The following is a 288,358-nucleotide window of genomic DNA, read 5'->3' on the forward strand; positions in this document are numbered from 1 at the left end:
AAAAAAATCTATTCAGGTTCTCTGCCCATTGTTCAATCATATTGTTTGGGTTTTTTTCTTTATGTATTTTGGATACTAACTCTTTATCATATATATCATTTGAAAATATCGTCTTCCATTTGTGGTTGCCTTTATGCTTTGTTGGTGGTTTCCTTTGCTGTGCAAAAGCTTTTTATTTTGATGTAGTCCCAATCATTTACTTTAGCTTTTGTTTCCCTTGCCTTAGGAGACATACCTAGAAAAATGTTGCTATAGCCAGTGTCAGAGGAATTACTTGGTGTACTCTTTTCTAGAATTTTTATGATGTCAGGTCTCACATTCAGGTCTTTAATCCATTTTGAGTTTATTGTTGTGTATGATGTAAGAAAGTGGTCCAATATCATTCTTTTACATGCACTGTCCAATTTTCCCAGCTTTATATATTTATTAAGGAGACTGTCTTTTCCCCCATTGCATACTCTTGTCTCCTTTGTCATAGTTTAATGGACCATAGAAAAGTGGGTTTATTTCTGGGTTTTCTATTCTGTTCCATTGATCCATGCATCTATTTTTGTGCCAGTACCATATTGTTTTATTACAGCTTTGTAGTGTATCTTGAAATCTGGTATTGTGATGCCTTCAGATTTGTTCGGATTGCTTTGGCTACTTGGGGTCTTCTGTAGTTCCACACAAATTTTAGAATTATTTGTTCCAGTTTTGTGAAAAAATGCTATTGGTATTTTGACAAGGATCGCATTGAATTTGTAGATAGTTTTGGGTAATATGGACATTTTAACAATCTTAGTTCTTCAAATCTGTTACTGGGAACCAATTTTATGTTAGTACCTGGCTTGAGAGTTCCTAGCCCTGAAGGTAGTGTAAGTACAAATTCCAAATCTATGAGAAATATGACCTATTATTGCAAATTTTCAGGAAAGACTTCTTCCTCACTCAGATGCCAGACAATGATAGGCTTCCTTGTTATTTCTCTGTATTATTGCATGTAATTTTTTTCTAGTCCATCATTTCATTGATGTTGTAGCCCTTTGGCTTCCTGGTTTTATATAAAAGGCACTTTGCAATGACCCACGGTTTTATTTTTTATCCTCATACAGATGTTAAAACATGAACCTTCAGATTACTAAGCCTGATACCTCTTGCACCTTCCTCTAGGGCATATTGTAAAATATATGTTCACTTCTCTGCTTCCACCTCTCTGTTTCTGAATCCTAACAATATGCTTTACTTTCCTGAGAGCTAAGTTACATATTTAATAGAACACATTATAATTTATCTAGTATTTCTAGGAATCCTCTAGGAGCGTTCTCATGGTATCTAATTCCAGTAAATCTCTCAATATTACTTTTAAAACAAAAATTTTAAATTTATTTTAAAAGAGGGATAAGTAAAGCATGAAAGGAATTTTAAAGTAATACTGGAATGGGAAATACTTTTCAAATGAAAATATAAAACCTGGAAAAAAAAAGATATAAAACTTGGGATCTGTGAAGAAAATATTCAATAAATTTGGCTACATAAAACTTAAAACAGTCTGTATGCAAAAAAAGTAACCATTAAAAAAGCAGAAGATAAATGACAAACTATGAACAAATATTTGCTATGTATGTGACAGAAGAAAGGCCAATTTCTTTCATATTCAAGGAGTTATTAAAACTTAATGAGAAAAAATAGAAAATGAGCAGCTCACAAAATAAAATTCCAAATCACCAACAAACATACAAATACATATTCAACTTCACTTGTAATTAGAGAAATGTAGAATAAAACAATATGATACCATTTTTTCTACCTATCAGATTGACAAAGACTATGATAACATCAACACTTGTAAAAATTATATATGATTTTGTGTATGTGCATAAATACCTGTATGCATACAAAGTTTCTAGAAGGATGTATGAGGAACTTAAGTGACTACAGGCTACTACAGAGTAGAGGCAGAGAAAAAAGAGGATTTTACTTTTCTTTTGCTTTTTCTTTACAGTTTGAATTTTTACAAGAACAGAGATTATTTTTAAATGAAAATAAATAATAAGAATAATAGCAACAATAAGAAATACCAAGAGGAATAGGGCTCTACAATATAAGTACAGAGAAGTAAAGGGGAGAGGAAGAGAGAAGGCTGGGATCCAAGCAAGCACTGAGCTATGTTTTCTCTGGCTACTTTTAGAGATACTTCCCATATAGAGAGAGATAAGGGACAAAGTAGCTGTGTGGCTTTGGACTCATCAGTGGGGAGCAGTGATGCCTAATTAGTCCATGTTTATTTCTACGCTGAAAATGTTGCCACATTACATTCTGCACTGTAATACTCCGTGTTAATTTGACAATTTTCATTTTCATGCACATTAATTGTAATTGCATTCTAACTTTCGATCCATTTTTGAGGAATACAGGTGGCAGCCATTATCATTAGCTATTTACTAAGAGCACAGACATATAGAAAAGATTTATTAATGTAAAAAAGAGAAAGCAGACATGTTAGCAAAAAAATTATGTTTTGAGAAAATCAAACATGATTGAATCCCTTTCTTTTCCAGCTTAACTTGTAAACCCTTAATCTCATATCCAAATATTCAAGCTCCTCGAATATATTGCCCTTTTATTTTTATAAAGCATAGAATACACAGGTTGAAAATAGAGGGGAAAGCTTTGCCATTAGACTGGATCTAAATTCTAGCTCTATCACTTCCTAGCTATGTACACTTGAGTAAGTTACTTAAGCTCTCTAAATTCCAGCTAGTTTCCTCATTTGTAAAATGAAGACCATAAAAGTACAGACAAGAAGTGTCAGGAGAATTGAACAAAGTGATTAGCATGTGAAACATTTATTATAGTGGCTGACACATGGTCAATAACCCATAAATGTTAGCTATTATTATTGTGACTAATCAATCAACTGCAGATTGAGGGCCCAGAACCATGCTAACACAATGTGAGAGAGACTCTAACCTCTTATACTGTTGTTGAATGGAAAAGCATGTGAATTCCAAGATTCAGGTATTGAAACCCTATATTGCCCATTGCCAGTACCCAATCAATCTTACTCTCAAAACAAAAGGTTCAGCACTTAAGCCCCAAAGCATAAAACTTCTCCTATCAACAGTGGGTCCACTAAAGGCAGTATTTTCAAAAGGTGCTGGGAGATAGCATCATGATCATGAAAAGTAAATTCAGTGAGTGGAAAAAACCAGACCTTCAGTAGGGCTGAATAGTCCAAATCCATAACACTGACTATCCTCAAGGTATATGATCTAAAAACAAGTCACTAATTGTACTTTAATAGCTTTATAAAGCCCACCCTCAAACTGTTTGGTTTTGTTGATTTTGTATGGGCTAGCCAGCCAGCCAGCCAGGAAGTCCCAGCAGAGGAGAAAAGGCTACCCCTTGCATAGGTATTCCCCAGGAAGAACAAAATATCCATAAGGTGGCTTACATATGGGTGACAACTTTATCTGATGGTGCTGAAGGTGGTCCTGGAGTTGATAATACAACTACACTGACTGCTAATGAATCTCACAACTGCTCTTACATATTATAAATAACAATATTGGAATTAGTCAAAATCTCATAGAAACAAAGTGTTAGTTGGGACGCCTGGGTGGCTCAGTCGTTATGTGTCTGCCTTTGGCTCAGGGTGTGATCCCTGAGTTCCGGGATCGAGTCCCACATGGGGCTCCCTGCATGGAGCCTGCTTCTCCCTCTGCCTATGTCTCTGCCTCTTTCTGTGTGTCTCTCATGAATAAATAAATAAAATCTTTAAAAAAGAAAAAAAAAACAAAGTGTTAAAGCTGTAAAGGACCTTAGGTCCTTAAAAGTATGCTCTATGGCCTATGAATATCAAAGCTATTTGCAGGCAGATACTTATTAAAGTGAAGATTACCAGGTTCATTTGAATTCTCATATCTTTGTTTTTATCAAGCTTCCGATGTGATTCTTATTCAGCCTAAAGTATGAGGGTCATGCCTTTAGAGACCATAATTTAATATTACAAAAGATGGGATCCCTGGGTGGCGCAGCGGTTTGGCGCCTGCCTTTGGCCCAGGGCGCGATCCTGGAGACCCGGGATCGAGTCCCACGTCGGGCTCCGGGTGCATGGAGCCTGCTTCTCCCTCTTCCTGTGTCTCTGCCTCTCTCTCTCTCTCTCTGTGTGTGACTATCATAAATAAATAAAAATTTAAAAAAAAATAAAAATAAATAATAATATTACAAAAGATGATCTTCTGCTATGTAGGAAGTTACCACCCACAGGATAGCCAAGAAACATTATGCTCCTTGGAAGCAGCCTAATGCACAAGCATGAGTCTGAAATCAGACAGACCCATGTTCAACTTATACTTACACTACTTATAATTTAGATAAAATACTTAATCTTGTGATCTTCCATTATTCTGACATAAGAATGTAGATGAGAAGATCTACTTTTGGGGGTTGTTTCAACCATGTGTAAGCACACAGTACACAGGTGATGTCCAATAAGCAGAGGAGATGTGAGAAGAAAGGAAGTTAGCATATATTGAATGCCTCCTATGTGCTGGTATTTGATATACATGTAAGCTCCATAAGGGCAGGAATATTTTTCTGTTTTCTTCACTAATGTATTTTATTCCCTGAGACTTACAAGGTAAGTGCAAAATACATAATGTATAAAATCAATATCCTCATCCCTTCTCTGGATCTCACCCCATCCTGGATTGCCAAACTGATGGGGTAGGGAGTAAGCTTAGGGTAAAATTTAGAAATAGGTTAAAAGTTAGAGAAGGCTGTTGTATATATCATCTGTAAGAAAGGCAGGGGGTTTTGTGTTCTCTATATCTGGGACAGCTGTTTTTGACACCTTGGACTAACAACATAAGGCCATAAATGATTGGTGTCAAGTACGGAAAATGGACAAGTGCTGTAGAAGACCTTCTGCAGAAAATGAGATTAGGGCTTGATCTTAAAACGTGTAGAATTTGATATACAGGCAGTAAGATTCACCACAGAGGTTAGAAAGAGATCTTTGAGGTTATCCTACCTCCCACCACCCAGTGCAGGAATTTTCTCTACCACATCATTTCAATACTTTCAGGGATACAAAAGTCATTAACTGACTAGGCAGCTCATCCTTTCTGAGCAGCTGATTGTGACAAAACTCCTATGCTAAACCAACGTCTGCCTCTTTAGAACTTCTGTCAATTAGTCCTAGATCTGTTCTCTGAAGCTTCAAAGAATGTCTACTCACTTTCCTATATGAGGACTCTTCCCACTTTAGAAGGTAGTTCTTCAGTTCTTTTAAGTCAGACTGAAGTGAGGAAAACATTCCTTCCTTGCACTTATATACATGCCAATGCTCAGTAGTCTGAGGAACACACCCTGTCCCAGTGGAGCCCACCCCAAAGAGAAAGCATTTCTACAAAAATAGAGATGTAAATGAGTCTGGTGAAATAATCACTGCTAAAAACAGCAACTTGCTGGGTGGCCTCCAATTCACAAATGCAGGCAGCCAGCACAAATGTATTCAAGTGTGGAACTGGGGAAATGGATCCATTTTCTCTTCAACAATTGTTTTTCCTGAAATTGAACAATTTCTCACACTGTTCTACATTACACACTAATTATTCCCTGATGCTGAGGCCAATGGAGGCTCCTTAACTGAAAAATACTCCCTCCCAACACTGTATTTCTACTGTCTTAGGCCAGAGCTTGCCCTTAGAATCCAGGGGAGAATTGGAGTATCCACAGAATGGATGAACCTGAAACATTTGTTTTCAAGAGATGACAAGGAGAATAATTGTACTTGCAGAATTTCACAGCAAATCCAAGAGAATGTTCAGGATGTGAAGAATTTTGCAAGAAATATTAACATTGTCAAAAGTAGCATATTTCTGTGAAATTCCCCAAAACTCAACCAACATTTATCTCACAGGAAAATTGGTCATTACCTAATGGGACAGACTTTAATTTCATACTCTGTCTATGTAGCTTTCATTTAAAGTTTGACAGTTTTATTGAAGAGTTTATCTTGCAAAGTTTTACCAAGTAGATTTGTTTCCTAGATCTCTCCACAAACTACCTGTGGCTTACCTTTCTAATTGTAGCTTCCAATATACCTCTTCACAGATCAATTTATTGGTTATATTCCCAAAATCGTGTTTCTCTACCTTTCTCCACATTTTCCCCTTAGTGAATTCTTCACTAGTAATGTCTCATTCCGTTGCCTCCATCTTTCCACATATCAAAATCCTGCTTCTTTCAAGGTCTACTTCAAATTATTCTTCCTCCATGAACTTTCCATAATTCACCCATCCTAGTCCCCTCCTCTGAATTTTCAAAGTAATTTATCTGCACTGCACTAGGACAAAAGCACATTTTAGTCTTGATTAAAGAGGGGCAAGATGATGCTAGAATTCAAGGGCAGGGGAAGGTCCAAAGACAAAGAAACTGCCACAACAAGTTGAAAAGGCTATAATCAGGTGTAATTAATAAAAGAGATGTATTCAACAGATATCGATTGAGTGCCCACCCTGTGCCTGATACCCTGAGAACCACAGTAGTTATAATACACACAAAAAAGGAGAAATATGATACCCAAGAGGCAAGCATGATCAAACCACCACACCGATATAGACCACACAAAGATATTTTGTTTGAGCACCTGGATGGATGATGGTGCCATTTACTGAGATGACGAAAACTGGGAGAGACACAGGTTGGGGTATTCTACTCCAAGAATTCTACCCCAAGAGTTCAATTTTTGTCGTTTAAATTGGAGTAAAGCTATGTAACATCCAAATGGAGATGTCAAGTAGGCAACTGAATATACAAGTCAGATACTCAGGAGAGAGACCAGGACTAGAAATGAGAGGAAGAGTTGGAAATCAACAATCAGAAAGTCAAGAGACAGTTGGAAGCAAGTGAAAAGTGGCCAGTCAGCAACATTCTGTAAATGTTGAGAGTTTCAAAAGAGACCGTATATTGGTGACAGCCTCTGCAGAGTCAAGAGAAAAATATTAAAGGGTCCAAGCCACATTTATGCTGCATATCACATTCACCTATTCTTTTTTTTTAATCTTTTTAAAAAGATTTTGTTTATTTATTCATGACAGACTTACAGAGAGAGAGAGAGAGGCAGAGACACAAGCAGAGGGAGAAGCAGGCTGCATGCAGGGAGCCCGACGTGGGACTCAATCCCCGGTCTCCAGGATCACACCCCGGGCTGAAGGTGACACTAAACTGCTGGGCCACCAGGGCTGCCCACATTTACATTTTCTTATAATTACATATGGATTTGTTTCATACCTCCTATTATACTTTGGTGGGGGTAGAATAGGTACCCCAAATAAATAGTGTTCCTTTGACTTCTGAGTCAACTGACTTCTAGATAAACAATTCAGATGATAGAAAATAAAATATCACCTTCTTTTTTACTGCTGAGGTCTAGAGTTAAGGACATAGCTTAGGTGAGCTTCCTGAATCTGAAAAAAACAGAACTAGATAGACTTAACTCCCTGTCATAAGTGGCAGTGTAAGTCAGCAGGCCTCCCATGTGGGGTCCTCCACATATATGACTTAAGGCATTCAGGAGCAGACTAAAATGTATCTCAAAAGACATAAGCTACAAGACTCTCAAGCAAAGCATAGAGCACTACTGAGCTATACCTGCCGAGCATCCTCTCTCAAACTCACTAATCAGAACAGTTATACCTTCTCCTCAAAAGAGGATGGAATGAGGAGCAGAGAGAGACCAGAGTGTTATGTTAATGGGATATCATTTTATATAGAAGGAAACATCAGGAGTGAGGAAGAAGTGAACCTCATTAACAGATTGGAAACTCCTGAGGGAAGGCAGAGGTGGAGTTTTGAACCTCCATGTATCCCCCAAAGTATCCTCCCTCCATCGTGCCATGTTACAACAGATACCAAATACTTGCTGCATGAAATAATGGTGCCAGGAGCACTACATGTATGTGTCATGGACTTCCTTCATTCAATTCTGTTTAAAATTCTCCTCCTCTGGGAAGCCTTTCCTTATTAGCCCTTCTCCACTATGATCACCTCTTAATTCTGGGCTTATTCTAGTTGTGTCATATTAATTAGCACTCACTTGTTTACTGTTTTGCAGATGTTACTATAAGTCATTGGCTACCCCCAAAAAATATTTCTTTCCCCAAGTTCATGGCAAACTCCTTGTAATCATGCATCCTATTCTTCCTCAGCTGTGCCTAGAAGAAGTATGCATACAGTAGGAGCTCAGTGCCATGAGTGGCACTGCTAATTGTTGAGTTTGTTAGTCTTTCATGAGAACCAGAGTGCAGTAAGCACCAAGACATAAGAATCTCCTCTGCATCTGACTTCTGTACTAGATGAATTTCTCACAGGCCTTCTATTCTAGGCTCTCAGAACAAGATTCCTTGCCTACTGCCTTTTTCTATCCATCACAAAGGAGTGCATAAAGAATGACAGACCAAACAGGCTGAGCTCTTTCCTGCCCTTTTGCACTAAAGGGCCACTCCATAGTGACAGGTTTTTGAAGGATATGACAAAGGAAGCTCGAAAATGAAAGCTGAAAACTGATGACTTGGAGATTTCTCTCCATGAGGTTGGTCTCATTCTAATTCCTCTGTGAGCTGAGTTATGGAGCCATCATGGGTCACACAAATTGATAATGTATTTGATAGGGCATTAAAAATAGCAGATAGAAAAAATTCTAGAAATAAGCTTTCACTCTAATGGAATTCATTGAACAAGAAACTAATCTAACATGTATTAACTTAAATGCCAGTTCTAAAACTAAGGGTTAAGGAGATGGGCAAAGTGATCGAAAGGGAGTAGGTGATATAGGTTTCCAGTTATGTAATAAATAAATCATGGGAATAAAAGGTACAGCATAGAGAATACAGTCAATGGTATTATAATAGTATTGTCTGGTGACAGAAATCTACACTTGTGGTGAGCATAGCATAATGTATAATTTGAATCACTACGTTGTACACCTGAAACTAGTGCAACATTTCATGTCAACTATACACAATAAACAAAGAAATAAATAAATAAACATAAATCAAAACTAAGAGTCTTTCAGTTCCTAGTCCCATCCTGACCTAACCTACTACAGAATGATTTAAGGGAGCTAGAGTTTCAACATCAGTTTGACACAAAAATATTTAGTAGGATCAAAGTTTGCGTCTTAGTATGTGTATGCATCATACTGCCAGCATGTGATATCTATGTGTGCTAAGTAGGAGAAAGTGGGGGATATCAAGAACAAACTCTTTGTATATGACTGGGAGTAATTATCCTGATCTAGAAATATATAAAATATAAGACTGAAAACCCTAATTCATAGCCTTTTTTCTATAAATGAGAAAAATAAATCAAGAGGGAGTAAATTAGGTCTCAAAGCCAAACTTCTGGATCCTCATATATATCTTGATGCTGTCTACAGGATGTGAACTTCAAGAGGATAAGCTATTTAATGATAGTTCTCAACTGATTTGCCCTTAAATTGCATAAACTATAGTAATGACATCTTTTTGGCCATTTTGCCTCCATGTGACTTCAGAGCCACTATCCATATTGTTATTTACCATGACTCTGCAAAGTAAATACCAGTCTCATCTTATATGTGACACTACTGAGAGACAATGACTAAATGATTTTTCAAAATTCACAGAGTTCGTTATAAACCACAGTATTCCATCTTTACTCTGGGGAATACTTTAGAAAAATGGACTTTAGGGGCACCTGGATGGCTTAGTGGTTGAGCGTATGCCTTTGGCTTGGGTCATGATACCAGGGTCCTAGGGATCAAGTCCTGCATCAGGCTCCCCAGAGGGAGCCTCCTTCTCCCTCTGCCTAAGTCTCTGCCTCTCTCTGTGTGCCTCTCACAGATAAATAAATAAAATCTTTTTTTAAAAAAAAGAAAAGAAAAATGGACTTTAGGGTACAAATTAACTCATCTCTACTCCCTGAATAGGCCATGTGGTTTTTTTCACACTATACCTTGACTGATGCCATTCCTTTGCCTGGAACATCTTCTTACCAGTCTGGCCATTCTCATCATAGTCTATAAAGATTCTATCTTTAAATAATAAAGATCTTTAAATATAATTTAAAATATAAATTATTTCCTCATTTATGAAGCCTTCTCTAATTCCAAGCCCTCAAACAAACTTTTTTTTTTCCTTTGAAGCTACACTCTTCAGTTTCATTGTCTTAAACTACAGGTCACATTATCCCTTTATGACAGTCATTTTTATGGTAAACATTGTTGGTTGCCTCCTCAACAACCATTTTCCCTACTTTCTTTCAAAAGAAACCTTGGCTGGAGGAGCAATGTTCCAAGCCTCAGGAATGAATTCTAATTTATCTAGGCCAGATATGATTATTCCATTTTCCTTGCTATACAATCTCTATCTTTGTTTTCCTCACAGCTGGAAGTGACCAAATGAAATATATTATAACCAATAAAACTTTCAGGAACTGTGAAGTGTCTGAGATTTTACCCTACTTACTAGATAACAGATTAACCTGCCATAGTGTTACGGATGCTGGTAGAAGATGCACAAATCTTGAGCCAGAGACAAAAAGACTTTTCCACCCACAGCAGCATTAGTAACCAGAGGATCAACATTTTCTTGAGCCTCTTTTCTCATCCCTAGTTCCCATCGGTTAATACAAAGAGAGCCACATGACAACTGTGCACTTAGTACAATAGATTATAGGAAAGGAATCCTGAGTTTAGCAAGCACAAATCTTTTATAATAGGCAGTAAACAGGGGATCCCTGGGTGGCGCAGCGGTTTAGCACCTGCCTTTGGCCCAGGGCGCGATCCTGGAGACCCGGGATCGAATCCCACGTCGGGCTCCCGGTGCATGGAGCCTGCTTCTCCCTCTGCCTGTGTCTCTGCCTCTCTCTCTCTCTCTCTCGCTCTGTGACTATCATAAAAAAATAAAAATTAAAAAAAAAAAAATAGGCAGTAAACAGGCCTGCTTCTTTCCCTGGAAGAAAACATTATCTCTATCTTCTAAGGCTATTCACTACACAAATATCCTTGGAAAAATAGTCCAGAACAAAGACAGTCATGGCCTCTGCTCATAAGACATACTGAAATGTAATTAGCCATTGGAGAATTGCCTCCCAAAAGAGAATTGTCTCCCAAAGAAATTTGATGTAGAGGTTTTTGTGAAACATTTTTCTCCATAATAAAAAGAAAAATCTGCAAAAATAGATCCTCTCCCATTTTTTTCCTTCCTAGAACACTTTCATGTGAGGACATGATGCTCACATGATGCATTAATACTTCTGTGGCCATCTTAAAACTCTGAAGAGAGACCAAAAAATATCTCAGGGATGGCTATCCAGGCCCCAGGAATCACACAGTTTCTGGAACACCCCAGGAATAACCTACTTTTCTAGGCTTGCATGTAAATAAAAATATAGCAGCCTTGTAGCTTAAACTGTTAATAGAATTTCCTGATACTTTCAGGCTAAAGTGTCCAATCTGAAACATTTTTTAAAAATATTTTATTTATTTCTTTTCAGAGAGCAAGGGGTTGGAGGGGCAGAGGGAAGAGAGAGAGAAACTCAAGCGGACTCTGCACTGGACATGGAGTCCCACACTGGGCTCAATCCTACAACCCCAAGATCACAATCTGATCCAAAATCAAGAGTGATGCTTAACCAACTGAGCCACTCATGCACCTATGAAACATTTATTTGAAGATTTGTTTATTTATTTATTTTATAAAGAGAGAGAGAGCACGCTAGGGAGAGGGGAACAGGGAGAGGGAGAGAGTCTCAAGCAGACTCCACATTGAGCATGGAGCCCAATATGGGGCTTGTTCTCATGACCCTGAGAGCATGACCTAAGCAAAACCAATAGTCAGATGCTTAACTGACTGTGCCACCAGGCACCCCAATCTGAAACATTTTTTGTAGTTATTATCTACCCACTTACTGAAAGCAAGTTTGTCAAATATAGTAATTGAGCCATGGGTTTGAATTTTTAGTCTATTATTGACTATTTGTGTGTTTTACATTGCTATTTAATTTCTCTAAGCCTTAGTTTTCATGTCTATAAAATGGGTATTATAATAATAACATTAACTTACCTTTGTGAAGATTAAGTGAAATAATCAATGCTAAGAGCTTAGCCTAATGCCCATCACATAGTAAGCATTCAATGAAAGATAGCTAACAGTATTTTTCTTTTCTCCCATATAGGGCCTAGGACAAAGTCATTTAAAGAGTCAGAATAATGTGCAGAATAAAATGATCTGTGCAGGGCCACATAGCCTGAGACTTAAATATAACTACTTTTCAACTCTCTTGGGTAAACAAAAATAGAAAGAACATAGCTAAATAGAACTCTTGGATAACCTCCCAAATTTGTCTTTGTCAATATTTTCGATTCCCATCCAGACCTCCACTGAACATTTTTTGAATAAAATTCTTTCCCAATTATAATAATAGTGCATGTTCAGTGTAGAGAATTTGAGAAAATGAAAAAATAGAAATCAGGAGAAATCAATCATAACTCCACCACCCAAATTCAACCATTGTTAGCATTCAGTTGTATTTCCTTCCATCCTTTCTACTGTGCATTTATACACATATTTTTACATATGGCTGTTTACTCTCTATATAAAAATTTGTGCTTTTTTATCCAGTTAATATTATAACATAAGTATTTTCCCATGCTATTAAAAGCTCCTTGTAAACACATTTTTTTGGAGAGAATGAGAGAGAGAGAGAGAGAGAGAAAGCGGGGGGGGGGGGGCAGAGGGAGAGAGAAGCTTGAGCAGGCTCCATGCACAGCATGGAACCTGATGTGGGCCTCGATCTCATGACTCTGAGATCATGCATGACCTGAACCAAAATCAAGAATTGAGCACTTAACTGACTGAGCCACCCAGGTGTCCTATAAGCACATTTTTAAATGACTAAATGACTGTCTAGTGCATCGTGTGGATATGCCACAATGTACTTAATTATATTCCCACACTCTCATACACTTTGGTTATATCCTCCACTTGACTAAAATAAATAAATAACAATAAGCACATATGTGATTAAAACTTTATCTCTTAATATCACTCACTTAAATTGTATAGATTCCCAGAAATTAAATTATTACATCAAAAGGTATAAACTGTCCAATTATCTTCAAAAGAGTTGTACCAAATTCTATAACCACCAGCACCATTTGAGTGTTTCTATTTCATCACACCTTTTGTCGGCTCTAATATTTCCCTTTCCCCTCCTTTACTATTTTTTAAAGATTTTATTTATTTATTTATTTATTTATTTATTTATTTATTTATTTATTTGAGACAGAGAGAGGCAGAGACACGGGCAGAGGGAGAAGTAGGCTCCATGCTGGAAGCCCGATGCCGGACTGAATCCCAGGACTCCAGAATCACACCCTGAGCCAAAGGCAGGCACACAACCGCTGAGCCACCTAGGCATCCCGCCTTCTTTACTATTTTAATGGGGGGAAATTCTTAAGATTCTAATTATAATTTCTTTGATTATCAGAAAGCTAAACATTTTTTGCATGTTCCCAGTGAACCTTTTGACCAGTGATGCTGACATGTTACAGATTTTACTGATTCACACTTCCCTTATTCCTACCCTGGAAGCAATCCCCAGAAGTGAGAAGGAGGCAAAAACGATGACCTGGAAAAGCCTCAAAAGTTCAAGATGGCTTCTAAATAATTTGATTTGATTTTACAAATAATTGGCCAGAAGTTTTCCTTCCCACAGTGTTTCCTGTCTCCAAGTCTGTCCCCCACAAAGATTCCAGTTACTGACTGAGCGACACCTGAGGCAGGCAAAGAGTGAAGTACTTTCCCACTGCCTCTTCAATTCATTAATATTACCTATAAGCAGCTCATTAAAGAACAAACAAGAAGAACCTGCTTTGGAAGCCTCAACTTAGAAGATCTTGCTTAATAGGCAGTTAAATCAGTCATCACGCCTGCTTTTAACTTTCCTTACCACTAAAAGGCCTCTCAATTTACAAGAAGTGAAGGGCATGCTATAAGTCTTTGTACATCAAGATCTGACATATTTCTCATGCCTGCCTCTCACCTCACCTCCCTCACATTCATGCAGTTGTCAGTGGCATGTCCCAAAGTGTGATAGGCTGACCTTACTGGCTCACCACTGTATATCAGAAGAGTTGGGGGTAGGAGGAAGATGTGAAGCTTCCCCATGAGTGATTCTCTCAGGTGATTGTGCTTTGAGGGCCAAGAAAGAGACCTGGACACCCTACACACACTACACCAGTTCTGCCTGTATAGCATGAGAAACACCTTGCAGTTACCTAAGAAGTTTTAGACACCTTCTAGCCAGGATTGTCACAGTGGCTATTCATCCAGGCTCAGCTAGCTACATGACTTTCCTGCATGAAGAAGATGACTTTGCCTGAAAAGTCTCTACCTGGGGGTATTCACTTCTGAGAATCAGCCTGAGAAGCAACTTGAAGCTGTTTGGTGTATGATGTAGAAATTCACTTCTGTTTGATCTGGATTCCCTTCTCAGCTTCCAAAGTTTAATTGGATCCAAGAACTAGCTAAGCATCATTTTCTGAAGCAAGGCTACTGTTGTGTTAGCCAGGCAACACAATAGGTCAACATAACAGGAGGAGCAACTGAAAGTGTTTTAAGTTTCAAACCCATTTGCACTTACCCAGCTTGACATAAAGTCAGCACAAGCTTGTATCTCTTTTCAAACATAATGTGAATCCTGGTATGCAGCTCACTGAAATCAAGAGTGTGAGGCTTGTAATGGAGGCATCAACCCACAACCATTTTTAGGAATAAATCCCAATAATAGATGCTAGCTCTGTGGCTGAATGTATCAGTATCACACTATGTTGGTCTATTATGTCCCAGCCCACTCTTCCTCTCAGCAGCCCTCTGATCCACTGCTGACATGTCAGACCAGGTAAAGCCAGGAAGTTATGGACTCATACTCCAGGGAGCATGTCTCAGTTTGACTCAGAGATGTGAATTCCATTCAGAAATCCATTTTTCATCTTCAGTTCATAACCTAGCTGCCTTTTGTCTTTATTTTTTAAAATGTCACTTTGTGTCCTGGTGAAAGTGAGTGACTAGTTTCGGTATCAATATCATGTCACAGAAATGATTCTGTATTGGCTTAACACACACATTCATCACCAGAGTTTGGTGCCTGGCATTTGCTTAACATGCAATAAATGTTGAATTGAACTGAACCACATATAATTAAATTGAATTAAAATAGAATTCAAATGATTTGGATGTATTAAATGGGGTCTCTCCTTTCACATATATGGCAGTATTCTAAGTGTCTTAATTTCAAACTTCCTCAAACAATCTGAGAATAACCAAATGGTCAATAGAACATAGAGAATAGGGAGAACAAAGATAGATCTGGGTTTTGTTTTTGTTTTGTTTTTATAATGATAACCATCTAAGTAAAAGAGAAGGATGATTTGCACAGTTGGCTCAGAAATCTGAGAGTCTAAGGCAAAATTTGCTTCAGCAAATACAATGATCGGCACAAAATTTGTCCTCAGAGCCATCAACCCCTCTATTCTGGGCCCTTCTCTGGCTTTCTCAAGCTTCCAGTACTAGCATTGTCATAGGCTTTACCCCATAAAAATCTGTCTCAAGAAAAGATAAAATACACAGGCTCATACTAAGATGCAAATTATCAAAAACTATTGAAAGCATCAGCCCTCCCATGAACACCTGCATGTTATAGGGATTTAAAAGCTTATGCTAAAGGGATGAAGTACTATATCAGTAGTCAGCAGATGGGGAGAAACACTGAAAATTAAGGACACTTTGGTGTACACCCCAAATTATACCACATCACCAGGATATAATTTTTCCTCAAATTTTCACTTGACTATATTGGAAAATTAAAGGTGTTTTGTTCTGCTCTGATTTATTTTTTCAGTTAGGCCAATGGGTTGACCCCTGTGTTTTACAGTTTCCCCATAATGGAAAATAAACACAGAGGCAATAATCAGACACCTCTTTTAGGTGATACACCTGGGCTAAGATGTTGGGAGTGCATTTCTTAAGAGTTAGTAGTAAAACAAACCAAACATATCTTCCAATTTCCTCATTCTCTTCCCCAAGGAAAATCTAAGCTGTGTAATCCTTGGAAATCCTCCCAAGGAAATTGGTTCCTCTGTCCATTCCCAGAATGCACTAGCTCCATTCAGACTAGATAGCGTGAACTCTTAGCCATAGCCAATTTAGGGGTAGGAAAAGTTGCTGATGAGTCACTCTTGAATGGAATTAGGGAAAGGAGGCAATAATAAAGGGAAGGTTTTTTTTTTTTTTTCTTAAAAAAGTGAGGAAGAAGGCCACCTGGGTGGCTCAGTAGTTGAGCATCTGCCTTTGGCTCAGGGCATGATCCCAGGGTCCTGAGATCAAGTCTTGCATCAGTCTCCCCACAGGGAACCTGTTTCTCCCTCTACCTATGTCTCTGCCTCTCTCTCTCTCTCTGTCTCTCATGAATAAATAAATCTTTATTTTAAAAAGTGAGGAAGAAATTACTCTTCCTGCTGTTAAGGCATACTACATAGCTACAACAATCAAGACAGATAAACGTGATAAGATTACATAAAACTATATGTACGTACACAGCAGCACACACAAATAGGTGTGACTCTGACTTGTGTGAAATCTGAATAAGCTCTGTGGATCATACCAACACTGACATCATGGTTTTGATACTGTAGCTATAGTCATGCAAGATAATAACATTGGGGAAGGAGGGGTGAATAGTGTATGAACCTCCCTGCACATCTTTTGCAACTTCTTATGTGTCTAAATGTATTTCAAAAAATGTCTTCAATGGACGATGAAAGTTCATTTCCAACATGGGGTGCTACTGCCTCCCACTGTAGCGCTCTGCATACTAGGATCCAGCAAGAGAAAGGCTGGTTGTGGCGAGCATTAAGCAGGTAGGGCCATTCGAAGAGACCCAAGGACTGGACACAAGCTACAATATAATACAAGCAGCAGCAGCAGCAGCTGGTTCTGGCCTTGGACTTCTTTCTTGCTTCTTGCTTTTAGGCCAAGGCCAGGGTCAACTGAATATAAAGACTGGTTTCCTTGGAGTCCTTAAAACAAGGAGCTTGGCAGAGGGAGGAGGAAAAACAACAGATCTCCCAGAGTACTGTAAGCGCTAAGACAATAGAATGGAAATGGGTCTTGAGGGCAGGTATCAGGGTACCTTGCTGAAGAAAATCATAGCATTTGGCCATTGCCCTTTCCAGAGACCAAGCAGAGAAAGAAAAGAGGCAGAAGTAGCCTATCCTACCAAGTTGCTTTTAAACTGCAACATTTTATGCCTGGCTGTTCTAGTTTCCTCTCCTGTGATGTGAAGAAGGAATCAGTTTTTGCTTCACTGAAGATTCTACTTCTAAGTTGTGTCCTTAAGGTATTACACGTTAACAAAATGTTGACAGATCAGACAGCATTTTTAAATGTCGCTTTTTTTACTATACTTTTTTTTCTTTAAGCAGAAAGTACAGCTAGCAGCACCTTCAGTGTTCATTTCATCCAAGGACTCTCTAAGCATATCGTATATTTATTGCATCTTTGGGAGTAATCATTTTCTTTCCAGCCTTCAAATTACTACATATTTGTTACTGCACCACTGAGGAAGGAGATCATTTGTTATTAATTCCTTGTCTGATATGAAACACTTAATTCCAACTGAAACCACTGCACAAGAAAATAAACAGTACATTTCATATGCAGTGTCTGCTTCCCTCAATGGGAGGCAGTGGGAGTCATTTTGACCATATGGTGGGTATTTATCATCCTATGGCTCATGAGTATCTCTACTGTCTGCCTCCCTTTTCTTCTCAGACCTGGGCACTGGCTCTTTTTCAAAGTAAGGTCAGCATACTTTCAAACAGAACTTCTAAACCTTGGAAGCTCATCAGAATCCCCAGAGAATTTTTCTTTTAATGCCAATTACCAGGGGACACCACTCTCAGGTCTGTCCCAGGGTGGGACACTAGTGGTTCTTCTTCTTGCATTCCAAAGCCAGGTTGCTTGAGTATGACACCCAGCTTTGCTGATTAAGACTGGGAGTTGGTGGGCACGTTATTTAATCTCTGGGCCTCAGTTGCCTCAACTGCAAAAATATTACCTAAACCACAGAGTTATAGTGAGAGAATTCATGTAAAGTAATTAAAGCAAAGCCTGGCTCACAGGAAGTACCTGTTCATGTTAGCTACGACTTTTGCTGATGAGTACTGCCATTCTTAACCTCTAATAAGAACGCTAAGATTTATTCTCCTACTCTTGCCCACCGAGTTTTTCCCTGGACATTGTTGATTGACTTCCAGATGCTTCACCAAAAAAATTCTACAGAAGAAAGGGAAAAATCCCAGGGCCAGTTTTAAAGTAGGTCCAGTACAAGGCAGGATGGATCTTTTGTTTTGCTTAGAATCAGAAATGCCGAAAAATGAGTGAAAAGAACCCTCTGAAGAAATCTGATACTTTCTATTTTGAAAAATGTTAATGCATGCACATGCAAAATGCCAAAGGCTTCAGTGCTCCAAACTTTACATCTAAATAGTTTTGAGCAGCCACACATCACTAAAAGGTCATACAGCAAATGGAAGAAAAAAAGAGCCCAACATCCAAATGGTCAGAGTATTCGGACACGTGACTATATATACCCAACAAATAACACTCTAGAAGTCTGTCTCATCCTCAAACCCAGATCTAATAACTGGTTATTAGGCATCTGCAAACTCACACACATGTGGCACTTCTGATGTCTTCTAGTCCTTAGTCCTATAGGATGGGCTAGATTCATGGAAGTGCTACTGCCTGAAACATGCCCTTTAAGCTTCACAAATTATGCACCAATACTTGTCTCTTTAGATTGCAATCCTCTCACTGATAAGCAGCCTCTTTAGTCAGCCTGGGTACTACAGACTGCCACATGTGGATGGATTGTTAAAAATACAAAATATAATAAAGGGGATGTGGAGAAGAAAGCATATTGGACAGGGCTCTGAAAGCTGTCATTTTATGTGTCAAAGAGTTAATGATATACCCTTCTGTTCTTCCTATAGCACCTAGCACAGGGCTTTCCATGGAGTAGGTAGTCAATTCGGATTTTGTTGAATGACATAGTGCCGTTGAATAGTATTAAGTGCTCTGTAGGTCTAGGAGGGTTTACACATATTTAAGGTGCAATGTGTATGTAGTATTATTGCCAATGCCTTTGTTTTCATTTTTATTGCTCAGAAATTAAAGAGTTAAAAAAACTCTTCTTCCCAGAGACACAAAAGGGTAAGTGATGAAAAGTCTTTTACTTACAGTGATTTTTTAACTCTTCTACCTATCGCTTTTTTTTCACTACTCTTATTCATCTTCTTTTATCGATGCTCAACTACAAATCATAGCACTGTGTTTATTATGGTTTATTCATAACTCTGAATGAAATGTTATTTGATAAGTGACTGTAAATTACTAGCTTCTCTTATCTAAACCTATCCATCTACATATTTCTAGTGTCCATTAGCCCATCAACCATAGGTACTAAGCCAAATATATCAAATATATTGTCGTTTCCTGTTACAGATAGGAATGACAATTTGGCACAAAGTTTTAGAGTTTCCTGATCACATTTTGACTGTCATTTTCAAAATGTAAATATATTGTGTTAAATGTAACCCTCAGACTGCAGCTACCCTATGTTGTAGTGAGGCTCTTAAAAAGCCAGTTGTTCTGTTAAAGGTTCTGTGTTTTTCACTTCTCGGCACAATAGGAAGCTAACATAACAGAAATTTACTAACACACGATATTCTTTTAGCACTGTCCTGCCATATTATAATAAGGTTTTACTTTTAGATCGTTGAGTAATTTAACACGGTATAGATTTCGTTGTCTTAAGAGAACTATTGACTAAAAAAAGGTGGGGAGAGGGAAGAAAGCATTATACTCAGGAGGGTAAAGGTCTTATGTGAAAGAGAATGTTGCAAATGCTTTTTCTTTAAAGAGAAACTGGACAAAGGCCAGACTGATTGTTGAGGGAACAGTGCTGCCACGATTAGGGGGAAGTTAACTGACTTGATAGGTTCTTTCCATATGTGACAGCCATGACTTTATCATTCAATTCTCACAAATGCATCCACAAACAAATGGACAGTGATCTCCCCATGTATACAGTACAAGGAAACATGTAAATCTGAGCCATGAGGTTCTCAACAAAGAGTAACGCTGAAATTGACACACAGGAAGATCTTTTTACTCAGAAGACAATGTGTACTCATTTGGCATTTTCAGGTTCAAGGCTACTAGACAAGGAACTATCTAGGAAGAAATCTGGTGAGGTGACAAACTTCATGCTCTATGAGTTTCCAGTTCACGCACTTCCATCTGCTGAAAGTATATAGCTCCAGAGATGGCCCTGCACTCCACATTAAGAGCAGATGTTCTCCTTGGAAATAGGTTTCCCGTTTAAAAATGAACCATCAGACCCCATTATAATCTGCTCTTCTGTCATTTGCTTTGTTATACTTTCTGTGCCAACAGATTGTGAGGCACCAAACATTTGAAGCAAAGCTCTATAAAATTGCTAACATCTAGTAATAAATATTAATGTTCAACTGTTACATGATAACTAGAGGTAGATAGAAAGTTGGCTAACATTTGACAATAAGTGGAAAATCATTTAATATTCATTTTAACAAATGTGGTCAAGAGTGAACTCTTATTATTAGGATAGATATGAAATACAGTTTTATATGTGATTCTATTATATAGCACTTTCTAAAGAGAAAATCGTAGAGGATGGCTGAATGAATGGGAAGAATACTTCTTTGTATCGTAGTTAGTTGGGCTGGGAATACTGGGGACAGTGAAATTGCGTCTTTACTTTCATACTCATGGCGTGCACACACACACACAACACACACAACACTGAAAAAATAAATAATTCTAATACTTTTTTAAATATACACTTTGTCTTCCTCTTAAAGCTTCTAGAATTTGCCTTAAGTAATAGGAAACTAAGGTACAGAAAGGTTAGGTAACTTGCCAAGTTAGAAAGAGGTAGTAGACTGGATTTGAATTCTAGGCTATAAGAGTCTAAAGATAAGAAGTTCAGCCACTACACCATGCTGCTTCTTCATGGAGCTGCTTCTTCACCAAGGGACACAGTCCCATTTTTTTAAATTCCCTAAAAATGCTGTTACAACAGAAGTCTGCAGAACTAGTAAAATCTGGCCGAACTTCCAGAGACATCAGGCCAGCAACATCTCAGAAACTGAGAACCAAACTTAAGTGGCCTTTCAGAGAAGACTGTCACAGCAAAGCATGTATAGCTCCTACAGTATGGACAAGCTACCAAAGATCAAACTATGATATTAGTGGTTTGACAGTAAGTAAAAACAAAGGCTGTGGGTGGGGAGGTTACCATTTTGTTATTCTATTAGGTAGACTGTGCTCATGAACTTGGGTAATGTATTTTAAAAACTTATTTGGAGAGCCCTCCATTACAGTAGTTACAGGTATGGGAATATGGAGCCCAACAATTGTTTCATCTGTAAAATGGAGGCCATAATGTTACCTGTCCTTCAGGCTGTTAGGAGGATGAAATGGAAGAAAATACATCAAACTCTTAACACAAAGACAGGAACAGAGTAAGCACTCAGTAAGTGTTAGCTACTGCTGTTTTTGTTATACAGTTGTTCATTTTCTTGCCTACTCTCACCCAAATAGTTCCTCAGGCACTCGAGTGCAAAGGCTCTTATTCCTCTTGGAAAGGCAATAGAATGCAATAGTTAAAAGTAGTCTTGAGAACCATACTACCTTAGTGTAAACCTGGCTGTGCCACTTCCTGCCAGTGAGATCTTGAACAGGTTAGTTATCTGTCTCAGCTTCTTCATCTATAAAATGGGACTAAAAATAGAATCAACCTCATAAATGTGCCATGAAGATTACAGTTTAAGTTCCATGAGGACATGAATTTTTGTCTGTTTTGTTCAATTATGCATCCCAGAACATACCTGGCATACAATAAGTGTTCAATACAAATGTGCTGACTGCTTATACACAAAGCACTTAGAACAGACCCTATACAGATATATGAAAATTAGCTATCATTTACAGCTGTACTACCGGGCCTAGTGCAGTGCTTAGCACAGGTTAGGACCTCAAAAACTGTTGGTAGAATGAATAAATGAATGTTGTTCCTTGAGTCTGTACCAGCCCTCCATCATGCGAAACTGTAAAGCTACTGAAGTTTGACCTTTCATGCCCATTGCCTCCCTCATCGGCATCAAATATTGTGTACATACCTTTAGTAATTAAGAAAAATTTCTGGGGTGCCTGGGTAGCTCAGTCGTTTAAGCATCTGCCTTTGGCTCAGGCCATGATCTCAGGGTCCTGGGATCAAGCCCCACGTCAGGCTCCCTGCTCAGAGGAGAGTCTGCTTCTCTCTCTCTCTCTCTCTCTCTCTCTCTCTCGCTCTCCCCCCCACCCCCACTTGCATTCTATCTCAAATAAATAAGTAAAATATTTTTTTAAAAAAGAAAAATTTCTGAGGCTCAAATGAAATAGAATGTCAGACATGTAAGATCTCATGTATCCATGATTCACACCTTCCATTTTGCTAATTTATTCTATATCCATGATATATTATAGGCTTGATCCTGAAATTAGTAGTGGGACCCACATGGTAAGCAAAATAGTTATGATCTCTGCCTTCACGGATCTGTGGATCTTACAGCCTAGTCATTTCCCTCCCCTGTGGTTTATTTTCCTCATCTGTAAATTTAGGGAGTTGAATGGACCACAAAGGTCTCTTCCAGATCCTAAATTATATATAACGGGACACCTGGGTGGCTCAGGGGTTGTCTGCTTTCTGCTCAGGGCGTGATCCCGTTGGAGATAGAGTCCCGCATGGGGCTCCCTGTGAGGAGCCTACTTCTCCCTCTGTCTATGTTTCTGCCTCTTTCTCTATGTTTCTCATGAATAAATAAATGATCTTTTTTAAAAAAAGAAAATGACTTCAAGATATCTAAACAGAATAAATTTAAAAAATCAAAAATAACATGCTGGCTAAAACTATGGGTTTTCAGATAAGGCTACTTGTATAGGAACCCCATTTCTGGTAGTTTTTAGATGTTTGAACCTGAATCACATAAAGGCTTTCCAAGCCTCAGTTTTCTCACCTACAAAATGGGAATACCGGTAAGAGAATTATCTTGTCATTTTGGGTAGACTAAATAACAATATATATGTTTTATTTTGGTAGTGCCTGGCACCTACTAAATGCTGAACAGTGGTTAATATTATTTAAGCTCTATTTCTCTATGATGTGCCATTCATAGGGCCCTATGTGGGAAGTTGCTCCCCATTGGGCCAGCTGTATCTATAAATGTTAAATAGGGCCAATCTGGATAGCATTTCTATTTTTCTGAAATGTCTTTGAATCTCACCTCCTTTTGGTTGGGCCTGAGTTGTCAGATGGAAAAATGAAAGCCCTCGGTCTCAGCAAAGCTTTCTTACCTGTGTCACATTGCTAGGCAGTCAGTGTCTGTATATCATGTCAGATTGTGATAAATGCTAAGGAGAAACAGAGCACCCAGGCAGGGAAAGAGGATAGTAAATATCTAGAGGGTTACAAAAACTTCGGTTAGGATAGTCAGGGAATACTTGTTTCAGAAGTATTACCACCACTAAGTGACAACTTTCAGTTTCCCAATGTGCACTTCTCTTTCTTATGTGGTCCTGGGAAGGAAAGCCCTCTTGTGTTCACTGCCTTCTGACTGAGGTTGCTGTTTTGGCACATTACTCCATGGTTTATCAAAGCCAGGTGCAGCTCCCTGACAGTGTTGGGAGGGATTTAAAACATCTTCAGCTGCCTTTGGAGACTTCAGAAGGGATTGGTCTAGGCCAAATATTTGACCTGCCATCTGAAACTAAGCAAGTGAAAAACAAACCTACCATATGGTCAACTCAAGCTCCACCTGGGTGGAGGTTCTGGCATCCAGCCTAGTCCTCTATACCACTACCCCGGTCTATGGCAAATGAGAATGACTTTCCTTGATATAACCTCACCAGATAGTTCTTTGTGTCATAATAGCTATTTTCTAAGCAGAATTATACCCATGTTTAAGTTTGATCCTTTATTGGCAAGAATCGCTGACCAAAAGAGTGGAAACATTTGTGAATACTCCCTCTTCTCTCTCACCTGAACCCAGAACCTCCTAAGCACCCTTCCCCGTACACACACACACACACAAGTACACACACACACACACACACAACTTTTTTGGCCCCAACACAATAAAAATTCAGAGACGAGAGTAGTGAATATGGTGCAAAGTTAATCTTGAGATTTATTATATGAGAAAATATTACAGGAAAACTGTAAAGATGTTCCGTCTTTCAAGAAACCTAGACCTAGAACTTTAAAAAGCCAATGTACTGCATAAAAAATAGTGACCAAAAATAGCTATTGGAAACCATATTATTTTTTCCCTGGATTTCAATGCTAAAATGTAACAGTGAATTAGTGTTTCATCGAAAGGAAAAGAGGAAAAGCCCAAGTAGAATTAATCAACAAAGCTGACAACTTCGGGGATAAAGAAGTTAATCATACCAACTCCGTAACCTCTGGAGAGTTGTGTTCCATCAAAAGCTCAGAGTTTTGTACTTTTCCTTTGTAGAGTTTTTCCAATTTTAAAAGTTAGCATTCCCCCTCTCTCTGCCCTCAGTTGTTCTTCAGTCTGCAAAACCTGGAGATGCTTCCTATTTCTGGACCAGACTAATCATATGCTGAGTCTTCTGATCACAGGGAGATCAAAATGTCAAAACTCCAAAAGACAAGGTTTAACCCAGGATTCACATTTCCCTTCATTCTCTATGAAATACAAAGCCCAAGTATACTGATAATTACCAAAGCTGGATGATGGGGATATCACATTTATTATACTATTCTCTCGGCTACTATATATATATATATATATATATTTGCATATTTTCATAATAAAAAACCCTCAAGGCCATAACAATTGGCAGATACTCCTTACTCTGCTTCCAGCCTTCTACCATCTAAGTTGTTTAGATGGTCCCAAACCCCAGAAGTAGCATCCCACACTTAATCAGGGAGCAGAAAAGATAGAGGATTTGCCTAGAGCCCACTCTTACAGGGAGTACTCCTCAAAAAAAAAAAAAAAATGGTAGGGCTGTTCTGACCCATTAATTACTTTTCCCAGGGCCAATTAGAATTTCCTTTTGCCTCATTTAGCTTGTAGAAGAACAAGTATCTCCCTAATTTATACACATAAGAAAGAGCCAGTTTATTATTTCAAAATGCTGCAAATCATGTTACCTTATGGAGAGATAAACACTGTGAAAGGCATAGAACATGCCTATATCATCTGCTCTGTGGAGTCAGAAACACCTGATCCTAAAAATTGATTTCAAACATTCTAACTGCCTGCTTTTTCTCTCCCATGTGGCCCTATTCTGACTTACCCCCTAGGTCCTCATTTCTCCCTTAGCATTTTACAATTGTTCTCTCCACTCTCTAGTGTTGATTCTCTATTGATAATGATATTCCCACTTTTGGCTACAAGGAAGCAATAAGGAATGTATCCAGCTTGGATCACTTCTTAGCCTCTTCATGACCATCACCCCGGCTCAAACTACCACTTTCTCTAGCCTGCATTACTGCAGGAGCTTCCCAATCGGTCTTCCTGCTTCTGCCTTTGAGCCTCTGTAATCCATTGGTCAGAGTGATACTGTTAAATTTTGTGTCAGATTACTGCTCTGCTCAAAACCCAGAAAGGCCTCCCTCTTCTCTCTGGACTAGATACCCATGTGGCTACTAAATCAGTTTCTTTAGGTTTTACTCAAAAATTACTTTCTTGGTGACACCTTCCATGACTGTCCTAACAAAAGCTTCAGTAGCCCCCTAGACATTTACTATCCCCCTTTTCTGCCTCACTGTTTTCCTTTCCTTAGCATGTATCACAATCTGACATAATATATATTGTACTCATTTATCTTGTCTATGTTCCCCATAGAATATAAACTCTATGATAGCAAGGGTTTTTGCCTATTCTGTTCACTATTCCATCCCCAACACCTAACAGACTGCCTATCATGTAGTAAGTGCTCAGTTAATGCTTGTTGGAAGAACAAATGAATTAGAAACCACATAGGTATATAAGTCTGTGTGTGTGTGTGTGTGTGTGTGTGTGTGTGTGTGTGTGTGTCGGTAGGACTGTTTAGATTGAGGGATCAGGTAGAAAATTGTACTATATGATCATCTTTCTCAAATCAGACTATTATAAATTCTCCCATTTGCCAACTCTTTTCTCTCATTCTTGCCCTTTCACCTCTAATCACATAATAAGACCTATCCAGTTTTCTTTCTAGTGCTACTATCACTATCCTAATTAAGGTCCTCATACCTCATGCATAGATTATAGTAAGAGTTTTCTACTTAGTCTCCCCAGTGTCCAATCCACTGTCAATCCATTCTTCAAAAAGTTTGGTATTCAGCAAGCATTCAGAAGTAAGGCTTTTCCCAGGCCCCTCAAAGCTCAGGCCATGTGCAATGGGCTCAAGGTTGTAGGGGTAGAATTATAATACATGAAGCTCAGTGTAGAAGGCAGTTGGACACAGCTAGATTTCCTGGGAAGTTCAGATGTGGATTAATGCTTGAAAATAGGAGAAAGAGGCAGGCTAAAGAGGAAAATAATTGGCCCAACTTCTCAAACACCATGGTAAACACTAGAATAAGAAGTCAGGAAAGAAACTGTATGAAGAAACAACTCTAGAGCTGACTATAAGATTTGAGCTTCAGCTTTCTCCCTCAAAATGCATACGGTCTGTAGACAACATGATCTAAAACCTCAAACTAATATGCTATGAAAAAAGGGTACCTCTTTTTCCCTCTAAATTGCATTCTTTGAAAAGATTCATTTTATGAAATTGGGATAGAGATTAAATTTATGTTAACTGTGCTTTACTTCTCATATCTATGTATGTAAATAAGTACATACATATAAGCATTTTATATGTTGAGAAAGAAGAAGAGAAAGGGGATAGACCTTGTTTTGTGACTCACTGAATTTTTTCCCCACTCTGGTGATCACGAAAATTATTTTTTCTCGTTGCCTGCTAATCAAAATCAGATAAATACTTCATTCATAAATACTTCAAGGAGAAGAAATAGTAAAAAAAAAATGAAATATTACATATAAAGGGGACATTGGTGTGGAGGTGCTCAAGATCTGGCCCTGTGAATAAAGCACTGTGTGATACTGAAATGTCTCTAGTTAGAATGCTTTCTACCTGGGACAGAGAGTGGGGTGCTTTGCATCTGAAAACTGGGGAATCTTCAGGAGATCCCCAAAGTCCTGGGGATTGTAAATGAAAGTATTTGTGTACACCACTGCAATGGTAAAGATTAGCAGTTGCAACAGAGACTATGGCCCACAAAACCTAAAATATTTACCATCTGGCCCTTTGCACGAAAAGTTTGCTACCCTTGGCATACAGTTTTGAATAGAAAATCTCAGAGTGCACTCAGAGTAACAAGGATGAGTATTGTGAAATGTTTGTTTCAGTTATATGTGTGTGTTATCAAGTCATGATGCAAAATGCATTCCTTACTATGGGGAACAATTCAAAAAATGGAAAAGCACTTTAGTCCATGTTAATGAGTTTGACTTTATCTTGAGAGAAGCCATTGACAGGTTTTAAGCAGAATTGTGATTTAACCAGCACTGTATTTTAGTAAGATCCTTCCTGCTGCAGTGTGAAGGATGTGATAAAGAGAGGCAAGGGTAGATGAGAGGAGGCAAATTAGGAGATGACTTCAGTCATTCAGGTAAGTGGTGGCAGTGGGAATGAGGGAAGTTTATCAGAAACTTTCTGAGAAGCTCCTATATGTTAATTTTGGGACATAAAATACTTTTGTCTTGGTCTCTGATACTCCCCATACTTTTTGTCAAGATTTTATTTATTCATGAGAGGCACACAGAGAGAGGCAGAGACACAAGCAGAGGGAGAAGCAGATTCCCTGCAGGGTGCCCAATGCAGGACTCAATCCCAGGATCCCAGGATCATGCCCTGAGCCGAAGGCAGATGCCCAACCACTGAGACATGCAGGCATCCCCGAAACTCCATAATTTTCTGCTAAAGAAAAAAAAATGAATGCTAGAATAGTGTTGGCAAAGCATCTCAGTGCTTAGCTCTGCATGTTACTCAGGTCTGGCCTCCCAAAACCCTGAGAACTACATCCCAGACTGAGAAAGTGCTGGACCACCAAGGCAAACTGGACAAGAACCATTCAACAACAGGAATTTTTAAATAGATTAGTCTTTAAATTCTTTATATCAAGGCCTCCTTTGGGGAAGTTGATGAATTCATCACCAAAGACTTTAAGCATCGAAATCATTCCTCCCTTCCCATTTTTTCCTTGTCTGACCTCACTTCTAGGCTTAGCTCTGTGTCAGGGCCCTTCCTGACTGAGAAGGACCAGATAACGGTCCCTTGGGGGCCTATCAACATCTCTTCAATCACACCTGAGCTATGAGGCAGGCATGCCAACCGATTCCTAGGCCTCTGGTGGCCAAGTGCTCACAAATGATTCAGTCAGTTTTCCCAGCTATTTTTTTTTAACTCCTTGATATTCTTCTCCAATAGTCTGGGGCTTCTATTTAGTTTTCAAATATGCCTCCCCTCCCCACCACCACTCTCACCCTGCTTTATAGCCCTCAACCTCCCTCATTTTCAACCAACTTTCTGGATCTAAAAAGTCACCAGGGCCTATTGTGAACATATATTGGGATTGACTCCAGCTGTGCTGACCTGTAACACACATGAATACAGCCTTGACAGATTGCTTGAAACCCAGAGGGACAGATGAATATGGGGTTACCAGACCTTCATTTCAAGGGCTGTTGACTAGCTAGAGTGCACAGACTCTAAAAGAAGCCATAGTCCTGTCATGCATGACTAATGCAACTTGAAAGGCAGGCACTGGGTATAGAGAGAGTAGTGAGATGCCTATGAGGCTGATCAAAAGCCCTCTGGCTAGAAAATCACACTGCTATAATCACTTCTTTGGGGCACGATATTGGGTTCTCAAAGACCTCAGTTAAAATGTCAATATGTTTTCAAGGTGGATAAATGCCTTGGGACATTAGCATCCATTGGTTAATATTTAAGTAAGGAAGAACATATCAGGTTGATTACCTGTCTCTTAAGAGTAGTTGAAAAGAGTAATAATTTCTAAGTAGACAGACATGGTTTTGAATCCTATCTCTGCTGCTTGGTAGCTATGTGACCTTGGGTAAGTCCCCTAAGCTCTCTAAGCCTCAATTTATGTGTATATAAAATGGAGATATCATCATCCATCCATAAGGTTACTATGAGGAGGAAATGAGATGATATTTGTAAAATGGCACATAGTAGATGGTCAATTTAAAAAGTTTGGCTCCCTTAAACCCTAGCAGAGTAGAGAACTCTAGAAAGGATGGGATACAGCTAAATTTTAGAGATAATCTGGAATAGAAAAGGAAGTGGGGAAGACAATCATAAGAGAGAAGACTCCGGTTGGGGAGAGGGGAGCATACTGGAAACCTGGACATCTAAGGAAAATTAAGGCTTTGGGCACCTGGCGGGAAGTCGAGACACTGACACACAGGGAGAAGGAAAGCGGGGAAGTGTTGGGGCCACTGGCACAATTTCCCCCTCACCTTTGGGCAGCAACAGCAGAGGTTCCCACCAGGGCTCTGTGGACTCCCTCCAGAGCATTGATCATTGAAAGAATGAGGTAGGGTTATAGCCAGTGAGCCAGTAATTGCATATAACCAAGAAAATCTTGTGTCGCTTGTCACTCATTCTCCTCCACATCCAAAGCAGCACATGATGGAAGTGTGAGACATACAAGTAGGTCATTTGCCAACAAAAGGAAAGTTAGGACCTAGAACTCTAAGAGAAAACCTCTCTGATCCCATCCTGGAGAATTTTGTTTTGCAGGTTAAGGGTCCCATCCCCTTACAAGTGGTGGCATATCTATACCCCAAAACCAAAATAATGAAAATGGGTAGTCTTATGTGTCCCTCAAGCAGCTGTCACTTCTTATCAGAATCTGCCTTCTTGGGCAGTTTCCCACCATGGTTTCTTGACCCCACACACAGCAAAAATCAATGACAGATGAGGTGAGTCACAAGTTACCAAAATGAAGAAGTGTGCAATTTAAATAATTTGCTCTGTTTTGTTTTACAACTTTTAATAGCTTTGACATGATGTCTCTGATTTAGTAACTCTCCCACTTTTGGCAGAGGTTCAGTAGTTGTCCATGACCTTGGATGTACTGGTGTTGCATGTATGAATGCCCTTCATCTTGTGACTACTTATTTTTCTCTTGCTCATTCTTTGAAGAATCTTATTTTAATTAAGATTTTATTTATTCATTCATGAGAGACACAAAGAGAGGCAGAGACACAGGCAGAGGGAGATGCAGGCTCCCCGCAGGGAGCCCGCTGTGGGACTCGGGATCCCGCCCTGATCTGAAGGCAGCTGCTCAACCACTGAGCCACCCAGGTATCCCTGAAGGATATTTTATTTTTTAAAGATTTTATTTATTTATTCATTAGAGAGAGAGAGAGAGGCAGAGACACAGGCAGAGGGAGAAGCAGGCTCCATGCAGGGAGCCCGACGTGGGACTCGATCCTGGGTCTCCAGGATCACACCCTGGGCTGAAGGCGGCGCTAAACCGCTGAGCCACGCGGGCTGCCCTGAAGGATCTTATTTTAAAGAGGAGTTGCCATTCCTTTTTGAGGACCCCCCCCAAAAAAGGTAAATGGAAGAGGGTCAGAGAAACTACTTTGCACTTTTGGTGTGGACTAATTACATAAGCACTCAAAATGGGTTCCTGTGACTTAATGGCCTCCAAGACAGTGACAGATCAGCCTCCTTCCAATACACCTTTAGGAACATCTGTGAGTCTGTGTAAACATCTGTATATACATCTGCATATGTGATTTCATTTGTCCCAGCATGTCTGCATTCGCATTCTGATGTAACATCTGTTAAACTGCAGCATCAAATATCTGGCTCTTGCTACAGCTTTAAGCTAATTCTGGGGGGATGAGATGCAATCTCAATTTAATACAGGTGGGCAGGGATAGCAGAAAGCTGGAGATCAAGGGAAACAGTGGATTTCCTTGAGATTTTTTTTTTAATGGTCCAGAGATACCAGGTCATGCTGAAGCAATTTAGCCTTTAACCACTAAAGGCATTATTTGGGAATGTTCTGCCATGCCCCTTTTTTTACTCTACCAGGATTTTTTTTTTCTGCCCATTTCTGCCAGAATGAATACCTACAGCCGAAGTGCTAAGCCCCAGAGAATAACAGTTTAGATAAAGCAAGATTATTGGGACTTATACCATAGCCCTGTTACGTACAAAGTCAGAGCCTCTCCTGTTGCTTCACTTTCAAATCGGAAGGCATCAAGGAGGCAGCCACGTCATCTTTGTTTCAAACTCTCTTCTGCTATCAGCGTCTACTATTTCTCACCTTTCTAAAAAATTGATTCCTCAGAGAAGTCCCACTGTGAAGTTGGCCTGAAATGGTGATTCTTAAAGAATGGTTTTAGTGTTCTTGTTTAAAGTACCACCCAGAAAGTGGGCGCCTGAGTGGCTCAGTGGCTGAGCGTCTGCCTTTGGCTCAGGTCGTGATCCCAGGGTCCCGGGATCGAGTCCCACATCGGGCTCCCCCCTGGGAGCCTGCTTCTCTCTCTGCGTGTCTCTCATGAGTAAATAAATCAATCTTTTTTTTTTAAAGTACCACCCAGAAAAGTCTTTGCCACTCTAGATATGAATGGGTCTCTCTCCTCAGAAAATGGTATTAACTAGGATAGGAAGGGGGAGAGGCACACGGGAAATGACTAGAGCCTGGTCGAAGGAAGAAGCCCCCCCTTAGTTGGAGACTTGGCAACCCAGTGAAGTGGAAAAGGCAAGAGGAACCCTTTGGGCCTGAACACCAGTGTCCCCACCAAGGGCTGGTTACTTCCTTGGCCTAAAAATTACCACATCCTACAGCCAACCAATGCTAAGACGCATCTCACCAAACACTCAACAATTTTTCCATAATAGCCTTTAATACTAAAATGCATTGAATTTTTGAAGCAGAGAAAACACATTTAAGGGGGAAACAGAGAACCACCAGATAAAAGGAAACAATGTGGCAGATAACACCATTTAAAACATAACTGTAATAATTTAATAAAGCTGCTTTATCATCTTCATAAAACAGAGTGGTGATTCTGTGTTTTTACAATGATTCAATCACTGTGAAAATGTACATAACATACAAATCAGCATATACAACAATTCCATCTTCATATAATCAGCAACAGAGACTGCTTAATGAGACGTACTGTACTTGCATCCCTCTAAATTTCCACCCTGGTTTGACAGGTAAACAGTAATAGTGTCATCAGGCTCATTCCCCTCACTAGAGGAGCGAAGGCGTAAGCCTTTTGCAACTAATACCTTAGCATTCAAATAGCACAAGGAGGTATTTGTTGCTTAATTTCTAGCTTGAGCTAGTCTGGCTCTTGGTCATTAAAGTCTGTATCCTAGCCTTCCTCATTTGAACGCCAGCCAGTGCCAGTAAAAATCTAGTTAACCAGTGCTGTAACGGTGTTAGCCCGTTTGTTTGCTAAGGTCAACAGCAACTTACAGTTAGTAACAAGGTCAATTAATTGCCAACACAGCTGGAGCAACAATCAGCATCATCAGTTTTCCCTAATGACCTACAGTGCTTTCCAATCAAGATCAGGTTTTCGTGGGTTATTCTTTACCAAGAGCGCCTTACAATATACATTTCAGACAAGGTGGTTGATTTTCTTTGTTTTACAAAAGCAATATGAGTTCTATTAGAAATTAATTCACTTTTGCACAATAAGTGACCCACAGGCCAATTCCAGCCTCACAAGAAAACAAAGAGAGCTGCAACAACTTCTTTAGGACAATGTGTTTTGCTCTGGAATATTTCATTATCAATATAAAGCCACCCGGTCCCAGCCCCACCCCCACACATCCCCTTTGAATATTACTTTGTTACATACTTAAACTAAAGAACAACATCTCAATACACTTCAGTGTCAGCAGATACAATTTGACTCATGAAATGACATCCTTAAATGTAATTTTACTGAGAAGGCAAACACTAGGACTGTATACAATGGACTTCTTAAGGTCATGTATGCCAGGTTTTCAAAGTTAGTTAGGGTCTTATTACCCTGGGTAAAGAGCCAAGTGGACCAGACTTGTTAGGATGCTTTGGGGAACATTCAAACATCAAAATGACCCCACAGAGGGCATTGGAATTCTAGCCAGAATTGCTATTATGTACAATAATAATCCTTTTCCCACCCTGGATGCCTGATTGAGCTTCTCCTACACCCCTGCCTCTCCCCAAACTGTCTTCTGTCCTTGGTGCCTCAATTTGACCACTTTTCCTTTGCTTGTTAATGACATGATAGAGTAACATAAAAAGTTCAACTGAATTCCCATCCTACGATCAGTTGTATGCTGTTCTTGAAGGAACACTATCGAGACGATACCCTGGGTGTTGCTAATTTTCAGAGTTCTACACTATATTCCAACATCTCTTATTCATGATCAATAGGTCACCATGTCAACACATTAGTTTAGATGGGCACCTTAGGTGCAATTAGCTCTATTAAGCAGGTTTACTCTGGAGCAGTGATACTCAAAAGTGTGGTCCCCAGACCAGCAGCATCAGCATCACCTTGGAATTTTTAAATAGGCAAAGACTCAGGACCTATCCCAGACCTACCGAAACTCTAAGCGTGAGGCCCAATCAACCCATGCTTTAACAAGCCCTCAGCCTTTAGTGGGCATCTGATACATAGGAATTACCAGGCCTCTCTGCCAAGAGCTTTGCTTCAATTGGTTTGGATGAGAACAGAGAATTAACCATTTCTGAGAAGTTCCCACAGTGATGTAGTTGCCGCCGGTTCGAAGACTACAGTTTGAGAAAAACTGCCCTTCAGGAACTGCAGGATACTTTGGCTCATTACCTATCTGGGCAATAAGGTGGACCACAATTTACTCTCCTGGCTTTAAGAGGATCAAAGATATGGTAAGTTTCATTCTGGACAGGTTCAAAGATTAGTCAGTATAGAGAAAAGAGATTCCACATAGCATGGCTCTCTTCTTCTTCCAATTCCTTGTATATAGCATATTCCCTATTTGGGGAAAAGCAATCAATGTAAATTAAATCCTATATATTGCATGAAAAAGTTTACCTGCCCAGGGATGTGCCCAATGTAGCTGTTAGAAAAGCAAGTCATGCCTCAACACCAACTCCTTCCCAAAAGGGACATCAGAATAGATGGAATAGAACTCCCTAGGATTTAGGAACTGAAACTTCTCCCTCAGATTTAAATGTGTAACATGTTTGGAGAGGGAAAAGGAAGAATATTTGGCCTTCTGGCCTTATGTGGCTTTTCATCAGACATACTGAAAAGGAGGAGGGTGGAACATGAGCCAAAGGGAAATCTAGGATCCATGCACAAAATTCCTGCTTGCAGGCATAGCCTGTCTATAAAACTAGCCCTCCTAGGATGCCCTTGTGCTTCCAGGAGTATGTATACATCAGACAGTTATAGAGGGGGAAAAAAAGATACTTTCTTAATGAAAAAGCTTCTTTTTCATTAATGTTTCTCTAAACATGCTCAGTAAAGGGTTTGGGAGCCAAAAAAACTCTGACTTCCCACTGAGGAAAAAAAAAGTATTTTGATAAGGAAAAAGAATTGGTCTATAGTTTGAAACTGAATTCTGGAAAAAAAAAAGGTGGGGGGGGGAGCAAAATCTATGCCACTGCTACTCTAACCATTTTAAACTTGGCTGGTAAGAGACATGGCAGCCAGTGCCCTCTCTGGCACAGTGGCCATATAACATTTAATATTCCCACTTGCCACAATCTTCTCAAGTTCTCCCTCATTCCCACTGAGCATAGCAGGAAATACACCTGAACAAAAATTGTCAAATCTGACTTGAAAGTGACCTTGATGTGGTAGCTAACAATATAACATCAGGATGGATCAGGTGAAGAACAGTCTAAATTCTACAGGCAGCCATCATAACTTAAAGGAAAAAAATAATTTTAATGCGTTCATCAAATAGTCACTTGAAAACACAAATACCTAATTCAAAACTACTAAGATGAAATGAATCAAAGAGGGAGAAAAAAAGTGTATGAGAGACAATGAAATGAGCTGAAATGAAGATGTTATTGTAATTGATCTCTAATGGTATTGGTTTCAGAGGGAAATCTGCAGCCACACCAATATTTTGCATGAGGTAGTAGTATTCAGCACTGAATAAGAAATAAGGATGAATTTATAGCTTCATTATAGGTTCTTTTTCAGAAATATTCTCTCCTACTTAACCCCATCCCTACTGCCTTACCCTCCCTCAAAACCCTCCCCCCCATAAAAGAAAATATTCCTATAAATACAGCCAAGAACTCAGACAAAAATAATTAAAACATTTAAAAGAGCTCACTTATCCAACTAAACTTAAGAAAATAAATCCTTGTTTGCATTTTAGTGCTCTAACCTCTAAGCTTTTTTCCTGGGTACTCTTGAATTCCAAAAAAATAAAACAAATGAGAACAGAACTACAAAACTTGTTTCTCTAGAAACAACTTTCTAAAGACCAAGGCAGAGCCAAGGTGACCTATTTTGTTTAATTTTAAATAATGAACTCTTAGGCTGCAAGAATACTATGTTGACTACTAAATATTAATAGACAATAAATGGAGGACTTGGAGAAATGTTAAACAAAAAAAAGAATGTGCATAACAAACTTGTTACTAATAAAAGGTGTATTCCTAGCCTACAGCAAAGAGTTAGCTAAATCTAAAGGATTTTCATGTTAATAGTTTCCTGTTCACATTCTTAATTTTAAAAAAGTATTAGTCATAAAAAGACGAGTTCAAGTGTCCAAGTGTCTCCATTTAGAAGGCACAGTAATTGGATTAGTGATGCTGTTACTGGTTACCTGTCTTTTCCTAAATGTACACTTTGTACTGCTTACTCTATTCCTATTTATAATCCTACAATATAGAACAACACGGAGTTCTCAATTCCAGCCCCCGACATGCTTTGCAGTCTAATTCTAATTGTGATTGGGAAACACCGAATCAGGAAGAGTGCATCTGAAAAGATGCTAATTTAGATCTCAAGATAGATTCAGTCTTTTTGAGTTTTAGACGATTGGATACAGGGAATTTCTAAGCCTGGAAATGGATAACTTCCCATTTAGGGCCTGAAAATTTAAAAAACTGATGTCATAAAACTTTCAGCATAGTAGTTCTGACAACTGTAAAGTAGATAGCAGAATATCCAAAAACCACTTTTTGTGATGATCTATCACTGATCTCGGCAGAAGACTGAAAGGCAGGAGAAATACTCTGCAAGGTGGTGAGTAACCACTATGTGGGTAGCCTCCGTGAGTGAGTGTCCTCCAAGTGTTGAATCTATATGTGTGGTGTTGCTCATTCACTTGCCATCTCAGTTTGTTGCACTTTGTTTTTGTCTGTAGTTTTAATTTTTTCTAAGAAAAAAAACACCAACTTCTAAAAGCCTTTTGCCATCACCACATACATAGCAATTTGCAATATCAAATACAACAATAGCACAGCTAGCAAAAGGGTTCTTAAAGCAGGGGTGTCCACAGCAAAGTAGCGGCATTGGAAAGTACTCAAGGTTCAGAAACAACCTTTTGGGGGCTCAATTTCACATCACTGAATCAATGAATAGTACACTATAAATGACCATTAACTTGTCTACACTACAAAACAGTGGCAAGCTTATTAAAGGTGTCCAGAGCTTTCTTTTTGTTATTGTTTTTTTTTAAATGTAATCCTCCACAATGGTAATTTATAATAATTTGACATAGAAAAATATATAAATTCAAACACTTAATACATAATACTTTTCCCAACTGAATTTGTCTCTGTTTCCCCAACATCAAGGCCCCATGAACAACTCAAGCCAAAGCTAATTTGCTCCAAATGAACACCCCTGCTGCCTGTTGAAACGAGAGGGATTGTCACAGAATGATAGTCACTTATAAACAATACATTTAGGGAAAGCTCTGAAATAACAGCCACTCAAGAACCAACCATTGGTGAGCAATTAAAACAACCAGCCACTGCTTCTTCGATAACCAGCATGGTTTCTCTCTGTTCTTCCCCGAGACTGCTTTAGAGAATGATATCCTTCAGACGCTTCACACCAGGAGACTCTTTGTCACGACCCTCCTTCAGAGTGGGGTTGACCTCATGCATGACTTTCTCACTGTCAGCTCCACGAGGCTCAGCTTCAGAGGGACGAGATGGGCCATTGTTGATATATTGCTCCAGATCATGAGCCGGGGGCGCCAGAGCAATGGTGTAAGACACGGAGGGTTTGGTGGGCAGAGGGCTCTTGAGGTGCAGGGGGGAGGTGACAGGGCTAATAGCCTCACAGCCATTGCCAGCCTCTCGGATAGCGCCGTTGACCTTGGGGCTGCAGATGGTCACATCGACAGTTCTCCTGCCTTTCAAGGTGGGCCTCTCCTCAGCCAGGTGTTCACTGACATCTTTTCCAAAGGTTGCAAAAGTCCGCTTGGTGGGGCCGCAGTCATCATAAGCCTCAACATCAGCAGCAGTAGCTTCAATGGACAGCGCGATGACATTCCTCACATGCTCAGGGGACTTGGAGCGGGTGGGCATGGGGTTCCGGGGCATCCAGCACCTGTCAGAGTGGCCAAGAATCCGACATTCTTCCCGGCAATGAAAGCCTTCATTCTGATCTGTTGGGAGAAAATAAAATGTCAATTACATCAGCTTTTCCCAGGAATCTTTGTTACTCCCCAGTGTTCTGGTTTCTTAGGTACCCACAGGCCCTTTTGGGAAATGACACTTTTAGATAGTCCTTTATTGCCTTTTGGGACAAGTGTGAAGAATTGGATTTTTTAAAGGCTGTAGATCTCCCCCTGTATACTCTTCTCTTTTATTATTATTTTTGTTGTTGTTCCTACTGCTGACAAAACTAACCTAAAGGGAAACCTAAAGGGAAACACGTTATGATGAAAAAAAAATGTATATTAAAGAAAGGTTATCCTGAAGTATCAAGATGCTGAGAGTCAGCATTTTTATCAACAACTCCTGCTAAAACTCAATTGCATTTGAAATTGGTTCCAACAGAATAGGGAATGGGGGCAGAGCAGAGAATCCAACAGTCAGTATATCTGAGAAGCCTTGGCCATATTTTTGAGCAACAGCACTGAAAACTATGCTTCCACCTACTTAATTTTAGATTGGTATCACGCAGGATGGATGCCTGAGTGGCTCAGTGGTTGAGCATCTGCCTTTGGCTCAGGGCGTGATCCCAGGGTCCTGGGATTGAGTCCCTCATCGAGTCCTGCATCAGGCTCCCAACAGGGAGCCTTCTTCTCCCTCTGCCTATGTCTCTGCCTCTCTCTCTCTCTCTCTCTCTGTGTGTGTCTCTCATGAATAAATAAATAAAATCTTAAAAAAAAGATTGGTATGTTCTTCAAAAACCCAATCACTTTACTTTTTTTTGACCATCAGTTCTACCAGCCAATATCTTCACGAAGTTATTTACATGACTTGATTTCCCATTAGAAGGAATATACTGAGATCTTTTCCTTTCAACCGACCCATAAGTTTCAAATGACCCTATGCACATATCACTCACAGGCTGAGCATCATTTAATTATACTCCACTAGCCATCCCTCCTTATTCTCATCTGCAGTTTTATTACGGTCATATTTCTTAAAGATAGCTTTCCTGGATTACTTTAACCCTAACATAGAAGAACTCAGCAGTTAGAATTCATAATTATTGGTGAGACATTTTTTTCTCTTCTCAAATCAGGTTCATTTAATGATAAGGCTTTAATTTGACTCTCAGAGAGGCTTTCTACATGGGTTTCATCAAAGCATGGACCCAGGGTTAATTTCTGCTTATCCATTGGAAAATTGTTCATCTCAATGTCTGGTTTGTAGCCCTAGTTTTCCACATCTATTTTTACGTATATTACACAGAGGAAGAGAGTTAATTAAGATTCGAGCAGAACTCAACGAAACCGAGACCAGAGGAACTGTGGAACAGATCAACAGAACCAGGAGTTGGTTCTTTGAAAGAATTAATAAGATAGATAAACCATTAGCCAGCCTTATTAAAAAGAAGAGAGAGAAGACTCAAATTAATAAAATCATGAATGAGAAAGGAGAGATCACTACCAACACCAAGGAAATACAAACGATTTTAAAAACATATTATGAACAGCTATACGCCAATAAATTAGGCAATCTAGAAGAAATGGACGCATTCCTGGAAAGCCACAAACTACCAAAACTGGAACAGGAAGAAATAGAAAACCTGAACAGGCCAATAACCAGGGTGGATATTGAAGCAGTCATCAAAAACCTCCCAAGACACAAGAGTCAAGGGCCAGATGGCTTCCCTGGGGAATTCTATCAAACGTTTAAAGAAGAAATCATACCTATTCTACTAAAGCTGTTTGGAAAGATAGAAAGAGATGGAGTACTTCCAAATTCGTTCTATGAGGCCAGCATCACCTTAATTCCAAAACCAGACAAAGACCCCACCAAAAAGGAGAATTACAGACCAATATCCCTGATGAACATGGATGCAAAAATTCTCAACAAGATACTAGCCAATAGGATCCAACAGTACATTAAGAAAATGTATATTACATTCTTGTATGAGGATTACCTAATCAAAATTTTTATTACATTGTATAGTGCATCAAGATACGAGCAGTTTAACATTTACAGAAAACCTTGGGGCAGAATTGGAGGAGGTAGGGAGATAAGGAGAGACTGTAAAGATGAAAACAAAAAAGCATGACAAAATAAAGTTGATATTGCTGTGATTGCTTTTTTGCTAGGGGAAGAAGTCTGAAATTCAGGGTCTTGCCTGATACAGTCTATATATAACACATCTTTCTTTATACACTTGTATTTCTTTGTTTGTTTCTTATTTTTAAATAGAAAATGGGATAGTAAAGAGGCAATGTTCTGTTTCATCTACCAAAGGTTATTTTGGTAAATGGGCACATACAATGGGAGGCTCAAGAAATAATGGTTGAATTGGATGTATACCTTATCATTTGGAAAAAAGGCATTGGAAGCAGCTAAATATCATGGCCTACTCCAGGCTGAGTCCAGATTTCAACACAACACAAAATGGCCTTTGACCTACTTTAAACTACTGAAAAGCCAATCAAAGTTCAGACCCTTTCAGTGTACTGGGACACAATTTGCCAATTTATCTTTAAGATGGCCATTTTATGCTCCTTTTCAGTGGTGGAGAATAAAACACTCAGAATTTTGCAGATACGAAGCCAAATAACAAATGAGCATTATCACCAATAAGATAAGTGCCTTCCACCATAGGTAGGGCAATGCTTCTGCAAACTCCAGCATAGTTCCACATGTGGGTTGCATGACCACCTCTACAAAATAGTTTTCAAAGCCTTTTCTCTGCCTCTTCCCTGCAAATTCTCAGTGTTGCCATCTGATAGCCTATCATCATTCAAAATGCGTATGTTTCTAGGAGACAGAAAGTACGAAAGTAAGGAAAACATGTTGGAACAAACTTAAGAAACGTTTACTTTGTATAGACTCAAACATTTGTGGAAGAGTGTACAGATGATCCACCCATAATCAGTTTCATCTAAATGCAGTGTTTTCCTAGGAAGCCCCAAGATCCCTCCAGTAGGACAGAATACCATGTTCAGAGTCCCCCAAAAAGATGTTTTATCCTCCCCATCTCCTCTGAAATCCATATAACTTCCAAGGTAAAAACTCTAAAGAATTAGTGTATTTGTTTTGAGGTGAAGATTAAGGGGGTGCAAGCGGGGGAACATTTTAATAATTAGCTTTTATTTCTATAAATCTGAGTAAGAGTTTCCTGGAAGTCAGCAAAAAGGAAAAAAAAAATGTCCAGAAGGCTATGAGATCCCTGTTCTTTTTTCCCCTAATTTACAGCACAAAAGCATGAAGAACTTGGTCTTTGAACCCTAGAACCATGGACATACGACAAGCCATTAAGAGAAAAACCTCAGGCGACCTTCAGGTTGATATTACAGGCCACTTTCACACACCTCAAGTAGAACAGTGGTGAATTATAATCTAGCAAGATCATCTCAATGAACTGAACATACAGCTCTCATTTCCTTTTAAGTTTTTAGTATCAAGTAGTTGCCTTCCAATTTGGAGATGCAGTTTTTTTTTTTTTCAACACAATTAAGTAGGAGAACGCCATCCATGTGTTACACTGAAGGCAAGCACAGTGCTCGTCCCCATATTAGACTGCTTCAAATAAATAGCATGGGAAGACCTGGATCCCCACCACACACAAAAGAAGAGCAGAGGTCCTAGAAACAGATACCTGTAAGATCTTATGAATTTAGGAAGACCAGAGCAGGGAACTCAGTCTTAGAAGCTTCTCTGCAAAGATAGTACTTGATTTCAACTTACCCACTGCCTACATGGATAAATAACCCTCCGGGAAGAGGAAAAGATAAACTCCGCTCCTCCGGGAATGTGATAATAAGCCTACCCACCAATCTCACTAAGCCTATATCAGCCCTATATGAGGTTTAAAAAATAGGAATTTTTTTGGATTAATTATGTGAACTTATATGTTCATTGCTCTTGCCTCAATGTGAGCAAAGACTTGAATCTTAGAGACTCATTTACTCACAATGTTTCACCCCTGGCTTAGATTTGATATCTTTATTTCCTGAAATTCTTACTAAGGGCAGTGACTTGCTGCTTCTCATTTTTAGTATTGAACAACACTTGATGACATTTGTGTCAATTCAATTAAAACAAAATCTAACCTAACTTTAGTATTTATAGCCATATAAAATAGGAAAGAAAGCATGCTGAATATAGACAGACAGGAAGAATGTGTTCCCAGCCAAAGGTAATCTACATTCATAAATGTATTGCAGATAAATTACTTTTTCAAAAGCCAAAACTTCAGTTTAGTAAGGAAACTGCATATTAAAGGTGAGAAAGTCACAATACAAAGCCCCCTAAGAACAGCAATGAAGACAGACCAGATGTAAAAATGTGAAGAAACTACTTCTGGAATTGCACAGAACCGGTAGAGGTTATTTGCCTGCCATCATGTAGTATAGTGGCTAGGGATGGAGGCATAAGAGTAGAGAGGAACCATTTTGTATCCATTTTGAACCATTTTGTAAAAATTAGCTGTCAAAAAAAATTGTCAAGATCCTGGCTCCAGCTGAAACAGAGGTCAGTTAACAATTCACTAGTTCCCTGCTAAGATTCCTCTTATATGCTTATTTATGCCTCTATACCTTGTTACATCTTGACCTGAGCCTACGCAAGGCAAAATGTAAACCTCTAAAATCCACACACAGTTGTGGAAATTCAAAGACATTACCAGGTACAGATAAATGGCGGCAGGTGTCTATAATTTAAATGTACGTATAATTAGGGGTCAGTGAGGAATTTGCAAATTGGTCTTCTCTAATTCTGAACTTGTCCCTAAGATTTGCAAAAATAAATGAATGAACGAACGAATGAATGAATGAATAAAATGTATACGTTTGGAAGTGGGACACACATCTCAAAGCCAGTCCTTAAATCAAATTTAGACAAAAAGTTGAAAATACAGAGAGAATAAAGAAGATGTGGTTTATGTATACAATGGAATATTACTCAGCCATTAGAAACAACAAACACCCACCATTTGCTTTGACGTGGATGGAACTGGAGGGTATTATGCTGAGTGAAATAAGTCAATCGGAGAAGGACAAACATTATATGGTCTCATTCATTTGGGGAATATAAAAAATAGTGAAAGGGAATAAAGGGGAAAGTAGAAAAAATGAGTGGGAAATATAAGAAAGGGAGACAGAACATGAGAGACTCCTAACTCTGGGAAACGAACTAGGGGTGGTGGAAGGGGAGGTGAGTGGGGGGTAGGGGTGACTGGGTGATGGGCACTGAGGGGGGCACTTGATGGGATGAGCACTGGGTGTTACTCTATATGTTGTCAAATTGAACACCAATAAAAAATAAATTCATAAAAAAAAGAAAATACAGAGAGAAAATAAAGCTTCCTCAATGTAGGTGGTCATATGTATTTGTCATCTGTCATTAGGGACCTTGGTGAGAGTAACCTTAAACGTCTGGCAAAAAAAAAATTACATCTTAAATAAAAGGCATAAGAGCAATGATTAAGATATGATGGATAAGGAAGTAGTTCAAATAGCAAAAGAAGAGAATATGTTATTTTGTGCAAATATTAGGAAAACTTTTTGGGGCAATTGTTACCCTCCTCATAAAACCACTGTCTCTTCAGATGGAGGCAAACAATGTGCTTCCTCACTAGAAAAAGCCTACACATGGCCCCAAAGTAAAAAAAAGAAAATGATGAAAACATCATCTCAGACTCTGCTAAAACTTTCAAAGACCTGATGGAATAGAAGAGCTGAGAGGCTCTGTTGGGTTTGTATAGATGTCCAGACACAATGGATGTGTTCAATAATGCTGCAGCTCTTTCTTGTGATTCAGAGTTTGGATGTATTTAACTCAAAGATCCCAATGATCAGAGACAAAACTCTAACACTAAAATAGTTCAAGGTATCAGTTACAAGAGCAATGTATCACCTCCTCAGAAGTGATCTGCAGTCAATGAGGCAGAAAAGGAAAGTAAAAGTGAGTTCCAGTTCCTAAGAGCCAAGTAGTTAGTTCCTTCTAAGTAGCAGTGGTAACATAACCTACAAGCCAAGTGATGTGTAAATCAGAAAAGCTTCCTAGGTTGTACTCATATGTATCCACTTAGCTCAATCTGCATCATTCTCTGAACAAAATAATCTACAACAAAAGCAGGGCCAAGTTTTGGAAGATATAGTTGAAGGAATGGGAGCGCCAATTATGAACAGGTAAGTGTTGTCAAAATTTGTCATGTATGCCTATAATCAAGAAAACATAACTGCTAGGAAATATCCCCTCTTGACCTACCTAACTCTTACTCATCTGAAGCACACATAATGAACTGCCCACCAAATATCCATACCTCCATTTAACATCTAGGAATAGAACCACTCTTTTCTTAGGATTGGCAATATGCCAGCTAAAAAACTGGATTTCCTGGCCTCTCTTATAGATAGGTGTGGCCATGTGATTGATGTTATGAAGGCAGGATGTAAAAAAAAAACTCCTTAAAAGGAGGAGGGGGTGATGTAGCTGGGGGACCCTTTTGTCCTTATTCCATCCTGCTTTGTCCTGTCTGGAATGGAGACACAATGGCTAGATCTACAGTATCCATCTTACTACTGGGAACTCTGAGGATTGAAGCTATGGAAAGCAGAACAGACAGACAGAAGAGCTCTGAGATATCAAAGATATTGTAGATTCACCTCACTAGACCTGAAGTTCTTTCATATAAGCAGAAAAATAAGCCTCCCTCTTAGCCATTGATTCATTTTCTTTCGTGGGAGAGGAGGATCTTTATTACCAGCAGTTGAACACTATTTATAATTGATATATTATCCCTGAAACCTCAAATTAAATTTAACTTTCTCAGGGAATCCTTCCCTGATCTCTTAGATAGACTAGGGTATGTTGTATACCACCTCTTTTTATAGCACTCCTTATGGTTGTCTAGTATCTATATCCAGTGCTAGCATATAAATTCAAAACGAGCAAAGATTATATCTATTTTGATCCCTCCCATACCCACAGAAGCTGGCATAGTGTCCAGCATAGAGCAGGTACTCTGTAACAGTTTAATTTAATTGGATAAAAAAAAAGGTATATGATGGGATCCCTGGGTAGCTCCATGGTGTGGCGCCTGCCTTCCGCCCGGGGCGTGATCCTGGAGTCCCGGGATCGGGTCCCACATCGGGCTCCCTGCATGGAGCCTACTTCTCCCTCTGCCTGTGTCTCTGCCTCTCTCTCTCTCTCTTTCTCTCTCTCTCATTCTCTCTGTCTCTCATGAATAAAACAATCTTTTTTACAAAAGATATATGAGTGATAGCAATAAAACAAAGAACCTTGGTCAACACACCAGATACTATGCTACTGATACAACTCCTAAAAGTGGAAATTACTATTCTATTTGGTAGAAACTACAAAAACTTAAGAACACTAGGTAGCTGTGTCAGAAACAATAAAATAAATATAGCACTTGAGAAACGTTAAAGTCAAGTGTCATCTTAGCCTCTCAGTGGTTTCCTAAACACTATGTGCAGGTTTTAAAGAGATGTGTCATGATTTGATGTCCGCCTTGGAGTTTTCAATTCTAACAATAGTTAATAGGACCTGTACTCTGATAAGGTAACAATAAATGAGCAGAAGCATCTATTGAGGAAATGAATGTGCTGTTCAAAGATCAAGCATTATTTCTTGGCATCAAACAAAACTGTTGCTAATTCCTATAAAATATAAATCCAAACTGGGCCCTATAGTGAGCCTTTTAGTAGACCAATTGCAGATGCTGACTCTTTCTGGCAAAACTAATTAAAATATGTATGGCAAAATTAAGGCCAGGAAGGGAGAGAGGGAGGGAGGAAGGGGAGCTGGAAGCACTATCTGGGCTTTACACTCACTTTCTAACAGACCCAAAGTTTTGGCAAGAAAAGTTGGGAGTTCCATCTATAAAATATTCAAGGGCACATCAGTGAAGGCTGAGATATTCCCAGAGATTCATGAACCAATGACACCAAGCTACTCTGCAGCCACTCTAGTGTAATAAGTAAATCACAAATCATGCTATGAACAATTGCTTGTCTCTTTCTCACGCCCTTCTTCCTTTTCTTTCAGAATTTTCTGCCATTTTGGTTCCTCCCTAATGCTTTCTTTTTATTGTCCTGTTCTCTAGCATTCTACTCGTTGTTAGCAGCCCTTCCTACAGCACTATGGTCTGACAGGCAACAGGCAGGAGGGGTAAGACGCCAGAACTGTGATTGGTATTCAAAACACCTACATGGCATTATTTGATGGATGCCAAAGAAGAGCTATCCAAAGACCAGCCATTCTGACACAGAAAGAAATTCTCACATCTCTCATTCAGTTGGGTACAAGCATTAAGGTCCCTGTGAAAATAAAGGAATCCACTGCCAAACTGAGATCATTGGGTTTTCTTTGGTCATCTAGCAAAATCATGGGTGAAGGGAACCCAGGATAGGAGAGATTTTGTGGGGTTAAAAAAAAGGCTGCAAATGTCTAGAGGGAGAGATACCTAGGAAAGGCATGGTGGGGATAGGGTATAGGAACAAAGTTCCTGAGCCCGCCAAAAGGATGTTGCCAAAAGACAGCAGATAGGCAAAGAAAAAAGGCAGCCCTGATTGGCAGAGCGTGGTATTTTCAGGAGGGCTAACTAGTCATATAGCAGGAATCTGTAAAGTAATGTTTTAGCTTTGGATGGAATGGATGGCTGCAAAAAAAAAAAAAAAACCCAGCAAACCCAAAAACTGATGGACCCCAATCTTGTCCTAGACCATTTAACAGATCAGCATCAATCAGCAAGTGCCACCCATCACTTGGCCTCTGTGATGCCAAATGGCATATAAGCCTCTCTTCTCATTCACCATCTATGCATCTGAAATCACTTACTCCCAGTGCAACTGGAAAATACATTAAAAGATGCCCCTTCCAGAATTCAAAGCAATTGAATCATCTTCAATGTTGAGCTGGTCAAAGAGAGAAAGTTAAAGCATAATGAAGTAGAAGTGCTTGAGAATTGAATATTTATGGCAGATGAGAGTGTAGCATGTAAAGTCATACAATTCTAAGTTGCAATTGGTACAATCACAATAGTTTGTGGAGTTTTCATTTTTCTACTAGGACTCAATTCCATTCAACCCACAAAAAAGAGATTTCAAGATGCATGTAAGTATACATCATTTGTGCTGATGCATGGGGAACAAGGAAATGAAGCAGAAGGCTGCCTGGAAAATTGAGACTAAGAAATAAGAGGTATTCATGGTGACCAAGATAAGCAGAAATGGACTAAACTGGAATCTTTGTATTTTGGCTTCTGTGGTAAAGAAAATCATGTGACAAAGTGCTGGCCTTCACCTGGGTGTTTAGAAACTATTTGAAAATGTATCTTAAAAAAAACATTTTATTTATTTATTCATGGGAGAAACAGAAAGAAAGACAGAGACCTAGGCAGAGGGAGAAGCAGGCTCCCTGAGGGAGCCCAATGCAGGACTTGATTCCCCATGACAGGGGATCATGACCTGAGCCGAAGGCAGATGCTCAACCACTCAGCCACCCTGGTGCCTTGAAAAAGTATTTTTACAAGTCAAATATGAGGTGTTAAAGAAGGCCATTGAACAATTCCCCCAAAAGGAGGAACACTGAAATACTGAAACTCTGAGCAAAGTGGAACCTTTTTTTTAATGTTTCATTCTAAAACATCCACAGAATTAAGCCTCTTAGCCTATATCCGTTGGACACCTACAACACCTAGTCACTTCTGTGAAGAGTTCAAACCAGTTGTTTGATTTTGTGTAGATTAAAAACAGCCAGACTGTTTCACACATCCTACAGGTAGTTCTGCTGCTGCTGGCAAGACAGAGCCTTCATATGATGTGTATAAGTAGCCCTGAACTAAAGTCGCTGCCAACTTGGTTTTACTCTTTCCTGGAAAATAAGGAAATTGCTAACAGATCATTAGCTTGAGAAAAAAAGCCACTCTTATGTTGGTCATGAGCTTCAGGGGATTAGACAGAACACACAGTGAGGATGGCATGAATAAGACTGGTAAAAAAGCAGGAGGGAGGGCATCCCGGGTGGCTCAACCATTTAGCGCCGCCTGCAGCCGGGGATGTGATCCTGAAGACCCTGGATAGAGTCCCACGTCAGGCTCCCTGCATGGAGCCTGCTTCTCCCTCTGCCTGTGTCTCTGCCTCTCTCTCTCTCTCATGGATAAATAAATAAAATCTTTAAAAAAAAAAAGCAGGAGTGACAGGGTAGGTTAGCCAGGAGGAAAAAAAAACTTCCCTTTTTTAATGAAAATTTAATGTTGAAAAAAAATAAATTAAAATAAATTTTTTAAAAAAAGAAAATTTAATTTTGGAGGGAGAAAAAGTCTGGTGTTCTTCACAGAAACTGACACTTCCTTCAGTCAAGTCCCAGGACATTCAGGCAATACTATACATGAGTCAAAATGGTGCAACCGTGATTTCTAAATTCTTTGAAGATTCCTGACTGCCAAAATGTTCCTGTTACTGAGTGACAAAACTAAGAAACAACATTTGCAATTCTCCAATCACTTCTTTCACATTTGGAAAATAAAGTGTTCAGTAAACCAATAACTGTCCCTTGCAATGATTCAAAAAGATAGTGTATGTCATGACATCAGCTAGGTAGGAGTCACTAGAAACAGACTCTGGAGGCACACGGGAATGTCAGAAAGACTAATATCTATTAACTATCTAGGTTGACTATTCATTACCAACAAAAGCCTCAGCGAAAAGTCTGGCATTATCTTCATGTTGCAGTGTAACTTCAGCAACCATCTGGAATACTGTAATTGCTATGACACCGCTTCTGGGTACAGCAAACAGCACAATCATTAAAAAAATTCATTTCAAATATCTTCCTGGAAGCTAATAAATTTTACAGCAGTTTCAATCCTTCCTCATTGCAACAAAGAAAAGCTTAGTTCCAGACAAATTAAAAGTAAATTGATTGCCTTAGGGGAATCTATTCAAATATCACTTTTACGTGTTAGAAATCATTTCTCCTAGAACATTAGGGGGAGGGAGGGAGGGAGGATGGGGGGTGTGGGGAATGAATGAATCTAGGATAAGGGAATGAAACAGATGATGGCGATAAAGAGTGTGAAAGGGATAGAAGTCAGTCGATGAAAAAGACGAGCTATAGCTACAGCAGGAGAGGGAGAGAGACAGGCAAAACCATTAAATCCTTGTTTGCAAAACCAGGTAGAAATCAACTTAAAATAAAATGCAAATGTGTCACTGGGGTGCAGGCTAACATTTGTGCTGGGATTTCTGAATAATAACTATGAATAATGAATACTAAAATTGAAGGGATCAAACACCACATTCTATGTTTACTTGTCATTCTCTATCTTTCATGGACAATGCTCAGTTTGACTCTTTTGCTCTTTTCCTTAGAAATACTCATAATTATTCTTTTTTCAGGTGTCCACTTAATCATACTAGTAGGAGGGACACCTGGGTGGCTCAGCGGTTGGGCAACTGCCTTAGGCTCAGGGTGTGATCCTGGAGTTCCAGGATCCCCACATCGGGCTCCCTGCATGGAGCCTGCTCCTCCCTCTGCCTGTGTCTCTGCCTCTCTCCTTCTGTGTCTTTCATGAATAAATAAATAAAATCTTTAAAAAAAATCATACTAGTAGGAAAGAGCAAGTTCCATTTTTCAGGGTGTTGCCTCAAAAGCAATTAGACAAATTCAGAAGTGAGACCAATTAATCTATTCTTTGGGGAAGCTTGATCATTTGAAGGCATCCTATGCTTGTCCTGCTGCTCTTATTAGGGAGAAAAAAAATCCTTTACACCTTTAACACATGGCAGTTCTTGTATGACCCCCTGGCCCATAGCTTGTCCAACTCTTCTTTGAAAGAAAGTATGGAAAAAAAAAAAAAAAGAAAGAAAGAAAGAAAGAAAGAAAGAAAGTATGGCTGCTCTGGCTGAAGCATCAAAGAAGTTTTGGAATGTCTTTGGGCCACAGCTGTGAGGGCTTTTTCTGAGTTGGCCCATCTCTGAATATAAGAGTAGCAAAAGGCTTTTTGGTGGAGATGACCTGAGTTAAGACACTCTGACACAATTCTAGTAGAATCCATGTAAGTATTGATGCATAGTAAGCCTAGATTGTAGCCACAGAAATATATCACAGACATACACACACGTGCACACACCACCATCAGTCCTCATCATTCTGAATACTCATTTCCATTCACAAGTTAAAACAAGGGAGCATTATATGTCTATTATATCTCAATAAAGCTGCAAAATATATCAATGGAACAAATAAAAAGGTTATTAAAACGAGTTTGGTGAAATTTAAATGCACTGTCCATTTAGTACAGATCATGTATCTTTACACCCTTGGAATAATATTCTGTTTTTCCAAGACATTACATCTCCTGAACTCCATTTTATTGTGTTTTGCCCCTTGTCGGTTAAAATGCCAATCTCTCATGACTAGGTCTGCAAAACATGTACCTAATGAAGAAACACCATGCTGTGTCTAGAGAAGCCCTGAGGAGTCTAGTTCTATGTTCAGAAAACAAGACAGCACCGAGAGTAGAGAATTTGAAGCTTCATTCAAGCCTGCATGATTTCTATTCTGAGATTCCAATCTGGCAGTTACAGAGAGGGAGGGTGCAGACTTGTTTAGTATAAATGTTGGATTCTAGCATAGAAATATTCTAAGAGTAAACTGAAATTATTAATTAAAGAAAAAGCCTTCTTTGGCCCTAGAGCTTTCTTATCTTGATTCTACTTTGCAATATTTTTTTTAATTTGCTTCTATCAGTTAGTGAACAGAAAATAATCTGGCTTCTTATTAAAACTGCAGATAAAATAATCAGCTTTGGCAAAATGCAAACAGCGCCTAGCTGAAGAGCTAAGGATCATCATCTGCTCATATATTAAGACATGGCCCAACTCCTTTATCAATATCCTAATGGTCTTGGATTGGAGGCAGGGGGTAGAAAAATACTGGAAAGGAGAGGAGTGGGGCAGATGCAGAATTATATTTCTAAACCTCCTGCTGGCATTCAAAGAGCTCTTTCCTGTTATTAATCACACACACACACACACACACACACACAGACCACAACACAACACAGAATTGCAATGCTGACATAGATTCCTGGATAAGATGCTTATATAGGACATTGACAAATGGTTTTATTCTCCTGGGGAATCTTTGCTTCCCCCACCTTTTCCAGAGTTCATGCAAATTGAAAGGTTTATACATTTAACACCCTGTTATCCATTCCAATATGGGAGGTCAGCAGTATTTCAACAAAGAAACCACTCATGAGTAATGATTTTACAGAGACAAGAGTGGGAAAATGAACTGTTTAAAATTAGTCTAATTTCTTGTGTGACGACTAATAAAAAGAAACATCTGAACACAGTGCTTGAGAAGCATTTTTGTATTGTTCAACAGACTGAAAATAATAGCCTTTTTTTCTGGTCTGCATTACCATTAATAACAGCCTTTGCTTTTGGTCATCTGTGTTTACAGAGGGAATAAAGATTGATACAAGAGTTCGCCTTTCTTGTGCACCACCCAAATAGGCACAGATTGTCCAGATGATTCTTTTTTTAGCACACACAAACCAACTTTCTTTTATTTTTAAAAGCAAAACTAATCAGAGTACCTAAAATGTTTCAGAAATTACTGAGGAACTGGGAAGAAGCCAGACAATTTCAAAGGTAGTTTTCAGAAAGGTTGCTGGAGGTGTAAAAGGGGAGGCTCACATCTTGCCTTTGTTTAAGGAAGCTCTTAAACTCTGAGAGGACATCTTCCATCTGTTCTATTTCCTTTCTCCTGACCACACCCTGCAGATTTTCCAGGGCATGGGAATAGTACATTGATTATGCACTAGATAGTGTAATCCACGAACTGCAGCTTATCAGCTCCCCCAGTGCATTTAAGATGGAATTGCCTTTACAGAACTTCAACATATTCACAGGCATTGCATAAAGGAAAGTTCCCCTGGAGTTCAGTGGACCTTTTATTCCCACCTAGAAATAAGTGCTCCCATGAATTAATTCTCTTCCCTCTTTTTTCATCTCATCTCCCTTTTCTCCATTTCATAGTATTTAACTTGTTTCTGCCATGCCCAAAATAGCCTTTTGTTTCACCATTCTGTTCAGACTTTTCTGTCAGCTTTGTAGCCCTTTCCTCATCACATCAAATCTTTCTGCCTAGAAACTCACATCTCCAGGGAAGCTACAGGGAGGCAATCAGAAGCAATAGCAATGGTCAAGTCTGACAGAAAATCCACCAATATGGAAAAAAAATGTTCTCTGGGACATTTCCTCCTTCCCACCAAGGAACCTTCACAATAAGCCTAATGCCTCTGTGGGGGCCCCACCAAATATTAGAAACAGCTGTGTCTGGAATGTCCTTATCAAGCTATGTTCCCAGCACCCCTTACAAGAAAAACTTGGAGATGAATATTAACTGCACAACTACAAACATACTCTGCACACCCTGTAAGAAAAGAGACCACATTTCCCTATTAGGAGAGTAAATGGTTAACATTTATAATAAGATAAAAATGTAAAACTTACAGTTCCTTTGAATTCTAAAAAAGCTGCCATGAATTTATGTCCGCCCCCAAAATCAACAGGGTATTCAGTAAACTACTCAACTATTTGCTCATTGGAAATTCATAGTCTAATGTGACACTGGTCCTCTCCTGTTCTTCACGTTAATATCATTGGGCCATCAGCCAAAGCCTAGAGAAATAAGCTTCATTTTGGTGAGCTGGAATCTCTAGTGTCAGATACAGTCATCCTGACTAATGGGAACTACAGCTTGCCAAAATCTATAGCCTCCCTGTCTGTTCCATCCATCAAATATGCTTAGAAGTCCCGTAGCACAAGCCCAGCAGTCTACAGATCCCAATCAAGTATCAATAGCTTAAGTGTAAGTGATTGTAGATGAAGTACAAGCCAAATGTGTTTCCTCTTCAGCTGCAGAATTCTAGTGCTATTATGGCACCCATAGTGCTCATACCTAATGATTCAAAAAAGCATCCAGGATCTAAGTGTTACAGGATGCTCTGCACATGCTACAATTACAGCATTGCATTCAGCATAACACTAATAGGCATCCTAGTCTTAAGTTCCAGGCATACCACATGGACGGTATTGACAGGCCCCCTCTCTGGTTAGATATGACAGAAGATGTAAGGATTCCCATATGCCCTGCTGGTAATATAGAGGCCTGTTTATGCCTCTTCAGATTCCCACAACTTGTGAACAAAAGAATGTATGTGTATACATCATAGCCTAGAACTTTCCAGGAAGTCTCTTGTTTCCCTGACATCCCAAAATTGCATTGAAAGGTAATTTATTGAATTTTCTTCCCCATCCTATTCTTGAACACTTCCCATATGATAAAAACTCAGCACTCTACCAAACTGGCTTTTCTTCTCAAACCAGAGGCTTTCCATTCTGCAAAAGAATATTGTGTCCCATAGGACGCCTGAGTGGCTTGGCGGTTGAGCGCCTCCCTTTGGCCCAGGGTGTGAACCTGAAGTTCCGGGATTGAGTCCCACATCAGGCTCCCGGCATGGAGCCTGCTTCTCTCTCTGCCTATGTATCTGCCTCTCTCTCTCTCTCTCTCTCTCTCTCTCTCTGCCTGTCTCTCATGAATAAATAAATAAAATCATTAAAAAAAAGAATATTGTGTCTCAGAGACACTGCTTTAAAATAAGTTGCTTATTAAACTCAATAGCAAAGAAACAAACAATCCAATCATGAAATGGGCAGAAGACATGAACAGAAACTTCACCAAAGAAGACATAGACATGGAAAACAAGCACATGAGAAAATGCTCTGAATCACTTGCCATCAGGGAACTACAAATCAAAACCACAAGGAGATACCACCTCACACCAGTGAGAATGATGAAAATTAGCAAGACAGGAAACAAACAACCAATGTTGGAGAGGATATGGAGAAAGGGGAACCTTCTTGCACCGTTGGTGGGAATGCAAACTGGCACAGCCACTCTGGAAAACTGTGGAGGTTCCTCAAAGAGTTAAAAATAGAGCTACCCTACAACCCAGCAATTGCACTGCTGGGGATTTACCCCAAAGATACAGATGCAGTGAAAAGCCGAGACACCTGCACCCCAATGTTTATAGCAGCAGTGTCCACAATAGCCAAACTGTGGAAGGAACCTCGGTATCCATCGAAAAATGAATGGATAAAGAAGATGTGGTCTATGTATACGATGGAATATTACTCAGCCATTAGAAACGATGAACACCCATCATTTGCTTCGACGTGGAGAGAACTGGAGGGTATTATGCTGAGTGAAGTAAGTCAATCGGAGAAGGACAAACATATGGTTTCATTCATACAGGGAATATAAAAAATAGTGAAAGGGATTTTAGGGGAAAGGAGAGAAAATGAATGGGAAATATTAGAGAGGGAGACAGAACATGAGAGACTCCTAACTCTGAAATGAACAAGGGGGTAGTGGAAGGGGAGGTGGGTGGCAGGCTGGACTGGGTGACGGGCACTGAGGGGGGCACTTGACGGGATGAGCACTGGGTGTTATACTATATGTTGGCAAATCGAACTTCAATAAAAATATACAAAAGCAAAAAATAACTTAAAAATAATAAAAAGGCTAAAAAATAAAATAAGTTGCTCAGAAGATAGTTTTTCAATAGTCAGTTGTATTGCGTGTGAATATAACCAATTAGGTTATCCCTAAATGCAATAGCATCCCACTACATTTAAAAGGTAATGTTCTATTTTCTTCCTGGCATCCACACCCAGTGGAAAGCCATCTGCCTTAGTTTTACTTAACACTGACCTTCCCCAATCGGAAAGTCCATACCTTGGAGCTCAGGAATATGCATGCCCATATGCCTCTTTAGAGGAACAGAATAATTACTAGACAGATCTCAGGCTCTATGAGATGGATGATCTCTAATATTTGTATTTGTTATGGAGAAATCACAACTCCTTCCACGATAATAGTGCTAATATATTAAAAGTCTTTAGCATTACTGAGCTAGTCATTATGTAAACAAATCTCAGTAACAAAGCTGAGTTCAGATATCAGAACAAATTGGTCCTCTCTGGACATGGTATTTTTCTGCTCTTGCTTCCAGTGATCATAGAAAGAATCAAATGAAATATAGATGCAGCTATAACTTTGATATTTTATTTTTATTGTCATATTTAATATTTGGGGCTTTCTTATTTTTTTAAAAGATTTTATTTATTTATTCTTGAGAGAGAGAGAGAGAGGCAGAGACACAGGCAGAGGGAGAAGCAGGCTCCATGCTGGGAGCCTGACCTGGGACTTGAACCCGGTCTCCAGGATCACGCCCTGGACCAAAGGTGGCGCTAAACTGCTGAGCCACTCGGGCTGCCTAGGGCTTTCTTATTTTTGTCCAATGCCTTCCCTTGGTTTGTTTCCTAGCACCACAACTGGAGCATCTTTGAGGATATGGCTTTAGTTTTTCCTAGCCCTTACCTAGTTCTCATCCCCTACTGATAAGAAGCAGTGAGACAGTATAATTAACGGCAGATGCCCCATTTTCACTTCTGACTCTAGAAGCTGAGCAAGCCAACCTCACAGGGTGTGGATTGGAGTGGGTGGAAGAATTTCTGGCTCCAGCCCAGCCATGATGGGCCTCTCCCAAACTGCAATCCCCTGTTAGGCAATTCCTAAGTTCTTCAATCATGTTTACACAGCTGGAATCGTGCAGACCTTGAAAACATGCGAAGCACAGATTGGGTAAGACTGCTCCCTGCTTCATTCTGGATTTAATCCTGTTGATAAATGAATAAGCGAATATATTACATTCTCAGTGTTGGGGTAACAGCTACTGGGAAAGAAAGAGAAAGCTCCCTTCCTGAGCAGAGTGTTCATTACCATGATTACAGCAGCCCACGGGGTGAAGCTTTCTGTCTGCTGGTAAGCAAGCAACAGCCAATAAAAGCTCAGCCCAGAAGGAAAAGCAGTAGTAACAGGGAGCCCAACCATCCACCTCAGAAAACAATTCATTATACAACTAGATGGAAAAGCTACTTATAATGAAAATATTGGCACTACCTCAGTGAGGCAGGGTTTCTGGCCATTCTGGCCCTTGATAGCATGGGTGAGTCTTCTCTCCCCTTCATAGAACCCCCACCCCATGAGTCTGCCATGTTCCTGTTCACCAACACCATGGAGAGACCTCCCAACAGCTCCATCAGCTCCAAAAGTAGGGGGAAATAGAGTGTAAGCTTGACCCTAGGCATCTGGCAACCATTCCCACTGAGGACCCAAAGTTATAGGGACTGGTGAAGAAAATTTTTAACACTGCTAATTTGGGGGGTACAGAAAAGCAAAAGCAAAACTTTCTGCTGCAGCAATGGATCCAAAGGCAAGCTTCTCTCAAGAAAAAATGACATATACATAAGTCACCTCTACTGGAGCAATTCAAGACCTAATCTGCTCCTTGTCAAAGGGAAACTTACTACCCTACAGCACATCTGAATCCAGCTCTTCTCAGTGAAGTGCACATTTGGAAAGGGCACCATCTCTCTTCCAGAGGCAGGGTAGCATAGGGTCTGAGACTATGGGATCTGGAGCAGCACTGCCTAGTTCAAGTCCCAGTTCTACCACTTAAGACCCCTATTGTATTGAAGTTACTTAGTTATTCTCTGCAGCTTGGGGTTTTTTTTCCATCTATAAGATAGGAATAATATCACTGGCCTTCTGGGTTTGATGGGATGGTTTAAAGTGGAAATGTATGTAGGCCAAGCTAAAGAATGCCCAGCACAAAGAAAGAACTCACCACATGTTAAGTATTGTTATTCATCAGGAAACTCTGACTCTTTGGGAGAGATGGCATCCAAGCTGGCCTTATCCTTAGACCATGTAGCCAATGATGGTGAGATATCAAGGATGAGATGCTGGGAGAGACTCCATGTTAAAGACATCACCCTCATCAGTGCTGCCTTGGTGACCCAAATGCCACCCTCATCAGGGCTGCTTTGGTGGCCCACTTGCCACCATTAATTTTTCTTTGTATTATCATCCATTAAATCAGTGAAGAGGATTAAGAGGCACAGACTTTCACTTATAAAATAAATGATGGAGATGAAAATACAGCATAGTAATATGGTCAAAATATTATAATAAAATCATGTGGTGACAGATGGTAACTACACTCACTATTGTGAGCATAGCATCATGTATAGAATTGTCAATTCACTATGTGGTACACCCGAAACTAATGTAATATTGTATGTCAACTAAACTTCAATTAAAAAAAAGATATTAAATGCTATTTGCAAAGGGAAAGTTCAACAGGTCCCTTCAAATAATTAGGACCTTGGGGAAATGGAACATGGAACAGATAAGTTTATATGTGGGAAGCAGAAAACAAGCAAAGAAAGTCTGAGAAAGCAGGGCCCTTAGCAGAAAGGTTAATGGTGACAGAAACTAAGAAAACCCAAGGGGAGCATTGGATGCCTATAATGGATCTCAAATGGAGAAGATGCAGGCAAATAGATATGGTCACACCATTGACACAATTTCACCAAGGGTTCACCCTTGAATACTCCTTCTGAGAATGTGAGCAGTGCTCTTTCTCTCTGTGCTTTTTTCTCTCCCAGGTACAGAGCTAATTCTGACTCTCTGCTGCAACAGATCTCATCACTTGAGAAAAATAACCACACACAGAGAATGTATTCAAATTTAAAATCTAGACCTAAGAAGGAAATATTGACAAGATACCTAATATGCTGAGTATGAAGAATTCAATTGAATGAGGCACTTGAGGTGAGGAAGCAAAACCAGCCTTCACCAAACACATCTGGAACCACATGGCTAAACCAACAATCCAGAAGGCTTTTGGTTGATTAACAGGAAGCATAATGTGAGAAGAGAGTTGGAGTAGAGTATGGAAACTAACTTGATATTTAGATGTAAGGGCAACATCCCAACAATTAACCATCAAAGTGAGTAATCACAAAATTAAAGGCCAGAGGGGCAAATAAAGCCAAAGCATCTAGAGAAAAACATCAATCACTTTTTGAAACACAGGTACATAAAAGCAAAATGAAAAGACCAATGGGCAACAGGGCTTCTTAGGAATTGTAGTGAAAAATCTGTGAAGTGGACAAATAGGGGCCATTTAATTCAGAGACAAAGTACATTTAGGATCTTCTTATCCTCTATTTCTCTATCAAAACCACATCATGGACATTAGGTTACATTCTCCTCATAGATGATGTAGCACCTCAAAAGGCTGAAGAATGGAATCACAGGAGATAATGAGGCAAATGAAACTTTGAAAGACTGCTAAATATCTTTTCTTTAGAATTAAACCCCCAAAAGATTGAAGGGCACCAAAGGCTATCAGAGCAACTCTAGCCATGATATTTGGGAGTTCTAGTACCAGGAGATGGGCTAGTAGTCCTGAACTAATGACCAACTAAGAAATCAAAGGAAAGAGCTAATGATTCCATCTTGGGAAAGGCAGGAGGCAGCTGCCAAAGCAACAGGGAAGAAACAGCTGTGTTCTTCACTTAGGGGAAAGACCTAATTAAGTTGAAAATTGCAAACTATTCAGAAATTAATGATTCAGTAAGGGAGAAGGAAGATGAGAACATGAAGCAGGCGTAAAAGGAAAGGAGGACCATTTCCATAAAAAATACACACATTTAAAAGCAGAGTTAAGCCAAACACATGCAAACAAAAGTCAAAGAGGAAAAAGAAAATCAGAATGTTTAACACAAGCTAGCTTCACCAGTGTTTCATACTGACTTCCCTCACTACAATGGAATGATTTTTACAACCCCATGACTAAGACTTCCCATCCTCCTTTGGTCTTTAGAAATACAGAGGAAAATCCAGCCAAAATCCCTTCCAGTTCCCCAATAATCTTTTCAGACTAAATGAAAAATAAAGAGTCCTAAACTATCAACAGTAATTAGCCCCTATATATAAAAATCATCCCAGTCCAAACTCTCTTCATTTGCAGATGAGAAATCTGGGGCCCAAAGAGAGAAAGTAAGTTGCTCGAGATCACAAATGGAGTTAGTAACAGATCCAGGACTTGAATCCAGATGCCGGAATCAGGGCTTTCCCCCCTATACCACAAGAATCCCAATAAAAAGGGGAAAATAAGAATTTTTCAATAGCCATTGGCAAGTAAAGAGTGATCACAGGGGGTTTTAACAATATGGAAGATATCTTTTAGATCATCTTTGAGAAATGGCCATCACCAAAATGCTCATATCACACCACAGTCTAGAATGACTGGTCCATCTGACAAAACATATAGCATTTATCTTAGTGAAAACATTCGATACAAAACAGCCCAGATTAGAGGAAATGATGAGTGGAACAGAAGCTAAAGACTTGAATTTCATCAAGTATTTTTTGAAATAAAAAGTTTTAAACCCTAACACAAACAAGAAACCAGCAAGGTTAGAGGAAATGAAACCAAGAACACTCAAGCTGTGATTCAATTGAAGTGTTGTGGTCAACAGAATTGCCAGTGACACAGATAACACAGCAGGCCCACTCAAAGAGTAAAATGTAAGAAACAAAGTGAAAGGCCAGTATCCATACAGATGCCACCACTGTGGATACACCTGGGTATTATCAAAAATGCTTCCTGGGATAGTTAGGCACACCAGTTATTTCCTTCTATCTCATAATATATGCTTCTGACTTTCCAATCTTTCTGGCTTCACTGTTATATTCTGCTGCAGTTTCCCCAAGTAACATCCTTTCTAAACTGGAGGAGGTAGTCCTTTCAGAACTTCCTGCTAGTCCAGTAGGCTTTGAGACTTCAAATGGAAAAATAGAACACACTTAGGGGGGCACTTGACGGGATGAGCACTGGGTGTTATGCTATATGTTGGCAAATTGAACTCCAATAAAAAATATACCAAAAAAAAAAAAAAAGGAAAAAATAGAACAATGCCCTGGAGTAACATTAACAAAGCTGGTAAACACAAACTCTCTTTCATCTTGCCCTATCTTAAGAATAAGTCATTTCATCTCTGGCATTTGTAAAATGGGGTAGATGAGAACTGCCCCGAGGATCAAACATTGGTGGATGGCATTTGTTGTTCAGTAGTGTTCACAGCAATGAACTGATCAAGATTTGTTCACTGAAAGTCTTCTCTACTCATACTAGTGTGCTATGAGCTATGTGGGAAGAGGGCAAAAAGTGATAAAGAAAACTGTACCAAATGAAAAGAAGCCATAAAAACCTTCTATAAGGGAATGATGAACTACTACACCAAAAAAAAAATTCTCACTTAATGTCATTGAAAATATCTCCAAGATATATCAAGGGAAAAAGTGTGTGGAGAGAGGGGGAGGGAGAAGAAAAGATGGAAGAAAAGTCTGTAGTAAAGTTAGCAGTTTACAATTGACCCCATAGAAGAAAGAACTCAAGATTTGGCTTAGAGTGTTAGACTTTAAGAAGAACAGGCAAAACTGTAACATGCTAGCCAAGGAGGAGGAGAAGTCTTAAATTTTATTTATGGAAAATAGAGATAATTAACAACTAGAAATAGCCACTTTGCTTAGGATAAAAGGAATGAACAGATAATCTAAGTCCATTGTACCCTTTGACTTATTTGGCTCCTAATACTAGGGTGAAACGCCCCTCCCATGGAAGAACTTCACTGGTCCTTAGTTTTTTTTTTTAACTGTATTTTTTTTCTAAAATAGACTTCACTTTGATTTTTACCCCATGTTTCATGACATTGCCATTGAGCAGCTTTCAAGAAAGGAATGCCAATGGACAGACAGCCCAGGTGGCTCAGCGGTTTAGCACTGCCTTCAGCCCAGGACGTGATCCTGGAGACCCGGGATCGAGTCCCACCTTGGGCTCCCTGCATGAAGCCTGCTTCTCCCTCTGCCTGTGTCTCTGCCTCTCTCTCTATCTCTGTGTCTCTCATGAATAGATAAATAAAATCTTTTTTTTAAAAGAGAAAGGAATGCCAAAGGGATGAAATTAAGATGAAAGAGCAATTACCCCTCAAAGCAAGCACACCATACCATCTGTTAACTTGAGTATGGCACTCATTACAGATCCACTGGCAAATGGCTGTGTGCTCAGGAATCTAAAAAAATTGTGCCCAGAACCAAAAATGTAGAATAAAAGAGCTTAGAAGTTGAAGGCTCCTAACAATTATCAATCCCCTCCTTTTACATTAAAAATAGGTAAAAAGTAAATTAATGTGATATAAACTGTGTATATAGGTGTGGAAGATGTGCCAAGTAGAAGAGAAATCAGGGCAAAGTGTTAGTCAAGAAAGATTTCTTTCTTCTAGGACTTCAATTTTGCCCAAGATTTTAACATACAAAAAAGATATGGACAAGTGAAGAAGGAAAATAAGCCAAATGAAGAATGACTTCATCAGCCTCACCTTATCACTATCATTCTTTGACTGTCTACTATAGAATCAACACTTTTCTAAGTGCCTTGTATGTATGATCTCATTTAATCCTTACAGCCACTCTATAACGTAAGTACTACCAGACTCCTCCATTCTACAGATGAGAAACCCAAAACTAGACAGGACAAGTAACTTGTATACAGTCACACAGCTATTAATTTGCAGAATATGATGAGAAATGAAAGCCCCAGATTCTCAGGTCAGTGCTCTCTTTCTGCTAAACTAGATTGTGCTGAAAGTAAAGTGCTCAGGTCAACAGGCCAGGGAGGAGAATGACACAGAAGAAAAAAAAAAAACTAGCTATCCGATTCACATATATACTGTACTAACAAAAGGTATTATACAAATAGAAATATCATTTTGGTTATTAGTCTTAGCAACATTATTGCGACACTGCTCATCAGCCCATCTATAAATATATGAATTGAGATTTTGAGAGGTTAGTGACTTATCTGGGGCTCTGTGATGAATAAATAATAGAGTGAAAACTATAATTCTCAGTTTCCCCTGGGAAACATGGCATTATTTTAAGGCTGTAATTATCTTTTTAGCATTTTGCATATAGCACATAGATTTGGATTTTTAGGAATACAAAAATTATGCAGTCTTAGTTACATTGATCATGGAATGTTTCAAGCTATGAAAGTTTTTCAAAATTTTGTTCAAAAACACAGTGCTTGTCCCTATAAATTCTTTTTTAATATCCCTAATTCCCACACAGTTCTCTGTGTATTTGTGCCCCCTTTCTTCTTCTTCTCCCTCACTTTCTCCGTCCCTCTCTCTTTTTCTCTATCTGTCCCTACTTCCTTTCCCTCACCCTCTTTCTTCTCCCCCTCTCCACCTCCATTTGTTGCCAAACAAACATGTCATAAGGTCTTTTACAAGCCAAAACATTTTATGCTACAAAACCACACCCTGCCAGCTAAATTCAACACACTATAACCAGAGAAGATGAGCCATGTAACTTACCTTAAGACAATCAGCTCTAAACAAGTCAGTAGTGAAAAAAATCATTTATCAACTGTATATTTGAGTGCCTCTCTCCTGAGATTTATATAGAAAGGATCTTATAAGAGACTTTGGTTGAGACTTTTCTATCATTAACAAATTCATTCTTTCCACTACAAAAAAAAGGGCAGAAATCCAAAGACACATAAGTTCCCATCATTACTTAGATGACACTGTCACTATGGACCTGCTGTGAGCTCATTCATATGACAAGGAGATATGACCTTTCAGGTAAAAGCTGTGCATTTTTCAGTCCACCTGCAGAAAAGAAAAAAAAAAGAATAGAAAGGATCCTTTGCAAGGTAACTTTTATAAAGGAACACTAGAAATGAAAAATATATCTCCTTATTTATTTCTTAATGAAAGTCTTGGCATGAGGTAGGAACCAAAAAAATGAATCAAAATGTTATCTGCCATCCATTAGCCATTTAAGAGCAGTGAAGCAAGAAAGGGAGAGGAGGAAAGAAGGACTGAAACTCTGGGGGTTGGAGCATGCACATTTTTACACAGAGAGAGCAAAGCAGAGTCAATGCCACCAGAAAAGAATTATAGCTTTGCTTGCCTCACCACAGGTGCTCAAGAGTATGTGCATTGTATAATGTACATTAACACAAACCTCTCTTCCAAGTTTCATAAAAACCTTTGGTGGACATCCTATAATTCCTCAAACCAGAATCTGGGCTAATTCAGAAAAGTGAAGGCAGCTTTTCAGCATCCAGACATTTGACAGTGACTAAATCAAGTAACAGTTACCCAATGTTCCTTTAGACATTGATGGCTCTGGGAAAACTCAGAAGGTTGTCACCTTTAGCACCTCTTTTCTGTGCTTCCCCCCTCTGAGACTCTTAATGTTCAATATTCTAGAAACCATCTCCCCATATAGGCTAAATTCTAAATTTAGAAACAATCTAATAGTCATTTAACAACTTAGTGTAAATTTGAATAAATGCATTCCCTCTTCCCAAGGGTTGCTTGAGGTTTGAACCGTTAATGTAAAATGAAATGCCTGGCCCTCTGTTAAACAGATCATAGACAGCAGCAAATAGGTAAGAGGTTTTGGATGGTGGTGTCCCTGAAATCACGCAAAGAGGGTATTTTACTAACTGAATCTCTATAGTACAGCACTTTCTATGTTTTGAGCACTTACTATGCACCAGGAAGTATACTAAGTACCCTACCTGGATCATCTCACAACCACCCTGATAAGTAACTTATTTTATCCCCATTTTGCAGATGAGAATATTGAGGATTCAAGAAAAAAATAAGTAATTTGACTAAGGTCAATAGCTATTAAGTGCCAAAGATATGAGTGGACCTTAGATTTGTCTTATTCCAAAATCTCTACTCCTAGTCACCATGATTCTATGCTTGCCTTTGGATTTACAGGCAGACAAGTGATGTCAATCTTGAGAATAGAATAAAGTAGAAGCAGTTGCACTGACTCAATATGACTTGCTCATATTATTTAGAGCCTGAATTCATGGTAGATCATCTATCCAGAAGATTCTAATGACAATTAGAATTCTCAGTACATATAAAGATTAGCTAGTACCTATTAAGGGAAGTCTGGATTATGCCCCTCCTGTCCCTGTCAACCTGAGTTTCAACTGTAGATATTTGGATCTTTCTTCTCTCATAACTCCTCATTTTAATTTCCTCTTCTTAATCAATTAAGATTCTGACTTTGAGTCTAAGCTTAAATAGCTGTCATTCCTCTGTTAACTTTTTGGAATTCTATGTTTGTCTCCCTCTCAGGGTTGCTGTAAGGGATAAATAATATATTACAACATGAACTCCCTGACACAATTATTTTGGAGATGTTTCAACACTTTAAACATTCTATGTTGATGACAGTGAAAACTTAAGATATCAAAGGGGCTCTAAGTAATGCTGCAAGTAGAGTATTAGTTCTGTGCCTACATTTCTGGTATTGATATTTTAATCTCTAAAAGATCCAAGATGATTAATATTAAGCTTCTGGAAGAAATACCCTTTTCTAAATCAAATAAAATAATGTCTAACATCACAAATCTCACTTATTTAATAAACAGCCAATTCCTCATCCAGAGACTCTGTCCTCAAGGGTCATATAAGTCATTTATTTTAGATAATTTTTATTTAAGAGAAATGAGGCACTTAAAGGTGCTGGAGATGGATAAACAAAAGCACAGGATGAAGACATGGGTCCAACATACTTTGAACACTTATGTCACAACGCCCTTTGCTCAGTGATGCACTTTACATCTGGGTGTGAAAACTACCAACGATGGAATAAGATAGGACACTACAGCAGCAAGAAATGTTTGCCCCTTCATCTTTGCCATGCAAATGTAATAGCTTCAATGTTAAGTAGGCCCATTTGATAAGCTATCATTTTGAACTACACAGCTCTTATACAGCACAGAAGACTTCCCTTCATCCAACAGTACAATGCTCATTCCTTGGATCATCATCTTGCAAAAAGGAAGCAAAAAACATTCCTAAGCCCTAAAGGCATTATGTCCAAAGCAAAAGGCAGACAGGCAGTCTGACAAGCAAGGCTACAAGCTGGGAATGGGTACCTTCAGACTGTCAACACACAATGCTGATAGAAACATCTGCCACCCACTTCAGTACCACTGGAACCTGGAGAGCATCATAAATTATACCAACTACAGAAGCAACTTTTTCTGGCATTTAAATTATTGGACATTATAAATTAAACACAAACTTTTCTTGAATGACAAGTCAGTCATTTTCCTTCATGAGGAGAGACACCATACTAATGGAAGCCTTTTATTATTTTTTATTTTTTTTTAATTTATGATAGTCACACAGAGAGAGAGAGAGAGAGAGAGAGAGGCAGAGGGAGAAGCAGGCTCCAAGCACCGGGAGCCCGACGTGGGATTCGATCCCGAGTCCCCAGGATCGCGCCCTGGGCCAAAGGCAGGCGCTAAACCACTGCGCCACCCAGGGATCCCCTAATGGAAGCCTTAAAGTGGACTGTGTCTCTTAGAAAACTGTATTTTAAATCAAAGATCCAAAGCAGATACTTTTAGGGGTCTCTAATTAGAGTCACAAAGGAAACACCAAAAGGTTAATAAGAGATGGTTAGTTTGGAATGGTGATTTCCTGGTGCCAGCTCCAGCACCTCAATGTGTTTGCAGACTCATTAGTTGCATAGATTATCAGCTGAATTCAGGAAGTGCTCACTTGCTATGTCAGCAGAAGGCTAGTATGACTCAATATACCTACCCTACAGCTAACTAGGGCCCTCTTATAGTCAAAGGAGGAAGGTTATCTTTGCCTTCAACTTCAGTTGATATCAATTATAAATCTTAAAGTGTTCGGTGAGCTCTGAGAGCCTAATAACACCTTCTAAGTTGACAGTTGGTACAAAGGTCTTGTGCCAGGTCTTAACAATCCACGTTGTGCATAGACAATGGTATTTCTGAATGCTCATTTTGCCATTCAGCAAAACCATCCAGTATAGGGAAACTCAGACTTAATAGGTTACTCACAGATAATCATTCAACTTCTAAAACGTGCAGTTTGATGGTCAGTGAGTCAAGCAAAAGAATTCTCACTTAGGTCTTTACTCTGGACTTTGCCATTGATTTGCATTTTGACATTAATGAAGTCTTTAAACCCTCAGTGCATCCGTTTTTCTTCCAGAAAGAAATGGAACAGATATTTATATGAAGCATGTATCTAGAATAAAATGGCTCCTTGAATTAAAAGGACAAAATTCTCAGATTTTGGGAAGATGGTGGGGTAAGAAGACCCTGAGATCGCTCCATTTTCAAAGAGATATCATCCACATCCAAGTTGATAAACTGGACAGCAATCTGAAGACTGGAAGAAGAACAAACTCTATGACTAAATATTGAGAAGAAGCTACATCTAGAAGGTTAGTAAGGACAGAAAGGCAGAGGGAGACCACCCACTGGAGGTAAAAGCTGTGTGCTCAGAGAGAGCCTAAAAACCAGCCCTTCCACCACAGAGTTCACAAAGAGAAGACTAATCCCCATAGAGTTTGGCTCTAAAACCAGAAGAGCTGAAAATATGAACTTGTAAAACCAGTGGGGCTTCTAACCTGGAGCTTTAGAGGTCAGCAAACTCAACATTGGGGTGGAGCCCAGAGAACCAGTGATAGCCAGTCACTGCCCTTAAAGATACAGCAGCCTGTGCAGAGGGGCAACACAAAAACCAGTTTATAAGACACCAGGGCAAATGAGAGACAGATCTGTTCGTGCTGATTTCTGAATACCTTGGGGGACTTTGAAAACAAAGGAGCTAGAAGGAGTCTTTTTCCTCCCCATCCCGTAACATAAGCACAGGGACACATGCCGGAGGTAGGGCTGCACAGACACTTGCTACCTAACCACCTAGCAGTGCACCACATGCACAAGTTCTCCTGAAGACTTGTACACCCCAACCCTGCTGGCCTCAGCCCTGGGCTCAGGGCAAATTTTGTTAAAGCTGAACATGCCCCCTACCAGCTGCCTGGTGCACAGCTGCCACCAAGTGCCATGCACATCCGCAGTGCCACACTTGGCTGTGCACCCAAGACACCTTTGTGTGTATCACCCAGCCACATATCCCCAGAAGCTGCCTCATGCCATTCCCAGCCGGGTATCTATAGATACTGTCTTGCACTATGCCAAGCCACACATCCTAGGCCATTTTTGCACATTGGGCATAGCCACCACACCCACCCCAGCCATCACACCAAGCCAAACCACACTGTGCTCAGCAGCATGCCCCCAGCCAGCATTGCACACTGCACCTACCCTCATGTCCCTGGCTTTCCTGACACCTAGCTCTCAGGCACTAGAGCACTTCAGAGGACCTGGAATTGGACTACAAGCCCAGCACACATTTTGCTGAAACCACTACCCCGCTCCCAACTTCTCCAGCTGGCAGGTCCCACCAGAGCTGGACTGCTTGGGTCCTACTAAAACCACAGAGAGCAAGCTCGCACCACAAAAGGCAGAGAGTCAGTGAAGATGACTACATGGAAATGAAAAGTGACTCAGGCACAATAGCATAGCATAATCAACACACATAAGATACTCTCCTGAAGTATAAGGCTCTGGGGAACAAGGGACACTGCACTACAGGCACTCCAGGACCTCTTCTTCATAAAGTCGCTACTTTCAAGAGCAGAAGACCCAGCTGACTTTCTTAATACAGAGAAATAGAGAGAGGCAGAGAAAATGAGAAGACAGAGAAATTTATCCCAAATGAAAGAAGAGGACAAGCCCAGAGCCAGAGATCTAATGAAACAAATGTAAGTAACATGCATGATAGAGAATTTAAAGCAATGACAATAAGGATACTCACTGGACTTCAGAAAAGAGTGGAAGACATGAATAAGACCCTTAACACAACGATAAGGAATAACATAGTAGAGATAAAGGGTACAATAAATGAAAGGAGAAACACACTTGATGGAATGACCAGCAGGATGGAAAAAGCAGAGGAATGAATTAGTGATCTAGAAGACAGAGCCATGGAAAGTAATCAAGCTGAACAAAAGAGAGAAAAAAGAATTATGCAAAACAAGAATACTATTAGGGAACTCAATGACTCCATCAAACATAATAATGTTCATATTATAGAAGTCCCAGAAGAAGGAGAGAGAGAAAGGGGGACAGAAAATTTATATGAAAAAATAATAGCTGAAAACATCCTTAATCTAGGGAAGGAAACAGATATCCAGATCCAGGAGGCACACAGTACCACCATCAAATTCAATAAAAGAAGACTGACACCAAGTCATAATGTAATTAAATTTGCAAAATACAGTGATAAAGAAAAAATTCTAACAGCATCAAAATAAAAAAAAAAAGTCATTAACTTACAAGGGAAACCCATAAAGCCAGTAGGAGATTTTTCAATAGAAACTTTGTAAGGAAAAAAAAAAAAAAAGAAACTTTGTAAGACAGAAGAAAGTGGCATAATATATTCCAAGTGCTGAATGGGAAAAAATCTGCAGCCAAGAATACTTCATCCAACAAGGCTATCATTCAGAATAGAAGGAGATAAACAGTTTAGAGATAGATAGAGATAAACAGTTTCCCAGACAAACAAAAACTAAAGGAATTCATGACCACTAAACCAGATCTGCAGGAAACATTAAAAAGGAACATGTGAAGTGGAAAGGAAAGACCAAAAGTGACAGTATACAGATAGGAAGCACTAGTGAAAATGAATAATCCTGTAAAAAATTTGTCAATAAGTCACAAATAAAGGATATAAAATATAGTAACATGCACCTAAAATTTAAGGAGGAAAGGGGAAAAGAATGGGTTCAAACTTAAATGACCATCAGCTTAATAAAGACTGCTATATGAGAAGAGGTTATGAACAAACCTTATGGTAACCATGTATCAAAAGCCAATAATAAGTATTCAAAAAATAAAGAGAAAGAAATCCAATATATAATTAAAAAGTCAGCAAAACATGAAAGAAGAAAGAGAGGAAAGAATCAGAGAAAATCTTTAGAAACAACCACAAAACAAGTAATAAAACAGCAATAAAATAGCAATAAATACATATCTATCAATGATTATTTTGAATGTAAATGGACTAACTGCTTCAATCAAAAGACAATGGAATCTTATTCACCCATAAAAAAAGAATGAAATCTCGCCATTTGCAGCAACATAGATGGAGCTAGAGAGTATTATGCTAAGCAAAAGAAGTCAGAGAAAGATACCATGCCACTTCATTCATATGTGGAATTTAAGATACAAAAAAACAAATGAACATGAGGGGGAAAAGAAAGGCAAACCAAGAAACAGACTCTTAACTATGGAGAATGAACTAATGGTTACTGGAGGGGAGGTGAGCAAGGGGATGGGTTAAATTGGTGATGAGTATTAAACAGGGCATTTGTTGTGATGTGTACTGGGTATTGTATGTAAGTGATGAACCAGTAAATTCTACATGTGAAATTAATATTACACTCTATGTTAACTAACTGGAATTTAAATAAAAATTTGGAGAAAGAAAAAAGACACAGAGTGTCAGAATGAATAAAAAAAATCAAGACCCTCTATATGTTGCTTATAAGGAACCCATTTTAGATCTAAAGACACTTGCAGATTAAAAGTAATGGGATGGAGGAATATTTAACATGCAAATGCAAGTGAAAAGAAAGCTGGAATAGCAATACGTATAACTGACAAAATAGACTTGAAACAAAGACTGTAATAAGAGAAAAGAAGAACACTACATAATAACAAAGGGAACGATCCAACAAGTAGATCTAACAATTGTAAATAGTTATGCACCCAACATAGGAGCACCCAAATAATAAAACAGTTAATAACAAACATAAAAGAACTAATTAATAATAACACAATAATACTAGGGCACTTTAACACCCCACTAAATTCAGTGGACAAATTATCTAAACAGAACATCAACAAGAAAACAACGGCTTTGAATGACACACTGGAACACATGGATTTAACATATATATTCAAAACATGCCATCCTAAAACAGCAGAATACACATTCTTTTCAGTGCACATGGAACATTATCTTGAATAGATCACATATTAGCCCACAAAAAAACCCTCAATAAATTCAAAAAGTCAAAATCATACCATGCATACTTCCTGACCACAATGCTATGACACATGTCAACACAAGAAAAAAAATCTGTAAATACCACAAATACATGGAGGTTAAACAACATGCTATTAAACAATTACTGGGTCAAGCAGGAAATAAAAAAAGAAGTTTAAAAACTCATGGAACAAATGAAAATACAACAGTCCAAAACCTCTGGGATGCAGCAAAAGCAGCTCTAAGGGGGGAAATTTATGTCAATACAGGCCTACCTCAAGAAGCAAGAAAAATTTCAAATAAACAACCTAACCTTGCACCCAAAGAAGCTAGAAAAAGAACAATAAATAAAACCTAAAACAAGCAGAAGGAAAGAAACAATAAGGATTAGAGCAGAAATAAGTGATATAGAATCTAAAAAAACATGGGGCACTTGGGTGGCTCAGTTGGGTAAGCATCCAACTCTTGTTTACAGCTCAGATCAGAATCTTATGGTCATGATATCGAGCCCTGCATTGGGCTCTGTGCTCAGTGGGGAGTCTGCTTGAGATTGTCTCTGTCTCCCTTTCTCTCTGTTCCTCCCTCCCCAACCCTCTCAAAAATAAATGAATATTTTTTAAAAATTAAAAAAAAAACAATAAAACAGATCAGCAAAACCAGGAGATGGATCTTTGAAAAGATAAATAAAATTTATAAACCTCTATGCAGAAAAAAACAAAGACTCAAATAAATAAAATCACAAATGAGAAGGATGAAATAACAATGAACACCACAGAACTACAATCATAAGAGAATATTATGAGAAACCAAATGCCAAGAAGTTGGACAACCTAGAAGAAATGGATAAATTCCTAGAAACATAAAAACTACCAAAACTGAAATAGGACGAAATAAAAAAATCATAAAAGACTAATAACCAGCAAAGACACTGAGTCAGTAATCAAAAATCTCCCCAAAAACAAAAACCTGATGCCTTCACAGGTGAAATCTACCCAACATTTAAAGAAGAGTTAACACCTATTCTTCTCAAACTATTCCCAAAAAAAGAAAAGGAAGGAAAACTTCCAAATTCATTCTAAAAGGCCAGCATTACCCTGATAACAAAACCAGGTAAAGACACCACTAAAAAAAGAAAACTGCAGGCCAATATCTCTGAAGAACATAGATGCAAAAATCCTCAACAAAATATGAGCAAAATATGAGCAAAATATGAGCAAATTGTTGAATATATTCAACAATATATTAACAAAATCCTACACCGTGATCAAATGGTATTTATTCCTGGGTTGCAAGGTGGTTCAATATTTGCAAATCAATCCATGTGATACATCACACCAATAAGAGAAAGGATAAGAACCGTAAGATCATTTCAATAGAAGCAGAAGAAACATCTGACAAAGCACATCGATTCATGATAAAAAACCCTCAACAAAATAGATTTAGAGGGAACACACCTCAACATATTAAAGGCCTTATATTAAAAACCCACAGCTAACATCATCCTTAATGGGAAAAAACCGAGAGCTTTTCCCCTAAGATCAGGAACAGGATAAGGATGTCCATTCATCACTTTTATTCAACATAGTACTGGAAGTCCTAGCCACAGCACTCAGACAACAAACACAACAACAAAAAATAAAAGGCATCCAAATCAGCAACGAAGAAATAAAATTTTCACTATTTACAGATGACACAGATGTGTCTCTCATGAATAAATAAATAAAATCTAAAAAAAAAGAAAACCCAAAAAACCACCAAAAACTGCTAGAACTGATAGACAAAGTCATAGGATACAAAATCAATGTACAGAAATCTATAGCATTTCTACATACAAATAATGAAGCAGCAGAAAGAGAAATTAAGAAAACAATTGCACCAAAATAATAAGACACCTAAGAATAAACCTAACCAAAGAGGTTAGTTTTTATACTGACTATAAAAAACTAATGAAACTAATGAAAAAAAAACCCTAATGAAAGAAGTTGAAGACAACACAAAGAAATGAAAAAGATATTCCATGCTAATGGATTGGAAAAACAAATATTTTTAAAATATATATACCGCCCAAAGCAATCTACACATTTAATGCAATCCTACCAAAAATATCAACAGCATTTTTCACAGAACTAGAACAATCCAAAAATTTGTTTGGAACCACAAAAGATCCTGCATAGCCAAAACAATCTTGAGAATGAAGAACAAGGCTGGAGGTGTCACAATCCCATACCTAAAGTTTTATTACTAAGCTGAGAGAATCAAAACAGTATGGTACTTGTGCAAAAACAGACACATAGATCAATAAACCAGGATAGAAAATCTAGAAGATGCTAAACAATAGGAAACAAACTAGGGGTAGCTAGAGGGGAATGGGGAGGGGGGATGGGATAACTGGGTGATGGGCATTAAGGAGAGCACATGATGTGATGAGCACTGGATGTTATATGCAACTGAATTACTGAACTCTACATCTGAAACTAATGATATGTTGGCTAATTGAATTTAAATTAAAAAAAAAGAATAGAAAATCCAGAAATAATTCCACAATTATATGGTCAATAAATCTTCAACAAAGCAGGAAAGAATGAATACCCAATGGGAAAAAGCCAGTCTCTTCAACAAATGGTGTTGAGAAAACTGGACCACCTTCTTACACCATACACAAAAATAAATTCAAAATGGATTAAAGACATAAATGTGAGGGGAACCTGCATGGTGCAGTTGGTTCAGCCTCAGACTCTTGGTTTCCACTCAGGTCTTAAGGTCATGAGATTGAGCCCAAAGTTGGGCTCCATGCTCAGGCAAAGTCTGCTTAAGATCCTCTCTCCCGGGATCCCTGGGTGGCGCAGCGGTTTGGCGCCTGCCCTTGGCCCAGGGCGCAATCCTGGAGACCCGGGATCGAATCCTACGTCGGCTCCCGGTGCATGGAGCCTGCTTCTCCCTCTGCCTGTGTCTCTGCCTCTCTCTCTCCCTGTGTGACTATCATAAATTAAAAAAAAAAAAAAGATCCTCTCTCCCTCTTTGACTGCCCCTCCCCCACTCTCTCTCTAAAATAAACAAATAAATCTCTTTTTTTTTAAAAGACTTAAATGTGAGACCTGAAACCAGATAAATATTCTTTTCTCAAAAATTTTATTTATTTATTCATGAGAGACACACACAGAGAGAGAGGCAGAGACACAGGCAGAAGGAGAAGCAGGCTCCCTGCAGGGAGTCCCATGTGGTACTCGATCCCAGGACCCCAGGATCATGCCCTGAGCCAAAGGAAGATGCTCAACCACTGAGCCACCCAGGCACCCCAGAAACCATAAAAATCTGAAAAGAGAACACAGGCAGTATTTTTTTTTTTTTGACATCAACAATAGGGCAACTTTTTTCTAAATACGTCTCCTGATGCAAAGGAAACAAAAGCAAAAATAAACTATTGGGACTCATCAAAATAAAAAGATTCTGTATGGCAAAGGAAATAATCAACAAAATTAGAAGGCAACCTACATAATGGGAGAAGATATTTGCAAATGATATAACTAATAAAGGGTTAGTATCTCAAAATATATAAAGAACTTATAAATCTCAACACCCGAAAAACAACTCAGTTAAAAATGGGCAGAAGATATGAACAGACATTTCTCCAAAGAAGACATCCAGATGGACAACAGATACATGAAGAGATGTATCACTTATCATCAGAGAAATGCAAATCAAAACTAAAATGTAATATCATCTCATACCTGTCAGGATGGCTAAAATAAAAAACACAAGAAACAACAGGTGTTGGCAAGGATGTGGAGCAAAAGGAACCTTCTTGCACTGTTGGTGGGAATGCAAACTGGTGCAGCCACTCTGGAAAAGAATATGGAGGTTCCTCAAAAAGTTAAAAACAAAACTATCATATGATCCAGGAATTGTATTACTAACTGATGCCTTGGTACAGTTTGACCAGTCTAAATATCTTGGAATCTGTAGTATTCCTCTTATCCAGGAGAAACTATATGAGTTTAAAGGTGAAGAAAGTGGCCTCATACAAATTGGAAAACATATCTTTCCCAGTGGCTTCAAATTTTCAAACTCATAACTGGAAAGCTGCCTTGCTGCAATCAACTAAGGCTACCAAATTTCTCCAGGTGATTACAGCAGTGTTTACAGAGGTATGTATTTAAAATGTCAATGTAATGAGTTATGCTTTTATTTAAGGCAGATAACAGTTACCCTCCTGCATCACTTGGAGTCTAGATACTAGACCATGAATTAGCAAGAACTTAGGGCTTAGCTAACTGGGATAGAAGAGGATGAATGTGTTCTTAAGTTTCTAACTTATACCAAACTGAAAATCTTTCTGTTAAACTAAATTGTGAACCTAAAGTGCCCCATTTGCCACTAACATGGATATTACTAAGGTTTCAAAGAACTAACTGATGGGGCACCTTGTTGGCTTAGTAAGTTAAATGACCAATTCTTGATTTTGGCTCTGGTCATAATCTCAAGATCATGGGATCAAGCCTTGCATCAAACCCCACACTGAGTTCTGCATCTGGCTCCACACTCAGTAGGAAGCCTGCTTGAGATTCTCTCCTCTCTCACCCTGTGTCCCTCCCCCCACTCACATGTGTGCTCTCTCTTTCTCAAATAAACAAAAATAATAAAAAACTAAGTTATGATAAAATGATATCATCTATTATTTCAGATTTAACAGTTTGCAAGTTTGTTGTCTGTACTATTACAAAGAATAATGGAGTAGAACTATTATTTCTGATTACCAGGATCCCTCAAAATACAAAATGCCTCTCATGAACGAATTCAGCCACAAAGAGCTTGTTTTCTGATAAACTACTTTTGCCATTTCTGTATTCAGTGCCTTTCATATTACCTCTGTCACACACCATCTCGCAAAATTCTCCAATGATGGAGTAGAATTTAGACTGAGTGAATTTCAAGGTTCACCATAAAACCTAAAATCCCACAACACCTTTCTGACTTTGTCACCTGCACACAAATGTCCACCCCCAATGATTTGCTCCAAAACAACTCTAGAGACTGGTATCTCACTGATAATCTCTTTAGACCAAGCTATGGATAACTGCTTTGTATTCTCTCTATGTGGCAGAATAATTGGTTTATAGGACTCCATTCTGCCCAGTTGCAAAAGAATCAGCTTTGTCTGCCCACCTTGAGCTGTAAGTCTCAAAAAAGCAATTTTAATGATGGCTCTAAGCGCCACTCAAACATTTTCCAGTCTGGAGCTTATTGATTTTTCCACGTTTGGGGATTTATTGGGGATAAGTCATGGAGGAAAAGAAATGGAAAAGACTTTCTTTCAAAAAGCCACAATTCCAAAGTAGATGTGTGAGATTACCTTTCCTTGGCCCAAAGTAAACAGGCAATCATCCATTTGGTAAAGACGGAGATCAAAAATACCTAGGGCTAAGACATAATTCTGGATGACAAAAAGTATCTATAAAAGAGGAAAACCATCTCACGCGTATATTGCCATACAATAAAGAAATAACACATGGTTTTGGTATTCTTAAAATTGCCTTTTAAATTATGGTTGGACTTGGTTCCCCATATTTATTTCATAATCAACTGGTTAAGGGAAAACAAACAGAATAACAAGTTCATAAATATTTAAATGACAAGTTTAGATTTATGTTTTCCCATCCTGATGGAGTTTTTGGTTCTTAACCATCTTATGAGAGGACAAAAATGTCGTTAAATAGAAAGACCCAAAGTAGATGATGATCTTGACATTTCAATGGACTTTTTTGAGTATGCAAAGCAACCCATATGATCCAGCCCTATAAAACAACTTACTTTGCTTCTCATCTGTTATCCCATTGGCAGTGTCCCTATTTATCATGGCCTACAGAACTTGCTTTATCATAAAGCAATTGGAAAACATTCACCTAGCAAATTACCCAAATAGAGCATAATTTTATCTAGCCTACTATATTGGGCCTCACTTCCACTATTCCTCCAAAGGGATCCCATTACACCAATGTGTCCTTTGAAATGTATATTGCTTTCCAGCTCAAATAATTAATTTCTTCACTGATCCTATGCAGTCTATTCCATTCTGGTCTATTTGTGCTACTGGGCCAAAAATTCCTAGAGAATATAAGTCTTAATTGTCCAGTATGCTTCCTTTGTATAATTTCCATCCTCCAATGCTTTATAAGTACTTAAAAATATAGAAAATTTTAGTGTCAACCAGTCAAGAAAGACCCTGACGTTTATGCTCTTGATGAATTATGAATCCCTTTCCACAGGTAATTATAAATAATAAATTTTAAAATAGAAATTGAATATGAGACAACTAAAAGTTCCAAGTGGATCAGGAAAACATTTTTATTAAAAAAAAGAAACAGGGGAGCACATTGTTTCTACTTCAAAGCAGATGAAGAGAACTGCCCTAGAAAAATTCTCTGACCAAAAGGTCCATGCCAAAATAATGCTAGCAAACAACTGCTAACAGCATGCATGTTTCCATTAGTTAAAGACAACTTTTTATTCCAGCAACTGTCTTGCCAATAAAATGTAAATAATGCTTTGAAAGGAGCCAATTATCTGGTGCAGCAATGTAGTTGAAATAAACAAAAGTATCCATCTGTCCCTCTATTCCCACCTGCCCAGCCACTGCTGAGACTGAGAATGAATAAAAGTTCCTGAACATCAGAAAAAAAGGCAGACTGGGCATTGAGTACCACTGAGTGCCTCTAAACCAGCAAGGTAACTGGGCATGTTAGAGATTAAACCTATCGTTTTATAATGAAGTTAACTAAAAGTAAGCAAGTAGTTCAGCCTCATAGCAGATGGATTTAAAAAGAAAATGTTTATCATTGTGACATTGTTCAAATTAGGACATCAAGGAAGAGTCTTTCATGATATTCTTATTAAAAATATGGTCTTGATTGTAAGTCTCCTTTCATTATTTCTCTTGCTTTGTTGACACAATATTAATAAAGTTTTTAATAGTACCAGGATCTATTCTTATAACAATTTCTAAAATCATTGATGAAATTAGTTTCATCATTGAGCTGACCTTGGTCAATTCAGCAAATGCCAGATATAAGCAAAGTTAAAATGATGAGAACTTTCACAGTCCATAATAGCAGCAATTGACACATTCAATTTCCAGAGCCAGACACACAGTGGACACTCAAAAATATTGCTAAATGAATGGGTGAAATATATGTAACTATTCGTGGATTGTTCCCACCTGGCATTAGAATACTGTATATCCAAGATAGATGAAAACAGCTGAAAGTCACATATATGGATTCATTATATACACATACATTCCATTGTTCAAGTAATTTAACATTTCACCTGGCATATATATTCATGAGGCTGAAGACATTTTTAAAAGATTCTATATGAACAAAACCAGGGGAGAACTAACCACATGAATTGCAGCACAGTATATCTAGCCTCAAAGATGCTAATTCAGGTCCAGGGGGATCTAATCAACCTCTTTGTTGAAGTAAAGATAAAACTTTTTGACAGCAAATGCTATTCTGATAAGATGGAATTTTCAATTACTCTTATAAACATCTGGCCCATGCTACCATTTCTGGAGCCCAGTAGCACACTGCTTTGCAATGTCACAAAATATTCTCCACTGAGAACTCTCTTTTGCCAAGAGACTAATTGAAATGAATGCTTAGAAATTTAGTAAGGTGAGAGGTGAGTCAGGGGGATAGGTAAAAGGATAAGCAAAGGATGTTCAGTCACTAAATCATAATTTCAATAAAAGGCTAGAGGAAATAAAATTACACAATGCTAGTAGAGTGTTGGAAGTGTAAACGCCTTAATACACCTCTGATTGAAACTAGACTATGCATAGTATGAAACCTACAGAATATTTTCATGGCTAATTTGTAATAGCAGTTGCATCAGGCACAGATCAAGTTCTTCCAAACCATATTTTACACAAAAAAAAATTTGTTAAATGATATTCAGGTGATGAACTACCAAATAAACAAGTTTAAAATGCAGAAGGATTTACAATTCCAGAAATAAAGCAATCATTATATTGCATTTGGATACGAAAGCAGATAGATGTTATTGTGAGTTTCTGTATGTTGCTTCCATTTGGTATCAATTAGCAGGGGAGGAAAACCAACTCAGTGTTGTAGTTAACTCTAAACTAGGTCCACATTAGATCAATTAGAGTCATCTTTTCAGCTGATGAATTTATAATCAATAATTAAAATCATAAAGAGAGACTGAGTATGATTTGAAACAAATAAGTTGAGCTTGGGATGAGTATGTATAGTTCTGGGACATGATTCCCAAAAGGACTACATAGTTTAAGTAAGCATAATTGTATATCCAAGTCATCACAAATGGTCATGCAAAGAAGCATAGAAGAGACAGAAGCCTATTAACCCCAGCACTACTCAGCCCAGAAATAACTCTGAAAGGAGGAGATTCAAGCCCAGTGATACCCCTAATTTTGCAACAAAACCATGAACCTCTGGCACCTCTGACCTCTCTAATAACGGTCAGTTACTCTTCTTGGAGACTGCTGCATGCATAAGGCAAATTTCTTGGCCCTGCCTGAATTTGGTAATTTGGTAATTTTACCAAATTCGTCAAATTGAGGAAGGGAAGGAATTGGTTAAAGGATTTGAATGTGACTCCCAAGCTCAGCACCAAATCACCTCAAGAACCAAATCAGGTGGTAAAATATTCTGAGTGACAACACTTACTTATTCTCAAGGCACTCTGAGAGCTCCAAAGAGATAGCATTCCCAAAAATGCTATATGTGAGTAGGAAGTACAGGATAAACAATTCTCCATCACCTTCTTTTCTGGGAAGCCATAACAATAAGAGCTGAATTACTGGGACACGCTGAGACATATTAATTTAAGGGCACCAAAATGATAAATGAATTTGTAATTCAATCACCTGGAAACAAGGAAATTCAGCTCAGCCAGTTCATCAACCAAGTGACCTGGTCTTAGGCATGTTGAGAGGGATACCAGGATTGATAATAATCCAGAAAGCAGAGATTCCTGTCCTTCCTTCTTATCTCCAGCCTGACCCAGCTCACAAATGTATTAGGGTGGGTAGTCAAAACACAAGTCAAACTCAAGTGGCTAAACCCCTCCCTGGCTTTGCCCTTTGGGTGCAAAAGCCTTCCAGATATTCTCCTTCTTTGGTTGAATATACTGGTTCTGGGTTCCATCCCTAGGAATGTTCTCAAGATGGTTTGCTGAAAATTAAGGGATTTAGGCCTTTACTCTGAAAGTCATGAAGCACCTTTGACATTCAGACCAAGCGTCCTTCTACTATAACAGTTAATAAAACCCAAAGAAACGTTCGCAGTGTGAAGAAGCATGGGGCCCAGGTGTCTGGGAAAGTGGGGAGCAAATATAATTTGTACATTTTCCTCAAATGTTGGCAAAAGAATAATAGCTCACTGAACAACCCATTCCTGCTCAAGGAAAAAATTACCAGATGCATAAAATTATCTTTATTTTGAAAATCCTGACACTCCCTATCAATCATGTGTCCATATATGTGCAAAGAAAAATGCTGTGCTAATATTCAATTCAGAAAACACAGAAGACTACAGACATGAAATCCAAGGTAAGCCAAAACAAAGGTGTAAGATACACTCTATTGGATATATTTGGCCCAACTTTGAATGGTTCTGACAGGACCAGAAGAAATATTGTCAGGATCAGAGTTAGTCTGACAAGGTCTTTATAACCTTTATCTCGAGAGTCATTTACTAAAACCTCAAGAACTGTCCATCTCTGGAACCACCAGGATTTTAGGGCAGTTGGGTTTGAAATGTCTATTACAGTATCAATGAATCAAAGAGACTTGGGTCTGTATTTTTGTTTTGTTTTATTTTGTTGGTATTTTTTTTCCCTCAAGGAATCCTTGAGACTTTCAGTGCAGGTCTGAGTCCAGAGGAAATTCCATTTTCCCTCATGATCTTTCTAAATTGGTAGTCCCCAGAAGCAACAATACCGTATTGCCCTGGAATGAATATATCTAGAACTGTTCTAGTTAGAATGGTTACAAGATCAGGCATACGTGGTAAATTTGCTCCATGATTGTCTTTCAACTATTCTGCTTCAGGATAAAATGAGAAATATTATGTGCATCCATTTTACTATTAGAGATAGTAAAATGCTATAAACTGTTAATTGCTGGGGTGCCTGGGTGGCTCAGTCAGTTAAGCATCTGCCTTTGGCTCAGGCCATGATCCTTGAGTCCTGGGATCCATCCCTGCATTGGGCTCCCTGCTCAGTGGGGAGTCTACTTCTCCCTCTCCTGCTCCCCCTGCTTATGCGCTCTCTCTTGTGCTCTATCTTTAAAAAAATGTTAATTGTTGAGATTGTTGCTGTTGTTTGAGGTAGCAATAACTGAAGTGACACAATTTATGTGTTTAGCTTAGAGTTGATTTGGGATATAACAATTAAGTACTATTATGGAAAGCTCAGAAGTATGGGGATATCATAAGGTAGAGCCTGAGAGGTAAGCAAGACCAGAATTCTGTCTGTACCTAAAGCTTAATGACTCAACCAAATTGAAAAAAGCAAATTCAAGGGTTGGCTTAAGATTTAGCCACTGCTTGAATGATGGGGAAAAAAATAAGATATATACAAGCAACCTGAATACTGAGAAAAAATATGAAAGTGTTGCCAAAATTAAACAGCAAAAGGTGTCTGGGTACACGTGTGTGTGTATGTGTGTGTGTGTATGTAATCATCTTTTATGTAGGAGAGTCTTGGAATAATGCCACACATTTGCTTTAGAATACTCTCATTAGTATATAACATATATAATACATTGTATATATAATACATTGTGTGTATATATATATATAATGTATAATGTATTATATATATACACATATAATACATCCCATTTGGAAGAAAGAGTCCCTCAGAAAAATTAAGCATACTCCACCAATACTGTTTTCCTAGAAAAATGTGACAAAAATTTAAACAGAGTTATTCTATCCAGGTATAAAGTGAGAATCAATTATGACCTTTTCCTTTTCTGGATTCACTTCATTTTTAAAAGCGTCTAACTAAAACCCTTTCTGATATAGTGAAAAATCACTTTTTTGAGATACAAGACTAGTAAATGATAATACTCGTCTGTATCCTATGACACACTACTAATCTTCTGAGAATTAAACAGTCTCTGTTTCAGTTATATAAATGTCTAGTTTTTCATCTTTAGTCTTAGAAAGGTTGCCCAGAAAGTATATTATCTCTGTGGATGTCACCACTTGCCAATTAGGGAAAACAGCAGTGCACAATCAGTAGTGACCTCTATATATTACAGACATTGGCACTTGGGTCTGCTGGGGAGGGGATGGATTAGACAATTTAACAGAATCTACAGTGACAAACCTTTTTCTATGAAAAACATTTCCCTTTTTGAATTGTGTAATATTCTCCTTTGGATTCATTTATAAGACCAAAACAAAAAGCATTTAATGATGTTTACAGTGAAATGAAACAGCTGAAGACCAGCACATAATCACCATATTTTGTTTTCTCATCTTTAAGTCTTTTAGCAGTAGGGCTTCCAGCTGAGCTTGCGTCTAGCTTCTCTCAAGACATAGCCAAGCATTCTGAAGCTTCACTGAGCCTAAACACCAAGCTGAATTCATAGTTCTTAATTGAAAAAGACAGGCTGTTTTCCTAGCATGTTTGCATCCGTAAAACATTGAAAATGACATTTGTGCCCAAGTCCATTTGAATATTCTGCCTTTGCTGAACTCTGCTAATGTTTTTATACCCTGGTTTATGCCTACCACAGCTTTAAATAGCTCCTCTTGCTAAAGCATGTGTGGCTGCATTCACAAAAATAGACTCTTTTTCATACATGAGAATGCTACTCCTGAGATTTGCTTTGAGATGTTTTTCATATGCACAGAATATTACTTTGATAAGCCATGTTTTCTTACACTAGTCTCTCCTACAATGAATGGCATCCATGTGTGTGGTAGCTAGAGGGAGTTGGCATACCCACCCCATAAACAAAATGGGAAGTTTGGTACTTTCTCTCTTCAGTAAAGGGTATACAATCTGTGGTCAGAGAACAGAGCCTCTCTCTGGGTAATGTTAACCAGCCTGATATAGAAATAAAATCCACCCCTTTGGTGTCATTAGTGCTATGTTCTGTGCAACTCAACTGATCAGTTAAATTTCATGTAAAATGAGGCATTTATTCCTGGTGAGAAAGTATCTGCTCATTTTCTATGTGCTCAGTGCAGTTATTATTAAAAAGAATGTACACAATATGAATAAGTAGTTAGCTTTTAAACTGCCTGCAACCTTATACAAACCTAGGAGATCCACTCAGGGAGGATGAAGAAGAACCTGGTCAAGTGTCAGAACATCTCAAAACTCTGTAGATGCTATTCAGGCATAAGCACAGTACACACCTTGATGACACTTACTACAGTAAAGTAGTACAATGTACCTACAAATATTTGGATTCTTTGGGATCATAGCTGCAACTTACATCCAATCAGCCCTTACCATGGTCAGGCATCTGAGATCCCATGGAGGTCACACTGGTGTTCAGCACATCATTGACAGCAGTATCACAATACAGGCTCCGCTGGACATCATGCTCACTGTCAGTCTGGTCACTCTCTTCATGACCACTATCCTTCAGGCTGTTGCCCTCTAAGTCCTTGAAGGTAGAGCTGCTGGGTTGAAGAAAGAATGATAATTTACAACTGTGATAATCTGATCTTTAAAATCTTTCAGAGCCAGGATGATATCATCTCTGTGGTGAGGCCAACAGTGACTGGACTGTCAAAAAGAGTAGATAAAAGAGAAATTTCTGTTTAAAGATAATGGAAGTTGGGACACCAGGGTGGCTCAGTTGGTTGAGTATCCAAATTGTGATTTTGGCTCAGGTCCTGATCTCATGGGTTGTGATATCGAGCACTGTGTTGGGCTCTGTGCTCAGAGGGGAGTCTGCTTGGGATTCTCTCCCTCCCTCTCCTTCTGCCCCTCTCACAGGATTCTGTGCTCTCTCTCTCTCTCTCTCTTAAATAAATAAACAAACAAACAAATAAATAATTTTGTTAAAAAACAAAGATAATGGAACTTAACACTGCAGAGAGGTTCCGAGTATTGAATGCTGATGTAGCTAATACTTTCATTCACTTATCTTCAATGCATTACTACAGGCAAGGTGGAAGAAGATAGAAATTTGAAACAACCACCTGCAAAGAATATTACCATTTCAGAAGGTTTTCTCTCTTCTTATGTAATCAAAGTAAAATAATAGCTAATGTTTCCTGAGCAATTACTACACATAAGGCACTGTTCTAAGTGCTTGACATGAATTAACTTTTTTAATCATCACAACTATATAAGAGAAAGGTACCATTAATATTGCCATTTATAGATGAAAGAACAGAAGCACAAGGAAGTTAAATAACCTGCCCAAGGTCATATAGCTGAGGAAATGTAACAGATCTAAGGCCAAATCCAGTCAGTCTAGCTCCAGAGCCTGGGCCCTTAAATACTATGTAAATTGCTTCTCCAAAGAGGTCTACTAATCAACTGCAAAAATTGAAGTGGCAGAAATTAAAGTAATGCAATTAAAATAGAAAGGATTATCAGGACCAGAGAACTCAGGTCAGTTTTAGCTGAGAAATTCAGAGAGATAGATTCAAAGGAAAAGAGAGGCAGGCGCTGAGAAGAGGAGAGCCTTGGTGCATGCACAGTAAGATATAAGAGAAGCAGAGAGTTGAGCTCTAATAAAACTGTGAGTGTAGTTAAGCTAAAAATATGAAAACTTTCAGCTGAGGAGTTTATGGGCCAATTTTTCTTGCATTTGTTAAATCAGTCCACCATACAGTGCACTAAACATGCCATCCAAGAACCTCACACAAAAATAGAGAATAATACATAAGGTACATCCATAGAGGCCCCACCTGTTTTTTCTAACACTTTGTATGTCCTGACAGAATCTGTGGATATGCAACACTAAGGACCATAAATTATGCATCTGAAATACCTAGTGGAATGGTGAATCCATTCCCCAATCAGTGAGGAAGTATCAAGATAATGTGTTGTCGTCTTAATAACAGAGTGTCATGCTTGTGAATTAGGGTAAGTCTCAACAGACCTACTGTACCTCTGAAAAGAGAGCCTGTAGAGATGATAGTGTAAACTCATTTGATGTGCCTCAACCTTGAATATCCACAGGCCTGGATCTCTGAGGCTTTGATAAGAACATTCGGTATATATGATGAAGAGCTATGCCATGGACACAATAGATACATTGTCATTCTCTACATTGGTCAAAAGGAATCACAGCAGATTTTTAACATATAACCAATCTAGATGTAGAATGCTTGCTGCCATGAATATGAAAAGGAAAAGATCAAAAGGGCAGTAACTGGAAAGCCATAATTATAAGAAAATGAAGAGCAGGAGAGAGTAAAACATTGACCTGTTTGCTAATTACTTTCAGGAAGGATCACTGAGCATCACCTGTATTAAAACTAAAATCATTCAATAAGCCAATTCACTCAGCTCCTCCAAAATTATGTCATGCAGCTACTCAGCCCTGTGGACCCACCAGTATGCAGTTCTATTAAAAAACCAATCATCCGGGATCCCTGGGTGGCACAGCGGTTTGGCGCCTGCCTTTGGCCCAGGGCGCGATCCTGGAGACCCGGGATCGAATCCCACGTCGGGCTCCTGATGCATGGAGCCTGCTTCTCCCTCTGCCTCTCTCTCTCTCTCTCTCTCTCTCTGTGTGTGTGTGTGTGTGACTATCATTAAAAAAAAACAATCATCCTAAAATTATTTTATGGTCAAGAAGACCAATTGGAAGTACAGGCTTTAGAGCGTGTAACAATTTCTAGCTTTACTGCACAGATGTTGGGGCGTCCTGTAAATACTAATCCCATAGCTTGAACAGATTCAAAGTTTGTCTTTTAGAAAAAAAAATTGGTCCTGTCCATATGGACTCCTGTATTTCAGAAGAAGGGAAATGACCTGCCTTGTTCATATATTTTTATACCAAATATTAATTTTTGACCTGCATTTCTGGTATCTGCAGCACATGAAAATTTCTTTAATCTAGAACACAAAATTGTTGCTTTAAGCCAGAGACTTCAACCCTGAATTGGGTGCATTTCAGCAGTTGACAAAATATGCTGGAGACATAGGTTAAGGAGTATAAGGACAATGTAATTAACCATCCCTTAGACCACGGTTTCTCAACCTTGGCATTACTGACATTTTAAGCTGCATAATTTTTATGCACATTGTAGAATGTTTAGCATAATATTTTATGCACATTGTAGAATGTTCATCAGCATCCCTGGCCTCTACCCATTAGATGCTAGTAGGGCCTCTTCCAGAAGTTACACCAAAAAGGTCTCCATACATTGCCAAATCACACTCAGCTGAAAATCACTGCTTTAGGTTCTTTCAAACTCTTTTCTACCAGATTTTCAGACTATAGAGGAAAGAGCACTGTCATTAGAATAAGTGACAATCGTACTATCCCACTTCATCTATGGGAGACTGGGCCTGTTATCTAATGTCTTTGAGCCTCAATTTCCTTGTCTATAAAATGCATTTTCTAAAACCTTCTTCACAAGGTCATTTGGATGACTCAATGAAATACTGTACATGAAGTACTGGGTACACACAAATGCTCAATAAATGGTAATTGTTTAATATGATCATTATTCCATATGGTAATGTCTTCATTGATTTATAGTTAAATATTACACCTGTGGTCTTTCTTTCTAACTGATATAGGAAATGGGTATTTAAATAATGTCTCTATATCTTCCATAAACTATAGTCAAACACTGTATGCTATATTAATTTCTCCTAGAATTCAGGAACAGGAAAAGAAAGTCTCCTGTCAAATGTGTGTCCTTTGTTTATTGAAAAATGAGAACTATATGCCCTGGTGTACTTACCATTTTGTATTGGCTTCTCAAAAGCTTCATGATAAATATAATGTTTAATTGCAGTGATTTGGATGCCAAGGATCACTATTTAGCTTCACCCAATTGGAAGTATACCTTTTTAATGTTTGATCATCTTTTTTATATGTATCTGAATATTACAAACCACCTCACAGATTTTGTTTTTTGTTTTTGATAGAAATGAGAGAAATAATAAAATAGTTAAGGATTGGCTATCTTTTTAAAGCTTGATCACCTTTTTAAAGTTTGATCACCTTTTTTTATATGTATCTAAATATTACAAACCATCTCAGAGATTTTGGTTTTTTTTTATAGAAATGAGAGAAATAATAAAATAGTTAAGGATTGGCTATTTGGGACTGGTAGTGTGAGTATAAAAAGTCAGGTATTCTTTGCTAAAATAACAAACATGAGAAACAGCAAGTATTGGTGAGGATGTGGAGAAAAAGGAACCTTCATGCACTGTTGGTAGGAATGCAAACTAGTGCAACCACTGTGGAAAATAGTATGGAGGTTTCTCAAAAAAATAAAAATATAACTATCCTACAATACAGTAATCCCATCCCTGAGCATTTATCCCCATAATACAAAAACACTATTTCAAAAGGCTATATACACCCCTATGTTTATTGCAGCATTATTTACGTACAGTAGCCAAATTATGGAAGCAGCCCAAGTGTCTGCTGCTACATAAATGGATAAAGAAGAGGTTTTATATATATATATATATATATATATATATATATATATATATGACATTTATACATACATTTGGTGATAACATATGTATAATATAATATATAATATATATGATATATAAGATAATATATGTAAATATACATATTTATATATAAAATGGAATATTATTCAACCACAAAAAAAATGAAATCCTGCCATCTTCAACAACATGGATGGAGCTAGAGAGTATAATGCTAAGTGAAATAGGTCAGAGAAAGATGAATACCATATGATTTCACTCACATGTGGAATTTAAGAAACAAAACAAAATGAGAGAGAGAGAGAGAGAGGGGCAAACCAAGGAAAAGTCTTCTAACTATAGAGAACAACCTGATAGTTACCAGAGGGGAGGTAGGTGGGGGAATGGGTGAAAGAGGTGATGGGGATTTGGAGTACACGTATCCTGATGAACACTGAGTAAGGTATAAAATTGTTGAATCACTGGGATCCCTGGGTGGCTCAGCAGTTTGGCACCTGCCTTCGGCCCAGGGCATAATCCTGCAGACCCAGGGTCGAGTCCCACATTGGGCTCCCTGCATGGAGCCTGCTTCTCCCTCTGCCTGTGTTTCTGCCTCTCTCTCTATACCTCTCATAAATAAATAAATAAAAATCTTTAAAAAAAAAAAGAATTGTTGAATCACTATATCGTACATCTGAAACTAGTATAACATTGTATGGTAATTCTACTGGAATTAAGATTTTAAACTCAATAAAAATTGTTTAAAAGACTCCAAAAAAGGTAGTCATGTATTCTCTGAAAAAAAAAAAAAAATGCAAGGGATGGGATGCCTGGGTGGCCAGCAGTTGAGCATCAGCCTTGGGCTCAGGGCATGATCCCAGATCCTCGATGGAGTCCTGCATCGGGCTCCCCGCAGGGAGCCTGCTTCTTTCTCTGCCTATGTCTCTGCCTCTCTCTGTGTGTCTCTCATGAATTAATAAATAAATCTTTAAAAAAATAAATAATAGGATGTTTTAAAAAAAAATGCAAGGGGTGTAACTCCCCTCCCCCAAACCCTGGAACCCACTAAAAGATCAGTTTTCCCATCTGCCGAACTAAGTACCACTTATTCTAATCTTGTCAGGACATTTAGTGGCTTAATGAATGGATCTGGGTAAGGCAGTTTAAGGCCCTGGGAGCAAGATGCTGCAAATTGTAAAACAGCCTGGTAAATGGCTACTCACCCAAAACAAATAGCAATTTATGCCAGGCATAAAAAATGCTGATTTCACTTGTTTTATTACCTGTGTACCTCTTGGGAAATGAAAGACTTGTAAACCAACTTTTGTAGGACAATAAATTAGGGGTACCCATTTGCAATGGTATTGTAAATGCAAATGTTTCTATTACTGCGCTGGTGGCCAACAAAGGAACAGATTTGTGTGAAAACACCTACAGCAAGACTCTGAACATGAGAGTTACATAGAAAATGCTTAATGAATAAACATTATTCCAATTCTGACCCATATTTACCCTTTAAAATATTGGAAATCAAAAAAAAATAAATAAAATAAAATAAAATAAAATAAAATAAAATAAAATAAAATAAAATATTGGAAATCTTCCCCAGAGACAGAATAATCTGAACGGAAACAGGTCATATCTTCCTAGCAGGTGAGACCACATGCCCAAGGAATGCCACGTAAGAGTAAGAATGAGAAGAAAGTAAAAGTCAAGAGTATTGTAACTATATTTAGAGGATATAAGGATGATTCTACAGTGGTTCCTGGACCTCCTACCTGCATCATAATCACGTCTGGAACCTATGAAAACTGGAGATTCTCTAGGGATGGAGCTAAAAGACTCTGCATTTAACAAACCTCCCAGGCAATTCTTTAAAAAAAAAGATTTTATTTATTTATTCATGAGAGACACAGCAAGAGAGGCAGAGACATAGACAGAGGGAGAAGCAGGCTCCTCACAGGGAACCCAATGTGGGACTCGAACCCCCAACCGGGGATCATGCCCTGAGCCAAAGGCAGATGCTCAATCCCTGAGCCACCCAGGCATCCCCTCCGAGGTGATTCTAATGCATATTAAAGGTCAGAAATTACTGGTTTAGAGGGATATTTCGTGCCAATTTCCATTGATAAAATGCTGAGATTTTCTTCAACTTCTTTCATCCATTCATTCAATAAACATGTACCAGCACTTGTTATAGACAAGATATTATACCAGGTGCAGCAAAACTCCAGAACACATCGGGTGGAAAAGGAAAGCACTATGTATGCTTTAGAAGCCAATGGTCATTTTCCCTTCCACCCTGCTTCACTATCTTGTTCATTTCCTGCTTCATTTTCTTTGAGCTACAGCCTCATGCCCCGCTTGATATTGCTCCAAAAGCACTGTGGGAGTAGACATTAGATAGCAGCAGAGAAACCAAGCATGAAGAAAGAGAGTGTTGCAGCAGGGGCAAAGTGCAACTGCTGGCTTGCCTTGTTCTGAGAAGATACCAGGGAAACAAACACAGCAGGAAGGAAGCACATCCAAAAAAGTTTCTAAACCATCTTGGCTCATTAATCTGGAATTCTGACATAAGCCGTGGGTACACCTGCAGGTTGCAGGTGATGCTCTGAAAACAACAACAAAACTACATAAATATGACACCAGATTCTGGGGTGCAAAGATGATGTGACATTTATCTTCCCTTTCTGTTCCAGATCCACTCTCTACCCTTTTCAACCTTGATTTGTGCTTAAGGGAACCCCCTTGCTCCCTGTCTTTCCATTGGTTTACCCAAGGTAAACAGATGTGAGAGTGGAAAAGCAGCCTGTGTGTAAACTGTCTGGACGAGACAGTTAACAACTGCTAGAGAATGCCGAAGAGAAGGGTCCAAGAAGCATCCTTGGGTAAGTAGAAAATAAATAGAGGGAAAGAAAATGGATAGGAAAAGAAGTTCTCAAAATTCTCCTGAAATTGGATTCAAAGAAACAGGACTTGGTGGTAAAATTAAAACTGATAACAAGATTCAGAATTTCCTGGCTGGGAGATTTTTCCATGCATATAAATGGATCCTCAAGAAACCACATACAGTGAAACCCCTTTCAAACATCACTGTGAGCTATTTGAACATAGTTTGCATGGTTTTTATCACCTGGTGTTATAACTCTCTCTTAACATTTTCCACACATTTTACATTTAAAATGGTTAGTCCCCAGAAAAGCATAGCACACGAGATTTCCTGTATCTTTCCAGGTATTGTGCTTTGTCTAAACTCAATGGATCCGGTAAATTCCAAGGCCTTTGTGGTTTTCCAAAGCCGTCAATGTTCCAAAAACAGAATCTGGCAAAAATGCATGTGTCCCTGAGTTTTCAGATGTTTCCTCTTAATCAAAGTGGTCCCTGGTAAAAAGTCACTATTTTAGGTTTCAGGCAACATCAGGAGACTTTTCCACTGAAAGCCTGTGTTAAGTCCAGGTTGTGCATTTTGTGTGTAAACCAAAACATATAAAGTAATTAACCAAAATCAGAGGTTTCTAGGGAGTCCCAAAGCTGCTGTGGAAATACATGTATCCCAAAAACTAAATGTTTAAATGTTAAGTTTTCATCTCATCATTCAGCCTGGGCACTGTATATTCGGGGCTGACCTAAGACAGCGAGGGTCCCTAGGAGAAGGCTTTCTGCCTTGCTCTGAAAATCAGACTTACGGCAAAAGTTTAACCTGGTCATAGAATTCCCAGGGACCCAGAGCTAGCCCAAGGGACAGGTGAAGATAAAAAAAAAAAAAAATCTGCTTTTACCAGAATTTTTATCAGAAGCTTTGAAATAACAGTCCTAAAGCAGAAAATAAAGTATAAATAAAAATAAAGTAGATTTCTGCTGCAAAGTTACTCTAAACAGCACACATAAAGAGGGGCCTTTTTTCTCCTAAAACAAATGAGTCAGGTAATTTTGAATTCCTTACATTTTGAGTTTATTCTGTGAGCTAAGAAAATATTCAAAGTAGATTTCTCCCAACCTCTCAAGAAAATTACAAACTGCTATGACCAGTAATGCTGGGCTATTCATTTTAATTAACAATAATTAATGGTCATCACTTAAGTTCACAAGCAATTCCAGACCAATACAGATAAACCTAGCATGATTTCAGGGGTTACTGCAGCATCATGAATTAAATTAAATATGAATTAAAGTGACTTGTTCAACAAGCCAGTTTATTCTTCAAATCATACTCATCTGGTGAGATAAATTTATGGGATTGGAGCCAGCAAAATAATAGAATTTTCACATCTTCTCTACTGTAGCTCCAATAGACCCTGCTTCTCTCTTTATTTTATTTATATTATTTTAACAAACACACTCTGATTCCATTTTAGCTGCAGAATAACCACTGGACCATTCAAGAGGATATTTGCATGAAGAGTAATAAAGGCATCATGTGAATAGTCAGTACTGGTTTTTCAGCCCAGTAAGTTCTCCACTTTGTTTAGTGCTCCCTCCTTAGAGGGCTCCCTGAACCTTGGTACCCACTGCATCAGATGGAATCTTCCTTGGCAGTATTCAGCTCGGTATTCTGTGGCTATATGGATAACAGTTATGACTAACCAATCACACAAATCCTCTTTGTTTTTTTTGTATTTTTGTTTTTTGAAAATATTATTTATTTGACAGAGAGACAAAGAGAACCAGAGAGCACAAGTGGGGGGAATGGGAGAGGGAGAGGAAAAAGCAGGCATCCTGCCAAGCAGAAAGTCCACTGTGGGACTCGACATCGGGTTCCATACCAGGCTTGATCCCAGGACCCTCAGATCATGACCTGAGCTGAAGGCAGATGCTTAACTGAGCCACCCAGGTACCCCACAAATCCTAACTTTGAATGCTACATTTGAAACACTTCCAAATATCTTAAGAAGTGTTGAATCACGCAAAGATTTTTTTTTTTCCTGAGACACCAGGGTAGCTCAGCGGTTGAGCATCTGCCTTAGGCTCAGGGCATGATTCCGGGTAGGGGGATCGAATTCCACATCAGGCTCCCTGTGAGGAGCCTGCTTCTCCGTCTTTCTATGTCTCTGCCTCTCTGTGTCTCTCATAAATCAATCAATCAATCAATCAATCTTTAAAAAAAGATTTTTTTCTTTTCCAGTCTTACCTATAACGTTTTTAAAAGATTAGAAATTAGTTTACTGCCATTAACATATCTTTAAAATGATTCCAAAGTAAACAAAAGCACAGCAATCTTGAAATTCACTGAAAGTTCCACATGAGAAATTGTTTAAGGCCTCTCTCCATTGAAAGCGAAGAGCAACAAGAATTTTGATATCAACATGATTTTGAAAATATCTGTTTTCTAATATCAGATATCAAAATCATCATATAAAACTATTTTAATATGATCCCAGTTTTTTTAAAATTTGTGTCTATGCATACATTTTGATGTAAAGGAGAATGGTAAAATGCCAACAGTGATTATTTTCGGGTAGTGGAATTACTGCGATTTTTATTTTTCTATGTTTTTCTGAATTTTTCAAATCTCTTACAATAAGCAGACAGGCGTTCATTTTAAAATCCAAAAACAGGCATTCATTTTAAAATCCAAAAACAAAGGCATCATGGGGCACCTGGGTGGTTCAGTTGGTTAAGCACTCACCTCTTGATTTTGGATCCAGTCATGATCTCAGGGTCATGAGATCCAGCCCCAAGTCAGACACCCCGCTCAGCAGGAAATCTGCTTGAGAGTCTCTCTCTCTGCTCCTCACCCTACCCCCCCAACTCGTGCACATTCTCTAAAATAAATAAATAAATCTTGACATAAAAACAAAGGCATCATTTAATTTTTTTTTTTTTATTTATGATAGTCACAGAGAGAGAGAGAGAGAGAGAGGCAGAGACACAGGCAGAGGGAGAAGCAGGCTCCATGCACCGGGAGCCTGATGTGGGATTCGATCCCGGGTCTCCAGGATCGTGCCCTGGGCCAAAGGCAGGCGCCAAACCGCTGCGCCACCCAGGGATCCCCCAAAGGCATCATTTAAAAAGCTTAATCTGTTTTGCTTTTTCTATTAAGTGAAGCTTTGTCATAGAAATAGACAAGCAAATCAACATACCTTTTGATTAAATGGGCTCGGCTGTTCACATAGTTGGAATCAAAGGAATAGTTTTCAGTCTGCAAAGGGGAAAAAAAAGATTAAAAAGGTTACATAGATGATTCATGAAGAGAGCCAAACTGTTCTACTTAGGGGGGAGTTTTTCCGCTGTGTGAGAAGCAATGAATGAATCAGAAACCAAGGCCATAGTGGGAAAACAGCCTCAAGAATTTCTGCCGCTTTCTTAGGGCCCTGGGGGTTCTGTGGAGGCAGCCCTCAACTGCAGGCCAAGATGAAATTGATACAAACATCCCCTAGAATACCATGACTACTGACCATACAACCACTTGGAGGAAGATACAGCATGACGCACAATATTTACAGAAACTAATTGCTTCCCGTTCCCAGCGGATATAATTCTGTGCCCATCAAATTGACTGGAAGTTCAAAGGTATTTTTTATTAGTAGTAGATAATTAACAAGTTAAAATATTTATTCCATGGATAGGGAAATGCAGGCAAGGTAATCCCCTACTGTGGATTTAAACTCTGCACTTCTCTTTAAGGCATTTTGCTCAGCATTGGTTATGCAGGAAGCCCCCCCCCTTTTTTTTAACAGATATAAAGGCAAACAAGTATTATGCCTGAAACTGGGTGAAGGGCAGTCCACAGGGGGTGCCAAAACCTTTTGTGTGAAACATGAAGTTTGCAAGCAAACCCTGTTTCAGCTCCTATCATTAAAACGCTACTGCCTAATCTGGTTACAGTAGACTGCCTGAGCAACAGCTTTACAAAAGCAAATGCAGAACACCTGCCATATGGGATGGGAAACCGTTAATGAGCACCCAAAGGGGGCAGCCTTAGAAGGTGGGAATGAAGAGAAAAATTGACACGGAAGTAACTGAAAGTCCTAGGAAGGTGAACCTTACCCCAACACTAAAGTACTACTTTCACTGAACCATTGTATCTACTGGAAAATGCCTAATAACATCTCCACCCTCCTGCTATTCCACCAGAAATCCTCACCATTCTCACCATGCCTTAGGGCCTTCTGAAATCACTGACTAAAAGTACCTGAAAAAGGAAACAAAACAGCTATCTAGCTAACAAAATAGCAGATAGCTTTCAGATGACTAGCCGTCAGACATTAACAGTGCTAGGCTCTTAGATGCTTTTGGTTTCAAGGAACTCAGAGATTGGTAGAAGAAAAAATAGGATAGGTGCTAGCAAATCCAACTACCACGTGAGTACCAAACAGCTAACAGTTGGGGAAGAGGGGACCCTAAGTATCTAGAGTAGCTGGGGATGACAGCAGTGAGCAAGTAGGAGAGAGTGCTGAGAAGGTAACTACATACCACCATTGTCTTGTACTCAGGCATGCTCATGCCCTCTACATGTTCCTCATTTGATGATGGCCTCTGTAATATCCCCTCACACTGCTTTTATCTAGGGGATAAAATCCCCTTTAATGTAAACCACAAATGATTTTTGGTTCTGTTATAAGGAATGGATTGGGAGAGTAAAAAATCAAAAAGGTCAGTTCATTTCGAATCTGTTCATAAGAAAATGGATGCTGAAAAAATAAAAATAATGAAAATAAAAGAAAATGGATGCTGAAATTGCTGCAAATATAATTACAGGAAGATGAGGTAGACTTGAAGCGGCATTGGGAATACAATGCTGGAAGTATTGCTGGAAGAAGTCATCCATCTGTAAGTCGATCAACAAGCATTTCTTGAATAAATTATTATCCCAACATAATAGGCAAAAATTGTCCTGGGTAAATGTGCTCTTTTATAATATTCAATACAATATATAATATAACAAGTGGAAGTCTCCACCTGTTAGAAAGCATGCTATCTAATTAAAACAGGAAATGGATTAAGTACTCAATGACTAGTTTCAAAGTGCAACCCTGGGTAAATTACCTAATTTCTGCATGCCTCACTTTCCTCATATATAGAATAGGGACATGAATCCAAAGGGAAAGTTCCACTGAATTTTTCATGGTTCACGGTGGAAATGCTGGAAATCGTTAACTTAATCCCCGCTTTCCACGGAACCTGAAACCCCAAATAGGATCAAGAATTTGACCTCATTCAAGGAATAAAAGAATAGCATGAACACATTTCATCTCAGCCTCCAAACGTACTAAAACATTTTTTTCAAGAGGGGCACCTGGGTGGCTGAGTGGTTGAGTCTCTGCCTTCGTTGTATCCTGGGGTCCTGGGATCAAGTCCTGTATTGGGCTCCCTGTGGAGAGCTTGCTTCTCCCTCTGCTGATGTCTGCGCCTCTCTCTGTGTGTCTCTCATGAATAATTAAATAAAATCTTTTAAAAAATCATTTTTTCAAGAAAGTTAATAGACACAAAAAGCAAAAAAGGAAATTGTGAGCACAGTGGCTTTGCAGGAAAAGCATTGAGGAACATCTCAAGATACTGTCATGTTGAAGAAGCCAGTTTTCTTTTCTTTTTTTTATAATAAATTTATTTTTTATTGGTGTTCAATTTACCAACATACAAAATAACACCCAGTGCTCATCCCGTCAAGTGCCCCCCTCAGTGCCCGTCACCCATTCACACGCACCCCCACCCTCCTCCCCTTCCACCACCCCTAGTTCGTTTCCCAGAGTTAGGAGTCTTCATGTTCTGTCTCCCTTTCTGATACTTCCCACACATTTCTTCTCCCTTCCCTTATATTCCCTTTCACTATTATTTATATTCCCCAAATGAATGAGAACATACAATGTTTGTCCTTCTCTGATTGACTTATTTCACTCAGCATAATACCCTCCAATTCCATCCACGTTGAAGCAAATGGTGGGTATTTGTCGTTTCTAATGGTTGAGTAATATTCCATTGTATACATAAACCACATCTTCTTTATCCATTCATCTTTCGTTGGACACCGAGGCTCCTTCCACAGTTTGGCTATTGTGGACATTGCTGCTATAAACATCGGGGTGCAGGTGTCCCGGCGTTTCATTGCATCTGAATCTTTGGGGTAAATCCCCAAGAGTGCAATTGCTGGGTCGTAGGGCAGGTCTATTTTTAACTCTTTGAGGAACTCCAAACAGGAGTAAATCCCATTTACAATTGCACCCAAAAGCATAAGATACCTAGTAATAAACCTAACCAAAGAGGTAAAGGATCTATACCCTAAAAACTATAGAACACTTCTGAAAGAAATTGAGGAAGACACAAAGAGATGGAAAATATTCCATGCTCATGGATTGGCAGAATTAATATTGTGAAAATGTCAATGTTACCCAGGGCAATTTACACATTTAATGCAATCCCTATTAAAATACCATGGACTTTCTTCAGAGAGTTAGAACTAATTATTTTAAGATTTGTGTGGAATCAGAAAAGACCCCGAATAGCCAGGGGAATTTTAAAAAAGAAAACCATATCTGGGGGCATCACAATGCGAGATTTCAGGTTGTACTACAAAGCTGTGGTCATCAAGACAGTGTGGTACTGGCACCAAAACAGACACATAGATCAATGGAACAGAACAGAGAACCCAGAAGTGGACCCTGAACTTTATGGTCAACTAATATTCGATAAAGGAGGAAAGTCTATCCATTGGAAGAAAGACAGTCTCTTCAATAAATGGTGCTCGGGAAAATTGGACATCCACATGCAGAAGAATGAAACTAGACCACCCTCTTGCACCATACACAAAGATAAACTCAAAATGGATGAAAGATCTAAATGTGAGACAAGATTCCATCAAAATCCTAGAGGAGAACACAGGCAACACCCTTTTTGAACTCGGCCACTAGTAACTTCTTGCAAGATACATCCACGAAGGCAAAAGAAACAAAAGCAAAAATCAACTATTGAGACTTCATCAAGATAAGAAGCTTTTGCACAGCAAAGGATACAGTCAACAAAACTAAAAGACAACCTACAGAATGGGAGAAGATATTTGCAAATGACCTATCAGATAAAGGGCTAGTTTCCAAGATCTATAAAGAACTTATGAAACTCAAAAGGAAAGAAACAAACAATCCAATCATGAAATGGACAAAAGACATGAACAGAAATCTCACAGAGGAAGACATACACATGGCCAACACGCACATGAAAAAATGCTCTGCATCACTTGCCATCAGGGAAATACAAATGAAAACCACAATGAGATACCACCTCACACCAGTGAGAATGGGGAAAATTAACAAGGCAGGAAACAACAAATGTTGGAGAGGATGCGGAGAAAAGGGAACCCTCCTGCACTGTTGGTGGGAATGTGAAATGGTGCAGCCACTCTGGATAGAAGCCAGTTTTCAAATAGAGTATTTTGCATAGCTTTGCATAAAAGGCATCCAACCTGTGTGTACTATCCATACTGTGTGCAGTATGGACCTCTGCAAAGACCTCACCTCCAGTCATAGCGCCAGAACTCTGGGTATGGGCAAATAAACAAAGCCATTCAAATTCTATCCCCAGTGACTATACTATGTCTTGATCCTAATGAAATAATATATCTACCATGTGGATTCCCTCTTGCAGGCACTGAGTAAAAGAAGAAACAAGTCTATAAGGCTTGCTTGTGAAGATCTTAATAATTCCCTTTCCCGGGCAGCCCTGGTAGCTCAGCGGTTTAGCGCCGCCTTCAGCCTGGGGGTGTGATCCTGGAGACCCGAGATTGAGTCCTGCATCTACCTCTGCCTGTGTCTCTGCCTCTCTCTCTCTCTCTCTCTCTCTCTCTCTGTGTGTGTGTGTGTCTGTCATGAATAAATAAATAAAATCTTTTTTAAAAAATTCCCTTTCCCTTACTCTGAGATCCAGATTGGGTAACCTGGGCAAACACGCCAGGTATGATCTGCCACTATAGGTAGAAAAGAGTATTACTGAAGTTTGTCAGCTTCCTATCTTTCTTCCCTCTTTTTTTTGCTCTAAAAGAGTAAACCACCCCTTCTTGTGGGTCCATATGTAAATAAATATTCCATTCCTAAAACCAGCACAGACCATAATAGGCAGATACCCTATGCTGCATCCTCATGAAATTAGAAGCACTAGGCATGCAGCAGATTTCTAGAACCAATTTTCCCATAGTGGATGTTGCTATGTTGAGTCATCCCACTGTCTTTTTGTCTTTGTAATCTGTCTCAGGTCTCTTTGTGAGGCCACTTGATTGGAGTTACGGGAGCAAACTATGAAACAGAATTATTCTAATTGATAGCATACACTATTCTGGCCCCATTAATACTACATTCCAAACAACTGAGCTAATTGGCCACAAATAGCCTATTATGGGTCTGTGTATATTCACATCAAGTGTTCTTGTTCATATTGATTCAAGGTATGTGCTCAAACCCAACTTCTGTGCATTGAAAGACATTCTACACTTTTCCTGCACTTCAGATGGAGCAAAGAATGAGACTCAGACCAGCCTGAGGAAAAATAATAATCTTTTCTTTTTTTAAAAAAATATTTTATTTATCCATTCATCTCTCCATTCAGAGAGAGAGGCAGAGACACAGGCAGAGGGAGAAGCAGGCTCCTCACAGGGAGCCGGATGTGGGACTCAATCCCAGATCCCAGGATCACACCCTGAGCCAAAGGCAGGTGTCACCCATGTGTCCCCGAAATAACCTGTTCTTAATGAATAGTTTGCACATCTTAATCCAGTGGTTCTCATCCCTAATGCACATTGGAATCTTCGGGGGTTTTAAAAATACTGTTGCCAAGGTCCCACTCCAAGAGATTCTGAAGTAATTGGTCTATAATAGGGCCCAGCCTTTGGTATTTTTTAAAGCTTCCCAGATACTTCAAATGTACATTCAGAGGAGAGAACTGTCCTGAGCAAAGGACTGACTACAGGCTTTGACATGATGTGCTGTGTTTTCTAATGCAATCCCAGTTGTTTAGAAGATGGCATCTCTCCTGCCAGATTATCTGTCAAGGTTATCTCAACATAGGTTAAAGAACTAGAGCAAAAATACACTTTTTAAAGAAATAATAAAAGAGCTTTTCTTTTTTGCATGAATTTATTGGCTCCTGGTTAGCCCTATTTTATCAAAATTTGCTTGACATTATTCCAATCCCCTCTCTAAGTATTCTAAATGGCAAATAACATGAAACATTTGAGAGGGGAAATTTTCTCTAAATGTCACATTAATTTCACTAGGAAATGTCCCCATCTCTAATGAGACAGCCAAGTTAACACAGGAACACAGTAAAGAAAACAAGAACAACATTTGTTTCTGAAAAACCTAATTTTGACATTAAAAAATGAGTCTAGAGCAAACTTCTATTTCCAATCTCAGTTGGAATGGAAAAATAAGACTCATATATGTCTCCCATATATGTCTCCCAAATCCTTTCTTTATCTAGAAGTGTTTATCCTAGGAACTCATTGAGAACAGACTTCTTTTGGCTTAGGTTTAATAAAACCTTGATTTTCTGAAAACCTGATGAATAAGTACCTCTGGATAGCTGAGTTTTTTAGATACCTTAGGGCTTTCCTCTGCGAGAACCAAAACTTTGATTTAAAATCCTAATCATTCTGCGTTGTTTCTGAAGGGTATTGTACAGTTGTTTATTGGTTACTTAGAAGCACCCTTCTAAACATAAATCACTGTACCATGCAAGTTTTGATGGTACATTCACTGACCTCAAAGTGTTCTGTTTTTTGAGTTCTTGCCTTTAATTTTTAACATATGTCCTTCATCACCTTGCTATCAAACACACAGTATTATTACCTCTCAGTGCTATCAAAAATCAAAAACAACTCCTCTTCCATTACAGTAGAGTTTGATACTTCTACTCTACCATGTTCTTAAGAAACTCCATTTGTCTAGAAAATAAGAGTTCAGATCTGGGCAGACAGCTGAAATACTGTTGTTCTAAGAGGGAAATTACATGATCTTTAATATAGAGACTTTTTAGGGACGCCTGGCTGGCTCAGCAGTTAAGCGTCTGCCTCTGGCTCAAGGCTTGATCCCGGGATCCAGGATCAAGTCCCACATTGGGTTCCCTGCATGAAGCCTGCTTCTCCCTCTGCCTATGTCTCTGCTTCTCTCTCTGTGTCTCATGAATAAATAAATAAAATCTTAAAAATAAATATAGAGACTTCTGTGTAATATTTTGTTTCTTGTTTATTTTTTACCTGCTTCAGACGCTTCTTTTTGATTACTGCTTTCTATTCTGAGCTCCCTTCTGGATATGTGAGGTTTCCAAGCAAGACTTTTGGGTAGGTGGTATGCTATTATGTCTCTATGTTAATAAGTCTGGCACATCAGAAGTCAAATTCTTCCATTTTGTCAGGCCCCCAAGGTACCAAAATGCCCTACTTTAATTGTCATTTTGCATTACTCTTACAGCTCACTGAATTTTACCCTAGTCTCTCAAAGAGTGACTGTGACTGCCTCAGCACCACATTTATCACCAGGAGAGACTTCAACCCGACTGAGAAAGAAACTAATAAATGCAAATATCCAGAACTAGAATCTTTTGCCCAGTGGCACAACTCCCCAGGTCACTACACAAAGCTTAAAAAAGGTTTCTGAGATTAAAACAGATATTCCTCAAACCTTAAAGTTTTCAACTTAAAATAAATAGCCATTTTTAAAAATGCTTTAAAAGTCCCATCAAACTGAAAAGCATCCTAATTGCAATCTGCTATCTAATTATTTTAATTTTTAACTCTTAATCATTTTAGCAATACAAACAGGAAAACTGGAATCCCAAATCAGATGCACAGCAAACTGATTTTAAAATGCTAGTCCTTTTTAAACTGCTGATGTCTAATAATGGTAATTGTATTTATTGATCAACGATGAAAAGACCCATAACCTTTTCTAAAACCAATTGCTGTTTTAGATGTTCAAATGACAGCTCTTCACAAAAGCATTTTTAGGAAATGAATTGACAAATGACTTTTTCCTACTTCCTATCCGCAACACATAAAAATAAAAATGTAAATTCTATATAAAAACAAAGCCAACATGCCTCCAGCTAGAATGTATATTCAAAGGCTCATTCATCCAGACAGCAGCAGCTGAAGCAGGAATTAGTGAAGATGGAATAAAAGGCACCATCCCTAAAGCTGCCATCACTAGAAAGCTCATATTTACCTTGAACTGGAAAACAAGCCAAGTAAGTAAGCTCCCAGTATCTATGCCTACATATATCTCAAGCCTAATTCTCATATTCTCATGCCTAATTCTCGTTTTTTCTTTCTTTCTTTCTTTCTTTCTTTCTTTCTTTCTTTCTTTCTTTCTTCTTCTTTCTTTCTCTCTTTCTTCTTTCTTTTCTTTCTTTCTTTCTCTCTCTCTCTCTCTCTCTCTCTCTCTCTCTCTCTCTCTCTCTCTTCCTCTCTCTCTCTCTCCCAAATGCATAGTCACAAACATCCACTTATACTAGAGTGAGCAATATAGTATAGTGAGACAACCTGGATCTCCTTCCCATGTTTGTCACTGCCACTGATGGCCTTGAATAAATCTCCTTAATCCTCTTCAGGCCTTAATTCACCTATCTATAAAATGAAGAGAATAACCTGAATGATGTCACTGTTCTCTTTAAGCTCCAAAAATTCTAGGATTCTAAAACAAAAGGCTTGTATTCATTCATTCATTCATCCATCCATTCAATAAACATGCACCAAAACCTGCTGATGAAAAAAAATGACATAGGTTGCAGCTCCAAGGAGGCCACAAACTAATGGACTTCTTATCAGGGATGGTTAAAATGTCAACCATTCAGAAAAACATGAAAAATACACACACACACACACACACACACACACACACACAACTCTCACACACAAAGAGTGGCACATATTCTCCTGCAGATTTATGTATATATTTATACATAGGCTGCTAGAGCACAACTTTGAGAATTATACTGCTACTTCATAGAGCCAAATAGCACCATAATGGCTTGATGAGGGTAGGTGACTCACATAGGAGGATCTGGCCTTTATATTTCTTATATGTACAAACTCACATCATAAATAAAGGCAAACTCTCTCTCCTATCAAATGGGTTATAAGATTCTTAAAGTTTTTAGAAATAGTGTGTCTATACGTTCCTTTAGCTCCATTTCCACAGCCTTCTTCACCTTGTGCCTCCATTTCCTCATCTGTATTTGCCTTTTACTCTAGCCCAATGTACAAAAAACGCTGTGTGGATAATCTTCCTCCCCTACTATTTTCATCATAGCACTTCTCTTTCTAGGGGTGTAAGGGACACTTTACATACAGGGGTTTCTCGATGGGTTTGGCATTAAATCTAAATCAAATCTTTAGTTGAGTGGTCATCCAGGATCAGTCCTCTACTTCTCCCATATTTCATTTCCCTCATTTTTAATATATCCACATCACTGGTCATGCCACACTACTTGGCATTTTCTCAGCACTATGTACAGACTATGCAGCATAGTTATGCATCTCCTTAGGTTCTATGATTATTTCATGTGTACTATGTCAGTTCATCTTCCAACTGGACTGGAAGCTCCCTTTTGAGCTCTCAATGTCACAAGGCTGGACACCTAGCAAGTACTCATAAAATGTATCAATGAATTAACAGAGAAGACATGGAAGAAATTAATAATGAGGCTACTTATCACATTAAAGCAGATGACCAATTCTATCAGGCCAAGTGGTCCTATTTCCTCAGAAAGCATCCATTCTACACACTGCCTTCTGTAGTTACAATTTGTTCTCTGTCCTCACTCCCAACTACTACATTATAAATATACAGTAGTCTGGATATAACTGCCAAGGATAAGCTGACACAATTTGGTGCTTTCTACCCATCTAAATCCATCAGTCCTACCCCATCACTGGAAATGGCAGCAGTGACACAAGATAGTGTTTCCAAACCAAAGTAGATAAAATTTCTGGAGGAAGATAAGGCTTTGCCAGATTGCAATTCTCTGAGTCACAGATTGACAGCATGGCAGCTACTTTTCTACATGTGAAACAGAACTCTGGGATTCCAGTGGCTTTCAAGAAAGGGCTATCTATGGAAAATACAGGCCATGTGGTTAACTAACATCCAACAACTCAAGTTGAAAGAGTTCCCCTTTTGGAAGCCTTTCATCATCATTCCTAAAATTTCAGTAGCACCATCAATGTGGTCAGACTACCTCTATCAGCCCAGGGAAAGTGCTTTTCTCTGTCTTCATCATTGACTGGGTCAAAGTTTTGCCTTTAGAAGAGCAACCAAGTTGCAAATTTTACTACAAAGACCTTGAGAAACACATCAGCTTTCTGCAGGAATCCATGTAATTCAGAAGCAAAAGCCTGCTGAAAGACTAGGCTAAGCACCATACCACTAAATAGATGAGCAAAGGCTTCTGAATAAGGCTCTGGGATATTTTTCTAAGTGTTCTGTGGGGGTATTGTGAGCTATTAAGTAGTATCTGCTTATAAAAAACTTTCAAGAGCCAGTTAAGGGGATCCCTGGGTGGCTCAGCGGTTTGGCGCCTGCCTTTGGCCCAGGGTGCGATCCTGGAGACCTGGGATCGAATCCCACATAGGGTTCCCGGTGCATGGAGCCTGCTTCTCCCTCTGCCTATGTCTCTGCCTCTCTCTCTCTCTCTCTCTCTCTCTCTCTCTCTCTGTGGCTATCATAAAAAAATAAAAAATAAATAAATAAAAGAGCCAGTTAATGCCTATTCTATGTACAAATGCAAAATCAACAAGACCTCATTGTGAGTAAAAGTAGCTGAAGATTGGATAAACTCAACACCAAAGAAACAAACAATCCAATCATGAAATGGGCAAAAGACATGAAGAGAAATCTCACAGAGGAAGACATAGACATGGCCAACAAGCACATGAGAAAATGCTCTGCATCACTTGCCATCAGGGAAATACAAATCAAAACCACCATGAGATACCACCTCACACCAGTGAGAATGGGGAAAATTAACAAGGCCGGAAACCACAAATGTTGGAGAGGATGCGGAGAAAAGGGAACCAACCCTCTTGCACTGTTGGTGGGAATGTGAACTGGTGCAGCCACTCTGGAAAACTGTGTGGAGGTTCCTCAAAGAGTTAAAAATAGACCTGTCCTACGACCCAGAAATTGCACTGCTGGGGATTTACCCCAAAGATACAGATGCAATGAAACGCTGGGACACCTGCACCCCGATGTTTATAGTAGCAATGTCCACAATAGCCAAACTGTGGAAGGAGCCTCGGTGTCCATCGAAAGAGGAATGGATAAAGAAGATATGGTTTATGTATACAATGGAATATTACTCAGCCATTAGAAAAGACAAATACCCACCATTTGCTTCAACCTGGATGGAACTGGAGGGTATTATGCTGAGTGAAATAAGTCAATCGGAGAAGGACAAACATTATATGGTCTCATTCATTTGGGGAATATAAATAATAGTGAAAGGGAATAGAAGGGAAGGGAGAAGAAATGGATAGGAAATATCAGAAAGGGAGACAGAACATGAAGATTCCTAACTCTGGGAAATGAACTAGGGGTGGTGGAAGGGGAGGAGGGTGGGGGGTGGGGGTGAATGGGTGGGGGTGAATGGGTGATGGGCACTTGACAGGATGAGCACTGGGTGTTATTCTGTATGTTGGCAAATTGAACACCAATAAAAAATAAATTTATTATTTAAAAAAGTAGCTAAAGAGTAAATAAAATGAATCCAATCACGTGAGCCATGCTAGCTCATCCCACATAAACAAAATTCACCCTGAGAAGTAAAAAGCTATCAATCACATTTGCCAGTGGAACAAACACTGAAGTCCAATCACCATCCCCAAATATGTAACTACAACATATTAAAGTTATTTTTCAGGCACAGAGTGCCTTTCATCCCCAAATATCAAAGTTCTTTACAAGCAGGTGCCAACTATTATTCCCTCCTTAAACAGCCAAGAAAACAAACACACAGGTTAAGTACTACAGCCATGTTAAATACTGACTCAGCTAGAACAGGTCACAAAAACAGGAGAAACCAGAAAAATTCTCAGGAGCTCTGTTCTTGGCATTACCAACTACTGAGATAGAAAGCAAACACAAGATGATGACATCGAGGAAGTGATTAGTCTGCTTCATACCGATTTTCCTCAGAATGACTTTCTTTTTTTAAGATTTTATTTATTTATTCATGAGAGACCCAAAGAGAGGCAGAGACATAGGCAGAAGGAGAAGCAGGTTCCTCACAGGGAGCCCGATGCAGGACTCGATCCCTGGACCCGGGATCATGCCCTGAGCCAAAGGAAGACGCTCAACCACTGACCAGGCATCCCAAGACTTAAAATATTTGGAGGGAAAACTGTGCAGCCCTGTGCCTGTGCCTGTGGGCCAAAACACCACCCCCAAATCCAATTCCAACCCTAATCTCACTGTTTATACTATATATCACTTAAAACACAGTTGCCTCCACAGGCTCATTTAAGATTGAAGGAATAACAGCTTTAGCACATCATTCTAAATTCATTTCCCTGGTACCAGCTTGTTGCTTGAATTTGTAATATGTGATCATGCTGACCAAAACCAGTCAAGTAATATACAATCTTAGAAATTGTGACTGTGTTCCCTTCTAATATTGATGTTTTCTAATTAGATACAATACATTAGCTTGTTTTCTTGTTCGTGGTCAATGAAATTCTCCATAGCCCTCTTTTTGGTGCAGCTATTCTGATTACTACCATGGCAAACAGAGGCATGTCTCAGTTCGGCAGAATGTGTAGAGTCAAAGATATGTGTACACAGCATCCACTTATATTTGCTGTCACAAAAAAAATAAAAACAGATCTTTCTGATCTTTTAAGCGCTTGTTTCAAATTTAATGAGGCACAATAAATATTTCTCAAAATCAGATTCCATGGTTGCTTAACAGTGGCAACGCTCTAATTATGTCTGCAGTTTAAATGAAGGGCATTGGACACTAGCCTCAAGTTTCTAGCAACTTAAACAAGCACCGCAGCAAATCACTGTTGGAGGCAAGAAAGCACTCAAAACTTAGCTTCACTTCATGAACAATAACTGAGAAGCAATAGGAAGAGAATTCAAGAAAGTAATGGAAATGTTTACTCATTCTCCTAAAGCCCCTACCTTTCCTCCCAAATCCTAATACACTTTCTCATTTTATCCAAGGTGTGAGGTAAGGGCAGGTTAGAATTTGACCTAATTTGAAAACAGAGACTAATCAAAGGGCTACCATCTGACATAAGAGTGCTGGCGACTATGCACAGTAAAGCCGTAATTACACCTCACAAAGTGGCTAATACCATTAGCAGCTTGAAATTGTCAGAGTATTAGAAATCTGTAATGTGGTTATGCAAAGCACCAACAGAACAACAATCACTAAAGCATCTCGCATGTATATGGAACTTTATATTACAAAGTGTTCCAGAATGTTTAGCAAGCCTTTATAAAAAGGATCATTTTCTCCCACTGCTGAAACAAAATAGTCATTTTGCACTGGTAACAGTAAATAAAAAGGCTTTCAGGAGAAAGAAAAATTACTAAACCTTAGAGAAGCCATAAGGGAAATGAATATTTTTAGGTGGGCAGAAAATAGACACCCAAGTTGGAAACTGGGGCTGAAGGCAGGTGCATTTTGTACAGAGCTCAAGGCACAGAACTGAAGAATTTTGCTTCTCATCCAGCCAGCAAGACTTCCATGAAGTCCTTAATGACTGCAGCAGAGCAGATGCCACCTGTTAATATCATCCTGAAAAAAAGAATTAGCATTTGGAAATGGACACAATACACAAAAACTTGCCACTTCTTTCTTCCCTTTTTTTCCTTTTTTTGCCTTTTAACCAACATTAACTAGTTAATTCTCCTGCTACTATTAGGAGCTAAATAAATATTATTAACCCCATTAATGGCCAGATAGAAGAGGTTAAGAGATTTGCCCTCTACTAGCGAGAAGCAGTGACACATTGGCAACTAGAATTCAAGACATTTCACTCCGTATCCTTCATTCATACCACTAGGCCACATCTCATTAAGATTCTAGAAAATGCAATGAAATAGAAGTATAAAAAGGCCTGGCTAACTGGGTATACTATTTGAGAGGGGAAAAAAAATAACCTAGCCTGCTTAAACACGACAAGTTCAAAGGTGGTGAACACAGCTAGAGCAATTTCCTCCTGCAGGAAGATTAAAAAATAGTGCGGGGAGATTCAATACAATCCCTGCCAAGATTCCAATGGCATTTTTTTTTACAGAAGCAGGGGGAAGAAGACTCCTAAAATTTACGTGGAATCACAAAAGGCCCAAATAGCTAAAGAAGTCCTAAAAAAGGAGAACAAAGCAGGAGGCATCACACTTCCTGATTTCAAGGTATACTATGAAACTATAGTCATCAAAATATTATGGACTGGCATAAAAATAGAAATAGACCAATGAAACTAACCTGAGAGCTCAGAAACAAAGACTAGTATATAAAGTCAACTAATATTTTACAAAGGAGCAAAGAATACTCAATGGGAAAAAGAAACCATTGTTTTCAATAAATGGTGCTGGGATAATTAAATATTCACATGTAAGAAAATGAAACTGGACCCCTATCATACACCACTAACAAAAATTAACTCAAAATGAATAAATAAAATACTTAAATATGAGACTTGAAACTATGAAACTCCTAGAAGAAAACAAAGAAACAAAGCTCCTTGATATGGGTCTTGGTAATGATTTTTTGGATATGACATCTAAAACATAAGCAACAAAATAAAAAACAAGTGAGACTCAGGGCACTTGGATGGGTCAGTCAACTGGGCCTCCAAATATTCATTTCGGCTCAGGATATGATCTCGGGGTCATGAGATCAAGCCCTGTGTCAGGCTCCATGCTCAGCAGGGAGTCTGTTTGAGATTCTTTCTCTCCCTCTACCCCCTCCCTCAAATAAATAAGTAATTTTTTTAAAAAGTGGGACTAGAGCAAGCTAAAAAGCTTCTGCACAGCAAAGGGGAAAAGAAAAACCATCGACAAAATGAGAAAAAAGTACCCATGGAGTGGGAAAAATATTTGCAAGCCATATATCTGATAAAAGGTTAATATCCAAAATATATACAGTACTCACACAACTCAATAGCAAAAATACAAATGACACAATTAAAAAATGGGCAAAGGATTTGAATAGACATTTCTCCAAAGCAAATATATGGAAGACCAACAGGTGCATGAAAAGATACTCAACATCACTAGTCACTAGGAAAATGCAAGTTAAGACCCGAATAAGATATAATAACCTCATGCCTGTTAGAATGTCCATCATCAAACAGGCGAGAGACGGCAAAGGCCGGCATGGATGAGGAGAAAAGGAAACCCTTGTGCACTATGGGTGGAACTGTACATTAATACATAGCCACTATGGAAAGCAGTATTGAGGATCTTCAAAAAATTAAAAATAGAACTACCATATGATCCAACAATTCCACTTTTGGGAACATATCCAAAGGTAATGAAAACTAAGTTGAAAATATTCCCACACCCTCATGTTCAAAGCAGCATTATTTACAATAGCCGAGACATGGAAACAATCTAAGTATCCATCGGTAAATAAACACTTGTTGTTTTATTTTTTAAAAAATTTTATTTATTTATTCATGACAGACACACAGAGAGAAGCAGAGACATAGGCAGAGAGAAAAGCAGCCTCCTCACAGGGAGCCTGATGTGGATGGGAATCGATCCCCAGGCCCCAGATCACAACCCGAGCCAAAGGAGACACTCAGCCACTGAGCCACCCAGGTGCCCAAGAAGATGTTTTATACACACACACACACACACACACACACACACACACGTAGACACACACAGAAATGGATTTTCTTTACTTTTTTTAATAAAATAATTGTTTATTGGTGTTCAATTCACCAACATACAGAATAAAACCCAGTGCTCATCCCGTCAAGTGTCCCCCTCAGTGCCCGTCACCCACTCACCCCCACACCCCGCCCTCCTCCCCTTCCACCACCCCTAGTTCGTTTCCCAGAGTTAGGAGTCTTTATATTCTGACTCCCTTTCCGATACTTCCGACATTTCTTCTCCCTTCCCTTATCCCTTTAACTATTATTTATATTCCCCAAATGAATGAGAACATACACTGTTTGTCCTTCTCCGATTGACTTACTTCACTCAGCATAATACCCTCCAGTTCCATCCACGTTGAAGCAAATGGTGGGTATTTGTCATTTCTAATAGCTGAGTAATATTCCATTGTATACATAAACCACATCTTCTTTATCCATTCATCTTTCGATGGACACTGAGGCTCCTTCCACAGTTTGGCTATTGTGGACATTGCTGCTATAAACATCGGGGTGCAGGTGTCCCGGCGTTTCATTGCATCTGAATCTTTGGGGTAAATCCCCAACAGTGCAATTGCTGGGTCGTAGGGCAGGTCTATTTTTAACTCTTTGAGGAACCTCCACACAGTTTTCCAGAGTGGCTGCACCAGTTCACATTCCCACAAAAAGTGGAAGAGGGTTCCCTTTTCTCCGCATCCTCTCCAACATTTGTGGTTTCCTGCCTTGTTAATTTTCTCCATTCTCACTGGTGTGAGGTGGTATCTCATTGTGGTTTGGATTTGTATTTCCCTGATGGCAAGTGATGCGGAGCATTTTCTCATGTGCTTGTTCCCCACATCTATGTCTTCCTCTGTGAGATTTCTCTTCATGTTTTTTGCCCATTTCATGATTGGATTGTTTGTTTCTTTGGTGTTGAGTTTAATAAGTTCTTTATAGATCTTGGAAACTAACCCTTTATCTGATACCTCATTTGCAAATATCTTCTCCCATTCTGTAGGTTGTCTTTTAGTTTTGTTGACTGTATCCTTTCCTGTGCAAAAGCTTCTTATCTTGATGAAGTCCCAATAGTTCATTTTTGCTTTTGTTTCTTTTGCCTTCGTGGATGTATCTTGCAAGAAGTTACTGTGGCCGAGTTCAAAAAGGGTGTTGCCTGTGTTCTCCTCTAGGATTTTGATGGAATCTTGTCTCACATTTAGATCTTTCATCCATTTTGAGTTTATCTTTGTGTATGGTGCAAGAGGGTGGTCTAGTTTCATTCTTCTGCATGTGGATGTCCAATTTTCCGAGCACCATTTATTGAAGAGACTGTCTTTCTTCCAATGGATAGACTTTCCTCCTTTATCGAATATTAGTTGACCATAAAGTTCAGGGTCCACTTCTGGGTTCTCTGTTCTGTTCCATTGATCTATGTGTCTGTTTTGGTGCCAGTACCACACTGTCTTGATGACCACAGCTTTGTAGTACAACCTGAAATCTCGCATTGTGATGCCCCCAGATATGGTTTTCTTTTTTAAAATTCCCCTGGCTATTCGGGGTCTTTTCTGATTCCACACAAATCTTAAAATAATTTGTTCTAACTCTCTGAAGAAAGTCCATGGTATTTTCTTAGGGATTGCATTAAACATGTAAATTGCCCTGGGTAACATTGACATTTTCACAATATTAATTCTGCCAATCCATGAGCATGGAATATTTTTCCATCTCTTGTGTCTTCCTCAATTTCTTTCAGAAGTGTTCTATAGTTTTTAGGGTATAGGTCCTTTACCTCTTTGGTCAGGTTTATTCCTAGGTACCTTCTGCTTTTGGGTGCAATTTAAATGGGATTGACTCCTTAATTTCTCTTTCTTCAGTCTCATTGTTAGTGTATAGAAATGCCATTGATTTCTGGGCATTGATTTTGTATCCTGCATGCTACCAAATTGCTGTATGAGTTCTAGCAATCTTGGGGTGGAGGCTTTTGGGTTTTCTATGTAGAGTATCATGTCACTGGCGAAGAGGGAGAGTTTGACTTCTTCTTTGCCAATTTGAATGCCTTTAATGTCTTTTTGTTGTCTGACTGCTGATGCTAGGACTTCTAGTACTATGTTGAATAGCAGTGGTGAGAGTGGACATCCCTGTCATGTTCCTGATCTTAGGGGAAAGGCTCCCAGTGTTTCCCCATTGAGAATGATATTTGCTGTGGGCTTTTCGTAGATGGCTTTTAAGATGTCGAGGAAAGTTCCCTCTATCCCTACACTCTGAAGAGTTTTGATCAGGAATGGATGCTGTATTTTGTCAAATGCTTTTTCTGCATCTAATGAGAGGATCATATGGTTCTTGGTTTTTCTCTTGCTAATATGATGAATCACATTGATTGTTTTACGAGTGTTGAACCAGCCTTGTGTCCCGGGGATAAATCCTACTTGGTCATGGTGAATAATTTTCTTAATGTGCTGTTCGATCCTATTGGCTAGTATCTTGTTGAGAATTTTTGCATCCATGTTCATCAGGGATATTGGTCTGGAATTCTCCTTTTTGGTGGGGTCTTTGTCTGGTTTTGGAATTAAGGTGATGCTGGCCTCATAGAACGAATTTGGAAGTACTCCATCTCTTTCTATCTTTCCAAACAGTTTTAGTAGAATAGGTATGATTTCTTCTTTAAACGTTTAATAGAATTCCCCTGGGAAGCCATCTGGCCCTGGACTTGTCTTGGGAGGTTTTTGATGACTGCTTCAATTTCCTCCCTGGTTATTGGCCTGTTCAGGTTTTCTATTTCTTCCTGTTCCAGTTTTGGTAGTTTGTGGCTTTCCAGAAATGCGTCCATTTCTTCTAGATTGCCTAATTTATTGGCGTATAGCTGTTCATAATATGTTTTTAAAATCGTTTGTATTTCCTTGGTGTTGGTAGTGATCTCTCCTTTCTCATTCATGATTTTATTAATTTGAGTCTTCTCTCTCTTCTTTTTAATAAGGCTGGCTAATGGTTTATCTATCATTAATTCTTTCAAAGAACCAACTCCTGGTTCTCTTGATCTGTTCCACAGTTCTTCTGGTCTCGATTTTGTTGAGTTCTGCTCGAATTTTAATTAACTCTCTTCTGCTGGGCGTGGGGTCCATCTGCTGTTTTTTCTCTAGCTCCTTTAGGTGTAAGGTTACCTTTTGTATTTGAGTTCTTTCCAGTTTTTGAATGGATGCTTGTATTGCGATGTATTTCCCCCTTAGGACTGCTTTTGCTGCATCCCAAAGATTTTGAACAGTTGTATCTTCATTCTCATTAGTTTCCATGAATCTTTTTAATTCTTCCTTAATTTCCTGGTTGACCCTTTCATCTTTTAGCAGGATGGTCCTTAACCTCCACGTGTTTGAGGTCCTTCCAAACTTCTTGTTGTGATTTAGTTCTAATTTCAAGGCATTATGGTCTGAGAATATGCAGGGGACGATCCCAATCTTTTGGTATCGGTTCAGACCCGATTTGTGACCCAGTATGTGGTCTATTCTAGAGAAAGTTCCATGTGCACTTGAGAAGAATGCGTATTCAGTTGAGTTTGGATGTAAAGTTCTGTAGATATCTGTGAAATCCATCTGGTCCAGTGTATCATTTAAAGCTCTCGTTTCTTTGGAGATGTTGTGCTTAGAAGACCTATCGAGTGTAGAAAGAGCTAGATTGAAGTCACCAAGTATAAGTGTATTATTATCTAAGTATTTCTTCACTTTGGTTATTAATTGGTTTAAATATTTGGCACCTCCCACATTCAGGGCAGATATATTGAGGATTGTTAAGTCCTCTTGTTGGATAGATCCTTTAAGTATGAGATAATGTCCCTCTTCATCTCTCACTACAGTCTTCGGGGTAAATTTTAGTTTATCTGATATAAGGATGGCTACCCCTGCTTTCTTTTGAGGACCATTCGAATGGTAAATGGTTCTCCAACCTTTTATTTTCAGGTTGTAGGTGTCCTTCTGTCTAAAATGAGTCTCTTGTAGACAGCAAATAGATGGGTCCTGCTTTTTTATCCAGTCTGAAACCCTGCGCCTTTTGATGGGGTCATTAAGCCTGTTCACATTCAGAGTTACTATTGACAGATATGAGTTTAGTGTCATCATGATATCTATTCAGTCCTTGTTTTTGTGGATTGTTCCACTGAACTTCTTCTTAAAGGGGAATTTTAAGAGTCCCTCTTAAAATTTCTTGCAGAGCTGGTTTGTAGGTCAGATATTGTTTCAGTTCCTGCCTGTCTTGGAAGCTCTTATCTCTCCTTCCAGTTTGAATGAGAGCTTTGCTGGATAAAGTATTCTTGGTGGCATGTTCTTCTCATTTAGGACCCTGAATATATCCTGCCAGCCCTTTCTGGCCTGCCAGGTCTCTGTGGAGAGGTCTACTGTTACCCTAATACTCCTCCCCATAAAAGTCAGGGATTTCTTGTGTCTTGCTGCTTTAAGGATCTTCTCTTTATCTTTGGAATTTGCAAGCTTCACTATTAAATGTCGAGGTTTTGAACGGTTTTTATTGATTTTAGGGGGGGATCTCTCTATTTCCTGGATCTGAATGCCTGTTTCCCTTCCCAGATTAGGAAAGTTTTCAGCTAGGATTCGTTCAAATACATATTCTGGCCCTCTGGCCCTTTCGGCGCCCTCGGGAACCCCATTTAAACGGAGGTTTTTCTTCCTCAGGCTGTCGTTTATTTCCCTTATTCTATCTTCATGGTGTTTTAATTGTTTGTCTCTTTTTTCCTCAGTTTCCCTCTTTGCTATCAACTTGTCTTCTATGTCACTCACTCGTTCTTCCACCTCGTTCACACTCGTCGTTAGGACTTCTAGTTTGGATTGCATCTCATTCAATTGATTTTTAATTTCTGCCTGATTGGATCTAAATTTTGCAGTCATGAAGTCTCTTGAGTCCTTTATGCTGTTTTCTAGAGCCACCAGTAGCTGTATAATAGTGCTTCTGAATTGGCTTTCTGACATTGAATTGTAATCCAGATTTTGTAACTCTGTGGGAGAGAGGACTGTTTCTGACTCTTTCTTTTGAGGTGAGGTTTTCCTTCTAGTCATTTTGTTCAGTGCAGAGTGGCCAAAAAGAAGTTGTATTGGGAAAAGGAGAAAAAGAGAGAGAGAGAAGGAAAGAAAAGAGAAAAAGAAAAAAGGAAGAAAAAAAGGAAAAAAGAGAAGAAAAAGAGAAAGAAAAAGAAAGAAAGGTGAAAAAAAGGGTGGGGGAAGCAATGAGAAATCAAAAAGAAAAAAAAAACCACGGGGAGTATCTTCTGATTCTGTATACTTTAAGTCCCTTGACTCCCCTGGGACATGTCCGTCTAGCTGGTCTTCTGGGGGAGGGGCCTGTTGTGCTGATTTTCAGGTGTTAGCAGTTGGGGGAGCTGCTCTGCCCCCTGCCTGTTGCAGGGCTCAGTGGGGGTTGTTTACCCCGTGAGGCCCCTGAAGGAACAACCCCAGTGGCTGGGGCAGCTCTGGAAACCTGGATTCAGGCAGGAACTCCGTCTGCAGGGCCTGGAGGCTCCGGGGCGGGGCCGCTGATGTGCTCAGCTGGGGCAGGAGCGTCCTTGCTGTCCTGGGCCCTCCCGGCCTCTGCCTGTCCCAGGGGAGGCTGGATCCTGGGCTGTGTCCCTGCGCCCTGTGCTCCCGGTCTGCCCTGTTGGGATCGCGCTCCCGGCCACGCAGCCGCCTCCACATGGAGCCTCTTCCTCTGCCGGAGCCGTCGCCGCGGAGCTGCTCCCAAGGTCGTGCAGCCCCCTCCGCGGAGCCGCCGCCCGAGCCCCTCCGAGCTGCTCCGGGTCCCGCCGTGCCTGCTGCAGCCCTTTAGGGAGCTCGGCCGCCGGGGTGTGGCGCTCTCCCCGGGGAACAGGTGTCTGTTAGTGTCCCAGGGAGTCTGAGGGCCTCCCCGCCCTACTGGGGTCCTGCTCTAACTCCCTACGAGCCCCTTTTCGCCCGGGAAGGTTGGTGCAGCTCCTTCTTCTCCAAAACGGGGCTCTCAAAAAAAAACAAAAAAACAAAAAAAAAACGGGGCTCTCCTGTCCTGGGGACACTCGCCGCGTCCTTAGCCCGGCTCCTCGCGGGGCCCCTCCTCCTTGGATGCCTTTTGTTTCTTTATTTCTTTTTCCCCGTCTTCCTACCTTGATAGAAGCGCCAACTCTTCTCACTGTAGCATTCCAGGTGTTCTCTCTTTAAGTCTCAGGCCGAATTCGTAGATTCTCAGGATGATTTGAAGGTTATCTAGGAAATTTGGTGGGGACAGGTGATTTGGGGACCCTACTCTTCTGCCATCTTGCCCCTCCTCTCAGAAATGGAATATTTTTCAGCCATTAAGAAACCAAGGAAATCCTACCATTTTGACAACCTTCTTGGATCTTTTTTTTTAAGATTTTATTTATTTATTCATAGAGGCACACAGAGAGAGAAAGGCAGAGACACTGGCAGAGGAAGAAGCAGGCTACATGCAGGGAGCCTGATGCAGGGACTTGATCCCAGGACTCCAGGACGCTTAACTGCTGAGTCACCCAGGTGTCCCAACATGGTTGGATCTTGAAAGCATTATGCTTAGTCAAATAAGTCAGAAAAGAACAAATACTGTATGATCTCACTGATATATGGAATTTAAAAAAAAACAATACCAAATTCATAGAAATAAAGGTCAGATGTGAGGTTACCAGAGGCAATGAGTGGGGGAGGGGAAATTGGTGGAAGATGTTCAAAAGGTATAAACTTCCAGGTATAAGATAAATAAGTACTAGGGATGTGATGTACAATATGATAACTATAGGTAACACTGCCATAGGATATTTAGGAAAGTTGTTAAGTAAATCCTATGAGTTCTCATCATGAGGAGAAAATATTTTTTCTTATTTTCTTTCTTTTCTTTTTATAGTATCTATGAGAAGATGGATGTTACCTGAACCTACTGTGGTAATCATTTCAAAATATATGTAAATCAAACCATCACACTCTGTGCCTTAAACTTATACAGTGACCTATGTCAATTATTTCTCATTAAAACTGGGAAATTTAAAAAAGAAAAAAATGAAAAGGAATACTTCCCTCTCCCTCTACCACCAGACTCCAAGCAGCAAAGATCAGGAATAATCCCAAACTTAACCTAAAAAAAAAATTAACCCTGCCAGAAACATAACACCATTCAATAAATGGTGCTGGGAAAATTGGACATCCACATGCAGAAGAATGAAACTAGACCACTCTCTTGCACCATACACAAAGATCAACTCAAAATGGATGAAAGATCTTAATGTGAGACAAGATTCCATCAAAATCCTAGAGGAGAACACAGGCAACACCCTTTTTGAACTCGGCCACAGCAACTTCTTGCAAGATACATCCACGAAGGCAAGAGAAACAAAAGCAAAAATGAACTTTTGGGACTTCATCAAGATAAGAAACTTTTGCACAGCAAAAGAAACAGTCAACAAAATTAAAAGACAACCTACAGAATGGGAGAAGATATTTGCAAATGACCTATCATTTAAAGGGCTAGTATCCAAGATCTATAAAGAACTTATTAAACTCAAAAGCAAAGAAACAAACAATCCAATCATGAAATGGGCAAAAGACACGAAGAGAAATCTCACAGAGGAAGACATAGACATGGCCAACAAGCACATGAGAAAATGCCCCACATCACTGGCCATCAGGGAAATACAAATCAAAACCACAATGAGATACCACCTCACACCAGTGAGAATGGGGAAAATTAACAAGGCAGGAAACCACAAATGTTGGAGAGGATGCGGAGAAAAGGGAGCCCTCTTGCACTGTTGGTGGGAATGTGAACTGGTGCAGCCACTCTGGAAAACTGTGTGGAGGTTCCTCAAAGAGTTAAAAATAGATCTGCCCTACGACCCAGCAATTGCCCTGCTGGGGATTTACCCCAAAGATACAGATACAATCTGTATCTGTACGCCGGGACACCTGCACCCCAATGTTTATAGCATCCATGTCCACAATAGCCAAACTGTGGAAGGAGCCTCGGTGTCCATCGAAAGAGGAATGGATAAAGAAGATTGTGGTTTATGTATACAATGGAATATTACTCAGCTATTAGAAATGACAAATACCCACCATTTGCTTCGACGTGGATGGAACTGGAGGGTATTATGCTGAGTGAAGTAAGTCAATCGGAGAAGGACAAACATTATATGGTCTCATTCATTTGGGGAATATAAAAAATAGTGAAAGTGAATAAAGGGGAAAGGGGAAAAAATGAGTGGGAAATATCAGAAAGGAAGACAGAACATGAAAGACTCCTAACTCTGGGAAACGAACTAGCGGTGGTAGAAAGGGAGGTGGGCGAGGGGTGGGGGTGACTGGGTGACGGACACTGAGGAGGGCACTTGACAGGATGAGCACTGGGTGTTATTCTATATGTTGGCAAATTGAACATCAATAAAAAATAAATTTATAAAAAAATAAAAATAAAAATAAAATATGTACTGTCTTCTGGAAAAAAAAAAAGAAACATAACATCGTACTCTCTGTCAGGCAGTCAATACCACTTTAGCCTGTGCAATTGATTTCTACCTTCTTTTCCCTGCCCTGTTCTCAGTCCCTTCCTCTCCAGCTTCCTGCGGGGCTTTCAAATACCCTTAGACACCTTTCTTCATTAACTCCTATATATACATATGCCCTTTTGTCAAAGGAAACTGGCACACTCACTCTTCATCCAGGTGTGCTCAATAATGTGTCTACTTGATAACAAACATTTTGTTTGAGGTGTGGGCAGCCATGTATTAATTCACACACATATATGTGGGCACGCACACACATTATATACAATTTTGGTGAGGGAAGAACATTATACCTATGTGTTTTGATATATAAAATGCTTGTTCCTGGTGGACACTATTTCCCTTAGGGCCATAAGTCACCCTGGCAGCCACTCTGGAAAACTGTGTGGAGGTTCCTCAAAGAGTTAAAAATAGACCTGCCCTACGACCCAGCAGTTGCACCCTGGCAACTGTTTTTGCAGATGGTTATAAGCTTAGAAAAGAACACAGAATATTCAAAGAAATCTCTAGAAAGCCTCCAAATTCAGAGCCCTCAAAGTAAAAATAGAGAAAGTTCTTACCAGCTGTGTGACCTTTAAGAAATCACTGAACCTCATCTCAATTTCCTAATCTATAAAATAGAAATAACATCTGTTCTAACTATCTTACAGAATTGGTTTTAGGATCGAATAAAATATGTAAGGTACTTTCTAGGACTGTATTACTAGACATATGACAGGTATTCTGATCATCAAATCATAAACTTGATATACCTTGCATATTTATTTCTATTTCCAACTAAATTCCCATTGAACATTATGAAGAGTTTTCTTTCTGGAGTTCCCTACTAGGGCATTTTAGCTCATTTTCCCCCTATCTGTTCTACTAGAAAAAGAAATAATGCAGTAATCATTCTTGGCTTTGGCATGAGAGATAAAAAGTATATATGGGGGGGGGGCTGGGTGGCTCAGTGGTTAAGTGTCTGCCTTTGGCGTGATCCCAGGGTCCTGGAATCGAGTCCCACATCAGGCTCCCCATGGGGAGCCTGCTTCTCCCTCTGCCTAGGTCTCTGCCTCTCTCACTGTGTCTTTCATGAATAAATAAATAAAATCTTTTTTGTAATTGCTGATTCAGTAGGAAAAGAAAGAGCCCAATCTTGTAACAAGACACCTTAGCTGGAATGTGTGTGTGTGTGTGTGTGTGTGTGTGTGTGTCTGCATCTGTGTGACTGTGTGTGAGAGAGACAGAGAAAACTCAGCTTAAAGAGAGCTGAAATGACCTCATACCATCTGAAATTATGTGAAAATCAAGATGTGAGACATTTTAAAAGCCTTTATAAACTAGTTTTCCTTCACCCCATTTTCTTCCTTTGTTATGACTTAACTGTCACAGAATCTCTTTTCTTGAAAGAGAAAGAAAGAAAGAAAGAAAGAAAGAAAGAAAGAAAGAGAAGAGGAAGGAAGAAAAAAAAAACCTCATCCCAGGGTTAAGTAAAGCACATTAGCATGCATAATTCAGAGCTGTCAGCTGGAAATGAGACCTACAAAGACTAGTGTAGTATGTGGATAGAAAAACAGCATTAAAGGATGGGGACAGCTTGACCAGGGCTTTCTAAGATCCAGAACAACAAGATAGATTTCAACTCAGGACTGCCTTGGAGCCTGACTGTGGGCCCACTATACCATTCCTTACAGCCGTGCTGTCCAATAGGATAGAGACATATAGCTATTTAAATTGCAGTTAACAAAAGTAAGAGTAAAAATTTAGTTCCTCGATCACAGTAGCCACATTTCAAGAGCTCAATAGGTAAATGTGGCTAGTGGCTACCCTATCAGACAGCACAGATATATCAATTTCCATCATCATATAAAGTTCTATTGAGCAATGCTGCCTTAGAGCAAGACTGGTGGCCTGTGACTTAGGACTCTCCAGTTCTGAAATGGGAGGCACTTGGTGAACTAGGAAAATAGAATGAGTACACTATCTCTATCACATCATGTAACACATTGTATTGCCAATTTCTCACCACCACTAGGCTGGAAACTCCTTCAGGGTAAGGACCACATCTTTACTGTCTATATCTTTAGTTCCTGTCACTGTTCCTGGCACACAGCAGGTGCTCACCCACTGTTTGTTAATTGAATAATAGCAGATGTTAGACATGTCTATGAAATAGGAAGAGCTCACTTGTCTTTTTCATAGACTGAATCAGAAATGTAAGATTTGCAAAGCTCTTTTAAAAAAAGGTTCCTGTGCTTCCTAGACTTGTATTTGTTTAAATATTTTTCAAAAATTTGGACAGGAGGGAGAACTGGCTCAAGTAAAAAACTGTCTTCCTATCTTTCTATTCTGATCTCTTTTATTTATCCAAAGCATGACTTATAATATACCTAAAGATTTAGAATCCATGTTTATTAATATTAAGAAACCGGTATGTAATATACATGATATCAAACATGATGCAATCCACACCTTTAAAGGAGATGTTTACAATCTAACAGAATTAGAAACACCTGTAGAGCTTCCTATCTCAATGGTCCAATTTAAAATGTTATTTTCTTAAACAGTACTTTGTATTGAGGTGGCAATTGTTTTTCACCTATGCCCTTTTCCAATAACCACAGCAGACTTCAGAAATATATAGACAGGGTATCATTTCCCCTTTTTAACAGACGGAAAAACTGAGGCCCAGAGTTTTTGAATTAAAGATCAAATAGCCTAGTATTGGTAGAGTCAGGGCAAGAAATGAAGACTCCTGCTTCTTGGACCAGGAGACCTGCCACTCAGTCTAACTTTATAGGCAGCAGGAAATAGAAGCCCAACTGGCTGACTTACTGCTTTTTCTTTCAATCTATAGTCCCTTCTGAGATTTAGCCTTCATGAATTAAAAAAAAATCATTTTATGCAATATTAATTTCTTCTTCAGATCATGATAGAGCTGTCAGTTGCTTTACTGCAAAAATGGTCATTTGCAAAGGTTTTTCACATCATTAGTGCAATCTAACAATGCTATGCTGTTCACTGCAGGCTTTGAAAAATTTCTTTTTGAACTCATGACCATCACAAAACCATATACCCAGAGAACATTAAAAAAAAAAAAAGACCTTTGGGAGTCTCTCTCCCCCATCTCTCTCTATCTATCTATCAATCTCTCTCTCTCTCTCTCTCTCTCTCTCTCTCTCTCTCTCACACACACACACACACACACACACACACACACACACACTTTTTTTTGAAGACCAGGAAGTGAGCCCAGGGAACCTCAAAACTACCCCCAAGCAACACTGCTGGTTAATAGAAACACAGGCATGGGTTTAGAAATCATCTTCTGATACCCAAGCCAGGTCTCATCTTTTTCCACTTGCCCAGCTATTTCTCCTTTAAGAAGTCCCCAAAGAGTGGGGCTAAATGTTTTATGTTCTGTCAGCTAGATTTATCATGGGAAGAAAAAGTGAAACTTAGTGCAAATGATGTGTAAATCATTTCTTACAAATATCCTATCATTAAGAAGAGCAACTTCTCCTCAGGATATTGTAGAAAGAGAATGCATGATACACCCAAGGAAACAGACTGTCTCTAGCTGAGTGATCCAGATAAAGTAGAATGATAAAGCTTTGTGAAATACAGCCTCATTCTAGCAAATTACTTGCTTTGTTGCCACTTAAATTGCTCATCTATAATTGCTAGAAATAAACTGCAATCAAAATACAGTATCTTCTATAATTTTGCCCACTGAGGATTGTTTGATCATAAAGAAATTATCTAAAAGGTAAATTTGCTCATTTCACTGCCTCAGTGGAAATTGGCATTAGACCACTGAGGGGGGCTAGAATGATAGCAAGTATTGCTTCTTTCTGAGGGAGGGAGCTTTCTCTTCTCTAAATAAGAATGAAGAACTAAATCCAAGCTCTTATCTCTATCACCAACAACATCTAAATAAGGGAGGAATCTGCTCTGCCCACTTTCTCAAAGCATCATTCTTAAGTTTACTTGCTTTTTCATGCTTGTAGTTCAGAGATCACTGATTCCTATCTGGTGATCATTCACATAGAGCTAGGCTGCATAACTATTTTTTTAAAAGTTTGTTGGGCAAATTATGGTGTAAACAAGATTACAAGGGAAGTGTTTACTTAAGAGAATACATCGTTTTAAGCACTTTAGAAGCAATTTACAATCAATAAATATGTTAATTGCACACCATTCTTATTTATTCATTAAAGCAGGTCCAAGGACTTCTATTTGGTAAAACTTCCTGGCAAGGGCTTTGTTAGTCTACTTCTTATTACTCTATGAACTTCCAAGTGATAAAACTGCATTTCTTTTCTACCTATAACTCCAAATGGCCTGCGCCCAAGTTAGTCTCAATTAATTAGATTTGACCATACTATATAAAGGCTGAGTGCAATGACAAAGCCATCAGTTCCTGGTGAAAAGGCATAAAAGTCACAGAAAACCCTACGCTGTGTTTAAGACCTTTCTTTGCACAACCTGTAGACGTCTAAAGAGTAGTGAAAATTGCTGGATGGGAGCAATGAGAAAGGACAGGAATAAAAAGTGAAAAGAGATCATTCAGAGCCCTCCTTACAACTGAAGATTTGCCTCATGCTCCCTGGTTGTCCATGACCACCTGTTGCAGAACAAATGGCAGCTAGCACAGCTAAGGGCAGAAATACTTTAATTCATTGTCAACAAATACTGTTAAGACTATGTGCCAGGCCCCATGGTAGATACTAGGGATATGGGGATGAATTAGATTTCTAGTACTGCCCTCAAGGAGATCACATTTCTAAATTTATTTTTTTAAGATTTATTTATTTATTTATTCATGAGAGACACACAGAGAGAGGCAGAGACATAGGTAGAGGGAGCAACAGGCTCCCTGCGGGGAGCCCAATGCAGGACTTGATCCCAGGACCCCCAGGATCACACCCTGAGCCAAAGGCAGATGCTCAATCACTGAGATACCAGGAGTTCTGGAGCCCATATTTTAGCACTGGGGACAAGTAAAGACACAAATATAATGTAGCACTGTAATGCTATAATGGTATATACATGTGGAGCATGGAGGAGAGAGCAACCAAGAAGGCACCTCTAGGTAACACCATCAGAATTGTCTTTAATCAGGATACCCGGATGGCTCAGCGGTTGAGCGTCTGCCTTTGGCCCACGGTGTGATCCTGGAGTCTGGGGATTGAGTACCACATTGGGCTCCCTGCAGGGAGCCTGCTTCTCTCTTTGCCTGTTTCTGCCGCTTTCTCTGTGTCTCTCATGAATAAATAAATAAAATCTTTTAAAAAGAAGAATTGTCTTCAGACACATGATATCTAAGGGGGGAAGAATTTGCTTCTCTCTAGTTCTAATTCTTGATTTTACAAGTTATATATGAGTGTCAGGGGAAAGAGTATAAGCCATGCTTAAGAAAATCAAGCAACTTCCCTGCAGCCACAAATCCAGCTGGATTTGGGTTGGCTCTTCTGTAAAGTTTGGAAGACAAGTTACATTAGTACAAGTGCTAGAAAAATCAATGTCCAAGTGAGTAGCTAATTAAACCACAGAGACTGAGTTTTGAGCCAGTAAAGGTTTTCTCCAGTGGTCAGATGTTCATGACTTCCAAATTCTTTTTGCAGCCTTTGCATAAAGATGAACCCTGAGCAACTTGACCCTAGCTTGGCTAGCCTCTTAAAACTTCCCCTAGTCTACTTGTTAGAGGGGAAAAAAAAGAAAGTAAGAAAGAAAGAAGAAAAAGAAGAAAGAAAGAGAAGAAGAAAGAAAGAAAGAAGAAGAAAGAAGAAAGAAAGAAAGAAAGAAAGAAAGAAAGAAAGAAAGAAAGAAAGAACGAACGAACGAACTCTTTTGGATAGCAGCCTGTAGGTGGAGACCTTCATTTCCTAAGCTCGTCAGACACACTCACTCTCAAGCAGTACAAAAAGATTACCATAAAATTTACACACTTGGTAGGGAGCAAAGGAAGTACTTTTTCACCTTTCATGGGGTCTGAAGACATGTATTTGATGCTTGTTCCATTCTTCTTCTGATCACCTGACACTGTGCCTTTTTTCCAGAAGCTGGAAGTTCTGGGGCAACCCTCTTGCCTTTCAGGTGCTGCCTGGGCTCTAGTCCCTCCACATCACTTATCAGCTAAATGTGTGCCATCCCTGGAAGCCTGACCCTATACAGAGCCCAAGGTGAGGGAAGGTCGCAAGAAGAAACAAGGATATCTTGACTCTTTCAGAAACATCGTCTCTACTCTGAAAGCAATGTTTCTGATGTCTTCTTTTCCTGCATAACAGGGTATGGATCACTCTGAAGCCAGACTCTTAACTGTCTACTACAGGCCTTGAGCCAACAATGTACATACCGTGTTTCTTTGTAAACAAAGACAATTTTTATCTCTTGCCTCACAAAGTTTTCTCTGCTCTGCTTTAAAAAATAAATAAGGCATGAGAAGACAGAGAATAAAGGTATGAATGACCTCTCTCTGTGTTCTAATAATAATGAGGATACAATGGCAGTCGACCATTTCATAAAATTTGCTTATTGAAATTTTATTTTTATAAGTTAATATTTATTCTATCATTTGGACTTATTATTACTAGAAGTGCGTTTTGGGAAAAGAGTCTGTAATGCCAGAAAAATCTCAAAATCTCCTACCACATGTTCATCTTTTCAATATTCCTAGTAGGAAAACAAGGCACATCGAAGGATTCTGGAAGATATTAACTCCTTCCTAACTCCACTGAAAGTGCACCACCACAAAGCCGCAAGGCGGGTCAAGAAGAATGGAAGACAGCCAGCCTACTAGCCAGCAGGTCCTTCCTTTCTACAACCCTGCCTCTGGCAGTAGTGATTATCTGTTCATTACTAATGAGAAGATTAAATACAGAGCATTCTACAAGGGGAAGTGAAATGTCCACAATCACCCAATGATCCATCAGGTTTCAGTCTTAGAACTGCGAACTGATTTTCCACACTGTGTATGTGAAAGCTCTTGTGCTAGTCAAATAATTAGCTGGCCCTGGGTTCAAAATGTACACAGGCATTACCCCTTTTAATTGTGCTTCATTGGGGCACCTGGATGGCTCAGTGGTTGAGCAGCTGCCTTTGGCTCAGGTCATGATCCTGGGGTCCTGGGATTGAGTCCCGCATCGGGCTTCCCTCAGGGAGCCTGCTTCTCCTTCTGCCTGTGTCTCTGCCTCTTTCTCTGTGTCTCTCTTGAAAAAATAAAATAAAATCTTTAAAAAAAAGAATTGTGCTTCACTGTATTGCCCTTCAGAGACATTGCAGTTTTTGCAAATTGAAGGCTCCTGGCAAACCTGTATCAAGCTAGTTCTCAGTGCCACCTTCCCCACAGCATTTGGTCATTGAATGTCTGTGTCACATTTTGATAAGTTCTCACAGTATTTCAAACCTTTTCATTATTGTTGTCTTTGTTCTGGCTGTACACTAATCTCTGATACTACTATTGTAATGGTTTTGGGACACCACGGACTGCACCTATATAAGATAGCAAACTTAATTGATAAATGTGTGTGTTCTGACTGCTCCACCAACTTGCCATTCCCCCATCTCTCTCCCTCTTCTCAGGCCTCCTGAGACACAGCAATCCTGAAATTAGACCAATTAATAACTCTACGATGGCCTTTAAGTGTTCAAGCAAAAGGAAGAGTCACACATCTCTCACTTAAAATCAAAACCCTAGAAATGATTAAGCTTAGTGAGGAAGACATATAGAAATGTGAGATAGGCTGAAAGCTAGGCCTCTTGTGCCAGTTAGCCAAGGAAATTGAAAGTGCTACTCCAGTGAACACACTCCACTGAACAAACACATAATAAGAAAGTAAAAGAGCCTTATTGCTGATACGGAGAAAGTTTTAGTGGTCTAGAGAGCTCAACCCAGCCACAGCATTTCCTTAAGCCAAAGCCTAATCCAATGCAAGACCCTAAGTCTCTTCAATTCTATGAAAACTGAGAGGTGAAGAAGCTGCAGAAGAAAGTTTGAAGCTAGCAGAGGTTGCCTCATGAGGTTTAAGGAAAGAAGCTGTCTCCTTGACATAAAAGTGCATGGTGAAGCAGCAAGTTGTGATGCAGAAGCTGCAGCAAGTTATCCAGAAGATCTAGGTAAGATCGTTAATGACAATGGCTACACTAAACAAAAGATTTTCAATGTAGATGAAACAGCCTTCTATTGGAAGAAGATGCCATCTAGGACCTTCATAGCTAAAGAGGAGAAGCCAAGGCCTGGCTTCAAAACTTCAAGCTTAGGCTGACTCTCTTGTAAGCAATCAATATAGCTGGTGACTTTAAATTTAAGCCAATGCTCATTTACCATTCTGAAAATCCTAAGGCCCTTATGAAATATGCTAAATCTGCTCTGTTTGTGCTCTTATCAATGCAACAACAAAGCCTGGACAACAGCATACTTGTTTACAGTATGGTTTACTGAATATGTGAAGCCTATTTTTAGACCTACCTCTCAGAAAAAGAGATTCCTTCCAAAATATTACTGCTCATTGACAATGCACCTCGTCACCCAAGAGCTCTGATAGAGATGTATAATGAGGTTCATGATGTATTCATACCTGCTAACATAACATATGCTCTGCAGCCCATGGATCAAAGATCCATTTCAGTGAAGGAAGTAACTGCAGATGTGGTAGCAATAGCAAAAGAACTAGAATTAGAGTCTGAAGATGGGACTGAATTGCTGCAATATCATGATAAAACTTGGTTTTAATGGATTAGAGTTGCCTCTGATGGATAAGCAAAGAAATTGTTTTCTTGAGATGGACTCTTCTCCTGGTAAAGGCACTATGAAGATTGTTGAAAGGACAACAAAAGATTTAGAATATGACATAAACTTAGTTGATAAAGCAGCAGCAGAGTCCGAGAGATGTGATCTGATTTTGAAAGGGGTTCTACACTGGGTAAAATGCTATCAAACAGCATTGCATGCTACAGAGAAACCATTTGTGAAAGGATAAGTCCATTGATGTGGCAAACTTCATTGTTGTCTTATTTTAAGAAATTGCCATAGCCACCTCACCGTTAGCAGTCACCACCCTGATCAGTCAACAACCATCATTATGGAGACAAGACCCAACACCAGCAGAAAAAAAAAAGGTCAGACGATGGTTAGCATTTTTTAGGAATAAAGTATTTCTAATTGGGATGCCTGGGTGGCTCAGCAGTTAAGCGTCTGCCTTCGGCTCAGGGTGTGATCCTGGAGGCCCGGGATTGAGTCCCACATCAGGCTTCCTGAATGGAGCCTGCTTTTCCCTCTGCCTGTGTCTCTGACTCTCTCTCTCTCTCACTCTTTCTCTCTCTGTCTCTCATGAATAAACAAATAAAATCTTTAAAAAATAATAAAATAATAAACTATTTCTAATTGACATATGTATGTTTTTATACATAACACTCTTATATACTTAATAGATTACAGTATAATGGAAAACATAACTTTCATATGCACTAGGAAAACAAAAAAAAAATTTTGAAACAAAAAATTGATTTGACTCCCTTTCTTGCGATATTTGCTTTATTTGGATGGTCTGCAACCTAACCTGCAATATCTCTGAGGCATGTCTGCATATTTTTACTCAAACTAATCACAGTCCAAACATGAAAAAAGAAGGTTTTATGCTTTGATGATGTTTTAGTTTTAGCCTCTTCAGTTCAACACATTTGCCCAGTGCAGCCCAATGATAGATAATGCTGGCTTCATGCTACTGACTTTTTGCCTCCCTCATAATTAACCAACACAAATGTTGTCCCACAAGTGATATGTTCTCCAGGCCCTTTACCAGTTTCTTAACCTTCTTTGAAGCTTACTGTCAGTGTGCTACTTGAAATAAGGCATTCAGAATTGAATATAATACTCCAATGTATCCAAGCAGCATAAAGTTCAGAGGGATTAATTCATCTCATAATCAGGAAACTCTACTTCATTAATGAGGCCTAAGATTATATTTGTTTTAGCAGTTCATTTAACTTTAACTTCTTCCCTCACTACATTTCTATACTTCCCAAAGATTCCTTCCATTTGGCATTATCAGCTCCACTTCAGATTGACATTGGTTTGCAACTTCCAAAAAGACCACCAGATAGGCAAGGAGAGCCACTGCAGGAAGAGTAGATAAAAAAAAACAACAGGTCTCCAAAACAAAAGGAAGTCCACTTCAAAGGAAAGGGAACAGGGGCATCTGGGTGGCTCAATGGTTGAGCATCTGCCTTCAGCTCAGGTCATGATCCCAGAGTCTTGGGATCGAGTCTGGCATTGGGCTCCCCACAGGGAGCCTGCTTCTCCCTCTGCCTATGTCTCTGCCTCTGTGTGTGTGTGTCTCATGAATAAACAAATAAAATCTTAAAAAAAAAAAAGGAAAGGGAACAAGCCAGCTAACAGTGTTACCAATGCACCCAGATAGAGAGGACAGTTGGGGACTGCTAGAGATGGTGCTATGGAGAAGAATATCACAGCTGTGCCTATTGCACTCTTTGTAAACAACTAATTATTCCTGCTCACCAAAGTAACACCATATTATACATAAAGGCAGAAATCAGCATAAATAACCAAACTATTGTATACTTGAAGAATAAACTGAAAGGAAAAAAAAAAGGCGAAGCTAAACCGTATTCCACAGATGTCAATTTGAAAGTCATGCCTTCTTGGATCACTTTTCCCCTACCTAATCTTTTGCTCTTCTATCCCTCCCTGCATGAACCTCTCTGCATTATTAAGAGTTTGGTAAATATAGTCAATTATTCTAAAGATGCCAAAACTCTCATTTGAACTTGTTTCCCAGTTAATGTACCATAGCAAAGAATGAATAGCTATTATGAGAAACTAAAAATAAAAATGTTCCAGAGTCTGTAATTGGCTTGTCTTGTTGGACTTTTTAGGGAGCCAAAGTACCAGTTCCAGGCTATTAGCCCTTGGTTTATAGGAGAATAATATAATATATTTCCTCATTAAAATACTTTGCTCTCCATGGTTTAAAAATTAAATGGATGCATTTTATCCTACAATCTTTCATTTTAGGGGGTTTTGAAGCTTTGGAGGCACAATGAAAGGAGAAGAACAAATAGACACTCTGCTCTAAAAATCAGCTATTATCTTCATTAATGCTTTCCCTCCTTTTAAGTCAGTTTTCTAGCAGGCCCACAATTCACCACTTCAGTCATTTATTTGTTTTCCAGAAAAATATATCCATGTATGTCTGTGCATTTAAAATCAACTGCCAGTAATCTGCTGGGTTGGAAGCTAAAGGTACCTATATGCAATTATGGCAGACAGCTGAAATCACAAATTCATGGATCCCTAAGACACAACCTCAGCCAAGTAAGATTTATTTTGTAATCATGTTGCTATGGCCCTTCCCCTTATAATCCAATGAGACTAAATGCTGTCTGTGGTCTCTCTGTGGCTTTTATCCTAACAGAATGAGTATGTGTACCCTGTCCTCCATGCACGGTACATGTTAGTACCTTGTACTGCTTTTCATCACATTGATCATGATTGCAAGTCATTATCTGTGTAATATTTTTTTACTGCCTGTCCCCTGCACTATATTCTGAGCTCCATAAACATAGAAGTAATGTCTGTTTTGTTCTTAAATGTGTGTATCCTGTGCCTGGTAGGATACAAAGGTAGGGAGGGTAGGCACTAATGAATGAATGAACTATCAGCCTGGCTGAAGAAGAGTCTGTGTGTGATGTGATAAGGAACATAATTAGATCCCACTGAAGCCTTACCTAACCATCCTACTTAAATTTGCACAATGTCTCCAATAATCACAATCCCCCTTTTCTGCTTTATTTTTCTCTATAGCACTTATCTTCCAAAATACCATGTTTCACTAATTCTTTTCTTAAAAAAAATACTTTATTTATTCATTAGAGACATAGAGAGAGAGACAGGGACACAGGCAGAGGGCGAAGCAGGTTCCCCGCTGGGAGCCCACTGCGGGACTCAATCCTGGGACCCCAGGATCACGCTGGAGCCAAAGGCAGACACTCAACCACTAAACCACCCAGATGTCCCTCACTAATTCTTTTCATTATTTCTCTCCCCCTACTAGGGTGTTAACTCCATGATGGTAAAAATTTCCGTCTGTCTTGTTCACTGCTCTTCCTGGAACCATGGAAACAATACCTGACATGAGGTAGTTATTCAATCACTATTTGTTGAATGAATGTTTTTTTATGGACCAGACAAAGCTACATAAAATATTAAATACTACAAATACAGTACTAATTCTAAATTGTATAAGGGCACACCAGAAAAAAAATGGGCCTGGCATAGCCCTAAGGTATTCGGACTTGGTCCTGTTTCACTAGGGCAGGGTTACTCAGTGGACCGCAACCACCTTCATCTCCCATGTGTCCTGTGTAGCCTCCAATTGTCACCAAGCCACTTCACACAACACAAAGCCTTTCTTCCCTAACAGGGCAACTTCATGTAAAACAGAGAAGGAATCTACTTTTTCCTTTTTTTAAGATTTTATTTATTTATTCATGAAAGACACAGAGAGAGAGAGAGGCAGAGACATACGCAGAGGGAGAAGCAGGTTCCATGCAGTGAGCCCAACTCGGGACTTGATCCCGGGACCCAGCATCACACACTGAGCCAAAGGCAGACGCTCAACCACTGAGCCACCCAGGTGTTCCAGGAAGCTGCCTTTTCCTGATCATGACACCTCCCTGTGACATGGGAGGAAAGTTCTATGTACACTTCTAAGGTATTAGCCTACTCCCCTCTACTAAATGCTTTTTACCAGAATTGTCCCCAAACTGAAATTTTATGGGTAAGTCATATTACTAGTCCCTGACAGTTTTCAGTTGCCAAAGAGGCAGAGAAAGCAAGAAAGAATGGGCATTCCTAGTCAATGGACCTTTTGAGTGTAGACAAGGTATCTGAAATTAGTAAAGTACTAGAAGCCTAGTAGCCTATCACTGTCCTGGGGAACTCTGTGCTAGGAGGTATGGAAGAAAGACTCTGGGTCAGAGAGACTTAGGTACATATCCTGATTATGTGTGACCTCAGAAAAATTACTTAGCCTTTACATACTTTAGTTTCTTCATCTGTAGAACTAGGATAATACCGTTTCCATTATCACTGGGCTGTTGTGAGGATTAAGTTAGCTAATATATGAAAAGCACTGACTGAGCCCAGGAACTGGCATACAGTTGGCGTCCAACTAATGTCCTCAGTCCCCTTCCCTCCTTGTATTCACTTCCCCTATTTTATGGAAGACACAGGGAAAAATCAATTTGCTATTCAAAATCATTATGAAAAGGCTTGAATTCTTTTTGCAAACGACAGTATCCTCTGAAAGGATAATCTCATTGAAAAAAGAAACAGTTTCATTTTTAACCTCTCCCTTTCTTTGCACTATAGTAAAGAAAACATATTAATACACATAAATGCACAGAAAAGAAACTTGGTGGGGCACCTGGGTGGCTCAATTGGTTAAGCATCTGCCTTCAGCTCAGGTCATGATCCCAGGGTCCTAGGATGGAGCCACATATCAGGCTCTCTGCTCAGAGGGCAGTCTGCTTCCTACCCCTACCCTACTTGTGCTTCTGCTCTCTCTCTCTCTCTGAAATAAATAAAAAATCTAAAAAAGAAAAAAAGAAGAAACTTGGACTTTTAACCTTTGCCTTCTTTTTTTTTAAAGGGAAGATAAAGACAAAAAGCTCTTCAAAGCCAGCCCCTTTTTTCTTTCTTTGAAAAAAGAGCAAAAACGCCACCAAGCAATGTTACTTGGTCCCCAAGGCATTTTTTAAAAAGGTCCTCCAACAGAATTAAAACTTGGAAAACCTCAGAAGAGCAGAAACCTGGGTGAGGAAAACTCACAACTTCCTTGTGAGGGAAAAATAAGAAAAGAAAATTGATACAATGAGCAGGCTAGAGAGCAGGGCAAGAAAGTTGTAGCTGAGCAAAAACAAAGCAGGGCTCTGCGGAAAGTAGAAGCTGGGGGGATGGTCCCTTGGGAGCTCTCATAGGTGACTAAAAAGAAAGCAGCAGCCTTCAGAAACTATTTAGCTCCTCTTTTTAACTACATTTTTGTCAGTATGGCTTGTGCTTGCTGACTGTGAAACCCTCAAAAGTAGGAGTTTCTCTAGGGGAGAAGAACCCTGCAAAAGTCAGGGTTTCTCTAGGGGAGCCACCTTTGGAGGCTAGGTAGCGCTCACTGACTTCAAAAGTAGCTTTCTTAGAAGAGGGAGGCAAACTTTGTTTTAAACTTTACCTCTCCCCTTTTGAGAATGCTGAGGCAATACCCTGGGGAAAGGGGGCCAAACTAACAGTTATTAATTACTCTAATTAACCCAATTCATAAGACATATTTGTATGGCTGTCATGACAACTGCTTTGACTAACTTGCCAAGAATAGCTTAGCTGTCCATTCAAATAAATCCCTGATAATTACCAGTCTGGTTTACTGGGCTTCCGTGATAATAATAATTAGTGCTACTGTACAAAAGGTCACACTAAACAATTTATGAATGATGCATTTTGCATGGTGATTATGTGAGTCACAGGCATTGTACAGAATGTTCACCATTATGCTATTCATGTGAAAAAGAGTAGCTAGATTTGAGGCAGTGACTGACTCTATAGTCTTTATAGACTATAGTCAGCAACAGGGGAAAGTGGAAACCGTAGACGTGTAAGGAATAATAGAGTACATTGTAACTGACTATGTCTCTGAAACTGTAAGTTAGGATCACAAGTCTTGGATTCAAAAGAAGATGAAATATGGACTAGTTGAATTATGAAGGTAATATACTCTGGTAAGAGTGTTTGTTTTTTTTTTTTTTTTTTTTGTTTTGTTTTTTTTTAATTTTTATTTATTTATGATAGTCACAGAGAGAGAGAGAGAGGCAGAGACACAGGCAGAGGGAGAAGCAGGCTCCATGCACCGCGAGCCTGATGTGGGATTCGATCCCGGGTCTCCAGGATCACGCCCTGGGCCAAAGGCAGGCGCCAAACCGCTGCGCCACCCAGGGATCCCTGGTAAGAGTGTTTGTGAGGGTAGGAGGATGCTGCATTACATATAGCAGGGGACAATGTTAGAGAATAATAACGTCTATATCCAGATGTGCATGTTAAGCCCTATGCAATAAGGACAAGCCTCAGAAAAGAAAAGAAAGAGCCCCCTGACAACTGGTGATGACCTTGGTCAAGTAAATAGGCAGGGCATTTCAATTGAAAGATCAACGTTTCATTATTCTAATGCAACAGTGTTACAGTCCATATGTTGGAATAGTAACACACTTTTGAAAAATGAATTCTGAATATTGCTGCCACAGTTGCAGGCCAGTAAAATCTCTCTACATTACACAATTAGAATAGGAAATACAGGGACCCCTGGGTGGCTCAGTGGTTGAGCATCTGCCTTCAGCTCAGGGCGTGATCCCGAGGTCCCGGGATCGAGTCCCATATCAGGTTCCCCGCAGGGAGCCTGCTTCTCCCTCTGCCTATGTCTGCCTCTCTCTGTGTGTCTCACATGAATAAATAAATAAAATCTTTTAAAAAAAGAATAGGAAATGCAGTTATCATTACTCTGGGTTTTAGAAACACTATGTATTTGACTAGTTTGAAAAGGCTGAGTACATTCCAAAAGTACTGGTCCTCTCACCTCTTTCTATTTTGCCTTAACTTTGGTTCTCTTCCATGGTACCTGGTGTGGCTCAGTGGTTGTGCATCTGCCTTCAGCTCAGGGCATGATCCCTGGGTCCTGGGAGGAGTCCCACATCAGGCTTCCTGCATGGAGCTTGCTTCTCCCTCTGCCTGTGTGTCTCTGCCTCTCTCTGTGTCTCTCATGAATGAAAAAATAAAATCTTTAAAAAAATGTTTGATTCTCTCCCTTCCAGATAGATATATATATCTAGATATAGGTAGGTAGGTAGGTAGGTAGGTAGGTAGATAGATAGATAGATAGATAGATAGATAGATAGATAGATATAGGCAGGCACAATGTTTTGGTATTGAAGAAAAAAAGAACCAAATTCTTGGTTTTTATTCCATTCCTATATCAAATAATTTTATTTATTATCAAGGTCTTTTTTTCTAAACTACATGTCTTTTCAGATGACTATTTGTCATTCTAAGCTTCAGACTATGCTATAAGTACTGTTCACAGCCAATTAGAAATTTGGCATTAGTGAAGCGTTCTGGTTGAGCTGGCAGAAAGAGATACAAAACACATCCCTTTGTTGCCAGTAAACTTGGATCGTTTTTTTTTATGACAGCAAATATATAGAAGGTTCATTTATGGTGAGCAATCACTGAGATGCTACAATAAAGCCCTTGGAATGCTGCCTGGCACATGGTAAGTGTTCAAGGGATGAGAAGCTATGTGAAGAAGAAATTAGGCAATATTTACATTAATGTGAGACACAAGATTTGCCACCAAGTTGAGATTCTGGAGCATTAAGATCACAATTAGTAATGCCCCTTCTGTTGCTTATGGGAAGCCATGACTCACACTCCTTTGCATGACTTTTGGTTCCCTCCTTTCCAGGGATGAATAAAATTGCAAAATATTTTGATGTCAAAAGAAAAAAAAATTGAGGTAGATCCTTGTCTGCATGTAATGTCCATTCATGTAATAGAATAATCTACATATGAATTTTAATGACTTTATCCATGTCTAATGGGTATCTCTTAGAATCGCATATTAGAAATCATATGAAAGCAGGACTGTGTTAAAAGACACCAGAGATGGGGATCCCTGGGTGGCTCAGCGGTTTAGCGCCTGCCTTCGGCCCAGGGCATGATCCTGGAGTCCTGGGATCAAGTCCCACATCGGGCTCCCTGCATGGAGCCTGCTTCTCCCTCTGCCTGGGTCTCTGCCTCTCTCTCTCTCTCTCTCTCTCTCATTGATAAATAAATAAAATCTTTAAAAAAAAGACACCAGAGTTTTATCATAATTCTTCCAATAACCTGCAGTGGAACCTGGTAAAATGTCCATTTTCCACACAATTGTCTTTCCTTATTTTTTTTTTTCATTTTGGAACAGAGAGATGATAATAATGGCATTATAAGTAACAAGTTGCCTTCTAAGGTGTTTTAAGTATGCCAAACAATAAACTGTTACTAGGAAAGTAGTATAACCAACACTTAGCCTTCATGCACATAGTTCATCTTATACACTGCCCTTCCCTACCCCGACCCCAGCAGACTGTAAACTCCTTGAAGACGAGGAGTATCCCACACTCACATCTATAAACCCTGCAGGATCTAGCACCGACTCTGGCGTACAGGGAGGTGGAGGTGCCCCATATCACACAGCTGAATGGAACTGAACCTGTGAGCAGACATGGCTGGCTGGGGGACTGAAGTGTTCAGTCAGAGCTTGTGGAGAGCTACACATGTTAAGAAGAAGCAAATCTGCAAGTATGTAATTAACAACCCAATGACTGCAGATGAGAAAGAGAATTCAATACTACACAGCACGGAACACAACTTAACAAGCATCAACCCATGTAAGGGAACCTAATACGCTACATATGGTGAAGAAAATCCTGCTAGGCAGTGAGGTATAAGGGAATCTAATCTTCTATGAATGGAAAGCAGCCTAATAGGGTTTGATGTGATTAGAAATCCAATATACTGGAGTAAAAGGAAACCTGATACAAAATAGTAGGGAAGAGGGAATAAGCACTGGTGATTAACCAGACTGGTCACTGGAAATTTCGTTTGTTCCAAAGACACAAAACTAACCCAGATAAGTATTCAGTCCAGGATTGCAAGTCTGTTGAGAAAGGGCAGAAATGACCTTGGCTATACAAACACTTATTTTTTAAGTTGTTCGTTTGTGCCACACAAAACCAAGGAGGAGCCTGGGCCTGACTCCCAATCTTGTTCCCATTGTACAGAAGCCATCCATGAGACAGCAAGCTGACAGTGCCACTTGCTCCATCAGAAACAATTACTGTGTTAAATGTCCTTTGTGTTTATAGTATTAGCACTTTGCTGGCATGGGAAGTACGAACACTGCTACTAGGTTCACCAATTAACATGCAATCTACTCATGTGGATCTCTGAAATGGAGGGGGGAGGGCTTCCTTGAGCCCCAAAGGGAAAAGCTGGAAAGCATTTTATTGGGAAATCACTCTGCTTTCTAAATAACCTGTTCTTTGGTACAGCTTTTTTCCATACTTGCTAGCAGTAAGGAAATTTTCATGAAAAATGGCCTTCTGGAGCCATCACTATTATTTATGAGGAATGTTAACTGTGGCTGATGCTTTACAACAGGCAGAATATGCTAAACCTTGCCTGTTCCTCATGTGTAGTTATCATTATGACTAGTTGGTTATAAAGTGCCCTGTATTTATATTAACGTGCTAGCAGTATAACTACCACCAGCTGAGCAATTCTCTGTGGCACCAGAATTGTTTGAGCAAACCAGAACAAAAGTCAGGTTAAGATATCAGGAGATTGGCACTAAGGGCAGACAAATGTGAAGTTGGTGGGGTTTGTCAGAAGACCATACTAAACTGCACACCTCCTCACTCCCTGCAGCTGGGTCCTGGTCATCTTTTCTGATTATGTCATTAACACAAACAAGTCTCCACTTGCATCAGCACTGCCATGCCAAGAGCTTACACTAGCTTTCCTCTGCCTCTCACACATCAGGCACAGAACTGTCACAGACATATGCAGATTGCTCTGTAAGACCAGTGATGTTGTAGGCAGACAGGCCACAGCTGGATTCTCTGACCTTGGGCAGAGTGAACAGAGCACACAGTTAAGAGGAGACAATCCTCTTTGGACTTCAGCAAGGAGCAAATTCAATAAAGAAGTCAAATTGGGGAAGATAAATCTCCCCCTGGCCACATCATCCTCATTATCAGGACATGTCAAGAAGCAGGGCAGCTGCTATGAGGACAACGGCCCAGAGAAAGCAAAAAAGAAGAGCCCAGACAGTCTATCTTGCTATTGGCAAAATGAGTCCTTCCCAAACGAGTTACGCACGGTACTAGCAACTCTGTGATCACAGCCTCTCTCTCTCTCTCTCTCTCTCTCTCTCTCACACACACACACACACACACACACACACACACACACACACACTTTCCTCCCAGATCTCAAGAACACAATCCATTTCTATTTTTCATCTAGACGGTAGCTTTTGCCCACCTTTTAAAAATAGGTGGGGAATGGTTTCCCTTGATACAAATATTACAGAGAGTAAAGGCCAAGATGCACCTCTGTCTCTGGGAAATATAAAGATGAAGAGAGAAAGACAATGAAATTTCTGTGGCCAGAGGAATAAAGGCTGGATTTTGGTGCATTCGTGCGCCCTCTGCTGACTATCAACCAGAACTTCACAGGGAAAAAAATGGAGCAGAAAGGGAAGAGGGAAAAAGAAGCTGAGACTGCAAACAGGAAATAGGGAAGGAATGAGTCCTTTCTTCTCTGAGGCCTGCTGTCTGTTTATCTAGAGGAACTAGGAAGAGGAAAAAAATCTTGTCTTCTTCTCTATCAAAAGCAGCCAAGAAAGAAGATAAAAATCATAAATATTGCCTTGAAACTACTGATTTGCCCACATCGTGAATGTGACTAGTTATGCCTTGCATGTGCCATAAACACCATCTTACAGAGCTCATCTGCATACCACCCACTATCATGTGTGGGTGCTGCGTGGCCACAAAAGGCCCTCGAGCAGACACTGTAAGAATGCACTTAAGTCATAAACCATCCATCTGAAGCCGGCTGCAGGCTGCTTCTTTCTTTACTTTGAAATCAGTTCTTTTCATGGCTGCTTTTCTTTTTAAAAAATTTTTTTTATTTATTCATGAGAGACACAGAGAGAGCGTCAGAGACACAGGCAGAGGGAGAAGCAGTCTCCATGCAGGAAGCCCGATGTTTGGACTCAATCCTGGGACTCCAGGATCATGCCCTGAGCTGAAGGCAGACGGGCTTAACCGCTGAGCCACCCAGGTGTCCCTCATGGCTGCTTTTCTGAAATGAATTTGCTCTCTGCTGAATTCACAGTAGACTCTGAACTACCACCACTACCCTCTTACCTCAGCCCCTTCCACTTTTCTAACCAATGCCTGGGTTCAGAACTTCAGTGCTCAGATTCTAACCACCTGGGGGGAGGGAGGAAGGTCTCCCTGAGATTAGGCCAATAGTTTAACTTCAGATCCATACCTTACCAGCCACACAGCATGTGAGGTTTTTCCACTTGCCCACCTGCTCTGATGCCACTGGTACTCTCACTATGGCTCCACCAAGTTCCTTCCTACTTAGGGTCTTCACACATGCTACTCCTCAGCTCTCAACCATGACCCCATCCCACAGCTTTTTGCATCACTGACTCTGGCTCACCCTTCAAGTGTCAACCCAAGTAAGACTTCCACAATTCCCTAGACTAGATCACGTTGCCCCTTTTGTGTCTTGTATAACGGTCTTATTTCACAAGACTGTAATTTTATTTTATTTTTTTAATTTATTTTTTATTGGTGTTCAATTTACTAACATACAGAATAACACCCAGTGCCCGTCACCCATTCACTCCCACCCCCCGCCCTCCTCCCCTTCTACCACCCCTAGTTCGTTTCCCAGAGTTAGCAAAGACTGTAATTTTATATTAGGGTTTTGTCTCCCCACTCCATGGAGGTAGGGACTATGTCCCTTTTGTTCACCATTATTTAACCAGCATCTAGAATACCAAGACACCGCGAAGAAAAAGTATATAATGAAATAAGTTAATATCCATACCAAAACAAGTTAAAATATTCAACAAAAGAGTTTGCTAATATTGGCAGAAGCCTGAAGAAAGCATTATGGAACACATCCCCAAGTCTCTGTTCTTTAGATTTTATTCCTCTCAAACACCCAGATATACTTAGTTATTTCAAGAAACGCTGGCAAAAATCTTATGCCACAGCCTTTCTGCTTCAATCACCTTTAATTCCGTTTTCAAATTCCAAATCAAAACCCTATTCCCTGCCACAACTTACACAGCAAGTGCTTATGCTATGTTTATTATTATGTTAATTTTGTAAACCCAGGAGTCGATAAAACATTATATTGATAACATAATTTCATTGTATTCTGCAAACAGGCCATCACCTGATACTGAACCAATTAGTATTGCACTCTATGCATTCTCATTTGATCTAATAGTGACATACAGTATTTACAAAGTCCATTATTCAGCAATAAAAAGGCCCAGAATTATTTGATCCATGTCTGACTTTTCAGATTCTAAGCAATCTTTTTTTCTCACTTTGAAATATTATCTATAAGGCCTTTTACCAAACTGCATTCTGTGTGCAATATATAAGGTCCATGGCCAAAGATAGATGTTATTTTAAAATTCCTCTTCCTACTAATAGGTGAGTAGACATGACCTACTACCTAGTCTGCAAATTTTTAACATTGGTAGGAAAATGCCAAAAGGTCTTAGCTTAGCGAAATTTCACATATGTGAATTAAAGATGAGTTAATGCAATCCACCAACAGAGACATTTTAAAATCTTCGGTATGGCATACATCTGCCATGACAAAGGACAGCAAAACCTGACAAAATGAAACCAGCTAAGATCAGTGAGTGATATGTATCCAAGCTTCTTGTGGTCATTGAAAATAGATTTTTTTAATCCTGCTGCTCAGTGATAGAGAAATTAAATTTCACTAGGGGTTAGTGCTCATTTGATTTCACATGAAGGGAAATTTTCTCCCCTTGGTTCTTTACTTGCACCAAGGGAAACTACATCCCATAGAAGGTTTTAGGTAGACTGTCAAGGTTACGAGGCTCAATGTATTATGATACACTTCTCTCTGCTACATTGTTATCAATCACTGAATTACCTTCCACCTGAACAAGAAAGCGAGAACAAAGGGGAGAATCTGTTTCATGCACGGAACCCTTATAAAATTGCTTTCAGAGGAACTGTCCACCTGAAACGAATCATTAAATAAGCTTTGTATTTTGCACATTTCACCATGGTTAAGATGATGTAATATGGGCAATTACACACAAGCAACTCGAAACTTGTCGTCCAAAATAGCTACAGCACAGCTGAGGTTTACTCTGGGTCTGGGGTTTATAGCAAAGCAACAACCTTCCCTGCTCACAAAAGCACAAAAGCTGCTACAAATTCAAAGAAAACCCTGAGCTGCAGTTGGGTATCATTTTAATTGTACGTGCATGGATTATAAGTGTATAAGCTAAAAGCAGGGGTCGGGGGGATCAGCTTGTACTTAAATGAACACAGAGTGATTGGTACTCAACTGCTAACTCTATAGGGAACAATATCTAGTCATTAAAAAAAAACCTGATTAGGAAATAGTGGCACCCAGATACCTATTATTTTGTTGGCAGCAATGACTCACAGTGAGACCACACTTGCCACGATTCATGCATTTCATTCAGGTTAAATATCATAATAGAGAATCAAGTTTTTGTTCTCCCTTCCTACCTCTCACCAGCCTCGTGGCACTTCCCTAAAACCCCCCAAAGTATAAATTGGTCCCCAAGTGGCAAAAGTGGAATTGGAGCCTTTGCCCTAGGCCATTACATTCCATCCCAAAATTGGAAAAAAAAAAAAAAAAAGAAAACAGAAAAGAGTGTAGGGGCACCTGGGTGGCTCAGTGGTTGAGCCTCTGCCTTTGGCTCAGGTCGGGATCCTGGGGTCCTGGGATCAAATCCTGCATCAAGCCTGCTTCTCCCTCTGCCTCTCTATCTGTGTCTCTCATGAATAAATAAATAAAATCCAGAAAAGAAAGAAAAAAAGAAAGAAAGAAAGAAAGAAAGAAAGAAAGAAAGAAAGAAAGAAAGAAAGAAAGAAAGAAAGAAAGAAAGAAAGAAAGAAAGAAAGAAAGAAAGAAAGAAAGAAAGAAAGAAAGAAAGAAAGGAATCCCTAAATAAAAGACACCAACAACAGGTTTCCTGGGTAGAAGGAAGGCATGTATGGGACAGAGCACTGTCCTAGGAAACTGAGCTCAAAAGTTCCTCACCATGAACTGGCTATTTAAAATTCATTTGTAAGTCACTTGCATGAAAGAAAGGAGAAAAAGCAGTGGCCCTGAAACAGAGCCCAGGTCTGCGGAAGCAGCAGGTCATAGGAGAAGAAAGGCTTGGGGCAGTATTTATTAAAGTGTAGGTCACAACCCTAAGCCAGTGGTCCATGAAATTGCCATCTCCAGAGCTTCCTAGCTAATGGAGATGCCCAGCACAGAGTCATGAAGGAGAAAGGTTGAAAATGTCAGTTAAGGCCTAAATTGATATCCACTGACTCTAGAAAGAAAACACAAAGGATAACATCAGAGAAGGACTTTCTGCTCTCTTGCTGGCTTGCTCTCTCTAGCCAACTCTGATTTATGTAGGACCTCATCCCATTTCACAACTGAACTATGGATGAGTATCATAATAAAGGACAATGAGCAACCTAGGAGGAACCACTAATAAAAAGAATAAATGTTGTCCTGTAAAAAGGCCTTCATGCAATGTGGCAGTATACAAAATCAATGCCCAGGAATCAGTGGCATTTCTATATACTAACAATGAGACTGAAGAAAGAGAAATTAAGGAGTCAATCTCATTTACAATTGCACCCAAAAGCAGAAGATACCTAGGAATAAACCTAACCAAAGATGTAAAGGATCTATACCCTCAAAACTATAGAACACTTCTGAAAGAAATGGAGGAAGACACAAAGAGATGGAAAAATATTCCATGTTCATAGATTGGAAAAATTAATATTGTGACAATGTCTATGCTACCCAGGGCAATTTACACGTTCAGTGCAATCCCTATCAAAATACCATAGACTTTCTTCAGAGAGTTGGAACAAATTATCTTAAGATTTGTGTGGAATCAGAAAAGACCTTGATTAGCCAGGGGAATATTGAAAAAGAAAACCAGAGCCGGGGGCATCACAAGGCCAGATTTCAAGTTGTACTACAAAGCTGTGATCAAGACAGTGCGGTACTGGCACAAAAACAGACACATAGATAAATGGAACAGAATAGAGAACCCAGAAATGGCCCCTCAACTCTGTGGTCAACTGATATTCAACAAAGCAGGAAAGACTATCCACTGGAAAAAGGACAGTCTCTTCAATAAATGGTGCTGGGAAAATTGGGCAGTGACGTGTAGAAGAATGCAACTAGACCATTCTCTTACACCATACACAAAGATAAACTCAAAATGGATAAAAGATCTAAATGTGAGACAAGAATCAATCAAAATCCTAGAGGAGAACACAGGCAACACCCCTTTTGGAACCTGGCCACAGCAACTTCTTGCAAGATACATCTATGAAGGCAAGAGAAACAAAAACAAAAATGAAGTATTGGGATTTAATCAAGATTAAAAGCTTCTGCACAGCGAAGGAAACAGTCAACAAAACTAAAAGACAACCTACAGAATGGGAGAAGATATGTGCAAATGACATATCAGATAAAGGGCTAGTATCCAAGATCTATAATGAACTTATTAAACTCAACAGCAAAGAAACAAACAATCCAATCATGAAATGGGCAAAAGACATGAACAGACAGAAATGTCACCAAAGAAGACATACACATGACCCACAAGCACATGAGAAAATGCTCCACATCACTGGCCATCAGGGAAATACAAATCAAAACCACAATGAGACCCACCTCACACCAGTGAGAATGAGGAAAATTAACAAGACCGGAAACAACAAATGTTGGAGAGGATGTGGAGAAGGGGCAACGCTCTTGCACTGTTGGTGGGAATGTGAACTGGCACAGCCACTCTGGAAAACTGTGTGGAGGTTCCTCAAAGAGTTAAAAATAGATCGTAGGGCTGGGCCCTACGACCCAGCAATTGCACTGCTGGGGATTTACCCCAAAGATACAGATGCAGTGAAAAGCCAAGACACCGGCACCCCAATGTTTATAGCAGCAATGTCCATAATAGCCAAACTGTGGAAGGAGCCTCGGTGTCCACCAGAAGATGAATAGATAAAGATGATGTGGTCTATATATACAATGGAATATTACTCAGCCATTAGAAATGATGAATACCCACCATTTGCTTTGACGTGGATGGAACTGGAGGGTATTATGCTGAGTGAAATAAGTCAATCGGAGAAAGACAATCATTATATGCTTTCACTCATATATGGAATATGAAAAATAGTGAAAGGGATTTTAAGGGAAAGGAGAGAAAATGAGTGGGAAAAATTAGAGAGGGTGACAAAACAAGAGACACTCCTAACTCTGGAAAATGGACAAGAGGTAGTGGAAGGGGCGGTGGGTGGGGAGATGGGGTGACTGGGTGATGGGCACTGAGGGGGGCATTTGACAGGATGAACACTGGGTGTTATATGTTGGGAAATCGAACTCCAATAAAAAAAAGATATGTTAAAAAAATGAGACCCAATGAATCCTTTGATAGAATCCTATGTGTTTGAATGAAAAAGGCTATGTATTCTGGAGCCATTCTGGAGCACGATGGGATAGCCTGCCTGTATATGAAGCCTGTGAATGGAGGAAAATCAGATACTGATGATCTCATTTGAGGCCCTGCTTCAAGCCTTACAGCTTGACTTCTCAGATATGTGAGCCAGTAAATTACCTGTTTATTTAAACTTGTTTGGGTTGTGGGATGCCTGGGTGGCTCAGCAGTTGAGCATCTGCTGGGCATGATCCTGGGGTCCTAGAATCGAGTCCCACATCGAGCTCGTTTCTGGGAGCCTGCTTCTCCCTCTGTCTGTATCTCTGCCTCTCTCTCTCTCTCTCTCTCTGTCTATCATAAATAAATATACAAAATCTTTAAAAAATAATAAATTACATAAATAAAAAGGAATTCGTGAACTAAAAGCAAAAAATTATGCTGGGGTAGAATTTACTTGTAACAATTAAATAGAGGCAAATGGAAGTTTTCCTTCATTTCAAAATTGCTTGTGATGCCTGGATGGCTCAGCCATTGAGCCTCTGCCTTTGGCTCAGAGCAGGATCTGGGGGTCCCCGGATTGAGTCCCGCATTGGGATCCCTATGGGGAGCCTGCTTCTCCCTCTGCTTATGTCTCTCTCTTTCTATGTCTCTCATGAATAAATGAAATATTTTTTAAAAACTTGGATTGTGTTGCCCCCCACCCCGTACTCTGTTAAGGGAGAAGAGAATCTGTTTTCTTCCAAATTAGGAGTACAGTTTCTATGTCTTCCTTGGCATAAAGAGATGATAATAATTAACAGCTACTTAATATTTGGTTTTTTAAAAGATTTTATTTACTTATTTACTCATGAGAGACACTGAGAGAGAGGCAGAGACATAGGCAGAGGGAGAAGCAGGATCTCTGCGGGGAGCTCAATTCAGCACTTGAGCCCAGGACCTGGGGATCACGCCCTGAGCTGAAGGGAGAGTTCAACCACTAAGCCACCCAGGTATCCCTACTTAATATTTGTTGAAGGCTTATTTTGTGTCAGGTGCTTTAATACATTGAATCTTCACAAAACTCTATGAGGTGGGTACTATTACTTTCATTTTTAAATGACGAAGCTGAAGCACAGAGAAAAACTTCCCTAAATCACTCTGCTAAAGACTAGGGTACTCAGAATTCTAAGACAGTCTGCATCCAGAATCCAAGGTCTTACCAGTGTGTCCTTTCTATTCCCAGCTGGATAACTCCAAGTCCTTCCTTTTCCCAGAGCACCCAAGTGAAAAGCATTGTCTAAGGAAACAAGAAGGGATGACATTCAAAATATAGCTGCAGATGTTAAGAGCTCTCCTACATACTCGATCAGCATCATCCATTTAGAAAATGTAATGGAAAAAGAGCCCAGTTAAAATAACGGCAACTTCTTGAAAGATACATCTATGAAGGCAAAAAACAACAACAACAAAAAAAAACCAAAAGCAAAAATGAACTATTGGGACTTAATCAAGATAAAAAGCTTCTGCACAGCAAAAGAAACAGTCAACATAACTAAAAGACAACCTACAGAATGGGAGAAGATATGTGCAAATGGCATATCAGATAAAGCGTTAGTATCCAAGATCTATAAAGAGTTTATTAAACTCAACACCCAAGAAACAAAAAAATCCAATCATGAAATGGGCAAAGGACATGAACAGAAATTTTACCAAAGAAGACCTACACATGGCCAACAAGCACATGAGAAAATGCTCCGCATCACTTGCCATTGGGGAAATATAAATCAAAACCACAATGAGATACCACCTCACACCAGTGAGAATGGTGAAAATTAACAAGACAGGAAACAACAAATGCCGGAGAGGATGTGGAGAAGGGGGAACCCCCTTGCTCTGTTGGTGGAAATGCAAACTGGCACAGCCACTCTGAAAAACTGTGTGGAGGTTCCTCAAAAAGTTAAAAATAAAACTATGACCCAGCAATTGCACTGATGGGTATTTACCCCAAAGATACAGATACAGTGAAACACCGGGACACCTGTACCTGAATGTTCATAGGAGCAATGTCCACAACAACCAAACTGTGGAAGGGACAACGATGTCCTTCAACAGATGAATGGACAAAGAAGATGTGGCCTATATATACAATGGAATATTACTCAGCCATCAGAAGAGACGAATAACCACTATTTGCTTCGACGTAGATGGAACTGGAGGGCATTATGCTAAGTGAAGTAAGTCAATCAGAGAAGGACAATCATCATATGGTTTCACTCATATGGGGAATATAAGAAATAGTGAAAAGGATTATAAGGGAAAGGAGGGGAATTGAGTGGGAAAAATTAGAGAAGGAGACAAACCATGAGAGACTCCTAACTCTGGGAAATGAACAAAGGAAGGGGAGGTGGGAGGGGGTTGGGGTAACCGGGTGATGGGCACTGAGGAGGGCACTTGATGGAATGAGCACTGGGTGTTATACTGTATGTTGGCAAATCAAACTTCAATGAAAAAAATAAAAATAAATAAAATAATAGCAAAACTATGAAATAGCTGGGAATAAGGTTAACAAAAAATGTAAGGAGAACTATATGAATTTACTAATGATATTAGAATGAAAGTGACTAAAATGGAAAGATGCCACATTCCTAGATAAAAAGGCGAAATATTATATACATGTTAATCCTTCCTAAATTTGTTTATCGGTTTGGCAGATTTCCAGTTAAAATCCCAACATTTCGGGGGTGGGGGGTGCTTGGGTGGCATTTGACTGTTGATCTCAGCTCAGGTCTTGATCTCAGGGTCGTGAGTTCAAGCTCTGCATTAGGCTCCATGCTGGGTGTGGAGCCTACTTTTAAAAAATAAATAAATAAATCCCAACATTTTTAAACCTTAACATGATCCCAAAGCTTATCTAAAAGAATACAGAAAAACTTTTTGTGAAAAGACAAAGGATAAAGAGAAACTAACCCTACCATCTATTAAAATCTATTATAAACCAGTAATGATTAAATCAGTGTGGTATTGGTAAAGAAGTAGACAAACAGATCAGTGGGAAAAAATAGTTTGGTCATGAAAAAAGAATGAAATCTTGCCATTTGCAACGATGTGGGTGGAGCTAGAGGGTATTCTGCTATTTGAAATGTCAGTCAGAGAAAGACAAATACCATGTGATATCACTCATATGTGGAATTTAAGAAACAAAACAGATCAGCACAGGGGAAGGGAAGGAAAAATAAAATAAGATAAAACAGAGAAGGCAAACCATTGAGACTCTTAACTCTAAGGAACAAACTGAGGGTTGCTGGAGGGGAGGTGGGTGGGGGTATGTGGTAACTGGATGATGGGCATTAAGGATGGCATTTGATGTAATGAACACTGGGTGTTATATGCAACTGATGAATCACTGAACTCTACATCTGAAATTAATGATGTTAACTAAATTGAATTTAAATAAAAAATGAAAATTAAAAAGAATAGCTTGGGAAAGAGTATATCCTAGTGTATATAAAAACTTCATGTATATAAAAACTTCATGATGTTTTTAAGAAGCACCAGAAGGGTGCCTGGGTGGCTCGGTCAGTTAAGCATCTGACTCTTGAGCTCAGCTCAAGGTCTTGATCCTCAGGGCCATGAGTTCAAGCCCCACATTGGGCTCCACGCTGGGCACGGAGCCTACTTTAAAAAAAGTAAGGAGCACCTGGGTGGCTCAGTTGTTTGAGCAACTGACTCTTCATTTTGGCCCAGGTCAGGCTCCAGGCTCAGCATGGTGTCTCTCTATGCCCCTCCCCCAACTCATGTGCACATGCATGTGCTGTCTCTCTAAATAAATAAAGATCTTTAAAAAAAGGCACTAGAAAGCAGTGAGGAAAGAAGAGAAATAAACAATAAATGATACTAAATCAGCCAACTAACCATCTAGAAAAATATTTTTTACATTGTCACTTCTAATAATATGCCAAAATAAATTCCTAAGGAATTAAAAACACAATAAAAAATTCATAGGGAGAAAGCATTCACGGATTATAAAGTACTAAACTCACAAAAGCAATTTTTTCAGTACTTTGAATAATAAAGATATTTTTACAACCCTAAAAAAAGATTCATAAGGATACTGGAAAAATGTGAAATACATAAATATGTATATATACATATAAATAATTTTTAAATTTTTGTATATGATTCCTTCCACAACACTCTGTAAAAAATAAGCATAAACTGAATTAAAAGTCATACAACACACTGAAAAAATTCTTTTCAACAAAAGGAGATTTTTTTTTCAAAACAGGTTTAAACTAAAGTTAGATAACCCATTTTCATCTATGGAACTAATAATTCTCCCTCCCACTCTTGTTCCCTATCCTCTCATTGGCCACTTTCCCAACAGGTATACATTCCAATTATTTTGTGTATTCTTTCATACAATTTCATGCATATATAAACCAATAAAATATGTATTCTCTCTTCTCCCCTTTTTCATCTGAATGATACTATGCCTACATATTTCTCTGAATCTTCTCCTTGTTTAGTTACCAATATATTTAGAGATTATTCCATATCAAGATATGAAACATTCATTTTTTAAATATTATATTCATTTTTAAAAATGACATACACGTTGTTTTCACTTTTGTCATATCAAATAATACATCAGTGAATAACCTTGTATTTACATCATTCTGTACATGGTCAAACATATCTATAGGATGAATACCCTAAAAATGGAATTGCTGTGTCAAATCGCATATGCATCCACAGTTTTGAAGGACATTATTCAATTTCCCTCCATGGGGCCGGTACCAATTTATATACCCACAAACAATATATGAGACTGCTCGTTTCCCTATGGCTTCACCAGACTATACTTAAAATTATAATAATGCTTTGTGAATACAGCGAAATGGGCTGTTATACACTGTTGGTAGAACTGCACATCGGTACTTTTTTAAGGAAAATATATATCAGAAGTCTTAAAACATGTAAACCTTCAGATAAAACAATTAAACTTCTAGAGAATTTTTTCTAACGTAACAATCAGAGATCACAATGAGATTTATGTATAAGGATATCACAGGATATTATAATAGGACAAAATTTAAAGAACTTAAAAGGTGAACATTAGATATTGAGTAAAATAAATTTTATCCATAGAACAAAATACAATTCAATCACCAAAAAACAGATGGCTTAGGGAGATTTTCTAATGATACAAAAAAACTCTTATGATGCAAAATAAAGATGGGAAAAGAAACAATTATCCCAAATAAAGTGATCCTTAAAACAGCAAAAATATGAATGCTTTTTCATTAATTCAATAACTTTTATTGGCATTTTTGTTGTGTCAGGCACATAAAAAAAGTTAATGATGGTTGTCCTTGAGTGGGAGAATTATGGATGACTTTCCAACTTCTTGAAATATTTCTGCCCTTTTCCATTTTTTCACAGTGGAAACAAACTGATTTTATAATAAGTAATCAATGAAAACAATAATAAAAGATAATAGGACCCAGCCTACTTTTCCTCCGTAGAGCAACAGGTTTCTTAATAATTCTAAAGTAAAAGTCAGATAGTATACTGCATTCAAACAATCAGGACATTTACAGACATGTCTTCAAAGATGATCATCACTTGTTGCAAGGGGCTTTTGGGTATCTGTATCTCCCTAGGTGGCTCAGTCTCCCTCATAATGGCACTAGTAAACAAGAACATCTCAGCCACAACATCAATTCTGTTCTTGGATCCTAAGCAACAGCAGTCATGGAAAGTGGAGGTAGGGAGAACACCAAGGTCTTTAGGCCGATTCAGGGCCCATAAACAAGTTCAGAATCAGACCTTTGCATACATCCTACACAGCACGATGTGTTTAATAGGGCCTTCCTCGGAGCCTTGACTGTCAACTGCCAATAGGATCAGAATTCAATAAACAAAATTCCTTGTTTTTAATCTTCTTATCACCTTCTGCAGTTTTATCCTCATTTAAGTGGTGATACGAATTTGCATAGCATTACAATTTATTTTCTTCAGCCTAAACACTCTGTCACACTAACTTCTTTCAAATTCTGGCTTAAAATCAATTAAATATTTTATTTTCCTGAAAATTCTTTTTCTATTCCAAACAATGTCCTCTTTAAGCTACATACAAAGGGACAATGTGAATCTTAAGTTGCTTCATAACCAAGTTGTAAGCATTCTCAGTATATCTTTAAATGAGGAATTTTACATTAAAGAACTAAGAAAATAGAGAATTTGGGAAGAAGGTAGTGGTGTTTTCCTTAATTTCCCTTAATTGTGAGTCCCTTCTTCTTGTGCTCCCACACACAAAAGCAGCAGGTATTTATTTTTATCAAATACTCCACATTATAACATGAAAAACATATCCTTTGAACTGAAACTCAATTTAGTTAAATGATTACACATATAAGAAATACAATCCAACCAAAGGCCATGATCTCCATTTATTTATCCAAGGGATGGACTACAGAATCAGGCCACAGATGTTTTCCTATAGCAGACAAACACTTCTACAATCAAGATGACATTGTACAGATGACATTCTCTTCGATTAGCTATGGAGTGGGGGTGAAGCATCTGTTTGTTTTTTAATACATATCTTCTTTGCAATATCTAAATAGTTCTGGTATCTACACAGGGCCACTGAATAAACAATTTTGTATTTAAGTGCAATATTTACTATATGAGAAGTTTATACAGCCATCAATTAAAGAGGTGTTCCAAAGGATGCTGGTTTTTTTATTTATGCTGTACAAAGTTAAGCTACTAAATGGGGGCTCCAACAAATAAATGTGCCTTTCTTAAAAAGGTTGACTTCAATAAAATATTAAAAAGCAAAAAAAAAAAGGAACAAATGAAAGAAAGAAAGAAAGAAAGAAAGAAAGAAAGAAAGAAAGAAAGAAAGAAAAGAAAGACTGAATTCATTTCATTTTATTGGAAAAAATTGTGCATTTAGCCAAGGCTTGATTTGAAATTTTGAGCATCTCAGTAACAATCAATTCATTAACTCTCTCCTTCCTTTGTTCCAAATTCTTGGGGACTATTGTATGCCTCAGATTCGAGAAGCCCAAATATGAAATCAAATACTGAAGAATATTTAAAAGGTCCTCCCTCAAACTGGTTATTTGGTCCTGAAAAGGACACTGAAAATTATATTTTGCCAAAAGTGACCCTTAGACCAAAGCTTATTTCATTTTCATAGTATTAAAAGTCTGTACAGTTAATTGTTACTATTTTAAAATCTCTCATTCTAAAACTAAAATTTGTGAACCAGATGTCTAACACTGGTGAGATATATCTACTTTTACAAGAGTATACATATGGGCAAGAAAAGTGAAGAAGGAAAAACTATTTTTCATAATTTTATTTCTCATATTTAAAAGGTAAACTGTAAAGAAAAGGGATATTTTTAAATGTGAACCTATATCTGACAGAGACCTCCATTGAAAAGGAAAATAAACACATACATGATATGTCCTGCCTCAGAATAATTTATAATTTTATGCCACCTCTTTGGTCCTTAATATATACTGTATAGTAGTTACCTCTTTTAAGTAATTGCTTTTCTTTTTTTTAAAGATTTTATTTATTTATTCATGAGAGACACCGAGAAATAAAGGCAGAGGGAGAAGCAGGCTCCCTGTTGGGAGCCCGATGGGGCACTCGATGCAGGACTCGATCCCAGGACTCCATCCCGGGACTCCAGGATCATGCCCTGGGCCAAAGGCAGATGCTCAGCAGCTGAGCCACTCAGGTGCCCAGTAATTGCTTTTCTGATCTCAAAAATAATGCATGTTCAATATAGAAAATTTGGGAAATTAGAAAAGTATATTTCAAAAGTAAAAATTGCCTGATTTCCTGAAACTTGTAGTAACTATTAATGCTTTGCTAATTTTCCTTCCAGTATTTTTTTTCAGTATTTTTTCTATGCATATATATTTTTAAACAATTAGAATCAATCTATACATGTTGTTTCATTTTTTTATTTTTTTCAATTAATGTATGTAACAGAGTGTTTTCTTGCATCATTAAATATTCCTCAAAATATTATTTTAATATCTTCACAGTACTCTAGCAATGTACATATCATAATATATACTCATTCATATACTGATGATATTGAGAATATTTTCAATATTTTATTCTATAAATTGTAAAAAATTTAACAGCCCTTAACATGAATTTCTAGGCAAATTTAAAATCATTTCCTTACGGTAACTTCCAGAAGAAGCAGCTAGATATTTTAGGGCTTTCAATGTGTATTGATAAATTGCCCCCAGGAAAGATTATATCAATTTAAATTCTATCAATTATTTTCCATGTAGCAGTATATGATAACCATACCCTTGCCAATGCTGAATATAATTTTTTTAATTTTTCCTAATTCTATAAGTAAAAATAAGACACCTCGCACATCAAATTGTTATCTGTGGTTCCCCTGAGGTAATGGATGAATAAGGAAAGAGCTGTGGAGACTTTAGCTCCTATTTTATATGCTCCTATATTTGTTAGACTTTTTCATAAGTACGTATAGTGTTTGTAGTTAAAAATTAATGATGGCATTCCATTGCTATTATTAAGTTATTAAGCTTGAAATATTTTTGTATCTACTGGCCATTTGTACAGCCTCTTTATGAATTATCTATTTATGCCTTTTGCATAAGTTTTATATGGTGGTATTTGTCTTATTTATTGATTTGAAAGAGCTCTTTATATATAAAGGCATTGCTTAAATGTCTCCTTATCCAAGATGTATGTCTTCCCTGATCTTTCTAGAGAACCCTCATTCCTTACACAACAAGTTACCTTTACCTTTCCTTATTTTTCTCCATATCATCACCTAACATATTATATATTTATCTGTTTATTGTTTGTCTGTATGCATAAAATTATAAACTCATTGAAGACAGGAACTTTGTTTTATTCACCCTTATATCTCCAGCACCGGGAATACTGACTAGCATATAGTAAGCACTATATAAATGTTTATAGAATTAATAAATACAGATTCTTTGCTATACAAATTTAAAACATTTCCCCAGCTTATAGTTTATTTTTAATTTAGCTTATTTTCTTTTAGACATATAGACCTTTCGAAATTTCAATAGAGCTGCTGGTCTATTTCTTTGTGTTCATTTCCATTGCTTTTATCCTCTGAAGTCCTTTTCAATTGATTTTAATTATTTGCATTTTCATCTTAAAATTTTAACTCTTTAATCTATGTAGAGTTTACTTTGTTATATAGTAGGGAATAAAAACATTTTTTCCAATAATATAATCACATAGCACCATTTAGTAAATCATCCTTACTTTCCCCATTGTTTTTTTTTTAATGTATTTAACCTCTCCTCTTGTCTCCTCAGTAATACATAAACTATGAGGGTAAGTACCTTATACTTTCTCTATCCCTCAGAGCTGAGTACAGAGCTGGTCAGTAAAGGATGATCTACAAATATTTGGTAGATGGGTGAATGAGTGAATGTTTTCAAGCCAAAATATTTTTTTTGAACAGAAAGTCCATTCACTAAAGTCTGGAGGCAAATCATCACGGAGGGGCAGGATTCACCTAGAGTAAGATCAGGGCATAACAACCACTGTAGAAACTTTTAAGTAACAAAACTTAATAACACCTAACACCATACAAACGGAATATTAGGATTGGCCCTGCCTTCAAGGAGCCCCTGAAAAATATTCTTTAGGGGGCTTAAAAGTAAAAGAGAGCTTCCCAAGGGCTCCCCAACTGACCTTCCCTTCCCCTGAAATAGTAGTTCACTTTTTGCAAGAAATAGATTGCCTTGTTACAGACAGTGGCCCAAATTCTGGAACACCAGTCTCCAACATGCAGTGAGTTTAATGGTTTAATAATCCTAGAATCAAATCTACTCTAAAAGAAAATCTACCTCATTTTTGGCTCTCAAGCAAAACCCCCAAGTGCTCCATATATATTGATGCTGTAGGGCTCAGTGAGCCTCCTATGGCCTGAAATTAAAAATAACAACAAAACTACATGTTTTACTGAATTTTGGCTCTTTGCTGATTATCTATAACAAACAACAAAATGAGCAAAGCCACAGTGAACTAACTGCCCCTCATGCCAACAAATGTCACAAAGAGAATGATAATCAGTGAAAAATATTGTTAAGCATGAATAGTAGCTAAAATATTTATCTCTTGTGAGTTATTAAAATGAGAAAACTTTCAAAGTGGAAGCTTCAAGCAATTGCATTAGAAGTTGCATAATTTGGTTAGACTGACCTCAGAATGGAATAAAAAGCTGCTTATTTCCATAATGTTGGCCTTCCACCATATGAAAGGTTAGATAATTTATCATGATATAAAAAATAGTTCTCAAGAATACCTATCTTAAAAAGGAGACCTTGGTGACTTCCAGATCTGTGAAATTTTAGGTAGCATGATAATCAACATAATTTATATTTAAGTGAATTTGTGTTCTTATTACCAGGCAAGAGGAGTGTCTCTGCTACACATCCCTAGAACAAGTACAGACCAACTGAAGCAAGGTTAGTATGCTCACTGCTACCTTTATGCCAGAACTTACATTGGACAGGAAAACCTATTTGAATGGAGAAGCTACTTATTTGACACACAACCCACATTAGACACAGAATATGCTGCCCTCATTTAAAAGCTAAAGGCTTATACCTATTGTGTCACCTGTCATAGCTAGGTCCTTTACCCTCAATATCACCTACAGAGCAGCTGTTGTGATCACATGGACTCAAATCTTAATGCAGTCAGCTATATGAAGCCCTTCAAACCAATGCTATAAAATTCATGGAATTACAGTCAGAGCTGCAAAAGAATTTGGAGATATCCTGATCGAATCTCCTCACATAATTGTTCCAGGGTTGATGCAGTTTGGCATCTGTCCAGATTTTTCAGAATTCTCCATGTCCTGTAGTGGTTTCCTTAGTAATAATGGATTTCCATGAACTAAAGCTCTTCTTTTACAGATTTTTAACTCCGTTTCATTGGTTTTGCTAGTGACCTCCTCATCTATCCCAGAATTACAGTTATAGATTGTTACCTTTGGGAATACAGTGACTTGGGGTGACTCACACATTAGAGATAACTGTCCTGATGGAGTGTGCTAGGCTCAGAGGGTGAGGAGAGCAAGGTAATGCAAATGTCACACATTCTTTGATGCCCATACCTCCAAATATCGCACCGTGAATAGCCACAAACCTTTGCAGTTGCTGAGTTTTTTCTACCTTCCATGATCTCTTCTTGAGGACACCAGGTGATCAGATGGGCAAAGACTGAGTCCCCTGAGGCCATTCCAACAGTGCCCAGTGCCGTGGTATTATGGCTTACTAGTTTTATAAAGTTTTGCTCTATCAGGTCACTCTACAAAGTATAGTTTGTGTAAAGACAGTTTCACTTTCTTTACATTTCAAACATTTTCTTATTCTATTTCTTACTGCAACAAGGCATATGCCTTTTTCCACCTCTAAAAAATTACCCAGTAGAGGCAAAATTATAAGAATGACCTAGAGGTGTAAGGATATACACCCCATTAGCAAGCTCACAGGCCACATAAAAAATTGGTGTTTCTTATGCAGCAGTTGAGATGTGTTTCTAAAGAGCCATAGCTATCACAAATTGTCTTATAATTTAAAAAATCAAACAAAGTTCCATAAAAAGCCTTTATTTAATGCTAATGCCATATATTCTTTCCCCTATGCTCTTAGGAACAAATGTTATCATTAGCATGCTCCACTGCTCAAGAGTCTATACTTGAGAAAATGGAAATGCACCAGTTAAAGAAATGACCAATATGGCAAGATCATAGTCAATGCCAGTCTTCTGAATGCAGTGTACCTGTGTCCTTACCATGGGCCTCTGCACCTGGCAGCACAGAGGAGGAAATCAGTCTTCCAGCAAGCCATTCACCATTACCTATAGCCAGATGTCTCTGCTCAGACCTATATTTTCAATGTCCTGCATGCCTCGAACATGTCAAGTTTCAAATATGTATGCTAGATTACAGATATCTTTAGTTGAAAAAAAAATTGTTCAAAGATCAAGCCAATCCTTCTGAATGCAGACTGATCCCTGCTCATACATTTTGCTTAGAAAAGATGTGGCTGGGGCACCTGGGTGGCTCAGTGGTTGAGCGTCTGCCTTTGGCTCAGGTCGTGATCCCAGGGTCCCGGGATCAAGTCCACATCAGGTTCCCTGAGGGGAGCCTGCTTCTCCCTCTGCCTATGTCTCTGCCTCTCTCTGTGTCTCTAGTGAATAAATAAATAAAATCTATAAATAAATAAATAAAATATTTAAAAGAAGAAAAGGTATGGTTTTATGGCTAAGTACCTATACACATAGGCAGCCCAAATAAGGTTTCCTCAAGCCAAGTGAATGAAAAGGTTAGAGGAGGGTTTGAAATGGCATTATGTCCAAAAGGCACAAAAAGAGAAACAGAGCCTTAGAAAATAATTTCCACGGAATTGAAATTCCCTATGAAGCTTTCCTAAGCTGGATTGTACACATAGCAATGATTATTTGGCTGCTCCCTAAGTAGAGCTCTCAATTAAAAATAGTCCCCAGGAGATCTATTCCTGGGCTATATCAAATTGGGGTGCCCTGCCTTCACATGTGGGGGAAAAACACCCTGCTGTTACTGAGCTACTGAGGTTTTCCTCAGGAAGGCAATCAGCAGACTGTCATAGGGTGGGGAGGGGGACTCTGAGGGCCTAAACTCATAGACATGTATATAATCAGGCCAGCCCAGCCCACAAAGGCTCAATTACCACAGAGGCAGAATAAGTGGGTGAGAGTAGATCATTCTCTCTCTCTCTCTCTCTCTCTCACACACACACACACACACACACACACACGCACATGCACACACACTCACACACACTCCCCTAAAAGGAGAGTCTGGTCTTTGGATTGAATTTATCTTCCCGCCAGTTTACACAGAGAATTCATTTTGTTGAGAAGACTAAACTACACAATCTGAGAAGAGGTGCCCTTCATGCTCTGGAAATCAGATTTAGAAACAAAAATAATCCAGAAAGCAGAGACCACCAAGGCCAGAGCTGGTAGCAGTGAGGGAGAGCAGCTTGCCACAGAACAGCAGCCAGATGGGGCCCAGTGGGAGAAGCTGAAAACTGGCCACCCTGGCACTCAGAGATTTAATGGAGCATCCAAAGACTATGCACATCAAGGCAGTGCTTAAGCATCTGACATGAAGAAGTCCTGGTGCTAATCCATGAACACTGAGCTCAAGGAGAATGAAGACTTCACATCAAGCTTCTTGCCTGCTTCAATCACAAATGGTCTACACAAAACTCAAGATAGCTAACCCTAACACCTGTCTGTCAATCTAACTCTCTCATTTTTTTTTCTTTCCGAAAAGTAGAATATTACTTCCCCAAAAGCTGAAATTTAAAAGCACTATAAGAGAGCCTTTTCATTTTCCAAAGTAATTCCCAGGCTCTACTCAACCCGAGAAACACTTATTGACTTGGGAGAGCTTTCAGAACCTGGAGCAACAAAGCGAGAGCCGTATCTTTCAGGAGTGAGCTCAGGAGACTAAAACAAGAAGCACCAAGAACATTCCTGAGGGGCTTCAGTTCTTCCAGCCACAGACTTACAAAGAATGGAGGGAGATGAATAGAACAGGAAGGGGGTAGCTGTGACCTTTAATTTTTTTTAAAATCTGAAACAAGGGATGCCTGGGTGGCTCAGCAGTTGAGCGTCTGCCTTCAGCTCAGGGTGTGATCCCAGAGTCCCGGGATTGAGTCTCACATCTGGCTTCCTGCATGGAGCCTGCTTCTCTCTCTGCCTGTGTCTCTGCCTCTCTCTCTGTATGTCTCTTATGAATAAATAAATAAAATCTTTAAAAAAATAAAATCTGGAACAAATATGAAACATAATATTTGGTAAATCTAGGTGATATATACCTGTCTTCTCTGGACTCTATGTATTTTAAATATCATGTACTTACATATTTTAATTAAGTTGAAATTCAACCAGGAAAGCCAAACCGTGAGAATTTAAGAGACGAAGGAATTGGCCCATTTTTCAAAGGTTTTGTAAATCTCGCCAATGTGAGGAATCTCACTTTCAGCAAACAAGATATGCAAAAAATCCAGACTTGACAAAGGAAACCAGGCAGGAGTTGTTTATTCACATTACATGGGGCTCTTTCTTTTATGAAAGAATCCACCACCGGGTTTTATTAATATGGAATGCAATCACTGTGATTAACACAGGGTCTAATTTACAAAATGCTTACCTGCTGCACAGCTTTTCAGGAACACAACTACCCTTCAAAGGTATATCCACAGGCTCTCTTGTGACATCCAGTCAGGTTTTCTATTCTGTGACAGACAGCACTTCGAAGTTGTACCAGAGGAACAACGGTCAAGCAGAATGGAGTCCAGTTTGGCCCCAAATGCTGTGTACGGGGTTGAGCCATGTGTCCTCTCTGCAAATCCATTTTCATGATTATAGAGTAGAAACCCTGGATCCTTCTCACTTCTCTTCCAGGGATGCTGTGGAGCCATGTGGTCCTAGCCAATATTTCTAAGCAAAATGCTGAATGATATAGCAAATGAGATTTCAGGCATGGGAGCCCAAGTTCCTCAAGCTGGCAGAGAGAGCGGTTCTCCAGGCAGCTGTGGTCCTTTCCACACCATTCCCTGGGGTGACACAGGGAGGCGCTCGCAGCATGGGCACACCAACTGGAAGCAGAGCGACCCTCACCATACAGCCCACACAAAAACCACTAGTCACTCCACAACAGCCAAAAAGGAAATGTAACTTGAAGAGCATTTCCCTCTACAAACAACTGATCCTCTGGGACTTTCACTTCAAGCATCTCAATTGTTAGAAGTAAATGAGGCTCACATTAAAGGCCAGCCAGTCACACATCAAGAAATTAAGCCTCCTCTCAGGAGGAGAAAATGGCCGCTCCAGAGCCAGCCTCCTGCCTCTCACACGCAGCCTCTTGTACAAATGGCTTCATTTACCCACATCTGAGACACTCGATCCAGCCAAGCTTGGTCTCCCCAAAGCCCTGAAAACTGAGATACACAAGCAGAGGGATTAATATCTCAAACTCCAAGCAGCCGCCTCAGATCCACTGCAGCGCCACAATTCAAAGACTCCAGCTTTGTCAGGAGGTGACTACATCCTTTTGGGGCCCTCTAATTCCTAACAAGCAATCCCCCACGCCCCTACCTTCAGCCTCTGGGCACAGCATACCAAAACCACAGCAAAGACTGGGGCCAGAATAAGCAAGGAGAGGCAGCAACTCCCACCTTATAAGTCTGATTGACAACCAGGTAGGGCCACCAGGACCCAAAACAAGGGGTCCTCTGATAAGAGGAATTCCAAAGCCTCAGAGCCCTCTATGGAAAATGTCCTGCCTCCTGTCCCCCAAGGAGAGAAATCTCAGGATCATTAGCAAGCACTCTGTCTGAGCTCAACTTTAGTGAAGGTGTATGGGGAGAGAAGTGATCTCTAAGGTAACCAGCTAATTGCCAATAAGGAATGATAATAATAAATTAGCAAATACTAATGTAAACTAACTCAGTTCTGCGGCAGTTGCATGGAGACGACAGAGGAACGGTTTATTCTGGAACACATCTTGCAAGCAGATCACCACTGGGAAACACAGCCTCTGGTAGAGGTGAATGGCCCAATAAGATACAATGTAGGCAATGGGTGGCCCTAGAATGTCTCCTAGTAGTAGTGGAGCCTTTGATTTTTAAAGAAAACTGGAGTGACTACACTTGAAAAGATGTGGGCTGCACTGTTTTCCATTGCTTCCTTCTGCAGCCTGAGGGTTATTTTGACCCTTAGGGATAAGACTTAGATGGTTCCAAGATGCTGCTGAAACAAGAAAAGTAAAATTAAAAAAAAAAAACAACCCTCACTGTTTGTTGGTTTAATTGGAGGCAGTGTCATTTCCTCGCTCTCTAAACCAGCCTCATCAAACCTATTAATTTCCCAGTGATTTCTGACTCTGAATGTCAGATTTCTGAATCTGACATCTAATAGGTTTGTGGCTGCTTTTCTAGTTCCTTAACCCAGTTTCACTCAAATCCTTGCATATCCCTAACTTTAAAACTGTTTTAGGGACCAAAGTATGCTGAGCTATTTCTTTCTGTTTATTTTTCTTCAAAGCCTAACTGATGTTTTAGTTTCATTATCTACACTGAGATAACACACATTGAGACTTCCTATTAGATAATTTGAAGTGTTCAATTTGGTCTGCCACATACCTCCTTAGTCTGCAAACTCTTCCACGGCTACTTATGAAATTGCTCAGTGTCAATAGCAGAACACACATACACCCTCAGAATGTCTCATATTGAAGATGCTACCATTTGCTAGTAAAAGATAGAGCAACAGAGAGAACTCAAGATAGAGTTTGAAACCAAAATCTAAATCCCCATACAAATGTGAACTGGTGCAGCCACTCTGGAAAACTGTGTGGAGGTTCCTCAAAGAGTTAAAAATAGATCTGCCCTACGACCCAGAAATTGCACTGCTGGGGATTTACCCCAAAGATACAGATGCAATGAAATGCCGGGACACCTGCACCCCGATGTTTCTAGCAGCAATGTCCACAATAGCCAAACTGTGGAAAGAGCCTCGGTGAACATTGAAAGAGGAATGGATAAAGAAGATGTGGTTTATGTATACAATGGAATATTCCTCAGCCATTAGAAACGACAAATACCCATCATTTGCTTCGACATGGATGGAACTGGAGGGTATTATGCTGAGTGAAATAAGTCAATCGGAGGACAAACATTATATGGTCTCATTCACTTGGGGAATATAAAAAATAGTGAAAGGGAATAAAGGGGAAAGGAGAAAAAATGAGTGGGAAATATCAGAAAGGGAGACAGAACATGAAAGACTCCTAACTCTGGGAGATGAACTAGGGGTGGTGGAAGGGGAGGTGAGCGGGGAGTTGGGGTGACTGGGTGACGGGCACTGAGGGGGGCACTTGACAGGATGAGCACTGGGTGTTATTCTATATGTTGGCAAATTGAACACCAATAAAAAATGAATTTATAAATCCCCATACACATATGGCTAGAATTCAGCATGGTTCTGCCCACTATGACACTCTCAGAGTGTCAGCTCAGAAGCATTCAACATTAGAGAACTAAAATTTTAAAATGCCTCACCAAAGAGACTGTCTGGGCCATTTGACCCCTCCTAACAGCAGGAAGAGGTTTCACCCAAGTCTCCATTAGCAGTAGAAGAAATGAATTGCATTTTCTTCTTCCAGCTATGATCTCAGCTTGGGTGACAAAAAGGGTAATGTAGGGATGCTGATGAACAAAGGAGTAACACTTTCCAGCAACCAGGGGTGCCCAGTAGGCATGTCTCCATTTCATAACATTGGAAGAAAAAGTATTTGCCATAATAAGGAGACTCTAAAAACGGTGGAATATTTTCAGAAAAATCATAGCAAACTGGCAAACCTATTATTGTTCCCTCTTATCCATTCTTTCTTTTTCAATCTCTTTTCCCCTCTTCTCACTCTCCTCCCACCACACATACACTCACTTATGCATATACTAAATCCATGGACTAAGTATACCAGTTGCCAAGAAATGCAAATCTCACCCTTTGATTTAAAATATTTAAGGGATACCTGACATCACTAATTCTACAAAATTCTTCTGTAAACAGCAAAGAGATCCTCCACTTTCCCACTTCAAATCTGTATACAAAACCACAAAATCCACATAGCTGATTTCCTGGCCAACATCAGAAGACCGGTGAATAATGATACTTTATTCAAGGCAAGACAGTCTCTGTGATACTAAAAGGCTGAGTTCCTAGCCTAGTGCTCCATTCCCTTTACCTTATCCACTTAACTGCATTTAACATTACATTCCCTCTGGTTTCTAGAGCCAACAATGTTCAGATGTGGCTAAATTTGCACACTGATGCAAAAGTTACCCACAAGGCAGCACCGAATCTGAATGGTAAGTCTACATATAAATGATAGCAGGGTTGCCAAGGAAGAAAGAGAAGGGGAGTACTAAGAAGTCTACAAAGTAACATATAGTTAGAGACTTTCTTATATTGCTTGCAGGGAAATCACTGGATGATCTTAGCTCCCCAACCAGACTGAACTCTCCGTGGGCAGATGCTGCATCTCATATTTATTTGGGATCCCCATGGTACCTGCCACACAGCTGAGCACACTGGATCCTCTAATAATGCTTACTGATATCTAATGCCATGGTGACAAAGTGTGATGGAGTGCTACAGGGAAGAAAATCTGACTCCTTTACAATGTCATTGTAAGCCTTGTAACTGACTGCAGCAAACAAAAAGGGTGGGTTTGTCACAAGGTAGCCCAGCAGAAAAACCTAATGTGTAAGTATTTTGGTCCCAATCTGGAGAGCAATAATGTAACATATGCTCAGAAAAGAAATGTTATCCTGAATTGAATTGACCTGTTTACTTGTCTGTCTCCTTGTAAACTCCCTAGGGTCAAGGATCAAGTGTTTTATTTTTGGATACTGGGCACGCAGTACAGTGTCTAGTACATTCTAAGTGTGCGACAAAGGCTATTGGATTTAATTCATGAACAAATAAAAGAATGGTATAATGAAATGATATAAAGAAAAATGTAAGCAGCATAAGATTGAATACAGAAATGACCAAAGAATCTCATATTTACCACATCATAGCTCTTACCACTCTAACTTCTTAATTAATGGCGGTTTCTTGGATAGATTAATTAATTAACAGGAAAATATAAAGAGAAGGTAGAAAATATATCAGGATATCACTATCCTATGAATGGAGAACATCTTATTGAACGCAAAGTAGCATAAATCATTCCATACTGAAAACCACTTGTTTGCTTGTCTCCCCTGTTAAAATGTGCATTCCTTGAGACTAGAGAACATCTTTTTTTTTTTTAATTTATTTTTTATTGGTGTTCAATTTACTAACATACAGAATAACACCCAGTGCCCGTCACCCATTCACTCCCACCCCCCGCCCTCCTCCCCTTCTACCACCCCTAGTTCGTTTCCCAGAGTTAGCAGTCTTTACGGAGAACATCTTTTTCATTTCTAGAACACCAGAGCCTAGAGCAGAAAAAAGTAGACCTTCAACAAATTTTAAATGTTGAATGTATAGATGTATGAATCAACCATTCTTGCTCTTCTGTAGATTTCACTGTACCTAAGTATTCTATCTAGTCCACATTCAAGCACTTCTGGTATGGAAAGAAAAGGAGAAGTGTCATTCTCCCCATGCATAACTTTGTGACAGATTCAGGTTAAATGGCCTGATTTATGCTCAGTTGTGAGAGGGTCTCTCCTCTTTCTGAGTGGGTTTGTCCATTGAACTCTACAGGACTGCACACTGGAAATACACACTTAACCTCACTATGTCTAGTACACACTGCCTTGGCCTTTGACTAGCCCTAGACACTATATCTCCATGATTTTGTTACATAAGGAGAGCATGTGGCTTTGTAAGTTGGGGATAGGATCAGAATTCAGACTTTCAATGGCTTTTCTAAATGATTCAAGCAATATTTCATTTCATTCTGCCTATAGGAAAATCAAAAAGAACACCAAGATCTTAGGTAAACCATGCAGACAGTCATATGTCTCCCGTCTCCTCCAAATATCTCATAAGCACCAGGGTTCACATTTCTCTAGTGCCTTGAATTGATTACATAAATAATCACCAAGCACTCAGATGATTATTCTGGTCTATCTCCACAAGCAATAGAGGACAGCACCTGAACCAATAACCTTGCTATCTTTCACCTCCATTGTTTAATGTCCAAAATGAATATACCAACCACACCACTTCGTAGGTGTTATCTATATAAAACCAACTTAAAATCCTCTTAAGTTACAGTGTCTACAGGGACACACTCTGATGTGCAGGCCATTATAAAGGATTCTCCAATTATTGTCTAATGAAGAGATCTACGATTCAGAGAACACATACGTGTCATACCTTTTACATTACACAAAGTCATATTATTCCTTGGACCAACCTTGCACAACAATAGGGGTACCAACTTTGTAGATAAGGAAAGAGAGACTCGGAGGGATTCCATACCAAAAGGTTTTCCCAGATTCAAAATCATGGTCTACCTGATTCCACTACATAGAATTATCTCTTCCTCTCCATTGCAGAACTCTTAGTAGTCCATAAGTAGTCCTCCAAAAAGTCTATGATCTAGTTCCTAGTAGTATATATTGATATCCATGATTATAACTGTGTCTATGTAGCATGATATTGGATTTTCAATAAATCCTTATTTATAGAGCTATAGACTGAAAATATTGGTGCTTTTGTTGCTAGCAGAATATCATCAGTTTCTCGTTAGAAGCACTGCTGTTTGGTCCAATTATTTCTGATGAGAATTATTTTCCAGGAAACTAAGAAAAGCGATTGGTTCGGGTAGTCCTAAAACCCTTTGCCCTGTGAAATTGATACAAATACTATGAGACCATTTTATATGCATCATAGCCTAGGTATGTCAGGCTGAATTATTTCTGAGACAGGAAGGTGTCACCAAAGCAACACTTGCCAGAGAGTTACAGAGCCCTGAGATCTAGTCTGTCTGTCATCTCTCTCTCTCTTTGCCTCTCCCTTTGCTTCTCCCTCCCTACTCCCCTCCTCTCTCTCTGTCTCTCTATGCCTTAATTTGTGAGTCTGAACAACTCCTTTACCATCTCTGGACCTCTGTTTCATCATCTACTGAAGGGCAATCTATCAAGATAAGTATTGCAAATATCAAAAGAGACAAGGGTTGTGCAGGTGCTTCAAAAAATGTGGAAGTGCCTTTCAAATATACAGTATTCCTTTCATTAGTGGCCTGGAAGAGGGCATCTGCCTTCTAGTGCATCAAATTTCCAACCAAAGAGGGGCTGAAGCAATTCATGGAAAAACGAAATCAACTTAAGAACTGTTACTTTATAGCCTTCCACTCACCCACCCATCCACCATCATTTGTGTTATCACCCTACTACCCTGAAGTATTTTAAGAGCCAGCAAACATCGGACCACACAATGTTAAAAAAAATGCTTCATTTTAAACAAAGCTAACTCAAATCATAGTTAATTTCTGAAATGTTCATTAATAAGTGACACTTTCCACCTCCTCGTTTGTCAGATGTCACCATAAGAACTACCAAGAAATGGCCAAGTGGCTTTTTAATTTTTTCATTTGCCTCCCTTTAACCAACCCATCCATATTCTTGGCAAAGCATATACATGGCCAGAGAAAAAGCAAAAAGGGGCTTCCTGGAGCGGAATCACTCTCACACTGGGAAACTGGTCCCTGAGCATTCTAGGGTTCACCCATCTTTAACACTACATGTTGATCTCTCTGCCACTTATACTGGAGTATAGGTACCAATGGCTGGCGAACGCATCACATTTGCAACAGGTGGAGCAAATTCACATTATGCCAGAAGACTATACAGAGATTTCAAAGGCACAGACCCCTTGAGCTCCCACTCCCAACATCCACTCCTGCAAAGGCCCAATATGTTGGGTTACCCTCTGCCCCCAAGAGACTCCAGTAGCAAACCCAGACTACAGAAATGGGCTTAGGCAGAGAAGTTCTCCCTATCCCTGCCAGAGAATTCTCCAGCAAAGAGACCAAAGTGGTCCAGGGAGTAGCAGAAGAAGGGGTCTGGGAGGACCTCATGGAGTCCCACACTGGCACTCACCTCAGGCAGAGGCACACCGTTGATAATCAAGTCTGGCTGCTGGGGGCCCTGGCTGTTGAAAGAGTGATGGTAGATGTGGTTGGCGCTAGTATTGCGGGTATTCTGGTTCTCCACATTCAGGAAAGTGCTCTCAGAGCGGCGGCAGCCCAGGGGCAGTGTCTGCTGGTGGTAGTCAAAATAGTTGAGGGAGGAGGTCAGGGAGGAACAACTGACAACGTTCATCTTGTCTGTCTCCTCCACATCCCGGGGTACCAGACGGATGTCATTCTTACTGATTTTTTTCTTCTTGCTTGATTTCTTTTGATGCCCATAGGAGTACTCAGCGATTCTATGTGACAAAAAAGGCAACATGTATTGCTAAGGCCCTCCCAAACCATGCATTGATTAATAAATCTTAAGCACCCTAGAGGGTTGCACCCCACCTCTGCTCCAGCTTCTTTCTTATTCTGGTGCATTACATCATTGGATTTCTCCCTGCGCTGTTTACATGTGAAAACAAGCTAAGGGCCATACAGTTTTCACATTAAACATACAAACCTCCTATTCCTCCATCCCCCAAAAATGTCTCTATACTTTGGATGTGGAATTTCTCATCGTGAGTGTCTATTTCGAAAGGGTGGGGAGGACATGGAAAGTTGAGCCTATGGGAGAGAGAGCATGAGAATGCTCAAATGTGGAGCTCCCCTGGAACCCAAAAGAACCCTTGAGTGAAATCCAAAGCAAGTATTAATTTACCAGAAGAGGAAATGATGGAAGGAAATAAACAAAACAAAACAAAAACCTCCTCTCCAGTTCCTCCAGGTATTTGCCATGTGGCGAATGAACACTTTCAGTCAGATTCCCCTTTGATTAACCTGATCAGTTTTGGACTAGGGCAGGAGATCAGACGCCATCATCTGAGGGATCCTCAGCTTCTCTCCTCCACTCCCTCCTTCCCTTTGCCGTAGCCCTGCTCCCTTCTATTCTCCACCCTGCCCCCTCCTCTCCTGGAGATATCTGATAGCCAGACCCATTCGAATGAGGGGAAATGCTTTTTACCTCTTTCCCCTTAGGCTAACTTTCTCCTCTGCCTTTTGTCTTGCTTCTTGCTAATGGGAGAAACCCAGATGCAATGCAGACACTTGCTGTTCTGTCCTTTTATAAAACAGCAGAGGAGACAAGTGATGGTTAAACAATTACTGCAAAGGAATTTAAAGGTTAGTGCATTCAGCATCCTTCCTCCATTCAGGTGTACCTACAAGCAGCTGTGCTGCAACTGGAACATAAAGAGCTCAATTTAATTAACACTGACACAGACCCAGCAATGTGCACCAAAGACATCAAGCCTTAAGAGACGTGTCAAAAGAAATACATTAAAATGTAGACAGAGTCTCAAAGTCATTTATTACTTTGCACATAATGATTCACCTTATTGTTTGAAAATTCAATTTCTGGGCAATAATCAGCAAAACAATCGGGTTAATAAATTATATGGGTTGATCTTTACAAGGGAAAGACTGTGACTGTGTTCTCGCTCAACAAAGCTAATTGTCTGAATACAAAAACGGAGCCCAATTCAGCAGCAATTGCAGATCACCTCGCAAGTCTCATAAATGAATGCATTTGAGGAAGAGGTTCCGGAGAGGCTGAGAAAAGGAAACCTCTTGCCTAATACAGGGAAAGACAGGCTCTTGAATTTTACGTTTCTAAAACATCTGAGCATACAGGGAGATTGCCTATTTCTAGAGGCAAATTCTTACTCTGTCCCTGGGATGTTCCTAGAGCTGAGCAGTTATGTTCCCCTCGTCCTTTCACTCTATGTTCCAGCAGACTTGCAGTGATGGCAAGCTGATGCTACTGGAGTTTGGGAGCAGAAAAAATCCCAAAGACCTCAGGACTAGGGTTTATTTGCTTTTCTAATCTATTTACAGAAGCAATGGGAAGTTTTAATGATTTTGTTTACCCATGATGGTTAAGTTTGGCAACGCCCCGTCCAATTACTTAGCTGAGGCATTCACTGAGCAGCCCTTTCTGTATTGACCAATTATTTAATTAAACTGTACTCCATTAATCCCAAACCATCATAGGGAACAGAGCTCTTTACAGAATACACATGTAAGTGAAGTTGGAGAGTACTGAGATTTTCTTTTTCTTTCTCTCTCTCTCTCTTTCCTTCTCTAATTTCAAATGCTTTCTTCCCTGTTTAATGATCTCCCTGACAAGCTCTCTGAAAGAGCTCTCACTTCTAGTCATACATCACCAAGAAGTGGCAAAGCCTTCACTATCTTTATTTCAGGATGATTTGTTTTTCATCAAGAAAAGGGTCTTATACAGTTACTTTACAGTAATAAAATGGCTTAAAAAGAGTCTACTCTATCATTATTATCTCCATATAAATAAAATTTTACAGACCCTGCATCTTTTCTCCTGTAAAAATTGCCACTGGCAGTCACAGGTTTCAAAGGTAAGAGAAATATTAATTTCCATTTCTCCCATCTGAAATGACTCAGATCTGAAGGAAAGAAAAGTCACGGCCATTTCACTAGTAACAGGATTAAAGCATTTATGAGGCATTGCAGCTGCTCTTTTATGGCACCTGATTGATATTCATGTGTGGTTAGCATTTGTCTACTAACTTGTGTAATGCAGAGAATAGTAAAAGGGAAACAATAATTGCATGGCTGTTACATATTCAGGGGGCTCTAATTCACAGCAGTGTGCATTTCAGATGGTGTCAAATACAAATTGGACCTACAGGAACATATTTTGACTGATTAACGTGCAAGCACAGATGGCACAAAAGACACATTGGATGTGTAGGTGTGTTGGAAGCACATGCACACCTTGGTTGGAAACAGCACCATCATTCGATTTCAGCAAACTAAAGAAACAACTTCTTTTTTTTACCATTTCGATGAGATATTGCTGGAAAAAATTACATGTATTATCCTAAATTGGACTCCAGAAATACTTAGGTTAATTTGTTCTATCCAACTGTAAGGAAGGGCTTCAACAAGACCTTCTAATGTGTTTATCAGGAAATCTTGTTTTTAAAATACTACTTGTCATTCTAATTTCTGCATTTCTATTCTCATTCTCTCTCTCTCTCTCTCTCTCTCTCTCTCTCTCTCTCTCTCTCACACACACACACACACACACACACACACACACCCTGCATACACTTCAAGAAAAAGTGTAACACAATAACGCATAGTGACATCCACTGGTAGGGACCAGATCTTAATGCCACAGCATAAACCCACAATACAGAAAAGCACCATCAGCTCCAGAAGATTGCTATTTTTACTGCAACATCTGGAAGCAAAGTCCTATCCCTCATTGAGATGTTTGGTCTCTACCCCCACCAACCAACCAGATATTTGAAAAGATATGCGACTGGTAGAATTTCACCTTACATAGCCAGATGTCTGGGGAATGGATACAAAACAAGCCAAGAACACACTTTGTAAAAACACTAGTCACCTGCTTCACCACACATTCCTGTTTTCTCTTCCCTCAACTCTCTGTTTCCTACCTTAGAGACCCAATTACAGGTCTCTTCAGCTTATCCCTACAACAGGACCAGGCAACCAGCAGCACTCCCTCTCCTTTCAGTATCTGTCCTCAAAACACTGTGCCCCTCAAATCAAGTTGTGGGACTTGGTGGTTTTGCTGAAAATAGTCTCTCTCTCTCTCTCTCTCTCTCTCTCCTTCTCTCCCTCTCTCATTTTTTTTCCTGACATAACTTCATGGAGACAGCTGCGCAAATTTTAAAATGATCATTGCTTTACTGCTCATCATCATTATGTGACAGAATCCACCACTGGAACAGTAAATGATTGTCTTCCAGCACATTGTCAGATCAAAAGAATTGATCAACTTGGACTGCCACAAACTTTCCCCCTCCAAGAAGCACAGTATGTACAGAGCATGCACTTAAGTAGTAAACAAAAGCACTGGGATTTTCACACAGACACAGATACACCTTTTTCATCTAAGACAAAGGAAAGAAAAAAAGTTGGCTCTACCTGCAGTTGTAGGTCCGGATCTCTTTGTTATCTCGCTTGCACTTGATTGCCACGAAGATCATAGTGACAAAGAGGATGCCGGCAATGGAGCCCAGCGCGATAATGAAAATCAGGGATAAGTTCACCGAGCCCATGGACTCTTGGGCATCGAGAGCAGGGGACAGGTAGATTAGGACTAGTGCAGAAGCGGAGAGAGACGTCTTGCCATGGTCATGGGCCACCACAATAAGCTCGTAAGAAGCCTTTGAACTCTCGTCAAAGGTGCGAGTGGTTCTGACTTCCCCATTGACCGGATCTATTTCAAAGAAGCCGCGGTCGCCCTCGGTCATGTCGTAGGTGACCCGGCCATTCTCACCCTCATCATAGTCGTCTGCTTTGACAACGGTCACGAGGTAGCCTATGCCGGAGTTGCGGGGAATGTAGACCTCGGCTGTGCCATTGATCAAGGGTGGGGCCGTGATGACCGGGGTATTATCGTTGACATCGAGGATGATGACCCGAACTGTGGCGTTGCTCTGCAGCGAAGGCAGGCCTCCATCCTTGGCCAGAACCTTAAATTCGAACGCCTTGGTCTGTTCGTGGTTGAAGGATCGAAGCGCATATATGTCGCCGGAATTGGGGTTGATGGAGACATAGGTGAAGACAGGCATGTCCCGCACCTGGGACGGCACAATCTGGTAGGAGACACTGCCATTGAGACCCAGGTCGGGGTCTCGCGCTGACACCGAAAGCAGGTAGGCGCCAGGCGTGTTGTTCTCCTGCACAATAACCTGGTAGTAAGGTTTGGAAAAATGCGGGTGATTGTCATTCTCATCGGTTATGCGAACCGTAAAGGATTTGGCGCTCTGCAGCATGGGCACACCGCCGTCGCGTGCCTGGATTGTGAGGTTATACTGGTCATGCTGCTCGCGGTCCAGCCGACCGTCCACCAGGATAGTGGAGAAGCTCTCATACTCCTGCAGCCGAAAGGGCACGTTACCCAGCAAACGGCACTGCACGCGCGCATTGAGGCCGGAGTCTCGATCAGACACCCGCACCAGCGCAATCACATAGCCCGGGGGGGCGCTCTCGCTTACCTCCACCATCTCACTGTTAACTGACAGCAGGTTGATGACTGGTGGGTTGTCATTGGTGTCCAGAACGCTGACGGTCACCTTGCAGTGTGCCGGGATGGAGTTGGGCCCCAGGTCCTTGGCCTGCACGTCCAGTTCGTACACGTGGCCCTCTTCGTAGTCTAAGGCACCGGTGACTGTGACCAGGCCACTGTGTGGGTCGATCTGGAAGAGCTCGCGCGTGCGGTCATTGACATAGCCATAGAAGGAGTAGACCACCTGGCCATTGGTGCCCTCGTCTGGGTCACTGGCATTGAGGCGGATGACTGGTGTGTTGGGAGGTGAGTTCTCTGGCACGCTCACTGCATAGGTGGACTCGCCAAACACCGGGTTGTTGTCATTAGAATCTGTCACCTTGATGCTGAGGCCAACAGTGCCCAGGTGCGGTGGGTCGCCGCCGTCGAGTGCAGTGATGTGAAAGCTGTAGTGCGACTGTGTCTCGCGATCCAGACTCTTCTCCACCACAAGTTCTGCAAAGCGTGAGCCATCGCCACGCGTCTTGATTTCCAGGCCAAACAGCTCATTAGGCGTGAGTTCGTATGTCTGCACGCCGAAGCTGCCCGAGTCCGGGTCATAGGCGCTGTCCAGCGGGATGCGCGTGCCAGGACTAGCCGCCTCTGAGATCTCCAGCTCAATCTGTGCTGCTGGGAAGCTGGGCGCATTGTCGTTCAGGTCCTTGATCTCCACCTTAATCACGCATATCTCCATTGAGCTGGACATGACCTCAAGCGAGATGATGCACTTGGGGCTCTGGCGGCACAGCAGGTCGCGGTCAATCTTCTGCTTGGTGACAAGCAGGCCTGAACTGGGGTTAATGTCCACCAGGTGCGGAGCTGAGTTGGACACCACACGGAAGGCAGAGGCCTGCCGTGGATCCAGAGCGAAGCCTGCCTCGCGCGCGTCCTTGGCCACATTGGCGATCACCGTCCCGGCGCGCTGCTCCTCTTCTACTGAGTACTTGAGGTTAATGAGGGCGGCTGCCTGCGTCCACAGTACAGCCAACAGCAGCAGCACCGGCAGCAGGAGCGACTCCATGGCTGCGCGGGGCTCTGCCTGGCCTCGCCTCTCCACTCCCCTCCGAGGCCGACGCCGCCGGCGCTCCAGCTTCCCGCCGACTCGGGCCGCCTGTTGCGCGCGCCCCGGGGCCCCGGAGGCCGCGGGAGGAGTCCCGCCCAGGGCGGCCCGGCGGCGCGGGGGAGACACCCGCGCCGGCTCCAACGCTGAAGTTGCAGCAGACTCGGAGGGGACTGTCGGGGGCCCTGGGGGCTCCGGGGGACCAAGGAAGCGCCGCGCGGCCCCGAGCCCCCTCCCTCCAGCCCGGCTCCTCAGTTTTCCCCCTTCAAAGTTAGCCAGGCTCGACTGGCCGCAGCGGCTCAGGGCTGCGGGTCCGACGCCGTCTGAGCTGCCTGGTAGACGGGAGGATGAGTCTGGATCGCACTTGGGGCGAAGACTTGAAGGACCGTGGGGGTGCAGCCTCTCAGGCACTGCCTGGCCCGCCGCGGCGCACCCGCACAGGCGCTGGCGAACGCGCTCTCTGTTCACCTGGCATGCGCAAAGACCTCCCTCCAGCTCTCCCGGCTCGCTGCAGAGGGAGACCCCGCCTGGAACGCGCCCTCCGAGGTCGGAGGGGGGGGCACGCTGACCTTTTCAAGGTCTGTTAGGGAGAAAGGATTATCAAAGGTGGGACTTTGAGTTGCTGTCAAGCGCCGCAGGCGCCTGGGTATCCAGCTGAGCCGGAGGGCGGTCCTGGGGCCCGCAAAAGAAGGGGGAAGGGAGAGGGGGAGGCTGCAGAGACAAGAGAGCGCTCCCTCGCGCTGAGGTTGGCTTCAGATGGCTGCGGGGTGGGGGGGGGCGCCTGTCCAAGATTGGAGGTGGGCTCGGAGTCCCCTCCACAGAGCAGTTAGACTGCAGGCATCTGCGTCTCGGAAATCAAAGTTACCAACGCAGCCCGAGCCTCCACGTCAAGTTTGTGAAAACGAGGCGATGGTGATTTATCCAAGAAAATCAAAGTCCAGTTCTTTCTAAAGGTCCGGGGGTCGGGGGTGGGGGGTGGGGGGGCGGGGAATGGGGAAGAGAGGAAGGAAAGCGACGACAGTACCGGCCAGGAGAGGCGGGGCTGCTGCCGCGAATACCCGGGGCTTCACCTTCTTCCTTGGTCTAGGCTGGGGTGTCGTTCTGAGGGCCGCCGCCGCCGCCGCCGCCGCCGCCGCCGCCGCCGCGGCTATGGGAGGAAATCCTCCTAGCTCAGTCGAATGTCGCTAAGGTCCGCCTCAGCAGCTGCCACGGTCGACGGTTATGTCGCCGCCAAAGTTTACTTGCGGGAGCGTCTTGATTCCATCCTCCCAGAGAGGAGCTGGCCGCGCTGCGTTTGGGCTCCCTCCCTCCTGGACGCTGTCGCACTCGGGAGGTTTATCTTGCTGTCTGGCTGTGTGTGAATGTGTGAGAGAGGAAGAGTGAGTGTGTGGTGCAGGGACTGTGAGTGTTGAGTGTGAGCAAGCAGAGGTGGGAGGTTTTGGATCTCCGATGAATGCGCTCGGCCGCAACGTCGCTGAGCTCAACGCACCAAGGGCCTGCGCCAGGCTAGAGACGCGAGTGCCACTGCCCTCTGGGCAAGTCCGGCATGGTGTGCTGGAGCTGTGCTGTCGTCCGCGCCCGCTGGTCGGTCTCCCCCTGCGCCCGTCACCGCCGCTACTGCTGCTACTGCTGCCACTGCTGCTGCTGCTCCCGATGCCGCAAACTACTGGCGGTGGAGTCTGGAGAGAGCCAGAGAGAGCCCGAGCTGCCGAGCCGGGCTACGCCAGGCGCTGGCCAATCAGCTCGGCGCCCAGCGGGCTCTGGGCTTGGGGCGGGGCCAAGGCGCGGGGGGCGGGGCGGGACGGGGCGGGGTCAGCCGGAAACTTACACACCGGGCGGGACCCAGTGGTACCCCGGCCCGCCGAGCCGGGGCGGGAGTCTGAGGAGGCCAGGCGGGCAGGGCAGGCGGGGGCTAGAGGACTGAGTGCAGTGGAGAGGCGGACGTGCTGGCGTTGCGGCCGAGCATCCCTGGGAGCTGTGCACCTCTCATGTTTGCAGATTGCAGGAAAGATGAGGATTTGTGTCTCTCGGCGTGTTCATCTCCTTCATATATGCTCATAGCTTGACTATAATATTCATATTCTTTCTCTCTTCACTCCCCTCCCCCTCCCTCTTTGTCTCTTCACCCTGGGTTTTGTCTGCTTCTCTGTTTTCCTCTCCTCTCCTCGGATGTTGGAAAGAAAAAGGAAAGGAGAAGGCGCCCCCGAGGTGGTCATTCTTCCGGCTCTTGGCCGGTGAGTCTTCACCTCAGCTGAGAACCGCGGCGGCCATCCTCCCGGACCGTCACCTCCATCCCTCCTTCCCCGGCAAACGCAGCACATATTCTCCCAGAGCAGGGCCCTCGGCCCGGTTCGGTTCGCTCTTGTCTGATGCTTGTTTATCAAATGGGGTCTGTGTCGCAGGGAATGAACCGGGGAGAGGGCTGGACGAATTTGGTCACCCCTCACTCCATGCTGTTGGAGAATTTAGCTCCCTGTAAATAAACTATGCTGGAGAAGAGAGGGTGGAACGGCCGCCGTGGAGCAGCGCCATGCCAGGAGAGCCCCAGCCCTGCGGGAGCTGTGAGCGGGGCGCGCAGCCCCCGTAGGGGTGGCCGGCAGCTGGAGCCTGCGCCGGTGTGCGGGGCACCCTGGCCTTCCCGCGGGGTCTCAGGCCCGGGGACTGCCCGCTACTCTCGGGCAGTGCTGGCGACGGCCTGTGCCAGTGCCGGGAAGCGGGAGGCCGGCCTGGCGGGGGCTGACATTAAATTCAGCTTCCAGACTAAGATGCCGGGAGGACAGAGGGGGACTCCTCCGCGCTCCGTTCTGTGGCTCTTACTTAAGGTCACCAGCAGGAAGAAGCAAAATCACCCCGCTGAACAAGTTGGGTTTTTTGTTTGTTTTTGTTTTGTTTTGTTTTGTTTTATCACAGATTGGGAGTGGCGGGGACTGGCTCCTGAATTTACAATATTTGGAAGAGTACACCTGCCTTCTGAGTGAGTCGTCTCGGATATTTGGGAGTCTTGGGTGAGCAAACCCATAATTAGCCCCAGCGACATTGGCCCAAGCTTGTGGGCCTAAAATGAGATTCACTGTTGCCCTTTAAAAACATTAAACAAGAAAAGGGGAAATGGCATTTGGAAACATAATAGGTTTTCTCAAAAATGCCATCTTCTTGCAGAAAGCAACCCAGCTTCTTTTAAAATAATATTTCTCCTTCCAAGAAGAACTAGTTTAGCACCCTTTACGGTGGGGGGCGGGGCGGGGAGGGGGCGGGGCGGAGAAGACAGCTTCCTCCTACAAAAAGGAATTATTTCAGGAGTGAGGTTACAACCCCCTGAACATGCATCAGAAACCAAGAGGAGGGTGCGGGGTGGGGGGGGGGGACCTGATTTGCTTTCTGTGTGGGGATCCTTTCACTCTTTCACATTAGGATGCAATTGAGCCCAAAACAAAAGGACGAAAAGTCGAAGCATCTCCAATGAGTATCATTTAATTTTGGTCTTTTAGATGCATGGACAGCAGAGGTGTGGCTCAAGGGAACCCAGTGGTCCTCCCAGTTTTCTGCAGACCCGGTTGTAGAAATGGGAGAGTAGTAGGGGAGAGTACAACATGGCAGACAGCGTGGGCGCACCTCAAAGCTCCGCAAAGAAAGGGCTTCATTTGATTTATCACAGTTATTTACCTTTGAGGTCAGCGAGTGGAGTGGGAATGAAGTGCATCTTAGTCTAATTAAAAAGGCCTAAAAAGGCATTTGAAATGGGTTTGCTATCTGATCACGAGATGTGAGTTCGGAGTTTGGCAGCTTTCTGAAATATTGCTTGGACTATTTAAACAGAACAATTAGCAGCATGCTAAAATTTTTGCATGCTATGCTTAGAAGCTTTTAGCTGTAAACTTTAAGGCGATCTGTTCCCCTTTAAGTTAAAAAAGGATGATGCTGCTTCCTTGGGGGGAAGGCTGTCAGGAACCCACTGATCAATAAAAGTAAACTGGCGCCTCCACGGCTTGATTGAGCGGGAGCAAAGAGTCTGAGAAGTAGTCTCAGCCATTAACAATCCCCCAGGTAATGAGAAATGGAAGAATTACTCAGGTAAAATGATTAACGTTGCCGTGGCATCCGTGAAGATGCACACAAGATAAGAGGGCTGCGGACCTCTTACTTTGGGGAGTGCTAATAGAATGTCTATATTCTGCAGTCTTTTAAAGATAAATAGGAGAATTCAATTCACGTACAATGTCATTACCTTTGTAATTGCAAATCACATTGTAAAGACATGTTCTGCATTTGCAGAGACAAACGTGCTCTTCACTAAGGAGATGGCATCGAGTTCCCTGCTTCCAGCTCACTGTTCACACTCCAGGTGCCCCTCCTTTCCAAGCAGAGCACCCCAAGTACTTCCAGCTATACCAAACCACTTTTATGGAAGCCAGGCTCTGAGGGAAGCAGAAGACTGTGCCTTTACTTTCTTTCTTTCACATCACTCTCAAGCTCGAAGTAATAGTTACACCTCCCCTCCAAAATAAAGCTCTTCCATCCTCCCAATCTATTGCTACAGATAATCCTAACACCACTTGCTCCCAGTATATGTGTGGTTTTTTTTTTTTTAATAGGCACACTTGATCATTATGCTCCAATAATGCTATTGGCTAAATAAGTGGCAAAAAGTATCTACCTGATCAGGAATTTATTAATTAACTTAATAAAAACATTCTGGATGAGGACAATAAAAAAGAAAGTTCTCTCAGTTTTAGCTTCCTTTCAATCCTGAAGGGAGCCCCGCCTCCTCAGCCTCTTTAGAGACACAAGAGGGACATCTAGTGACAGTCCTCAGTATTTTTGAACCAACTTTTGCTGAGAAACACTAGGCCCTGGATACCAATTATAGGGCTGGGCACCCTGGGCCAGCTCTCTGGGCCAAGGCAGCCCTTTGAGTCACTAAAGCCAGAGTCAAAATCCGTAAGATTCTTTTGATGTTTAAAATTTCAGCCTCGGGAATTTCAGCCTCACCACCGAAACAATGCTGAAGGGCAGTGGAAGAAGACCAAAATGGGGATATCCTTACATTTAAATTGACCCAATGTGTGAGGATAATTCTTGTTGTCCTGAAATTGATAAGGATAGGGTAAAAGGTTTTGTTCAAAAAGGTAAAAATTTATGGTAATTACTAAGATATAAAGATATGAAGACTATAGCAGTGACAAGTTTAAGGGAGCTTTCTGAGATGCACTTTTAAAATGTTTGCTTCAAGCTCCAAAGAGATTAGCTTTCAAATAACTCCATTTTCTCTGTTTCCTCCAACCCCCTCACACATCCTTCTGCCTTTGCTGCAAAAATGTGGATTATCTTCTAGTTCACCATTTGTTGCATCTCATGGGCATCCCATTCTACCCAACCAATTTGACCAGCTGTCTGATGAAGCTTCTTCTCTTTGGAAGAAAAGCTTTATTTAAAAAAATAGCCAAGGGCAGCCTGGGTGGCTTAGCGGTTTAGCGCTACCTTCAGTCCAGGGCATGATCCTAGAGACCTGGGATCAAGTCCAACTTCAGGCTCCCTGCATGGAGCCTGCTTCTCCCTCTGTCTCTCTCTCTGTGTGTCTTTCATGAATAAAGAATAAAATCTTGGGATGCCTGAGTGGTTCAGCGGCTGAGCATCTGCCTTTGGCTCAGGGCATGATCCTGAAGGCCCCTGGATCGAGTCCCACATCGGGCTCCCTTCATGGAGCCTGCTTCTCCCTCTGCCTATGCCTCTGCCTCTCTCTGTGTGTGTTTCTCATGAATAAATAAATAAAACATCTTTTAAAAAGAAAATATTTTAAAAATAATAGAATACAATAAAAAATTTTTCAAATTTTAAAAATAGCCAAAGTCCAACTTTTGCCAGCCTGCATATCTGGTCTCCTTACTTAGGTTACAATGCCTAAAGTAGCGAAAATGAAAAATGAAAATAGAGGACACAGCACAATACTGGAATGTGTCATTATTAAAGTCATCATCTTATTTAATCTTTACAATATCTCTAGGAGGTAAAGAGACTTTTCATATGTGGGAGCAAAGTTGCAGAGCAGTTCAATGATTTGCCAAGATGACCTCACTACACAAAACTTAACCACTTCCCTTGTGAAATCAACAAATTCTGGCAGTGTGCCCAGCATTGTGTTAGGGACTGAAAAAAATTCTTTTTAAAAAATGGTCCTTGCCCTTATAAAGTTTTAAATTCAGTTGATTAATAGCAGCACACAATTCTATGTACTATGGATTTTTCTAGAAGAGGAACTAGAATGAGGTGCATCTTGTTGATGGCTTCCTAAAATTCTGTTCCCTTCTGCCCAAAGTGATTGCCCAATTTCTAGTTAGTCCCCTCACCCTGCTACACACACACACAAACACACACACACACACACACACACACACACACACACACACACTGTCCCAGGCATCACAAGGAAAGCCATTAAAAGCAGCATCCAGTGATGTAGACTTGCTGGGCAGGAATGGGAAGCATTTTCCACCATCCTGGATGCTGTTTCTGACCATTCTGAAATACCAGGAAAACTAGGGAAGGGAGCTAAGAAAAGTCTTTGAGGTCTCCTGCACTTTTTCCTCCCTCTTCCTCCTAAGCCCCACCCCCTTTCCCACCCTGTGACAAAGGATAACAGTGACACCCAGGGAGCTGTAGCAGAGAAACAAAGATAAAAGTACTCCTTAAGTGCTACAATGGTCCACCATGGCCCTGTCACTTGCCCTTTCCAATAAATACAAGAGACATGGGGAACAGTGGTGGAAAAGGGACAGAAACCTACGAATCACTCCCAGTCTTCCCGGTTTGACAAGGCCAGCATCCCTGAACAAATTATGCCCAAGTCCCCACCATGCTTATCTCCTCTCTTTAGAAATGGCACTTCCCACAGGGCCAAACCCCTGCTGATGCAAAACTCATAACTGTCCCTAAATAAACACACATCATGGGGACCATTTAATTAGCAAAGGCTAAATCAGCAGATACATTTCAATAAATGACACCAGTCTCTAACACCTTCTGCACTACCCTGCAGTGACTACCTGTGATGTTTTGACAGCACCATTTGGGCTCACAGCATTATTGCCTCAACCTTTTCATGTGAATTCTCTCCCAGTGGATCTCAAATGCTAACTTTCTAGGTGCAAACTTATACCAACTGTTATTGTTCCCCACCACTAACTTTGAAAACAGAAAGCTCTCCCTTCAAAGGCACTCTGATCATATCATGCCCAGCCTTCCCACACTGCTGCTTCTCTCATCCCAAGGAGGAAGGTAAGAGTGATATTCCACACATACTCCTAAAGTAAATGCCTTCTTGACAATTTTCGGAAAAAAAAAACTATCACGGAATAAAGGACCTTAAAGACCAGTTGAAATACAAATTGAATTCTAAAAATAAAGGTAGAGAGAGATGATTGGAAATATACAGACTAGGGGTGCCCTCATTTACAGCAAGCCAATTTTTTTTGCACTGCTTCCCCCAAACTCTAGCTGCCACCTAGTAGGTAGATCCTAGAAACCTCTGTACCATGTGTAACTCCCTCAGATTAGACCTCCAGACAAGGGCTTGGCTTTTGACTCTCATCCTAGACTTCTCTCACAGTCTCTTCTGCTATTTCTGGAGAGGTTGAAGCAAAAAAGGTAGAAAAAGAGGCAGAAATATCACTAGAAGGAATGGTTGAGGGTGCTGAAAGACCTCTGACCAGAATATCAGCCCTACAGGATAGGTCTTGAAGATCAGCTTTCCAAATTAAAAAAAAAAAATCTATCTAGTTGTCTGGTCTTACTGGAGGCTGAGTTCTTTTTGGAGATGTCCACAGGACTGGAAAAAACAAGCCAGATCTTGTAAAACTTAGAGATATATGGTGATAGAGCTGGAGTGAGTGTATGAACTTAGTGCCTTAACACTCTTTTGCATTGGGTTCAAATAGACAATAATAGCCAAAGGAACTGGTAAGCAGAGGAACACAAAAGTCAGTCTGATGACCCAACTTCCTGGGCTTCTGTAGGTATCTTGGGCCCAAGACAATCTCAGTGAGGACACCAGACCTGTTGTATACTCTTTAGTTCTAGGTACCCAGGGTAGGCCTAAGTTTATTCTTGGCTCCTTTAAAGCTTCTTCCGTAACTCAGGTGAGGCCTTATGTAGCTCCCTGGGAGTTCCAGCTGCTCCACTGACTTGATTTTGCACAGAACTAGGAAACTTATGAGTTGGGTAATGCCAATTTAAAAAAAGAAACAAAGGTAAAAAAACAAAAACAAAAAAACAAAGGAAACTAATAAACATGACGAGCTGCCAATTTAACAGATGTAGTTATGTTACCTGGGCTGGCAATGTTAGTACCAAAGGCATGTCACGTGTGCCACTAACAGCATAATGCATAATATTTGTTCAGGTTGACAGGCCCTGGGGCAGTGGAGAGTAAAGTGAAAGAGGGAGATCCCAGAAGGAGACAAAGAGCACCACAAAGGGGACAGACAGAGCAGAAGTGACAGAAAAATCATTTTAGCAGCCAAGAAGTTATGTACCTTTTCTGAATGAGAAGAAAACAATGACTTGCCATCTGAGAACGCATCCTGATTTGGAGTCCAATGATTTGCATATTGGTACACTGGACTTGGGGAGGGGAAGCATATTAATTTGTGTCTGTTGCCTGCAGCTGGGGCCAAAACAGCCGTAGAGAACCAATGACCTTTCTCCCCAAAGCTGGCAATTAGGAAGAGTAGGAAGTGAGAGCGCCCTGTGTCACAGGAGACACCAGCTGGCTAAGCTTGGCTGGTCTCCGTTAGCAAAGATCACAAAATGCAGCGACATCAGTACCAGGCGGTATCTACTTAGGGCTAACAGCCTAGGCAGCAGTGATCAAATTAAGTCTCATTCCTAATGACGGGTTGGTAGGACAACTAGCAGTCTTAGAGAGGAGCGGGCCCAGCTTGAGGCCCACGGAGCTCTGTGTGTTCTCTACCCTGGGAAAAGGTGGAACTTGAGAAAACCTTACTGTCTAGCTGTGCAGTTGCATTTGGGGGAACAGGCAATAAGTTCTGGAAGGCTGGCTGAAAAGAGTAGACAGGATGATAGCTCAAAATGAGATCCATCAATGACTTCGTTGTAGCCCCAGCCAAACAATCAAAAGCAAATAGTCAGCTTCTGAAATCAATGCTTCAGGAGATGATGAGCCAGCCCACGGGGTTCACAGGCGGGTGGGTGGGAGGTTGGGGAGGAAGGGTAGAAAAATTCTCTATTTCGAGCCACCAACCAAAACAAGCAGCTGCATTTCCTTGAAACACGAGATTTGGTTCCTAGCAAAATCAGAACTGCAGTCTCCTAGCAAAGTAAAACAAAGGAGCAGGGGACGAGACACTTTTGAAAACAGGAAGGCGTTTTGGCAACAATCACAGGAGGGCTGGTAAACCATTGTGCTCTTGGGATCCATCTGCTGAGCTCCAGAACATCCTCCCCACTCTCCACCCCCAACCAGCTCTCAGATTGCATGCTCAGGGTCAAGAGCAGGGTCATTCAGAAATAAAAGGTAAAGTGAAAAAGACAGACTCATCCCAAAGATGAGAAGTGAGAAAAGCTGGGCCTTATTTCTTCCAACCATGGAGGACATGATGAGAGAGACAGGAAAGCTCTTCTGATGTTCGATGCCATTTCAGGAGAGCAAGAGTGGGCTTAATTTAATTAAGTGAAATATACTTAAAATTAAAATTGGTGGCCAATTTCTAATAAGCCTAGAATTTGCTGCTGTGAGAAACCATTGAGAGAAGCACAGTGACTGCATCTTTAAGGAACTGAATAATTTGATAGCTATTAATAATCTTGTTAGTCATGCGATACAAGTAAACCCTAGCAAGGTAATCAAATTGCATGCTCCATAGCAGAGATCAGGGCTATCTGGGGGGAAAATTATATAGTCTCTCTTCAATGTCAATGTATATGAAAACATCTTCCACAGACCCCTCTTCCCAATGTAAAGGGAATAGAAAGTTACATCATCATAGCACACATATCAACATACATACATGACAATACAATATCATATATATATATACATATGTTTTTTAAATAGAGCGTCATACTTGATCTCATGGTCTGTGAAACCACCAGATTAAAACCCCAGCAAAGGTAATCACCTACAAGAGTCAGAAGAGAATTCACAACTCTGAATTTTACATCTTCACTTGTACATTACAGGAGATTCACGTATAGGACTCCTTTCCTTTATAACTTAGGGCTCTTAATATTACTTAGTGGACCATTAACCTGTTTCAATATAGCTTTAGATTTTTCTAGCCAAGGAGAGTAAAATAAAGATGCTTAATTTAGTTCCTTTTCCCACAAGAAATAAATAGCTGTCACAGATCCAGAACAGCAGGGTTCATGAACCGCTTTGGAACCTGGAGATCAATGAAATCTGATCCTCTCTTGAGAAAAAGAGATCTACATAGAATTTAACCAAAGATTTCCTACCAGAGGCAGTCCTGGTCATCAGGAAGCCTTTGAAGACCCTCCCAGGTTTCCTGTTCAGTCTTGTTTGATCTCCAGTGAACATTATAATTACCATAAAGCAGTTTTTTAAATGTAAATTACTCCATAGTTGCAAAATAACTATGTCCAGTCTAGGCAACTAATTTCTGATTTCTGGAATTTCCCAAAAGATCGGTCTAAAATAGATGGCATACATAACAAGATAATTCAACCTCTGAAGCAAATTTACTTGTAAAGATGATGGTTATGGTGAGGACTATTTCTTCCTTGCTCCTTCAATCTCTCATCCCAGTAACTAATATTTACACATGAAAGGATGTTATGTTTTAATACATCCTCATGTAATATAGGTTTCTTACCAATTGTAATTAAAAATGGACCTAGCTTCAGTTTATTTTTTGTCCTCACTTAAGCCATCACCCTTAGGAAATGTAACTTAATGGTTCTAAGTGGCTATACTTGATGCTTAAGACTGAGACTAAATAGCAGTGTTAGATGTGGATTTTGCCCTCCAAGGTCTTACAGTCTAGTTGTGGGTATCATAAAAGGAAAACTACAAATACAAGGAAGCATTTATCAGGTGTCAGAGAAGCAGTGTTCATCATTGATATAGCCTAAGTCCAAAGAACGACTGAGCACCTAGAAGCCGTGGGAAAGTCTTTCAGGGGAGGAAAAGGGTCTTTGTAAAGGCACATAAGCTGCGGTAATTTCATTGCTTTAGGGAAATAATGAAGAGTAGTTTGGTTCATGTATTTATTCTACAAACACTATTAAAGTGATGTGGTATAGTTTTTAATGGCACAAGCTCTAAGGATAAATAGATCTGAGTTCAAGTCCTGATTTTACCATTACCCTTGTTGAGTGAACTTAGACAAATTAATATAATAGCCCTTTCATAAAGCTGGGGAATTACATGAGATGACACCTGTAGAGTGAGATGCTATCTTAAAGTACTTTATGTTTTACATGAACATAGCACAAAGAACTTAGGGATATTTACCTCTTATATGTACTGAGCACCACAATGTGCCAGATACAATTGAAAGTGCCAAGCTGCTACTAACAAAGAGAAAGCCTCTACCCCTGGATCTCACAGAAACTTCATATAGTGGAGTAATGGGAGTTGATGTTGAAAAGGTAGGTAGAGACTATTTATTGTGCAGAGCCTTGATTGCTAGAACACATATTTAGAACCTTATAGTGGAGGTCAGTGGTGTCATCAAAGGCTTTGGAACTGGTTAATAATTAATAACATTTTTATGATTTGTGGTTTACTTGGAAATAACAAATTAGGATGGCTTCTTCTACCTTCTGCTAATTTTTACACAAATGTGATTCCAGTACAACATATACCAAAACCATATGAATAGAGTGAGTTCAGGAGTTAGGGCTGCTAAGAATGGGGAGTAACACTAACACCTGAGGTAATGGAAATCGGAGAAGGCTGGTATCAGTAACGGCAGCTGGATGTCTTCCTTGGCTTGTATCCAAGGAATTCATGAAGTTCCAAAATGTTTTAAGGAAGCAGAGGGCAGGATGTATCAGCAGAAGATTCCAGGTAATAAGCACAGATAGAGTTCTGTTAGAGATCTGTCTGTGACAGAGGGTAGAGTGAATAGAACCTGTGGCTTGGACACAGTTACCCTGAATACATCTCTAACACATTTCATTTTCATGTCAGGGTAAGGGACTTCACTATTTATACAACACATTTAAGTAATTTAATGTGTTTGTACCTTTATAATTTTCATACCCTATACTAAATCCTCAATCGCTTTACCTTACTTATGTCTGGAATGATATCCCTAGGCTCTGGGCCTGGACCTAGAGGTGAGTCCCATTAGTAGATCTAGTCATAAGTAACTGGAGAAAACAAAGGCAATAGTGAAAAGAAAAAGACTGACACTAAAGACTGCTTGGAATATCATGCCCTGGCATTTTGTTTGTCATAAATGTTCCTTGAAATAAAATACTCTATTGATTGAGATCTAGGTATCTTTTTGTTATAAAGAGATTTTGTTGTAATAGGAACTTGGAGGAAATAGATATTTGAGTTTAGGAAACTTTTCTTAAATTATCATTCGCATACTTGACAGTATTTATTGAGTTTCTACTGTGTGCTAAGCACTAGGGAAAGGCGAATGAACAAGAAAAATACAAACATGGTTTCTGCCTTCATGAAACTTTTAAAACAGGGAGGGAGAAACTGGAAAAAAAAAAGACAAACTGACACCTACAATAATTTCAAGTTAAAGTAAATGATGTTTAAGACTCAAACATGGGCTGAAATAATGATGATGATAGCCAGGCACTGTTCTAAATGCTTTATGCATCATAACTAATCCTTACAGCAACCTTCTGAAGTATGTACTATTATTATGCCTGTTTTACTATGAAACTGAGATGCAGAGAGGCTAAGTAACTTGGGTAACATAGGTAGTGGTAGGCAGAGCCAGGAATGGATTTGTCTGACTCTAGAGCATGTTTTCCTAGCTATTGTACCAAAGAAGAAGTTGGATAAACTGACTTTAGAACAGTTGATACAAAAAAAAAAAAAAAAAGAACAGATGATCAGAAAAGGCCTAGGGAAGTAACATTTAATTTGAGATCTAAAGACCACCTAAGGCAGTCTACATTGATGACACTTCACTGACTGCCAAGAGATGGTCTGTTGAGCAAACTTGATTTTCTTCAAGATATTTGCTAGCCACTGGGTGATATGATATATGTTGGCAAATTGAACTCCAATTAAAAAAAATTTTTAAAGATATTTGCTAGCAATTAGACCAGGAAAGTTTTAGTAAAAACAGTAAGAGCTTTGTCAAAAGATCACACAATGTAAGGAAAAGATCAGGAGGTAGAGGCTAGTATAAAACCTAGTGGTAGAAATGGAAATTATTAATTCTGGCAACACTGGCAGTATATCTGTAAAACCATGTATTGCTATGGTTTGCATACTCTCGCGGACAGAAAGTCCTGGAACTCTCCTGTGTACTTCCACAATTTCCACCTCTGTCAGAACTCATGACCTCACCAGAACTGTGGTGTGTTCCAAGCCTATGACATTTCTCTTTAGGACTTGCCTTGGCATAATGAAAATTAAATGTGTCTAAGAGCAGTCAGATGACCAATACAAATAACCAACTTCTTCTAAGTGAACATAAAGCAAGTCTCACTGAGAGTGAACCCAGCAAATCATAGCTCTATTGATGCTATCCATATGATTGCTTTAGGCCTAATATGTGGACCATCTCCAAAGTTCAGAGGACCATTCCTTTCTATAAGACCTATCCATCTTACATTAGGTTTCACTTATCTGTAAAAAGATAACCCCTACTCTTTCCTTGACCCCAAAGAATGCAGCAGATCAAGCACTTAAGCTCATTTTTATCTTCTGCCAAGACTCATAACTGAAGTCAGCTGAAGATAGACTATGATGGCACACAAACAGCAATGTAGATGGAACCAAGGACATAAGAGGCAAGACTCTCTGCATAGGTTGATAATAGGAGGATGGAACAGACAACTGGTTTTCCTATACTTCCCAGGTCTTATAAAGCACTAACTGTGGGCTCCAAGTATAATTGACAAGAAGGCCCAAGGCTCTCTTGAGACCTATGTGTTTTCAGGCAAGAGGTTAACAAAAAGAGTTGCAGAACAGTTGGGCCACAAGATTAATCGTGCCTCAGCACTGGTCAGACCTAGGTTACTAATGCACTATTTTATTAATCATAATTGATAGCTGTGGCTGGTAAAGCATATAAGAAGTTTGTTTAAGAATTCATTAATTCCAACCTTGTAAATTTCATTCGACAGTTCAGAAACCAAACTCCCTTCCATACTCAAGTCCCAAAGAATTCGAAACCTTCCAGAGAAAAGGACTTTTCTCAGAATTAATTCAAAGTTCTGTCTGTGGATGACTGGCTGTTAGGAGGAAGGTTAAGACAATTGCTGTTGAACTCCCCCACAATTCCAGGTGGTGGCAGCACAGCTCCAGCTCCAGAAGCTTGGGCTAAACTTTTCATGCAAAACCTTGGAGCAGCTCAGCAGTTATAAATGACTAAGATCAAAGGGAAATGAAAAGTCACAGCAGTGTCCAAATCAGACTAAGATATATGCAGGGCTATAAATGAGGTTCCTTCAAGCTCTGCTATCACCAGACCCAACCCCAAGGGTCTAACAGTGTTTTCATGTTACTCAAAAGGCTAGAGATAGATCTAATTTGTTCTTTTGTATTTCTGCTTCAATAAACAATGCCACTGGAAGAGATTAGAAAGCTGGGAAAGGAGAGACATGAGAGAAACAGAGAGAGACAGAAACAGTTCTTCCTCTCTTTGGCTGGACTCCATTCCTAGTTGAATAGAATAGAGAACTAGTTCTAGTTCTCAGCCCAGAAAAAGTGATATAGGGTCTCCCAGAATGGCTGTGACCTACTCATAGTGACCCACAGAAGAGCTGGCATGCCGTATTTTCCTCTTCACCACCCCAAATCCTCATCTCACAAAAGATGTACTATTCTAAGCATGACTAGAATGTGAAGAGAGCTCATACTAGGAATGAATATTATTTTCTGGGAAATAGACCTGTTCCCTAGGTTATCTTCATGTTAGTGACAAAGATTTAAAAACAAAGTATACAGAACAACTGTGGGTAAAATTGACATAAGGCAGTATTCAGGACCAAACCTGATTCCTTGAGTATCACAGAGGAATAATAATGCTCACCTTATGTTCCTATATTCCTACAGAGCTCTATTTTTAATATAAAATACTTTAATGTAAAGTGTTGCATCTGACATTGCCAAAAACATTCCCCGATGTTTCTAGCAGCAATGTCCACAATAGCCAAACTGTGGAAGGAGCCTCAGTGTCCATCGAAAGATGAATGGATAAAGAAGATGTGGTTTATGTATACAATGGAATATTACTCAGCCATTAGAAACGACAAATACCCACCATTTGCTTCGACATGGAGGGACCTGGAGGGTATTATGCTGAGTGAAATAAGTCAAGCGGAAAAAGACAAACATTATTTGGTCTCATTCTTTTGGGGAATATAAAAATTAGTGAAAGGGAATACAGGGAAAGAAGAGAAAATGAGTGAAAATATCAGTGAGGGTGACAAAACACCTAACTCTGGGAAATGAACATGGGATAGTGGAAGGGGAGGTGGGAGGGGGGTTGGGGTGACTGGGTGATGGGCACAGAGGGGGACACTTGGTGGGATGAGCACTGGGTGTTATGCTCTGTGTTGGCAAATTGAACTCCAATAAAAAATCAATCAACACTATAATATTAAAAAAAGAGATAATTTATAGAATATCATCTTACAAATGAGGAAAATGAAGCCAAGATAATAAAGGGACTTGCCCAAGGTCACTCAGCTAGGAAGTAAACAGAAACCAAGACTCAAACCCAGATCTGTCTGATTCCAAATTGAGCTCTCTTTCCATTCTCCCTGTGGTTCATAATACCCTTCATGAATACAAGGGCTCCTTTCCAGATCAAGTGTTTTAGACTCCCCAAAAAGAGGTTGTTCTTTTAGTAGTCATTGATTTAATCAAATGAATCGTGGCAAGAAGCCAGTCTTAATTCAATAATGCTTTTAAATGAATTCACAGCTAACCCAAACAAAACCAGCATTTATTTTAAAATATTAGTTGGTCACATTGTTTTTTAGTCTACAGATAATGTTTGAAACATATATATAGATTCATAGATCCTGTACAATGGTTGGGAATCACTTCACTAAATCTCTAGAGCAAGATAACTTGATTCTTACTCTAACCATTAAACAGTATAATGTGGTGATTCAATGCTCAGGTTCTGGAATCAGACTTTCTTGGGTCACAATGCTATCTACGCTACATAAATGCTGACACATGATTTTGATACTAGCACTACTGCCTTGGGAAAACTACTTAATCATTCTGTGCCTAAGTTTTCTCTTCCTTAAAATAGGATAACAATATCTACCTCATAAGGTTGTTATAGAAATTAAATAAGATTATGCACATAAAATTCTTAGCACAATGTCTGACCAATAGGAATTACTCAAAAATGTTGGATTTTATCTATTACTAATCAAATGTATTATCTTTATCAAGTCATTGAAATTCTTTGATTATTTCATCTGTAAAATGGAAAGTCACCCTAAAGCAGGTGGCTCACCATGATATCTTGAGTTCCCTTCCAGCTTTAAGATATGTGGTTCTGGGACCATCACCAGCTCTTCCCTATAACAGAACTACTGCTAGCTTAAAGGAGCCATAGCAAGGATATCTAGAAGCAGAGAAACCTATGAAAATTCCATTTATTCAGAACAAAAACCAAAGCAACATAACTAATAATCTCAACTTGATTACATCTGCAAAGATCTTATGTCCAAATAAGGTCACATTCACAGGTTCCAAGTAGACATGAATTTGAGGGAAGAGGCACTACTCAATCCACTACTCCTGGGAATGTCACTCCATCTGTCTACACTTGTTTCCTAATTGGTGAGAAAAGTAGACTCAAAAGTATTTTGATGATTATGGAAATTCCAGATTTTCCAGTCTATAATTTTTATGGTCTCCAACCACAGTATACTTGAAAGAACATGAGTCAGCAGAAGAACTCACAAAAGACATTCAGAAGTATAAACGATTGTGGTGTTTTCTAAGCAGATCAGCTCAAAGCATTAATCAACACCTACACGGTGCCAATACTATGGTAAACACTATGATAGTGGGGACCAGGTCATTTATGCATTTTGAACAAGTAACACCTTGCACTATGGGTACTTAATAAATGTTCATCATTATCATAATTTTATCATAGGTTAGCAACAGAGATAGATTGTGCTCATTACAGCTCTGTTTTGAGACAGTCTTAGTGGGAGAAACCAGAAAGGAGAAATACGTTCTCCACATGCCATGAATTACCTACTATAGCAAGTTTTGCCTTTGGACAGCATCTATGGGATTTTTACACTACTGTCTTCTTAAAACTCAAATCTGTCACCTACCTTCTTATAATTAGAACACCCTAAAATACAAAATGCCATAAATCCCAAAGATAATGATTTCCCTAACTTATTTTTACTGAGGACAGTGAGAGTAGATGGAGAAGAGGCACTGACAGGGAGGCACTGAGGTGTCTTGGAAAAAACAAATACTTCACTAGAGTTCAGAAAAAACAAACTCCATCCATGGACCTACTACTTACTACCTATGCAACCCTGATGTATTAGTTTCCTAGGGCTATTGCAACAAATTACCACAGACTGGGGCCTGAGTACAAAGGAAATTTATTCTTTCATAGTTCAGGAGGCTAGATGTCTGAAATCAAGGTGTTGGCAGAACCATTCACTCTCTCTTTGAAGGCTGTATGTATGGAAGAATCTCTTCCATGCTTTGCTTCTGTCTTCTGGTGGTTGTTTGCAACCCCATGAGTTCTCTGAATTGTAGCTTCATGACTCCAAGCTCTGCCTGCCATCACATGGTCTTTTTCCCTATGGTCTCTATGTCTCTGACACCAAACCTCCCTCTCCTTATAAAGATACCAGGCATTGGTTTTGGGCACACCCTAATCTAGTATGACTTCATCTTAACTTGATTACTTTTGAAAAGGATCTATTTTCTAAATAAGGTCATATTCACAGGTTTTAGGTGGAAATTAATTGGGGAGCACTATTCAACCCACTACACCTAGGAATGTCACTTAACGAGGCCATAGCTCTGTTTTCTTATCAGTAAATTAGTGATCTTTTCTCTGACCATATCTATCACACAATTTTAAGATATTCCTTTGTTTGGGGGAAATAGTGTGTACTTATGGAGTTACAGATCCACTTTTGTGATTCCAGAACCAGTTTGGAAGATGTATAAGTAGGTTTTTTTTTTTCCCATTCCAAATGCAAGTCAAGTTCACTAATATTTCTGGTTGGTTGCTTGCTGCAAGAAGAACAGTTATAAGGAAGCAAAATGCTGCATGTTTCTATAAACCAATCCAACATAGACATTGCATTATTTAATATAAAAGATTCTTCAGATGTAATTACCTTTGAAAAATAAAATCTGCTATCCTTTAAATAGAAATAAGCTTATTGAGCCACAATGAGTAAAACAGAGACTTTAAAGTGTTTTTCAGAATAAGAATTCATCCAAACACCAGCCCTAGGTCTCCCTGGCATAGACATAAACCCAAGGCTAGAGTAAGGACATAAGTCTGGCTACTTCAAGTAGCTCTCTATGTATTCAAGACTTGCTTAGCAACTGAACACATAGTACAGTGATCCCTGTTCAATTTCTCTGAATCCTACATAGGTGGAAGTATACCAGTAGGTTTATAATTATTTAAATCTAATCAACAATAAGCTTTAAGGTTCAGTTGAATAAACAATGTTCTTGGTTATAACTTCCTTGTGCTAGAGGCTTTTATACTTCTCTACTTGGGTCAGCGAAGTTGACTGTCAGTGTTGCATGTGCTCATGTGAAAAAAGGTGTATCTCCCATCAGCAATAATTTTGTCTTCGCTAAAATGAAAGAAAAGAAAAACAGCACAGAGAACAAATCAAGGAATAACCCTTTGGGCTAATCTTTGAATTGTTTCCCTTGAGCTATCTGTGTACTTAATGATGGATTGTTCTGCCACACTACAGAACTGAGAAAATCCATCCTCTCTTTCAGCCCAAACCACCTACACCTCAGTAATAGCTTTGCTCAAAGGAAAGGAAGAATTCTTTCATATGAAAATTGGGCAGCCAAGCAAAAATTCTGGTAGAAGTTCCCACAAACAACAGCTGATGTCAAGCCATGCATTCAAGGAAAGATGTGAATTTGAAGATTTGGGGGGTTGCCAGAATGATCCTCTTTAATTAACCAGATTGATTTTTCTAATCAAGCATTAAGAGAGAATCAGGTAGCTCAGACAAGTTGGACCAGTCTGTGCAATTGGGATCTCTTTGGTACTTTCCCAAAGAGAAGCACAGTCCATTTGAATGATGACATAGGCTCACTAGGATCAGTCCAGAGTACCTTACAAGGACATATTTGTGTGGAACAGTCTGTAAAATGAGTTGGGGAAGGAGGTTGTGAGCTTTGGGATATGGAATCTCTGTGAGGTGGGGAATAAAGGCAATAGGAAATGTAGATAAAATTAAATTTTCTTATAACCTGCAACCCACTGACAAATACCTGAGGCAGGCAGAGTAAAACATTCCTCCAGGAACTCCCAATTGCCTTAGTGTTAATGCTTTTCTAGAGGGAAAAACAACCTTAGCTTGACAATAGCTAGGCCTCCAGGATCCTGTGAGTCTTCTTTAGCATATGAAAGTCCTTTTGGAAACTTCCCTTTGTCTTTACCTCCCCCAATTCCAAAGTATATAATCAGCCATTCCTCACAACTCCAGTGAAGTCCTTTCTGCCCAAAGGTCCTGTCCCCATGCTTTAATAAAACCATCTTTTTTACACCAAAGATAACTCAAGAAATCCTTCTTGGCCATCAGCTCTGAACCTCAACATTTCCACATCATTTTGGCATACTTTCATGAGGCTTTGAGTCTTTTCATCTGGACTCTGAGCCTCAGTGCAAACTTGGTGAGTAATTCCTCTTCTCTTCCTTTACTTTCATTTCAGGGGCTTTTCAAGGAGTATGGACTTATTGGAACACTTTTATGTTGATTGCTCAGGCTGCAATCCTCTAACCTTTGCTGAATTCCTGTATCAGTTCTAGCAATTTTTTGCTGGCGTCTTTTGGGTTTTCCTCATAGAGTATCATGTTGTCTGCGAAGAGTGAAAGTTTGACTTCTTTGCTGTCTTTTATGTCTTCTTTTACTTCTTTTATTTCTTTTTGTTGCCTGATTGCTGAGGCTAGGACTTCTAGTACTATGTTGTACAACAGTGGTGATAGTGGACATCCCAGTTGCATTCCTGACCTTAGGGGAAAAGTTCTCAGTTTTTCCCCATTGAGGATGATATCCGCTGTGGGTTTTTCATATATGGCTTTCATGTTATTGAGGTATGTTCCTTCTAAACCTATACAGCAGAGAATTTTTATCAAGAACTGATGCTGTATTTTATCAAATGCTTTTTCTGCATCTATAGAGAGGATCATATGGTTCTTGTTCTTTCTTTTATCAATCTGGTATATTACATTGATTGATTTGCAGATGCTGAACCACCCTTGCAGATCAGGAATAATTACCACTTCATTGTGGTGAATAATCTTCTGCTTAGATGATTTGTCCATTGCTGTAAGGTGGGGTGTTAAAGTCCCCTACTATTATTGTATTATCATCAATGTGTTTCTTTAATCTTGTTATTAATTGGTTTCATTGTATTGCCCATAAAGTCTCCGTTCACATAGATTGTCTCTGATCCTTTCTGGTCTTTGTTAGTTTGGGGGGTCTCTCTTCATTCAAAGGAATCCCTTTAATTTTTCTTTCAGGATTCGTTTAGTGTTCACAAATTCCTTTAGCTTTTGTTTGTCCTGGAAGCTCTTTATCTCTCCTTCTGTTCCAAATGACAACTTTGCTGTGTAAAGTATTCTTGGCTGCATATTTTTTCCATTTAGCATATTGAATATATCCTGCCAGTCCTTTCTGGTCTGCCAGGTTTCTGTGGACAACAGGTCTGCTGCCAGCCTTATGTTTCTACCTTTGTAGGCTAAGGACCTCTTGTTCTGAGCTGCTTTCAGGATTTTGTCTTCATCTTTGACACTTGCAAGTTTCACTACTATATGTCAAGGTGATCTATTTTTATTGATTTTGTGGGGGTTCTCTGTGCCTCCTGGGATTGAACACATATTGCCTTCCCCAGATTAGGGAAGTTCTCAGCTTTAATTTGTTCTAATAAACCTTCTGTCCCCCTATTCCACTCTTCATCTTCTAAGACCCCTATATTCCAGATATTATTTTGCTTTATGGAATCGCTGAGTTCTTGAAGTCTCCCTTTGTGATCCAGTAGTTGTCTTCCTCTCTTCTTTTCAACTTCCTTATTCTCCATTGTTTGTCTTCTAGATCACTGATTTGCTCTTCTGCTTCATTTATTCTTGCTATTATAGCCTCCATTTGTGACTGCATATCAGTAAAAGCATTTTTAATTTTGGCCTGATTAGATTTTAATTCTTTTATTTCTACAATAAGGGATTGTCTAGTGTCTTCTATGCTTTTTTCAAGCCCCGCTAGTATCTCTATAATCATTGCTTTAAAATTCTAGTCCAGGTATTTTACTTCTAACTGTATTGATTAAATCCCTGGCAGTCTTACCTACAGTTCTTTCTTTTGGGGTGAATTTCTCTGTCTGGTCATTTTGTCCAAAGAGAATGGAGGAAAGAAAAAGAAAAATCAAAACAGCAATAACAACAACAACAACAAAACTTGAGGAAGTGTTTCTGATGTGTGTTGTGCACACTCTGCTATTGTCTTTGGGCTGCTCTTTCCCACTGGTCCTTCCTCTACAGAGTTCCTCCTTGCTTATAGTGGGGAGTGTTGGGGCCTTTAAGTAGGTGTGCTTTGATTTATTTGTCAAGATAAGCCTTGCAACTGCCATGTTCTCTCCCTCCATCTGTGCAGATTGCTTCCTAACTCATTAGATCATCTTCTGTTGTTCAAAATAGCTGAATGTCAATCTAGCTCTATTCAAAGGTTGAGGCAAGTTCAGGATCCTCCTACTACCCTACCATCTTAATTCCTCCCTCTATGATGGATTTCTATTTTTACTGTTTTCCATCAATGCCCTCTACTGACTATTTCAATTACAAAATTGAGTAACTCCTCCTTGTAAAACTTTTCTTAAGTCAGGTTTTTCTAGCCTTCACAGTACAACCTTCACAGCAAAGGCAGAGCACAGTATTTTGAAATATTCATCAGCACCCATTTGTAGCCTGGTATGCAATGGGAAAGTGGGGGGATACTAGTATCCCTCCTAATAGAGCTTTTATGGCAGGATGGTGATCAATAACAATTTATTTCAAGGAATGCCTCCAGTAACTTCTAATACCCAGAACCTCTGATATATCCTGCATGGGATACCACATGGGAGTTGGAGGGGCTTTTTCATAATGGGCCTTCCCTCTTCTACAGTTCCCAAGGACTCTCTCTTGGGATGCATTTTAACCCACTAGAAACAATTCAGATTGGAAAATTTAAGAAAGGACTGGTGATTGATCAATTAGATCTCTTCTGTAGAAAACAGGGAAAATGGATGGAAGTACCTTAGGTCCAGGCCTTCATGGCCCTAAATCAGGACCCCCAACCTAAGGGCCTCTTGCAGAATGTGTCCAGCCACTAACCAGGCCAGTAAGCTCCCTCCTGATATACTGGATAATAATTATCTAAATATGCCTCCTCCTGACAAAATCCAGGTCGCTGGAGGAAACACAGGCCATCCTTAATGAAGGTGATGCTGACTCTGTCTCACTGTTCCTCCTAATAGACTCAGGTTACTCTAGCTGTATGTGGGGGCTCCTCCCTCATTCATTTCCCTGGTTAAAGGCTATAATTAGAGCCAACTGTCTCTGGTTAATCTACCTCAGGACAGAGACTTTAAGGAACATTCCCAAGCAGCTATTGAGACTCCTTTTGTTTCAGAGAAGTTCCCTGATGCTCCCACCTGACATGGAGTGCCTATCTTTTCATCTTCCAAGGTGAAGAGCTCTAGGACTGAGAGATCTCTTCCTCTGCCAGCTTTTATCTGCCTCTAGCCTTCCTGGCAGCACCTCATTTCTTCTGCTTTCCCCTCTCTGTCTTCCTGTTTATGCATAAGCTTGGGTGCAGCCTGTATAAGTGGCTACTGTACCATCCTTGGTGCCTCTAGCAGCATTGGTTCCTCCTTCTACCCTTGCTCTCAAGGAGCAAAGAGCATTCCCCTTGGACTACACTGCCCACTTCAGATTTCCCCCATGGGTGCTCCAGGTAAAAATTGACAATGGGGAACAAATTCATTGTCTTTTAAGTGGACCCAAAGGGAACATAATTTGGTATTTAAACTAATTTAAGTCTGTTGGTTTAATTAAGATAGACATGTCTTTAGAGTTATCAACATTAAATATGAAGCTTTTATTCTATCAAAATTTGCTGAAGGTCAAATAAGCTCATGTTATCTCTGTTGCAATTTGTCAGCAAAAAAAGACTTAAGATTGTGATTAATTTTGTTTGTCTAAGAATTTCCATGGGTGATTGTTAAGATAGCTTTCAAAATCTATGGTAACCTGAGACTTTAAAGTTTTGCTTGGATAATAAATGAGATTGAATACATGGGACATCTAGGCCTTTTCCAAATGAGATATAGCATTGATTACTGAATTTAGGTTTTTGCTTTTGGTTTTTTATTGAAGAAAACTAAGGATACTTGGGTCTGTTGGTAAATACAATTTGTGCTTAATTATAAGATTGTACTATGGAAAATTATGTTTTTAAAATTATGAAATGTATTAATAAATTAACCATCTAAAGAATTCTGGTATAACAGTTCACAATTGGTTACTAGTCTTCACTGGAGACTAAATTTTCTAAGAGTTAAAATCCTACTAAATGCAATTAAGACTGATGAAAATAAGGAAAGCAACTCTGCATGAAGAAAAGGAGATATGTAAGAAAAGTATAAGGAAGGGGAATATATTTTTGTTGAAGGTAATTTTGTCCTAAATGAGACTGGTTGTTTAGAAAGAAAAGGCTTGGGATAAAATCTGAATGCAAAGAAAGTTGTAGAATGTTTATGAAGGGAAATCTTTGGAAAGGAATTTTATATGTGGTCAGGACTAAGTTGAAGTGAATGGATTTTAAAAGTACATTGGTAAGATTGAAATTCTGCTTTTCTTTCTGTTCAGAAGACAAAGTTTACTTGGATTACTGATCTGTTGATAAGAAAATATAAACAAATGAGTTTTTTTCTTCTCTTTTGTCTTCCCAGAAAACCAAAACTTAGGTTTTTCCTTTATCAGGTCTTTGAATATGTGAATCTCAATGTTAAAGGACCTAAGTTTTCTTTTTTTTTTTTAGATTTTTTTATTTTTTATTTTTTATTGGTGTTCAATTTACTAACATACAGAATAACCCCCAGTGCCCGTCACCCATTCACTAAGTTTTCTAACAACTATATGACTCTGCATATTTGCCTTCGGAATCTCTTATTGCCACTCTAGTTAAATAATTAAGTTTTGTAATGATCTGTAAACCTATTTAGGTATGTGCTTTGTAACTTTTTGAGGTTTTTAAACAAACTTCCCAAGATTTAAATTGTAAATGAAGTCCCTTTGGCTAATTACACCTTTTTATTTGGTATGTTAAGTTACTTGGAAAGCACTGTCAAACAAACTCTGTTAAAGTGCTGTGTCCAGATTTCCTTGCTAGCTATATTGTAACCTTTCATCAGATCTTTGACCATGTCCATTTTTGAGTCTTTCATCATTTATAGTTCTTGTTTTTATTGTCTTGTGAAACATGTTTCATCTTCAAGGAGATTTATAAAAAGGACTTTTGGCAGGGATCCCTGGGTGGCGCAGCGGTTTGGTGCCTGCCTTTGGCCCAGGGCGCGATCCTGGAGACCCGGGATTGAATCCCATGTCGGGCTGGAGCCTGCTTCTCCCCCTGCCTGTGTCTCTGCCTCTCTCTCTCTCTCTCTCTCTCTCTCTGTGTGACTATCATAAATAAATAAATAAAAGAAAAAAAAGGACTTTTGGCAAATACAGGCCTTTGGTATATTTAAAATTGGTAAGAATTTCCAGAACTAACCAAACTGAGAAAGGTTTTATTTTTGTGACTCTTGTGTGAACCATCGCTGGTTCTCTAATGTTTGCTCTTCCAGATTAAGAAAATTTTCTATTAGGATATCCAAGATATACAGAAATAGGATAAAATATTCCTCTGTGAACAAATTGAAGTGTTTAACTTTTCTCTCTACCTAAACCCTCTGAAATTAAAAAACTCTCAGTGAACACTCTTTCTTTCGAGGCAATCGTAGTTATTTGCATAAATTCAATAAGAATCTGTTCTTATAACAGGGCACCATTTAGAAACATCTGTTGTTTTACCAAAGCTTTGACTGGAATGTCATATTCGAGAGGCATGCATAGACTCAGATATGACCAAAGAGCTTTAAAGGATTGAGGCCAAGTTTATAAAACACGGAGCCTTAAAGCCCCTTGGAAATGTTGACCTGATACCTTGCTTACAGAGTTCCTAGCAGCCTTACCAGGTAAATAATGTCACTTCCTGACAGGTGCAGGAACCTCAGGGTATTTGGGGGGCCTCAAGAAGAAGAATTCACCTAAATCTACAGGTATTGCAGGCATGTCTGATGGCAAGCACTTGGCTTGGTTTCTGGCCTAAAGAGAGTACTAAAAGGTCAATTGAAATTCTTTATAAAAAGTTCCAGCAAAGCAGATTTTAAAAGATCTGTATGGGGATCCCTGGGTGGCGCAGCGGTTTGGCGCCTGCCTTTGGCCCAGGGCGCGATCCTGGAGACCCGGGATCGAATCCCACGTCGGGCTCCCGGTGCATGGAGCCTGCTTCTCCCTCTGCCTATGTCTCTGCCTCTCTCTCTCACTGTGTGCCTATCATAAATAAAAAAATAAAAATAAAAAAATAAAAGATCTGTATGATCAATCACTATTCTTGCTGAGTTTACATAAATAATTAGGCCAAGTTTGTTAAAACTGGACTTGTTTTCCAAATGAATTAGTCTTGATTTGGCTATCTCTGATTTAAAATGAGGGCTATTATAGAGAGAAAATGTTTCAATAACACATCCTTGTAGAAATTAAATTTTAGTACTATTTATTATAAACCAGACTAGATCCTGAATTTTTCTGGTTTCCTCAAATACTTGGCTATGGCTCTCCAACTAAGGTTTCTAATCTTATTCCACTCTCTTGACTTAAAGTCACTAAAAATAAAACTACTTTTCTCCTAAAAGCCCTAAGAACTGATCCTGGACAACTTGAGGTAAACTTCAGCGAAATAGTGCATATATAGACTATCTTTTTGCTTGTTATTCTTTGGAGATAATAACAGGATCCCATGGGAATATGATTATTTGAACAACTGGAAAATGGGATGGATTCCCCCAACAATTGTATATGAAAAGCTTTTTCTCACTGTAGACCTATCAATAGATAGACTATAGTGCTCTATAAATTATTCACTTGAAGCTGGTTTAATTCATAATTTATTTAATGAGTATAATGATCATATACTCCCAAAAACTGATTTAACAATAACTGAAAGTCCATCCCATGTAAGTCTTGGTGACATGGTTTATTTAAAAGATTGGAATTATAGGACACCTGGGTGGCTCAGTGGTTGAGCGTTCCCTTCGGCTAGGTTGTGATCTCAGAGACTGGGGATCGAGTCCCAGATCAGGCTCCCTGCATGGAGCCTGCTTCTCCCTCTGCCTGTATCTGTGCCTCTCTCCCTCTGTGTCTCTCATGAATAAATAAATAAAATCTTAAAAAATAAATAAATAAAAGATTGGAATCAAATACAGCAGGGGACTTAAATCCAAAATGGAAAGGTCCATATCAGATCATATTACATACTCCCACTGCAATAAAATTAGAACCCGTGAACCTGTAGAAGATCTCAAACTCAAGAGGCACCTGGGTGGCTCAGTGGTTGAGCCTCTGCCTTTGGCTCAGGTCATGATCCTGGGGTCTGGGAACCGAGTCCTGCATCAGGTTCCCCACATGGAGCCTGCTTCTCCCTCTGCTGCCTATGTCTCTGCCTCTCCTTCTCTGTATCTTCCATGAATAAATAAATAAAATCTTTAAGAAAAAGGATCTCAGAGTCTTCTTCAAACAATGATGAAGCTTGTATATTTTTCTTTGTTTTCTGTTCACCTATCTTAGCTGACAATTCCTTCTTATAATGGGCCGTTCAAAAGGATCACCAGAGACATTTGAATTACAAACCAGAAAGACCCATCTGATTCCTGAAGCCTCTTACCACTCCATCGGAGGATGCTTCAAGCCTGACATCCAAAAATCTCACTGACAGCACTTGAGACTCAGACACTGGGTTTATAATTTGCTCTAACCATTAACCTACATTTTGCTTTTGTTTCCATGAAGATGACTTATTATACCTGATTGCTTACTACTCAAAACAGAGATTTGTGATGGCTAACACCACTTGCTATATCATTAACACCTTAAATGACTCTCAAAATGACATTAGATATTTTAACTGCACAAGGTGGAACATGTGCTAGCATAAACACAAGATGCTGTGTATATATTCTAGATATCACAAAAATGTAACAGAATTGTGAAAAGATATACTCAAATTGGCATTTTAAATGAACTCTCTCTCCTTTAGTGATTGGTTAAACTCCTGGACTGGAGAAAGATTTTAGTCAACTATCAAAGGCTGTTTTTATTGGGCTTCTCTTTCTTATTATATTAACCTTATTTTGTTGTCTTTTCTGGTGTCTCCCTGCCTAATGCCAAGACTCCTTCACTGCCACACTTCCAACTGACAGACGATACTTTCTACTCAAGGAGGTTTATATATGTTGGATTGGCGGCCTCCTCCTTTGGTAACTCCTATATATTAAGTTCCCCAACTGACAATTGTTAACCCATAGGTAGGTGAAATAGGAGAGTGAAGTTCTTGTCTTATGGAGTCTAAGAATGAATCTTACAGACAAAGGAGAATGAGTAAAGCGAGAGAGTTTTATTAAGTAAGGATGCAGAAAAAGCTCTCAGGAGTGAAAGGGATCCCGATAGGGTTACTAACATGGGCCTCCACTGACAAGTCTTTTATTTAGAACTAATCAGGGAGCTTGTGGCCTTAACATTCTTATGACATCTTGGTTTGAGTAAAGACATCTTTAATGGCTTACTTCTTTTTGGGGGTCTGGTTATTCTTTGTTGGTCACAATGTGACTGCCATAAAAAGACCCCCATCTCTGACGCCCAGGGCAGGGTGGTCTGGTTTTTTCCCTTATCTCTGGTTTTGTTATACCTCAGCATTTCTGAGATTTATGTGTGTCTGCTCATGTAATCCGCTACTATCTAGCCCTGCCTGTCCCTTACTCACTCAGACCCTTTGGATATATATTGATGGCTCATATTTTGGGGGATGATTGCCAATATATATCTTGGTGGGGGTGGTAGAGATAAAGAAGTTCTGAAAGGAATTTTTATATGTTAAACTAGACATATAGGATCCTGGGGGTCAGGATAAGATTGCTTTTTGCCCTTAGCAAAGTGTCAATATCCAGGCAGTTGAGTCTCTAGGAGAATGTCACTCTGCCTGTTTCAAGGACTTGTCAATGGGCTGTAATTAGTAAGGAAATTTAGTAATTTTTCTTCTGCCTTTGTTTCCCACATCATAGGGACATCTCTGTGCCCCTATTCAGCAAAAAGAAGTTACAGAAGAGAAACCTTCCACCCTCAGCAACCTCAAAGATTTAAGGGTCAAAATTGTTCAGGGGAGAAAGATGTGAGGAACAAAGGCAATAGGAAATGTAGATAAAATTAAATTCTCTTATAACCTGCAACCCACTGACAAATACCTGAGGCAGGCAGAGTAAAACATTCCTCCAGGAACTCCCAATTGCCTTAGTGTTAATGCTTTTCTAGAGGGAAAAACAACCTCAGCTTGACAATAGCTAGGCCTCCAGGATCCTGTGAGTTTCTTTAGTATATGAAAGTCCTTTTGGAAATTTCCTTTTGTCTTTATCTCCCCCAACTCCAAGGTATAGAATCAGCCATTCCTCACAACCCCAGTGTAGTCCCTTCTGCCCACAGGTCCTGTCCCCATGCTTTAATACAACCATGTTTTTTGCACCAAAGATGTTTTAAGAATTATTTCTTGGCCATTGACTCTGTACCCCAATGTTTCCACATCGTCTACATATAGACTTCAAGTGGTCTCTCTGCAGAAGTAGACTCTCTCCCCTGATTCTGTTAGAGTCAGTCTGGAGCCACTGCCAGATTATTTAAATTTACCCAAAATTTTAAAATTATTATTATGTTTGTTATTTAGAAAGCAAGATAGTCATTATGTCAAAATCAGAATATTTTTGGACTTTCTACATTTATTTTATAGTTAGTATTTTCACATTTGAATTACATATGGGGGAAAATCAAGAGCTTTTCAGCATTTAGAGCTCCTAGGTATTAATCTGGCCAGGATTGAAGTACTTGGTAAAGAAAGTGTTTACCATGTTAACAATGGGAGTATTGGTAAAGAGATTTAAGGAAGAGGGTATGAGCTTCAGAATCTAGGGGTCTGAAGCTGAATGATTCTTTCTACAAACAAAGGCCCTTACCCATAGATCCTACCAGAAGGATCTGTCTGCAGCAGGTCAGTTGGGGTACTGAGGGGGAGACTCTTAAATTAGTTTCCAGAGAGTAGATGCTAGCTGGTGAGCCTTGTTTACCAGGCCATATCAGGTCTGCCAAGCAAAAAGACCCTGTGGAGAGGCTGTGGGTTGGGGACTCATGACTGAAGCTGTTGTGAGATGGTCCAGGGCTCCAGAGCTGCCAAACAGGCACCTGCTCCCAGCATTGAGATTAGGAGAGAAACCAAGCAAACAAACAATCCCATCAACCAGTACTTAACCTCCTGTTGCTGTTCTTGATTCACCGGGGATGATGAAAAAAGTACTGGAGCAGTAAGGCATGATTTCTCTATAGGCTAATGCCAAAGAAGTTAAAGTTTCCCCTCTGAAACTAGTCAGTACAAAACATACTCAACCTCACAGTGTGATTAGGGGGTCACATTTCAGCCACTGATTCATGGAAATGAAGCTTCTTGAAATTCTGCATGCCTCTTTAAACAAACAGAGGCTTCAACCTTCATCCTGGGCTCTTCCCTGAGTCCATATTAAACAAATATGGAAATCCAGTTCAGGACTTTACTTTCACTGTCATGGGCTGAAGCATTAATTCAAACACTTGGCCCAGCCAGATGACTAGATCCCTGCTTAAGCTGGTGCATTCACTTGAAATAATTTAGTAGCAAGGGCTTTCACCTCCAGCAAGCATAGGTAAATCCTAGATTAGTGGTCCTTGTCATTCCTAAATGGACTGCCCATCTCCTGCTGGTGGACCTCCATTAACAAACTCTGAATAGGGCAGCCCCGGTTTAGCGGTTTAGCGCTGCCTTCAGCCCAGGGCGTGATCCTGGAGACCCAGGATAAGTCCCACATCAGGCTTCCTGCATGGAGCCTGCTTCTCCCTCTGCCTGTGTCTCTGCCTCTCCTTATCTCTGTGTCTCTCATGAATAAATAAATAAAATCTTAAAAATAAACAAACTGAATAAACTGAAGGGGAAATAAACAAGCTTCTTGCCATACATACATGTATTCATAACCTCCACCACTTTCATCTCTTGACTCCTGGGATTCTTACTTCATGCTGAGTGCTTTAAACAGTATTTTCCTTCTTTTTCTACATGTCTACTTCTCTTAACTCTACTTTGTTCAGTTCCTCTTTCTTTGTTTCCCAACTGCATAGTGTCATCATCTCCCGCAGACTTCTTTTTGCTTCTTCTGTCTACAGTGGTAATTTGTGTTCAAAATAGAGCTTCCCATTCCTTATCTTTTGCCCTCATCCCAACACAAACAATCTTATAACATGTCATTATAGAGAAGGAGCTCAAGGCATGAGTAACTCACAATGCCATACCTAGACTTAGAGGAGTGGACAGATTCATTACAAAGGACTGAAAAGAAAGAATTGACATGGGCAGATGGGCAAGAAGGAGTCCTGAGTCTGGTGCTAGCTTGATGACCTTGACAATTTCATGATAGCTCCTTACACTTCTGTGTTCCCATCTGCTAAAACAACAACAACAACAACAACACAGATATAATTTAAATGCCAGCTACCTATTCCTTTTGTGGAAGACTCCTAAATCAATTACACAAAAGAAAAATTCTCAGAAGGCATAAAAACCCCATAAATCCCTTTCTGGAAAAGTGGGAAGAGTATAAAACATAGGAGGAAGAGGCTGCCAAATTGTTCCCCATGAATCTGTCCCTGATTCTCTTCCCTTCTCACTCCATACTCTTTTCATGAAATATCTCATAGCTAAAACTTCAATCTCTGCAGACAACTTCCAAATATGGATTTCTGGGCCTGACCTCTCCACTAAGCTCTGCACTTATGTATTTAATTGCATATTTACTGGCATCTCATACACACCCGGATGTACCACAGATACTTCATATTTGATTTATCCCAAGTCCCCTTTTCTTTTATTCTCTATTCCATAAAGAGAAACATTATCGACCCAATTATCATTGCTAGAAACTTGGAGATTAGCATCTTCCTTACTCTTATCTTCATCCATTCTACCTCTATACCTTAAGCATTTGTCCCTTCATCTCCATCCCCATTGCCACCGTTCTAGACTTGGATATCATTATTTCTCACTTGTATTACTGCAACAATCTCTCTCTCTCTCTTTTAAAGATTTTACTCATTTCAGGAAGAGAGAGACAGTAGGATAGGGAGGAGCAGAGAGAGAGGGATAAGCAGATTCCTTGATGAGCATAGAGCTTGACTCGGTGCTCAATCCCAGGACTCTGGGATCATGACCCAAGCCAAAATCAAGAGTCAGACGCTTAACTGACTGAGCCACCCAGGTGCCCCACTGCAATAGTTTCTTTACTGGCTATGAACCTTCATCTTTGTCCATGAATCTTCATATGCTTTTCACTGTGTTTTCCTCCACCACCATTTTCCATTCCTCCTTCACACTGCAATTAAGTAAACTAGTAGTGTCAGACCCTGGGCCAGAACTCTACATGCATATTCCCATTTAATTCTGGCAACAAATTCTTTGAGGTATACACTATTATTTGCACCTTATTTTTTTACAGTGAAGAAAACTAAGGCTCAAAGAAAAGAAGTAATTTGCTCAACAACAAACAGCTCCTTTAAATTCAATGGTAGAGCTATTAGACTCAAAGCCCATGTCCTTCCCACCACACTGCCTCCCTTTTTCTATCATTGTATCTAGGATTCTTCGTTAGACTTATTTGGTCCTTCTCTCCATCCTAAATTGTGTTTTGTCATTCTGGTTCACTGATGTATCTCTAGTACTAAGCACCATGCCTGGCATCTAGCAGGTGCTCAATATGTAATCACTAAATAAGAATAATGACTGATTGAAATCGACCAAGGAATGTTCTCCACAAATTCACACATCTCTATTTTTCCCATCTCATATTCCCACTGGGGTACTACTTTATATATTGTGCCTGTGTGAGGCCTGGTTTGGCATTATAACCTTCAGAAAATGTGTCAAAAGTAATTCCACTGATTCTTTCCCCACTTCCTTTGTGATGGCCCAAGATACTTAAAACCTGCTGGATTTTCATGCCTACTAAAACCTTTTCTCAGTCCTGGCACAACCAGGAATGTGGCTGAGATGGCATGAATCCCAGCTACAAATAAGATTGGAAGTAGGGAGGTGTGAAGGATGATTTGCTTCTACCCTCTCCAACTTAAGAGGGTACAACCCTGTGCCCTTCTAGACTAGTCAGAGAAAACCAGGCTAACCAAATATTATGTATTTTTGACCAACAGAACTTGGCCAAGAGCCACCATTTTGTTTAATGATTCAGCACATGCTCTTGGCACTTGAGCTCTAATAAGGACTGTGCAGGCACTTGGCAGCACACATTCCATCAAAAGATTTTGACAACTAGAAAGAAAACAAAAGGACAATTTAAACATAACATCACATCCACTCAAGCTGTCACTCAAGTGCCTACCAGTGATCGGACACCAAATCAATAGTATTATGGTTCAGTGAAGTCAGATCAATGGTTTCACAAAGTTTCAGAGCAGCACAGCAGCAGCAGCACAATTGCAAATTTCATGTCTCCTGTCTGTTATTACAAAGGAGGTAGTTACCGTCTGGCTTCTTTCAGTGCCAAAGCCGCAGCAAACTACCGCCTGAAGACTCTGGGACTCTAATTGAGACAACTGGATGTGCCATACCATTTTCTTATCTACTTTCTCCCTCTATACTACCTCCTCCTGCTCCATTCTCCAGGGAAAAAAAACCCAGGAACTAGCTTGATATAGATTTCCCCTCTCCCACACAAGAACCAGAGAGTCTATCTTACAGACACCCTGTGAGGACTCACACCACAGGAAGGTAAGTTCCAAAGGAAAAGGCTACTTTTGAAGGTAGCTCAAGCTTGGAGGTTTCAAATGCCTCTTGGACTCTTCACTCCCTATGTATTTAAGTTCATTGGACCTTGTGACCCCCGTGAGAGGCTTATCTTTTCAACTAGTACGAGACCCTGAATTGCTACCTCCCACTCTTTCTTATTTTCCCAGGCTCCCAAAAGCTAACACTTGAGAGTGTTAATTCACCAGGAGTTTCTACAGAGACATTTAATCGTTAGCTTGATAACGATTATACAAATATAAATTCTAAAAAAAAAATTAAATGAGGAAAAAACACAATTTTCAAATGTTCCCAATACCTTGGAAAGGGGAACAGCAGGAACATCGTAAAATTGAAAAGCCTCTAGTTCCAGGGACAAAGCAGCATTAGATGGGTGGGTCAGACAGGGGGTACGTTGATTTCAGGGCTCAAATGAAATTATCCTGATTCCAGAGCACCTACTGCACTCACTAACCTAGCCAAAGTCCTGCACATCAATGAGATGAGGATGAATTATTGAAAAGCTTCTGTATAAAATGCTGCACTCTGCCATTTCCTACAAATCAAATTATTGAGAGAGATATTTGATTGTAAACATATTTAGAAAATGATTTCATTGTCGTTAGGTTGGTTTTGCTTGCTCCCCCACCCTCAAAATTTCATTTGCATTATAATGGTACGAAGTTAAAAAGGTCACACACACACACACACACACACACACACTCCCAACCAGAAACTAATACACCAGCTTCAAAAGTAAATAAATCTAATCAGAAAAAAATGAAAACCTATTATAAGCAATAGAAAACCCTTTAAATCATGCTTAACATCTTTAAACAGAATTGCCTCCTCCTCACTCAGGCCACTAACACATAGTTATTCTGACAACAAATGGTTGGTTTCTTTAGATGGAGGGTCTCAAATTCTATTTTATAGTTCTCAAGCTGCAGTCCTAATGGGGTTAACCAGGTTCCACTGCTGCTTCAAGAAAGAACTCAATTTCAATCTCAGCACACTTTCAGAGCCTACTGTCTCTGGAGGTGGAAGTGTAGCCCCACTCCGCTGGATCTCTAGTAAGCTGCATCACAGTCACAAAAGCCTACTCAGCCAAGGCTGAGCAGATAGTTTCTTACTGCCTGGCGGCAGAACAGTCGTTGGAAAATAAGGCATCAGATTGACCCAAAGGCCAAATTGCTTCTGCTGAGAGACTTGCCTAATGGCATTCAACTGGGATGCCATTGCCTAAGGGAGCCCCTAAGCAATGCCTTTGACAATAAGCACTGGAAAAACAAAGAAACGAAAAGCTTGGACTTCCCTGCTAGGACATAATGGTGACAAAAGAAGCATCTAGTGGCAAGAGTAAAAGATGCATTAATTCAATATTCACTCATGTTTTCCCACAACTTTGTATTGAGTACCTGCTTTATGCAAGATATTGCATTTAAACCAGAATCATGAAGTCCCATCAACAAATTTCCACAACCCTTGGACTCAGTTTCCCTTCAATGACAGTAATGCAGGTGTGAGTCATTGAGATGTTGTAGAATTTGATCAGTTATGAGCTTCTCCACACTCAGCACATTCTGCTTATCCCTCTCTATCTGTTCCTCCCTCCACTTGTGCTCTCTCTCTCTAAAATAAATAAATAGAAGGAACGAAAGAAAGAAAGAAAGAAAGAAAGAAAGAGAGAAAGAAAGAGAGAAAGAAAGGAAGTTTAAGAAACAGAAATTAGCTTCTAGACAATGTGAACTGGTGCATTCAACATGTAGTTATAGATTGCTCACTTTGTGCAAAAAAACTTTAAGCACAGTGACTAATGGGAATGAGAGTGGGAGTGGGATAGAAAGGAAAGGGAGGCATGTTTTGTCCTCTCAGTTTAGTCAAAACAACAGTGGGAAAAAATGAAAAAAAAAAAAAAAACAGTGGGAATACAAGGAAACAATAGACAAAGTCCAGTTTTAAATCATTTTCTGTTTTGGCTGCAACTAAACAAAGCCATTTTGTACTTTAAAGTCATTTATTAATTCACTCACTTGATTATTACTTGAACACCTGTGCACTCAGCACAGTGCTAGGCAACATAGGAATATAAAAATAATGGTCTATATAATAATGGCAACCACTAGTGAAAGAACTATATACCAAGCTCTGTGGTAAATGTTTTTACAGGTTCGCATATAATAATGTATAGAGGTTGTGTTAGGTTCAGGGAAAAATATCAGTCAATAGTTAATGGTACCATACATGTAACATAAGTGGAACAAAGAGCTCCCTGAGAACTATGATCTTAGGAAACACTATTATTTTACCATTGTTTATTATATTCATTGTAATGATAATATTAGGTGGGACCATTTATTAACATGCCAAATGCTGTGCCAGTGGCTTTTCCTGCATTACCTTTTTCATTCTGCACAGCACCCCCATAAGATTTCTTTTTTTTCCCCATTAGATTTCTTATCCCTATTTTACAAAGAAGGAAACTGAGCCACAAACTGTAAAATAACTTGCTCAGGCCTCCATGGCTAGTAAAAGAGTCAGGACTGGAACTCTCATCTGGCTGCCTTCCTTCAGAGCTCTTTTCACTACCTTCACTTCAAGGTCTCTGACTTCAGGTGTTTCCATTGTGGTGGCGAAAATGAAACACATCCAACAAACATGTTAAATATACAATTGAAGGCAAGTCATCTAACTCCTCAGTTTTTTCACAAAAAAATGGGGGTAATAATACCTAGCTTAGCAAACTTGAAGGATGATTGTAATAAGCAAGTGACGTGTTTTGGAAACCTGTTGCATAGTATTTTGCAGTTTATAAAGCAAATAAAAGAAGGAAGGTGTGCAGTAATCACTGCAAATAAAGTTTAGCCATTCCAACAGCCAGATACCTAGGTGGCCTTCTCTGTATATTTTTCTTTTTAACCGCTTTACTAGTAAGACCCCATATTCTAATCAAAAACAGGAGGCTTGGGGCCTTAACACTGGCTATTTCCTCTGCCTGAAATGTTCTTTCCAAGTCCCCCCATGCTTACAATAATAACCATGGAGATCCCTTATTTCACTGTTTTCTTTTTTATGGTACTAATAACTACCTAAAATTATCTCATTTATTCTTTTATAATTATCTGTCAATCTCCACTTACTGGAATATATTCCCCTCGAGAGCAGCAATTTGTCTCTCTTTGTTCATTTATGTATCCTCTGTTCCTTGAACAGGGTCAGGAACATAGAATATGCTCAAAACATATCTGCATAATAAATATAATAACAGTGCATGGCAATGAAACAAGAAACATTACAAGGGTTTATAATATGAATAGATATGAGTATAAGAACCAGAAATTCAAAAGTTAGAACAATTACTCTGTGCTAAGATAGACCAGTAAAATATCAGCTGGGCATGCACTTGAACTTCTCCTTGAGGAATAGGGAGCATTTGAATGAGGAAAAGGAAGCCAGGAGGGCAGGATGGATGGCATCAGGAAAGGGTGAATGTAGGAGTGAATATGCTTTGTCCCAGGAACAGAGGTGAGCTCAGTCTGCAGGAGGTTAGTGGCATACAGAGGTTGGAAATGTACAAAGGTAAGTTGTGGGCAGATTATAGAGATTATTGAGTGGCAAGATAAGAAGCTTGGCATTTAAAGAGGCTTTTCCTGAAAATGATATTTAGAAAAAGAAAGTGAAATAAGGATTAAAAGAGAAAGACTATAGTTTTATTTTCTTCATGGTTATGACAGGTAGGGGAGGATTGCATTTCAGGCAAAGGGAACAGTGAATATTAAGGCTTCAAACCTCCTTTACTTGCTTAGAATATGATTTCTCACTACAAAGTGTTTGTAAGGAAAAATACATAGAGAAGGTTGAACAGCTATCAGTGAAAGTGAAATTGATGCAAAACTGACTGGGTCTGAGGACCCAGAAGGGGTTCCACAGGACCTGCCAGGGGGATCCTTGGCTTTGTGCAGTACAGAAACCTAACACAAGCCAAGAGAAATTGAGAGAAGAGCTTATTGAACATATAGAATAAGTGCAGATATAGACAGAGCATTTGAAAGACTCAAAAAAGAAGAGTGAGCCTTGTCTTTACTTGGGGCCTGCGGTCTTATTGAGGACAGTGTCCTGGTGTACACGTCTTCTCAGACATCAAGGAACTGGTTAAAACAAAGACAAGTGTTTAGGTGTCCTCCACAAGTCACTTAAGCCAGGGATCTTGAAATCACGGTATCTGGAGTCAGTGATCTGGGAAAACATTCATGATGATCCCACCTGGTCACTCTTTAAATGTTGTCTATTGTGCTGGAAGACTCCAAAGAAACCATTAACTCTTTGACCTTTACAAGGAGGACCTACCTTATCTGTTCTATAAGGTATGTATGCATAAGGTGGGAAGTGTAGGTACTAGCAAGAATAGGGGCAGCAAAAAAACAGTCTTTCATGAGGTCCTTTCAGTTTCCCTGTCTCATCTGGAATATAGGGATTATTATCTTCACTCTATGGAAACTGGGGCTTAGAGATGTTTGGGTAACTTACCCAAGTTTATATACCTGGGAAGGGTCACGCCTAGAGAAAGTGATTCATTTTTTTATTTTTAAAGATTTTATTTATTTATTTATGAGAGAGAGAGAGAGAGAGAGGCAGAGACACAGGCAGAGGGAGAAGCAGGCTCCATGCAGGGACTCGATCCCGGGTCTCCAGGATCAGGCTCTGGGCTGAAGGTGGCACTAAACTGCTGAGCCACTGGGGCTGCCTATAAGCAATTCTTAGCAGGAAAATTGTTTTTCCATTCACCATTCCCATCACAGTCAACTTTCATGCAGATTTGATTGCCAGAAATCATGTTGCTATTGGCCAAGACTCTTTTTTTTTTTTTTTTGGCCAAGACTCTTAACGCAAAATTACTTCTGTAAGATACACAAGATCCAGAGAATTGCTGCCATTGTTACTTTTTCAAAGTTGTAAGTCAAATGTGCTCACCTAGAGTAATTCTTCCATTTTGACTTAAGCTGGCTGTCTCCCAGCAAACCAAGTTCCCGGTATAATGGCCAAATCCATCTTTAAATCTCTTTAACTATGCCATTTAAAAATCACGGCCTGGAGGTACTACAGTTGCAGCCCCTCATAAGGTAGCTAGTTAACAGTGTTAGCTACAGAATGAGTAACCCCCTCCCAGCAGAAGCTGCAACTGAGCAACTACTGCCAAATAAGGAAGGGATATTGGAGTCCCTCCCTGTGGATGCTATTAGTTTCTCTCAATCAAGAATACTGTAATTTAATTAACTGTATAGGTGTCACCAGAAAATATCTGTAAAGAGGCATGTAAATTCAAGTGATGTGAAAAGTACCAGAAATAATAATAGAATCATCTTGGATATATATTTAGAAATGCTGAGGATGTTGAAGGCTGGTGAAAAACAGCATGTGTACTAAAGTTTTAAGGATTGATACTCCTACAGCAGGAATAGTGTATGAAGCAAAGGAGGGTAGAAGAGCACTAAAGCCCTTCTTGGCTGTAAATTACCTTTATCAGTGGGTTTGTCATTGTTGCTATTGCTGTTGTTGTTTATAAAATAAAATCGATTTTAGGTACAGCTAGTGGAAGCATTAACATGGTGTGGGAGGAGTAGTAATCCTTGACATAAGTTTAAAAAATTATAATATTAGAGATGAAGGTCATTTTTTTCAGTCAAAATGCACATCTTTTCTTTCTTTCTTTCTTTCTTTCTTTCTTTCTTTCTTTCTTTCTTTCTTTCTTTCTTTTTACTACAAGAGGTCAATGGAGTATAGGATTCTCATAATAAAACTTAACATTTAGAAGACTTTGTTGAAACACAGCTCTTCTAAAGTATTAGGGTTTCCAGGTCTTATGATAAGAAAGCCAGAGATAGAGGAACATAGCCTTAAATTTTCTTGCCTACAACATAATAAAACATTCTTCAGCTCCATATTGAACCATTCCCCAGGTGAATTCAACAGTTTACCTGAGATGCATTAGACCACATATTTAGTGTTCCATTTGCATCTTAGGGCTTTATTTTTTTATTTTTTATTTTTTATTTTTTTATTGGAGTTCAATTTGCCAACATATAGCATATCACCCAGTGCTCATCCCGTCAAGTGCCCCCCTCAGTGCCCATCACCCAGTCACCCCAACCCCCTGCCCACCTCCCTTTCTACCACCCCTTGTTCATTTCCCAGAGTTAGGACTCTCTCATGTTTTGTCATCCTCACTGATATTTTCACTTATTTTCTCTCCTTTCCCCTTTATTTCCTTTCACTATTTTTTATATTCCCCAAATGAATGAGACCATATTATGTTTGTCCTTCTCCGTTGACTTACTTCACTCAGCATAAACCCTACAGTTCTATCCATGTTGAAGCAAATGGTGGGTATTTGTCATTTCTAATGGCTGAGTAATATTCCATTGTATACATAGACCACATCTTCTTTATCCATCTTAGGCCTTCAGAAGCTCAACAAACCTATAACCAATTATGTGAATATAAGATATGCATTAAAATTAAAAGGGCATAAATTAGCTGTAACTACCGTCAAAATGAGTTCCTTTGGAATGGGAACCTAGTCTCTTTCATAATTGTATCCACCACAGATATTAACATAATACCTGACACAGCCATAGGTACTCGATTGAGTTTCTTATAATTACATTGAAAAGGGTGTGTAAACCAATTGAAAGGAATTAGTGAAGGCAATCATTGTAAAGATATTTGACAGAGCAAGTTTCTATACCTGTCCCAAGTAGAGTGAGGATGAGCTCATGTGGCTCTCTAAATTTGAGAGCCAAGACCACCCACTTTTTCTGATTAAAAGAAAGGGCAACTACTCTGATCACTAGTGCCTACCATCTCCCATCACAGGGGTTCATATCAAGGGGATTTTAATGCAGCATCTTTTAGAAAGCAGAAATCTGTGTTTTCTGTCAACAGCTGGCTCATTTTAAATGATCAAATTCTGTGTGTAGTCACATGGTCTAACATTGTTCAAGTAATTCTTTTTCTAACCTAGAAATGACTTTAGAAATTTCTAAGTCTTTGTCATATAACAAATTGTTCTGCCTAACTCTTTTTTAGAAAATGCCATTTACCAAAAATTGGTCACCAACAAATATATCCCAATGTTGTCTCCTGAATCATTCCTACTTTAATCTTGAGAGCTCTGCTTTTACTGAAATGTTTATAAGACATAAATTTTGCCTATAAATGTGTTTTATGATAACATAAATTTATACATCTGGATGTAATTGAAAAAAACAAAAGGAGTTCCTAAATATTGGCCTAGTATGCTATAAGAAATTAAATAACTCTGGGCTACTGATGTAGAGGAGGTTCTGCACTATAATCAAGTGCTATCAAGACTACTAAACATGTGCTTCCTCCCTAGTGAATGTGCATGAACTATCTACTCCAATGAAAACACTAAATTTTACTAATGCAGACTTTCTTATGATTATAAAATACTACACAGTACTTGAAATTTTAATGTACAGAATGCCTTAAGTTTAAAAACAAGTTTCTTTCACATACCACACTTTAGATCATCACCAACATACCCCAGTTCCACTCTCCAGCAATAACTACTGTTAAGAAATTTCTGGGTATACTTCCAGAAATTTCCTATACATATATAAGTATGTGTCATAATTGAATTTTACACAATTAAATAATACTATATATACTGAATTACAACTTTTTTTCAACTTAATATATCTTGGGTATCTTTTCTAGTAAGAATATATATAGTACCTTATCCTTTTTAGTGGCTACATAGTATTCCATAATCTAAATGTACCATAATTGACTTAACTGGTCCCTCATTTATGGATATTTTATTGTTTCTAGTTCATGCTATCACTCATGATCATCTTTGTACATATTCTTTAGGGCATATGTAAGAATTGTTGGATGGAAGGTAACGTGGGAATATAACGTGGCACAGCTGCTTTGGAAAACAGTTTGGTAGTTCCTCAGAAGGTTAATCATAGATAAGATTATACCATAATATTATACTACAGTATAGTATGGTATACTACATCATACCGTAAGGTGTAGTAGCAATTTCACCCCTCGTTGTATATCCAAGAGAAATAGAATATATTTTTATGCAAAATCTTGTACTCTAGAGTTCACAGAAGCATACTCATAAGAGCCAAAAACTGAAAACAAATGTTTATTAACTAATGAATGGATAAACAAAAGCTACAGGTATATCCATAAAATTACGTAGTATTCAGCCATAAAAGGAATGAAGTACTAATGCATGCTAAAACATGAATGAACCTTGAAATTCTTAGACAAAATGAGAACTCACAAAAGCCCACATATTATGTGATTCCATTTATACAAAATATCCACATTAGGCAAATTTGTAGAGACGGAAAGTAGATTAGTGATTGCCCATTGGTGGGGAGAGGAGGGAATGGAGAGTGACTGTTAATAGGTGTGAGTTTTCTTTTTAGGGTGAAAAAAATGGTTTGGAATTAGATGGTGATGGCTATACAATCCTGTCAATATCTCAGGAAAACATTGAGTTGTACACTTTAAGTGGGTAAATTTTATGGTATGTGAATTATATCTCAATAAAGCAGTTTTAAAAAGTAACATAAAACCTTTCAAAGAAGGGTCAGTCTGGAATATATACGCTCCGCTGGAATCCTTTTATCTTGGGATATTCCCCACAGACCCCAGAAAAAAAAATTTGCCTTTATATAATTCTCCCATCAGACAGTTAAAATGTTTTTCCTTATTTCCTAAAGGAAATGATTGTTTAAATTCGAAGAGAAAAAAATTAAAGATTAGCTTTCAGAGATAAGTTTAAATGTCTTTTTTAAAATACTGTTTCTGTGTTGTTCTTGTTTTTTTTCTAATTATAAAAGTTGCACAGGGATGCCTGGGAGGCTCAGTGATTGAGCGTCAGCCTTTGGCTCAGGGCATGATTCCGGAGTCCCAGGATGGAGTCCCACATCGGGCTTCCTGCTTCTCCCTCTGCCTATCTCTCTGCCTTTCTCTGTATCTTTCATGAATAAATAAATAAAATCTTAGAAAAAAATAAAAGTAGCACATACTCACTGTATGAAATGTGGAAAAGACATAAAAGCCTGAAAAGAAGAAAGTAAAGATTATCTGTCATTCCACCACCCAGAGATAATCATATAAGTGTATTTTTTTTCTTGTCTTTTAATATATGTTTATGAAATTGGGATCACACTTTGTATATATAGCTTTGTATCTTACTCTATTCTATGCCTGTACCATAATTTATTTAACCAGTTTCCAGTTTTTAGATATTTAGTTGCTTTCAGTTTTTGCTTCTGTGTTTCTGTAGCTAAATCTTTTTTTCATATTCTTAATTATTTCCATAAGATAAGTACCTAACAGTGAAAATGCTAGGTCAAAAGATATGCATATATTAAAACTTTTGGTATTGTATGCTCAAACAGCCCTTTAGAAAGGTCAGACTAATTTATAACTCCTCTAGAACTGTTTCTCCCTTAAACTGTCCCACACTGGCCATGATAATTTGTTTTTAATTGTTTAATTGCTGTCAATGTGCTAGGTATTATTAGAGTATGGGAGTTCATTGTTCTTCAAATAATGACTATTGGCCATTTTTCTTTCATTGTTTTATGTCTTTGTGTGTGTGTGTGTGTGTGTGTGTGTATAACTTGTTCATTTCCTTTGTCTTTTTGTCTATTGTAATGTTCATATTTTTCTTATGAATTTCTAAGAGCTCCTTATATATTAATAATATCAAGTTATTTGTCTTTAAAGGTCATTTCCATACTTATAGTGCTATTGTACTTTGGAGGCTTTATGTCATCAAGACAAAGTTTTCCAAACTCCAAGGAGGAGAAAGGACAAAAATATTCCTTTTCCTTTCTTTCTACCACAAAGTAGAAGATATAAGGAACCCACAAATGATCTTAAAAACAAATGGACCACATTATTAGAAAAATAATTAAGTCTCCCCTATGGATTCATTAATGGCCCCTATAAGCACCTTTTCTCCCAAGTCTCTCTGGGCACCTAATGCCTGTTCTAAATCAAAAGCCCTAGAGGGTGAGGGCCTGCCTAAACCTGCCCTTTCCACCAACAACTCAAACTGCAGCTTTCTTCACAATCCTAGACACTTTTACACTTGCTAGTACTTAAAGGGCAAACTCTAGAGATTCTAATCATTAGGTCTAATTACAATGAAGGGAAAAATTTCACTAAAAATTAATAAAGAAAACAATTACAAAGCCAAATGTAATCTCATTCTCTTGACGTCTCATAATATGGATTAGACTGTGTTTCCAAATCCTGACTTCTGTGAACCACATCTACGAGCAAAGGGAAAAATCTCTTTTTACTATTCAAGAGGAAAGAGACTTTGGGGGCCTCATACAATATGTATACTCTGAACCGTGTATAGGCCTGACGTAAAGAAGGAATCAGCTTACTTAACCATTTGCTGTGGTTTGAGAGATACCTGGAGGCCTTGAGGTTTAAATAATCCTTTTGTGCCCAGGGACCAATGCCTGAAATACCACCATGAGTTTAGACTAAATATCTAGGGTTCAGTTCAAATGTTAGCAACTGCACAGAGGAAGTTTTCTAGTTAGGCTCCTCAGTGAAAGTGAGGGGTATTTGGTTCCCTCCACAGGCACAGGTGTGGATGAGGCATGGGGAGAAAAAGAAAGTATGATGTACAGAGTGCCTGAGGACAAGCATAATTGGTCCATAAATCTGCCCCAGGCCATAACTGACAAGGCGTAGCTGCAAATACACCCCATATTGGTTCAACTGGCACAAGTGAGTAAAAGTTGTTTTTCCTGTAGACAAACAGTTTTGCCATTTCCACTGCTCCCTTTGATTTAGATAAGACTCATCTTCACCCAAGGAAGCAACAAAGTATCTAGATTTCTCTTAGATTTTCATAACAAAGCTTTGTCACATAGCACATAGCTCTGTCTATGGGCCAGGGACAGTTCTAAATGCCTTACACGTATTAACTCATTTCTATTTCACAACTACACTATCAAAATAGCTATTATTATTATCTTCATTTTACAGTTAAGGGAACCAAGAGAGAGAGAAAAGGCAGAACTGAGATTTGGACACAAATGTGGGAGAATCCAAAGTCAATATTTTAATCCATAATTGGAAGCCATTTATACATTGTCAAAAAAATAGCATTCATGCCAAAGAGTCATTGTTACTATTCCATTTTAGCTTTCGTGTTATAGTTTGGGTGTCCTTTTAGGAGTTATTTAAATGGGGGGAAGCATTTTAAGAAGCTTGTAGTGGTAGTTAGGAATAAAAGCCTTAAAATTAGATAGACTTGGAATTTTGTCCCAATTCTGCCACACAATAGCTCTGTGATTTTCAACATTATTTCACATCTCTGAGCATCAGTTTCTTCATCTGTAAAATGGATTTAATAATAATAATCCTTACCTCATCATGAAGATTACATGAGTTCATATGTGTAAAAATTTTACTATAATACCTAGAATGTAGTAAGTACTCAGTAAATATTACTTATACATATTATAGAGATGGAAAAGAAAATTCTAGGGACACTCTAGCATTTAGCCTCAGTTTGACATTATTCTGAGTGGCAAGAAAAATACACAGGTAGTAGTTCCACCACGTGTGCCACCATTCAAGAGGAAGGCCTTCTTCTGAGCAGGAGAGGCAGGCAGCAGTCACCTACAAAGCCAGCCTCAACAAATGACAGCTGCAGCATTGCCCAACAGCACCGTTTGTATGCTGACGGTAATGGTAAATGGCAGAATGTACTCCTAGACAGTAGCTCAGTCTTCTCAGTCACACCTGAGGAATCTTCCTTTCAAAATCCAGGTACCAAGCTACCAGACACTCTTCATCTTCCATTTGTTTCTCTTACTCACCAGAAATTGCTTATCAGGCCAAGGCAACTCAAGATGCAAGCCCCAGGTTCCTCATCTTTAGAGGATCAAAAAAAAAAAAAAAGATAACCAAAATCACATTTATATTTCCAGGCCAAAAAAATCTAATTAACTTATAAACTCAGAGGACAACATATGATAATATTATTGCCAAGGAAAATAGATCTAGGTAGACCTGAGTTTAAACATGGCTCTGTAACTTACATGCTATGTGACCTTAGGCAAGTGACCTAAGTCTCCTAAGCCTCATTTTCTATAAGATGAAGGACAGTAGTGGTTGCTGCAAATAGTAAATGAAATGTTAGATGTGAAAGTGCTTTGCAAACACTAAGGGATATATGAATAGTATATGCTAATGTAGTCAGGCATATGCAAATAAAAATACTAAAAATAAAAAATTGCTCTAAGACTGGTTAAAAATTCTAACATAAAAAGAACCACAAATGAATTATACATTATGTATTATTTATTTATTATTTCTATCATTTTGACTGCCAAACTTCTAGAAAATACAGGTATAATTTGAAGCAAAAGAAGGAATAAATAGAGATCTATGGCGAAATTTTGAAGAAACCTTGTGGGTATGTTTTAGGGCTAGATGACACTAGCTCTTCAAAATGTCTCAATTCTCTGTAAAATACATGGTTTCCCTTTTTTTTTGATTTGGGGGTGGTGATGATAAAGGATAACCCGTGGTGAAGCGTTCTTCAAGACTCCCAAAGAAAAGAAAAGCATATGTAGGCACATTCTAAGCTGGAAAGGATAAATACTGCAGACACCCTGACTCTCCCCTGACAAATCCCATTGTTAGGTTTCCCAAGCAGAGCCCAGGCAGTCAGGACTGCATTACTATCATACGATCACTAGGGGCACCCTCGGTGCCTCCAATTTCCTGGAAATTATTAGTAACCAGAGCAATTTTTCTTCCTACCTTTGCTGAAATAGTGTAAAATTCTGAAAAGTGACTTCACAGAGAAACTAAGGAAAAACAATACAGAAACAGGCAAAAAATAATTCAAGAGCAGAGAGACCAATGAGTTCAGAGAGCACTAATTTCTTATATCTATTTGCATAAACTCTAATTACATAACTTGGCAGTTATCTACCAAATTTGAATGGAAAATATTCTTCAGCCAAACAATTCTACTTTCAAGTCTCTTCAGAGAAATTCTTGCATGTGAGCAGAAACAGGAATTTGCAAGGATGTTCAGTATAGAACTGCTTGTAATGAAGAAAGAAAAGAGGGGTGAGGGAGAGGAAAGGAGGAAGAGAAGAAAGAGGGAGAGAAAGATGGAGTTAGGGAGAAAAAGAAAAAAGAAAGAAAGAAAGAGAAAAAGAAAGGAAAAGAAGGAAAAAAAGAGAAACATTTATATCAACTATGGTTTATCCAAACAACATAGAATACTTAGCAACCATTTAAAAGGAGATAGATCCAACACTGAAAAACAATGTTAATGAATTGTTGAATGAAAAAGAAGCAAACTGTACAGTAACACATACAGTAGGATTTTATTTATGTGGAAAAAACACAAAGTCAAACATATTTCTATTTCTGCATATGTAGTCAAATTCATAGAAAAATTTCTAAGAGATGCACATCAACCTGATGGTTAAAGGAAGGTCAAAGAGAATTTTTGCTTTGTCTTTACTGTGTGAGTTTCTATTAAGTTTTTAATTTTACTTCTATTATGCTCACACACAACGTTATATTAGTTTCAGGTGTACAATATAGTGATTTAACAATTCTATACATTACTCAGTGTTCATCATGATAAGTGTACTGTTTAACCCCCATCATCTGTTTCACCCATTCCCCTCATCTCCACTCTGATAACCATCAGATTAGTCTCTATAGTTAAGAGTCTGTTTCTTGGTTTGTCTCTTTTTTCCTTTGCTCATTCTCTTTGTTTCTTAAATTCCACATATGAGTGACATCATATGGTATTTGTCTTTCTCTACCTGACTTATTTCACTTAGTATTTATAATCCCTAGCTCTGTCCATGTCATTGCAATTGGCAAGATTTCATTCCTTTTTATGGATGAAAAAATTCCATTGTATATATACTCCACTTCTTCTTTATCCATTCATCTATTGGTGAGACACTTGGGCTGTTTCCATAATTTGGATATTGTAAATAATAGTGTAATAAACATAGGGCTATATGTAAACATAGGGCTACATGTACCTCTATGAATTAGTTTTTGTGGTTTTTTAAAAAAAATTTTGGATAAATACCCAGTAGTGCAATTACTGATTCCTAGGGTAGTTCTATTTACCCTACTGTTTTCCACAGTGGCTGGATCAGTTTGCATTCCCACCACCAGTGCACAAATATTCCTTTATCTTCACATCCTCACCAACAACTTGTAATTTCTTGTGTCTTTGTATTGTAGCCATTCTGACAGATGTGAGGTGATATCTCATTGTAGTTTTGATTTGCATTTCCCTGATGATTAGTGCTATTGAATACATTTCAGGTCTCTATTTGCCAAGTGGATATCTTCCTTGGAGAAAATCCGCTCATGTCTTTGGCCCATTTTTTAATTGGATTATTTGTTTTTTGGGTGTAGAGTTGTATCAGTTCTTTACACATTTTTGATACCCTTTATCGATATGTCATTTGCAAATATCTTCTCCCATTCCATTGGCTACCTTCTGGTTTTCATAACTGTTTCCTTCACTGTGCAGAAGGTTTTTATTTTGATGTAGTCCCAGTTTTTTTTTTCTTCTTGCTTTTATTTTCCTTGTCTCAGGAGACATTCTAGAAAAATGTAGTTATGGCCAATATCAGAAAAATTACTGCTTGTGCTCCCTTCTAGGATTTTTATAGTTCCAGGTCGCATATTTAGGTCTTCAATCCATTTTGAATTTATTTTTGTGTGTGGTATAAGAAAGTGGTCCAGTTTCATTCTTTTCATACAGCTGTCCAGTTTTCCCAAAACCATTTGTTAAAGAGACTTTTTCCCATTTCATATTCTTGCTTCCTTTGTTGAACATTAATTGACCATACAGCTGTGGGTTTATTTCTGGGTTCCTATTCTGTTCCATTGAACTATGTATCTATTTTTGTGCCAGTACCATACTGTTTTGATTACTATAGCTTTGCAATATAACTTGAAGTCTGGAGGGATGTCTGGGTGGCTCAGTTGATTAAACATCCAACTTTGTCCAAATATTTTTTAAAATATTTTAAAGATTTTATTTATTTATTTGTGTGTGAGAGAGAGACAGAGTGAGACAGCATAAGCAGGGGCAGTGGCAGAGGGAGAGAGAGAAGCAGGCTACCTACTGTATCACATGATTAACTTGCAAATATTATACCACCCTTGCAATCCAGGAATAAATCCAATTTGATTGTGGTGAATGAGTTTTTAATGTATTGTGGAATTCAATTTGCTAGTATTTTGTTGCAGTTTTTGCATTTATGTTCATCAGAGATATGGCATATTGTTCTCTCTTTTTTTTTTGTGGTGTCTTTCTCTGGTTTTGTTATTATGGTGATACTGGTCTCCTAAAATGAGTTTGGAAGTTTTCTTTCCTTTTCAATTTTTTGGAATAGCTTAAGAAGTATAGGTATTAACTCTTCTTTAAATGTTTGATACAATTCACTTGTGAAACATTCTGGTTCTGGACTTTTCTTTGTTGAGAGTGTTTTGATTTTTTATTTCATTTCATTGCTGGTAATCAGTCTGTTCAAATTTTCTATTTCTTCCAGCTTCAGTTTTGGTAATTTATATGTTTCTAGGAATTTATCAATTTCTTCTAGGTTGTTCAATTTGTTGGGATATAATTTTTCATAATATTCTCTTAGAATCCTTTTCATTTCTGGGGTATTCGTTGTTATTTCTCCCCTCTCAGTGATTTGGTTTATTTAACTTCTCTTACTTTTTTTAGTGAATCTGTTTAGAAGTTTATCAATTTTGTTGTATCTTTCCAAAGAACCAGCTCCTGGTTTCTTTGATCTCTTCCATCATTTTTTAGTTTCTACATCATGTATTTCTGCTCTATTCTATATTATTCCCTTCCTTCTGCTGGCTTGGGGTCTTGTTTGTCCTTCTTTTTCTAGTTTATTTAAGTATTAAGTATAAGATTAGGTTGTCCATTTGAGATTTTTCCCTCTTGAGGTTAGCCTGTATTGCTATGAATTTCCATCTTAGACCCACGTTTATGGTATCCCAAAGGTTTCAGACCGTTGTGTTTTCATTTTCATTTGTTTCCATGTAATCTTTTATTTTTTCTTTGATTTCTTATTTTTTTAAAGATTTTATTTATTTATTCATGAGAGACACACAGAGAGAGGCAGAGACATAGGCAGAGGGAGAAGCAGGCTTCCGGCAGGGAGTCTGATGTGGAACTAGATCCCAGGAACGTGGGATCACTACCTGAGCCAAAGGCAGATGTTCAACCACTAAGTCACACAGGTGTCCCCCCCTTTTTAATTTAAATTCAATTAATCAACATATGGTACATCATCGGTTTCAGATATAGTGTTCAATAAATCATCAGTGAATTATATATACAGGCATATAACATCCAATACTCACCACATCATGTGCCCTCCTTAATGCCTATTACCCAGTCACCCCATTCCTCACCCGCCTCCCCTTCAGCTACCCCCAGTCTGTTTCCCAGAGCTAAGAGTCTCTCCTGGTTTGTCTCCCTCTCTGATTTCTTTCCACTCAATTTTCCCTCCCTTCCCTTATGATCCTTTGCAGTATATTTTTATTCCACATATGAGTGAAACCATATGATAATTGTCTTTCTCCAATTAACTTCTTTCACTTAGTATAATGTATAATACCCTCCAGTTCCATCCATGTGAATGTAAATGGTACATATTCATCCTTTCTAATGGTTGAGCAATATTCCACTGTGTGTGTATGTGTATGTGTGTGTGTGTGTATATATATATATATATATATATATATATATATATACATATATATGTGTGTGTGTGTGTGTGTGTGTGTGTGTGTGTATGTATATACACACATCTTCTTTATCCATTCATCTATCAAAGGACATCTCAGCTCCTTCCACAGTTTGGCTATCATGGACATTGCTGCTATAAACATTTGCTATAAACATTGGGGTGTAGGTGCCCCATTGTTTCACTATATCTGTATCTTTGGGGTAAAATATACAGTAGTGCAGTTGCTGGGTCATAGGGTAGCTCTAGTTTTAACTTCTTGAAGCAACTCCATTACTATTTTCCAGAGTGGCTGTACCAGCTTGCAGTCCCACTAACAGTATAAGAGGGTTCCCTTTTCTCCACATCCTTGCCAACATTTATTGTTTCCTGTCTTGTTAATTGTAGCCATCCTAACCTGTATAAAGTAGTACTGTGTTATGATTTTGATTTGTATTTTTCTGATGAACAAGTGATATGGAGCATTTTTTCGTGTTCTGTTGGTCATGTGTATGTCTTCTTTGGAGAAACATCTGTTCATGTCTTCTGCCTGTTTCTGGACTGGATTGTTTCTTGGGTGTTGAGTTTGGTAATTTATTTATAGATCTTGGATACTAGTCTTTTATCTGATATGTAATTTGCAAATATCTTCTCCCATTCCATAGGTAGCCTTTTAGTTTTGTTGATGTGAGCATTATATAGTTATGTCCATGAGATGAGGTGAGCATAGGGTCCTCCTACTCTACCATTTTTTCCCTGAATCTTATTGTGTGCATTTTTAAAATGAGAATGTATTTCATATACTTATATTTTCTTTTTAATTAAGAAAAATAATTGTAATATCTAGCCACAGACCAGGAACCCAAAGTGGCTTCCTCAGGGCACTGTAACAACCAGGGGCTGTCTGCATTGCAGTGTGGGCAGGCTCAGTTTGCCCACTCTGGTCTGGTCTGCTCTGGTTCTACTTCAGACCGGCAGCCTCCATAGCTTGCCTAGGCTCTTCCCTAGTTTTTAGTTGGAATTTCCCTTTCTACTGCTCTTAAAAGCATTTATTTTTTTATCATTCATTTAAATCCATGAACCATTTTTGAGTACCCACTGTTTACTAGCAGCTGAGAATAAAATTATAAATAAAAACAGATACAGCCCCTTCTTATGATCTGGAGCCTGCAGTTAGTACTCTAAAATGAGAAGCGCCTGAGCATAGTACAAGGTTTCGGTTTCAGCTTTGCATGACTTGGGATGCAGTGTTCTCATCTATAACATTGAATGATAATTCCACCTATCTCATAACCTTATAGTGAGGATTCAACAAAGTAGTGAAGTAATTCATAGAAAAGAGTTTCTGGAATATAGCAACTACTTGGAGAATGTTAATGTGCCTGCTTCCATGTACTTATTTTCCTGCACTAACCTTTTGAAAATAATAATAGTTATTATAGCAAACGTTTATATTGCTTTTATTATGTGTCGGGCACTATTCTAAGTGTTTTACACCTATTAGCCCATTCAATACTGTCAAAAACCCTATGAAATAGATACTAATTACCCCATTTCCAGATTGGGAATTTAAGGTACAAGTTAAACAACTTACCTGAGGTCACATAGTTAATAAGTGGCAGAGATGGGATTTGAAGCAAAATAGTTTAGTGCCAGTCTACGTTCCTAACTATTCTTTGTTCCTTATAAGTATTTCTATGACTATGGGACCCTGTCCTCCCTCCTCCAAGATCCATTCCTCTGTTTCTTCATTCATTCAACAGATACTTATTGAAGACCTACAACGTGCTAGGCAGTATTCAAGGCATAATGCTATAACAATGAAAGAGATCTGCCACCATAAAGTATCTAGTGGGGCACAGTAAGTAAAGAGTGGTGAGAGAAAATGAATCAATATATCATATAGCATCATGTAACTTTACATGTTTAAAGAAAATAAAGATGAGTTTTATCCACTTTGTCTGAACCAGTCACTAGTTGCAAATTAAGGTAGTTTATCCTCTTTGGAGAAAGTCAGGTTTGCTGCCTATTGTTCTGGCTTATAGGAAGGCACATGGCTTCTGTGACAGCTTTTTCCTCATCTCATTCCCTCTTGCCTACTGAGATAGCCAAAAGATGTAGCTTAGTCGCTTTCAGAAGCCCAAGCTCCTGAGGAGCCTGCCCACTTATTCCTATTTCATAGGACCCAAATGTTTCTCAGTCCATTTGTAGAACAAATATTACAATATACTCTGAAGCTGGAGAATGCTCAGGGCTTTCCTAGCTCAGGTTCTCAGCTCTTCCTGGGTCCTAGAAGCTCTCTTCCTGGCCCTGCCACAAGTGGATGATCTCACCACATTCCAACATCGCCAGTCTGACATGATAAAAATATTTCCAGCATCTAATAACCATCTGTTCCACTTCTGGCCCTTTAAGCCAGGGAGCTCTGCCAGGCACCATGCACCATAATGCCAAACTTAAAAGTAAAGCAGCCAGCTATTTTTCCAGCAAAATGGGTTTATTCAGGAATAGCAGAGGAATTGCAATTCAGGATACAGTAGCTATAGAAAACCAGAGGCAAGTCCAGAGATCAAAAGAGAAGGAACATTACTTTAAGGAGAAAGAAGATTCTGGGAGGTTGTCTTCTGAATGATTGTGTAATCAGAGCACAGGAATGCAAGAGTACTTGGCTCTGGAGGTTCCAAACAGACCAGGCTTGGCCACTTGCCAATGACAAAATCCAAAAGCATAGAGATGAGTGATGGTGAAACAAGAAAGGAATTTGGTTCAGTGAGGCCAATGCCAGGAAGACAGTGGACTAATGTCTCAAAGACTGTCTCCAAAGTGCTGAAACTACTTCTAGGTTTTATATAAGGAAAAATGGGACAAAGGTCAGTGGGCATATGCAGCTAGGCTAAATGTCAGGTCAATCACAGTTTTGGAATCAATCATGTAGGGTCTTGCTGATGTTGGGACAGACACTATGGCTTGAGAGAGTAGTTTTGGTTCTAATTACAGTATGTTCTGCCCCACTTGGTCTTTCCCCAAGTTAGAAGAAAAGCTGGAAAGAAGAACTTAATTAGAAAGTACAGACTGAGATCAAAATGGAGGTAGTTGTAGGTCTCTTTCAATTGTCCATTGGAGGAAAGCTAGAGTGGTAATGATTTCTCATCAGCTGAGTTGTGATATTTTCTTACTAGGTTGAGCTTGTTGCTGCTCAAGAAGAAATTCTTCCTTTCTCCTGCTGGAGAAAGGCAGTCTCCTTCCTGTTGGGGTCTGCAATTGATGATGAGTGGTATTGATAGAGGCTGGCTGGGTCTAAGAACCCCAGAGGGGGTCCCAAAGGACCAGCCAAGAGTGTCCTTGGTTTCATGCAGAATAGAAATAAACATGAGCTGAGAGGAAGTGAGAGCAGAATTTATTGAAGATATAGTGTAGGTATGGACAGAGCATTTGGGAGACTCAGGAAAGAAGAGTCTCCTTCTCTGCTTGGGGTATGGAGTTTTTATTGAGGACAATGTTCAGTGCACATTTCTCAGGAATCCAGGAACAAAAGTGAGTGTTTACATGTTTTCCATAAGTCACTTATGTTCTTGGGCCAGGGGTCTTGCTGAATCAGTGATCTTGGAAAATTCATGATAATCCCACCTGGTCACTCCTTAGATGTTAACTATTATGCTGGAAGACTCCGAAGAAATCATTAAGTCCTTGACTTTTACAAGAAGGACATATATTATCTGTTCTATAAGGTGTATGTGAGGTGTGGGTGTAGGTACTAGGGCCAGAAGCAGGAAAAGGAGCAAAAAACACTTTTTTGTGGGGTCCCTTTAGTTTCCCTGTCTCAGTAGAGCATGAGAGTTTTCACTTCTGGCTTACCAGCTCCATTCTAAATGAGGTGTCCTTTATTCATAGGTCCCTCCTTCCAGCCAGCTCCTTGGTAGATCTTAGCAATTAGGGGTGTATGTTCTGGAATCATAGAGATTGGGTTTGATTCCCAGTCCTGCCACTTCCTGGCTATGTAGCTGTGATATTGTGATTTAAAATAAGAATTACAGACTTGGTATGTGTTCTGTTTCTGACACAGAGCTCCTAAAACTCTCAGAATTTTCTAAGTGATAAGACCAATAAAGGTGTCATTTGCTACATTAATGAGGTGACTTTTGGACCACACCTAAGGTTGGGGGCTGGTTGCCAGGAGAACCAATCATGTAGTTAGAGGTTTGGGACTTTCAGTCCCACCCCTCTGAGCTCTGGGGAAGGGTAGGGTTGGAGGTTGAATCAATCACCAATGGCCAATGATTTCATCAATCATGCCTCCGTAATGAAACCTCCATAGAAAAACCCCAAAAGGACAGTTTCAGAGAGCTTCTGGGTTGATGGACATGTGGAAGTACTGGAAGAGCAGTGGGCTGGGAGAGGATATGGAAGCTCCCTGCCCCTTCCCATACCTTGTCCTATGCAATTCTTCCATCTGGCTGTTCCTGAGTTATATACTTTTGTAACAAATTGGTAATAATCTAGTAAGTAAAATATTTCTGTGTATTCTGTGAGCTGCCCTAGCAAATTAACCAAGCCCAATGAGGGGGCCATTGGAGTCTCCAGTCTACAGTCAGAGGGTCAAAAGCACAGGTGACAACCTGGACTTTCAAATGAGGCAAGGGGGGAGTCTTGTGGGACTGAGCCCATAACGTGTGGGATCTGATACTATCTTCAAGTAGATAGGGTCAGAATTGAACCGAGTTGTAGGACACTCAGCTGGTGTTACAGAATTGCTTGGTAGTGTGGAAAAACCCACATACATTGAAACTGGGTTCAGAATATTAGTAACCATAAGCCTTGATTTGGTTCTATAGTAAATGGGAATAATCATACTTACATTCTAGGGTTATCAGAAAGATTGCATGAGATAATGCATGTAGAGTGCTGAGTAGAGTGAATGCTCAATAAATGACCTATAAAAATTGTTGATATCCGGGAGGCCTGGGTTGCTCAATGGTGAGCATCTGTCTTTGGCTCAGGGTGTAATCTCAGAGTCCCAGGATCAAGTCCCACCATCCGGCTCCCTGCATGGAGCCTGCTTCTCCCTCTGCCTAAGTCTCTGCTCCTCTCTCGGTGTGTCTCTCATGAATAAATAAATAAAATCTGAAGTCTTGAGTGGGTGGGGCAAGATGGCGGAAGAGTATGGAGGCCAAGAAAAATTAAGGCCATTCCAACTCAAGTTTAGCATTAGCACAAGTACAGCCATCTTAGGCCCCTGTGAATAAATAAGAGCTGAACTTTACAGGAAAAACTGCAGAATGTCCTCGGCAGGGAAAGCCCCATATCAGAATGTAAACAGAACTTGAGAAATTCCTCCACCCCTTCTGGAGGTCCCCTAGACCAGCCCATAAAACTAAGCTGGAACCCACCTTGGGGTCCAAGTCCCTGCTCCGCTGTGTCGGGTATACTTGAACCCAAGCTCGAGCTTGTTAATAAACCCTCGTGTGTTTGCATCGTGTCGGCTCCTTGGTGGTTTCTCGGATTCGCAATCTTGGGCACAACAAAGAGAAGTGTCCCCAAGTCACCTGGTCCCACCAACTTACCCAGATAACTTTCAAATAATCCTAAACACCTACAAATTCGACCTGAGATTTAAAGAGACAACAGCCTGAACACTACAGAGAGAAGGGTTTTCGCTTCTAGCAAGGTAGGAAGGTGGAAAAAATAAAATAAAAAAGAATCCAGTGGGGGAGGGGCCCCGCGAGGAGCCGGGCTTAGGCCCCACCGCGAAAGCCTCCGGGTCGGAAAAACCCAGTCCCGGAGAAGCAGAATTTTAAAAATCCGCACCAGATTATTTTCCGATGGAAAGGCGCTCAGCAGGGAAACCGGGCAGAACCACAGGAGGGGCAGGGGAGCCTCCAGTCTCCCGGAGTCACTAATAGAGGAAGTGCTGCCCCGGGGGAGAGCGCGCTGCACTCCTTGGGCTGATCTCGGTCAAGGGCTGGAGCGCGTGCGGGCGGGGCCTCCGGAAAAGCTCAGGCAGTGGCTCCGTGCGGAGGGGGCTGCCCGGCAGGAGCACGATTCCAGCAGCACAGGCCCCGGAGCCCAGGGCGCCGGGGACACAGCCCTGTGCTTCCCCCAACTCCGTGACAGGCGGAGGCAGGGAGGACACAAGACAGCAAGGACGCTCCTGCCGCTGGGCGCCTCCGAGCTGTGCAGATCAGCGCTCCCCAACCCTGGAGCATCCAGGCCCCTGCAGACTGGGAGACTGCGGTAGTTACTGCGGGAGTGGACTCCAGAGCTGGAGAGCTGGCCGCCACCAGTGCGGTTGTTCCTCCTAGTGTCGCCCTGTGCCTGGAAGTGGCGGGGCGCCATGGGACAAAGGCCTCACGGGGTAAACAGCTCCCACTGAGCAGTGCACCCAGCGGGGAGTGGGGCAGCTCCGTCCAGGCACAGAGACCTGAGCACAGAACGCCCCTCCCCCAGAAAACCAGCTGGAAGGACACGGAAAGAGGGAGTTCTTGACCAAGCAGTGGTGGAAAGCTCCAGGGGAAGTCGAGGGATTTATAGTATATAGAACTAGGGGGTACCCCCCTTTTCCCCCTCTTTCCAGTACAACTTGTTTTTATATCCAATTTTTTATAAAGATTTCCAATATTTTTTCTCTTTTCCCACCTTAATTACAGTATTTTACCACCTCTTCATTTTTAAGTTTCTTCCTTTTTGACTTTCATATTTCTACAATTACATGTCTTAGATATATTTTCCGCTTCTGGATTCCCTTCAACATACTCAATTTAATTTTGGGAAATATACAATATATGTTTTTTTGTTTTGTGTTTTTTGTTTTCTCTGCCTCATTTTCTTGTACGATGGCGGAAGTAAAAACCTTCTAAAACATGACCAGCATGCACCCAGAACCAAGTGTTTTACCGTGTTGGTTCATTCTGTGATTATATTCTCTCTTCATTCCCATTCTCCCCCCCCTTTTTTATCTCATTTATGTTTTGGTTGTCAATGGTGGGGGTTTCTACAAGTATTGCTGGTTTATATAAATTTGGGACTGAGCATTTTCTAACATACAGAACGCAATACACTCAGAACCAAGAGGATCACACTCTAGGACCACTGACATAGACTACATTCTCCCTTCACAACAACTTCTTCACCACCACCACCCTCAAGTCTGCCTCCATTTTTTCTTTTTTCTTCTTTTTTCTTTTCTTTTTCCTTTTTTTCCACTTGACTTTTGTTTTTTTCTCATCTTTCCTTTTTCTTTTATTTCTTCTTCTTTGGGACTCTTTTCCTTTGATTTTTTTACTACTTTGTTTTAAAATTTGTTTTTCCCTTTAGCATTCCTTTTGTTTTATTTTGTTCTGATCTTCGTTTTCATTTTCTGGTCTGTACCCTCGTCAGAATCATCTAGGGTGAAATTTACTTAGGTTGTGGCTGATATTCTTGACTCAGCTGGCTCATACAGCCATTTTGCACTGATCAAAATGACGAGAAGGAATAATTCACCACAAAAGAAAGAAGCAGAAGCAGTACTCTCTGCCACAGTTACAGAATATGGATTACAATTCGAAGTCAGAAAGCCAATTCAAAAGCACAATTATAAAGCTACTGGTGGCTCTGGAAAAAAGCATAAAGGATTCAAGAGACTTCATGACTGCAGAACTTAGAACTAATCAGGCCAAAATTAAAATCAATTAAATGAGGTAGCCAGGGTGGCTCAGAGGTTTAGCGTCACCTTCAGCCCAGGGCATGATCCCGGAGACCCAGGATCAAATCCCATATCAGGATCCCTGGATGGAGCCTACTTTTCGCTCTGCCTGTGTCTGTGCCTGCCTCTCTCTCTCTCTCTCTCTCTCATTCTCTGTATCTCTCATGAATAAATAAATAAAAATCTTTTTATAAAAATCAACTAAATGAGATGCAATCCAAACTGGGAGTCCTAACGATGAGGGTTAATGAGGTGGAAGAAAGAGTGAGCAACATAGAAGACAAGTTGATGGCAAGGAAGGAAGCTGAAGAGAAAAACAATTAAAAGACCATGAGGAAAGGTTAAGGTAAATAAATGATAGCCTCAGAAGGAAGACTTTATGTATAATTGGGATTCCAGAAAGCACTGAAAGGGACAGAAGGACAGAAAGCATATTTGAACAAATTATAGCTGAGAACTTCCCTAATTTGGGGAGGGAAACAGACATTCAGAAACAGGAGATTGAGAGGTCCCCCCCAAAAAAATCAATAAAAAACATTCAACACCTTGACATTTAATATTGCCACTTGCAAATTCCAAAGATAAAAAGAAAATCCTTAAAGCAACAAGAGACAAGAGATCCTTAACTTATGCAGGGAGAAATATTATATTAATAGCAGACCTCTCCACAGAGACCTGTCAGGCCAGAAAGAATGGCATGATATATTCAGGATAATAAATGAAAATAACATGCAGCCAAGAATACTCTATCCAGAAAGGCTCTCATTCAGAATAGGAGGAGAGATAAAGAGCTTCCAATATAGGCAGAGACTGAAAGAATATGTGACCACCAAGCCGGCTCTGCAAGAAATATTAAGGGGGACACTGTAAAAGAAAGAGGAAGCCCAAAGAAATAATCCACAAAACAGGGACTGAATAGGTGTTACGATGACACTAAATTCATATCTTTTAATGGTAACTCTGAATGTGAATGGCCTTAATGATCCCATCAAAAGATGCAGGGTTTCAGACTGGATAAAAAAGCAAGACCCATCTATTTGCTGTCTACAAGAGACTCATTTTAGACCTAAGGACACCTCCATCCTGAAAATGAAAGGTTGGAGAACCATTGACCATTCAAATGATCCTCAAAAGAAAGCCGGGCTAGCAATCCTCATATCAGATAAATTAGAGATTATACCAAAGACTGTAATAAGAGATGGAGAGGGACATTATATCATACTTAAAGGGTCTATCCAACAAGAACATCTAACAATCATGAAATTTATGCCCCTAATGTGGGAGCTGCCAAGTACATCAATCAATTAATAACCAAAGTAAAGACATACTTAGATAATACCATACTGATAGTAGGTGACATCAACATGGCATTTTCTGCAAATGACAGATCTTCTAAGCACATCACCAAAGAAACAAGGGTTTTAAATGATACACTGGACCAGATGGATTTCACATATATATACAGAACTTTGCATCTGAACACAACTGAATACACATTCTTCTCAAGTGCACATGGAACTTTCTCCAGAATAGACCACAAACTGTGTCACAAATCAGGTCTCAACTGATGCCAAAAGATTGGAATTGTCCCCTGCATATTTTCAGATGACAATGCTTTGAAACTAGAACTCAATCACAAGAAGAAATTTGGAAGAAACTCAAACATGTGGAGGTTAAAGAGCATCCTGCTAAAATATGAATGGGACAACGAGGAAATTCAAGAAGAATTAAAAAGATTCATGGAAACTAAAGAAAAAGGAGATACAAGCTTTCAAAAACTTTGGGATACAGTAAAAGCAGTCCTAAGAGGGAAATATGTCACAATACAAAGATCCCTCAAAAACTTGGGAAAAACTCAAATACACAAGCTAACCTCGCACCTAAAGGAAGTGGAAAACGAACAGCAAATAAAACCTACACCAAACAGAAGAAGAGAGATAATAAAGATTTGAGCAGAACTCAATGAAATAGAGACCAGAAGAACTGTAGAAGAGATCGACAAAACCAGGAGTTGGTCCTTTGAAAGAATTAATAAGAGAGATAAACCATTGGCCAGCCTTATTAAAAACAAAAGAGAAAAGACTCTAATTAATAAAATTATGAATGAAAGAGGAGAGATCACAACCAATACCAAGGAAATACAAACGATTTTAAAAACGTATTATGAGCAGCTACACGCCAATAAATTAGGCAATCTAGAAGAAATGGATGCATTTCTGTAAAACCACAAATTACCAAAACTGGAACAGGAAGAAATAGAAAACATGAAAAGGCCAATAACCAGTAAGGAAATTGAAGCAGTCATCAAAAACCTCCCAAGACACAAAAGTCCAGGGCCAGAGGGCTTTCCAGTAAAATTCTATCCAATGTTTAAAGAAGAAATAATATCTATTCTACTAAAGCTGTTCTAAAGGATAGAAAGGGATGGCATACTTCCAAACTCGTTTTATGAGGCCAACATCATCTTATTTCCAAAACAAGACCAAGACCCCACCAAAAATAAAATTATAGACCAATATTCCTGATGAACACAGTTGCAAAAATTCTCAACAAGATACAAGCCAGTAGGATCCTAGAGTACATTAAGAAGATCATTCACCATGACCACGTGGGATTTATCCCTGGGATGCAAGGTAGGTTCAATACTTGTAAAACAATCAACATGATAGGTCACATCAACAAGAGAAAAAACAAGAAACATATGATCCAATATGTGCAGAGAAAGCATGTGACAAAATAGGTGCAGAGAAAGCATGTGACAAAATACAGCATCCATTCCTGATCAAAACTCTTCAAAGTGTAGGGATAGAGGCAACATTCCTCAGCATCTTAAAAGCCATCTACAAAAGGCCCGCAACAAATATAATTCTCAATGGGGACACACTGAGAGCCTTTCCCCTAAGATCAGGAACACGACAGGGATGTCCACTCTCACCACCACTATTCAACATAGTACTAGAAGTCCTAGCCTCAGCAAACAGGCAACAAAAAGAAATAAAGGGCATTCAAATGGGCAAAGAAGTCAAACTCTCCCTCTTCGCAGAGGGCATGATACTGTACCTAGAAAACCCAAAAGACTCCAACCAAAGATTGCTAGAACTCATACAGCAATTCGACAGTGTGGCAGGATACAAAATCAATGCCCAGAAGTCAGTGGCATTTCTATACACTAACAATGAGACTGAAGAAAGAGAAATTAAGGAATCAATACCATTTACAATTGCACCCCAAATCATTAGATACCTAGGAATAAACCTAACCAAAGAGGTAAAGGATCTATACCCTAAGAACTACAGAACATTTTTGAAAGAAATTGAGGAAGATACAAAGAGATGGAAAAATATTCCATGCTCATGGATTGGAAGAATTAATATTGTGACAATGTCAATTTTACTCAGGGCAATTTACACATTCAATGCAATCCCTATTAAAATACCATGGACTTTCTTCAGAGAGTTGGAACAAATAAGATTTTTGTGGAATCAGAAAATTCCCAGAATAGCCAGGGGAATATTGAAAAAGAAAACCAGAGACAAGGGCATTTCAAGTTGTACTACAAAGCTGTGATCAAGACAGTGCGGTACTGGCACAAAAACAGACACATAGATAAATGGAACAGAATAGAGAATTCAGAAATGGGCCCTCAACTCTATGGTCAACTATAATTCAACAAAGCAGGAAAGACTATCCACTGGAAAAAGGACAGTCTCTTCAATAAATGGTGCTGGGACAATTGGACAGCCACACATAGAAGAATGAAACTGGACCATTCTCTTACACCATGCACAAAGAGAAACTCGAAATGGATGAAAGATCTAAATGTGAGACAAGAATTCATCAAAATCCTAGAGAAGAACACAGGCAACACCCCTTTTGGAACTTGGCCACAGCAACCTGTTGCAAGATACATCTATGAAGGCAAGGGAAACAAAAGCAAAAATGAACTATTGGGACTTAAGATAAAAAGCTCTGCACAGCAAAGGAAACTGTCAAGAAAACTAAAAGACAACCTACAGAATGGGAGAAGATATGTGCAAATGACCTATCAGATAAAGGGCTAGTATCCAAGTCTATAAAGAACTTATGAAACTCAACATCAAAGAAACATGCAATCCAATCTTGAAATGGGCAAAAGACATGAACAGACAGAAATGTCACCAAGGAAGACATACACATGGCCAACAATTACATAAGAAAATGATCTGCATCTCTTACCATCAGGGAAATACAAATCAAAACCACAATGAGATACCGCCTCACACCAGTGAGAATGATGAAAATTAACAAGGCAGGAAACAACAAACGTTGGAGAGGATGTGGAGAAAGGGAACCCTCTTGCACTGTTGGTGGGAATGCAAACTGGTACAGCCACTCTGGAAAACTGTGTTTCCTCAAAACGTTAAAAATAGAGCTACCCTACGACCCAGCAATTGCACTGCTGAAGATATATCCCAAAGATACAGATGAAGTGAAAAGCCAAGACACTTGCATCCCAATGTTTATAGCAGCAATGTCCACAATAGCCAAACTGTGGACGGAGCCTCGTTGTCCATCGAAAGATGAATGGATAAAGAAGATGTGGTCTATGTATACAATGGAATATTACTCAGGCATTAGAAACGGGAATACCCACCATTTGCTTTGATGTGGATGGTATTGAAAGGTATTATGGTGAGTGAAGTAAGTCAATCGGAGAAGGACAAACACTATATGATTTCATTCATATGGGGAATATAAAAAACAGTGAAAGGGATAATAGGAGAAAGGAGAGAAAATGAGTGGGAAATATCAGAGAGGGTGACAGAACATGAGAAGCTCCTAACTCTCGAACTAGGGGTAGTGGAAGGGGAGGTGTGTGGAGGGATGGAGTTACTGGGTGATGGGCACTGAGCCCATGGTTTCTGTGACCACATTCTCACAGAATCAAGGGCCTGTAGATTTTTGTGTCAAGTTAAGGATGCAGGTGGGGATCCTTCTCTACTTATACCCTGACACCTCCTCAAATTAATATTAAAGGAGAAACTTTGCTAGCATACACTTTGAACGTGTCCCACCAGGGAGGCAGCTACATAGCACACCCACTGAATTTGCTTGGTCTGCTCAAAATTGTAGAAATGATTGGGATATGTCCTACATCTCAACCTCAATTACAGGAGAGGGAGACATTCCAAGTTCTCATAGAACTGTAGGGAGGATGGCTCTAACCTCCAGTCTATTCCTGTTCCAAAAATGTTAGTTGCCAATCCAATCAAAACTAGCTGCCTTGTGAATGGGAAGCCTAGAAACCCATTGAGTACCAGCTCCCACAGAACTATAGTCATTGGCCATCAAAATCTTCTAGTTTCCCCTCATGGGGTGCCTGGGTGGCTCAGTCAGTTAAGTGCCTCAACTCTTGATCTCAGGTCTTGATCTCAGGGTCATGAGTTCAAGCCCTGCATTGGGCTCCATGCTGAGCATGGCACTTACTTAAAAAAGAAGAAAGAAAAAAGAATAAAATCTGCCAGTTTCTCCTCATTCTCAGCTTCTGTCTAGTGAAGATTCACGCCTTCACTCTTCAATAGAAAATTACGTACACTCTGTACTTTATTTCCCACTATGACCACTGGCATTGTCTATCACCTAGTTAATTCTTACTTGTCCTTCCATCAAATCTTCCTTGATCACTTAAGTCTCCTCTATACATAATAATACAATTATTCATAACAATTACTGAATTTACAATTTTTATATCTTGGACTTGTACATCCACATGTTTGTGATTCAACCACATGAATGGGAACTTACAAGGGCAGATCATATCTAGTTTTGTTCACTCTATATCCCCAGCACCAGCACAGCACCAATAATCACTGGTTGAATGACATGAATGAATTATTAGTATGGATCACTTCCTGTTAATCTTTGACCTCTGGAAACAATTCTGCAGCCCAAAAACTCACAAAGCAAAACCAAAAGGGTTTATAGTATGGCCCAATTCAAAGAAGGCTGCAAAATAGTGTCTTCTTTTCAATTCAACCTCAGTATGAATACAGTCCTTCTTTCAGTTTATGTAATGCCCCATCATCTTTTAATGATTATTATTTTCTAACAAACTTTTTAAAATATTTTATTTATTTATTCATAGAGACACACACAGAGAGAGAGGCAGAGACACAGGCAGAGGGAGAAGCAGGCTCCATGCAGGGAGCCTGATGTAGGACTCGGTCCCTGGTCTCCAGGAACACACCCCAGGCTGCAGGCGGCGCTAAACCGCTGCGCCACCGGGGCTGCCCTCTTTTAATGATTATTGAATAGGATCCATGCTAGTTTTTTCTCTTGGCAACTTGAGTACACTGGGAACTATATTTCCTCAAATCCTTTTCTTGGATAGTATTTACTTAGAGTTGGCAAAAAGTGCGATTGTGAGAGATTTCAGAAACAGAAGTAAAGCAATAGCCATTACACTAAAAATGTCATCTTTGGTTAGAAGCAGTAAGAGACAGAGGTGTGGATAGATTCCAATTTGCTCCCATGTTTTTCTGCTCCATCTCCAGCTTTTCTTCCCTTCCTAAGGCTCACCAGCAGATGCTTCATTGCAAACTTACAGAGACAATATAACCAAACAAAACCAACAACCTTCCATAGTCTTTTGCGTCATCCCCTTTCACAGCCAACCCTCACAGCCTAACAGGTCTACCTTTTAGATTTCCCTCTGAGGACCAAATCTTGCAACCGCTCTGGAGTTGATTCGTAGCCTTTATGGTGATTTTTGAACTATTTTTTTTTCACATCTTTATTTCTCTTCTGCAATGTGTTCCTCACACTATAAGCAGTCTAATTCTTTTTTTCTGTAAGATGTGTAATTCTTATCATAAATTTACTATACTACAGAACTGCCCTCCTGATTGAACTCTGACTGATACAAGATCCTAAACAAACCACTCAATTGAAGTATCATTGGCTTTTAAAAATTATATGGTGCCAAGGTAAAATTAGAATGATCTTACCTTGCCTTATTTTCACTTCCTATCCTTCCTGAATCTTCCATCTGTATTTTCTCATCTCCCAATGGGGAAGAATATGAAAAGCTTTTAAATCCATTCCTTTACCTTTACTCTTTTTGTAAAAGTTTTTTAATTACTCAGGTAACACAAAAATAGAATGTATTCTCATCATAAAATGTCTACAAGTTATGTCTAAATAAAAATTTTCAAAATGTTAAACATATAGAAATATATAAAGTAAAAATAAAACCTTCTCTTTACTATCATTCTCCATTCTATATCACTCCCTGGAGATAACCTCAATGCTAACAGTTTTGTGTATATCCTCCCAGAATTTTTCCTATGTATGTGCAAATACATGCATAGAATTTGGGTTTTCTTCTTCAGAAAATTGGATCATTCTGTAAACACTTTTATGCTACCTACTCCTTTCATCTAAAAATATGCCTTGGAGATCTCTCTATGTCAATACAAATAGGTCTGTTCCATTTTGTTTATAGCTGCACAGTAGTATTTTATAGCAAGGAGGTACAGTAATTTATTTAATCTTTCCACTACAGATGGACCATTAGGTAGTTTACAGTCTTTTAAAACTATAAACATCCTTATATAAGTCTCCTCTTACAGATGTGCAAGCATTTTTTTATTTTTTATTTTATCTTTTTTGCAAGTATTTTTATAAATGAATTTGCTGCATCAAAGTATATTTGCATTTTAAATTTGATATGATAGTACCAAATTATTTAACAGAATGACCATATGGATCCCACCACTTGTGAGAATATCAGTTTCCCACACCCTAATCAACACTATATATTATCAATCTTTTTAATTTTTTGCCAACACAATGGACAAAGAAAATCTTTCTTTTTCCCTTGGACAAAGAAAATCTGATTTTTAAAAAATTTTTTATTTATTTATGATAGTCACACAGAGAGAGAGAGGCAGAGATACAGGCAGAGGGAGAAGCAGGCTCCATGCACCGGGAGCCCGATGTGGGATTCGATCCAGGGTCTCCAGGATCACGCCCTGGGCCAAAGGCAGGAGCTAAACCGCTGCGCCACCCAGGGATCCTGAAAGTCTGATTTTTGTTTCATTTCTCATTCTCCTGATTACTAGTGAGAAAGAGCATCTTTTCATATGCTTATTGGTCATTAGTATATCTTCAATGATTTGCCTATTTATAGCTTTGCTAATTTTTTTAATGAGTTTTCTTATTGATTTGTAGAGCAGTTGGTATTACGGATATTAATCAATTGTCTTTTACATGTGTTGTAAATATGTTTTCCAGTGTGTGTTTTTTTTCTCTTTTCATTCTGTTTCGCAGGTCACAAATTCAAACAATTACAAAGCCAGGAAGGTAGTGTGGGTGTATGATGCTTGCCAGGTGTAAGACATAGAGGGATAAAGCAATAATGACCACTTCGTGGTATCGACATTCTACAAAAAATATTTAAAGCAACATTAAAAAAAAAAACATTTAAAGTTCTGTGCAGGAAAGCACCTTGCATGCATGGGCCATGAGGTTGAGACCTAGATTTCAGTGAGTTTTTGTTATTGTTGTTGCTGTGATGTTCAGAGGCTTTTGTTTTTTCTTTTTACTTTTTTCTTTTTAATTTATTTTATATTGTTGAATTTGTCAGTGTTTTCCATTGTGGCTTCTAGGTTAACCTTAGTATCTTCCTTATGAAGGCCTTATTTTCTTGTATTTTATTCTAAGACTATTATAGATATTTTTATGTTCATTTCTTTAATCCAACTGGAATTTAGATTATGGTAAAGAAATAATTGTATTAAATCGTTATTTTTATCCTAAAAATCTTTTACTAAAGACTCTATCATGTTCCACTTAATTTAAATGTTATATTTATCACATGCTAAATTCCAATCTTAGAATAAAATGGTCTATTTTGGAATTCCATTAGTCTGTTATTGTATTCCTAAATTATATCCACACTGTTTTATTATAAGTTTGCATAATATTTTGATATCAAGTAGGAGGGTAGAGTCATTACTCATTTTTTTCTTTTTCAAATATCCTTGACATTTTCTTTTACAAAAGAATTTCATTTCAATTTCTTATGGTATCCTCTTGAAATTTTGTTTGAATTGTATTAATTTGGAGAATATTTACATCTTTAAAACTCTGTGCCATCCAATCCAATGGCATTCTTCCCCATTTATTTATATGCTTTTATGTCATTCAATAGCCTTTAATAAATATCACTATGTAAAATTATTGCATGTTTTATTATGTTTATTCTGTCTTATTTTAGTCTTGTTACTAATGTGCATTACACCTTTTATTCATGACATTTTCTAATTGTTTTTTACTGGAAAGATAGTTACATTTGTATATTGATATTATATCTAGCCACTCTGCTAAACTCTATTAATTCTTAGGGTTTGCCAGTGGATTTTCATGGATTTTTCTAAATATGTAATCTTATTATCAGCAAATAATGACTGTTTTATCCTTTCTAATATTAGTACTTCCTAATTATCTTTCTTTTCTCCTCTCCTCCACTTTCTCCTTCTCTTTCTTCTCCAAATTGTATTGGCTAGGTACTCCAGAGTAACATTGAATAGAAGTGAAAGCAAGCATCTATGGCTTGTCTTGACTTTTTTAAAAAAAGATTTTATTTATTTATTCATGAGAGACATAGAGAGAAGGCAGTGACATAGGGAGAGGGAGAAGCAGGCTCCCCGCAGGGGGCCAGATGTGGGACTGGATCCCAGAACTCTGGGATCACGCCCTGAGCCAAAGGCAGACACTCAACCACTGAGCCACCCAGTCGTCCCAGCTGAGCCACTCAGGCGTCCCTCTTCCTGACTTTAATGAGAACGTGTCTAATATTTTATGATTAAGTATCATATGTACTATATATATTTCTAGTAGAAACCCTATTTGAAAGTTAAGGAAATTTCCTTCTTTCCATCATCTGTTATTTTTTTAAATCTAGAATGAGTATTGAATTCTATATAAGGCTTTGTTTTAACACCTATTTCAATTAACATGTTTTCTCTCCTTTAATATTTAACATTATGAATTACATTTATAGCTGTTGCAATGTTGAACCATTCTTCCCTTCCCAGAGTGAAATCCACTAATAACAATACTTTCTTATTTTATTTTATTTTATTTTATTTATTTTTTTTTTTTTTTACTTTCTTATTTTAGTACTGCATTTGGTTTGCTAATACTTCATTTGGAATTTTTGTATCTATGGTAATAAGTAAGATTGACCTCTATGTCATCACTCTTCACTTGGGTAAGTTCTGCATATCAAATAAAAATCATACCATATCAAAAATTCTTTAAATAAATACCTATTCCAAGTAGTTTATTGGGCCAACCTTGAGAAATGTGTTTTCTGAACCCAGAGCTGAAATGTCTGAGTCGTATTTTGTCCATCTAATGGATTCTCATGACATTAAAAAGCTCAACAGTTGTTCTGAACCAGAAGGATCCCAGTAAATTACATCTAGTTTTTCCTTCTGAACTATTCTAGTAGTCATCCTCCTTAGGAGAAAAAAATGTATCTGGTTCCTTGGTATTGCAGCAACATTCCAAACATTAAATATTTCTATTCTACTCCCACAGTAACTTTTCCCAGCTCATCATAGCCGTACGGAACTAACAACAAAAATTTTTGAATACCTACTACATATGAGGCACTCCTTTAATCTTCAAGCAACTCTATGTAAAAACACAATTTTATAGATAAGAAAATTCAGGGGCAAAGAGATTAAGTAAATTTCACAAGATTATAGAACTAGTAAGTAGCCAAGCCAAATTTCTGAATTAGTACAGTCTGATTTTAAAAGCCCTCCAATAACACAATGAGGGCTATCCTGAAACAGAGACACACACAACAGTAAATCAGTTTATTTCCATGCTTACAACTTCTTGTCAAGGCTGAATCCAGCCAAATTAAATTATTTTGCTTGGGAATAGTAATTGCTGTAGATTGAGGCCACCTTTGAGTAGTAGAAGTACTACTTTGAGATCAGCAACTTGATGATAATCACTTCCTAACTGTTGGGCCTTGAATAAATTACTTAAATTCCCTGAAAACCAGTTGTTCAATCTGTGAAGTAAGAAAAATAATAGTCTAGTTCTTGAAGGTTTTATGACCATTAAAGCCAATACATATAAAAACAGTTACTCAGATCCTTCGCCCTTAAGAGTTCAAATATGTTCACAATTGCTATCATCAATACCAGATAGTAGAAAGACATTTTGCTGCTACAGACAATCCAGCTCCTGGATCTCTGGTCACCACCTCCGGTTTATGCTCAAATTCTAAAAAATACTCTGAAACTGTGTTGATATGCCTATCTAACAGCCCATTAGGCTGAACTAAAAATAAATAAAGTCAGGTACTGTAAAAAGTTTGCTGCATTTGAGGAATCCTCACTTCTAAACTTAGCAAAGCCTTAACAAAGTTTTTAATTTCAAGAAAAAGAAATCCCATAAGCATCAAAGCAGAAAAATGAGTTAATTTGAAAGGAATAAATGTATATATTAACCCATTTGGCTTGATAATCTCCATTTGTCCCCCCAGATGTATCTCCTGCCTTCCCAGCAGTATTTTGGGAGGATAACCTATATAGATTGTATCACCTGAGCTTCTTCGATTTCCAGTTTACAGTCGGATTTGGAAAATGAAAGAAAATGGCAGGACATCTGAGAGTAGAAGAGTGAAGTCAAGGTACTTACTCCCCTCCAACTCTCTCTTCAACCCAGCCATTCTATAGATTGAATAATGTTTGTTTCTCTACCTGTGATGATCTTATCTGGAAGTACTCTCTCATAGTTACTGGTCTTAGCTTGGTGTAGTAACCACTCTTTCTAAACTGTGCTTTCAGGCCTACCAATAGTAACAGCTTCTTGCTGTTGCTACACTTGGGTGTCTCACTACCCTTTGTGGGTTCCTTATCTCCACCTACAATTCTGTAAATAGTCTCATCATTAGACTATCCCTAGTTGAACCATTTGAGGATTCCATCTCTTTGCTGTGATTCTGATCATCACATCAATGGAAGAATCATGGAAAAGATCAGAAATAGGTTGAGATTATTTCAATGAGAAAAGTAGAACTGTGAAAGAGAGGTCTCCTGAAAAGAACTGTCTTTTTAAAGGGATGAGGCTGTTGACAAAAATAAGATGCAGAGGCAGGAAAGAACCAGATAATAAATGCCTCAGCTTCTCTGTTCTTCTACCCTCCAATCTCCTGCCGTATGTGGAGTCTAAAAAAACTCATAGAACAAGAGACCAGATTTGTGATTGTCAGAAGCAGGGTTTGTGGGACAAGGATGGGGCAGGGGTGGAAGAAATGAGTGAAGGTGTTAAAAAAAGTATGAACTTTCAGTTATAAAATAAATGAGTAATAGAGATGTAATGTACACCACAGTGACTATAGTTAACAATACTGTATCGTATATTTGCAAATTGCTAAGAGATTAGAACTTAAAATTTCTCATCACAGGAAAAAAAAATCTTTGTAACTGTGAGGTGATGAATGCTAACTAAACTAGTGGTAATTATTTTACAATATATGCATACATTGAATCATTATTTCACAATATATACATATATCAAATCATCCTAAACATATACAATGTTATATGTCAATTATATCTCAATAAAACTGGGGGAAATTTTTTAATATTTTGAATGAATGAATGCTGAAAGACATTGGAACCATAACTATGAAATATGGGGAAAAGTTTGTAACCCAGGAATTTTGTATTTGGGAAAGCTGTCTTTCATATTTGAAAACGTTAAAAAATTGATATATGCAAGGGTTCAGGAGATACATCGGTCATAGATCCTTCTTAAAAGAAATGATGACATTTGGGTTGGTCAAAAAATGAGTTAAAAATAAGAGAGCAAGACTAAAGTAGTTGTGACTTTAAAGGAATAATATTTCATCTTTATTTCTAAGAATATATCCTAAGAAAAAAATTCTGAAATGCAAATAAATAGTTGTGCACAAATATGTCTATAGCAGAGAGTGCTGTCTCCCAAAATCTCTTTTCTCTTTCCTCCGTAGTAATAGATATGCCAAGCATGTGATAGCCCAGCTATGCTACATATTCTAGCTTCATTTGGTTGTGTGTGGCTGTATGACTAAGAAATAAGCAAAACTGTGTGCTACTTCTGGATCAGAGCTTTTAAAAAGTAGGCATACCTCTGCCCTGCTCTTTTTCCTTTTCCTGTGAATCTGGGCATAGGTATTAAAGTGACACAGTTTTCAACAGGACAGGTAGAATGAAAAAAAACAAAACAGAAGAACTCTGAATTCTTGAATGATTGCATTAAGTAGAACCATAACCTGACTCAGAATTAATTATGTTGCTTGAAATAAATTTCTCTCTGATTTAAGCCATTACATGCTAGGCAGTCTATTTATTATAGCAGTTGGAATTATCTTAATACAATGCTCATTGCAGTATCACTGATATTAGGGAAATATCAAAAATGATATAAGATTAGGGAACTTCCAAACAATGGAAAATCATACGTTCCTCATAAAGTATGTGTATAATAACTCATAAGGGCATAGGGAAATACTTGCTACAAAATATTAATAAAAGAAAGTAATATATATATTATAATCTCAATTACATAAAGAAAATATATCAATTATAAAAAGACTAGAAGAAAATAGGCTAATATGTTTTTAGCAGTTCCAGCTTTTCATACTGAAATTGTGTTTTTTTTCCCAATTTATTCTTTGTTATACTTTCCAGATTTTCTATAATCATCATGTATTACTCTTATAATCATAAAAATTTGAGTGAAAACTTGAGAAAGACTGTGAAGATTAGGTGGAGACATTGAAAATGTTTAGGATATGATATTAATGAAAAAAGAGTAGAATACAAAATTATGTTCATTTGGATTGCAACTACTCAAAAAATGTGTATGCAAGTTTCAGTATGTAGGACAAATAAGTCTAAAGATCTAATGTACAATATGATGACTATTGTTAATAATACCAAATTGAATACCGGACATTTGCTAAGAGAGCAGATTTCAGGTGTTCTCATCACAAAAATATGGTAACAATGTGAAAGGATAATATAGATAAGTTGACTGTAGTAATCACTTTACTATGCATATCAAATCATAATGTGCACCTTAAATATGTGTAATTTTATTTAAAATATAAATTTAAAAAATAATTAAATTGGATGCAGACTAGGAAGGGAAATGCAAAGATGAAAACAGCTGCATGTTAGAGGGCTTGTGGATGATTTGTTTATTTTAAAACTTTTCTTCAATGTAATCATAATACTGTTTTATTCCAATAAAAACATGAAGTTTTTAACCTAGTTCCTTATCCTCAAATATTTATACTTTTTAGTGTTTATTAAACAGCAATATGAGCCTCAGCTGTGTTTGAGATTTTTCTGGATCAGATACTTCATGGACTACAATATAAAATGTTTTGAGCTTATTCCTTAACTCAGTTTATTCTTGAACCAATATATCTACCAGGTTAAAGGAATGGTTATTCAAAGAACAGGAAGAAACATTGCTGGTGATGTTGTACAGTATTTAATCTAATATTCTCCTGGCTATTTGCCTCCATCTCCTTTTCTTCTTGCTACTCCAGTTCAGATAATAGTTCAGGGCTGTTTACAAGTTAATAAAAGAGATGATGCAGGATTGTTGGGTGTTCTCGGGGAGCTGGTGATGGGTTTTTGTCATTGACACATTCTTCTGCAATGCTGGCCACTTAAATCCTATTAGCAGGATGTGCAATAGACTGAGAGTATTTTACTTGGAAAGGAATATATAAGTCTTACTCCTTTCAGCATATGTTCCTCCACACAAGTACTCCATACAGTGTAAAATTCTGCAAACACACCCTAACTTTCCCTGCACCCATTTGAACTCTGACTAGCCATCTGCTATTCCTCTACCTCTGGTATTGTTACATCCTAGCTCAGCTGAAATGAAAATTGACAGAACCTTCTTATGTGAAACAAGCTGGAAAGATAATGACAGAGGTGTCTGTGGTGTCTACTTGAACAAGAAAGAGGAAATTCAGACATCTTTCTTGCTTGCATTTTCATTGTGTGACTACTGCTCTGCTGCAAAGTAAGGACACTGCCTAGCTGCAGCATTAAATCCTCTCTGTTGAGGCTAGGGAGTAGCTCAGATGGATGGCAGCCCAAGAGATCTAGCATGTGCTAGACCCTGGAGCTGAAGATCAGCTGTCCTTTGCTATAATCCTTCCCCCCTTCAAAGAAAAGGCAAAGGTGTCTCTTTAATTAGAAAGTGTTTTTATGTACAGCCCTAGCAATGTCTCCATGAGGCACAAAATAACTTAGACTGGGTTTTGGGGAATAAACTATGGATTATTTGACATAATCCAATAATTTGGGAAAAGGAGCATCTGATTAAAACAGGCTGATCAGATATTGGCATTATTGAAAGAAGAAGAATATTCTAGGGGTCATCAAGCTTGCAGGGAAAGTCAAAAGAACTGGTAAGCCAGAAAGATTATAAGTTGCATGCAAAATATCTGAGGTCCTTCTAGTACTTTCCAAAGGCACAGTGCTGACATGCCAAATAACTGAGAGCAATAGCTACTTGAAGAAGAATCTTGCCATTTCCTTGGGGTGAATTTTCCTAAAATTCCTACTTGAAAAGGGCTAGTCACCTTAGCAAAACTGTAAAGTCTGTAATTTGGCTTCCACCTTTCCAATCTTTCCTTTCTCACCCTCCCAGTGCCCACCACTCCCACTTTCAAGCAGGCAATACTCTTGGACTCTGTCCTTTCTGCTAAGAAAATCTGCTCTGAAAAAGGATCTAACACTTCTGTGTAACTGTGGCCATGGCCCCTGTTACGAAGATTGGGAGAGTCAAAAATGGATTATGGAATGAAAGGCTCTGTCACCTTTTAAAATAATTTTACTCATCTGCCAGTAGGTGGGAGAAGTGATATATTTTTAGGAATGTGACTCCTGAAATCCTACTCCTTGGGTTTCTACTTTTCTGTCTAGGGCAAATTTTGAGGCATTAGCTAATTTTGCAGGCACAAGGCCTCCAGGGCCCAGACAAAATTTTCCAGAGTATTTCATATCCTACTTCTTTTTGGGTAAGGCTCAGACCCACTGATGGAGTTCTGGAAAATCATGGTCGATTACTCCTGGTGTTTATCAGTCTGAAACTGTTACATTGACTAATCTGTTGGTTATGAGTTGGGTCTAACGTTGGCCAATAAACTGTCCTTATTGTAAAGAATCTAACTCTAAACTTAAATTCCAGGCAGATACCCATAAAAATTGATTGCTTGGCATTAAAAAGATATTCTCCCTGGAAATTCAAAAGAAGGTAAAGTCATCATTGACAGGGTGGGACTTGGTAGACGTGAAGAACAGACTTCGAGACAGGTTTCATTGTGATCATAAGTTTCCAGCCACTCTGAAGTAGTTTACAAAAAGAGGAATATTCCATCCTCAACTCCCACATAGGAAACTTTTCATGGTCACGTTTCTCTCCTGGGACTGCAAGATCTTCCAAGCACGCCACACCCTTGCACTATGCAGGCCAATAAGAGTTAAACTGAGATTCCTTTAAGGTCCCCCGAGGGGCTGACCTGCCAAGTTTTTCCAGTGGAAAGTTTCAGATGTTCCTATTTCTGAAATAATGGCAAGGCTCCTCCGCCTTCCTTTCTGTTCCCTTCATGCACTCCTTTGCTTTTAGTTGTGGATGGAATAAAATTACAGAGAATCTCTCCTCGTCCATCTAGATCCATAGGAGGGATGGTGGCAGAGAGTGAGCATCTTACTTGTTCTTAATTATGTGGGCCTTCGTCATCTGTAGGCCATCTTCCCCTGCCTCATCTCTATTCCTAGAAAGTACTTTTGCCCCATATCTCCTCTCACCATTTCAATTTCCCTTTTTTTAGTTACCCTTATAATCTGTCCTTTCGAATTCTCTTGACATCCCCCTCCACCAGTCTGCAGGTCAATTCTACTCTTTTAGGGTTATAGGCTTTCCTAGAACTTATTCTTTTTTTCTGCTGTCTTTAACACCAATGATAACCCTTCCTCTATCTATGCCTGGGGTTTCTGTGATTCTGAAGGATCAAAGAAGTACAAAGAAAATTAAAGTACAAAGAAAATTACCTCAGTGTTTTGGGGGTATCTATTTCGTATGAATCATTTCTACAAAAAGAAGATACTTTTGTGAGGGAAAAGTAAGGGCCTGACTTGTTGACCCCTAAGAGCTCCAAATCTGTGTGGAGGGACAAATGGAAGTGGGGCACTTGCTCACTGAGGAGCTCAGCTCCATGAATGTTTCCTTTTAAAGCAATGCCTTGACTGAGATCTCCAGGGAAGGCCAATGTTGACATGTTTTGAGAAAGTTAGTGCAAAGTAGTGATAAGCATTTGTCAATCCCCTGCTGTGCTCCTGCCATCTGCTCTCCTGAGCTTGAGGGAGAAATCATGGGTTTATGACATCCTATTTAGAGCATTGCTTTTTCTCATCAGAGAGCAAGGGGAAGCTCCCTTTCCAAGTGCTTTGTCCTGTTGAGGCTGAGGTGTGGCATTGCTCACCCTCCCCAGGCAGCAGTGTTCAAGAGGACTCCATCTGGAAATGTTTCCTTTTGATGTATTCAGATGTGTTCAGACACACTGGCAGAAATGAATCACACCCTATGTAAGTACCACTGTGCCCTAAATAAGAAATCCAGACTAGAGCTTGCCAAGAGGCTAATTAGAGGCACTGGTCATGTGACCTGTCCTCACTCTAAACTGCCTAGCAGGAATCATTATCCTTGCTGGAGGGAGATTTAGCCTTCAGATACTATCCCTTGATTACTCAAGCCTAGGAACAGTAGGGAGGGAGTGCTGTACATCATAATTGCCTAGTGACACAGGTCTTGAGTTTGCCATTCAGAAACAGCTAGGAATGTTGTCCCCCTTTTCACTCTGAGTGAACCAGCTGAGCAAGTGAGAGTACTGGGACTTAGGAGAGAGCTTCTTCTGTAATTCTTTTGATGACATAGGAAAATATCTCCAGAAAACAATTAAACAAAAAATCAAGGAAATTAGACCATTTCACCCCAAAGAAGACAGTGGGATAAAAATCTGAATATAGAACACTACTTAGAATCATCTCAGGGGATCCCTACATGGCTCAGCAGTTTAATGCCTGCCTTTGGCCCAGGGCATGATCCTGGGGTCCTGGGATGGAGTCCTATATCGGACTCCCTGCATGGAGCCTGCTTCTCCCTCTGCCTGTGTCTCTGCCTCTCTCTCTCTCTCTCTCTCTGTCTCTCATGAATAAATAAATAAATAAAATCTTTTAAAAAAGAGACAGAGAAACATCTCATAGGAAATGAAGTGTTCTGATTGCACATACCTAGTGACAGATAAAATTCATAGCTGAAGTGGTCACTAACAGTATTAAAGAGTATCATCAAGGTTGACAAAAGAAGGTAGTAACTGAAAAAGAGACTCTTTCAGAAAATGGAAAATAAAATAAGGAAGGGCCTGCTCTTTTCAGGGCACCAGTGACCTCCATATTGACAAATCCAGTGGAAAACTTCTATTCTCTCCTGAACTGTTCAAAAATATTCAACATGTCTTAACACTTCCTCCCTATTGATCATCTTCTTTCTCTTCGCTCCCATGACACCACACTCTTCCAGTTACTCCTCATCAGTCTCCTTCCCTGAGTACTCCTCTCCCTACTCTCTAAATGTGATAGAGCCCTGGGGCTGAATTCTGGTTCTTTTCTCTTGAGAGGCAATAATAGCATAACATAGTAGTTAACACAATGGACTTGGATGCTAAACTTTCTGGTTTTGAATTCTTTTTGTTATTACTTAGTGTGAAATTGTACAGTTTGCCTAATCCATCTTCATCTGTAAAGTAGGGATAATAATAGCATCTATCTCATGGTATTGTAAAGATCAAATAAGTTAATATATATAAAACACTTAGAACACTGTCAAACATATATTATACACTATATACATGTTTGTTATTATCATAATCACCATTACTATTATTACTCTCTTCTCTATCTATACTCTTCCTTTGGTAATCTCATCCACTCTCATAATCTTAAAAAGTACCCATAGACTCTTAAATTCATATCACCCAACTTTGAGTTCTCCTATGACATCCAAATTCATAAGCCTAACTACGTATTTGACATTTCTTCTGATATCTAATAGGCATTTCAAACTTAACATGTCTTGGTTCAGGCTGCTATAACAAAATACTATAGACTGATGGTTTAAACAACATTTATTTCTCACAGTTTTGGAGAAATCCACAAGCTGGAAAGTTTAAGATCAAGATGCCGGCAGATTCTGCTCCTGGCAAAGGCCTTCTTCCTAGCTTGCAGATGGCTGCCACCTCACTGTGTTCTCACCTGGCAGAGAAAGAGAACACACAGGAGAGCTCTGGTCTCCCTTCCTCTTCTCAGGCCCTGCCTTCATGACTTCAGCTAAACTTAATCACCTCCCAAAGACCCTACCTCCAAATACCACCATTTTGGGGTTAGTATTTCAACATATGAATTTGAGGGGACACAAACATTCAGTCAGTTCATAACATGTCATAAGTATAACTCTTGTTTTACCTCCCAAACGTGCTCCTTTCCCAGACATTCTTGTTTCACCATCCACCCAGTTGTTCAAATCCAAAGCTAGGAATCCTTGATTCCTCCATTTTCATTGTCCCCAATACCTAATCCATTATCCAGTTACAATGGTCCTACCTCTAGAAGATATCTCAAATATGACCACTCCTCTCCATTTCCACTACTACCAACCTAATTCCAGTACTGTAACTTTTAGCCTAGACTACTTCAATAGGCTGCTAACTAGTCTCTCTTATTCCATTCTTGCCCCCTTAAAATCCACACACCAAACAACAGACAAAGTGGGCTGCTAAAAATATAAATCACACAATGCCACTCCATCACTTACAATATAGTTATAGCTTCCCATTGTATTTGCATTAATCCAAAATCCTCAACAGGGACTGCAAGACCTTTAATGATCTGTCTGTGCCTGTCTGTCCAACCTCATTTTCTTTTTTTTAAGATTTTATTCATTCATTCATGACAGAGAGAGAGAGAGAGAGAAAGAGAGGCAGAGACACAGGCAGAGGGAGAAGCAGGCCCCATGCAGGGAGCCCGACGTGGGACTCGATCCTGGGTCTCTAGGATCAGGCCCTGGGCTGAAGGTGGCACTAAACCGCTGAGCCACTGCGGCTGCCCTGTCCAACCTCATTTTCTACCTCTCTGCTCCTCTCTCTCTAGATGCCAATCATCTTGCCCACCTTTCTCTTCTTGGGACAATTTCATCTCTTTCCAAACTCAAGGCACTTATATTGACTTTTCCTTCTTCCTGGAATAGTCATCCTTGCTCTTCACAGGGCTAGTTCCTCCTCATCCTTCAAGCCTCAACGTCAGCAGCAATCCTCAGATGCCTTTCTTGACTATTTCTATATCGAACAACCCTCCAGTTACTCTATTTACTGTATAAATGTTATTTATTTATTTATTTTTAAATTGTTTATTCACTTATTTCATTGCTCTTCCACACTAGAATATAACTTCCAAGGTGAGAACTCCATTTTGTTCACTGTGCATATCCAACAGATATTGTAGGACCTGCCACATATCAGTTGTACAACGATTATTCACTGAGTGAATGAATGGATGGATAGATGAATGAATGAATGAATGAATGAAACCGTGTACTGAGCACCTTTACTGTTCTAGGTGCTTTAAAAGCATAATCTTACTTAATGGTCAGGATAAGACTGAAATATCTTTAATTCTTACTGCACAAAAGAAGAAACTGAGACTCAAAAAAAATCATATAACTTTGTCAGGATACAAATCCTAGTTTCCTAATTCTAAAAGCTCTGTGCTTTCAATTTAAGCAAAAATCCATTTATTTATTTATTCATTCATTCGTTCGTTCATTGGTTCAATAGTTACTGAACAGCTATTTTGCACCAAACACTGTGCCAGGTTCTGGGGATACGGAAGTAAATAAAACACCACCCCTGCCTTGCACAGAATTTTCAATCTAGTTGTGGATACAGACAAGTAACCAGGTAGTTATACTAGTGGCAATAAATGCTACATTAGCTATACTAGGGAAGCAAGAGGAAAGTATAGGCTCTGGAGCCCAAATGCCTGGATTTGATTTCCAGTTCTGCCACTTTTTTGTTACTTTTGACAAGTTGTTTAACCTGTGCCTTAAACCAATGCCTCAGTTTATCAGTAAGATGGGAATAATAATAGAGTACCTATCTTAAAGAGTAATTGTGAGGATCAGATGAGTTAATACATGTATATGCCTGGCACATAAGAAGTACTCAACAAATGTTAGCTGTTGTTAGAGGTGTGTAGGAGGAGGGAGAAGACCATTAAAGCAGTGTTCACTGAAAGCATCCCAGAAAAGGTAAAGAAAGATGTCTGGTCTAAGCTTTGCAGAAATACTAGATATAGTGGTCAGCTAGGTTTAAAAGGCTGAGGTTTCCTCACTCCTGGTAGAAGAAAACACATTCAAAGGCCCTTTTCCTGCCAGCCTATGTCAGGTTTATCAGCTCAATCACAATTTATTCAAAAACTTGACACTGTTAACTCTGTTCTTTCTTTAAGCTAAAATGGCTTTCATTTACATCACATGGTTCCAGTGATGTTCCCAGAAACCCAAAGATATATAAAATGAGACTGAAGAGAGAGGCAGAAGTTGTGGGAGCTCTGGACAGGCAGGTGGGCATGGAAAAAAGACAGGACATAAAGAAATATATCCCATACACATTTGTCTATATCCAAGTGCCTTGCAGCTGGGAAGGTGGCTGAGGAGGACAGGGAGAGAGCCAGAGAGGAAACCAGGGTCTCAAGGGAGGGAACTACTACTAAGTTAAGACAGTTGGAGCTGATGGAAAAAAGATGAAAAGAAGTAGAAGCAGAACAAATATAAAGTGAATTTAAAACTCTTCAAAGTACGGACTCCCAATTATACCAGCTTTATGCAGTTTCCCAGACAAAGTCCTAGCAATCACTTAAAGAGTGCCTTTAAATCACATTTGCCATGCAGGCAGCCTGCTGAGAATAAGTCACTGTGTTGTGGTTGTAACTTCTGTAGAGACATTTCTGGAAGAGTCTTGTGAATGGGCCAGATGAAAAACTACCGGTGGGCCAAAGACCCCAGCCCTTGGCCTCAGTCCACATTAGAGTTGAGGGGGAAAAGGAAGGGACCAGCCTACAACCCAGTTTGTAACTGAAGTGAGGCAAGTCTGATGTTTGGCAGTCTAAGCTCACAAAGAGAATTTTTAATGTCTCATGATGCCTCTTGCTTGACAACATCTGCAGGAATTGGCCAACACAATGTGACATTTTGATATCTAGAATCAGGACATAATTCCTTTCTGGAGTCCTTGCTCTATTTCCCTGGGACGTGGAAGGGTTTGATGATGATGATAACTGGTGTTTGGGGTCTGCTTTGCTTTTTATGCATTCATGATTACAGTCTGTATGCAAACTTTATAGCATTTCCCTCACCTTCTGAAAGCAGCTGCAGTTGCTGTAAGCCATGGTAGGGAGGAAGGAGGAAGCATGCAAGCTTACTGAGAACCAAAGACTTGAAAATCCAAAACAGTATCTTAGAAGCTATTTACTCTTTGTGGAAGGAAGACACATATAGAATGGGCATGTGATTTCCCAAAGTTACACAGTTGGTGACAGAGCCCTGATCCGGTTTCAACCAGTGTTTCTTTCAACCTGAGGGAAGCATTAGCCTAAATGTTGTTTCATTAATACAGCTAAGCACAACTTTATAAAGAAAGCTATGATTCATGTAAATCCTCTTGATTTTGCTGCAATATATTATTGCTCTGTCAGGAGGCACCAGAAAAAAGAATGTAGCTTTTCATGCCAACCGGTTACTGACTTACATGACTTCTGTGTGGCATAGACATTTCAAAGGTGGCTTAGAGTAAAATTCAAAAGATTTAAAATAACCCTCTCAACTGCAGGGGCGGGGGCGGGGGAACCCATCCCTTTTAAAAGTTGCTTCCTAGGCCTTTCAGCCTGAGGATGCCAAGGGCTTTTGAATAGCCCTTACATTCCTCAACAAGTCAGCCAAATTGACTTGTATCCTCCACCACTTTGGACCCCCTTTTAATTTCCCCTCCTTTCCAACATTCCCCAGGCCACCACTTGCTGAGTGCCCCCACCTTCTTCCAAACCTCCAAACTGCTCTCCCTAACCAGTACCTCATGTTCCCGACTTTTCCAAACATTCCTACCTTAATTTTTTTTATTAAGTACTTTTTCCATGCCAGGTACTTTGCACATGGTGCATCACTTAAACCCTGAAATTCCCTCTAGGACTCCTGCCTTCACCCTCAGCATCCAGGCAAGATTTTCCTATCCCATGTCCCATGCTGTCAGGGCATTGCTTGAATTGCCAAGGTAACAGATACTTATCTGACAAATAAATCTGTGCTAAGACATTAAATGACACCCCTCAAAGCACACTATGTAGACATCTCTAAACCACTGTATTGGCCTTATTGGAAAACTCTGACTTGCCCAAGAGTCCAATTCAGTACTCTTCATAATAATAATATCTTCTATTTCTACAGCTTGTGAAAGCCCTTTCACATAATTACCAAATATCCCTTAGTCTGTGTTAAGGTGTTAATGAGGACTTTATCCACTGCCATATAATGCAAAGGCGTGTTTTAAGGTACCTTTTAACTATTCTGAATTACCTGCTGTTTTTTCTGAGGTCCTGGCCCTGTTCTGACAAACCTTGCCTCACTGACTCAGGAAGTCAGAATGCCCAGGCCACCTAGGGGCTGATGGGGAGAGCAAAGGCAGTAAGAAGGCCAGGGAAGTCAGGAGAAATGCCAAAAACATGGTCTCCTAATCATGTCCTACAGTTTAATTCTATAGGGATCTAACCTCAGACCATATCTCTAGCCCAGCCACTCCTGGAAGATGCTGCAGCCCAAACCAACTACCACCTCAGGCTAGGGGCTTGGCTTTAATCTCTATCCCTTCGACTGCCACTACAGAGTCTGGTCTAAAGAGGTAGACCTAACTAAAACCCTACCTCCAGGCTTTCCCAAGACACTAAAATAGTGTGTTTGCCACATCATAAAGTACATTCCTCAAGACATTTCTATGCCCCTTCCTCAACACCACCAACACCAGTCTGATAGTGGAAGCTTCTTGAGGGTAAAGCAGTGTCTCCTCTAGTGGGTGGACACATAACAAGAAGAAAGGGTAACAAGTAAAATTGATGTTAGAGGTCAGAATGGCAGAGCTAGAAGAAAATTTTGAGATCACCTCGATCAGCAGATCTTAAACTTTGGCATGTATCAGAATCATCTGGAAGACTCACTAAAACACAAATTTCTGGAACCCCATCCTAGAGTTTCAGATTCAGCACAATTATTTTAAACAAGTTTCCTAATGATGTTGATGCTTCTAGTCCAGAAATAACACTTTGAGTACTGTGTTAATCTTCTCTATACATTTTACAGATAAGGACATTGAGTCCCAGAGAGAAATAACATCTTCACTTTGATGATGTGAAAACTAATGAGCAATTTAGTTACTTGCCCAAGGATACACAACTAGTAAGTAGTACTGACTTAAAATGTGGCAGTCTGGGATGCCTGGGTAGCTCAGTGGTTTAGTGCCTGCCTTCGGCCCAGGGCGTGATCCTGGAGTCCTGGGCTCGAGTCCCACTTTGGGCTCCCTGCATGAAGCCTGCTTCTCCCTCTGCCTGTGTCTCTGCCTCTCTCTCTCTCTCTCTCTGTGTGTGTGTGTGTCATGAATGAATGAATAAAATCTTTTAAAAAATCTGGCAGCCCAATGCTAGTCTCAACCTTTCATGCTATCTCTATCAGAAAGGGAGACAGAACATAAAGACTCCTAACTCTGGGAAATGAACTAGGGGTGGTGGAAGGGGAGGAGGGCGGGGGGTGGGGGTGAATGGATGACGGGCACTGAGGGGGGCACTTGACGGGATGAGCACTGTGTGTTATTCTGTATGTTGGCAAATTGAACACCAATGAAAAATAAATTTATTATAAAAAATGCTATCTCTAAGGGTATGGCTTTTGGAGTCAATGTTCAAGTCCTAGCTCCACCATTTCCTAGCTATATGACCTTGGGTAGGTTACTCCATACATAAAATAGAGATAATAATGATGCTTATTTCCTGAGATTATTGTGAGAATGCAATTAGAGAATATATGTAAAAATACACGTGTAGACACTTTGCTCCATGCCTCACCAAAGTAAGTGCTTAATAAATGGCAGTTGCTATCATCATGGCTCAATTTGTTTGTTGTTAGTTAAAGAAGGCTGGGGACACCCTTTCTCTTGACTTCCATGTTCCCAAGTGGAGAAATATCAATTAGCCTAACACTGTTGACCTCTCAACACTCTCTCATTTTTTCCCTCTCAGGAGGAAGGAATTCTGATTGGTAGATTTGGGAGCAGGAACAGTGTAGCCAGTAGGGATGTATCTGTTTTTAGAGGGAATGAGCACAGTTCTATTTGCTGCCACAAAATCCCCTTTCTGGGCAAGACCTACAGCTTTCTTGAATTTCTTTATTCTGGGTGGGTATCTCTGCCTAATTCTGAAGTTCAGAATTTAGAAGCCTACTTGGTAAACATATCTAAATCACTTTCTCTAGCACTTCCACCAGAAATAAAGCTATTTTGATCGCCTGCTTTACTTCTTTGTCTCTATCACCTCAGAACTGAAGGAAGAAAAGAAAAGATGTAATTTATTGGGCTACTTCAAACCCCTGCATTATTATTATTCATTCATGTGAGTTAGTGGAAGAGCTTATACTGGACCTAAGTCTCTAAACTCCTACTGCAGTGCCTATTAACTATCCTGGATTTATTATATTGAAAATGCCTTCAAGGTTCCATTTCGTTTAGTTCACATTTTGTAGAATTTTATTGAGGTATAATATAAACATAAAAGAACACAAATCATAATTGTACAGCTCACTGAATTTTCACAAATTGAACATATTCGTGTAACCAGTATGCAGATCAATTACTACCATAGCCTCTCACTGCACTTTCTAGGTACAAACACCTTATTTCCTTCTATTTTTCTAATAGGAAGATGAAGTCTTCCACCATTGAGCAAAAAATTTACATATCCTACAATCGCATAGTCTTGGGTTGATTTAAGAAATCAAATCAGTCCTCTCAATCTTTGTTTGAATAAACAATCTCCTCTCCACAAGCTATGTAATTCGAGCACCATGTAAATGCTTCCAGCATCATGTAAATATATCCTGTGCATTCACTGGAATTGCCAATGCAAGATTCAAATCCATGCAAACATCTTCCCTTCTTTTTCACTGGAAGACATCATTTCACTCAGGAGGGACGCAGGGAGGTAGACCAAGAAATAACCACAGGCACCAAGGAAAAGTGCTTATGGTTCCTTAAGCTGGAGATGAGACTGGCTGAGGACTGCTGAGGTCTGTGGGTATTCCCACCCACCTCCTGACCTTCCAGGTCTTGTAGTCATGCATACCACACTTATCTCTACATTCTACACACACACACACACACACACACACACAGATAGGGTAGCAACTACTGAACTGAAACCTTGTGCTATATACAAATTGGCATTTAATAACTTGTTTTTGTCATGAAGGATATTGATTAATTCTGAGAGGTAGCTAAGATTTACACTCAGAATCTGTAATCACCAAGTTTATTATCAGAAAATCCTTCCATTAAAACCTGGGTGGGGGTACCTGGGTGACAGTCTGTTACGTGTCTGCCTTCAGCTAAGGTCATGATACCAGGGTCCTGGGATTGAGCCCCACATCGGGCTCCCTGCTCAGTAGAGAGCCTGCTTCTCCCTCTCCTTCTGCTGCTTCCTGTGCTTCTCTCTCTCTCTCTCTCTCTCAAATAAATAAAATCCTTTTTAAAAGAAGACCTGGGTGTAAAAAGTAGTTGAGGATACTAGTGACTCACCATCATTCTTAGAATAAAAGCTAAATCCTTCATTATGATCTAGTTATCTATATCTCCTTCTCTCTTTCTCTCCTCTCCAGTTAAGCTGGCTCCCCTCCTATTTCTTGCTGTACTCCTGTCTGATATTTCCTTTTTTCCTATCTTTGCAGGCGAGTTCCTGAGTTATTCTAGAGTCAGCTTCAATGGCACTTTCTCAGAGAAACCACCTATGACCACCTCCCAATTTCTCCCTATTTAATTTTCTTCAAAACACTTATGGCTACCAGAAAATTATATTTGGCTACTTGCATACTTTTTAATTATCTGATTCCCTCACTAGGAGGCAGGTTTCTAGGATGCAAAAGTAGGTATTTCTTCTGACTTGTTCACAACTGTATCCCAGTATACAGAACATCTCTTGGAACATGGTAGATACACAATAAATATTTCTTGACTGAGTGCATGAATGAATTGTTTTAAACTATCTATATGCCATGAAATCACCAAAGGTAATTCATGACATTATTCTTTAGCAGTCTCTGGAAAGTATAGACTTTGAAACTAGCTAAACCTAGATTCGCATGCTGTTTTTTTCCTTTACTGATAAACCTGAGTGAACTTGGACAAGTTTCTTAGCCCCTCTGAGCCTGTTTCCTCTTCTTTAAAATTATAATCTCGGGCAGCCCGGGTGGCTCAGCGGTTTAGCGCCACCTTCAGCCCAGTGCGTGATCCTGCGGCCCTGGGATCGAGTCCCAGTCCCACGTCGGGCTCCCTGCATGAGGCCTGCTTCTCCCTCTGCCTGTGTCTGTGTCTCTGTGTGTGTGTGTGTCTCTCATGAATAAATAAAAAAAATAAAAAAATAAAATTATCATAATCTCTACCTCACAGAGCTGTTGCGACGACCAAGTTCTGTAACATATATAAAGTCCACAACACAGTGGCCTAGAACATGATAGATCTCAATGGACAGTCTCACTGCTTTATTCCAAACCATGCCTTGCTATTATATGCCTCTTCATATGCCTTGATTATTCTTTTTGTCTAAGTGTGTATAAATATTCTGCTACTTCTTTATTCTTCCCAGTCTCACAAACTCTCCAAAGCAAACAACTATAGAAACAACAAAAAATTCTGATGTCTGCCAAGACCACATAGAAGAATCACCATTTAAGTTCTCATTTCTACAGTGACTGGTCTTGTTTCCTGCCTATTATCTGTCTCCTTTCACTGCCTCCTGTTGTGAAGAAATCAAGCTGAATTGCTGTAAGTATGGACTTTAAGTCATAATAAATCATTCAGATGTCAAGAGTCCTAATCTGCCAATCTGAGGGTAGAAAGATTGATTAGAAGGCTTAAAAGCTTCACTTATCATTTGTAAAAGCTTGTTCTTTCTCCTTCCTCCACTCATCTCTCCTCCTCCTTCTCCTTCTTTTTTAATTTTAGTTTAGTTTTGTTTATTTTGTTTTTCTTATTTTCTTTCTTAAGGAAGATTGGAGATGCATCAGTCTCCTTTCCACGGTCCTGAGATAGAGCCCTGTTGGGCTCCCTGCTCAGTGGGGAGCCTGCTATTCCCTCTCCCTCTACACTTCCTCCCACTCCTGCTTGCTCACTTTCTCTCTCTAATAAATAAAAAAATTCCTTAAAAGCAAACATTATATGGTCTCATTCATTTGGGGAATATAAATAGTAGTGAAAGGGAATAGAGGGGAAGGGAGAAGAAATGGGTAGGAAATATCAGAAAGGGAGACAGAACATGGAAGACTCCTAACTCTGGGAAACGAACTAGGGGTAGTGGAAGGGGAGGAAGGCGGGGGAGGGGGGGTGGGGGTGACTGGGTGGCGGGCACTGAGGCGGGCACTTGATGGGATGAGCACTGGGTGTTATTCTGTATGTTGGCAAATTGAACACCAATAAAAAATAAATTTATTATTTTAAAAAAATTCCTTAAAAAAAAGAATGTCTGCTACAACTATACCAATTAAAACTTCAGTCACTGTGGGGTAAGCACCAGAAGTTACTGTGGAAGTCATCTGATTAAATTCCTTCATTTTACAGAAGAAGAACTGAGACCTACAGAGGAGCCATATCACTTGCCTAAGCTCAAAGAGTTATGGCAGAAGCAGAGCAAAACTCTGTCTTCTGACCCATTTGTTTTATGTTCTTTTCACTAGATCAAACTGTCCCCTCATTAGAGCTCAGCATCTCAAAGGAAGGACTGGGACAGCTAATTCAGGTGTTTATAGACAGATTGAGTACATTTGTCTTCCTTCTATTTGTCATGGATATTTAGAAATTGTAAGAGAATGTACCAATCAGGGTCTCAGCAAGAAATAGGAAGGCATGCTCAAACTAAATAATTTGAGGAGAATTTATAAAGGGGCTATTTACAAAGGTGTGGTAAACCACAGAAAGAGATAACAAAGTATTATGATCTCAGCCTGAAAGAGCAACGAAGAAAAGAGAGTGTTCCAATGAGTGGTCTTCCTAACTGGAATTGTGACCCTTCCTTGAGGAATTTAATCAGTCTATGGGCCTATGGCATCCTGCAGGATAGAATAAAGGAATAGATATCCCAACTTCACTTTCTTCCCTCTGACCTCTTACTATGCTTTCCATTGTTCTAACTCAACAGGAAGCCAGAGAACAAGGAAACCCAGTGATGGAATCTATACAAGTCAGTCTTCCAGAGCACAGAGTAGGATAGAAAAGGATAGAGAGGCAAAGGGAAGATGTCCAACACAATTCGACAGAGGATAGGGAACAAACGCTTATGGAGCAACTGTTACATTGTTACATTTCAGATATTATTCTTTAAAAAAAATTTTTTTGTTGGAGTTCAATTTGCCAACATATAGCATAACACCCAGTGCTCATCCTGTCAAGTGCCCCCCTCAGTGCCCGTCACCCAGTCACCCCATTCCCCCTCCCACCTCCCTTTCCACCACCCCTTGTTTGTTTCCCAGAGTTAGGAGTCTCTCATGTTCTGTCTCCCTCACTGATAATTCCCACTCACTTTCTCCCCTTTCCCCTTTATTCCCTTTCACTACTTTTTATATTCCCCAAATGAATGAGACCATATAATGTTTGTCCTCGGATTGACTTATTTCACTCAGCATAATATCCTCCAGTTCCATCCACCTCGAAGCAAATGGTGGGTATTTGTCATTTCTAATGGCTGAGTAATATTCCATTGTATACATAGACCACAGCTTCTTTATCCACTCATCTTTCGATGGACACCGAGGCTCCTTCCACAGTTTGGCTATTGTGGACATTGCTGCTAGAAACATCGGGGTGCGGGTGTCCCGGCGTTTCACTGCATCTGTATCTCTGGTGTGAATCCCTAGCAATGCAATTGCTGGGTCGTAGGGCAGATCTATTTTTAACTCTTTGAGGAACCTCCACATAGTTTTCCAGAGTGGCTGCACCAGCTCACATTCCCACCAACAGTGCAGGAGGGTTCCCCTTTCTCCACATCCTCTCCAACATTTGTGGTTTCCTGCCTTGTGAATTTTCCCCATTCTCACAGGTGTGAGGTGGTATCTCATTGTGGTTTTGATTTGTATTTCCCTGATGGCAAGTGATGCAGAGCATTTTCTCATGTGTTTTTTGGCCGTGTCTATGTGTTCCTCTGTGTATTTCAAATATTATTCTTAAAAGTTTTCAGATTACACTTATTCCCTACACCAATACTTTGCCATACATAGTATTTCCCCCATTTTACAGATGAGAAAATTGAGGCTAAAATGGGCTAGGTCATTAGTTCAAAGTGATATAGCTAGTATTTGAATCCAGGCTTGTCTGACTCCAAAGTCTGTGTTCTTACCTACTTCATAGTATTGCCTTGATAACAAGTCCTCTCCTGTGAATGAAGAACTGAGTGATAAATATTATCTAAGCAACCTCAGATATATAATGAAAACTATACCTACTTCACAATTCCTTCATTTTTAAACATTTTGTTTATTTATTTGAGAGAGAGAGAGAGAGAGCACAAGAGAGAGCATGAGTAGGGAGAGGGGCAGAGGGAGAAGTAGAGTCCACGCTGAGCAGGGAGCCTGAGGCAGGATATATCCCAGGACTCTGGGATCACAACCTAAGCAAAGGCAGATGCTTAACCAACTGAGCCACCCAGATGGTCCATTTCTTAATTCCTTCTTAACCACCTTCTTCAAACTGCCTAGTCTTTATTATCCTCCCAAACCTCTACTGAGATGTTAGTGGACAACTATTTTGTTAACTCATAATTTAGTATTAGTTGATAAAATTTTAAGGTGTGACTACTTCCAGAGGAATGTGCATTTTAATAAAGAACCTGTCTCTTGTCATTTCATTACCCTTCATACTTTTCCCAGAGTAATTATATAAAAAGTAAGACTTTTGAACTCAGAGAAGCACAGAGGAATGGTGTTTCCAAGGACTAGGGAGAGTGTGGTAAACAGATGTCGGTTAAAGGGTAAAAATTTCAGTTATAAGATTAATAAGTTCTGGAGATCTAATATACAGGATGATGACTGTATATACACAGCATGGTTAACAATATTGTATACCTCAAATTTGCTAAGAAATTAGATCTTAAGTGTTTTAACACAAAAAAGTAATTATGTGAAGTGATGGATGTGTTAGTTTGATTGTGGTAATCATTTCACTATATATATATATATATATATGTAAAATCATTACACTGTATGCCTTAAATGTGCATATTTTTATTTGCCATATATACCTCAATATAACTGGAAAAATAAATATAAAGGAAGACTTAGAAAATAAATAGAAAGTAAAACTTAGTGCTGAGTTGGAAAGGCAGATGAGTCTTGCCTTAGTTTAGAAAGAATCAGAGAGTGCATTTGTTAGAGGAAGTACAAACTTACAAATTGACTCAGTAACAAAAAAAAATCAACCTAATGTTCTATATCTGACTTCATCTTGTTTGGGAGCCCTAATTCTCCCAGTATCTGTCAGGTTAATATTTAATCAATTTAAAGTTCAAACTTCCTAATAAGGCTGCCTCTATTTTCTCAGAATAGCTTCTCCTCTCCTTCCTCAAGATGGCATTGGGGTACAGAGGAAAGTTTATATAAACCTCACTGCACTGGAGAAGGAATCTCTGTATTGCATGTTGGTCTCTGGTTCCTTTGTGACTTCTGCTGAGTTTGCCTCTAACCATACCTGATCATTGTGAGTCTTGTATAAGTGACCACTGCATAATGTCTCAGAGCCACCTGGCTTTTGAGAAATCATGTTGGAAGCTACTGCTCATGACCATAAAACTTGCATTACTCTGATGGTAAGATTCCTGCACTCAGCATCCATTTCTTCTAACTCCAGGCCTCTTTTGAGCCACTTATACTTTCTTTACTCTTTCATCCCTGATCAGGGCACATGAGAACTTAAGATCTTCTTTACAGCCCTTCAGGACCAGGTACACTATCCCCAGACCTCTGCTTTATCATGCCATGGTGCCATCTCTACTCAACTGTGGCTACTTTGTGTTGATACAGGGCACCAAGTAATCCCCTCCAAGAATCATAAACAGGAAAAGCAATACCAGCCCCTTCTGTGGCCCAGATGTGGGATCATCATCTCAAGCATAAGTACATCCTCCCCAAATATATTTCCAATCTCCTCCAAGCACCACAATGGTTTTGGTTTCCTGAGTGGCAGAAATCCCCCTTATGTTAGGATCTCCCATCCTCTCTACACAATGGCTGATGGTAAACTTCTATTTTCACACCAACACATTTTTATCTTGGTATGTAAAGGGAACCTTTACCTTCATCAAAACCCAGCTTTGGAAACTATCCTCTCACAATACACTAAAAAAATTACAGTTTGAAATTCAGGGATGACCAATGATACGTTTGTTCTAGGCCATATCTGTCTTCCCCTGAAGCAATAAGTTCAAATGATTCAATGAGTAGGAGCACAAGACAAAAAGGAAACAGATTATCAGAAGCAATTGATAATAAAATAGGTTTAATATATTTAAAATATATAGGATATACATTCATTCTTGTATTTAGACAAAAAAAATATTTTTAAGCACTTACCATGTTAAGGTCACCCACTGGTCTGGGTGGGTGAATATACTGAATAACAACAAACACTCTACATCAGTTTCGAGTATCACAAATTTACTATAAGGGATCCCTGGGTGGCGCAGCGGTTTGGCGCCTGCCTTTGGCCCGGGGCACGATCCTGGAGACCCGGGATCGAATCCCATGTCGGGCTCCCGGTGCATGGAGCCTGCTTCTCCCTCTGCCTGTGTCTCTGCCTCTCTCTCTCTCTCTGTGACTATCATAAATAAATAAAAATTTAAAAAAAAAATTTAAAAAAAAAAAAAACAAATTTACTATAAAACAAAACCATTTCCAAACCATGGCAATCATTTTTGGCTACTTTCAATGCAATAACACATCATCATGCCCAATCCTTTTTTCACTGGGTTTGAGTATAGCGTATTGTGACTGTTTTTTGTCTGGGTACCTGAAAAATAAAAACCGTATTATTTTTCAAAATTTATGGCTGGGAATCCTATGAGTCCAATTTCCTTTTTTTAAAAAAAAGATTTTATTTATTTATTCATGGTAGATACAGAGAGGGGCAGAGACACAGGCAGAGGGAGAAGCAGGCTCCACACAGGGATCCGGATGTGGGACTCGATTCCGGGACTCCAGGATCAGGCCCTGGGCCCACGGCGGAGCTAAACCGTGGAGCCACCCAGGGATCCCCGTGAATCCAATTTCCTGCCTTAATGAGTGCAGTATAGTAAGTTACATTAATGAACAAAATTTAATATTTGAAGATTGAAGATACTGTTGGGTCTCGGAGTCATCTTCCCAGTCATCAATGGCATTAGCCCAGACTAGTGAGGAGCTGTAAAGACTTAAGACATTGTGTTTAACCCATAGTGGACCCACAATATACTAGAAATGCTATTTTTTTAAAAGACTAGAACACACTTATCTTTTGTTACACCTCATTCTGTGAAAATATAATTTAGAAAAAGATTTGGTTAATGATGCTGGTTAAAGAAAGCTGTAGGGACGCCTGGGTGGCTCAGTGGTTAAGCGCCTGCCTTCAACTCAGGGTATGATCCTGGAGTCCTGGGATTGTGTCCCACATTGGGCTCCCAGCATGGAGCCTGCTTCTCCTTCTGCCTGTGCCTCTGCCTCTCTCTCTCTCTCTCTCTGTGTCTCTCATGAATAAATAAATAAAATCTTTTTTTTTAAAGAAAGAAAGTTGTATTAGTCACTTGGATACTTATTCGAAGCTCACTGAAATGAGATTTTTAACTACATCAAATGAAATTTTATTTCAAATGATGCTGTAAAATTCTTAGACATTCCAGTAAGCCTTCTTCTTACTGAAGGATCTTTAAGATTGTTCATCATTATCATTTTGCCTTACTGAGTCTAGAATGCAATGGCTTTTATATTTCCAAATAAGCTTTATATAAAGTACTTACAAGTTTCACAGCAGAAAACTACTTATTAAGGCAATGATGTTATTCTTAAATTTTTCCTGATTTGGGGGCACCTGGGTGGCTCAGTGGTTGAGCATCTGCCTTTGGCTCAAGTCATGATCCTGGAATCCTGGTATCGAGTCCCACCTCAGGCTCCCTGCAGGGAGACTGCTTCTCCCTCTACCTATGTCTCTGCCTCTCTCTCTGTGTGTGTCTCTCATGAATAAATAAGATCCTTTAAAAAAAAGGCAATTTATATAAATGTCCTAATTTTATGGTCCTGCCCCTATATTGTTCAGAATCAGTACAATTCTTGCTCTCATTTGATAGAAGCTGTCATTAGTTAAAGGGGTACTTTAGACAGGTCACTAGGAGCATCTTGCCCTTCCTCTCAATAAGCATATTTTCTACTTAATAAAAAGCTTGTAGTTTAAAAGCATCCTCCAGTTATAGCCAGGCAAAAACATGAAAGGAAGAGCTACTTACATGAATATATGAAATTTCAAATCTCTTAATTCCTAAACAAATTTTACAGACTTGAAAAGGGCTAGTTTGACAGCCTCGGAGCAAAAGCCCTAGCTTATTAATAGTTGTAACCTTAACCTATTGAAAAACAATATGAGCCCAAAAAAGAGAGCAACTCAAGGGTTTCTTAGGAATGAGAGTGTAAGAGGTGGAGAGTGAAAAACATTGTGTAGCAGGTAAGGCAATTACCTCTGTCAAGGGGAGAGCAAAGTATCCCTTTTTTTCTTCTTATTCCCTCCCTCAAAGCTGGTAGAAATTGTCCTTACATCATCAATAAGAGAGGCTTGGTGATTAGAGCAGAAATATTCTCATCCAGCCCAACCACCACTTCCTCTTCCCAGAATTTCTTGGGGAAAATTATAATGATTGATTTGTATGCATAGGAGGTGGCCACTCTCAGATGACAATTAAGGAAGGTTTGAGAATGTACTAGAGAATGTCTGAACAGTAACAGGGACATTTCTAGCAGTAGCAGAAACAGAGAAGGCTGGCTGGTGTATGGATGAATGCCAACCAGCAGAAGCCAAGGGGCCCAGCGCAGGGCTTGTCTGCTAATCATATTCAAACCTACACCTTGCCAGAAAGCCACATCCCAAACTCTAAATAATGCTTGCTTCAGGGGTCAATTTTTCCAAAAGCTTTCCGTGAAAAGACTTTAGGTGGAAATATAAGCTTCATGTGAGCAATAAGGAAAAAACATGTAAATCTCTTCTCCACCTTGCATTTGCTTTTCCTGCTGTATTTTAGGCAAAAGAAAAATTCGTCAGAAATGACTCCAGAGCCCAGATTCTGACCTCCTCAGATCCTGCTCCCTCTAATCAGGCCACCCGTTGACTGACAGTCAGGAAATAAACCGTTCTTTGAAGGTACAGCCGGAGCAGGTTTACAACAAATGACTAATATGTTCTAATCTTCCAGCAATTTCAACAGTTTTCAATTCTGGAAGATTCACATGTGTCTGTTTAACTTCCCAATTCTGTCCTGTGACTGCTCATTGAATTATCCTTCAAGATTCAATCTTCTCAAATATTACAACCTTCTTCATTATCTAACTCAAGTATAATATCAGGATACAAAATTTGCCCAAACCCCACAATATCAATCTGGACACATTGAAAAGCCAAAGAAAAGGCCTAATAGCCAAAGCCTTATTGGTAGGAGGGGTAGATAACCATTCATCAAATTAGCAAATTCTCCTTGAACTGCTATTAGGTATACTAGCCATTCTTAAGTATTCGAAATGGCACAATCATCCATCAATTTCTGAAATGCCTACGGTCTGGTGCCAAAATCTACCTTCCCCATAAGCCGAATGAGGCCTGAATTCTCCTTAATAAGAGACAAAGTCTTTAATTCCATAATTAGAGATAAGCGTAGAAGAATGCTCCATATGAGATGGAAGAAAGTTGATTTATACCCTTACTAAGTCATAAATGATTGATATTAGAGTGATACCTCAGGGCAAACTGCAATAGGAAGGAAGGAAGATAGAGAGTAGGCAGTACTAGATGCATGGGAGGGGTGGAGGAGGGCAGATAACACAAAGAGAAAGTTGGAGACAGTAAGGAAGCTGGAGGAGGGGTTCGTCCAAAAACTGTCTTACCAAAGGCCATCCAGACTATAACTCAAGTAAGCAATTCTGAGGCTTAAAAGGGAAGATGCAGGGATCCCTGGGTGGCACAGCGGTTTGGCGCCTGCCTTTGGCTCAGGGCGCGATCCTGGAGACCCGGGATCGAGTCCCACATCGGGCTCCCGGTACATGGAGCCTGCTTCTCCCTCGGCCTATGCCTCTGCCTCTCTCTCTCTCTCTCTCTCTCTCTCTCTCTCTCTGTGACTATCATAAATGAATTTAAAACAATAAAAAAAAAAAAGGGAAGATGCAAGGGGCACCTGGGTGGCTCACCAGATGAATGCCTGCCTTTGGCTCAGGGTGTGATCCCAGGAATCGAGTCCCACATCAGGCTCCCTGCATGGAGCCTGCTTCTCCCTCTGCCTATGTCTCTGCCTCTCTGTGTGTCTCTCATGAATAAATAAACTACAAATCTTTTTTTTTTAAGCTTAAAAGGGAAAATACAAAATTCAGGTGGTGTTAGCCAGACTTTGCAAAAGTTTTACATTTTCTTCTAAACCTAGTAATAAATTATATACCCAAAGGGTCCTGATTGAAATAAAAAATGCTGCTTCAAGTGGAAAGCAGGATAAAATTGAAATCTTAAAATGGCAAAGGGTATTAACATATAAATTAGCTATTCCTAAAAGATTTTAAGACTCACCTGTGCATATGGCTCATTTTTTTTGGGGGGGGGGGGCACTTTAATTACCTTTTTACATTTGGAGCTCCATTTTATTTTATTATTTTATTTTATTTTCCACTATAAAACTTTATCAAGGGAATAATTTGAGTTTTTAGAGGTTTGGTTTAGCAAAGTAAAAGACTAAAAACCATGAAAACACTTTAAATTCTTTTTTAACCTACCAAGTAGGATGTAAACTAAATAAATCCTCTATTACTTTAGGAAAAGACTGCTTTTCTAAGTCAGAAAAGTTGATTTCCAAGTCATGCTCTCTACCTCTACTGCCTTGTAAACTGAAAGAGAACTGAACCTCACCAGGATGGTTTCTCTGTAAGTCAAAGTGAGAAGAATAAGTAACATCCCAAAACAGACTAGGTTGAGACTCCAAGCCAAAAGCAGAGTCTGTGATACAGAGTGTGATCAACCAACCAGGGTACTTTTGGGAGTGAAAGGGTGCTGCTAATTACTTCAGAACAAAAGGCATAAAATGAGACATGGGGTCACATCAGTGAGAAGGCAGTCCGAGAGAGTACATTTTCCTGTATGCCCTGACCCTTGAAAGCAAAAGGCTGAACTAGAGCAAAGCATCCTGGGATATGTGTTTAGCACCATTTAAGAGGCAAACAGTATAGGGCTGAGTTTGACATAGAGGCTTGTCTCCTTCCACAAGAAACTTAACCAGACACAGAACACAATAGTGAGGTGAAATTTTAATAGATATTAAGTCTAGGGTGGAGCCTCTCTCTCCCTCACACCTCAAGCTTGCAAAGAGGTGGAGCTAGTAGAGCTGTCCAACTGGTCCACAGCCCTGTTTCTTCTGGGTGCAGTGCTCCCTCTGCCTCCCCACATTACCAGTGTCCCCACTGCTGCTAGTCTTTTGGGGGATCGTGGGCCAGGTGCTGTTCCCACTCGACTTCAACCAACTTGTACAGCTCCATAGTGGCCTGAGCATGTTCCACAGAGGAATGTCCACTTTGCCCAATCTAGATGCCCTGGTTCAGAAGCTTCTTGTTGAGACACTTCAGAGACATGGTGGCATTCTTCAGGCAGTTGGACTTCTGGTTGGGGAAGAAAGGGGTATGGGAGGTGTCGTGAGTGAGGGACTTAGAGTGAAAGTACTGAAGAGCTTTGAAGTTGTGGATGGCATGCCCCCTCTGTCTTTCCTGTATCTTCAAAATCTGGCTCTGAGCGATCTTGAAGGGTGTAGCATTCAACATGTGATGCTTCCAGATACTACTCCATCTGGTCCAGTAGTCAACTATGTAGCAGGGTGGAAGGATGTACTCATCATAAAGTACATCTCCGTGGTAGTTGACAGTGCTACATCCAGCCAAGAAACTGACATGCCCCTTGGGTCCTGTACCCACCATCTCACAATTGCCACCATCTTTCTTGTCATCTTCTGGGATGCTCTGGAGGATTTATTCACCGAATAAGATTGGGTGGAGTTCTGTGGGGTCATTATTCTTAGTAGGGTTCTTCTAGGGGGCCCTTCTTCTAGGGGGAAGTTGGCTCCTAATCTTTGGAAGGGCATTCTGGAACTCCCATTTTGGACTTCACTATTAGATCAGATTTTGTATTTGTTGTGTTTACAATTTTGATACATAGGACTCTGAAATTTCCTAACATACAGATCAGGCCCCATCTGTCTGTATTTCTATTTTAATTTTCAATGGTTTATGCAAGGGTTGTGCTTTCATAGCATGAAGGTTCAGCTCGAGAGGGAGTATGTGTATGTGTGTCTAGTGGAGACAGGGGTTTCCAAATTCTCACTGAATACATCTTTCAATGTACATAAACATAGTTACAAAGCAGGAGACCACATTCTACATTGTGCGGGAGGCTCTCTGAAACTCATCACCCTACCAAAGAGGAGACTAGCTATAGGGTTGACACACTGCTGCATTCATGATTCCATTCCCCTCTTAATTAGGAGGTGTTGAGACTGTAGTATTAATTCATTTGAGAATGCCCAATCCTTCCCAAAAGGCCTTTCCAAGCAAGGTCCATTTGACAAATCAGTTCACGATCCACCCAACTCACCTGAGATTTCATGCTCCTTCACTATCCTGAAGAAATAGCAGAAATGTAGGAGTTAGAGATGTAGGGGTCTATGTTTGGCTCTGTGAGCAAACCATGGCATGCCTTTTTTAAGGATTTTATTTATTTATTCATAAGAGACACAGAGAGAAAGGCAGAAACATAGGCAGAGGGAGAAATAGGCTCCTGCAGGGAGCCCAATGTGGAACTTGATCCCAGGACCCCAGGATCATGACCTGAGCCAAAGCAGACACTCAGCCTGTGAGCCACCCAGGTGTCCCCCATGGAATGACTTTAATGGGTTTCAACTTTATGGTCTATACAATAAGTCAAACAATGCTACTTGTACACAATAACACTTGAGCTTTCTGTTCCAAATGCAGCCAAAGGAACAAAAAGAATACCTTATATATACAGGAATAAAAATGAATAAGTACTGACTTCATGTCAGAAATAATATAAGCTGGGAAACAATTCTATATCCAAGGGGGGGATACTTCAAAAATAAAGACCAAGTAAATACTTTGTCAAGCAAACAGAAGCTGAGAGAATTTGTCACCACAAACCTGCAAAAAAGAAGCACTACACCCAGTGCACAAATCTTGTTTTCTAATATCATTCTGCAACAAAAGGAACCAGGGCTCCTTGGAGAAATGGCAAACTCTAAGGCTGAAGATGAAAATAGACGGGATGAGCCTGGAGCATCTTGTAATACCAAAAAGTAAGGAAGTGTTAAAAAGCATGATGGGGTCATGTCAAAGAGATACAGCAATCAATTGAAAGAGCTCCCAGTGGCCAAAGTTGGAGTGATGTGAAAAAGAAATAAAGTAGTATTTGATTATAACTCAAAGTATAAAATAAATATCCATAAGTTCATATTGGTATAAATAAATGATTTAGTAAACAAATAGAGGATAATATACCCATAATAAACTTCCCATATAAAAGAATTCCAAATAATTTATGTAGATGATAGTCTACCATCAAGGAGGTGGAGCATAATTCCCCACTCCTCAAATGTGGGCTGCACAAAATAACTCCCTTCCAAAGAGAACAAAATAGAAAAAGAGGAGAAAGAGTAACTTTATAGCGGAGAAACCTGACAAACACTGCCTCAGACAGATGATCAATTTAATAATATCATCGGTGATAAATCATGCTGATAGCATGTACCCATGATATGATGTGATGAGAAGGGCACTTTGCGACTTCCTCTCAAAAACACATAACCCAGTCTAATCATGAGAAAAACATCATACAAATCCAAATGAAGGACAATCCACAAAATACCTGACCAGTCTTCCTCAAAACTGTCAAAGTCATCAAAAACAAAGTCTGAGAAACCATCACAGCCAAAGGGGGCCTAAAGAGATATGATAACTAATTGGTGTCTTCAATGCGTTTCCAGGAATGAAAAAAGACATTAGATTAAAAACAAAGGAAATCAAAAGAAGTATGGACTTTAGTTAACAATAATGTATCAATATTGGTTCATTAGTTGTGACAAATGTACCATACTAATGTAAGACGTTAACAGCAGGGGAAACAGAATACAGGATATGTTTAAACTCTCCATTCTATCTTTGCAACTTTTCATAAATCCAAATCTATTCTAAAATAAAAATATATTTTTAAAAAGAAGTGATAAGGGCCTATTTTCAGGCTGAAGTAAAATGTTATTAAGTGGAAACTGAGATCTGCACAAAGGAATGAAGAGTGTCAAAAATGGTAACTATAAAAAAATGGTAACTATATAGATAAATATACATTTTAATGGCTAATATTTTTCATTTGATCATTTAAAATTATTTTATTTCATATCACTAATTTATTACCTAAAATCTTTAAATTTACCTTATATATTTTAAATTATTAGCTCATCTGTTCCAATTATTCTGCATTGAACGGTATATGTTTTATTTTTTTTGAATGGTATATATTTTCAATTTGTTGTTCTTTTCTATGGTAGTCATTCATCCTTCTCAGAAGTCTAGGTATACTTATTCCTATTTCCTGGGGGTATTAGCTACTTCATCTAATAAATGTATATTGAAAAAGGGCCAAAAGCCAGGCCCTAGTCTAGTCCTCACGAAGAGTCCCAGATACCATAGAACTACTGTTATTCCTATATCTTGCCACCTTATGAGGCAACTCTTCTGGTCAGTTACCTTGAGTTGCAAACGATCAGATCTAAGAGTTTGGAGGGGCAGAATTGGAGAGAATGTCAGAGGACAACTGGTTAGTCCATCCCTATGCTCATCAACTCACTCCAGTAAGACTTGCATTGCCCTTGCACCAAGCTACAACCATTTACCTTTTACACACATCAGTTGAAGGCAACTTTCAATATCTCCAGGACTTCTCACAGTGGTATTGTTGTAGTGGTTGCTATTTTTCTGGGAATCTATGCTTTTCTTTGGCCTCTATCTCCAGGGTTGATTTTGGGTACGAAGCAAAGATTCATTTGTCGAAAACTGTAAATATAACTCTTGTTAGGTGCTTATTCTGTGCACAGAGCTTTACTTGCATTAATCTCATTTAATCCTCTCAACATCCCTATGTGGTACATACTATTATTATACCCATTTTACAGATGACGAAACTGCAGCACAAGTACATTAAGAAACTCCCTACATGATCACAGTGTAAGAGATGGAACCAAAATTCAAACCCAGTCAATCTTACTTCAGAGACTAGGATCTTTGTTTACCCTCAGATATCCAGTGATTAGCATATTGTAGGTGCTTGAAAATATTTATTGAATGTTTTTAAAATAATGAACAAATGGAATGGATGGTTAGAAGTATACTGCCAGCTTCCTCAGCAGTCTTATTTCCTCTATGTTTTCCTCTGTTCGATTGTTTTAGTTTCTGAAATATACTATGAAGCCTATCTGTGTATCTTTTACAGAGTGATGCATTCTACTTTCCTTTCAGCCTTTATTATTTAAAAAAGCATATTTATATTTCTAATAAAGGGAAACACTTATCTTCTTATTTTTCTGCATAAGTATAGGTGATGTACCTTTCTCGTTACCAGAGCTCTGTCACAAAAGCTGTCTTGTTTTCCCTCTGTAATTTCTGGTGAAAATAGGTCTTGCAAAAGAAAGAATATAAATGGCCATGAAACATGTGAAGATGCTGTGCCTCACCAACTATGAATGAAATACACATTAAAACAACACTGAACTGGCAAAAATTTTTGCAAACCTGCAAAAAATTAAAGCATTAAAATACACAGTATTGGTAGGAGTTCTAGGAAACAAGCCCTCTTATATATTGGTAGTGAAAGTTTAAATTGAACTAGCCCTTCTAAAGGAAAATTTAGCAAAAATCTATCAACATTTAAATATGTAGACATTTTGACCCCAGATTTCCATTTCTAATAATTTATGTTACCAAGTAAACCTTGTGTTGTACAATCATATCCGTTGTAACATAATTCATATAGAAAAAAACTGGGATAAATGAAATTTCTGATGGTTAAATAGACTGACAATGGGATACTATAGAATTATGCAATGAGAGAAATCTATATGTATTTATGTGGGAAAGTATTCAAGATATATTGATAAATGAGAAAATATAGAAAAGTATATAAAATATCATCCAATTTTTATAAACCAAAATAACATATATCTGATTATACATGTTTATATATGCATATTAAGATCCTAAATTTATACCAATCTGCTAACAATTGTTACCTCTGAAGAGTGGGATTAAACAGAGAACATATTGGTGGTTGCCAGAGGCAATGGGTGGGGGAAATGGATGAAGAGGGTCAAAGGGTACATGCTTCCAAATATAAGATAAATAAGTTTTAGGAATGTCATGTATAACATGGCAACTATAGTTAACACTGTATTTGAAAGTTGCTAAGAGAGTACATCTTAAAAGTTCTCATCACAAGAAAAAAAATGTAACTTTGTGAGGCAATGGATATTAACTAAACTTATTATGGTAGTCAGAAACAGGGGGGATGGTGAACCTTTACTTCTGGAATATTTGAATTTTTTCAACATAGAAGCACTTTCATAATTTTAAAATATGTACATGTGGAATCAAAAAAGGAAAAATGGAAGGAAGACCAAGAGGAAAGAAGGAGGGTTAACATTTACTTGAAATCCTCACTCAAATGAAATGGGACTGTATTTGAAAAATAGCCAGGAATAAGAAGGCCCTTGTTTTATTTGACTTCCTCTAGGCTTGAGCTTATAGGGAAAGCACACTAGGACACTCTAGGAAGCTTCTAGTGAAGAACTCAGTCCCTCCTCACAGAAAACTGGTGTATTTTTAGGTTGCTGTGCAACCTAAAAGATTAGGGCAGTCTACACACTTTAGGTAGAATAGAAAGCGTGAGAGTTGCTCTACCCCTTGAATGAAAAATTGATTTAAATACAAAAGCAAAATTTTCTCAATTCCTCCTATGTTTTTTATTTTAATATATACATCTACATATATGTATATATCAACAGAAAACCTCTTCCCTCAACTACACATGAAAGTGAACTCCCAGATGGTCAAAGGTTGCTGAACACATCTTGCTAGTCTCAGAGATTAAATTTAGGTGGATGAGGACCTTATAAAGTCATACTGAATATCTCAACAGATGGATGTCTCAAACACTGAGAGAAGAGAAAAGGCAAGGGTTCAGGTGGAAGGTCAAATAGATGGCCTCTCTTTGCTTCCAGTTTCCAGCCTGTGTAAATATCTCACTGTTAAGCCTAAGTTTCCTATAAATACATTTTTTGGAGAGAAAAATTCTAATATTACCCTAAAGACTGGCATCTTTTTCGACAAGACTGTAACCATGTACTCAGGCCTTTATCCCTGCAGTGCAGCTGAAATATGGCTAGGTGGTATTGCATAATTAACTTGAAGTCAATTAATATATGCAACAATTTACTATCACTTTCATTTTCATCATGGAGAACGCTCCTACCAATCCTGACGTTCATAATGATAGGAATCAATATTTTTTATTTTATTTTATTTAGGAATCAATACTTTCAATGGATCAGTTATTTAATTAGGTTCTATGAAAAAATTATTTATTTTAATTTAAATTTTAGTTAGTTAACATACAGTGCAATAGTTTCTGGAGTAAAATTCAGTGATTCATCACTTACATACAAGACCCAATGCTCTTCTCAACAAGTGCCCTCAGTAACAGCCATCACCCATCTAGCCCATTCTCCACCTACCTCCCTCCATCAATCCTCAGTTTGTTCTCCATTATTCAGGGTCTCTTATGGTTTGTTTCCCTTTCTTATTTTTTTCTTTTCCCTCTTCCCATATGTTCATCTATTTTATTTCTTAAATTCCACATATGAGTGAGATCATATGGTATTTGTCTTTCTCTAAATGACGTATTTCACTCAACATAATACACTCTAGCTCCATCCATGTCATTGCAATGTTAATTTTTTGTTAGGTGAGTAATATTCCATTGTATAAATATACCACATCTTCATTAACCATTCATCAGTTTATGGACATTTGGTCTCTCTCCAGTTAGGCTATTGTTGATAATGCTGCTATAAACATTAGGATGCATGTACCCTATTGAATCTGTATTTTTGTATCCTTTGGGTAAATTCCTAGTAGTACAATTGGTGGGTCATACAGTAGTTCTGTTTTTAAATTTTTAAGGAACCTCCATATTCTCCAGAGTGGCTACACCAGTTTTCATTCCTACCAAATGTGCAAGAGGGTTCTCCTTTCTCCACATCTTCACCAACACCTGTTGTTTCTTGTGTTGTTATTTTTAACCACTCTGACAGATGTGAGGTGGTATCTCACCATGATTTTTTTTAATTTTTATTTATTTATGATAGTCACATAGAGAGAAAGAGACAGAGACATAGGCAGAGGGAGAAGCAGGCCCCATGCACCGGGAGCCCGATGTGGGATTCGATCCCGGGTCTCCAGGATCGCGCCCTGGGCCAAAGGCAGGCGCTAAACCTCTGCGCCACCCAGGGATCCCCTCACCATGATTTTTAAAAAGATTTTTATTTTATGCATGAGAGACACAGAGGAAGAGAGGCAGAGACATAGGCAGAGGGAGAAGCAGGCTCCATGCAGGGAGCCCGATGTGGGACCCAATCCCGGGTCCCCAGGATCACACCCTGAGCCAAAGGCAGATGCTCAACCACTGAGCCACCCAAGTGTCCCTCACCATGGTTTTGATTTGTACTTCCCTGATGACGAGTGATGTTAAGCATTTTTCACGTGTCTGTTAGACATTGGATATCTTCTTTAGAAAAGTGTCTATTTATGTCTTCTGCCCATTTCTTAACAGGATTATTTGTTTCTTGGGTGTTGAATTTGATAAATTCTTTATAGATTTTGGATACAACCCTCTGTTAGACATGTCATTTACAAAAATCTTCTTTTATTCCATAGGCTGCCTTTACTTTTGTCGATTGTTTCTTCACTGTGCAGAAGCTTTTTATCTTGATGAAGTCCCAATAGTTCACTTTTGTTTTTGTTTCCCTTGCCTCTGAAGCTGTTCTAGTAAGAAGTTGCTAAGGCCGAGGTCAAAAAGGTTTCTGCCTGTGTTCTCCAGGATTTTGATGGTTTCCTGTCTCATATTTACGTCTTTCACCCACTTTGAATTTCTTTTTATGTATGGTGTAGAAAAGTGGTCCAGTTTCATTCTTCTGCATGTTGCTCTCCAATTTTCCCAACACCATTTGTTGAAGAGACTTTTTTACCATTGGATATTCTTTCCTGCGTTGTTGAATATTAGTTTGCATATAGTTGTGGGACCATTTCTAGGTTCTTTATTCTGTTCCATTGATCTATGTGTCTGTTTTTGTGCCAGTACCATACCGTCTTGACGACTACAGATTTATCATATAGCTTGAAATCCAGAATTGTGATTCCTTCAGTTCTGTTTCTTTTTCAGTATTGCTTTGGCTATTTGGGACCTTTCATGGTTCCATACAAATTTTGGTTCCTTGTAAGAAATTTAGAACATCAATTTGTGAGAACGAACTCCATTTGTGAGATAAAATAGAGTGAAAGTAACCCTGAAGTTGAGGAACACCTTTGATTTTTGACAGAATGTGTGAGTCCACAGATTTCTGACCAACTTTGTGTTGCTCTGTAATTTCATATTTCTACTTCTCAGTGTTGAAGATCTCACCTTCCTGGTGTATGAGTTAATGCAGCTTCTTCCTCTTGAAGTAAGCATCAGTAAGATATTTTGGGATTTTTAATACTGCTGGTATCAATTTTAGTGGAGGAGGCAATGACAAATTTTTTGTGTGTTCTATATAGAGGAACTCAACTGAGGGCCAGCCAGACATCCAGTCACAAGTAGCAAGACACTGCTCAGTTGCTTCAGGAAAACCACCAGTTTGCCTTTGTGGCACCCAGTGAGGATGATCCAAATGGCCAGGAGTGAGTCTAATCCACAGTTTTTTCACATGCAGACTGAAAGTTTTTTTGCCGTGGCTCAACAGTTTTCAAGGCACATTTTCAGTAGGGTGATACACAGGTATTTTGCGAAGTTTACTCCGATACGACCATTCTTGCCACAACCAGCTGGTTTTGTGACAGTAGTAAGAACCTTCTCCTTCTTATTTTCAACCCTGGATTTAGCTGTTGAACACTTCCTCTTATACATGATCTTTCTGAAATACATAGCTGATAAGGATTATCTGCCAATGCCTCTGACTAAACAGGGTTTCTGCTGCAATGGGGCTTCTCCTTCTTTAGCATTTTGGCCTTCAGATTACCTTCCTTAACTTTGCCACCAGCATCAGCCTTCTTGGCTTCAGGTGTCTTCTCCTTAGTACCCAGCTTCTCAGCTTTTTCACCCTCCATGTGCAAAATGGGAAAGAAGACTTGACAGGAGTCAATATTAAGCTCATACAGCTGAGCCTGCTCAAAGAATGAGAGAAATAAAATAAAAATAATAAGCACCCAGAAAAAGCACAACTTATGTTGTTGCAGCCATATTTCCTTATATAAAATAATCATTTTCAAAATAACAGTGACTAGAGTTTGACTCTCCCCATGTGAGCTATTAGCCTGAGAAACATAGGCTTGTAAGGAAGGAAAGGAAGGAAAGAAGAAGGAAACAGGCATGGAATATAGACAGAAGGGATGGTCTATCAATAGATAAGTTTGTATTTGAAGAGGAAAGACTTACCCTTTTCAAAAATTGACTAGATTACGTCCTGAGTCCAACCAGGTAGAACCATACTCATCGATTTTTTAAAAAGATAGATGATAGATAGATAGATGATAGATAGATAGATAGATAGATAGATAGATAGATAGATAGATAGATTTGAGAGAGAGAGAGCACCTACACATGCAAGCAGAGAGGAGGGGTAGAGGGAGAATAGAGAGAATCTCCAGCAGACTCCCCAATAAGTATGGAGCCTGACACAGTGCTCAATCTCATGACCCTGCAGTATCATAACCTGAGCCAAAACCAAGAGTCAGATGCTTAACTGAACTGAGCCACCCAGGCACCCCAGAACCATAATCATCTAAAAAAATTGTTTTAAATGGCATGGAGTAGATACCATCAGTATAAATATACTTCAACAATTCTAGTGGCAGAAAATCTTCACAAGGTACTTTAAATTGTAGCTTTTCCATCAACTAAATTAATGAAGAACGCTTAGTTCCATTTAGGAGTCTGGAGTCGCAAAGGTCAAGGAATTGTGGTAGGGAGCCTTCAAATCCTTGCTATTAATGTTGGGTCCTCAGACTAGCAACATAGACATCACTGGGGTATAATCAGAAAAGCAAGCTCACAGGCCCCACCTCAGCCAGCTGAGTGGAATCTGCCAGGATCTGCATGTACACAATCCTTAGGTAATTCATATTAAAGCCTGAGAAGCATTGCTCTGGTTGTTAGCTGGGAGTCTGAGTTGCTGATTTCAAGCACCAGAATCATATTTCTAGTATCTAAATCTCAGCATCCACCCTCATTCCTACTTCTGACAGCCAAACTCCTAGGAGATATAAGTGCACCCCTACTGTGTACCCAGCCAAGTACCAGGCCCTTAGAGAGGAACAAAAGACAATGACACACACCCCCATATTCTTAGGAGTGAATCCTCTGGTTGGAGGAAGAGAATAGAGGCACATAAATGCCAATTCACTTCTTTCCCACTTTCTCTTCCACTCTTTTCCCTAATGCATTTCATACTCTAGCCTGATCTTTACTCCAGGCTAGAGTATAGTTCTACTTTAGGACTGATCCCTCTTTTCTAAAAGTGCCCTGGGCTTTTGTGCCTTCATTGTCCATGTTTTTTCTGCCTGGAACTTTTGCTGTCCACCCACAACTTTGGCTGTTGAAATCCTACACCCCCATCAAAAGTCAGTGCCTGTCTACCCAAAATTACTCTGTCTACCATTCCCCAAGTGTGCATTCCCATATGCGCACCTTCACCATTATCCAGTAACACTTGGCTTCAGACTAGCTGTAAAGATTAATGAAGTTTTCTGAAGCATAAAAGAAACTTCAAGCATGATTTCATCTTTCTCCCAGCTAAACACAATAACCCCCTTAATTCTTGTACTTAGAGTTGCCTTTGCCCTCCTTTTCTCCCTCTAAATGTTTTCATTTCATTTCCAAAACACTGTTGAGGTAAACCAGTGCCAAAATGTCTCTCCTAGTTTGAAATCAAATTTTAAGATTGTAGAAATTTAATGTTTCACTCAGGGATCAAACTATCAGTCCACAAACAGTGGACTGCACTGAGAATACTTCTCACCCTCCTACATGTCTTACACAAAGCAATACACAAACACATGCATGAACCCAGACTCCTAAACTAGTTTCTTGAGCAGATCACCTGAATTAATAGCAAACTGGGTGTAATTTTCAGTGGATACTCTAGATGGTAGCATTGTGCATATTATTCTTTCACTTCTTTTTATTGTTTCCCTAATTTTATTCATCAGGAAAGGCCTACGTGTGGAGGGGAGTTTAAGGTCATATATTAATAGGTATCCATACAGGTGAAAATTAATAACAATGTTAAACATTTCCAAAATTCTATTGTTTCTCAAGCCAGTTTCACATCTCTCTTTTCTCCATTGCCCAAATTTCAGAATTGCAGTCCCAACCATAGACTCTACCTCTCACTCAATATGCCAACCTTAGCAATCTGACATTACCTCCTCTCCCAATTAACCCTCCTGAAATCATTATTTCTTTAAGATCTCCTGCAGTCTTCTGGTCCCTAGATTCAAATGCCTCTTCTCAGGGTTCATCCTAATTTATTTCCCTGAAACATTTACAAGGTGATTGCCTCTTTTTTTCTCCTCACAATTTTCCCAAATCCTTTATTTTGAAAAATTTCAAAATATAAAATATATTAAGTTGAAAGAATACTACAATGAGCAGCCACGTAGCTTTTGTTTCGTTTCACAGATTAACATTTCACTACATTTTCACCATCCGTCTTTCCCTCTCCTTCCTTCTTTCTCACCTTATCACCTTCTCCCCACTCCTATGTTTCTCTCCAGACATCATGACACTCTAAATACTTCAGCATACATTTTCCAAGTTGCAGATATCATTACACTTGAACCCTAGGTTTTTTAACCTGCCTGTTCTAAAAATAAAATGATCTTTCTTTGACACTCTCCATGAAACTCTGAACTCTCCTTGCCCTCTCTTGGTTCTCCTTCTAACCTCTGACCACACCTTTCTAGAAGCACAAAGCAGAGGGCAGGAGGACATGAAGAGTCTGGTCCTGGTTCTGCTACAAACCTGCTCTGTGCTTTTAAAGAAAAAGGAAACATTTTCTTTAATTATCAAAGTAATATGTGCTCATTGTAGAAAATAAGGAAAATACAAGATTTAAGGAATATAAAAAGCATCTAAACCTACCATCTAGAGATTTCATTTTTTTAGTATGTCCCAATGCATAATATATTTTATATAATTGAGCTGATGAAATAGATACAACACTTTATCCTGTTTTTGATTTAACATTGAAAAGAAGGATTAAAATTCTTCATAATCATTTTTATTGGTTGTATATTATTTTATTGGATATAATCTTTTTTAATAATAAATTTATTTTTTGTTAGTGTTCAATTTGCCAACATACAGAATAACACCCAGTGCTCATCCCGTCAAGTGCCCCCCTCAGTGCCCGCCACCCAGTCACCCCTACCCCCCGCCCTCCTCCCCTTCCACCACCCCTACTTCGTTTCCCAGAGTTAGCAGTCTTCCATGTTTTGTCTCCCTTTCTGATATTTCCTACCCATTTCTTCTCCCTTCCCCTCTATTCCCTTTCACTTTTATTTATATTCCCCAATGAATGAGACCATATAATGTTTGTCCTTCTCCGATTGACTTATTTCACTCAGCATTATACCCTCCAGTATAATCTTAAAGAAAAGGTAATCCTTCCATTTCTTAAGTGAGCAAAGGGTTAAACAGACAATTCATAAAAGGATACAAATAGCCGAAGTTTCAATTTAAAAAGTGTTCAAATTAACTAGTAATCAAAAATAGTTTCAAATTAAATAACACACCATTTTTACCTACTAAACTAACACAAATGTTTTAAGAAAAAAATAATAACCAAGGCTGGAAAAAGATAAGAGAAAACAGATACTCCACAAACATTACTGGTTAAAGTACAAATTAGTATAATTTTGGGGGTAAACTTTACATATACACTTTAACCAGCAAATACACTTGTAGGAACTTATTCTAACAAGATAATTTGGCAATTGCACCACCATATATGCACAAATATGTTCATAGCAGGATGATTTATTAGAGATTGTTTCCAATTTATTGCTAAATAAATATAACATGGAATTAACTCAGTAAATTATGGTACAGTCACATGGAAGAATACTAAGCAGCCATTAAGTATATTGTTGTAATAACTAGTAATAGAATTCTGAGGAAATAATAAGACTATGTGAAAAATTTCATTTTCTGTGTTTGACATCTCTGTATTCTTTGAGATTTTTTTCCCAAAGAATATGCATTACTTCTGTAATAAGTAAGGAACAAAGATTTTTTAAATGTTGTAGAAATTTATTTATTAGCATGAAGTATATTAACAATGAACTGATAATTGAATAAAGTCATTTATAGAAAACATATATGATGCTATCATTAATAGCTTTGATAAGATGAAATTTACATACCATAAAATTCACCCATTTAAAGTATAAATCCATGGGGTGCTTAGATGGCTCAGTCAGATAAGTGTCTGCCTTCAGCCCAGGTCATATCAGGGTCTGGGATCGAGCCCCACATTGAGTGGCATCAGGCTCCCTGCTCAGTGAGGAGTCTACTTCTTCCTCTCCCTCTGCCCTTCCCCTCACTTGTGCCTATTCTTTCTCTCTCTCTCTTTCAAATTAATTAATAAAATATTTTTTAAAATAAATTATAATTCCATAGGTTTTGGTATATTTTCAGAGTTGCGCCACTATCACCATATTCTAATTTTAGAACACTTTCATCATCAGTAGTTTATTCCTTTTATGACTGAATAATATTCCATTGCATGGATATAACACATTTGTTTTATCCTTTCATCAGTTGACAGACATTTGACTTCTTTCCATTTCTTATCACTTATAAATAACACTGTTATGTGCAAGATTTTGTGTGGACATATGTTTTTATCTCTCTTGAGTAGATAACTAGAAGGAGGGATCCCTGGGTGGCGCAGTGGTTTAGCGCCTGCCTTTGGCCCAGGGCGCGATCCTGGAGACCGGGGATCGAATCCCATATCGGGCTCCTGGTGCATGGAGCCTGCTTCTCCCTCTGCCTATATCTCTGCGCCTCTCTCTCTCTCTCTCTCTCTGTGTGTGACTATCATAAATAAATAAAAATAAAAAAAAAACTTCCCTTTAAAAAAAAAAAGATAACTAGAAGGAAAATTGCTCAATCCTGTGGTTAAACTGTGTGTAACATTTTGCAAAACTGTCAAAGTGTTTTCCATAAAGGCTGCACCATTCTACATACATAACAGCAATGTATAAGGGTCCAATTTCTCCACATCTTCACCAATACTTGTTATCTATCTTTTTTATTATAGCCATTCTACTGTTTATGAAGCCACTTTGCAGCTTTGATTTGCATTTCTTTTTTTTTTTACTAAAGATGTTGAACATCTTTTCATGTGTTTATTTGCCATTTGTATATGTGTTGTTTTTTTATCACTGAATTTTAAGAGTTCTTTATATGTTCTAGATATGAGTTCCTTGTAATATATATGACTCCACAAGTATTTTCTTCCAGTCTGTGGATTGTCTTTTCCTTTTATGACCGGTGCTTTTGGTGTCATATCTAAAAAAAACAATGCCAAACCAAAGGTCACAAACATTTACCCCTATGTCTTCTTCTAAGAGTTTTAAACTTTAAGCTCTTATATGTAGGTCTATGATTCATTATGAGTTAGTTTTTATGAATGGTGTAATGTAGGAGATCCAAGTTCATTCTTTTGTAGGTGGATATCCAGTTGCTTAGCACTATTGGTTGAAAAGTGTATTCTTTACCCAGAAAAATGTCATGGCTCCCTTGTCAAACATCAGTTCATCATAAATATTAGGGTACTTTTATGGACTCTCAATTCTATTCCATTGATTTATATCTCCATCCCATGCCAGCAAAACACTGAGTTTCTATTTTTAACCATATATACATATAAAGAGAGAAACAATCTAAAAATAAATATTTCAAATTATTAAAAATGAAATATTCTATTGTATAAATGTATGATATGTACTTAACTACTCTTTTCTTGTGGTATTTTAAGCTGTTTCTACATTTTCACTATTATAAGTAGCATTGTGATGAGTATCCCTCCACAAACACTACTCTATTTCAGATTACTTCCTTAAGGTAGATTCCTATCAATGGACTCAGTCAAAAGTAAGAATATTTTTAAGGTTCTAAATAGCCAAGAAGGAAGGAAGGAAAAAAAGAAGGAAGAAAGAAAGGAAATAAACATGCTGAAATTACAAAAAGGCTGCATTGATTTATACTCCCAACAAGATATGTTACTTAGAGCAACTCAATTATCTTCTCTGTGCGTCAGGTTTCTCATCTGTCAAACAAGGTTAGGAAAGCTAGCTCTCCTTTGTTAACAAAGATGCTGTGAGAATCAAATGAAATCTTCAGTACAACAGGGCTTTAACAAGTTTTAGAAATGCTACAGACACATAGGGTACTGATATTTTCGTTTATTTTGTCCAAATATATTCAACAAGCATTTATTGAACACCTACTTCCTATAGAGAACTATAAGAGACACAAAAATGAAAAAAATCCATTTTGGAAATGGAAATTTATTAACCAGACTGGAGCAGAAACCATATCTGGTAAAGAATATAAGAAAACTTATAGTACAAGGGAATGATAGTAGCTGTTATAATAGATGTTATAAACAAAATCCTTTTATTCCCACAAGATGATGAGATTAATTTTACATGGGGAAACAAGGAAGACTTCTCAAAAGATGTAGTATTTGAGCTAGGAATAAAAATTTGATAGGGGTTAACATGTTGTATTCTCATTCTTTATTGAGAAGATAACAATTTTGTAGAGATGTTTCTTATGTCTTTTCTATTTCTGAGTCTACTTCTGATTTGTTTTTCTTATTATTTTTCTCCAGAGTTAAAATTTTATTCAACTAACTATAAAGGTAAGGCTACTGTATCAGATCTGGAATGGTTAAAGACACCTGTTGACTGTCAAATAGTGAGAATAAAGAGACTTTGATATGCCTTCCACAGCAATTCAACTATAGCTTTTTATACAACGGAAAACGTTTATTTGTATAGTTTGACCTCGTCCACCATATCAGGAGCTGTCAAAATTATTGACTTTGATCAGATGTTTTTATTTTTTTTGACCCTAGTCTTATTACTATCATAATCAAAATATACTTGTTATTCAGTCCTATCAACATTGTATTGGGAGACAATTATTCATTTCTGCATGTCTTGCAAGCAGAGGCTCTGACTATATTTTCAAGAATGTTCATGAAGCACACATTCATGAAAGATAGAAATAGTGTCTTCTTCTGAAGTAAAGGATGGATTTGTTTATTGCCTGGTATACTGTAAGTTTTTCTCCCACTCTGCTCTCATAGATAAGCTCCTGTAGGCATACAACCTTCCTTATCAAGGGGAAAAAACAGAGTTCCTGCTTTAGTGCCCTGTCATCCCAAAGAATTATTCAAACAAACCAATCACATCTTCCCACAGGAACCAAGGGGCACTTCACCGTGCAGATACTACAAAACTTGCCTTCCACAGCTCTGGTTGTTAACTTAGTTCCTGTGTGCAACTCTGTGTGCCCTGCAAAGCATGTGGTATCCTCTTTCTCTGGGCTGTGAGTATATGTGACTAATAAACTGCTATGGATCACATCTATCTAGTGTCATGTGTCATGTGTTTGGCCATCCCATATCCCTAGAGTAGGACTCCTTTACTCATCAATAGGGGTGAAGAAAAGGTGATTAAAACGTCTAGTATAATAAAAATAATGTTTTCATCTAAAGCAAAAGTTGAACAGGTTAATGTATAGCGCAATATAAAAGATTCAAGCTCCCTAAGTGCAGGATTCCTCAGTTATGATGCAAACCCACTGTGTACACAGCTTCAATCCAGTCCTGTCTACATCACTCAGTTGGAAGAGAGGGGAAGGCATGGCAAGAGGGATCTGATATGAACATGAAGCTCATACTGCTTGCTGTGCAATGAGTAGTGGTGTTCTCTGTGTCTGACCCAGGAATTTCCTATCTTCTGCAAGTATCCATGAAAATAGCATGCAAGCAAAGTCTCAGATAATTCATAGTTCTTGACACATTGTACAGCCCAATACAGCTACCTTACACTGTTTTCCTGAGTGTCTTTTCTTTATTAATCAATCAGTGCAAGCCCAGTTTGCAATGGTTCTGAGTGGCACATAGTCTGGTTCAGTTCCAGTTAAAAACTTTGGTCAATCTGGTTCATTGATATTACAAGTTTTCTTTCTTATATATTATTAAAACCACAATATTGATTTCTACTGGTTGAAAAATGTCGTTGATATCACTGAGGCATTGAAATCATTGACTGTTGCCCACAGTAAAAGAGTCCTGATTAAAGATGGAAATTATTGGGACATACAGAGATCTTATTGTTATCCAAGTATTCATTATCAGATCTACACAGTAGGGACTAAAGTTCCCATAACACAAAAAATATTCACTAGTGAACTAACTGTATTAAAATTAGGCCCCATTTAAACATCCTTCTTGACTAGTTTTAGTGTCTATCCCTGACCATTGTAGCAATGGTGCTTATTTACTGTAAACATCCAACAATGCACAGTGCAAATTTCAAAGTGAAATTGAAAAATTTGCAAAAGACATAGAAATATGAAATAGATAAAAGACGCTGGTGAGCTACTCAAATAAGTCACAAAATAACTCACAAAGTCACTGGCAAATGATGATGTGGTAAAGTTAAATCACTTAACAATTGAAGAGGAGAAAATGGACAAGGATGATGAAAGCATTGACGTTTCAAAAAAGAATTATTTGAATAATAAAAGCTTAAGAGAGTTCCCTGGAAAAAAGGACACAGCTCTCAAACCGCAGTTTTTGCAAAAATGACCCTTTTACGAAAGTCAAATGTGAAGTGAAGGTTATTATGATAATGCAATCAAATAAGTTTTTCAGAAAATTATACCCCAGAAAGTAAACATTTGTTCTTCGTTTTAAGAATTAGAAAATAGTTCAACTTGAATCTGAATTAAGTTAAATGTAGATAAACCTTCTTTCATAATCATTTGTTTCACTTTTGAATTAAAATCCCAATAAAACCTTTTATTTTTCCACTATTCATCATGAAATGTCCCTTATTTCATGTACATTTACTTTAAATGCCTTTTCTGATATCAGTTTCTCCGAGATAATCAGAACTCCCTGTGATTAGTTAGCAAACCATAAATCAGACTTCCTTTGATTCCCTAGTATATATTCCACTAGCACAGTATTTCCTAAGCTGCCATCCACACCACTGATAGTATACTAGATGGTAATAGATGATTTGTGAATGATGCTTAGTCATTTATTTTAAAATTCATTAGAAAAAAACTATATAACCAATTGATTAAGCCCAAGTTTTCATAGACTATTGTGGCTTAAGACAAAGCTAAACTTTTATTTTTAAGATTTTATTTATTAATTCATGAGAGACACACAGAGAGAGAGAGAGAGAGAGAGAGAGGCAGAGACATAGGCAGAGGGAGAAGCAGGCTCCCTGTGGGGAGCCCGATGCGGGACTCAGATTCCATCCCAGGAACCCGGGATTCTGACCTGAGCCAAAGACAGAGGCTCAACCACTGAGCCACCCAGGTGCCCCCAAAGCTAAATTTTTAAAGGTGAATTGATTTAAAAGTAAGTTAAAGGAAATGTTATTTTTGTGTAGATGGTAGGCATATATGGCAAAATTTCCAACTGCAGCTCATGAATGACTCAGTTTAGAAGCATTACACTAGCATAAAGTTACCAGGCATAAAACTCAGGCACTTTCAAATGATGACATCCAGCAGTTAAGAGTACGCTGAGCTGGATAGCAAAGCCTCACAGCAATGATGAGATAGACCTTTTCACATCACAATTGTAGAACAGGTCCTAACTATTCAGACACACTTAAAACTCTCCAAGAACAAATAGTTAAAAGTAATAAAGGATAGGGTGTTTTATTTCTTTAATCCCCCACCTCCCTTTTCTGTATGTTACTCATCTCTATCTACTTTCTGAACATCATACTCCCTACCCCTGAATCATTCTTACCATTTTTACCTGAAGTTTTGGCCCTATCCTACTTATACTAATCCAGTCTGGAGTCTTGGATTTCTTTAAAAGCCTCAACATTGACCACATCAAACATCAGGGAAGCAAAATGCTTCTTCCTTTCAGTGTAGGCATCTCTCTCTCTCTCTCTCTCTCTCTCTCTCTCAACTTCTCTGTGTGCACGTATGTGTGTAATGCTTCTAAACTGAGTCATTCATGAGCTGCAGTTGTGACTTTTGCATTGTGGGAGGTAGTGGAGGCAGTTAGGAAGTTATACTCATGGGTTTCTATCTTTATTCCCATTTCAAACACATTTTCTAGTAAGCTAGCTCTTATATTAAATGATGGAGTAGAAGGAAACTCTGTTAAAAAATTAACATTAAGGTAGTTGAAACATTAGTAAGGAAGAGAGGAAACCCAACTTTAAAGCTTCACAATTTACTGCTTTCAAGAGGTAGGGATCTTTGGAATGGACTATGGTTTTTCAAACTTCAGTCATCTACCACATTCCCAGTTTTTGCCATGTCCTATTACAACCTATACTCTAGTTTACTTAAGATTTTTCTTTAAGTCAATTAATTTTCTTTACCTTGCCTTTTCTTAAGCAATGACACTTGTAAAATTATGGTTTTATGTCCTAGTTACATTTTTTCTATACAACTTAAAATGTGTAATATGCAACATTTAGTGAATAAGTACTATGTGAACCAGATGCTGTGCTAAGTGCTTATATGGATTACCTCATATAAGACTCACATTAAGCCTATGAATTAAATACTACCCTATTCTCATTTTACAGAGGAGGAAACTGAGACACAGAAGATTAACATGCTAAAAGCCACATAGCTAGAAATCTTTAAGGATGAACAAATTCAGCAAAGTTGTAGGATATAAAATCAACACACAAAAAAATCAGTTGCTTTTCTATAGACTAACAATAATCTGAAAAGGAATATATGAAATAAATCTCCTTTACAATAGATGGAAAAGAATAAAATATCTAAGAATAAACTTAACCAAGGAAGTGAAAGACTTCTACAACTGACAATTACAAAATGATGCAGAAAGAAATTAAAGAAATACAAATTAATTGACAGACATCTGTGTTCATGATTTGGAAGACTTAATATTGTTAACATGGCAAGACTACTCCAACTGATCTATAGATTCTATGCAATCCCTATAAAAATATCAATGACAATTTTTTTAGAAATAGAAATGTGCATTTAAAAATTTATATGGTATTTCAAGAGACCCCCAAAATAGTCAAGGATTGGTATTTCAGAAGAGATTTTATTTTAATTTCTCTGCTTGGGCATATTTTTATATTTTTAAGGGATATATGCATTTCTTTGAAATGTCTATTCAGGTCCTATGCTGATTTTTTATAGTTGTCTGTCTTTTCCTTTTCAATTTTATGAAAGAGTGGTTCTTTTTCTGTGATATGAGTTACAAATATTTTCTTAGTTTTTTTTTAATTTGTTTTAATTTTTATTTATTTATGATAGTCACAGAGAGAGAGAGAGAGAGAGAGAGAGAGAGAGGGAGAGGCAGAGACACAGGCAGAGGGAGAAGCAGGCTCCATGCACCGGGAGCCCGATGTGGGATTCGATCCCGGGTCTCCAGGATCGCGCCCTGGGCCAAAGGCAGGCGCCAAACCGCTTGCGCCACCCAGGGATCCCATCTTAGTTTTTCTTATCTTTTTAATTTGCTTATGTTTTTTCCAATAAAAAAGTATTTTTTAATGTAGTTAAATTTCTCAATCTTTTTAAAAAATGTCTTCTGAATTTTGAGTCATAGTTTAAAGGCCTTCTTCCACTTCAAGATTATAAAGGAATTTGCCCATGTTTTCTTTTGGTACTTCTGTGGTTTCATTTCTCTTTAAATTTAAATCATTGATACATTTGGAGTTTAGCCTACTATGTAGCATGGTATATGAATCCAACTTTATCTTTTCCCAGCATCATTCATCAAAAATTCCATCTATAGCACATTGATTTGAGATACTATATACTATATACAAAATTCCTGTGTCTATTTTAGTCTATTTTTGGGCTATTTCTGTACCAATACACTTTTTTTTAACTTCTGAGGCTTTATAATATGTTTCAATTTTTTATTTTTATTTCCAAAAGTTTCCAGTTATTTTGACCTGCTTATTTTCCATATGAACTCTAAAATTCCCTTCAAAAAATATTATTGACATTTTGTTAGGATTGCATTACATTTATAAATTAACTTAAAAAGAATATCTTTACAATGTGAATTTTCCCTACTCACAGAGTATATCTTCCCATTTGTTCAGATATAGACTTTTGTCCTTCATTTGTGTTTTCCTCATATGTTTTGTACATTTTTTGCTAAGCATTTTGTCTTTTTTGTTACTATTGCAAAAAGGATCTATTCCAATGTATCTTCTAATGAATTGCTTGTATGTAATAAAGATATTGATTGATTGATTCCTGTAAATTAACTTTATATTCTACCATTCTATTGAATTCTTACTCTGTCTCTTTATGTCTCTCTCATTCTGTGTGTGTGTGTGTGTGTGTGTGTGTATGTGTGTGATTGCAGAGAAAGAGAGAGAGAGAAAAGAGGAGGAGGGAGGGAGGGAGGAGAGTAGAAGGGAGGGAGAGGAGGTTTTCCAAGTGATTCTTTCCCTTTAGAAAAGAGGTTTTTTTTAAGCAAAAATTAATATCCTCAGAGAATTAAAAAATTATTGAATCCATAGAGTAAGAGTAGGATTATATGGAAAAATAACAAATAAAAAAATATACTTTTAAATTGTTTTAAAAAATAGGCAATTTAATCAAAATACTGGGAGATAAAGTAGAGAGAATCTTCTTAAAAAGCAAAATAGCCAAAAGCTACACAAGAAAAAATGGCCAATTTGAATCACCATATATCTATTGAACCGAATTAATAATTCATAACATTCCAAATTAGAGGGCACCAGGTCCAGATGAATTTCATCAAACCTTAAAGGAAGAAATCATACTAATTCTCTATGATCT

General features: G+C 39.3%; 1 protein-coding gene and 2 pseudogenes across 2 annotated transcripts; all 3 read right to left on the bottom strand.

Annotated features, from left to right (window-relative positions):
• Nucleotides 1-32,133: 32,133 nt before the first annotated feature.
• On the bottom strand, nt 32,134-170,127 carry PCDH19 (protocadherin 19). Of its 2 annotated transcripts, none has more exons than XM_038587837.1 (5): nt 167,906-170,127; nt 163,899-164,226; nt 92,588-92,646; nt 82,374-82,543; nt 32,134-37,886 (listed from the first exon to the last, which is right to left on the bottom strand). In XM_038587837.1, the coding sequence occupies exons 1-5, from the start codon at nt 170,050-170,052 to the stop codon at nt 37,297-37,299; spliced, it is 3,294 nt and encodes a 1,097-aa protein (XP_038443765.1). In that variant the 5' UTR covers nt 170,053-170,127; the 3' UTR covers nt 32,134-37,296. The 2 variants fall into 2 exon arrangements, with proteins under 2 accessions (XP_038443765.1, XP_038443764.1); XM_038587836.1 differs by having other exon boundaries at nt 82,374-82,546.
• Nucleotides 170,128-266,370: 96,243 nt separating this feature from the next.
• LOC119868313 lies at nt 266,371-266,963 on the bottom strand (annotated as a pseudogene).
• Nucleotides 266,964-274,516: 7,553 nt separating this feature from the next.
• Nucleotides 274,517-275,376, bottom strand: LOC119868216 (annotated as a pseudogene).
• Between the last annotated feature and the right edge of the window lie 12,982 nt (nt 275,377-288,358).

Source organism: Canis lupus, chromosome X, assembly GCF_011100685.1.
Source record: "Canis lupus familiaris isolate Mischka breed German Shepherd chromosome X, alternate assembly UU_Cfam_GSD_1.0, whole genome shotgun sequence".
Classification (NCBI taxonomy): domain Eukaryota; kingdom Metazoa; phylum Chordata; class Mammalia; order Carnivora; family Canidae; genus Canis; species Canis lupus.

Excerpts from the sequence above, each read along its gene's own strand:
- PCDH19 (XM_038587836.1), bottom strand. The coding sequence starts at position 170,052 with ATGGAGTCGCTCCTGCTGCCGGTGCTGCTGCTGTTGGCTGTACTGTGG. Across the intron at positions 164,227-167,905 it reads ATCCGGACCTACAACTGCAG|AATCGCTGAGTACTCCTATG; the intron begins GTAGAGCCAACT and ends TTTGTCACATAG. Across the intron at positions 92,647-163,898 it reads ACGGTGTGCCTCTGCCTGAG|ACTGAAAACTATTCCTTTGA; the intron begins GTGAGTGCCAGT and ends TCCCCTTTGCAG.